Raw genomic sequence first — 274542 nt, 5'->3', positions numbered from 1 at the left:
CTGTCTGCTGTTAACTGACCCTGAGGTGCTGCCAGGGAGGGCTCCAGCACCCCAGGAATGCAGCTGGGAGCCCTATAAGGAGCTTCCCAGCAGTTGGGGGGGAGGTAAAGGGGGGTTCTGCTTGTGTTGTTGTCTGGTGTGAGGGAACTGGGAGGTGCTGGAAGGGTCCTTGATATGTTTGTGAGTAAAGCTTTAGGAAAAAAAGCAGGTAGATACAGATATTGGGCTGGATGCTGGGTGTCAATGTTTTTAGAAGCGGTAGAAATTCCTAAAATATCTTTTAGGGTTGTGGACTTCATAAATGAGCCTGCATTTTGCTTAAGTGGTCACCTAGGGCGGGTAGGGTATGCATCTTTTTTTTTTTTTCTAGCTCTGAGTTAAGAATTACAGCGCTGAGGGAGGGCGGGTGAGGCTGGGGGACCCTACAAGTGCTGTCGTGCCCGCGGGAGCTGCGCCTGAGCAGGGGAGCGAGGCTGCTCCCAGGAGAGGTACCAGGGGATGGTGCTTCAGCCTGGGTGATGTGGTGCCTGCTGCTGCACAACAGAGGGCTTGGTGCCTGGAGAAGCGTGGGTGCTTCAGAAAGACTATAGAGGGTTGCTGTTTAGGACTGACTTTAGGATGTCTCTGTAGAGTCTTATCTTCACTTTCCAGCTCCGGAGATCTTTGGGGGATTGTTGTAGGGAGGCTGGTCCACCCTATAATTTAACATAGCAACAGACTGTGATGATGAATCTTCCCTGTGCTTGGTAAGACTCGGGGGGAGGTAGCTGCTCTGAGTTTGTGTGGTGTGCTGGTGGCCTGCTTTCTGGACCAGATTTATCAGGCGATATAAATGGTTTTAGGGATGCAGAGTCTAATCTGAGGTTGGGGGGAGGCGCTCTGCAGCACCAAGATGCCCCTTGGGTGGTTAAGCCTGTGTTAGTAGTTGGCTTTGGCCTTTATTTAGGCTAATTGCCAATGTGCTTACTCTGGGATAAACACTTGTGGAACCTTCCCCAGTGGTTTGACCCTGGAGGCTTGAGTAGGTATGTGGGGGCTGAGCTGCTTCCCTTCCTGTGCCTCCCCTTCCCCAGCAGTGATGGGGCTGGAAGGGGCTCCCAGTGCCAAGCAGCGGGTGGGAGGCTGGTTCTAGTCTACCCCATCCCGGTTTTGACTGGGATAATGTTAATTTTTCTTCTTAGTAGCTAGCATAGTGGTGTGGTTTGGTTTCAGTATGGGATTTGGTATGAGAAGAATGTTCAAAGTACACTGATACTTTCAGTTGTTGCTAAGAAATCAAGGATTCCCAACTTTCCATGTCCCGACAGTGTGCAAGAAGCTGGGAGGGAGCACTGCCAGAGCAACAGACCCAGACTGGTCAGGGAAATATTCCATATCATAAAATGTCATGCTCATGTATAGAGGAGGGTCGGCTGGGAAGTGGAGGCTCTTGCTTCCAGGTTTTGAGATCTTCTCTTCCCTGGGATTGCTAGCTGGGGACAGGCTGGGCATCAGCTGGCAGAGGGTGAGCAATCACACTGTGCATTACCTGTTCATATTTTCTGTTATTATTACGTTTGGTTTCAATTACTATATTTTATTTCAATTATTAAACTGTGTTTATCTCAACCTACAAAGCCCCTTACCTTTCCCCCTCTAATTCTCTCCCCCACTGCCTGGGCAGGGAAGGGTGAGGGCATGGCTCTGTGGTATTTGGCTGCTGGCTGGGTTTAAACTATGACAGCCTTGGGACGTGGGCTGGGAGCTTTCCAGGCAGCCTGCCCGGCCAAAGGCCTTTCCAACCGCTGCAGGCACGGGTATCTCTTTTTGGGCCCACTGGACACAAAATAATGCCATGAGAAACCTAGAAAAACATCTGGAGAGAGAGAGCTGCTCTGCCAGACCCGGCATTGTGTGTCACCACTGGCATCTGTGTCCTGCCTGCCATAAAGCTGTCCCCTGCCTTGAGACTTCCCTTTCCACAAAATTTCTAGTACCTTTTTAGAGTACAGCCGTAGCAGACTGCTCTTTTGCATTGATTGGTTCTGGATCCACATGTTGCTGCATCACCCGGCAATGAAAGTATTGCCCAGACCAGTGCACGGAGAGATTTTAGTCTCATTTGCTGGCACATGCAGAGCTGTTTGTGCTGGCTGTGTCAGCTGCAGGAGCACAGATGATAGCCTATCCGGCACAAACCTGCGAGGACAAAGCTTCCTCCTTCAAAAAAAAAAAAAAAAAAACAAACCCAAAACCAAACAGAATACAAGAACACACCTGGATCAGCAGAGTGAACTTACACTGATTCAGCATTTCATGTTGGCACAGTATCTCCAATCTGGTAGCCGGCACCCAAGGCTTTGATCTGAGCTTCCAGTTCCACTAAACATCAGCTCTTTAACTCCTGAGTGCCAAGACCCTCTAGAGAAGATAACTCATGAGTCTGCCATGGGGGTCCTGCTTTGCCTTGCTCAGGGGTTCTTCATGAGTATTGGAACCAGAAGCCTCAAGTCCCCTGGAGTTGGGATAATAGGATGGCTCAGCACCTCACCTGTGAGGCCTATATATAATCCTGGCCTATATTAATCCTGGCTTGCCCTTTGCCTGCTGCTGTCAGCCTGGTCTTCAAAGCCTCTGTGCAATCCGTTTTCCCACCTGCTGTGCTGAGAGAAATGATGGAGTGGTGGGACTCTGATGCTGCCCTGGTATTCAAAGTGCGCTGGCTCACTGCTCCAAGTTTTCCTTTCTGCAGCTGCCTCAGCAAGCTGAAGGGTACGGCCTGACTAAGTTCTATAGGCAGAGAACCCTTGGCCCTGGTGCCTCTGCTGACTCAGGGCTGCTGGTTTGTCTCTGGCAGTTTTCCCCACGCCTAAAATCACTGCGGTGGTTGCCCAGTCAGCTGGGATCCCTGGGGGATACCCACAGGGTTCCAATCGGACCCAGGACTTTGTTTAAAAGAAAAATGCACATTTTTCCTGCTGACCACAAGAACTTCTTTGCAGGTAGAAAGATCAGAGAGATCTATCCATAAAAGTAATGCTTAAAAATTCATGGAGAACCAGCCTTATTTCCTTCACTTTTATAGCTCTTTCTGACCAGTGCAAAGTAGTACACTCCCTTCACAATTATTACTGACAGGGGAATGATGCTGCCAAAGCATTTGTTCCGGGAAAACTGGAGCACAAATGTGGAAAACATTAGAATGGATGTGTTTATGTGAAAATCATCTTAAGTGGGGGCATATGGTTGAAAACTTTGGGAAATCACATCAGGACACATAATGCTTATTTTGAGGTTTTTAAAAAAAAATAAATAAAGGAAATGAGAGGGCATCTGGTGTTAAGCTGGGCTTTGGAGTAGTCCATGGGCTGGCTGGAGTGAAAAAGAGGGATGGCACCAGGGTCTGGCTGGGAAGGGCAGGAGGGAAGGAGATGAGGTGCCTGGGCCAGGATGCTGGGGGGGAGAGATCACACAGGCGTGAGGGCAGAGCAGGGAGGGATGATGTGCCATGGTGCAGGGGGACAGAGCAGGCAGGGTGTGGTGTGAGCCTGGGCAGGAGAGCCAGGGGTGCCCTGTGTGCTGCTGAGGGGGCTGCGAGCGTCCCAGGGTGGGGGGCCCCTGCATGCCAGGGGTCACAAAGGGGGTGTCAGGTGTCCCACAGGTCTCCGACCAGGGCTGCAACAGATAACAGTAGGGAAGGGTGTAACTCCATGCGATGGAGGAATTTTTTCTCTGTGGGAAGTGGTTTTAGGCTGTTTGCCATCCTCTAGATCAGAGATTTGGTGGTGGTGGCTTTGTGCCTCAGTATGTTTGTTTTATTGCACAGGGGAGATAGCATCTGGGCCCCAGCATCCGAAATAACACTGTCCTTTCTGACCAGGAAGAGCATCTGTGACTTCCCTTTTTTCCATTACTCGGTGTTCTGGGTCCTCAATCAAATGCTTTTTTCAAACTCTGCGTTACACCCCTAGCAATTTTCACACCCAGTTTTTTTGTTGCTCGTGCTCATGAGAGTTTTTTTACCTTTGCGGCCGCAGTTGCAGTTTGGCCAAAACCAGGACAAGCGTTTGTTGCGTGTGGAGTCTTGGGTATCACGAGGTGATGCCCAGATAAGTGACGTTGCAATACCGCAGTGGACATCACCCGGGGCAGAGCTCCGGGGCAGCTGGTGGGTGTCTGGAGGTGCTGCAGTCCCTGCCCAACCCAGCCCCGCTTCCCAGCCACTGGGCACCCTGTCTAGCCTGGAACTGGGACTCCCTGGGCAGAGTTTGTGTACCCACTGGAGCAGAGGATTTGCTTGAACAAGACCAAATTCCTTTCCAATCAAAACAAACAGGGGAGCATGGCTCTACTGCTGCCCGTGGGGTTATTTATGCATGTGTTTTATTCTGCACTCGCTTGTAAACAGCTCGCAAAGCCTATCATCACAAAAATAACTCGAGCAGAGAGGTGAGCAGTGAAAGGAGGGGGGGTTTGTGAGGCTGTATGGTGGTACGGGCAGAGTTTTGGGGGTCTGGAGCGGCTGCTTGCAAGAACTTGGCCGAACACACTAGAAGGCAGGTGAGGTTCTGCAACTCTGTGCCACCGCCGGGTGGTTTGTTTACAGAAAAAGATAAAGCTCTGCGCTTAACACACAGGATATTGTTAAGCTATTAGAAGCAATACACAGATGGATAAACCATGGAAATTATCTTAAAAGAATAGGAGAGTAAGTTAATTGTAATCAAGTGCTGGCTGGCAGGATCCCAGACTCCATTAGGAATAAATGTTTAGCCAGGTTGTGTGCAGCTTCTGACTGGGAACACGCTCAAGCTATCTGAAGCCCCACGGAGAGATTTCTTCCAGTAACCAGAGGTGGGGGGGTGTTTACTTTGTGCAGTAAAGACTTTTTTAAAAAGTTGCAGAGGTTTATGGTACATGGCTATACGGTTTTTGAGCTGTCAGTCCCAGGGGAAAGGGCGTCTAAACAGAGCAGCTAAGCTTGTCCCCGCATCTGGTGTCCCTGCCTCGCCTTGGAAAATATGAGGGGTTTGGAACAAACCCACTGTTTCATGCGAGTGACAGCTTTGATGTGAAACTCCTAAGGGGGGGGCAGAGGTTTTGGTGTCAGTTAAAGGAGTCAACTGGCAGCTGTTGGAATACTGGAGTGGGATCTCACCAGGAGCAGTTAGTGCAGGACGGACGGCAGGGCTGTGGCACCTGTCGAACTTTCCTCCGTGGGGGCCTCACCAGTCACATCCTCCTTCCAAGCTGTTGTGGTTTGATGCTTCTGGTTACAGAGCCGACCGTACTTCCCAGCTCTGCTGTTGCCCCTCAGCGAAGCCCTCAAAGTGAGAAGGGTGCTGTTCTGTTTCTTGCCGTGCTACCAGGCCAAACTTAAAATGCGCTAGATATGGAAGTGCCTCAGCTTGTTCAGTTACTGATGCTTTAGATAAATCAGTACTAACTCAGAAAGATGACAAGATAGTGATGGGGAGCTAATCTTCTTTCCAACACACAAACCAAACCAGCATTTAAGGTTTATCTTCCTACGGAAATGACGGTGATAGGGGGAAACTGTTAAGAAAAATTTTGCCGCAAACTCATGCTTGCAGATGACAAAGCGCACTCAGTACAAAAGGCAGTCCTCAGGTTTGACTAGGGAGGAAATATGTTTTATGGACGTTTTTCAGAAGAATTCAAAGTCCACCTTGGAGTTGGTTTCCTAAGTTTAAGATTACTAACAGCTTTGTATGAATTAGGCTTATGCTAAATCTCCAACTAAACCTTCCCCAAAACTTCCTGATATTGATAATTCAGCTTCAGAGACTTGAGTTCTTTCAGTACAGAAAATGTCCTCAAAAGGATACTTTTTGAGGAGGACTGAGGCCCATTGAACACCGTTCATCACAACACAGGAATTCCAGCCCTTCCCATAACGTTGCCTCTGTCTGAGATACAGACTCATTTATCCTGCTTTATCACCTTAGAGGCAAAGCAAGTCTGTAAGCTGGGCAAAATCCCATCCTGTCTTGCCTCCACTTCTCTCTCTTTGGTTAAGTGCTTAACTATGGTTAACTATAGTAGTTAACTATGAAGGCTGTGCTGCTCCTGGTCCACGTGGCCAGAGCTCTGCCTGAGTGTTGCTCTTCCCTTTTGAGCAAACTTGGGCTCCCCAGCAGCGCCCATCTTTGGGTGCTCCAAAGGGGAAGGGTTTCCATGAGAGCTGTTGCACTGTGAGGCGAGAGGCTCATGCGGGGCTAAGGCTGGGCCCTCTTGCCTGCTTTGAGTGACAGTAGGGTGGAAAAAGCCCAAGACAACAGCATCTACAGACATTTGATATTGTACCCCTGTTGGAAACAATCTTCTGTGCTATAGCATAAATGAAGTGATTGTGGCGGTGCTGGAGGGCCTCCCACTGCTGCCATGCTGCTTGGATATTGAAGAGCACTCACACCAGCATAGATCTTTAGTGAATGCCTGGGTAAACTCCCCCACTGCTACAATCAAGATTTTTTTTTTTTCCCCCTTTCATTTCTTAACTTTTACCCACGGTTTTAAGTTTGGTTTTACAAAAGCTCGTTGAGTCTTTTTGACTTTGCTGTCTTTTTTTCACAATCCGTCTCCTAGAGACTAGTATTTCAAATCAGGGGGTTGGCCTGAACAAAAAAAAAAAAAGGAAGCAATTTCTTCAGGACATGTTTTTAGAAGAGGTGGTGATGGGGCACTCCGCTCTGCCGCAAGAGCCCAGAAACACGAGGATCTCCAGCCTCCTAAGCAAACAGAAGCAGACAACAATGGGTAAAAAGCTGCCTAGGAAGTGTTTGAAAATCTCCCTCTGCTCCAAACAATTTGTCATTATGGACTGGGAGGAATCGCTGGGTGACTAAGTACAGCACAAGTCTGGTTGCAGGCTCAGATGTGGCTGGAGGGATGCTGGTGTTCCCGGCTGGGTGCCGAGAAGGAAGGTGACGCAGAGAGCGGGGCTGGCGGAGTGTCCCCAAGGAGAGCCAGCACCAGGCTCTGGGCAGACACTTGGGTGTCCTTGGGGCTACGGAGGCACACGGGCAGGGAGCAGGGGGAAGCCCTTCCTGGCCCAGCCGGGTACACGCTCCCATTGTCCTTGCTAACAATGGGGGAGATGAGCGGGCTCTGGAGCTGATGACACAAACCCAAGTGTGGGCAGCAGCTGGCTGCCTGCTAAAGGGAAGCACTGTGTGTGCTGCAGCAACAGCCCCTGCCCTTCCAGTGCTGCCGGGGGCAGAGCCGAGGCCTCCTGCCAGTCTGCAGCCTGCAGAACCGAGCTCTGCTCTGTGCCTGGAAGGGACAAACCTGCCTGCCTGCCTTTAACCTGCCTCCCTCCAGAGCGAGGAGCTTGGAGCACGGGGGGATGCTGCAGGCAGCTGCTTCCAGTAGCTCGTCTCTGGAACAATCTGCAGGAACCTGTGTGGTGAAAGTCAACCACCCTGACCCAGTGGTTTCCTCATAAATAAGGAACGTTAATAAACAGTTTCCTTTCCTTAAGCCCCAGAAGGTAGGAGTAGAAAATTCAGGGAAGCTATTTCCATTTTCTATAGCTTGCATTATTCATGTCTCCTGAGACAGAGAGGAGAAAGCTAGGCTGGGGATGGGAAGCAGAAGCAGCACAGTGTTCTACACCTCTTTCTCTGTCCAGCATCTTCCTAGGAGGCCCCTGAGAGCTCCTCCTTTCCTGCACAAGTACGTTTCCCCAAAACAAAGGGGTTTAAAGTTGCTCTGGGAATCAGCTGGGCTGTCTGGGACTTCTAACGCTTCACAACCTGGCATCAGCCCCCACAGGTACACCCCTTGACTGCCACCTTAAGGGGGGGCAGGCAGTTGCGGCGTGTCACAGGGCAAGGTGTTCAGCAGGTGGAGGTGTTTCACCCCCTGAAGTGGCATCTTTTCCCAGTTCCAACTCTGTCTGTGCTAACTCTCCTACAGAGAGCCCATGGGATGCAGCACCCTTGCAAAGAGGTTGGATACAGGCCCTCTGGCCACTCACCCTGCAGGTAAGAGACGTAGATCTGCAAACTCTGAGCTAGGAGCTATCTGCCAAACCTGCCTGATTCCATTGGCAGAGATGTTTCTCCTTCCCCCCCTGAGACAAGTCTCCCTCTAAGCTCAACAGAGATCAGGTTTTGCAAGGGCATGGTGCAGAAAGCAGGTCTCCCATCCCAGCAGCTGTGTGGGAAAAAAAAAACTAACCCCTGCCAAGCGCCAGCAGGATGCATTGCTGGCTGCAACGGGAGGCAGTGAGGAGGAGGCTGGAGCAGGCAGCCAAGCACTGCTCCCACTCAGTCTGGGGAGCAGATGGAACAAGCTGAGAGCTCCGTGCCTCAGTCAACCCCCTCTTCCAGGCTGAATCGGCTCCTAGTGTCCTGGCTGGCTCCCATAAGGATTTCCAAGTATCTTGCAGGAAGATTTTAGTGGCCCTGGGCAGGAAGGGCTAGAGGCAGATGGAGATGGTCACCCGTTCCTCCAGCTGGACACCAGACCGCAAGGAGAATTGCTCTGCTCTAGTTGGGGAGGAGAGCTGCGGTGCTGGGATCCTGCCTGGCGCCTCCCAGATCCCAGTAGGGTGGAAAGGCAGCAGTGCCAGATGAGGCAGGGATTTACTATTGGGGGATCCTACACCACAGGGAATACTCGCTGCTGGCAGCCTCCCTTAAAGCCAAGCCACCGCAACGGGCAGGAGGGGACAACATCCCCATTTTGGGACATTCTCATGTGGCTGGGTGTGAGCGCAGAGCCAAGATTTTCTGCTAGCCAGAGTGTGCAAGAAAACAGGAACAGAGAGAAGTGAGGGATATCAGTGCAGGGACTGGAACTGATTCCTCATGGGTACTTCCTAGCCCTGGATCACTCTCTGTTAGTCTGAGGTCTTCAGTCTCTGGGGCTTCTCTGTACCCAGGACGCAGCCATGAAGAGGGCAGAGACTCCCAAGAAGGAGCTCTGCACGCTGCAGGCAAAGCAGCCTGGCAAAGCCGGGGCTTTGTGCCAGGCAGCCCTCTCCTTGCTGGGCTAACATGGCAGCTCGAAGCGCAGCGGAGCCCAGGTCAGTGGTGCAGCAGCAGCCCTGCCTGCCCCTGTTTTCCGTGGCTGTGTGCTGCATGCGGGGACGAGGGGAGCGCAGTCTCCTCCAGCCCTGCTCTGTGCAGCAGCACCACAAAGCCCAGGGGTGTCATATCTGGGCCATGCTACATATAGCATCCGCGGGGCCGCACTGGGCTCCCACGGGCCCTTCTGTCTCTCCAGTCAAGGGCAAAGCTGTCCTGCAGCCTCCCTTTGCTGTCCCTCGAAGAAGGGGTGGGAAGGGCCTGGGTTTGGCTTGGCGCAGGGAGAAGCACGATCCCTTCGCAGCCCTCCTGTCAGCCGGAGCTCTGGGGCCAGGCAGAGTGGGGCCGTGCAAGGGCAGGCGCTGCACTGCGGGGCAGGTGAGCGTTTCCATCAGTCAAGCCTAGAGCTGCCATCTCTGCCAGATCAATAGCTCTGATTCCCGGATGCCCTCCCCTTGCCCCTCCATCCCGTAACTCCCCAGCTCTAATGGTCCCGGAGAGGATGCCTGGTGTCTCTCCCCAGGAGTCCTGCCCCTGGTCCTGGTGGCTTGGACCTCACCCTTCCCCTCCCCAGCAATTAGCAGTGGGGCAGCAATGGGTTTGCTGGTAGGGACGGGCTGCACGGGCATCCTGCTGGCGGGTTTTGAGCAGGACCCGGAGTGTAGTGCTGTGCAGTGATTCCTGAGCAGGAGGGAGAGACGCTCGCCCTCCTTCCCGTGTTTGGGGGTAGGCTGAGGGCAGGGGAGAGCTGTTCCTCTTGGGAAGGATGTGCACCCACTTTTTGCCTAGAAGAAGGGCGTCCCCTGCAGCGGGATGTCCTTGGGGCAAGGCCAGGTTTTAACAGCTGCAGCAGCACCAGACACCCGACTCGTGGTCCCCCCCAGTGCCTCTGCCCCCAGCCCGCCTCCTGCTGCTACTGAGGATGGTCCTCGAGCTACCGGGAGCAGTGATGCCTCCGACACACTCCAGCGGAGCAGAAGGACTCCCCACATGCCCCTGCTTTCTCTCCAGACAGGAGATAGGGGCAGTTTGGCTGGTCTGAGCTCCTAGGAAAGCTGTCCGTGCCTTGCCTCTGCCTGCTTGTCCATCTGTCCTGCTCCATCGACCCACGCCTGCTGGCACCTACGCTGCCGTGCTGCGCTGTGTCTGTCTGGCTCCTGCCTTGCCCCCGTTTATGCCTGGCTGGCTGTCCCTGACTGACACCTGCCACTGCAAACGCTGCCTGCCCCCCTCTCCATTTGTCTGTCTGTCTGTCATCACTAGATTTTCTCCCCCCCCCCCCCCCCCCCGCCCTTTCTCTTTTCCTTTGGCCACTATCTGGAGGCCTCTGCATTGAGTGTGACTTGGGGACTGATTTTCTCTGGTTTATGGATAGCAGCCAGACTGCAATCTGCAGTGAAGGGACTATCCAGCTGGAGAACCTCTGCAAGGAGCCTCCTGCAAACACCTAGGCAGGATGCCGGCTGCCAGCACTGCCCAGAAACTGCACAATCACGCCTGCCTCCACAGCACCGCCAGCCAGAGATGTAAAGGAAGCTAAAATCTCTTGCAGTGGGACTTGGGCAACTTGCAAACCTCCAGAAGCCTTTGAGCTTGAATTCCCTGGCTGCCTGTGCTCGCATAGCTGGGGGTGGGGGTGTGGAGAAGACACAGCTTGTGGAGATGTGGGGCTTAGATGTGAAAGGGACCGGTGCGTGTGCGCACGTGTGTGTGCATGGTTACGTGTGCTGCTCCACGTCACAGCTGTGTTTGTGCTTGCATTTTTCGCACCCTGATAATGTGGCAACACGCCTCTTCTGTTTGCAGGGTGCTGATCTGCTTCCAGTCGTGTGTGTTAGCAGTGGCTTTCTGTGTCAGTTTGCCATGACTTTAAGCCCACCCGTAGCCAGCACTGTCCGTCTGCACCATCCTGGGTCACCAGCGTAGCTGTGGTGCTGTGCACGTCCAGCCGTGTATGACCCCTCGGCCGGGGTGTGTTTGACACCCGGCTGCCACAGCAGGTAGGGTCAGGCCTTTGCCCTCCTGGCAGCAGCGCGCTGGGAACGCTGCTGTACCCTCCCTGGGCATCACGGGCCCCCTGGCCAGCCGGGGTGTCTTGGCCCCATTTGGGGCAGCACGCTTGGAGCCCATGTAGTGAACGAGCAGCCGGAGCCAAAATTTTGTAGAATTAGCAAAACCCCACCGCACAGCCAGCTTGCAAAACCTCAGCGCTCGAATGTCACCTGGGATCAGGTTCTGCCGGAGCAGAATATGACTTTTCAGATCAACTTTCACAGTGCCAGCCCTTTTTGCAGAGCCCAGCCGGGGGTGAGGACAAGGCAGGCCATCCTGCATGCCTTTGGCTCCTTCCTGGGGTACCCTGGGACCCAAACTCCTGGGAGAGCAGCTCCCTGATGCTGCCCTCCTGTCCTCTCCACTTTGCCCAAGAGCAGGGATGAGGTTTTTTTGCCAGGCTGCTTTCTGGGTCCAAAGACATTTAGGCTGTGCAGCCGCAGCCCTGCTGAGCCCCTTCCAGTGAGAGGAGCCTGGGGGGAGCACGCCCCCATTGGCATCTTCACTGCTACCAGCCCTGGGCCTGAAACTGAAGGCCCGTGGCCAGTGGCATCACAGACAGAGCCTCGGCTGTGTCCCCCGCTGTCCCCACCACCGATTCCCACGTGGAGGAGACCTGTGTCACCCGGGTGACTTGGTGCAGCCTGGCCTCCTCGGGCACCTGAGCTCTACCCATCTGGGGAGGGGGCCACACGTCTCCCCGCCTCAGCAAAGCTCTTCTTGCCACCCCCGAAGCACCCCCTCCTTTTTTTTTTTTTTTTTTTTTTTTTTTTTTTCGCAGCGAAACATCTCCCACGTTGCTGGGGAGGATGAGGGCTGGCGGCTCTTCCGCGAAATGTGACGTTCCCATGGCGATGGGGATCTGCCGCCCTTCCTTGTCTGCGGAAAGAGGGGGACGCGGCGGGGGGGGGGGGGAAGGGAGAGAGAGGTTGGGGTGGGGAGGGGGGGGGCAACGGGACCTCCCGCATCACTGCGCGCCCCGCCCGGGCTGAGGGTCTCCCCCCCTCTCCCCGAGCATCCTTCCTCCCCGAGCACCCCGGGGCTGGGAGGGGGGGGGGAACAGACCCGCAGAGGCAGGGCCCCCCCTCCCCGCACCGCAGGGCCGGGGGCCGAGCCTGTGTGACGCCGCCCGCCCCTGATTTGCTGGGGCCGCCCGCCCGGGCCCTTCCCAAACTGCGGGAGCGCGACGCCGCCCACAGCCCCGCCGGGCAGCACCGCCGGCACCAGCGGCGGCAGCGCCGGGCAGCACCGGACAGCGCCGGCAGGTAGGCACGGGCCCCCCCGGACACCCCCCAACCCCCGGACACTCTCCCCGCCAGCCCTCGGCCGCCCGGAGTGCGGGGCAGCCCCGCGGGGGGATGCTCTGCCCGCCCCAGGATGCCGGGGAGGATGCAGCGGGCGGCGGGCACCGAGGGAGACGCTCTCAGGGGTTTGGTTTTTTTCGCAGTGGTACCGGTGCTTCCCACCCCACACACACACACACACCCTCCCCTCCCCGCTCCCGGGATCGGGACTGCGGCATTCCGCTCTGGGCATGTCTGTCACCACACGGGGGGGGCCCCCCGCTGGCGCCCCGACCCCTCCTGCCCCTCGCGTCTCCCCCTCGCCCTTCGCTGTGCACCCACACACCCGCCCTGCACAGCCGGGACCCCCCCGGAGCACAGCCAGCTCCCCAGACCTTCTCTCAGCCCACCAGCCCGGCACCCCCACCCGCCCCACCCCTACCCCCACAGCCCGTTTGTCACCCTCAGCTTGTGGCCATGGGGGGCACAGAGGTACCACCGTGGCGTGGTCCCGAGCAGGTGGTAGAGATCTCTCCGGAAAGCTTTGCCCTGCAAGCCCTGGGGTCGCTACTGCTGCTGGGGTCACTCGGGGGTCCCATCCCTCCACAAAGCCCCCCGGGATCACGCAGGAGACAGTCTTCTGCCCAGCGCAGCCCCCGGCACCGCTGTCAGGGGGAGAGAAGGGCTACGAGGGATCCAAGGGCTCAGGAACCCAGAGCCTGGAAGATCTGAGTGCTCGTGCACAGAGATGGGAGGAAACCCCCCTCTCTGGGAGCTTCTTTGCACTGATTTTCCGGAGGAAAGCCTGGCTGTGACCTAGATAGTGTCCCAGGACATTCAAAGAGGAGCAGGTCGAGGCTGAGAAATGACAAAGCAAGGGATGGGGCAGTTTCTAGGAACCCAGAGGAAACTCGGGTAGTCTCCCCCATCATGCCTTTGCCCCCATCTGCAACCTCTTAGTTGTCAAGACCAAATAGAAGGGAATTTTTCTTCCTGGCCAGGGTTTGGGGTTGCGGACATAGGGATCTTTCACAGCTTCAGAGTGAGCAAATGGTTTTGGTATTTCCTCTTAGAATGTTATATGAAAGACCAAAAAAATGCTAAAAACAAAAATCCGGCTGGCTGCAGTGCAGGCAGTTCCTAGCTCTTCCCTGGATGCTGAGCCAGACTCCGAGGGAGCAGACTGGGGGTCTGCCATCTCCTCTGCCAGCCTGGAGTGCCGACGGGCTGTTAATTCACCTCCCCCTCTTGGACCTGGCCCCACATCCCCAGCCCCGAGGACCGACTGCAGGGCGCTCAGTGCGTCCTTCAGCCCCGGCGTCTGCTTTGCTGCTCCCCCACCCTCTCCCTCCATTCCGCATGTCTGCGGCTGGATTCCCCATGCGGCTGTTTGGCTGGGCTGCAAACCCTGAGTTCATTCCTCTCAGCTGGATCGGACTGCCTGCAGCCCTGGGGTTTTGATGGCACATCTGGGGGCCTCTTACCCACGCAGACCAGGAGGCAGCCTGAAGAAAGACAGGCACCGAGCCAGGGACCTGGAGGGTGGGCTCTGTCACCCCAAAACCCTTCCACACTGGCCAGGCAGGCTCGGCTCAACCCCCAGAGACTTGGTGCCATCCTTCAGCAGTCTTGGCTCCCTGTCCAGCTGCCGTGTCCCTCCTTCCCACTGCTCTTGGCCCCCTTCCCTCACTGCATCGCCATGAGTCATCTTTGCTGAGCTCACACGCTGGAGCCGCAGCGGGGCTGGCCGGCCCGGAGCCCGCCGGTGCCGAGGGGGGGTCGCTCACCTGGCAGCACGCTCGCCCGGACCTGCAGCCCCCTGCTGCCCACGATGTGATTTCTCCTGCCTGTCCCTTGTCTGGGCACCCAGCCTGGGCACGGAGCAGAAGGAGGGGAAGGCAGCACACGGAGGCCTCGCTGCAGGCAGCTGCGGGTCTGTGCCACGCTCATTTAATGTCTGGGGAGGGGATTGGGGGGGGGGGGATACAGACAGGGAAAAGCGAGTGTAGCCAGGGGATGTGGAAAGGTGATGCTGGCCAGACACATGGTGCCCGATTCCCTAGCTCATCACGGGGCCAGACCGTCCCTGTGCAGTGCCTCAGGCGTCATGATGAGGAGCAGGCTACAGAGCATCGTTTGGGCGAGAAGAGGCAGCCTGCCCACCCGTGCCACGTGTGCCAAGTCTGCACCACCGAGGGCCCACATCTGTGTGCCGGGGCAATGGCCTGGCTAACTGCCTCTCTCTCTCCCTGCCCAGGATCCCCTCCCAGTGACAGCCACCGCCAGGCACCTCAGCGGCGAGATGAACCCCACCGTCGGCATCGCTGTCATCCTGACAGGTAGAGCCGGCAGACGCGCATCCCCCTCCCTGCTCTCCAGCAAGCTCGGCCCAGAGCAGCCAGGCAAGGGCCAGGAAGCTGCATGGCCATCCCCAGTGCTCTCTCTTCCCTGTCCAACCCCTTGCTTGCCTCTCCCAGTCCTCCAGGCCGCCCACTGCCAGATGGTCAAGGACCTGAGTGCCTGCCTGCTGGGCCAGAGCCTCCGGGTGGACTGCCGTTATGAGAACAAAACCAGCAACCCCCTGACCTACGAGTTCAGCATCACCAAGGACAACAGGAAGCACGTCATCCACAGCACCATGAGCGTCTCCGAGAACATCTACCGGAGCCGAGCCAACGTCACCATGCACAAGAACCTGGTGTGCCTCTACCTGCAGAGCTTCACCACCAGCGATGAGGGTGTCTACATGTGCGAGCTGAAGGCCGCCAGCGACTACACCAGCAACCAGAAAAAGAACATCACTGTCATCAAAGGTGAGATGGGCAGTGGCGCCTGGCCTCAGTCCCCCCTTCCCACCTGCTCCTTGGCTTAGTAGGGCCAGCAGAGAAAACCACAACCCCCTGTGGTACCCCCAAACCCTCCCTGAGCCACGTAAACGCTTCCCAAGCTTTACGTGCCCTTCCTACCGCGCGCGGAAAGCCGCAGAGAGATGTCCTCCGTCTGCCCCACCTCAGACTGCTTCCCCCTGCCTTCCTCGGGCCCCACCTCAGTGTTGTCCCATGGACGATGCTTCGTAGTCAGTCCCAGCAGACGGGATGAGCCTGCTGGTGAAGGCTGAAGAGGTCTGTGGTCCAGAGCAGGAGTGCAGTGGGGATTTGCCACACGTACATCCCACGGGAGCATTCCTCCAGCTGCAGAGCCCTTCGTCTTACCTGGTGCCCATCCCCTTGCCACCTCAGTCAGGCCCCTGCAGGGTTATGCTTCCCGGGGTCTCTTGCCCTCAAAAGCTTTGCCGCTACGTGGGCACAGGGTGGGAGGGGAAACAGGCAAGCGGCCAGGATGAGACTTGCTGCCTTTCTGTGGCCGAGAGAAGGCAAGAAGCTGAGTCCCAGTACCCTTACAAAACCCATCCTGATCCCTGTTCCCGGGGGATTTCAGTGCAGCTCTTCACTCCCTCCCCGTTCCCTCTCCTCGCAGACAAACTGGAGAAATGCGCCGGCTTCAGCCTCTTGATCCAGAACACTTCGTGGCTCCTGCTGCTTCTCCTTTCCCTGCCTCTCCTGCAAGCTGTGGACTTCGTGTCCCTGTGAAAGGAAAAGCACACACACGCACGCACACACGCACGCACGCACACACCGAGTACCCCAGCAAACCCGCCTCCCCCGCCAGAACGCAGCCCTTGGAAAGAGAAGCTGAATCATTCGGAACAAGTGAAACCTCTCTGTGTTATCTCTATATAGCCGTATATCTAACGCTAACCACCGTCCTGTGCCAAGACCCACCATCACACGCACACACGCCCTGCTCCGAAGCATGGTGGCTCTGCTAGGCAGCATTGCTTCTCCCATCGCACCTCCCCGCTCAGTTTTGCTGGCTGGTTTGCTCTTGCTGGGAGCACTGGAGCCTCAGCCCCGCACAGCCCACTCCCCCATCCCTTTAGCTTTTGGGGTTTGCCTGTTGTCCACTGGGGGAAGACAGCTGGATGGGCAGGTAAGAGCGACAGAGGATGCGAGAGCGTGCGGAGGGGTCCCCGTGCTGGGTGCTGTGTCCGCAGCCCCTGGAGGAAACGGGGGCCCCCCCTCGGTGTCCCCAGCCCACCCTGCCCGCTAGCCAAGTGACTCACCGATTTCTCAGCCTGCTCCTGTCACCCTCAGTCACCCTGAGCTGTCGCAATTGCAAGGGGGCACGAGGCGAGTCCTGTCTCGGAGCAGGCTGGGAAGAGCCAGGGAACAGGGGAGGCGTGGGGTGATGCTGGGCCTGGCTAGGCTGGGCCGAGAGAGGGGAGCGGGTCTAGGAGACACCCATCAAATGCCCCTGCCTCCTTAGGGCTCTCTGGGGCCCTGCGAGGGGGCTCACTGCAAACGGGCTTCGGCAACAAGTGTTTCCTAATCTGTTTCTAACAGCCGAGCTGGAGGAGAGGCCTCCCCCAGACATCACCTGGTACCTTTGGGCTGCCCGAGCCCAAGGCACCACTTTGCTCTCCCCAGGGACCAGCCCTTAGCTGTGACGAGAGAATTTCTGCCAGCACCCGCTCGCAGCGGAGGCAAGCAGAGCCTCTCTGAGCTAGCCACAGCCCTGCCTTCGCCCCTGCTCCCCTCCCCGAGGCCCCCAGAGCTGGATCCAGTCAGGCTGGTGGGGAGGGGACTCCCCTCCGGGAGCATGACCCCCAAGACTCCTCTGCACCATCACCCTGTCTTCCCTGAGAGAACGTCTGGGGACCCTGTTTCCTTCCTCATGGCACACATCCCGGTGCCTGGCCCTGGGCAGGCTCAGCAGCCTTCCTCCAGCACAGTCTTCCTCCAGTCCCACCGTGCTGCTGGGAGGAGCCCAAGTGCTCCCTCCCTTCTCCCTGTTCCCTTTCAGCATTTCCCTGTCTCCATTTCAGAGCAGCAAAAAGGGCCTAAGGGCATCCCAGCTCTTGGCCGCTGCCTCAGTAATGCCAGGACCTTCCCAGGGGTCAGCAGGAGCGGGAGAGGGATGCTGAGCGCAGCCCGCATCCCCCAGCCCAGGCCTGCCCCCATGCCCCACAGGACCCCGAGGAGCCAGTGGGCTCCCCAAAACCCCTGCCCTGGCCTCCCCAAAACCTGGCAGCTCCCAGGCAAGGAGCAGCCCAGCTCCTGGGGAGAGAGAGACCGGAGGGCTGCCCCACTGCCCCCACACCCAGGGGCGGGCAGGGGGGCAGAACAAGATGCAGGCAGGAGCATGGGGGTCCGTGGGGGGCACCTCAGCCTCGCTAAGCTCCCCGTGCAGCCACGGCTGTGCCACCAGGGCTGAAAACAATTCACAGCAGCTGCTCCCCACTCCTTGCTCTTCTCCAGACACTGCGAGCTGCCTCCTACCCCCGTGCCCGTTCCCTGCCCATCCCTGCCTGCTTGCTTGCCGTCTAGTGCTGCTGAGGCCGTGCCTAGCTGAGGTCTGGCTGCGCCCAGCTCCCCGGGCTTGCTGGTGAGCGCCCGAGCAGGCGCAGAGCCCAGCCGGCAGAGCGCGGATGCGTCTCGAGTCTCATTTTTTTGTGAACATTTGTAGTTGTTTCCACAGCTTATCGTAAAAGAAATTCTGTTAAGGGGGAAAAGAAAAAGAACCCTACGAAAAGCACCACCACCAACAGAACCCCTATCCTCCAGGAGCGTTCCTCTGTCTGCACAATAAAAACCCTGGGTTGTGTGTTGGAGCCACGGCCACCTGTGTGTGCGGCGGCGGGGCTGGGCTCCGGCCCGCAGCGAGGGCAGGGACAGCCTGTGCCCTCAGTCTCCTGGGGGGACACCCTTCCCGGGCAGCCCCCACCATGCCTCCCCCCCGCCTCCAGCAGCCCGAGCCCTGCAGCAGAGAAGCAGGCAGTTGCCTTCCTTGCCCGGAGGGCAACCTCCTCCTGCCCCCCTGGAGCCCGTGCCTCTGTGCCCAGCCCTTTGCCCCTGTCCCTGTCCCTATCCCCCCCGCTCCATCCCAGAGCCACCCCCCTCGCCCCAGTGTGAGCTCAGGGCCAGGGCTGCCCACCGCGCTGGCAGGGAGGCGAAGCGGGGTAGGTACCAGGGGGCACGCCGGGGTGGTCCTGGCCCAGCCATCCTCCGGGGAGGGAATTGCCGCGGCTGGGAGTGCGTGTGGGAGCGGGGCCGGGTGTTCACGGGTGTTCACGTGTGTCCCGAAGTTGCTGGCCCTGGGGTGGTGTGCCTGTCATGCCAGGGTCACGCCTGCGTGATGCCTGGGGGGGCCCCGCATCCTCTTGAGCCGTTCGCTGCTCCCTGCCCGGGTCAAGATGCTGCCCTGGGAGCCAGGGGCTGTGGGGCAGCCTCACCCTTGGGTTTGGGAGCCGGGCCCTGCCACCACCCCTAACACCACGGGTGACCCCACAGCAGCCTCCCAGAGTGACACGCAGACGCGTCCCTCGCGTGGCCCTCCCTCTTTAAGGCCTGGAGCCAGGCAGGAGGGAGGAAAATGCCACCATAATTGCATCCCTCCTAATTATCCTCAGCAGGTGCTCACTGAGTCACGGCCGCCCAGGTGCCGGCGCACCGTGAGGCCTCCCTGGGTGGGTCAGGCGTCCGGGAGTGGTGCTGGGTGGGTGCCCCGGTGTCCCTGTGGAGTCACGAGGGGTGGGTGCTCGTGCACCCACACCGCCACGCCGTCTGCCGCATGCCCACCTCTTCTGCAGGCTGAGGGGTCTCTTCTCCCTGCAGCTTGCCCCCAAGGTGGGGCAAAACCCGGACCACCTCCCCCCCTCCCCTTGATGCTCTGCCCCAGACCTTACCAGCAGCCACAGCCACCCCCTTTTTCTGCCTCCCTGACCCCCACACCAAATTGTGTCCCACCCTGCTCGCTCTCTTAACCCTCCATCCATCCTTTCTCTCCTGGACCTCCACCTCCCGCCCCAAATCTCTCCCCTCCCCACAGTTCCCCTCAGTCACCCGTCTCCATTCCCACAGCCCCACCTGCCTCCGCAGACTCCCCTCCCAGCGCCCCTTGTGCCACGGGCCGCCAGCCCCCTCAGGGTCACGTCCCCTTTAAGTCTTCTTGAAGCTGGAATGCGAGAGGAGCATTTCAGTGCCCTGTGAGGTCAGATAAAGACACTATATTTATCTAGCCGGTAACCTGAGCCGTGAATTTCTGCGGTGGCGTTTTTACGCGGCCCCACAGCCCTCCAGTTCGGCCCCCTCCGGCCATTGCGTCCGCTCCCTGCGGGGTGGAGGAGCTGAGCTGTGGGGTGGCCCCTTCCCTGCAAAGGGCTCAGGTGCTGCCAGCCCCTCGGCATCGCTCGCTCTCCTCCGGCCCCGCGGGAAGCGCCCCGAGGAGGCAGGATCAGGTCCCCGTGCTCAGCCCCGCGGGCATCGCCCCATGAGCAGCCGCTCGGCCCCCGCCGTGCCAGCCCCGCGCCCCTGAGCAGCCACCGGCCGCCCGCCCCACCGACCCGACACAGGTGAGTGAAGGGGGTGCTGTGGGGACACCGGCTCCGGGGAGGGGACTGCGGTGTCACAGACCGAGAGGCACCAGCAAAACTGCCCCCCTCTTTCTTCAGCTGGGGAGAGGTTTGGAGTCTCTGCTCCTCCAGAGAGCAGGTTCAGAGTTCACCCACAAAAACCTGGCAGCTCTCCGGCAGCGAGCTGCGCTCCCCGGCACCTTCCTCGTCCCCCAGGCACATCCCTGGGGTCCCTTCTTTTTTTCCACCTGCAGACCTCAAAGCAATAACATGCCCCGGGTATTACGTCAAGGTTCCCCGTGGGTTTGGGGTTTTACTTCCTGGGGGGTGGCCCGGGAGCGATGAGTAGCAGGTTCTGCAGCCGGGTGGGTATGTGTCAGCAGCACAGAGCCAGGCCAGGGCGATGACTCCCAGCCAGCACATGTGGTGTGAGTTTGAGGGTTCTCAGGCTCAGTGGCCCAGAGGGACAGGGCCCTGTCCGGGCTGGCCCCAGCTGCACGTGTGACCTTGGGCAGGTAACGTCACTCTGGGGTGTGCGAGTGCACGGGGCAGGGGGGGCCGGTGCTGGAACCAAGGTGGCTTCTCCGCGAGTGCTGGAGCAGGGCTGCGAGAAGGGCTGCCAGCAGCACCCCCGGGCATTGGGGTCTCTATCTTCTGACCGGGGACACCCCTGCGAGACTCTGGTCCCTTGCAGGGAGCAAAGACTGCAGCATATTGACCCAGGGCTGCTCAGGGCCACCCTTCCTAGAGGGAAACGCAGACACCCAGAGGGCCTTGTCCCCCTCGGGGAATGGGCAGGAGGCTGTGCCACCCCTCTGGCACTGCCAGGTGGACACAGAGCACCCCCCCCAAACCATTTGAAGGCTGGAGCAGGCAGGGTGCTTCGCACAGGGTCCCCCTTGTGCTTCTGCTGAGGCTGGGAGCTCCCACGTAACCTCCAGGCTGGGACATTGTGTCTCAGGGGACAGGGGACACAGCTCCAAGCCTGCGTAAGCGAGAAGCAGCTGTGCCGTAACACCTTGGATGGAGCCAGTGCTGCGTAAGCTGAGCCCGCTCTGGGGCTCCACGGCCGCCGAGGGGAACAGCCGCCACCGGCCCCAAGCAGGAGGGTCCCGGCAGAGGACAGCGCCGGGAGAAGGAGCAGGGTCTCTGCTCCTCTTCCTCCAGGCTGAAGGGTTTGCCCCCCAGCTTTGCGCCGAGCCTCCCAGCGGGAAGGCTGTCGGGAGGCCGGGGCAGGACTCCCCTGCAGCCTGAGCAGCCCCGCGGTGCCCCGCGTCCCAGGTCCCTGGCACTGGCTGCCTGGCCATGTGATGGCTGACCGGACATTCCTGTGCCTCAGCTTCCCCCGACACCTCAGGAGGATGATGAGGGTGCAGGAGGCCTGACTCAGCCATGCCAGCCCCAGGGCTTTGCCAGGCAGCAGGAAAGCTCAGCGCTATTACGGGCAGGGAGGGGCCAGGCAGGCCAGGAAGCGATGGGAGGAACCGGGGTTTTCTCACACCCCCTCAGCTCCTCTGGCTCCTGGCATGCTCTGCGCTCCCGCAGCCCCGAGGTCCCCCCTGATGTGACACGGGGACTCCGCAGCGCGGGCAGTCCTACCAGATGCGGCAGTCCTCCGCGGTAAGACCTCTCTTTCCCCAGCGCCGATGGGTTAGGCGCTGTGTCTGGGGCAGATTTTCCCTCCGGGGCCCCACATCCCTCCATCAGCTCCCCTGCATCCCCAGGGCACGTGCTACCCTGGGGAGACCTGTCCTGCTGCCAGAAAGCACCTGCAGCTCCCCCGCTCCCACGCCGGCGGCTCTCCGGGGGACAGAGGCCCTTGGGGAGCTGCTGCTGGTGCCAGCGGTGGCACAGCACAGTGGGAGGGCGCGGGCACTGCTGGCAGTGGGCGATGATGGCACAGGATGCCATCGGGGAGCACAAGTGCTGCTGGCGATGGGTGATGGGATGGGGCTGTCCCGGCACTGAGGCACCTGTCCCAGGCCCAGATCATCCCTGCTGGCTCAGGGGACAGGGACCAGGGCAGCCCAGAGAGGGTCCCTGTGCCAGGCTGCTCCACGTCCCAGCAAGGCAGGCGGCCAGGCGTGTGCTCCCTGGGAGACAAGGGGCTCTGTCCCTCTCACTCCAGTGCCTGTGAGGGGTGCCAGTCCCTTGGCCAGGGTCCCACGTCCTTCCGAGCAAAATACCCCTCTATGCATGTCAAATCCCGGCTGGCAGAGCCACTCCTGGGCCCTCCCAGTGCTGGCATGGGCAGCCACAGCCTGGCCGGGAAGAGCCGGGTGTTTTGTGGAGTCCTTGCCTGGGAGCAGATTATTCACCTCTCAGCCTCCATTCCCAAACAGGTCTGTGCGCTCCACCTTGCTCTTGCTTGTAAATAGTTTTCGCTCCGCTGTGGGGTGGTTTGTTCCCTGGGCAATAACGACAGCGTGCGGCCAGGATGCAGCCAGCTGGCCAGAAAGCCAGGCTGCCCGCCAGGAGGCCGCGGTGCCTGGATGGGGCTTCTCACCACCGTCTCCTAAAAGCAGTCCCGGGGCATTCCCATGCCGGGGTTAGACGGGCAGGGGCGGCTGGGAGAGCTGACGCTGCGGCCACCTCACCCCCCACCCCAGGGTCTGTGGAGCCAGAAGGGCTCGTCCCTGCGACTCACGGCTCCCTTCAGCCACTCTGGTTTCATGGGGATCGCTTTCAGCCGCCTGCTGTGGAAAATGCAGGGCACTGTGGCCGCGGCACAGAGGCTCGGAGTGGCTCCTGTCCCCGGGGTGACGCTTGCAGAGGGCTCCCCCGGGCAGGGGGTCCCACGGGGGCAGGTATACCTGGGGCCTCCTGGGCTCTGAGCAGGAGCCTGGGTTCCCCCAGGGTCAGGCACGGAGGGATGCTGCAGTGGCTCCCCGTGCCGGGGACCCGGTGCCCGTCCCCAAGCCTGGATGCACCATGTGTGCTGCCAGGGCTGCGCGAGGGCCGGGCCAGGCGCCGTCTCCGTCACCTTCTGGCTTGGAGCTGGGCCAGAGCCCGCCCCGGCTGGGCTGGGAAAAGCCTTTGAATCAGGGTCATCTCCCGGGTGACTGGAGACTCTCGGAGCCACATGAGCCACTGTCCTGCCGGGGAAGGGACACCAGGCACCTGGGGAGCCAAGTGCCAGCAACGCCAGGACAGAGGAGCTCGGCTGGGGTCCTGCCCGCTCCAGTGCCAGCCACAGCCCCAGGACAGGTAGGGGACGAGCCACCAGCCTGCCAGTGTGGGTGCCGAGAGCAAACTTCCCTCCGGCCCAGACAGCCCGTGTCTGCAGGCGCGGGAGGCTGCTGGCTGCCACGCTGCCCTGTCCCGGCTCCGGGCTGGCTCCGCGTGTGCTCTGGGCGCCTCCGTCCTTGTGCACCGTGTGCTCCACTCCTGCCTGTGCGGGTGCCATGGGGCAGGAGCCACCAGCTCCCTGTGGGGACCGAGTGCTGGGCTGTCACCCACCCATACAGGCTGGCTCTGCCCGGCTGGTGGGGGCACAGCAGCCGCCTCGCCGGGAGGACGCGTGTCAGCTTGAATAACTGATGGGAGGCTAGCAGGGCGCAGCAGGGAGACGGGCAGGCTGCTTGGGTGGCCAGGTCCCTGCAGCGAGGGGAGCCCTGTCTGCTCCCACAGTCCCCCCGAGGCCCCTGGGGGGTGGTTGTGGCTGCACCAAGGTCTGCAGCGGCCTGGTGCCAGGCACCAAGCGGGGAGCAGGGATGGATGGCAAGGACTCCTGCGCTGACTTCCTGGCCTTGCCTCAGTTTCCCTCTCAGCAAAACAGGGTGTGTGCTAGCAGCCAGCTGGGAATGCCAGCCCCCTGCCGAGCCCCAGCACTCACTCTGAGTAACCAGGGGAAGGTGCTGGGCTGGCTGGACCACTCCGTCCTGCCTGGCTATCTCAGCCAGGCCTAAGCATCATGACTGTGACCAGGCAGCTGCCTCCCATCTGGAGGAGCACTGGGGGCACCTCTCCAGCCCCGAGAGTAGGACAGCCACAGGATGATGTGGTAAGGATGGCAGGGCTGGGGTAGAGGTGACCGCTGCGGCCCCTCGGCTTCAGAGACTGTGGGTGCCAGGACACGGGGTGCCTCTGGCTGTGCCCTGGGGCTCCCTTCTGTGGTATGAGGTGCCTGAAGGCATATGGGTGGCAGTGCCAGCTGGGCCCTGCTGCCCCAGGCTCTCCAGGAGCTATGCCCACTGGCAGGAGCTATGCCCACACTGCACCCCCACAGCCCCCCCTGCATCCTTCACCCCCTGGGTCTGCAGACAAGGCAGGACCCAGCGAGCTACTGGTGGTGGGTGCCCCATTGTGCTGACCGTGGCCTGTGGAAGCTGACCCCTGGGCTTTTCTCTTGCAGTCGATGCCTCCAAGAGAGCCCACTGAGTCCCAGCCTCCAGCATGTCCCAGCTTTCCTCCACCCTAAAGCGGTACGTCGACTCATCCCGCTACGCCGAGACCACTTACAGCAAGGTGCCCAGCGGTTACAGCTCCTACACCTCCTATGGATCCACCTTGGCCACATCCTATGCAGACAGCGACAAAATCGGCTTCAAAACCAGCTACCTGGCCTCCCCCCGGTACCATCACACGGGGCTGTCCCCAAGCAGTGGCTATGACAGCAGCCGGCTGCCCCTGTACCCCGAGTCCAGCATCCGCCTGAGCCCCACGTACATCCGCGCCCAGCCCCGGCCGCCTGGCAGTGGGCTGAGCGGGGGCGCGTGCTACACCTTCGCAGGGGCCCCCAGCAGCCCTCCCGGCTACCTGCCTGCCACAGCGCCTCTCAGTCGTCACAAATCCATCAGCCACTCGGACCTGGCACGGGAGTTTTCGGGGCTGCACGCCTCGGACAGCGCCTACGCCCCCACCGCCGGCCCCCTCAGCACCCGGGGCCACCAGGAGCTCGGCACCCTGCAGGGTCTCTACCAGGCTGCTGCACGCTCCGACTACGTCCGTGGCTACCTGGAGAGCTACGGGAGAAAAAGCGGCCACGGCAGCCTCCCCACAGGCCCCCTCAGCCCCTCACAGGCCACCCTCGGCTCTGCCCTGCCGCCCTCGGGCACCCGCTGTGCCAGCCAGCCCTGCGAGAGGAATGATGCCTACTGCGACACACCCGCCCGGGACCCCACGGTACGTGGCACCTGCTGGGGGTGGGGGCAAAGCTGCGCTGCGGGGGGGGTCTGCGGTCTGTGCCCGCTTGTGCTGAGCCGGGGACCTCGAGGCACCTTGCGCGCTCTCCTGGGAATCTCGGTGCGCTGCTCCGTGCCTCAGTTTCTGCGGGGCTGCTGCTGACCCTTGGAGCCACCCTTGCTGGCACAGCAGTCCTGGGCCAGAGCTGCTGAGACAGCCGAGTGCGGGCAGGGGGTGTCCTCTGAGGGGCTGTGCTCCTCACTGGTGCCGGAGCACAGCTGGCGGGGGTCCCCATGGGATCCTTGCGGCTAAGGGTGCCCCCGTCCTGGCCGGAGCGTGTGTGCGGCACCTTTCTGCTTGTGAGCGTGACAGCAGGTGATGGCACGCGCAGGCGAACTCACAGCCCCGTGCGTACAAAGCTGCGTGCACCATGTCCCCACACAGCCGACTGTGCCCACACCCCCTGCCCACTGCTCCCTCCCCGTGCGGGGCCAAGGAGGGCTTCCTGCTGCCTCATTCCAGCGGGAGAAGGTGACGTGACTGGGCTGGGCACTCATCCTGCTGGAGACACCCAGCTGGGAAGGCTGGTTTGGCTGGTGCTGGCTCTGGCACAGCGAGTGGGTGCCCAGCTGCCAGTCAGGTTTTTCTCTGGGGCTCTGTGATGTCTGATCCCTGGTACGGTCTGTTCCTGCCATCTCGGCGCCCCGTGCCCCAGCCCCAGCGTGGGCCGTGGCAGCCAGGGAGGGAAGCAGCAGCTTCTCCAAGGCAGTGGCTGCTCTGTACAGCATCGCACGTGGTGCCAGGCACTCGGTGCCCCAGGTACCAATCGGTGCTGCACCATCCCCAGAGCCTCAGCCCGGGCTGGGAGCAGGCATCACACACGCAGCCCGGCTCGGGCGCGCAGGGGAGCAGCCTGGTAATTTTCCACTCAGGTTTCCTTCCAAGAGCTGGTCAGGCTCTGCCCGCATTGTCTCCCACTCTCTTTCCAGCCAGCCTTCATTCACCCGTGGTGGAGGCCCGTCTGCCCCGGCACAGGGTCTGACCTGCCCTTTGCTTCCCTGCCGCTCTGTCCCACCATCGTCCACCAAACCGGGAGGATAAAAGCTGGGGAATTCTTTTCTGCTTCCCTGCGAGCAGGCGAGGAAGCTCTTTCCCCTTCCAACCAGTGCCCCCACGTCCCTCCCCATGCCCAGGGGCCTGAGAAAAGGGCTGTGGGAGCAGCCTGGAGGTCTGGCCCATGTGCTTGGCCCGGGGAGGCACAGCTGGAGGCGTGGGGTAGGGAGAGAGGCGGCCGCTTGTCCACCACGTGCCCGCAGCTGGGGCTCAGCGGCAAAGGTCTCCCCCTTTTCCTCCTGTAGACGTCCATCCCATTCCTGGCAGGGCTGGGTCCCCTCTCCCTCTCCCTGGCACTCACCGGGGTTTTAAACACCCACCTGAGCCCCCAGGCACAGGAGCAGGGGCAGCGGAGAGGGTGCAGCATCAAAGCCTGCTGCCAGCGGCTCGCCTGCCCCTTCCCAGCACCCTCCAAGCTGCACCCCATGCAGCTCCGGCAGTGCCCCCCCTGCAGTGGGACCCCAGTGCTCCACCTGCCCGGTCCCTGGCCCCCAGCCCTGGAGTGAGGGACCAGGTTGGGAGGGCAGGGGGAGGTGGAGGAGCTGTGGAAGGGAATTCCTGCCTCCCCCTCCCACACCAGGCCCTGGTGGGGGGGACCGAGGGGGGGACCCAGCAGCCTCCACCAGCCACGGGCGCTCACTAAAGCCCTCGCCACCACTGCTAGGGCAGGGGTCCCCACCCCGTGTACCCACACACTGCTCCAATGTGGGTGCCAGCCTGCTGCCGTGGGATGGCCATGGGGCAGCAGGGGCTGAGCTGCTCCAAACTGCGGCCTCGTGCTCTGCATGTGAAGGCAGCCAGGGGCTTTCCAGCCAGGGCTGACGGGGAGCGAAGGTGAGCAGGGCTTGGCAGCTGCCACAGGGTGCTGGGGCGGGCACCCGTGCCGGGGCAGCGGGGCGGCTGGATCGGTGACACTGGCTTAGGTTTCCTTGGTGCTTTTGATGGGCACACCTGCTATTTTCCACTCCTGTGGTTTTTTTTCTTCACTTTCCCAAGCTGGGAAGCAAATGTACCGATCGTAAAACAGACTCGGGCGCCTGCGGTCGTGCCAAGTGCCGGAAACAAGCGCATGTTGCAGCCCCGGCGCTGCCATCGGTTCTGCCCCATTACCCAGCCCCGAGGGCCGTGCCAGCAGCACCCGGTCCCACCGGAGCCGGGGCACGGCGGGGCTGACTCAGTGCCTCCTCCCACCCCTTCTTCCCCAGCCGCCTCCTGCCTCAGCACCACACAAACCACCCTCCAGAGGAGTTTGCAGCCAGGAGGTGAGAGTGCCACAGTTGCTCCTACCCACACCATTGCTCTGTGCCTCAGTTTACCATCCCGCAGGGCAAAGGGAGGCACGTGCAGCTGCAGCGAGCGGCTGTGCCTGCCGAGCCGCTGGCTCCCCTGGCGAGGGGCAGGACTGGAGCTGTGCCGCCCCATTAACCACCCTGGGTGAACATAGGGTCAGAAGGCCAGAGCCACCCACAAAACCGCCAGCAGCTCTCCGCAGTCCCATCCTGAGCAGCTGACGTCTCTGGCCTGCAGCCAGTCCTGGCCCTGCCTGCCTTCGCGGTGCCAGGCGGGCCTGTGGCAACCTCTGCCCGTGGCAGAAGGTCACCGCTGCAAAGGGGACAGCTGATGGCAGGGAGCGGGCTCTCAGTGATGCCATCCTGCCAGGTCTCCCCTTCCGTCTCCTGCTCCAGCCTTGCCCTGAGAGCCCGTGTGCCACTCTGCCTGGAGGGGAATTTGGTCCTTGGCCCAGGGTGCTCGATGTCACCAGGGCACGAGATGTGGCTGAACACCCCTCTTGCCATGAAACCGGCTCTGCCCGCACGGTGCATCCCCAGGGAGAGTGCTGCACCAGCACCCTGCGCCGTGCTTGGGGCAGGCTCTGCACCGGGGCAAATCCTGTCCCCAGGGCCACCCACCGGCCCACAGGGCAGGGTGGTGGGAGCCCCAGCTGGCACGTGCGGCACTGGTACAGCGGGACCCGCACTGGGGACCCATGCCACAGCCCCAAGGCCAGGGCCCAGTGACCTGCAGGGGCTGCGGGAGGGCGTTGCAGGGCACCCAGACCGTCTGCGTGAGGCCGGTGGGGCGCGCGCGCCCGTGGGCACACGGTGTCCCTGCGTGTGTACGGTGTACACACCGCGGGCTGTGTGTATATATACACATGCGCGCACATGCAGGCGGGGATTACGACAAGCATCTTGCTGTGATGCAAAAAGCCCTGGCCCTGCAGATGAATAACGCTGCAAGATGCCTCCTCAGATATTTTTGCTGGTGCCAAAAATAGCCTCCCTTCCTCCCCCCCCCCCCCAACCAGTCAGCCCCTCCACTGGCTGTGCCGAGCTTGCGCCGCGGACAGGGGAGGCTGCATCTGCAGCAATGAGGATTCAAACAGCAGCCACGGGCTCTGGCTGGGGGTGTACTGGTGGGGGCTGGCGTGGGGGGAAAGCAGGCTCTGCTCAGTGCCTGCAGCCCCCTTGGCGAGGCTGGCGGCTCTGGCTGTCCTCGGAGCAGCCTGACTGCGCTCCCTGCCTCAGTCACCCATGGAAATTTCCCTGAGGCGGGCGGGTAAGACACCTGGGCACGCACAGCCTCCGTCTCTCGCCCTGCAGCGGTCAGAGGGGTGAAGCAGCGGGAGACGCAGGACAGCCGGGCTCCCTGCCAGCCTCCGCATCTGCCCTTGCTGCAGGAGCAGAGCTGGAGCCCTGCCTGCGCCGTGCCTCAGTTTACCCAGCGATCAGAGGGGACGCACCAGATGGGGGTCTTTGCTCCATGCAGGATTTAGGGGGGACTTTTTCCCCAGCGGAGGAGGCGAGACACTGAAATACCCTCTGAGCTCCCTGGCAGTGCATCCCCCGAAGAAGGGGGCACGCACTGTCCGCTGTTGCTCGGTTCCCCAAAATGGCACTGCCGGGAGCCCAGCACTGGCCCTGCAAGGAAGGCGCATGCCAGGGAGCCCCCCAACCCCCTCAGACATCCCTCAGCCCCCCTCTGGGCACAGGCACCCCCCACACCCACATGCTGTGGGAGTGTCCCAGTTTTACCGAGCCACTTCTGGCAAGTGACCCCGGCTGGGGCAAAGCCGCTCTCGGGCAAGCGCCGCTCAGCTCTCTGGCCACCACGTGCCCGGGGCCGGGGAGCCGGGGGGGAGCACTGGGGGAGCAGACGCGCACTCCGTGCCCCATTGCCCCCGTGATGCCAGCATGGCGTCGGGGGACGGGGACCCCGCTGCCGAGCGCTGCCGGGCTGCGGGTGGAAGGGGGAGAGGGCTGCAGCGGGGTGGCTGCCCGTGGCCTTCCCGGAGGCCCCGCGGTGCCGGGGCCCTGCCGCCGCCGTGGCTCGCCATGCGGGAGCGTGGCCCACGGGCACAGCCGCCCCTCGCGGGCCCCCTTGGCTCGCAGCTCGGCTGTACCACGCGGTGCGGCGGGGGCTGGCCGTCACGGAGCCCGGCTGCCGCCTCTCCACCCATTTGATGTCAGAGCCGCTCAGGTGCCGTCAGCCCCAGAGCCGGCACCGGCTCCGGCACCGCACGCCCGAGCACGGCGGGGCTCCGGCGAGGCCGGGCACCTGACCCCGTGCCTCAGGCCTCAGCTGGCCCCAGGCGAGGGGTGCCCACCCGGCACCCCCTGCCAGCCCCCCACCCGCCGCTGGCCCTCGCCGTCTCGCTGTGCCCGCGAGGGCCACCATGAGGGACTCCTACACAGTGACGCTGCCCGAGGAGCCCCCCGCGCTCCCCGACCTTCACAAGGACCTGCGTCCACGCGCCTCCATGCCAGGGTCCCTGCTGGTCTCCACCTTCGTCGGGCTCGTCCTCAACAAGACCAAGGTACGAGCCCCGTGGCTGCCCGCAGCCCCTGCCCGCCAGCGTGAGGGCAGAGAAGGGGGCACGGGGAGGGGACGGCCCCTGCCCTTGGCGGGGAGCATGGGGTACCCCTTGCTGAAGGATGGGGTGCCTGGGGGAGGGTGCCCATCCCGGCTGGCTGCGGGGCCGGGGTGCCGCGGTGTCCTGCCAGAGGGGCAGGGAGCAGGTGAAAGCACGTGTCGGGTCACCCAGGTCCCTCTCCCAGCCCTGGCCCTGCGGTGACCTTGGCCAAGTCCCCATGCCCCAGCCTACCCACCGCAAGGAGGGGGCTCCTGGCCACGCTAGCCCCTTGGCAGCGTCACTGGACTGAGCTTGGCTGTCCCCGGAGCCACAGTGCTGGGGCAGATCTCGCCCCGCGGTGACAGCAGAGGCAAGGGGCAGGGAGGGCAGGGTCTGGGTGCTTATGTAAGTCTGGCTGCTCCCACTCTCCTGATGGCCCGACAGGCGTGTGGCATCCAGACCCGGATGGGGCAGGACAGTCCGGGTCTTGTCCCTTGTCACCATCCCCTGTCCCCGGTCCCCCTCCTGCAGTGCGGTCTCAGGGGCTCCCCAGCCGCCGCCGCGTGAGCCAGCTCTTCTTCACCACCTCTGAGCAGCGCCGTGTCCTAGATAAAGCCCCGGACGGGCGAGGGGGATTAACTGGAGTTGAGTCACCCAGGGGAGGGAAAACCGATTGGGGGGGGGAGCGGAATAAGACCTCAGTGCACACAGGCTGGTGTTACGGTATGGGAGCACCTGGGCACCCCCCCACCCCCAGCCCTCCCCTGGAGTGGCTCCAGCTCTGGGAGTGCAGCCTAGGGCCGGGCCTGGCCAGGCAGTGGGTGAATGCCAGGTCCGCGGGGAGGTTTGCACCCACACTGGCAGGACACTCCGGTCCCTCCTGGCACACGGCAGGAGCTGCCCAACCAGGGCAACTGGACAATCAGCGTCCTGATGGGGATGGCTGGGGTGCACTGGGGCAGCTCCCAGGAGTGGCTGCTATCCCCCCTGGCACCGTGACCGTCCCTGCAATAGGCGTGGGGACATGAGCAGCAGGACCTGGGGGGGGTCGGCCCCTTCGAGAGATGTAGGCTGTGGGGACACAGACCCACCTCCCCTGCTGACTGCTTGGCCCAGTCTGCTCAGGGAGCAGAGCCAGGCCGGCTCCTCCAGCCGTGCTGTGGCACCGACCCACCACAGCCTGCTGGCACCCCTTGCCTGGCTGAGCCACCCCCCCGGCCTGGGGGTCCCTGCCCGGGGATGAGTGGGGGGGTTGCCGGGCACTTTTTGCGCAGCCACCCCCCAGCACCGAGCGCCGTGGCTGGGAACACTCGTGAGGGCACTCGCGTGGCACACGGGGTACCCGGTCAGTCCGGCAGAGCCACGTGCACCCACACAGGGCGGCCAAGTCCCTGCTGGTGCTGGTCCCCCCTGCGGTGGGTGATGCCTGCACCGTCGCTAAGGAGCACGTGTAACTGGATCTGGGTTATTTTGGGCTGCTGTCAGGGCTGGGTGCTCAGCACCTCCCACACACACACCAGCTGCTGCTATTTCAGAGCTGCTGGGCCCCCTCCTATCCTCCTCCCCCTCCTCAGGCCTGGGGTGGGCAGCTGGGGCGTTTTCCTGAGGATCCTTAAAACCTGGTCACCTGGGGGTGCAGAGGGGGGGCACAACCAGCAATCTGACCCCCCCCAGCCCTGCTCTGGGCACAGCGCCGGGGAGGTTTGCTGCACCACTGCCCCCTGTGCCGGGCTCGCGTGCAGGGCTGGGAGCAGGGCCCTTGGGCTCCCACCAGCACCTGGGCTGGCTGCTGCAGGGCTGGGCTTGTGCTTTCCCAGGTGGACTTTATCCTGTAAAACAACCGTGCCAAGCTCTGGGCTGCAGTCCTGGAGGGAACAACCGGCATGGAGGAGGCAGGCAGCAGCGGGGGCACCGTGCATCTCTGGCAGGCTTGGGGCACTGCCACCCCCCGCAGGGCACAGGGCTGGCAAGGGGAGGCAGCCGGGGCGGCTGGGCTGGCCCGCAGCCCGGGGCATGGGGCAGCGGTGTCACCAGGCAGGGAGGACTTTGAGCCCTGCGTGTTGGCCTGGGCCAGGCCCGCGGGATGGGGCAGGCCGGCTGTGGCGCCGCGGTCCTGCGTACAGGCGGTGCTGGCTCGGCCCGAGATGCCCACAGGTGGATGAGGCCTCTGCTTGCACTTTGAGGGTCTGCGCCACGTGGATGCCCGCGGCACCGCGGCCTCACTGGGTTGCCCACAGGCACTGTCTCAGCCCTGTTCCCTCTCTCTGCAGAGCTCCAAGGCAGTGCAGGGGCTGACCGGCCTGCGAAACCTCGGCAATACGGTGAGTGCTTTCCCAGGCACCTGCCTGGGTGGCCCCCGCTCACGCCGTGCTCTTGGGCACATCTCTGGGGCAGTGGGGAGCCCCGTCCCTTTGCCTTGCCTCCAGCACCCACGCTCTCACCCCAGCAGCTCCCTGCACCCCCTCCCCGAGGGTGCTGGCTGAGAAAGAGGTTCCTGTGCTCTGCACTGCTTCATCCCTCTCCTCTACCCACCCACCCCGGGTGTCCCCCTGCCACCGCCTGCCTCCCTCTGCCTCCCGTTGCCATGGTTTTCTCTTCTGCCTCCCCCAGTGCTTCATGAACTCCATCCTGCAGTGCCTGAGCAACACCAAGGAGCTACGGGATTACTGCCTGCAGAACCACTACCTGCGGGACCTCAACAACAACAGCCGCATGCGCACCGCGCTCATGTCAGGTAACTGTCAGCACCGCCCCCCCGGCTCCACGCCCTGCGGGGTGTCCTCGCAGCGTGTCCTTGCTCCCCTGAGCCACCCAGGTCCTGGGGGACCCCCGCCCAGAGGTCAGTGCTTCTCCCCCTCAGCCTTGCTGGGGCAGGCACTGTGCTGTGTGTACCCAGGCAGTGGGAGGATCGGGTCCCCTCTCCAGAGGGGATGAGGACGGCCGTGGGGATCTCGGAGCAGGGTGCTGAGCGGTCCCCTGGAGGGCACTGCGGTGCCATGCCGCCAGGGCTGGCTGCGCTGCTGACCTGCCTCTACCCACAGAGTTTGCAAAGCTGATTCAGCTCCTCTGGACCTCATCCCCCAACGACAGCGTGAGCCCCTCCGAGTTCAAAACGCAGATCCAGAGATATGCCCCCCGCTTTGTCGGCTACAAGTAAGGGGCGTTGGTGCGGGGATGGCAGGGGGGAGCTGAGCCCCTGACGCCACTCACTGGCCCTGCCCTGTGTCTTGCAGCCAGCAGGATGCACAGGAGTTCCTGCGGTTCCTCCTCGACGGGCTGCACAGTGAGGTGAACCGTGTGCTGGTGCGGCCACGGGCCAGCACGGACACCCTGGACCACCTCCCGTAAGTGCTGCCTGGGCCGAGGCAGCGGACGAGCCCCATGGGCGAGCTCGCTGCCTGCAGGCTCGGCCCAGGGACGGTGACCACGGGGGTCCCTCTGGGCGGGGTTGCAGGGACTGACATCCCCAAGGCCACGCTTAGTGCCTCTCTGCCTCCCCGTCTTTTGCAGCGATGACGAGAAGAGCCGCCAGATGTGGAGGAGGTACCAGGAGAGGGAGGACAGCCGCATCGGCGGTGAGCGGGGCCACGGGGAGAGGAGGACAGGGCTGGGCTGGGAGCGGGGCTGGGAACTGAGGGTCTCACCCTGCTTTGTCCCATCCCCATCAGACCTCTTTGTTGGGCAGCTGAAGAGTTCACTGACCTGCAGCGAGTGTGGCTACTGCTCCACAGCCTTCGACCCCTTCTGGGACCTGTCCCTGCCCATCCCCAAGGTAAGGGGTCCCCGCCCACCCCTGTCCCCCTGCCCCACACACCCTGTCCCTGACGCACGCTGTGCTCCCACAGAAAGGCTACGGGGAGGTGACTCTCATGGACTGCCTACGGCTCTTCACCAAAGAGGACGTGCTGGACGGGGATGAGAAACCGGTATGGGCCATGGGGCACGGGGGCAGGTGGGCTTGCCTTGGTGCAGGCTGGGCCCCTTTCCCTCCATGCCTGTGTTGCCAGGACTGTGGGCTCAGTGCCTGGTGGGGCCGGCCTCTGATCTCACCCTCCTGCTTGTGCTATTTGTCCCCCCACAGACATGTTGTCGCTGCAAAGCCAGGACGAGGTGCACAAAGAAATTTAGCATCCAGAAGTTCCCCAAGATTCTGGTGCTTCGTATCCTTCAGGTGGAGGGACAGGGCGTGCTGGCGGTAGGGGGGAGGCAGTTCCTCACAGGTTCCCCTTTGTCCCTTGGCACCTTGACATGACCCACCCAGACCTGAAGCGCTTCTCAGAAGCCAGGATACGAACGAGCAAGCTCACCACCTTTGTCAACTTTCAGCTGAAGGACCTGGACCTCCGGGAGTTCGCCTCACAGAGCTGCAGTGAGTGCCAGGCCCTGCACAGCACTAGCCCAGCCCTGGGCTCCTGGCGGCTCCCAGCTGGGTCCCTCACGTCCCGCAGGGTGCCCCAGCCTGTGGTGGGGGGCAGAGGCACGGGGGGGGGTGGGAGCTGCAGACATCCAGGGTGCCGAGATCCCCCCCCTGGCCCCAGGTGTGTGCTGGCATGCTGGGGGGCAGCGGCTGAGCGCCGCCCTTGCTGCCCACAGACCACGCCGTTTACAACCTCTACGCCGTCTCCAACCACTCGGGCACCACCATGGGGGGACACTACACGGCTTACTGCAAGAGCCCCGTCTCCAGCGAGTGGCACAGTTTCAACGACTCCCGGTGAGGCTGCGCGTGGGATAGGGGTGGCTGCGGGGTCGGGGTGAGCGGGGGCCCTCCTGCCCAGGGCATCCCGGTTCCTCTTGCTCACAGCACATCTCCCCATCTCCGCAGTGTTACCCCGATGTCATCCAGCCACGTCCGCAGCAGTGATGCCTACCTGCTCTTCTACGAGCTGGCCAGCCCGTCCTCTCGCATGTAGCCAGCCCTGCCTCCCCGGGGACCCCCTGTGCCACCCCTCAGAGCCAGCCCCTCTGCGTTTCAGCCATTTGCCCCCCAGGTGCAAGAGGGAGGTGAAGAGGAGAGACCTCGAGGTGACTGCGGTGGGAGGCTGGGGGCAGCCAGGAGCAGACCCCGGGCAAAGACACCCCAACTCTGAACTGAGGAGGACAGCCCGCAGCAGGGCAGGGCCCAGGCAGCTCAGGCACCTCCTGGTCACTGGCATTTGGTTTTTACCTTGGGGTATGTTTTAATTTCTTTTTTTTTTTTTCTTTTTTTTTTTGTTGGTGTGTAATAAAAATACTGAGAAAGGGACTCTGCAAGCATGGGGCTGCCTGCCCCATTGGCTCAGCTGGGACCTCTGCTCCCCTGGGGGAGCACCCAGAGCTGGGAACCCAGGAGAGCCTCCCGCATCCCTCCTGACCTCTTGGCACTCCCGTTATGCTTGGCCATCCCAGAGGATTCGTGAACTGCTCCTGGCCTCCTCCTGGCACTTCTGAACCTCCTCGCAAAGGACCCCAGCCCTTCGGATGCCTCTGTCCCATCTCAGGCAGCGTGTCCCCACCAGCTGCCCTATACACACTCCTCAAAGCAGCCTGAGTTCAGGCCCAGCCTCACGGACAGGAGGGAGAAAAATATTTTGTGGAATTTATATGTATTTATAGTGGACTTCAATCAACCTGGAGCACCCCGCCGCTTCCTAGCTCTCCAGGGACTTGTGCCGGGGGATGCTTTGGGTAGGTTTTTACCTGCCTCCTCATACAACGGTGCCTTAAACCATTTAGGGGAGCAGGAGGCCATTGGGGTTGCACAGGACCGTCCATCCTGCAGAGGAGAGGAAGGGGAGGACAGTGGCTTTCCGGGACCATCTGCAATTGGGGCTTTCTCCTCCCTGCGATCAGGAGCCCCCCTCGGTGCCCAGGGATGTGCGTCCCCACCCGCCCTGCTGCTCTGTCCTCCAGCTAGCAAACGCCAGTGGCCTTTTTAGCCTTTTCTCTAATTTATTCTCCTCCCCACCCTGCCTTCCCTGAGGTGCAGCAGGAGGAGAGATGGGCCTGACCCAGCACAATCCCAGCCCCAGCCTGCAAGGCAGCTCCATCCATCCCAGCAGCGTGTCCCGCTTCGCCCTCGCCGGCCCTGCGGGCACCGCCTGAGCACTCTCGCGCCGTGAGCATCCCGCCCAGCGCGGGGCAGCCCAGCAGGGCTTGGGGGAGGGCAGGCCAGGATGGAGGGGCTGCCCACGGCAGGTACCGGACTGGGGCAGCGTTGCTGCTTGGCAGGTGGCTTGTTTACTGTGTAAGCAAGATGGGCGGGAAGCGTCTCGTACAAGGGAGACTCGTGCAGGAATAAATTTGAGCTTGAACAGAGTGCTGCGTACACGTGCTTGTCTCTGGGGGGGGCAGGTGAAGGACTGTGGCTCCAGCAGCAGGAAGGAAACCATCACCAGTGCCAGAGCAGCCCTGCCTGGGCCGTGCTCCAGAGGTCCAGGAGCACCCGGGCCCTGGGGCTTGCCTGGAGCAAGGGAGACATGGGTGCCCGCGGCTGTCCCTCTCCTCCCGCCACCCGCGATGCCCAGAGGCAGGGGGAGCCTTTCCTCCTGCTCCAGCCCTGCGGGGCTCCCCAGTGCCCATGCTCTTCCCCCAAAGCCGCTGAACAATGGCCCCTTTCTCCCCTGCTTAGGGTTGGAGACGGGCCCTGAGGCATTAAGGGGCAGCAGGAGTGCAGGTGGTGGGGCGCGGGAGCCCGGTGCCAGGGAGGCGTGAGGGCAGGAGGGACACGGTCAGCCTGGGCTCCCCAGCGCAGCCCCTTGCGTGCGGCTCTGCCCTGGCAGGGAGCACGGCAGCAGCCGGCAAACCCAGCGGTGCCTCCGTGCACCCAAAGGCAGGGTCCCCGGCAGGACGGACTCCCAGAGGGGTGGGTGCGAGCACACCTTCCCCTTTAAGACGCTGGTTCTCCGTGCCAGAGCCTGACCTCGGCATCCTCAGCTGAGCTGGATTAACGGGACGAGGGGGAAGGGGCCTGCAGAGGGGACTGGGGCTGCAGCCTCCCGGGGCTCCCCGCATTGCAGTGCGGCGGGCATGGCCCTCAGGGGTCTGTGGGGTCTGGTGCTGGGGTGGCACGTGTAGGCACAGCTGGCGCTGCCACCGCCTCTGCCCCGGTGTGCGGAGCGGGGGTCCCCACGCTGCTCCAGGACCAATGGGGGCAGCTGGGGAGGAGTGGGCAGGGGGGCAGGCAGCTGTGCTGGGGGGCAGAGCGCACTGGGGAGGCTTTTAGCCAGGCTGCGCTGGGAATCGCCGGTCGCCATGAAAGACTTCACCGAAATCACGCTTTGTCCTGAGGCTCTGGACCACAGCAAGGTAGGGCTGGGGGTGTGGGTGCCACCTAGGGTCCCCACCTAGCCACCCGCGGGTCCCCACAGCGTGCTCCCTGTGGTGCCACCTGCACTCTCGCTCTCCTGCAGACTGAGTTCTGCAACCCTGTCTTCGAGGGTGAGGAGCCCCGGGCAGCACCAAGCTCCGAGCACCCACCGGATGAGGACAGCACCAGCCCCGTATCACCCCGGGATGGCCTCGGTACCAGCCTGGGGGTTTGTACAACACCCCTGTCCATGGGGCCACCAGGAGCAGCCGTGGGTCTGGGAGCAGGGTGGTGGGGCAAGTTCCCTGCTCCAGGACTGCTTAGGGGCCTCACTGGCACCCTGGGGACAGGAGGTCAGGATGTGCCCAGCCGGGCTCAGCCGGCGGTGCAGGCAGGTGGCAGTGTGGGGGTATGGCTAGCAGCACCCCGGCTCTGCCCGCTTTCCTCGCCTTCCCGCAGGCCGGCAGCTCTGGGGCCAGGCAGACTGGCGGTACCGTGCTGACTGCAAGTTCACGTGGCTCTGCGTGGCTCTGATGAGCGCTGTCCTCCTCTTCCTCATCGCCCTCCTGATGGGCATCGTCATCCATCGTGAGTGCCAGAGCAGGGGGGGGGCTGGGGGACGGGTTGTGGGGTGGGGGACACAGATCTGGCTCAGAGTGGGAGAGGGGCACAGAGAGGGCATCCATCCTGCACAGGACCTGCCAGGGTCTGCCTGCTGTGGGGAGAGAGCAAAGGGGATCTTCCTGGGAGGTGGCAAGGTCACCGGGCCCTGTGAGAGCTGTGGGGGTCCCCTGGGACCTGCACCCCCATGGGGCTGGGTGGGAGCACAGGACACGGGGCTGGGTGGGCTTCCTAAGGCCCTCGCCTGCACTGCAGCCACTTCTCCCTGCTGGGGCTGAGCTGTCCCTGCTCTTCCCTGGGCACAGAGCTGACGTCCCTGCAGCCACCCGGCACCCCAGGCACAGCCCTGCATGCCCGTGGCACTGCCGTCACCACTGCAGCACCCACCCGAGGGGAGCCCCCCGCCTCCAAAACAGCTGCCACCCCAACCCAGAGCTGGCTGCCCGCAGCCAGCACGGCAGCACCGGGTAAGTCCCGTGCAGGGCGGTGTGCCGGGACAGCGGTGCCCTGCAGCACCAGCTCATGCCCATGCTGTTGCCCCGTCCAGCCTGTGGTGGGACCCTGCGCGGCCCCGAGGGCTCCTTCAGCTCTCCCAACTACCCCGGTCCCTACCCACCCGACGCACTCTGCATCTGGCGCATCGAGGTGGGCCCTGGCCTCGCCATCCAGCTGAAGATGGAGACGTTCAGCGTGGAGGGCACTGCCTCCTGCCTCTTCGACCGCGTGGAGCTCTACGAAGAGCAGGGGGCCAGCGGCATGGATCCTGCCCCGGCTCGGGGGGGCCCCACCAGGTAGGGCCCCTCGTACCCGGGGAGCATGGCAGTGCAGAGGGGAGGGGGCAGCATCACCAGGGCGAGCTGCATGGCCCCTTGTCGTGCCTCCAGGTTTTGTGGCAACGTGCCCCCCCCGACCTTCAACACCAACTCCAACCACCTGCGTGTCACCTTCGTCTCCGACAGCAGCGTGGGCGCCCCAGGCTTCAGTGCCCACTACCGTGCCGTGGCCCCCAGTGAGAGTGAGTACCCCCACCCCCGGGCACTGCCAGGATTCCTCGCTGCAGGCAGGCAGCGGGGAGTGCCGGGGGGGTCTCCCATAACACCCGGGACACTGGGGCACGGGAGGGTGCCCAGTGAGATGCCACCGCCAGCCCGGCCATCTCTGCCCGCGCTGCAGAGAGCTGTGGCTGGGACGAGCACGTGTGTGACCAGGGGCTCTGCCTCCACCTGGGCTTCGTCTGCGATGGCTTCCACGACTGCGCGGACAAGAGCGACGAGGCCAACTGCAGCCTGAAACACAAAGGTGGGTCAGGCCCCCACCTGCAGCCCCCAGCCCCCGTGGCACCCAGCCAGAGGGCACGGTGACGGGCAGTGGGAGATGGAGGGTGGCAGGGGAGAGGGGAGACGGAGCGAGGGGAGAGGGGCGGGGAGTGAAGTTGCATGTGGTGTGTTCCTCCAGAGTGCGGGGGGCCGCTGACTGCCTTAGAGGGGCACTTCTCCACCCCGAGCCATCCCCAGCCCTACCCACACCAGCAGGTGAGAGAAGGGATGCTGGCGGGATGGAGGCGGGAGCAGGGTGAGGGTGTGAGGGCAAGCAGGGAGGAAGGCAACCTCCCTCCCACCGGGGAGAGCTGGGGGTGCCCCCGTCCGGCTTCACAGGTGTCGGTCGCTGCCCCCTGCCCTGCAGCTGTGCCTCTGGCAGATCTCAGTGCCCGTGGGCCACGTCATCGACCTGCAGTTCCACAACTTCAGCCTGGAGACACACGAGGACTGCAGCTTCGACTTCGTGGAGGTGCACGACAGCGCAGGCACGGGGGTCGCCAGCCTCATGGGCAGGTACAGCCACCCCCTGATATCTCCAGTCCCGCTGCGCCAGCACTGGGCTCTCGTGGCTCAGCTGAGGAAACTGAGGCACAGGGCAGGCTGGTGAGGAGACACTGGAGAACAGAGTTTGGGGAGGTGCTGGTTGGCCCCGCTGCCCACCCTGACCCCATCCCTCACTCCACAACCCCGGCAGGTTCTGTGGCCACCAGCTGCCACCCACCCTGACCTCCTCACGCCATGTCATGACCATTCTCTTCGTGGCAGACGAGGGAGTAGCAGACGACGGGTTCTTCGCCACCTACCAAGCCCGCAATGCCACAGAGAGTAGGTAGCCAAGTGGGTAGCCCCCTAGAGGGCTTGTGGCTCTTCAAGGCAGGCTGGCTAAATCCCTGGAAAGAACTGCTCTCACCCCACAGCTGACCCTGCTTGGAGCAGGAGGTTTGGCTACAGGTCCCTGGGGCCCCTTCTTACCTGAATTACCCTGTACCCGAGTGATCCTCGCCATGGAAACGTGGCCTGGAGGGGCTCACCTGCACACAGGCCCCATCCATCACCTGAGGGCTGCCCCCAAATGACCCAGGCAGGGAATTTGGGACCCCGCTAAGCTGGGCCAGCGATGGTTACCTGTGGGCCGTGGCTGCAGGCGGCAGTGCTCTGCGACCACTCACCTGGATGTCCCCTGGCCAGTGACCAAGAAGAGTGGAGACAGGGGTGGTCGGTGTGGGAACAGGCTGACTCCTAGCCACAGTCAGCCTGTTTTCTGCCCATGCCCATGCCTGAGCCTATGCCCTTCTGCACTGGCCCCTCTCATCATACAGAGACCTGCAGCCCCTCAGAGTTCTCCTGTGGAAACGGTGAGTGCCAGGCACTGGAGTCCGTGTGTGACGGCTGGCATGACTGCCCCGATGGTACCGACGAGCTGAACTGCACCGGGGTCTCCTACCCAGCCTTCGGTGAGTGCCACCCCTGGGCGCTCACTCAGCCCCCCCTGAGCCCACCTGGCCCAGGCGACACACTGGCAGCTGCCACATGGCTACCATCAGCCCGAGGCACGCCTTGGGGGCATCAGTGCTGCTATGAGAAGTGAAGCACCTCATCCTGGGGCAGGGTCTGTCTGTGAGCCCGTGGCGGTGGAGATGTGCCTGGGACTGGGCTACAATGCCACCTCCTTCCCCAACATCTGGCTGGCCATCCCGGACCAGGAGGGAGCCGCTGAGGTGCTGCAGGACTACCAGGTAAGCTGCCCCGGGGGCTGCACACGGGTCCGTCCGCCCCACATCACCCCGTGCCAGGCTCAAAGTCGCTTTCCCACAGACGCTGATGGAACTCGCCTGCTACCAGCACCTCCGCCTCCTCATCTGCAGCCTCTTTGTGCCCAAGTGCATCCCGGACGGTGGCGTCCTGCAGCCCTGCCGAGCCGTGTGCCTGGCTGCTGAGCTGCAGTGCCAGCAGTCCCTCGGCCTCCTCGGCATCCTCTGGCCCATCAACTGCAACATCCTGCCCGACTCCAGTGACCCCATAGAGTGTTTCCAGCCCTGACCCAGCAAGAGAAGAGCAGCAGGGGCTGAAGCAGCCTGCCCAGAGCTGCCCCTCCACCCCAGATGTCCCTCCCATCATCCTCCTGTTGCAAATACCCAGCTGCTGGGGTGGCCCCCATCAGCAGCACCCCATTGCCTGGCTCCTCACCTGCCCTGGGGTCAGCCCCCTCTGCTCAGCGCTCAGCTCAGTGCCTGGATGCCATGGGCTTGCCCACAGGACCAAGTCCCTAGAGAGCAGGTGCCCCTTCCCATCCTTGCTACAGGGAAAGGCTTGTGCTGGAGGGGCTGTGCCCACAGGTTGGAGCTGTGCTGGGGACACCACGCAAAGTCCCCCTGCCAAGCAGCAGGATGGTAGCAAGAGGGTTGGCACTGCCTCCCCAACCCCAGGTGTGTTGGCCAGAGTTGTGCATGGTTCCTAGCCCACTTCTGTCTTTCAGCCTCTCCAGGCTGTGCACAGCCTCTTTCCCACAGTCCTCAGGCAGCTGCTAGCGTAGCAGGGGAAGGGTTAACTCTCCCCAAATGGAGCAAGGCTTCGCCAAAGTGAGCCAGGCTGCAGGGCTGCCCAGGGCTGCCCATGTCCCACAGCCCCAAAGCCAGCAGAATAAACAGCGTGAGGAGCTGACAAATTCGATGGAGCAGGTGGCTCATTTGGGGAGGGTCTGTGTGTGGGACCTGCCAGATCCTAGGGAAAACTGAGGCATGGGCCAGGGGAGGGAAGACAGGACTGGGGGGGGACCTGAGCTGGAATAGAGGGGCACAGGGGAGACTGTCTGCAGCGGGGACTGGGCTGCTGGCTGTGTCCCCAGTGGTCTGGGGGGGCTTGCAGGGCCCCAGGGGGATGGATGGGTCTCAGAGGGAGTCAGGCTGGCAGCCCCATGGTGCAGGGACATAGCAGGGCTGTGGCCCTGCCGCCTGAGCTGGCCATGCTGGCTTCGGGCCATCCCAATGGTCACAGGCCTGGCAACACCCCGTGGCCACAAACCAGCTCCCAGCTGGCCAAAACCAACAGCCTCTTCACACCTTGGGAGAGAGGAGGCAGGCGGCTCCCTGCCAGCACCCAGCCGGGCATCCGGGACAGAAAGTCTCAGCCAGCAATGTCACCCACAGCACTGAGGGCACTGGCACAGGGAGGAGAAAGCCAACAGCGCCGGCATGCTGCCCACTGCCCTCACCCACCATGAGCCCATGGGAAAGTCCCCTGCCCGACTGGGGTTACTGGGAGCAAGGCCCACTCAGACCAGCACCACCCTGCCCTTGCCGCCAGTACGACACCGCTGTTCCCGCACAGCCCCCGCTCCCCCCGGGGCTGAGCCCACCAGGCTCCTTCTCTCCTCGCATGTGCCAGCTGCTGGGAGCTGGCTGCAGGGCACGGGGACTCCCCCCAGCCACGGCACCGCCCGCTGCTCCCCGCCCGACGGTGTCCCCTGGACGCCCTCGGTGCTGGAGCGAGTTAAAGGCAAGCTGGGAGCGCCCTCGAAAGCTCTGCTGCGTGCTCCGCGCTCCCCAGGGCTCGCCCTGCTTCTGGCACGGCCGCGGCGCTGCTCTGCCTGCGCTTCCACCTGCTTGGCCCCCCGGCTGGGTCCTGCACCTCCCCACGGGTGCTCCCGGGGCTGACGCTGCCAGCCTGTGTGTGCCCTGCCGTCCCTTGGCTCAGCCCCGCTGCCAGGGACAGCCCCGCGGCGGCCAGGCCGGGGACCCCCACACCCCGAGGGCTCCTTCTTCCTTCTGCTGCCCCGACCCTGCCTGTCTTGGCTGGCTTTCCCTCCCTTGGCCTTTCTCTTGTCCCGCTTGCACTCTGCTGCCTGTTTCCTCTTGTTTCCCTTCCCTCAGTCCTGCTGCCCGGGTGCCCAGATGTGTTCAGCCAAGAGAGTTTGCAGCCCACGTCCCCTTGCCAGGCTGTCTGTCTCGCTCTCCCTTCCCCCTGCTTAGAGCACTTCTGACACCATGGGATTATTTTTCTTTTTCCCCTTGTCTTTGTAGTTTTTGGCTCCCAAGGCCCTTGATTTCCTTTGGAGTTTGGGAGGAGAGACGTGAGGAGGAGGGAGGGGGGGGAGGCTGCCTTTCCTAGGGCCTTCGTCAGAGCGAAGCCGTCAGGAAGAGCCGCAGCCGCTCCACGCCGGAGAGCAGCGAGGCGCCGGGGCAGGAGCCGTGGGATCGCGGTGAGTGGGGCTACCCAGCTCTGTCCTCCCCGCGCCGGGGGCAGCTGGGACTCGCTGGGGTCCTGGCTCTGGTGCCTGGGCGGAGGAGAGACACTTTTCTCCTCCTTTTCCTCTTTGTTGCAGCCGTCGCGTCTAGGACGGGGAAGAGAGCGGATTTCCCAGGGCAAGGCCACGGGGAGGGGGCCAGCGTGGGCCGTGGGGCTCCGCTCTCGCTGCGCCGGTGTGGGAAGGGCTGGGGGCAGCCCGGGCACCAGGGTGGTCCCCGACACCGCGGTGGTGCCGGGATGCTGCGGCCCCCGGCAGCCGTGCCCCGGCCGGGCGTGGAGCAGGGATGCTGCCAAGGGCTGGGCCGTGATGCAGCCCCACGCTCCCCGAGCGGCTGCCCCGCCACGCACCGCCCGGACACAGCGAGCCCTCCCCACGCACGGCTCGCAGCTCACCCGCTGCCCTCCAGCTGACACCCCAGCCGGCACCCCCCCGCACCCCCGTAGCCGGGCACGCCGCCGATGTGGCAGCTCCCCCCCAGACACCCCCCAACCCAGAGCTCCTGTGTCCCACGCGTGCTGCAGCGCCCGCCCCAGCCCGCTGGTCCCGGCACCCCCATGAGTTGTCCCACGGCGGGGCGCAACGGGGGGCTGCGGGACCGTGTGGTGGCACAGCCGGCGCTGGGGATGCTGCGGCAGGTGCGGCCAGCCATCAGGCCCTGCTGTGAGGAGAAGCTAAAAAGCCAAACGGGAAAGAAGGGAGGAATGCTCCCCTGCAGACTTCCCACACTCGCTCCCTGCCAAGCCCCGCGCGCCCATTTCCCAGCCCTCTCCACTGAGCTCCCCAGAGCCGTTACCCTTCTCTGCCCCCTTCCAGCCACTTCACGGCAGACAAGATGAAGCAGCTCTTCCTCCTCTTCTTCCTCGGGCTCATCACCGGCTCCTTGCAGATCGAAGACAACAAGATCCCTGGGTTGTGCTCAGGGCAGCCGGGCATCCCGGGGACACCGGGCCTGCACGGGGGCCAGGGTCTGCCAGGCAGAGACGGACGAGACGGCCGGGATGGGGCGATGGGGATGCCGGGGGAGAAGGGCGAGATGGGCCCTCCTGGTAAGAAAGGAGACATCCTGGCTGGGGAGGGGGACCTGCTCCGCCCTGCCTCTGTGGAGTGCCCTCATGCCAGGGGGTGAGCCCTGGATGCTGGCACAGAGCCACATTGCCAAAGTGAGAACAAATCCTGCAAATGTGCCCCATTTATGCCACCACCACCCCGCTGGTCCTGCCTGTGGCGACCATGTGCTCCTGCAACAGGCAGCAGCTCCCCATCAGTGGCAGAGCTGTGTTTCTCCCCGCCCCCACTGCTATCCCTCTCTTCACCCCCCTGCTTTGGGCGGACCCACCAAGCTGTCCCCGAATATGGGGGCATCACCCCTGCCCTGGCTCCCGGGCTGGGGTTTCTCCCAGTCTGGGAGCGTTTCTCCAACTCTCTGTTGCCGCTGGGCCTCCTTATCCCATGCGCTTACCCCTCCCTGCTCGAGCTGCTTCCCCAGGCAGAGCGCTGGCCACGGCGGGTGTTTGCCATCCGCATCCTGGGGGAAGCTGGTAACACTGGGGGGACTGGGGCTGGGTAGGGGGGCTGGAGGAGCTCCAAAGGCAGGGGGCAATGCTGGTGGCGGTGGCTTAGAGGTAACCCTGTCCCCCTCCTGCCTGCCCCAGGAGCGCCCGGTCCCCGTGGGGAGGTGGGCAGCCCCGGCGTGGATGGCATGCACGGTGAGAAGGGGGCGCAGGGCGAGTGCGCGGTGGCCCCCCGCTCGGCCTTCAGCGCCAAGCGCTCCGAGTCACGCAGCCCACCGCTGGCGGACCAGCCCATCCGCTTCGACGTGGTGCTCATCAACGAGCAGGGCCACTACGACCCCACCACGGGCAAATTCACCTGTGAGGTGCCCGGCCTCTACTACTTCGCCGTCCATGCCACTGTCTACCGTGCCAGCCTCCAGTTCGACATCATGAAGAACGGCCAGTCCATCGCCTCCTTCTTCCAGTACTACGGGAACTGGCCCAAGCCCACCTCGCTCTCGGGGGGGGCCCTGGTCCGCCTGGAGCCCGAGGACGAGGTGTGGGTGCAGGTGGGTGTGGGGGACTACATCGGCTTCTACGCCAGCGTCAAGACGGACAGCACCTTCACCGGCTTCCTGGTCTACTCCTACTGGCAAAACTCCGCCGTCTTCGCCTGAGCCTGCCCTCGGCCGCGGCCGGGGCGCGCACCCCTTCCCAGCCACCGGCACCCCGGGGAGGGCAGTGCCGGCGTGCGGCCGCGCGGGAGCCAGGACACCAGGCCCCCCGCCCCGCTCCGCTGCTGCTGCCCAGCGCAGGGCAGGAACGCAGCCTCTGCCGCCCCAGGGGTGGTGGGGAGCATCCCTCCCGCAGCGCTGCCTAAGAGCTAAGTCTTATCTTCAGGCGCCCAGCTTCGGAGCAAGAGGCCTGCGCCAGGGAGCTGCAATAACCCGGTTGCCATATGTTACTCGCCATAGCCGCCTCGGCACGCAGCGTAGCCCCGCTGGCACGGGCATGGCCCCCCGGCCCGTGCTGCCAGCTTCTCCCCGCGCACCGAGCGAGCCCGGGGCTGCCTGGCCGCTGGCACGGCAAGGGGCCCGTCCCGCCGCGGCCCTGGCATGCCCCAGGGCTAGCAGCCACCCTTCCCATCACTCCTGCTCCCTGCCCTCCAGTGCCTCCCCCTCCTCTTTCACCCTCAGCAAAGGGGGCCTCGACCGTACCCTCAATAAAGGGCTCCCTCAGCCACGCGTGCGCCTCCGCCTGTGCGCCCCTGCCTGCCTGCCAGGTCCTCGCCACCCCGCGGGGACCCTGCTCCCGCCGGCAGGGCTGCCCGGGGGCCCGCGGGACCACCCCGGGGTGTCCAGGGGCCGGTGCTGGGCCACCGCCTGCGACAGCAGGGCCAGCGGTAGCCACTAGATGGAAGCATCGGCGTCCCTTAGCCAAGGCACCCGCCGCTGCGACAGTCCCCAGCGCTGCCTTCCCCACAGCCGGGGGAGGGAGGGGGCCGGCGGAGCGCACACGCACACACAAACCCCCCCTCGCCCCCAGGGGCCCTGGCTCACTGAAGCTCGACGGCGAGGACCGACGCCTTGCTGGGCGAGGGCCACCCCGCTGGAAGTGGGCTTGCCCCGAGGGGAGGCAGAGACCCTGGCCCAGAGGTGGGGAGCAAAGGGAGGGGGGGGGGTTGGGGGGTCTTGCGGGTCCCCCCCTTCCTGCCTGCCCCACGCCCCAGTGTGAACGCGGTGACCCGCCTCTGAGAAAGGGCCCTATTTTTAGCAGGAGAATGAAGAGCTTCCTCATTCCTGCCCAAAATAGGTCCCTGCGGGGACCAGCCAGGGAGGGGGCTTTTGGCCAGGGGCCCAACTCCTTCACGGGCTCTGCTGCGGGCGAGGGCTGGGGACGGCTGCTCTGCCCGGCCGTGGGGTGGCAGCTGGGCTGGGCTCTTCTCCTGGCCATGCCAGCAGGACCCTGCAGGCACTCACCAGCCCAGGACGCCCCTCACGCAGCTGGACAGCCACCTCCCCCCCCGGCCCAGCTGCCCCCCAAGCCCTGCTGCATGGAGCCCCCCTGACTATGGCCATGGCTCTCCAGCACGAACAAACCCTGCGGCCCTGCTCGCCTGCCCTGGCTGGGAGCTGGGCCAGGCTGGCAGCAGCCCTGGGGCCAGCCTGAATGCCCCTGGGGAGGGCCAGCACCACCCCCAAAGGGGGCTGCCCACAGCCCCCCACCCCGGGACTGGGCACCTGGGGCCAAGGGCATGTCACTCTGCAACCTGCCTGCCTGTGCGGGACCGGGGGCGATGCAATGCACAGTCCAGCAGTGCCAAGGGTCACCCCCAACCCATAAGGGCCTGTGGAGGTGCTGGGAGCGGGGGTGAAGCCTCGCTCGGCCCTGGGGTGCTGAGGGGGCTCTGCGAGCCGTCTGGCAGGCTCCTCTTCCCAGCCCCAGCTGCAGGATTGGGTTACGGCGGAAGCATCTGTTTGGGTTGACGAAGGCCTTTTCTGTAAGTAGAGCCACCCAGGGGCAAACAATGCCGCAGAGCAGATCGATGGCCGGCGGTCTGTTCGGGGAGGAGGAAAATGACTGTTCTTGAGAGGAGGCCAGGGGAAGCGTGTGGGGGCTGGGAGCATCCTCTGGTCCCTATCACGATGTGGGGGAGCATGGCTAACAGAGGCACAGCACTTGGCACAGCAGTTTTAGGGGCTCTCCTTTCTTCGAGATGCTCTTGGTCTCCTTGACGCTGTCTGGGATCATTGGGGGACTGCTGAGAAACATGGGGGTGCCTGCTGCTGCCTGGGGAGGATGAGGAGGAGGATGAGGAAAGGATAAGGGAAAGACAAAGGAAGGAGAGCCACAAGAAACCTTGATTTCTGGCAAGTTTCTAGTAAGCTCCAGCTGCTTCTGACGAGCTTTACCAGCTGCCCCTGAGAAAGGAGTGCTTGAAGCCCCTGTTCCAGCTGAGCCCAGGTTAGGGAGGGGCCAGCATCCCATAGCCAGTGCAAGGGCGAAGCCTGTATCAGAGCCAGGCTCAGCTCCCAGGTACTGTAGTGCAACTGAGGGAGGCAGCAGGTTGTGCAGAAAGGTGGGTTGTTTGGGGTTTTTTTTAATAAAAAAAAAGTGCTAGCACCTCTTCTCAGAGCAGCACGTGCGTCCTCAGCCCACCGAGGTCACAGCCCCCAGCAGCCATTGGAGCAACTCTTCCTGCAATGCTGGAGGACTCAGCCTGGCCAGCCCTGAGCTGCAGAGGGTGCCCGGGGCCTCTTGCTGGGGCTGGTGCACCTGGGTGCAGCCTGTGAGAGGTGTCTGGCTGTGCGCATCTTGGAGCTGTGCTGCCGAACGGGAGGAGGTGGCATCGGAGAGGGCGTGAACGACATCAGCTGGATCATCTCTGGGACCCTAGAGCTACGAGGGCCCAAATCCTCAACTGGTGGTAGAGCATGCACCTGCAAAGTTCGAAAGTGGAAATGTCCTTGATGGTGAAGGTTGTCCTAGTGGCTCCTGGCACCTCCTGCTCCACCCAACAGCTTGCAGTTCAGCACCTCATCACTGACCGGGTGTGGGGAGCACTCTCCAGTCTTCAGGTGACCTCTGCCAGCAGGCTGGCTGACCTGGTAAGGAGAACTTTAAACTGGGAACGGCAGGGGAGGGGACAATCCTTGCTCGGGTGGGGATGGGTAAACAAAGGGCTCGGGGGGTGTGACCAGCAGGGCCTCTGTTACCAACAAAACAGGACTGAAGTGGGGTCCCTTCAGCACAGGGGCACAGATAGGACAGTGCCTGCAGGACAGTGTTGTGGGCGAGTTCTCATGGCCCGCTGGGAAGCGGGACTGTGCGGGGGCCAGTGATGCAGGCAGGATGGGGTGCAGCCTGTGAGCGCTTGCAGAGCTTCTGCCTCTTTGGGATGATGGGTAACGATTAGCAGGCAGCCGTATGGGTGTCCGCTACAGGCCACCCGATCAGGACACAGCTTGCTGCCTTCAGGCATGGGGAAGAAGCCCCATGTTGGCAGGCTCTGGTCCTTACGGGGAGCTGGAATTCCCCTGGTATCTGCTGCAGGGACAGCCCAGTGGGGCATAAGCAGCGTGGGAGGCTTCTGGAGCACGTTGACAACACCTTGCTGGCATGGGGGATCAAGGAGAGGTGGCCTGCTGGGCCCCACAGACGGGAAGGACTGGCCAAGGGAAGCTCAGGATCCTGAGAGAAGAAAAGACAAAAGCAGGACCACAACCCTGGATTTCAGGAGAGCAGACACTGGCCTCTGCAGGGATCTGCTTGAGAGAATCCCATGTCCTCAAGAGATGTCCAGGAGGACCAAGGATCAGCTCCTCCAGACTCAAGTGGTCCATCCCAATGAGCAGGAATCGGAGGTGGCAGGTTATCTGTGCTCACCTAGGAGGAATGAGACTGAGCGTGCGGAGTTGGGGCTAGGGCTAGTTCAGCAAAAGGAAATGCCAAGTCCTGCACCCGGGGAGGAATGACCCTACACACCAGCACCTGCTGGTGGCTGGAAAGCAGACTTCCAGAGAAGGCCCTGGGGATCCTGGTGGACGAGTTTACTACAAGCCAGCAGTGTGCCCCTGTGGCAAGGAAGGCCACCAGCCTTCTGGGCTGCATTAGGAGACGCATTGCCAGCAGCTCAGGGGAGGTGATTCTTCCCCTCTACTCAGCTCTGGTCAGGCACAGCTGCAGTTCCAGGTCCAGCGCTGGGCCCCAGAGGGGGATGTACTGGAGAGTCCAGCAAAGGGCTGTCCATCTTCTACTGTGAGGGTGATCAAACTCTGGCACTCGGAGATAGCAGAGTCCCCATCCATGGAGATATGCAAAACCCGACTGGCCACATTCCTGTGCAACTTGCTCTAGCTGCCTTTGCCTAAGCAGGGGGCTGGACTGGATGACCTCAAGGTCCCTGCCAGCCTCAGCCACTCTGTGTCCCCGAGGCCTCAGCACGGCAGCTCTGAGGCGCCAGGATTGCTGCCGCGTTCAGGGAGCCAGTGTGGCTCCCTGTGCTGAGCCACTAATGAGGGAGCAAAGCTGGTGTCCAGGAACAGCCCAAAGAACCCCCACGGTTCAGCTGCTGATCATCACCTGCTCCCTCCCTGTCCGCCTGGTATCTTTAGCTGCTCATGCTGCTGCGCATCTGCAGCGAGTGGCTGTCATGCCAGCCCCCTGCTGTCAGGCGGACCATGGCTGTTGTCCCCAGGCTGGGACTAGAGGCTCATTAGGGCTGGGATGTTGCAGCTGGGCTGACAAAGGGATCCCAGGGATTTTCCCAGGACTTAGGGGGCCCCGATTTCAGCAAGCTGTCAGCCCCCACCACCCCAGTGCTCCTAAACTGAAGTAACTCGGCAGCATCGTGGTCTTCCATCCTTGGGGGAGGGAGAAGGGTCTCAGCATTTTGATGGACTGAGACCAGCCCACTTGGCTCATGTGTGAGTCTCCCTCCTCTGGAGCAGGGAGTAGTCCCAGGGACTCCAGATCTCATGCCCTGGACTGGTCTGTGAGCGTGGCTGCTGGACACCCTCCCCAGGCAGTGCAGCCCTGCACCAAAAGCTGCGGCGCTGGAGCAAAGCCCCTGCACACAGCCCATTAGCCAGGAGGTGGTTGCATTTCCCTCCCATAATTGCTTGCTGCTTGGCCAGTGAGTGAGCCAAGTGCATGCAGGGTGGCTCCCGGGGGAAGACTGTGTCCTTCACATCCTGTCCTCGCTTGGCCGCAGTGGCCTGAGGCAGCTGAACACCCTCTCCGTCCCCAGCTGGGGCTGGCTGAGGGGCTGGGAGCACCCTGCCCCTGAAGGGGATGACAGATGTTCCCCTGATGGCCCAGTCCTGCCCTGGGGCCGTTCTGCAGCCACCCCGAGCGCCCAGCCTGCCTCGGCTCACGTACCCTGGGAGCGAGAGAGGAAGACTGAGCAGTGCCTCAGTTTCCCCAGTTGTCACCCATCTGCAGCCAGACCCCCACAGGGCTCGGGCAGGCTGCTGGCGTGGCTCTCCTTTCCGTGCCTGCGCTGTGCCTGGCAGAGCTCTGCTCCTGCAGCAGATGTCCGTCTCTTTCTGGCCTCTCAGCAGTCCCCCTCTCCCTGCTGTGGTGTTCATCCTAGTTAAAATTAGCTAGTCTGCTGGTGTGGCCCTGCCAAGGCAGGTGAGTTCAGGGCAGGGTGAGCCAAAACTCCTGGGGTCTCTGCCCATCAGGGTCCCGAAACATTTTTCTAAACAATTTACAAGGATGCCGGAGAAGCAGAGGGTGCTTAAAAGCACATGGCGACCTGCCAGGAACTCGGGCTGTGGCCAGGGAGTAACTCAATTGTGCAGCAAATGCGTCTGCTCACCAGCAGCCCAGCGCAGCTGAGCCTGCCACGGCCTTTCTGCCAGGCAAGACCAAGCCGGGTGGCAACTCCTAGTGCTGCGGGAGCTGCCTCCATCCCTGAGACAGTCAGGCTTGGAGGACACGGAGGTGCGAAGGACAGATGGCAGCAGGGATTACATGTCCCTGTGCATGTTCCTGCCAGCCTGGGAAATCCCAGCCCCTCGGCTTTGGGCTGCTCAGGCCCTGGGGAGCTCCAGCTCTGGAGAACCTGTGACTCCAGGGAGGAACTGCTCCTGAAGAGAGACAAAACAGCGTGTACAAGCCCCTCCGCAAAGCAGCCGCTGCTTCTCTCCTTGCTAAACAGCTCCAAGTGGCCTGAATGAGGGGAGAAGATGCCCACCAGGCTGGGCCCCTGCCAGCGAGAGCCACCCTGGCTGCTCTGCCCGCTCCCGGGCCCAGAAGAGGCTGCGGCACCACGCGCCTCTCCAGGCAAGATGCAGACGTCGGCGCTGCTGCCTTGCAAGCTGTGGTGTGCTTCCCCCCTTGCACAGGCGTACCCACAACCACCTCCTCTCGCTGCGGGTTGGCAGAGCAGGGGCTGGGGGATGCCAGCCCGGAGAAAGCCCACCTGCCGTGTCTTCAGGTGCAGAGTCATCATCTTCGGGGTGCCACACTTCTCCTGTGCAGCAGCCTGGCCCCCGGGTACCCCACAGCACTGCCCTTCTGGGTGCAAACCCCCCCAGAGAAGTACCCCTGAGCTTGCTGGTGATGGGAGCACTGCAGCTCTGACCTGTGGTGGGGAGTGATGTGTTTCCTCTGGAGCCTGGGGGTGAGCGGAGAGAAGACCCCACCCTCCCCAAAGAAAACCATTCCCAAGAACGAGGCAGCAGGCAGCTTTTGGTAAAGGAGACTTTAATCTGCTCACTGTCTAGTCCATAGTGCAAAGAGTTAAACTTAAGGCAAAGCTTTCTCTTTTTTCTTTTTCAATAAACAGGCAGAAAACAAACAGGCCCTAAAACAATAAGCGTGACTTAGAAATAGGGTTTGAGGGGAGAGACTGCAGTCCTTGGGGAGGTGTCCTTCCTCCACGCGTGGAGGAAACACCACAGGCCAAGATCTGTGACTGGTCCCCACCAACCAGCACGGCTGCAGCCAGAAGTGCGGCCACACTCCCTCCCCGGGTGTCTCAGAGCCACAGTCCTGGAAAGCTGCAGCTCTCTCACCTCTGCAAGCACCTGGGACAAGCTGGACCCTGGGGAAAGCACCTCGCTGCCCGGCAAGGGCTTGGCTACTCAGCTGCAAGTGTCACTGGCAGGAGAGGTGGGTGGCGAAAGCAAACGTTAACACAGGTGATGTGTGTCTGGGGAGGCACAGGGACAAGAGGCTGAGCGATGGTGCTTGTGCCAGGAGCTCTGCACCTCTGCCAAGTGAGGTGGAAGCAGCTGGCAGCCCTGGGGCCGGGCCCTCCGCACCCACTGGTGCTCAGGAGCCCACCTTGGCCCAGCTGTCCCTCCCGCCCCAGCACACACAGGGGCAACTGGGTGCCTCCCAGAGCAAAGCTGCTCTCCAACAAGATAGCATCTTGCCGCAGCTCATGTTTACAGCACAGAGGCGTCTCCCAGTATGGCCTGGCCTCTCTGCTGCCTCCGTTTTGGCTTAAATCACTAATCAAGAAGAATAGAGACGGAAGACCATGCCAGCCGCCCTCAGGCTCTTGGCTTGCAGTCCAGGAGTCAAGACTCTTTCCACTCTGGCTCCAGCCAAAATTGGCTGTGGCGTGTGGCTGACCTCAGGCAAGCAGCTGGAAAAGGGAAAGCTTTTTAGTGCAGGGCCGTCTTGCAGCCCAGCAATTTCTTGGAATGGTGCTAGCTGACCAAGCTAGGATGAGCCATCTCAAGCCTCCCAGTCAGGATCAGATGCTCTCGTTAGACTTCAGGGGACACTTTTAAATAAAACTAGCTACATTTCTGACAGACAGTAAGATGCAACAGCAGTGTAACCCTGCCCTAATCAAAGATAACCATGGTCCTGGTACTGCTCCATGCACACAACTGCAGATCTGCAGCACGGATATGCAGAACTTGTGCCTGGAGCTGGAATGTCTCAGTGGGCCCCCAGGAGCTTTGGGGTGGCCCCTCTCAGCCCAGCCTGGGAAGCAGCAGGCAAGCACTGGTGTGAACCACCCAGTTCCATGGCACTCTTGAGCCTGAAGAAAATGTGTATTATCTAGAGAGGATTCCCCAGCATTGGCTCAGATGTGTGCTGCTGCTGTCAGGGCTGTGAGTACTGGCCAGCCAGCCCTGAGGTTCCCCAAGCAACACCAACATCCCTGCAGAAAGAGTAAACTCCCTCTGGCCTCCTCATGCAAATAACCTGATGTGTGCTTGCTAGTCTTGCATAGGTGATGCGTGGAAAGCAGCAGCAACACTGAGCTCTGCAGTCAGCAGGCCTGCAGGGAGCCCACGTTCATCATGGCTCCTCACCGACCTGGCAAGAGGAACAGGAAGCTCCAAAACCAAAGCCACGGTGGCTGGGATACTAAAGTACCCGAGAAACCCTGCTCTTCTCCAGCTGAGAGCCAGGCTCAGCCCTCTGGTAACAAAGCCCAAAACTCTCAAGTGTGCTCATTACTCTCCTAAGGCCTTGCAAAAGAGGCACACTTCTCCCTTCCCAGGGAGCTCCCCCATTTAGATGGTGGGAGGAGGAAACAGGCCTGAATGCGGTTTGCCAGGTAGTTTCCTGGTCACACCTAGGGAGAAACCCTCCCTTGCCTTGCACCAGCCCCTATGATTCCCAGGAGGGCACAGCCTTGAATGTTTCCATCAGCTTTGGCTAGGAGGGACCAGAGCATCTTTCTGCACTCTGCTTTGGATCTCAGACTGCTGCAGGCTTGAGGCAACAGGTCCTGAAACAGAAAAAGTTGTCAAAAAAAAAAAAAAAAAAGCAACTCAGCCTGCTGCAGAGGTCAATTATTGTGCTTGCTAGCAAGAGCTACAATCTTGTTACGTAGCAAATGTGTCTAGCAGACACCCCCAACGGCCTTTTGCCTTTTCAGCACCATTCTTAGTTCTTTGGAAGCTACGCAAGGGCAGCCCTGGGAAGTTCTGCTTCCCGGCAAGAGGCAGACAAGGGTGCCCTTGACCTCCTGGGACGCTGACCCAAGTCACCTGCCCTGTGGGCTCACAAGTACACATTGAGCGTCTGGAGGATCATCTGGCGGCACAGCGGGCAGTTGCGCTGGTAGATGGCCTGCTGCAGGAGGACTTCCGTGCACTCCTGACACAGGCACAGGTGCCTGCAGGGCAGGAGCAGGACTGTCTTGGTTTGGTCTTGACAGATGACACATTTCTTACGTTCCTCTTGCTCTTTCAGTAGCATCCAGGGGTCGTTATCCAGAGCACCCTCACCATCCCCAGCTGCCGCGTTCAGTTGCTGCCTCCTCAGAGCGTTCCCCCAGGAGGTGCTCGGTTCCTCCCTGGGTGGCTGGTGACGCTGTCCTGCCACAGCACTTCGACTCAGAGCAGGACGTGCTTGTGGCATCTGCTCTGCGTTCAGCCAGTCCTCGTGCTCGACTGGCTGCTGGCCAACCCCTGCCAGCATCAGCCTGCCAGGGGCTGCGGGTCTCAGGGCGGGCACAGCTGCCCCTCGCTGGTTGCTCTCCCGGTTCGTCGTTCTGCCTCCTCGGCTCCAGTTGGTCACCTGAAGGCTCCAGTTAGTCACCTGAAGGCTCCAGTCCACCAACCTGCGCCAGGCCTGGGAGGTCATGGCCATCCCCAGCGTCAGCACGGCCACCTGATAGAGCCGCCACACGTCCCGCTGCAGGCGGTGGTAGGAAGGCAGCGTGTTGAAGTAGCCCAGCACGTAGCCTGTCAGCGTCCACAGCAGCCCAGGGTTGGAGACAAAGATGCTGACAACAATAATGAGGAGGAGCAAGCCCAGGCCGTAAATATTCACAAAGAAGACATTGATGAAGAGCTCAAGGACAGAGGTCAGGAGTTGGAAGACCAGCTGGCAGGGCGACCACAGCAGGATGGAGACGGCGATGGCGCCGCTGGAGACGTGTGCCAGGAAAGCAGCCAGCAGGTCCGTGACTCTGAGGAAGGGGCTGGCGACGGAGTCCCACAGGGCCGCGAGCAGGGTGAAGAGGTTCTGCGTGCCGATGAGGCACACGTTGACGAGGCTGTTGACGAGGTAGGCCAGCAGGCTGGTGGCGATGGCCAGCCCCTCGCAGAGCTGCCTGGCCAGGGCCTGCCCGCAGCCCAGCAGGCCGCAGAGCCCGCGGTGCAGCAGCTCCCTGCCCCGCAGCGCCAGGTGCGAGAGGAGGTGCCCCGCCACCTTGAGCCCCTCCAGGCCGCAGCAGCAGCCCCGCAGCAGGCCGGCCAGCCCCTGCAGGGCGCCCAGCGCCAGGCCGCAGACCGCCCGGGCCAGCGAGGCCAGCGAGAGCAGCAGCCCGTCCCAGCAGGCCAGCGCCCCGGCGGCGGCGGCCGCGGGGAGGCTGCAGGCCGCGGCGAGCAGCCAGAGCAGCGCCGACACCAACGAGGAGACCAGGAAGAAGTTCACGTCCAGCACCAGGAGCAGCAGGTCCAGAGCCGCCCGCAGGGCGCGGAGCAGCGCGAACAGCAGGTCCATGGCGGCGGGCAGGCGGCCCGGCGGGCCCGTACGGCGGCCCTCAGCCGCTGGGCGCCGCCATCTTCGCCCGGGCTGCCGCGCGGCGCCGGGCCAATCGGCGGCGATCGCCCCGCCTCTCCCCGCAGCCCATTGGGCGGTTCGGAGGACGCGGCGGGGGCCCGGCCGCTGGAGGTGTGGCCTCTGCCGGAAGGGCTCCGCCCCCTGCGCGCAGTTAAAGGGCCAGCGGCTCCCGTTTAACCGGGGCCGCTCTCAGCGGGGCTGGGGGGACCCGCGACGCGGCGCGCACGGGAAGGCCCGGGCCATGAGAGCGGCCCCCTCACCCCGGTGCCAGGCGGCGTCCGGCTGCCCCACCCGAAACCCACAGAGTCCCTGGGGCCACACACGTGATGAGCTTGTGGCAGCCTCAGCCCTGGCACAGGGAAGGTTTGTGCTCACTCGCGGCGTCCCCGGGTGCGAGTGTCTGGAACAGGGTCAGCCCAGGGCAGCGCTGCGCTCACCCCACAGGGCAGTTTCCTGCGGGAGGTCCCAGAATAGACCCACGGCCACGGCCTGGCCCAAGGTTACAGCCCCGGCGCGGCTCCTGCCGGCGCTTGGGCAGGGCGCGGGGCTGACGGTGGCTCTGGCCTTCGCCCCGCCGTACCCCGGGAGATGGTCCAACCCTCCGGCCCTGACGGCGATGACAAGCTCAGGAAAATCCAGCCCTGGAGCCCAAGGCTTTTTAAGGAAGGGGAAGGCGAGCGGAGTGGATGACCCACGGGAAAGACATCCGCGGCCCCGGGAGGCCCAGGCCAGTGCAGGGCCAAGGAGGGAAGTCCTGCGCACTGGGGCAGCAAGGGAGGAGCCCCGAGGCAGCAGGGCGCTGGGGATCCTTTCCTGCAGCTGCCTGCCCCTGCCCCTGCACGTTCCCCCCGTAACGCCCTGAGCCGGGGCAGGAGCTGGGAGAGGGGCCGTGTCCTGGCCCGCTCTGCGTGGGCCAGTGCTGCTTGGTGCCGTCCAGCTCTCCTCCAGCCGCAGCGCCAGCTGGGCTGCCACAGGCGAGAAGCCGCTGCCCGAGCATTCACACACCAAACAGGGAGTCTCACACACGGCGCCCGAGTCTTCAGCTGCCAGGGACCCCTTTGCGGTGGCCGCTCCTTCCGACTCCTGGCACGCACAGACTCCCTCTCCCGCGCTTCCTCTTCCCGCAGGCTCGACCCTGGGTTTCCCGAAGCAGAGTTTCTAATCAAGGCCTTCAAAGTAAAAGCGTAATTTATTCTGTCCACGGTGCACAAATTTAGGCAGCTCGAGCTGGGTGCCTCTGGAGAGGGACCCCAAACATTAAAATCCCTGGGCAATTACACCCTTGCAACCCAAGTTTCTGCCCCTCACACGACAGTCCAGTCCAATAGTAATATTCAAGTCTGGGGTCTTCTTATTTTTCATTGGATCGTTTTTCTTGTCTCTAGGGGGGTTCATTCTTTTCCTGTTTCTGGGGCTGTAGTTTAGGCTAGTGGTTATTACATCTGCTTTCGGGCTCAAGTTCATTCTGGGCTTTTCCAAATTTTCTTACCCCTCCAATCAGGAAACCTGTCAACATGAAGCAAGAGCATTAAGCAAGCTGTAAGTTCTGCTTTATCGTGGTAAGTTCTGCTTTATCGTGAATGACTACTTTTAGGCAGTCAAACAAAGTCCTTAAAGCCTTTAAAACATATTAACAGCCTCTATAATTTTATGTACATTCCTGTGCCATTACAGCCTCACAGTCTTATCCCGTCACTGCCATGTGCTGTTCATGTCTCGTTGGGGTCTAGTCCACATGCTCATGTAGCTCAGCTTTGCCACCTTCCACGACAGCTGCCGGGATGGCAGATCCACGTATATCTGTCTGTCTGTCCATGCCTGGGGTCTGTCCTGCCCGCTGGCTCCCCCGCCAGCCCCGTCCCCTCCCCGCCTGCCCGGTTGTGGCTGTGGGGTCCCTCGCAGCAGCGGGTGCTTGGATCCCACTGGCAGCCTGTGTGCCCGTGCCCACGTGACAGAGGCAGGATGCTTTCAGCATTTATGGTAATGTTTGGATTTCTCATTGCTTTACCAAACAGGAGAAGGAAAAAAAAAAAAAAGAGCCGAGCCAAGGACTGGGTGTGCTCCACTCATTCCCAGCCTTCAGCCACTCACCTGCTTCTCCCAGCGCCTGCCCGTGCCCCTGCTGTGCCCGGGGCACTGTGCCCCAGCAGGCTCCCCACTGCAGGGCTTCAGGGGTGCAGGTTCTGCAGGGTTTCGAGGTCACGGCTTCGTTAGCAGGGCTTCTCCACCATTGCTCCGGGGGGCAGAGGGGACGCCCTGCCTGCTCTCCCCTGCTGTAGGGTATTTGGCTCCGCAGCATCCAGACCTGCTGGAGAGAGGTGCAGGGCTCAGGCACCCCGGCACGGGGCAAGGAGGGGTGCAGGGGGCCGGGAGCACCCAGGGGATCGGTTCAGGTTGGAACATTGATCTGGCTGGAGCAGAGTAGAGCGGGGCTCCCAGTGGAAGGATTGTAAGGCTGGTGTGTAGGGACAGAAAATGCCTTCCCGGGGCCCTGCAGGGGGAAAAGGAGGTCCCCGTCAGGGTGCACGGCACCTGGGTCACAGCCAGAACCCCTCCTTGCAAGGAGGGTCCCCCCAGCTGTCCCTGCACTTGCCGGAGGTCTGGGCACGATGCCACCACCCTCCCAGCTGTGCCCGTAGCAGCTGCCAGCAGCAGGGCAGGATGGGCCCCGCTTGTGAGCCCCCTCCCCTCATCAGCCTCTTGGTGCTCCTTTGGCACACGGTAGACAGAGCTCTGCTGTAAACCGAGCTGTGCTGGTGCTAACTGGGGCCACCAGAGCTCACCCTGAGGGTGCAGGAGCCCAGGATGTCTCCAGCCCTGCCTGGAAACCCACTGCTGGCCAGGGCCTGTGCAGGGCACCGGCTGCGCTGGCACCCAGCCCGGCTGCGGGGCTGATGCTGCATCATGCCTCTGAGGTGCCTTCCTGGTGCTGAGCTCACCGCAGCTGGGCAGCTGCCCCGCTTTTCGGGGAAACAGAGCAGCCAGGAGCAGCCAGTTATGGGGCTGCCTCAGCTCTCATCGCCGCTGTGTCCTTGCGGCTTTGAGCTGGAAGCAGAGGGAGGGAGGGAGCAACTGGGGGCTGGGTGTCACGGTGCTTCAGGAGCTCTCTGGAGCCCAGTGTGCTTGGGGGTGGACCAGGACCTTGTGCTCTGGGGGCCAGGCTGTGCAGGGTCTGGGGCCAGGCTAGCAGTGCTGGGGCTGCCTTGCATCGCACCCCGGGCAGGTCCCAGCAGACTGGCTGGGAACAGGCTGTGGGTGGCAAAGGAATGGGAAAAATGAGATAGGCAAAGGGCTGGCAGCACAGCCTGCAGCTGCAGAGTTGGGAGACAGTGCTGAGGACCACCTCGGCTCCCTCCAGGCCTGCCTTCGCAGGGGGACATGCAGCTTCCCCAGTCTCAGCATCTCCCCCTGCCTCCCTAGGCCCTCGCTGCATGGGCACGTCCTGCCCCGCTGCTGCCGCCCTGAGGCAAGAAGGATGGTTCCGGGGTGCGGGTCCTGCTGGCATCACACCAGCGCTCCCAGCACACTCAGGGCTGGCAGAGCAGCTGGGACCGTCCCCAGGGTGTCCTCGCCTGCGGACCTGCAGCCGTGCAGCAGCCCCAGCACCTGGGAGAAGCCAGCCAGCACAGTCCTCCTGGGTGCTGGGGGCAGCTTTACCTCAGGTCCCCTCAAGATGCCTTTGCGAAGGGCTGGGCAGAATGCCTTAGCGTGGCGGCAGGTGCCCGCAGCCCCTCGCTCGCAGGCCAGGCTGGAACAATAGCTCATTCTGGTGCATCCGCTCCGGGGAAGTCCCCTGTCCCCACTCAGGCTCAGCTCCAGGACTGTGTAGCTCACTCTTCCTCTGGCCTTCACCTAGCCTTGGAAGTGATGGTATCCCCCGCCACACATGTCTCTGCCCTCAGGGAGCGACAGCCGTCATCTGCCCTGTGCTCTGCATGGCTGAGGCTGCTGGGGAGAGCCTGGGGGAAGGCTTCGGAGCTGGAGGGTGCCCGTCTCCCCCCCCCCCCGTGTCCCCAGCAGCGGGCACCTTCCCTGCCTTTGTTCGCCCTGCAGACCGGTGGAAGAACGGGAGCACGAGGGCTGCCCGCTGCGTTTCTGCAGGGCTGTGTGGCTCCCCACAAAGGCAGTTGGGATATCTCTCTCCCCTTGGAGCCCGGCCAAACAGCCCTGGGAAAAGCAAGTCCTCTTCCATGGGAAAGTCCTGCAAGGAGAAATCCCTGCTCAGCCTGTCCAGCCCCACAGTTCCCCTGGGCCCTGGTGCGCCGGCATGGCCCCGGTGCTGAGCAGCATGCAGGGCCAGGGGCGTGGGGAGGTGGCATGGGGACTGTGCCCTGCTCGCTGCCTTCTCCCAGGCAGCCCTCGTCTGTCCTCATCCCTGACTCCATGTGTCCTCACAGCAGCAGGGAGCCTTCCCCAAAGCCTTCCAAAGGGATCCTCCATGGGCCAAGGGTGCAAGTAGGGCTCCCCCGAGCTAGGGCTGGCCTCGCCACCTGCCTGGGGCTCGTCTCTCATCACACTTTCTTGCAGTTGCTCCTAACGAGCTGTCCTGGGGGAACCCCGAGCCCTGCAGACAAATCCAGGATGAAGACTTCACGACCTGGGGCTGCAGGCAAGTATAAGCGGTGAGGCTGGGCCCTCGTGCTGGCTTCTCCTCCCTTCCACGGCAGTGCGGAGCGCGCGGCTCACCAACACCACAGCGAGCTGGGGAAGCTGGGTGACATGAAGCCCAGGGCAGGGGCATTCGCCCTTCACTGGCGTTGGCAGAGGTGACTAACGAGCGTGGCTGGGACCCCCGCCCGCCTCGCCCTCGGCCCCGCAGCCCATGCCGCGGGGTGGCCGCGTGGGCGCCGGCGGCAGCTGCTCCTCCTGGGCGTCCCGCTGCCGGACCCCCACCGGCCGGGCACATAATCCGCCCCATTGTGTGGGCGAGCGCCCGGCCCCAGCCCATCTGGCACCGAGACAATGGAGCCTTTTTCCAGCTCTTCCGAAGGAAAAGGCCGTTTATAAATAGCCGTCCCAGGGCGCCCAGGTTCCCCCTGCTGCCCCGTCAGCCCCCGTCCCGCCCAGCCCCGGCCCCAGGGCCTGCTCTTTGCACCAGGGCAGCAGTGCTCTGGGGCTGGGAGAGGAGCCTGGGGCACGTCCGTGACGGGCTCAGCCTGGCTGTGCCCGTGCGAGCGAGAGGGCAGTATGTGGCTGTTTGCACGCTGTCCCGCGGCTGCACCTGCTCCAGGCCCTGGGGAGCCTGGACCCCTGGGATGCCAAGGGACAGGCCAGCCCTGTGCAGAGGGCTCCTTTCCCCTGCGCCCTGGCAGTGGCTGTCAGCTGGCTAAGGTTTCCCCAGGATTTCTCCCTCCCCCAGCTGTCCTTGTCCTTCTGCTTCGCACACAGAGAGGGTCAGGCCCCCGGGGCAGGGCGCAGGGGGAGGGCTGCACGGCTCCCCAGCCTTCCTTGCCACCCCTGCGCTGCTCCCTGCGGAGCGTGGCCAAGCCCCTGTCGCTGGCATACCAGAAGCCAGCCTGGGGAAGGGGAGCTGGAACCCTGGGGCTCCTGGGTCCATCACCAGGGCAGTTACTGGGGGCTGTGCTTTGGATGGCGTGGGGCTGGGTGACCCTCGCCAGCTTGGCTCCTCTTTGGGGCTTTGCCACTGCTCTGCACCCACCAAGCCCCCGGCCATCTCCATGCAGCTGCCCTGGGAGATTTTGCTTCTCCAGGGCAGAAATCCAGATGCCACCTTCCTTCCCCTCTTCCCCTCACATCCTTCCTTCCTCCGCGCCCGCCCAGCTCCTCAGCGGCTTCCACTCCCGGCCCCTCCTAAACAAAGGCCCCGTAGCCATGGTTAATAATCCCCACATAAAGGCCCTGCAGAAGAGGAGAGGAAGGAGAGAGGAGACACAAAGAAGCCACTGGGAGCCCAGCCGAGGAAGCGGGGGGGGGGGGGGTGGGGGGGTGGAAGAAGGCGTTTTCCTGAGCTGTAGGACAGGAGTGTCGCTGAGGGCTCCCAAAGGTGGACAGAGACGGGGTGGGGGTACCCCAAGGCAGCTTTGCCCTCATGGCACATGTGATACCCCATCCCATGTGGCCTTTTGTGGTCTTCCACCCAGGGAACGGGGAGCCAGAGGTCAGACAGCCCTGGCAGGTCCCTGTACTTACCCCAGACCGCAGTGCATTGCGTGCGCCCTAAAGCACCCTAAAATGCAGCACCAGAGCTGGTGGGGAGGTGCCCCGGGGGTTTCTGCCCCGAGGAAGTGAGCCTCAGCACTGCCATGCCCCAGCAGCGGGGAAGTGGCAGGCCATTCCCGGGCGGTGTGGGAAAGCATGACGCTGGCCCGCATCCCGTCCCTTCCCAGGGGAGCGGGGCCCCGCTCGGCCCTGACGGTGTTGTGTGAAGAGGTGCAGGCCTGGGCGGACGCGGCAGCTGCCTTCCGCCCTGCACACGTCTGCCTTTCATCCACCCTGGAGCCGTGCAGGGAGCCAGCGCCAGCCAACAGCTCATCGCTCACCGCCACTGGCGGGGGGCTCAGTGGGTGGCAGCCAGCACCCTGAGCACCCCTGGCAGCCCGCAGACCCCTCCTGAGCCACACGGGCTGCTCTGGGCGCCGTCAGCCTGGTCAGGGGCTGCAGGGGCTGGGGAAGGCATGGAGCTCCCCCTGGGAGCATGCCAGCAGCGTGTCGGGGCAGGTACAGTGGGAGAGCAGGGTTCTGACTGCCTGCATGGGCCCCGCTGGGGCCAACTCCCTCCTGCAGCATCGGCCGGACCCAGCCGAGCCCCAGAGGTCTTGGTGGGAGGGCAGGGAAAGGTGGAAGGAGCTGAGTTTGTGTGCTGGGACGCAGCCTTTGCTCGGCCCCAGGCCCCACGCCTGGCCCCGCACACCGGCCATCGCTCCCTCCGGCTGCAGAGAGCCAGGCTCACCGGGAGCCGGAGGAGAAAGCCAAATGCGATTACATCCAAATCGCGCCTGCAACCTGTGATGCTCAGATAATGCCGGGGTAAGCGGCCCTGCCCTGGGCAGGCTGCACCCACGAGCTGTCCTGCGGCCCCCAGGTTTCCCAGCAGAGAGGAGCAGCTGTCCGGCAGCTCTGCCAGGGGCTGGCAAGCCCCACGGCTCCGGGGGCAAAGCCGCCTGCCTGGGCACAGCCTTTCACCCGGGACGCGGCAGCGGGGTGGGAGGAGAGCGCTGGGAGCCGTGGGGGTCCGGACACCCGTATTCCCTCGGCTGCCAGAGAGTGAGAGCTGCTCCATGCCTCAGCTGGGGCCGGACCCCTGCGCCCTGACCTTCCCACCCGGGCTGCGTGCGTGGGACCGCGACACGGGAGCCTAATCCGCACTGTTTGTTTGTGTAGCAGTGAATGGGGGCCGAAGCCAAGTGCATTAAGCAAGCAAATAAATAAGAACGCGTGAGATAAGGCATCAGTGAGAGAAGACAAAGGCAGCCAGCCTGCTGCGCTCCCCACGCAGAGACCCCCGAGCCCGCCATGTGCTGCACGCAGCGTGGCGGGGCGATTTCATGCCAGCTGTGAGGGCAGCAGAGCCTTGCTTTCAAATCCTGCCCGTCTTCCCCAGAACCATGAGTTTGGTAGGGGAAAAAAAAAATGTTTTCTTCAAAGTTAAATGGTCTGAAAAGCAGAAGCCTGACCAGCTGGAGGCACGGCTGTTGCCGTAACGTTGGAAAGCTGTTTCAGGGTGGCATGGTCCCTGGCACAGCAGTTGGCCAGCTTCTTTTCTCCAGGGAACAGCATTGCCCTTTCCAGCTGCTGGGAATCTTCTGCAGAGGTTTTATTAGAAACATTTTTGCTTTATTTTTAACACAGAATAAAAGTTAGCACCAGCAGCGTGGCATCTGGGTTGTCCCACCTGTTTGTTTGACTTGGGGAATGCTTTCCTGCAGGGAAAGTGGGACCCCTCGGGCTCTCTTTCCTCACAGGGCGGCATTTGAGGGGCTTAAATCACGATGTTTTGTGCAAAATGGAATGTGCCTTTCCCTCTTCCAAGGGGAGCAGAGCCTGAGGCTCCTCTGGTGCTCCATCCTGCCATTTTGGAGGGAGAAGAAAGTATGAGCATGTCGTTGGGAGGTCCCCAAGGCCTGGGCACCAGCTCGGGGGGACTGTTCCCACTGCAAACAGGGAGCTCCTGCCACCGTTAGCTGCCAGAGCATCCCCACGCTGCAGCCGTGGGGCCGGTGAGCAGCTCGCCAGCAGCCAGAGCGTGATGGCACAGCTCCCTTGCACTTGTTCCTCCCAGCAAACGCGCCGCCTGGGAGGAGGCCTCTCCTCCGCAGCAGCAGCGCAAGGGCTATGAGCCTTATCACTGCCCGGCATTGCCATTTTAAGCAACTAATCTCGTGGGGAAAAAATTTAATCATTTCCGATGAATCATCAGGTCTATTTGGCTGGGAAAGTGAGGGGGGGGGGCTGGTCAGGCATGCAGACAAGGCGGGAGGAGGGCATGGGAAGGGCCACTGCATGGCACCGGTGGGGGAGCGGGGCTGGGGGCCAGCACAGGGGTGCTGGAGGGGCTGGTGGTACGAGAGGTGCTTGGGCATTCCTGGGAGGAATTCTGTGTCCCAGGAGAACCTGCAGCCCGGCCCCAGAGTGGTTGGAGAGATGCAGCCCATGCTGCCCAGGGCCTGGGCACCCGCTGCAGGAAGAGCAAGTGGAGGAGAAGAGGATACGCAAAGGTTCAGAGCCCCTGGGTGGAGGAGGGCGCTCCCGCTGCTCCTGCCAGATGTTGGGGCAGCCCCGGGCCTGCGTCAGGTGGGGTGAATTGAGTCAGAAAACTTCAGGAGTCCGGAGTGGACGGGGAGCAACAGTGTGGGAGGCAGAAGAAGGGCTTTGAGGGAGAAGAAAACTCCGGTGCTTTGTCCTCCAGCGCAGCCCCTGATTGACCCGGGAGGGGGTAAACTGAGGCACAGAGTCAGGCTGCGGCTGGGCAGGGGTGCTGGACCCGGGTGTCCCCCATGGTCAGCTGTGGGCAAGTCGCAGCACCTGGGGAGGTCTGTTGTGCTCCCCCAGGCTGTGCGGGCGCCTGTCTCGGGGCCGCAGGAGGAGGCAGGCTCTTTGGGGCTGGGCACTCGCTTACCCTTGGATAACAGCCCCCTTGTGCAGCCCTGAGAGCCCCTCGGCCCCCGGGCTGGTCCCCGGCCAGACCCACTGCCCTGGCCACCGCAACTAACGGGTTTTCCACAGCCGCCCTCTGCTCGACAGCTGCGCGGGGGCTCGGGCCGTGGCTCGCTGGGCACGGCGGGGCAGGACTGTGCCAGGGGGGCCCGGCTGCGGGGACGGGGCTTTGCCGAGAGCGTGGCTGCGGGGCAGGGGACAGCGAGCGCGGGGGGACCGAGGCAGAGCAGGGCCTGGCCACAGACCCCGCGGGCCTCGGTGACCTGCGTGGGACGGCACAACCCTGGTGCCCCCAGGTCCCCGCTGTGCCCAGGTGTCTCTCCGAGCGCTGGCAGTGGCGATGCGCGGTTTGCAGCCCCCCCCGTTTTTGAGTCCACCTGCCTGGCTCCACCAACAACCCAGGCGCTGGGGCTGGACTTCGGGGCTGAGCGGGGCTGCGGGGCACGACGCCAGCCGGACCCCCCCGACGCGGGGACTCCCGGGGACTGTCCCCCTTGCCGGCATCCCCCAAGCCCTTGTGGAAACCGGCCCGACCCTGCCCCTCTAACCCCCCCCCGGGTCTCCCCCCTCCCGCGCCCCGCAGTCTGCCCCGATCGGCCCGAGCACGCCCGGGCGGGCAGGACGGGACGGGCCCCTCCAGCAGAGCTGGAAACGCCTGAAAACGGGGGTGGGGCGGGGGTGTGAGGCTGCTCGGGGGTTGCTGCCGCTGGGGGGTGGTAAGCGGCCGCGGGCGGTGGGCAGGCACCGCGCCTTCCTCCTCCTCCTCCTCCTCCTCCTCCTCCTCCGCCTGACGTCAGCCCGCGGCCCCGCTCAGTCGCGGGCGGCCGGTGGCGGTGGCGGGCATGGCTGGGGGGCGGCGGGCCGCCGGGCTGGCCCTGGGCTGGGGCTGCTGCTGCCTCCTGCTCTGCTGCGGTGAGTGGGGCCGGGGGGGGCGCGGGTACCCCGGTACCGCTGCCCGGGGGAGGGGAGGGGGGACACACCGGGCTGCAGCCCCCGCTCCGGCAGGGATGGGGGGGCGGGCGGTGCTGGGGGTCCGAGGGGGCTGCGGGCCCCGCGGGGGGGTCTGAGCTCGCCTGCACGTCCGCGGGCCCCGCGGTGGGTCTGGGCGTGGGGGGAGCCGGGAGTGCCCCGTTCCGGGCTCGGGACCCCTTGGCACCCCCCGCCCCGGACTAGGGCAGGGTGAGGGTGAGGGTGAGGGGTGGCCTCTGCGCCCCCGCGGCGGTGGCCGGGGCAGGTGGCCGGGGCCGTGCTCCGTGGGGCGGAGGCGAGGGCGAGCGGGGCAGGGTGCGAGGGTGCTCCACGTGTGTGCGGTGTGCGGCGGGTGAACTGGCTACTAAGCAGCATCCACCCCTTTCCTTCTAAGGAGTTTTTCCCGGAGCGCTGTGTTTCTCTTGGCTTTTTTCACACTTTCTTTTTTTATCCTTTTTTCCAGTCCATTTTCACCCTCGGGGGTGGGGGGGCGAGGGCTTGCATTTCCTGCCCTGCCCTGCTCCCCGCAGCACCCCTCCCCTCGCCGGGGGCCAGGGAGCGGTCCCGGTGCGCTGGCTGCTCCCCGCCGCCTCCTCGCCTTGTCGCCGCGGAGGTGGCCCCCGGCGCCGGGGAAGTGCCGGTGGCCAAGGCGTTGGCTCGACGGGCGAGCTGAGCGCCAAAGGCAGGCTGCTGCTCCCCCCCCCCCCGGGCTGGGATCCCCCTCCTCACGGCACATTGTGCCGAGCGGGGTGTTTATTGTTGGCGGCGTCGGTGTGTTCGCGAGCCCGGCCGCGGCGGAGGGCTCGATGCTGCCCCAAAGCCTGAGGGGCCGCGGCCAAGCCGCTCGCAGCGGGGCGGGGGGCTCGCCGAGCCCGGGCTGGGGCTGCCAGGGGCCACCCTGGCTCCTTCTGCGCTGCCACCTCCGGCTCTCACTGAGGTGTTGTCACCCCTGGCTGCAGGACGGGGCGTTTGGAGCCTTTGCTGTGCTGGTGCATGTGGCAGGGGGGTGGTTTGGGGGTGCGAGGGGCTGGGCGCTGCTGCAGCGGGGCTTTGGCTCCATCCCCAGCGCGGCGAGGGCTGGGCTGGGGCGGCGGCTCTGGGGCGCTGCCGGAGGTGCTGCTTGCGGCAGGGCTGGGGCTCTGCACCCTGTTTCTCCTCTCCGGGGTGAAGAAGGGGTGCAGGGGACCCTGCTCCCCCCTCCCCCCGGCTCAGGGATCTGTGCAGGAAGGGCAGCATGTGCTGGGAGCAGGCGGGCGCTGCCCGCAGCTGCTTTCCCCAAGGGGGGAGCAAAAACTCACAGAAACCTCGGGCATCTCGCGTGTGGCTCCAGACCCCTCGGGGTGCCCCTTCTCGCTGCTCTCTGCTGGTGCTGGGGGCTCTGCTTGGCAGCCGCGCTGCTCCCCCCCCCCCACACACACCTCGGCTCCGCAGGAGGCTGGCGGAGGGGCTGCGCTATTCCCCACCCCCTTCCCCGGCTCTAAAAGCAAATCTTTGTTCTTGCGGAGCCCTGGCTGCCGGCCGGCTGTCCGCCAGCCAGATGGAAAGGCACGGGGGCTCTCCTCCCTTCCCTGCTCGCTCGCTGCAGACGTCCTTTCCAGATCTCTAGGTCTCCCGCTGGAGCTGTGCCAGGCGCTTGGGGTGCACGGTGCAGGCTGGAGCTCAGCTCCGCGGCTGGGCTGCTCCGTGCCTGCCCGGCGGGTCTCCAGCCCTGCCCGGGTTCCCTCACCGACCCGGTGCCTGCAGCCGTGCCCCGTCCCGCGACGCCTGGGTGCCGGTGCCCAGCGCCCCCCCAGCCTGCCCGCGCAGGTACCCGCCCGGCTGTGGGGTCCTGGAGCTGCGGGGGGAAGCCTTGTGCCCCCCAGGGTTGTGGGGGGCCTCGTGTCCCCCAGCTAGCTGCTTGTGGGGCGTTGCTGGGTGCTCCTTCCAGCCCGAGGGGGGGGGCTAGGAGCCAGCCTGCCCCACAGGAGGTGGGGGGCAGCGAGCCCCTGTTCCAGGCAGGGTGGGGGCTGCGGTGTCCGTGTCCACCTCCTCAAGGGCAGTGATGGGTGGGAGGGACGTGTGCCTCCTGCCAGCCCCAGATGCCAGCCATTCTCCAGCTCTGAGCTCATGGTTTCTGGATGAGGGCTCTCATGCCGAGCGGGTCAGCGTGCGGGTCAGCGGGGCGGGCCAGCAGCCCTCCCCCCCCAGGGGCTGGTGCTGCCCAGGGCCCATGCCCAAGGTCTAAAAATCACGGGGGCTTTTAGAAACCCCCAGAAGTGTCAGGGCTTAGGAGAGCGTGCGGGGGGGGCAGCTGGGGTGCCCCTGGCTCGCTCAAGGCTGCGGGTGCCTGGCTGTGCCAGGCAGCCAGGTCGCAGCCGTGAAGGTGGGCAAGTGCCTCCAGTGCAAAGTTATCTTTCCCTGTGTGCGCTCCGTCCAGTTTCCTGACCGCGGTGCAATGCTCATATCGGGGGCTTTCACCTGTTTTTCTAGCAGCTCCTTTCCTGTGCAGTGCTTTGCTCACCCTTCCTTGCTTAGTGCCAGCTGTGCTGTGCTGACGGGATGGGTGAGGGCCAAAAGCTGGCTGGTGGGGTGTCCTGAGGTGGTTAGTCCTGTCAGCCAGGTCATTTGCAGTGGTACAAGGGCTCCTGCCTGCATTTTTGGGGCTCTGCTACCACATACCCACTCCAGACAAATCAGTATTTTGTGGGCACGGCATTGCCCTTTGGAGTTGCCTCACTTGTGAGGTTCCCTGGTTGTTTCCGAGCAGGGCTATCTGGGGAGCTGTTGACACAGCTGGCTTCCCCCAGCCTCTTATCTCCAGCTCCCATACCTGAGCTGGGGCGTGGGTGCCCGGCCGGCGGCCCTGTTGCTGCAGGGCTGTGTGCCAGCCCAGGGCATGCAGCCCCCCCCCCCGCAGGGCTGGTGGCGATGACATTCCCAGCTTTGCTGTGACACAGCCCTTGCCCGGCTGGGGCTGCTCTGCCCCCCAGCCCCTTGGGACGCTGCCCTGTTCCTTCTCCTGGATCGATAGCCATTACCTCCCGCTGATGCTCTGGAGTGTGGCCAGGAGCTCCATTACTGCTGCGGGCAAACGGGCGGCTGGGCTGGGAGGGAGCGTGGGGTGCCAGGGTGGGCAGGCTCTGCTCACTGGGCGCGTGGGTCCCTGGTGCCACCCGTGCTGTGGGTGGGCAGCGCTGGGTTTGCTTTATGGGCAGGGAGCAGAGGAGCAGCGAGGTGCTCGCCTTGGGTAGGCTGCAGGGGTGGCAGGGCCAGAACTTGGGCAGGGACCTGGGAGTCCCGGCTGTGCCACAGCTGGGGGGGGGCATGCTGCCTCCCTGACGGGCCCTGTTGCCTTGGAGGGGGAAAAGGAGCAGCAGGCAGCCTCAGCTGGCTGGGACACCCCTCCTGAGCTGCTGCTCTGCGTGCCCCGTCCCGCTGCAGAGGAACACAGCGCCTCATTCATGCCCCAGCTCCCCGGGCCGCTGCGGGGGCCGTACAGGCTGACGTCAGGGCTCCGGTCCCAGGCCACGGGAAGGTGCAGCCTTTGTGCTTCCAACTTCAGTCTCCAGCACCCAGCCCCTTCCCCTGCCTCTGCTAACCTCCTGACACCTCCTTGCCTGGTCCTTGGGACCAGTAAGGTGCGTGATGGGTGCTGCTCTGGGACGCTGGCTCGGACTGGGGGAGTAATGTGTGCTCCAGGGTGTGGGGGGTTCAGCGCTGCCCCAGGCTCAGATTCAGGCGATCTGCTCACTGCGGGCTGTGGAGACACAGCCCCTTCCATCCCCAGGCAGGGTGCGGCCTTGGTGCCGCGGGGGGTGGGTTGGTTGGGGGCTCAGAGGTCCTGTGCCCCATTTCAGCAAGGCTGGGGTGCCGCGGGGAGGGCGGATCTGCAACAGCAGTGGGGTGGGTGGTTGTTTCCGTGTGTCCTGGGGAGACCCTTGGCATGAGCTTGGCGTGCCTCGGCCCCTCTCTGTGAACAGGGTCGGTGGCCTGAGCCCGTGGGCTCTCGGTGGACGCAGGAGACAGCGTGGCAGCGGGGGGGGGGGGCCGCGCTCCTGCCTGGCGTTCCCGCTGGGCTGGCACACAGAGCCGGGGGGTTGCTGGCACAGGACAGGGCTCTGCCCCGCACCCTCTGGGGGATGGAGAGGGGGACAGGCCTGGGCTCAGCGCTCTCGCTGGCTCGGACACTTTGCCCTGCTTCCCGCCCCTGACGGGCTCTGTCCCACAGCTGCCGCCAGCCAGCTGGAGGTCTCCATGCCGGCAGTGGTCGAAGTGGAGAGAGGGAGCACGGCCAGGATCGAGTGCAACTTCTACATCCCTGGAAATGATTCCTATACCTACATCCAGTGGTTCTACGTGAGTGCTGGCCTGGGAGAGGAGCAGTGGGTGGTGGGCTGGAGTGGCAGGTAGCCCAGGGCTTCCCCCCGGGCTCCCAGTCAGCCCAGCCTCGGGCCCTCACCTTGCAGATCGAACGCAGCAACCGGGTGCAGCTGTGCCATGTCGTGGGCAGCGAGATCCTGGAGGAGAACACGGACTACAAGGGGCGTCTGAGGGTGGGGGAGGACAACGCCCTCTCCATCAGCAGGGTGACGATGCAGGACGCCAGGACCTTCATTTGCCAGGTTCAGGCCGGCAGCCACGGCACGGGCGAGAACCGCACTGAGCTCCGCGTCTACAGTGAGCGACGGGGCGGGAGGGCAGCACGGTCACACCTCTGCTCTGTGGGGCTGGTGGGGGATCCCATCCCATCCCTCCTAATACACGTGGGGTGGCTTCTCTTTCCAGAGGTCCCCGAGGCCCCCGAGATCACAGCCATCTCAGGAGGCGTCTCTGTGCAGAGCAGTGTGATCCCGCAGGTGAGGAGAGGCCCCACGTGGAGGAGGGGGAGGCTCCCAGCCACGCAGGCTCCCCTCTCCCCTTGGGGGCACCCCGTGCTCAAGGCGCTCTCTGCCGCTGCAGATCGCCCAGTGTGTGAGCAGGAACAGCTTCCCGCTCCCCAACGTCACATGGTACAAGAACGGGGAGCAGCTGCAGCCGGAGGAGAAGAGTAAGTGGGATGGGGATGGGGTTAGGGAACCACAGCTGCCTGCTCGGGAGAGGGGCCGGGGCATCTGTGCTATCCAGGGCCTCGTTGCCTGGGGACTGGCAGCCCGTGGCCACCCAGAGGAGCACTGTGCCCCCAAGGGAGCCCTGTGCACTCCCACGGGCTGGGAACAGTGGCTGTGTCCCCTGTAGAGGTGAAGATCCTGGCCACGGTGACCCGCGAGTCGAGTGGGCTGTACACGGTGGGCAGCACCCTCTTTGCCCGTGTCACCCGGGAGGACCGCAGCTCCCTCTACCACTGCACCGTGCACTACTGGCTGCGGGGACAGAGGCGTGCCGTGGAGTCGCGGCGAGTCAACGTCACCGTTTTTTGTGAGTCGGGGGCTTGGGACCGTGCCTGGTGCCGCGTGGCGGGGCTCTGCACCAACCCTCCGCACTCCCTCCGTCCCCAGACCCCGCGCAGCACGTGAAGCTGCAGGTCATGCCGTCCTCCGCCCTGGTGAAGGAAGGGGACAATGTGAAGCTGGTCTGCGAGGCCGACGGGAACCCAGCGCCCGTTTTCAGCTTTTATAAGAGAGAGGTGAGGCCAGAGGGGACCTGGGCACCTCTCCCTTGGCAGACATCTTGTGTCCTGGTGGCTCCTTGTGCCGTGCCCTGGGCTCTGCGGAGTGGGATGCAGCAGCTGGGGTCGAGGGTGCCTGTGTGGGGCTAAGGGCTCTGCTTTCTCCTCGCTGCTTGTAGATGAATGACAGCTGGCAGGACCTGTCCTCGCTGGCAGACTCCAACAGCGGGGTGCTGAACCTGCACGATGTCAGGAAGAGCAGCAGTGGCCTATACAGATGCCAGACCCTGGACTTGGATGATATGAGACAGCTAGAGAAGGATGTGGAGCTTGTTGTGAACTGTAAGGCAGGGGGACGGGATCCTGTGGACGTCGTGGTGGGTGCTTCATCCCTCCTGCTCACCCTGCCCTGGTCTCCATCCCTCTCTTAGACATCGAAGGGGTCCATGTGAAGATGGAGCCATCCTCACCCCTTCGGGAAGGGGATAGCGTGAGGCTGAGCTGTGACGCCCATAGTCCCGTGGCCCTGGACTACCAGTGGAGGGATGAGAAGGTGAGCAGGCATTCGGGTACTGTCGCACTCAGGCTTGCTGAGCCTGGGCTTTGCAGCAAACTGGACAGAGCCAGGAGCTTGCTGCGTCTCTCCTGAGAGGCCAGGGGTAGGATTCCCCCTTCCATGGGCCTGCACTGTCCATCTTTACCTCTTCACCCCCTGGCCAGCACTGCAGGGAGGTTCTGTGCTTGCAGGCTCCCTCGCTGTGTGTACGAGGGGGGCTGAGCCTCTTTGGGACAGCTGCAGAGCCTGGGGAGCTGGGCGCTGAAGGGCCTGGTGCTCGGGGCTCATTGCCCGGGGGCATCCCTTCCCAACAGGGCAAGAAGGTTGCGGAAGGGAACCAGCTCTTCCTGAGCAACCTCACCTTCGAAACCGCCAGCAACTTCAGCTGCAAGGTGATGGCACCAAGTGTGCCGGGGCTGGAGCAGAGCAAGGAGGTGGCCGTGGCCGTTCAGGGTAAGAACCGGTGTGTGTGCAGATGTACTGCTCTGCCAGAGCGAGCCCCGTTGCGCCCAGCATCGGCCCTGGTCCCCCCTGAGAGCCACGGGTGCTTGATGTGCCTCCCCACAGGGAAGCCGCGGATCGTCGCCATCAGCTCCCCGCTGTACGTGCGGCAGGATGAGGTGGTGAACCTGACCTGCAAGGCCATTGCTTTCCCCAGGCCCTCTCTGCACTGGAATGTCAACGGAACGGTGAGAGCTGGGGAGGGTGCTGAGGCCAGGCCGTGGTCTCTCAGAGGGTCCGCGCGCTGAATTCTTTGCTGCCTTCCCCCCCTCGCAGGCTCACGAGTATGTTGAAAATCAGCACATCGCCAGCAACCTGACAGTGCGCGTGAACCACGACCTGCTGCGGGCAGGAGCCATGTGCAGGGTCTCCAACGCGCTGGGTGCCAGCGAGAAGCACATCCAGCTGCTGGGTGAGTCCCGGGCGCTGCCTTCTGTCCCAGGAACCGAGAGAAGTATTTAGTCCGCCCGGCACAGGCCCCGTGTGCCGTGCTGCCGTGGCGGGGCTCAGCTGTGTCTCTTTCCCTCCCTTCCTGCTCTACCAGCGGAGTCCGTCAGGAAAGGTCAGTCCCAGCACCACGCTGGGTGCGTGTGCCCGTCAGCCCCGGCTCTGGCCGAGCATGCCACAGATGGGAGTCGCACTCACCGCTGGCCTGGGGAGGGAGCCCTGACTGCTGGCCCTTGCGCTGCATCTCTTGCCGCTCCGCTCCCTGCCAAGCTGCGGGGGGAGTGGAGGCTCTGTCCTCCACCCATTTCCCGCAGCGGTGTGGGAGCTGCCTGCTTGTCCTCTGCCTTGTAGCCCAGCGAGGCCATCGAGTGCAGCTTCCCGCAGCCCAGGGCTGCTGGGCGAGGAAGCGAAGGAATGGCCTGATGTCCTGTAAGCCATCCTCCTATGGCATGCAGGGGCATGGCAGCCGGGAGCAGAATGCAAAGTGTAATGGTGCAGAAACCACCGTAACGGGGTGGTTTTGTACTGACAGCTGCATCCTGCAGGGAGCTGGAGAAGAGTCCCCGTGGTGCCTTCTTGGGGAAAGGGGTCCCTTCCTGATCCCCAAGGGCGTGCGGTAACGCGGAAGCTGAAGAGCATCAGGGTGGGACAGTGATTTTAACTTCTTCCTCTCCTGTTGTGTTTAGATCAAAAGACCCCAGAGAGCAAAGGGGTGATCATTGTGGCCATCATCGTCTGCATCCTCGTGGTGGCTGTGCTGGGCTCTGTCATCTACTTCCTGCACAAGAAGGGCAAGATCCCCTGCGGCCGCGCTGGGAAACAGGACATGTAAGCGCTGTTGCCTGCCCTCCCGGGGAGCCCGCGGGGCCAGAGGTGCTTGCCATCACTCACGCTTCCCATCCCATTGCACCAGCCGCTCCCTGCCCGGTGCGGGGGGAGGTGGTAGCGCAGCCTCGGGGGCACCGCGCTGGGGTCTCAGCAGCGCTTCCAGCTTCCCACAGCCTGGGGTCTGCACTGCTCACCCCGTCTACGCAGGGCGGTGAGGAGGAGGACAGCAAGAGTGGTAGATCAGCCGAGCAACCCCCTCCCCGGGGAAGGGCTGGGTAGCCCAAAGCGTTCTGTGAGCCAGAGCCTCTTTCACCCTCGGCCTTTCTCTGCCCCAGCCCCGCTCCAGAGCATCCCTTGATGGGGCCTCACTCAACCTTCCATGTGCCCTCTTTGGTATGGCAAAAGTGTCTCAAAGTTGTCACCTCCCTCCCCTAGCACAAAGCCAGAGGCTCGTAAAGACAAGATTGTAGTTGAAGTTAAGTCAGATAAACTTTCCGAAGAGGCGGGGCTCCTGCAGGGTGCCAACGGCGAGAAGAGACCCGCCGCCGACCAGGTAGGACAGAGCGTCGGGCACTGCCCTTCCCCAGGGCTGCTCCCAGGGCTGGGAGCGGAGGCCAGGACTCTGTGGGGGTGCATCGAGGTAATGCTTTTCTCCTCTCTGCGAGCTCCTCACCCTGCATGGGCCTCCATCACCTGTCATCAGCGCTCGAGAGGGGCCGAGGGAGGGAGGGAAGGGAGGTGACAAAGCCTCGGCTCTCTGCACCAAGGACGTGGGAGTCCCCTGGGCACGTGCAGCTCTGCTCCGTGCCAGCCCCTGGCACCTCGTGGGAGCGTGGTGCCCGCTGCCTGGCTCTGCCTGGCTCTGCCTCCCTCCCTGCTCCCTGGAGCAGGAGCCAGGGCCCCGGCGGGGCTCTGGGGGAAGGAGGTACATAAACACGTCTGGCCGGGAGTCAGAGTGGAAGTTGGAGAACTGGGCCCTGCTCTGGCATCTCTGAGCCAAAGCTCTCAGCGCAGGGTGAGACGAGCTTCCCGGGCTGCGGGTTTCCCTCTCCTCCGGGGCTGAGAGCCACCGTGGGCTCGAGGGACTGTTCACGGTGCCAGTGCCGGACCATCACCGTGCTGAGGCAGGGCTTGCCACGCTTGCGCATCCTGTGGAGACACGGGATGCCGCACCTGGGCCTGCCGCAGATTTATTTGCCTTGGGCCGGGAGATCACCCCACCCTGGTCCTGTTGCCCTGCAGCTCCTGCTCACCCCCCGTCCCCTGGGGCAGATGTTCAGCCCCTGTGGGTGGCCCAGGCTGGTGGCTCTGCCCTGTGGCACTGCTGTCTGTCACGCGGACACATGCAGCAGAGCACCTGGTTTTGTGTTCACCCCTAACTGCTTTCCCCCCCCTCCCCTCTTTCTGTTTTGGCTGACTGAAGAGCGAGAAATACATCGATCTGAGAAAATAGAGGGAATCTACTAAGTGCTTTCGTCCTTCAAACCTTTCCTGCTCTTGGATTGCCTTGTCCCACCCCTGCTCCAGTACCTGGGGAGCACGGCCACAGACAATTACTGCGTCGCGGTGCTGCGCCCCAGTGCGTGGGGGGGCACCCCCCGACTCGCCTGTTACCTCAACCGTGGGCTTGCAGGTTGTCGACTTAGCAGCAAAGCTGGACTTGCTTACTACTACAGAGAAGCCAACAGCAATATTAGAAAGAAATATCCCATTAAGCTACCTGGTGGAAGGATTTAAGGCTTTTTCAGGAAATCTGTCCTGTGTATGTGTGTGGGAAGGTTCTGATGCATTTTAACCCAAGCTTGCTGAGAAAAGCTGGTGAAATTTTTGCTTTTACTTTTGGGATGTCCCAGGCACCTTAGACGTAGCGGTGTGCAGGTTAGACGAGCGAAGAATGGAAGTGGTGTGTTAGAGCGGTGTTTGCCAGCGGCCGGGGAGGTGTTAGTGCTTTGCTTTTCCTTTTGGAACCGTTCTCGGCTCCTTGGTTTAGCCCGGCGTGTCCCAGCAGCGCTGCGCGCGTCGGGAGCTCACGGCGGGTACCCGCGATCCTGCGGGAGAGCGAGGACGGGGGTGCCCATCTCCCCAGCACATGCCAGACCAAGGGCTGAGCTTCTCTGGGTTGTAGTGTAGGCATGAGGGGGAGGGCTCCCCACTCCCCAGGGAATTGGATTGCTTTTAGGGGGGCTGGCAACAGCAGGTCCCACCCCTCCCAATTTAACACTAAGGAATATTAGGTCAGGGCCAGTCAGTGATGTCTCAGGGTTTTGTGGGTTTGTTGTTGGGTTTTTTTTTTGTGCTGAACGATTACCAGCCCCAGGTTAAAATGGTTTATTTCTGTGCTTCGGTGGCACCCCTGGCCCCACAGCCAGGCTGGTGCTACAGCAGCCGCGTGGTGGAGCGGGGAGAAGGGCCAGCAGCCTGCCTCTGTCCTCCGCTCGCTCTCCTGCCTCGTCCTCCAGCGATCAGCTCCCCGCAGCCCCTCCCAGCCACCTACTCGCAGCGCTGCGCCGACCACAAGCCTGTCTCCCCCCGCCCCAGCCCTTCGGCAAGGGGCTGGGGCTAACCCTGGGGGGGCAGGAGAGGTGTCCCCTTGCCCACCCCCAGCATCCTCCGCCGGTCGCGGGGAGCCAGCACCCAGCACCCCAGCAAGCGGTGAGCTATACTCGTGAGCTACAAGTGGTGTTTGAAGCAACAGCTTTGGTTTATATATATTTTTGTCGGATTGTGTGTAAATTTCCAGAAGTTTTGTCTGATACTTGCAAGGGTTTTTTTTATATATGTGAAAATAAAGTACAAAGTTCCAAGCCAGGTTCTGAGTTTGTTCCTGCAGTGGCCCCCCCCCCCAGTCCCTGCTGGCTTCCAGGGCCCCCATCCCCGGGAGCAGCTCCCAAGGCACCACACACACTCCCCCCATCTTTGCGTTTGCTTCCACCGCAGCGGGACGTTCACCTCAGAAACGGCCTTAAAATCGGCGGATGAGTGTGGGCTCCCCCCCAGGGAAAAGCCCCCAGCGCTTGGGACAGGGCTGAAGGTCACGGCGGGCTGGTGGCCACTGCCCGGGGGTCTTGGCCCTGTTGCCCTGGCCCAGCTTTTGCCAGGCAGAGCCCTTGGGTGAAGGCAGAGCAGCGTCGGCTTCGCCCACCAGCTGCCAGCATGAATAAATCTACTTATGTATTCAAATACTCGTATTACATTGCAATATATTGTAATATATTTGTAATATATTAGTAGTGATGGTAGATACTACCAGATAACACTGTCAGATAATAGAATCCATTACATTAGGTGTATTAATAGCTAATACAGTTACTAGTAACTACTCGTAGATCAGTCTGTCACTAGATTCTGACAGATAATAGGACCTTATGGTAGGTAACTGTATTCATAGCTGCTACAGGTAGTAACAGCTATTAGTGGGTTTTTCCCTTATTCTGGTAGATTAGCACAGTTATATACGAGCTAATAGATAATTCTTACTGCTATATTCTAATGCATTTTAATTGATCACTATTAAGAGCTACTCTAGAGACTAATTACAAATAGGTAGTTTATTAGATGCTAATAGTAGCTTTTGATAATGGCAGTAATACTAATAGAGATATGAGTAGATAATTCTGTTAAAAAAAATCTTACGCTCTATGAGACGTGTGGCTGGCTACTAAGTATGCTAAGAGTAAATTTCATGAATTCTAACAATATAGAATTATCAGTAGTAGTTATTAATGCAGTTATCTAAGTAGATTCTGTTATAGATTCTATTAGGAGAGATTCTATTGTACTTCTAGCTAATATAGATACTAGTAACTACTTAATGACTAACAGTGAAAGCTACAGCGGTAGATGTCACCGGCTGTTGTGGGTACTAAGACATCTACACCTACGTTCTGATAGATTTTGATAGAAAATTTTAGGACCAGCTACTCTAACTACTGCTCAGAGGTAATTGTTGTTAGCGTCTAATACTGTACAGCTTGAAATAGCTGCTTGTACTGCTCCCTACTCTAGGTATTACTACATCGGGAACTCATCACTAACGGCAGTATTAGAACCTACCACGTTCTAACAGCGAATTGTTTTACTGATTATGACAAGTACTAACCCCCACTACTCCAGTTCTGCTGTTGCACTGTGCCCTGACCCCCTGCTGTAGCTGTGCTCACGCTGAGGGTAGGGGGTAGTAAACACGAAGGGACAACTCGGGTGTTACACGGGTGTGTAAGAATGCAGCAGGCTCTACTAAGGCCTGCAGGAGGTGGCAACAAACACGGGTCTGGGGTTAAGACCTTGTTCCAATTATAGGTGACACCCCAGGCCCCTGGGTGCCCCAGCTGCTGCCTCTGCCTCCATGTAACCAGAGGGACAGTGCTGATACCACACACCCCCCCATACATATTATTTAACCCTTTTATTGTCCTTCGACCCCCCCATGTCCTCGTTTGACCACAGTGATGTCTTTGAGGGGTTCGCTTGACCTCAGTTGACCCCTGTGTCCTCCTTTGACTCCACAAAGAAGTTTTGAGGCTCACATGACCTCGTGACCCCTGTGTCCTCATTTGACCCCACAGAGACGTTTTGAGGGGCTCACTTGACCTCAAATGACCCCTGTGTCCTCAAATGACCCCTGTGTCCTCGTTTGACCTCTGTGTCCTCATTTGACCCCACAGTGACTCTCTGGGGTGTTTCCTCATCCTCAGTTGACCCTGTGTCCTCATTTGACCCCAGTTAACCTCGTTTGACGCCCACAGTGAAGTTTTGAGGGGTTCACTCACCCTCAGTTGCCCCCGTGTCCTCATCTGACACCCCCCCCCCCCCCCAATCCTCCTTTGCCCCCAGTTAACCTCTGATCCCACAGTGCCATCTCTGAGGGCATTCACTCAACCTCAGTTGACCCGTGTGAGGTGTTTGGGGGTTCCCCTGACCCCACGTGACCTGTGTGTCCTTATGTAGCCCCCAGGTACCAGCAGTTGCCCCCCGCCTGGCCCGGGGCACAGCTGAGCCAGCCTCTCCCTGTTTGTGGCCCTTTCCCTTCCTGCTGCTCCATGCCCGGGCGCTGGCGGGGGGAACCGGGCCCCGGGCAGGCATGGGTGGCTGAGAGGGTCAGAGCCTCCCTGGGGCTTGTCCTGTCACCCCCCCACACGGGCCCCCCCCTCATTCTCACCAACTCCATCAGGGCTCCAGCAGCCTCTCACAGACTGCACAGCGTCCATCACACCCACCACAGCGGCGTCCATCACACCCACCACAGCGGCGTCCATCACACCCACCACAGCGGCGTCCATCACACCCACCACAGCGGCGTCCATCACACCCACCACAGCGGCGTCCATCACACCCACCACAGCGGCGTCCATCACACCCACCACAGCGGCGTCCATCACACCCACCACAGCGGCGTCCATCACACCCACCACAGCGGCGTCCATCACACCCACCACAGCGGCGTCCATCACACCCACCACAGCGGCGTCCATCACACCCACCACAGCGGCGTCCATCACACCCACCACAGCGGCGTCCATCACACCCACCACAGCGGCGTCCATCACACCCACCACAGCGGCGTCCATCACACCCACCACAGCGGCGTCCATCACACCCACCACAGCGGCGTCCATCACACCCACCACAGCGGCGTCCATCACACCCACCACAGCGGCGTCCATCACACCCACCACAGCGGCGTCCATCACACCCACCACAGCGGCGTCCATCACACCCACCACAGCGGCGTCCATCACACCCACCACAGCGGCGTCCATCACACCCACCACAGCGGCGTCCATCACACCCACCACAGCGGCGTCCATCACACCCACCACAGCGGCGTCCATCACACCCACCACAGCGGCGTCCATCACACCCACCACAGCGGCGTCCATCACACCCACCACAGCGGCGTCCATCACACCCACCACAGCGGCGTCCATCACACCCACCACAGCGGCGTCCATCACACCCACCACAGCGGCGTCCATCACACCCACCACAGCGGCGTCCATCACACCCACCACAGCGGCGTCCATCACACCCACCACAGCGGCGTCCATCACACACACCACAGCGGCGTCCATCACACACACCACAGCGGCGTCCATCACACACACCACAGCGGCGTCCATCACACCACAACAGCAGTAAAGTGTGTGATACTACCTACAGATATGTAATCTGGGCTTTATTACAAATCCTTTCTATTCCATGGAAAACTACATTCTATAGTAACATCTCTAATTCGAAGTTATGCAATAATTATAAAAGCCTCTTCTAGTGCATAGCAAGGTACTAAGAGAGGCTGTGAGAGCAGAGGGGGAGTGATGCTTCAGGGTGTACGAGACCCCCAGTAAGGCTGCAGAAACTCTGTGGAGCCCGCAGGAGATGCCCGTGACCTCCCCCAGGCTGCTCGTGTGTGGCAACAAACCCGTTAACCTCCTTCTCCGACTCTGACGGGGCCTGACGGGTTACAGCCTCTGTTCCTCAATTCTGTTAGGATACGTTAGCTCTATCAATAAACTTAGTATAAACTCTGTATAAATCCTTCCTGTTCGTTGGTATTTGCGATACGAATTTGAATTTAACGGATAACTGTGATAACAGTTAAAACAGCTACAAAGTCAGTCGCAGTCTGCAAGAGATCCAGGAGACAAACTGAACGTCTCAGACTCGGGCCCCCTGAACATTCTCTTTCCAGCACTCACAGAACCAACGCGACGCAGACGATCTGCTACAACAAAGGAAATTTTATTTAAAAATAAAACTTTGTTTTGTTTTCTTTTTTTTACTGACACAGGTGAATGAAATCCCAAACAAAGAAGCTCTTAGTGGGCAGCATACAAGAATGGAAACAATTAATAAATAACATTAGTATAACCTCTAAACATTAACAATGCATTTGCAAACAAAATGAGGACTTTAAACCAAGTGAACCTTAAAGCTCAGCTACTCTCTGTAAGAATATTTACCTTCTGTTTTTCCTTATTCTTTACAGATCTGAAAGGATTAAATACTGCTATTATATTTTTATATTAATGACACTATTATACTTTTTTAAAATATTTTGTGAAAATCTCAACATTTTTAACACTGATATTATACAAATTGGTATTTGTCATTCAAGAGAAAGAACTACTGTTCCTCCCCCACTGGGAATTTCAAAAAAGATTTCTATTAGGAACTTTAAAAATAAGTGTCCTTATTCCCCACTAATTTTTAAAGCGGCACCTTTAAGAAAGTGCCCTGGGAGTTGCATTTTTTCTTGCTCAACTGAACAAAAACATTTACAGTAATGACCCTGCCTCAGGATTAGCTACAGTAATGTGATGGGCCCAGTGCAGGAAGCCCATGCTGTACTGGGAGCCTGGCTGGCTCCCCCGGGGCGAGGGCTCAGCGCGGGACGCGGGAAAGCTGTGCAGAGCCAACCGAGTCGGCGGGTTCCCAGCACAGACACTCCACGCCTCAAGCTGCAGCACCTGGGACACACAGGCAAGGTTTTCCCACAGCCCTGGCAGGATATTGTCTCCTTTCAGAGTCCCACTCAGGCACGGTGGCACCGACCAGACGAAGTGAGCCGGACGCCCTCCTCTCCGCAGCTCCCCGCTGCGCACACGCTTCCCACCCACCTCTGGCCGTACAAAGTGTTCTCGGCTTGCTTTGTGTCCAGGGTTGACAGGTAGGGGGAAAACCAGCACTTTTTTATGAGCAGAACTCGTATTTTGTTGCAAGCAAAACCTGTCCTACGATTCTACTGTCTTCACACCAAGCTTAGTACAGCAGCAGGCCAGACAAGTCACTGTTAGTAACGGGTAAAGTAGGAAACCTCCACAGTTGAAATGCTACAGAACACGGTGTCATAGCTGACGTGACAATTGCCCATCCTTCTTGCCCCTTCTTTCTACCCCTTTCAAAGCAGTCTCACGCTCAAAGGCATCTTTACAGCTTGTCTAGTTCAGGCTCTTCCTTTTCACAGAGGGATGGATACTCGGATCCAGCCCAGTGATGCAGCATTCCCTTAAGAAAGGCACTAGACATTTGGGTTGGGTTTGTTTTTCTTTTTAAAGTAGCATCGTAAAGTTAACTTCTTAATAGAGATCAAGAGGTGAAGGGAAAAAAAAAAAATCACTCTTAGACTTACCTTTCTGAAAGAACAACAAGAAAAATACACTGTACAGTGCCTGGATTGACTTCACAGAGCACAGCCATAAGACATGGTCAGGGCTCTGCTGCACTTCGGCGGTACTAGCAAATGCTTACATGTCTAAGGAGGAAAAGCCAAGGCTTAAGTTTCTTAAATCAGTTTGAGACACAAACAGTGCACAGAAAGGACACATGCAGAAAAATTAGTGATACATGCCACAAAGATTGCTCTCTCTAATCTCTAACACCTGGAACAACACCCAGAGGAACGTCTCTCAGCAGATTAACCCCAAAGACAGGCCTGCAATAGCTCTGCTGGGCATGATTTAATCGAACATTGCAACAAGCCTGTAATAAAGGGCTTGCATGGGACAGGGCATCAGTACTCTGATCACACACACTGTGCAAGACAAGAGTTAAGGCTTTCTAGCTGGACTTGGCTCTTACGCAGCCTTGGCAGTGGCAAGAGTCACAACGCCACACCTGAGCTGAGTTTACACAGCAAGTCAAAGTGGCTCCAAACCCAACGCGGAGCTAGCGGCAGCACTGGAGAGAATATGAGAGAAATAAAATCGTAGCGCTCCCTTGCAGAAGGGTTTTTACCTGGTTCTCCAGGTAAGTCTCATACTCTAGGACTGGTTGCTCAGGTTCACAAGTGTAAGATGCAGATCTACTGAGAGAACAACCAGAGCTGCCCCTCGCTCCTGCCTCTGCAGCACCCAGCACTGGGCTTGCTTCTCCAGAAGCTCCCCCAGGCATAAACCGGCAGAGTGCTTCACACAGAGAGAGCAGGACTGCCTCACTACGCCGCTGACCGCTGCACATGTGGGCAGAGGAAGAAGAACAGCTCTTCTTCTCTGCAACTCAGCGCCCTGACCAAGGCCAGCTCCTGCTCTTGGCTGCGCCTGACCTCTCTCGGCACCACCGCAGAGCACCGTGCCCACAGACGTAAATCTACGGGGGTGCCACTGGCACGTTTCAGCCCTGGCCCCACAACAGCAACGGCGGTGATGGCCTGCAAGTATCTCAGGAGATCTCACGGTTCCAGAGAACATCTTCTTTACTACAGAAGGGAGGGGAGTAAAGAGAGATAGTCCATGCTTTTAAACTGCCTGGAACCCATCGCATCGATTTAGAAAGCTGTAGAGTTAGAGAGAAACCCATACTTCACAGAAAAAAATATTTTATGCTCAGTTCCCTTTGCTAATACTTGCTAAGTCCTCTCTGCCAACTGCGAGCTCTTTCTCTGAGATCTGAGCCCAGCTACGAGATTCTTGAAAAGGCCAAACTGCATCCAACTGCCACAACCACTCCAACAATATTTCAAGTTGCAGCCCCTTGCCTAGTGACTACTGCTGCCCTCGAGAGAGATGCAAATAATGCTGGACACGCTTCCAAAGGCTAACAGCCCCCCAGCGTACACAGAGCACTCGTCCGTCTGTCAGGCCGTGGTCTGTGTATCCCTACTTGATTTAAACCATCTCAAAAGGAACCACACGTCTCTCGCACATCAAGCCTATACGAACAGAGTTAAGTAACTGAGTATGCAAGTCAGGTTTTTTTTTTTTCAGCTGAGTACTGACTTTTAAAGCCACGCGATTGTTTTACAAATACAGTTTCCCAGATCTGTTTTAACACAAGCTCTGGCAACACCTTAAGAGTAATGGAAATGGAGAAAAAGAGACCCCATGTTGTTTTGATAGCCATGCAGAGAACTGCTGCATTTCTTTTACTGCAAAGCAGGTAAGATACCAGCGAATATATCAGCTGCACCCACCAATTCCACAAAACAGCCTGGCACAAAGACAGCTGGCTCCTGCAAAAGCTCTCTGAAGGAGATGATGGAATGTGTGTGAAGGCCACTAGTCTGCAACAGCCACCATGCAATTAAGATAAATAAAACATCATATTTACCAGGTGCAACATTCCTAGAGAAAGAGCACATGGGAGTGTCCAGTGACGGCTGCCCGAGCCCAGCAGGGCCACAATCAAGTCTGAGCATTGAAGCACAAAATGCTCAAGGCTATAAAAGGAGAAGCAGCAGCCAGTTCTTTGCTCTCACTCAAATTCTTCCCATCCTCTCCCACCCCTCAAAAACACGCAAAACTTTCAGGACATCTAGCTGCCTGGAAATCTGGTGCTGCCAGTGCTGCCGGCAAGAGGACATGGAGGAGGAATCCAGCTCCCAGCACTGTCAAGATCAAAATGTCTGACAGAAGCCAGTCACGCGCTCTCCAGGCAAAAAGGGAGGACTTGAATCGTAAGCAACAAATGCTATTATTACAGGCAAGAGGGAAACACCATGGCAAACAGGAAGCAATCGGAAGATTCTTCCAAGGTCTCCTATTTATTCCCAGCAGAAAGTGACCTCCCAGCTGCTCTAAAAAGCCTGAGCCAGACGCATAGCAGCGAACAGATCCAAACCTAGTACCATGAACCACAGGACACACCACACTGACCTCGAGACTTCGTTTCTCAGAGCATTCACTTAGAATTCACAGCACAAACACTCCCCCCAGCCTCCAGGGCATCAGCTCGGGGATCCCTTGGTGCGATACCTTTCTCTACCAACACCCTGGAAATAAATCTGTTCTCTCAAACAAGAGGTAGGGGTAAAGGACTCCAAGACATACACTGTATAAAATACCATTCTGCTTCATTTCATCCCACTGCTTTGAAATCTGGAACCACAAAAACCTGATAACTGATTCTCTTAAGAGGCAGGACTGACCTCAGCACGAAGTCTCTAAAGGAACCCCTTCCCCTTTGGTGCATAGCTGGGCTAGGGCTGCCCAGGCAGTTGGTCCACAGACGTTGTAGGTGTGGAGGTAATGTGCTATGTGGCCACATGCGCAGGGGAGGAAATGGAAACAAACTCCCGGAGAATATTCTTGGCCATTTCAATATTGTTATGTGCAATGACCAGTGCTTTCTGAATGTCCTGATATGAGTAGCCTTGGCTCATTAGATTCTCGATCTCACTGGAGAGTTGCAGTGACGCACTGGTCCCACTGCTGGCTCCGCCTGTTTGGCAGCTCCCTGCTTTCCGCTCAGAATTTATTCTCCGTGGTAGCGGCTTTGGCGGCCTTTCTGGAACTTGAGAGCCATCTGAAAAACCTGGAAGGAGAAACAGATGCATCACTTCAAAAAAAAAAAAAGGACATGTGATTCTCGTTTGGAACAAAGCAGGAATGCCGTCAGACTGATAAATGGCACTTCAAAAACACGCCACTGAAAGCTACTCCACTTGCCCCAACCAGCCTATCCTCTCACACAATAGGATGGATTAGTTCAGCTTCCCCTCTCCTCTGCAAAAACAGCTAGGGAGTTTTTTTCTTAGGGGGCCACATCAGGCTAATTTATTAAGATAAGACCATGTAAATAAAAAAAAGAAAAACCTGACCAGGGATGCATGTGTGTGTGTGTGTGAGCAGAGCTTACAGCCTTAGAATAAGAAGCAGAGACCTGATGGGAAAAAAATTACATAGAGAATATGGAATTTTACCAAACACCCCATTTCCATCTAGAATCTGACAGCAACCCCAAGTTTAAGTGTCCAGATGCTGACCTCTCCTCACAGACCTGCTGTCCGCATGGCAGCATGCAGGAAACCAGATCTATCAGGTACAACTCATCCACCTCAATTGCTCCAGCAACTGAATCCTGTTTTCTGAGGGGTCTGCTGCTCTTCCCCTGCCAGCAGGCCAGGGCCATCTACAAGAGCTCCTGCTGAAGCTCGGTACGCTCAGCCTGTCCTGCCTTTCCTCCCAGTCATTCAGATGTGTTACTTGTCAGCAGACACATCATGCACTACTCCAGGGAAGAAAAAAGAGCCAATAAACCAAACAAGACACCAAACACTCCAAGGACTTAGCTAATGCCTTGGAGAAAAACCACATTGTTTAATGTGTTAATCCAACATCTGAATTTTTGAGTACTAACCTCCTGGATCATCACAGAAAGCATTTTTTCCTACTTTGCAAATCACAGGAAACTTTTCTGCGTGAGTATCTGACATCACCTTACAGAAAGTTTTACTTGTCTTCCAGAGAAACCCCTCAAGGCACTCAAGATAGAGTTTTCCAGCAGCAGAACTGGTGCCATAAGACTAAACCATAAGACTAAGAATGTTCAACCAACCCCTTTTTAAGAGTGGGCACTGCAGCACTGGTCAGAAATGAAGCAGTCACTGTGGAGCCCTTCTGAAAAACTTGTACCAAAAGCACCGAGATAGAGAAGGCTCTTCAGGAAACAAATTCATTGAAGCTTTCTCACCAACCACAATGCAGTTCCAACTCCCTCATCTTCAAAGTACAAGCTTCTTACACACAAAAAGCTCTTTGTACATTTGAGAGAAAGGACTACCCACTTCTCTCTCCCAAACTGTCTTTTGAAACAACTGTTTCAGCTTGAACTGGACCAAATTTCAGAGACCATGGGTCAACTTGAGAGGACATCTACAGTATTTTTGGTGAATGATTAAGAAACTAAACTGTAGGGCACAGTGCATGAGAACATAAATCTGCCAAAATGCATCCCATACTAGTCAGGCTTGCTTAATGCCAGGCTGCAGCAGTAGACAATACCCAGTGTCTCAGAAAACTGCATATGCTTCCCAGAGCGGTAACAATCAGCATTTCCACAGCATTTTTCATTAGCAGATCTCCTAAAACTACAAAGCAGTACAATAGTGTTGTTATTTCAGGGCTGTAGAGAGAAAGAAACGTCAATGATTAAGCTCTGTCCTTCGTCTGGGAGGAGGACATGGGCTCCCTCTGTCCCTTCTTATCCCTTTCGGCCACGTTCGACAGACACAGTGACGGACTTAAAAAATGAGGTGGGGAGCAGGGAGGTGTGGCAAAAGCTAATAAACTTCTCTGCACCAGTAAACTCTTCTCTGCGCTGAAGAAGGGCAAGCTCAGGGAAGGGGAAGCGGTGAAGCTGGTGAACCAAGACTCACTGGGGCAAGTGGTCCTGGAGGCCTCCAAGAGGAAGAGTTTCAGAGCTTTCTTTAGAGCTGCTGGACAGTTGTAGGGAGTAAGTCAAGTATTATTCAGAAGGGCTCTTGGAGAGGCGAGGCTTTTAGTTTTTCCCTCGAAGAACGTGCCTTGCAGCCAGGACAATATGTCCTCTACTCCCCAGGGACAAAAAGCTGACCTTGCTGAGCCACTAGGTCCCTGCTCCAAGGAAGAGAGGGCATCCAACAGTACACTTGTGCCATCTGCTGGCAACGATGGCAGCCGAGACAGCCAGCCAGCAGCAGTGCAAGGCCAGCCATCTGTCACCTGTGCAGGGACCAGCAGTAACATTCTGAAGCTCTCGTTTATGCCCCGGTACAAAAGGTATGCCATGCCCTGTAGGAAACTGTGGCTTAAGAAATATCCTTTAAACTGAGGAAAGGTTTTCCCAACTGTGATTTAAATATGATTTGCTAGCTCAGTGATTAAATGACCAAGGCAGTGCACTCCAAGCTGCAAACCAAACTGAACCTAAGAACCTGTGTAATTCTGCCTCGAAACCTGATTTAACAGCTTACATACAAAACCTTCAGTGAGCGACAGAAGTTTCAAACATGCACAGCAAGCACTCGGTACCCCCTACAAGGTGAAGAATACGGGTGTTCTCTAACCTGTTACAGGGTCATTTTCCAAAGACATTCGGCTGAAGGCAGGTGTGGCATTGGAGATATCAGACAGTGTGCGACGAGCAATAGCAACTGGTAGCGGTGGTTTGGGGATGTCATAGCCATCTTCCTCATTTTCTGACTCTTCAGGGCCATTGCTGGCAGTGGCTGCTGCCAGATCCCCTTCATCTAGAAGAAGAGGCACATGCTGAGCTCTGGGAGTGAAGAGGGCCTCTCTCAAGGCAGACTCTGTTCCCCTCTAGTCCACAAACACTGACAGGACACACAGCTGAGGTTTTGCTGCCAAAACCCCGCATTCAATGGAAGCTCTCTCCAGAAGGTAGGATTAGATTAAAAATACTTATGACAGATGTGGGCTGACAACTGCTGCCTAGGAAAAAAGATAATCTTCAAAACAGCAATTCTTTTAACAACTGCTGGGCGTTTTTATAGCACATTCCAACTAGGCTTCTCAACAACATCCCCACATGCAGTCTGTGGTACACAGACCCAGATGTTTCCACATACATTCTAGCTACTTTAACAGCGAAAAGCAAATAACATTTAATTTACCCTAAGATGCTGTTTCAACGGCGACTGGGATCAATTCACCGTACCCCAGTTTCTCAGTTGCTTTTTTAGCACACCCACTCACCAGAAGTGCTGACAGTCTCGAAAGCAGAGGATGCTGCTTGGGAGTGAATGTTGTACATTGCTTCATACGTACAGCCATCCGTCTGCTGCTCGCAGTCTAAAACTCTGAGGGAGAGAACAAATATTTCCCTTCAGACAAGTGACAGTGGGTCAACCACCACCACCTAGTCTCTGCGACTGAGAATGTGCACAGATTCCCTGCTTCAAAGTGAAATCGCCACTGTTCTGTGAGTGTTTGTTCCAGAAAATCTCTAGAAATGTATACACTGCGTATCAGCTTAAAAGAGTTTAATCGATACCACCAGAACACAAACTTTTAATAGAATTTTTGAATTTTGGTTGCTGCTGCTCTCAAAAGATTACCAGCAGAAACGGGGGGGAGTGGTTATCTGACTCCTTTAATACTCTGTGAGGATTCTGCAAAGAGCAGTAGTCACATTTCATTTACAGTAAGCTGTGTTAGTCTAGATTCCGGTGAATATCATTGGGGGAATTCAGCAAACTGAGCAAGCAAAATCTCCATCCTAATAAACAAATATTTCCCAGCGCTGTGAGGAGGAAGCGGTGTATATAGGAACAGAATCTCACCGTAAACTCTGAGTCATTTCCAAAGGCATTTTGATCTCTGGTTTTTGTACAGCAGGACCTGGAGGCACCACAGGCAGAGAAGATGGTGACATGTATTCAGTGTCCTCATCGCTTTCAGACTGTTCCCCAGGAGGCAGTTTTGGTACAGGCAGTGGTCTGGAGGCAGAAGAAACAAGATATAAACATTAGAAAAACATTTACACCGAATCTAATTAATATCAAAGCGACCTATAATCCACAGCAGAAGTAACAAGTAGCCATCTTATAGTGATTCTGTCTAAAGAAATAAGCTGGCTTTCAGGATTCTCAGCAGTCCAGCTGCAAGGTCACACTGGCACAAAGTCATTACGCAAAAGGAGCTGACAATATCGTACACATTACACAAAACCTATTTCATGCAAAGATCAACTCAGAAATAAATTCATAAAAGAGCTAATAGCAACTGTGGCCTGTTTCCTACTGCCACAGCCAAGGGTAACGACCAGCACTATCCACAGATCTTTGGGATGCTGATTTCATCTGCTTTCTCCAGATTGTGGATTTTGCATCTGTCAGAGATTAAAACTAAGGCTGACAGACTTGTGTCACATTCTGTCCCCAACATCAGCACGGAGCACACCCTAAGATTACTACTCTGTAAGTTACAAAAGAGAACTTTTGCTAAAAAACAACAGACCTGGCAGCTAAGGAGTAGATCGCATTGGCAGAGGAAGAGGGTTTAATCTTGGGGTGTTCACACTCTGGGGTTGTTGTTGGACCGCTGTTCAAGCTCTGAAAGAAAAAAAAAATCCAAACTGGGAATCAGAAACACTACAAAAAGCAGTGCAGTTGCAAAGCTCTCAGCCAGTCATTCAACACACCCTCTGGGGAAATGAAGCACCTTCATTTGTTCCAAAGCATTTATCGACACCTTAGAAATCCAGTAGTTTTCCCTCAGTGAGGGCACAAGTAGGGTTTTTCTCCTGTAGTCAACTGACCGCTTAACAAAAACTGCAGGAATTTTGTATCTTTTGAGACTCCAATGGCTTTGGCAATTTCAGCTGAAAATAGGCCAAAAGGCAAAAATGTGGGACAAGAGGAAAAGGATAGAGACAAGCACACACATACAGAGACAGAACGACAAATGGGCAAGTGTCATTTTCTCAGACAATCTGGCTAGAAATGTACTTGCTTTAAATCTGAGGAAGCTGGAGGTTTGAAAAGGAAAAATTAGAGGAATGGAATCAAAGAAAGCAAAATTGCCTGGGATTTCTTTTAGAGAACAATATGTTGGACTCCTAAATTACACGTCATGACATTGGCAATAGTAACAGATCCAAATTTAACTCGGATTTTACTGTGTTAAACGAAGCATAGCTACTGTGTATGTTTTACAGGACCGAAAACCGAGATGAGTAAATTACACTTTTGCAGCACACCAGCTCCCCATACAAAACAGTCTTCTCAGTTTTTTCAAAACTGAAAGGTGAACAGTGATCACGAAATCGTGGCTCACGACTGCTCAAGCTGGGATTTCAGCCTTGCTCCCAAGAGACACAAAAGCCCTTCCCTAAGAAGTCCTCCCATTATTCTCCCTCGTTGAGCATCAGTTCCTTTCCAGCTCTCCCTTGGCACAAGATCGCCCTGGTCAGATATAAACCATCAGAAGAGGGCACCTCGGAAGATTTAATTCCTCACAGACTACCTCCACCTCCGATAGGCCTACTCACCACTGGGTTGTCCAGGCTGAGCGTGCTCCCAAGCCGATGGCTGTCAGCCCTGGACTCCATCTGAGAGGGCAAGGAAAAGGGCAGCGAGTGCCTGTTTGACAGTTCTCTCCCAGCCCAAGGGTCACCAGGGCTAAGAGCTACAGATGGGGCTTTTGGAATCGGCCTGGATGGCCACAGATCCGCCTGACGGTTGGAGGGCACAGGGGGTGGTTTGTCTCTCGAAGGACAGTCTCCTGGCGTGCAGGGCAGAGGACGTCTCTGAGGTCGACTTTCAGTCCCAATGGAATGTGGCCTGTCCGGAGGTGGTGGTGGTGGGAGATCTCTGAGCGTGGGTGGGATCGGCAAAGGTTTATCCTTGTGAAGAGTACCAGGTGCAGCCTGGAAAGCAGAAGAATGTAAAATATTGCTTAACAAAGGCAGTCTAGCCACAAAAAATAAAAAGGAGGGAGGCAGGTGGCAGAAGGGTGAGTTTTGGTTTTCGTTTTATCTATTTCTACAAGAAATTATCTCAATGGATGTGGAGATAACTCTCCACGTGTCCACAAGTTAACCTTCCAGAGGTACCTTCTCTACAGGCTTGAAGAAATAGCACAGTAACTACATGCAGCTACAGCTAGGGCTAAACACCTCAGATTTTTCTTGAAGAAAAAACCAAAAGCTCACAGCAGCATTAGATTGGATTCCAAACAAGGAATAGCCATCATATTAAAAAAAAAAAAAAAGATTCAATTGTGGGTTATTTCTACAAGTTAACATTCATCTGTCAGCACTGAATATTCATAGAAATGGATATTTTCTTCTGCCTCAATTTTCAAGCATAATTTCATGACTTCATCCAAACCAGCTGAATGAAGAACCACTGCCATGTCTCAAAAGTCAATGACCAAATGCCATCCAGATCACACTATTGCCTTCTGCTAGTCAAGCACAAAACCAGTTAATCTCTCCCAGTCACACATATGTCATTCCTTCCTTAGTTTTCTATCTGAAAAAAATCGCTTGATGGAAGAATTTGTGAAGAGAAGTTGGGACAGAAATATGACACCTTCCCACATCCAGCCTGCTAGCTAGAACAAAACACAAGCCCCTAAAGGCAGCTCAAAGGGCACGGGCAGCAGTGGCTGAGGCTGAGCCAGTGAAGATAGCTAATAACAACAGCAGTAACTTGGTACTTCAACAGGAGAACCACCAGTCAGCCTAAGTGAAGAAAAGACAGGCCCTTTAAACAGCAAGAAGGGACTGTCCTACCATGGATTCCAGAAGGAAGCATTTGCTTTCAGGACAGACTGAGCTTTTGTGGGGAGTGGAAGGGAAGTGGCCTGACAGGACTACAGAAAAGGAAGAAGAAAGTGTGGTGTGAAAGTACTCAGGGATATATCACAGGGAACACGCAGTGTTCACCAGAATGCTTTTCTTCTTGCCTGCCCCACCAAAAGCACAGCTGAAAGGGCAAACAGGGTGTTTGACCTTTGAAGAGGTCCCAGGACTGGAAGCCCCCGGCGGGTTGGACACTCGCTGCTGCAAGAGATCCAGTCGCGGCGGCACAGGAGGGAGCGTGGCCTGTGGAGCTACTGAGAATGGAGAAGGAGGACGCTCAACCTGAGAAAGCAAAGAATGGGAAAATCAACCAGTGACAAAATCCAGAAGAGCTCCTTTTCTCTAGAGAGGCTTTCACGCTCTCTGACTTGCACTGGCTTCAGTATCACTACCCTGTTACATCACCACATCACTGTATTAGGAACAACCACACGCCAGTAAATGAAGGCAAATGAAGGCACAACAGTACTTGACTGCAAGCCTTGAAGATCACCAGTGGTCTTAGCTGTGGCACACAACTAAAAATGCACACTTAGCAATGGCACAATTAAAGACAAATTGGTTTGCAGCAGTAACAAACCTGCCTTACTGGGCCTTCAGCAAAAGCAACCTTTTTTTTCTTTTTTTTTTTGGACACTAGAGGGCATAATGTGCTGCAAAACCTACTTACTGCAGGCACCACTGTGCAAACTACCCGGAGTACAGTGTCATGGCTGTTCCAGCAGTCACTACTGTGCACTAAAACCTCCATTTTTGTCCCTGGAAAGCTGTTTTGCCACTTAACAAACCAGAACGGTGCCTGTTCTTCTCTTTTTCATAAAGTTTATTTCACAAACAAGGCTAGTGCTTTCCAACTTTGAAAAGCTTTATGCAGGTTTGAACTGTCTAACGCCAACAGAGTACTAGCCTACTGCAAACCATGACAGGAGGTCACACCGAGGAAACTGCTTTGCTTCCCCAAGCTATGTATGCAAAAACTACCTCCAGGAATAAGGTTTACTGTTTAGTACACTATTTTACAGGGTTGCAGCTAAAGAGAAATATGACCTTAAGTAAATCAGTGTAGAGGTTCTTTCTGACCAGGAAATGCAGCTTATTTTAGTGAATTCAATCATTAAAAATCAGTCCAAACACACTTCCCTAAGCAGTGAAACAACAGATGCGCAAGAGCAACAACAAGCTTTTAAAAAAAAACCCATGCAGGGATCCATAAAGAATGTCTGTCTTGTACACACCTCCTGGAACTAAGTAGCACTAATAGCAAAGAGTTATCACACCTTTATTATACAAATTTATCAGACACCATATAAAAAGATGACAGTCAAATTGTCTTCCTCAGCAAAACAGCCTGCCCTCTACCCGGTTAGTCATCAGGACCTTGTGAAGACGGTGTCTGGCTGTCTGTATTCATCACTGGGGAGAATGGATGAATTTTTGCTGATAGGGGTGAACTATGGGCAATAAAAGCGGCATTGCTACGCACGCAGAGAAGTGTTCTAAACCTAGCTCTTACATTCCAATAGGTCAAGCCAGCCTTTTCACCTTCCTAAGGATCCTTTCAAGGCAACACACAAAAGATCAAAGATTTCAAAGTGTGATCTACACCGCTTATTAGAACTGACAGTTTGAACTGAACTGACAAAACTGAACCTAAATCCCTGCTTTCCATCCTGAGTAAAACCTTTTCTGTTATCAGGTCTGACAACCCTCCCACCCACAAATCACTAAGACCACAGAAAACTGATGGAGAACATTCAGTCTTTGTACGTATTGCCACTTCTACTACCACAAGCTCTGGTGAGCTTACTTTGGTACCAGCGAGTTCTTTCATCATGAAGAGGGAATCATCAGCTCTGTCGTCATCATCATCATCATAATTGGGTGAGGGAGTTCCTTCTGCCCCTTGCCGTGATAACCCTCCTCCTCCTCTGGGGTCGAATGGGTCTACTACAATTGGCTCCGTGCCTTTGATTTCACAGCGGCAAAATGGACAACCCTGGCCTTCTGATTCCTTCAGGGAAGAGAAGAGATCTGTTACCACAGCCACTCTGATGCAGAAATTAAAACGCACAGTTAAGATACAAAGAGCTTTAAAACCTCTTTCAACTGAGAGGAAGACAGGAAGGCAAACTGGGCTACAAATATGGAGTATTTTCTCTCTGAAGTAGAAACAGCTTCTTAGCAAGTCCTCACACTTCTTGCCTAATCCCAGCTTAAGAGATCAGGCATCGGGCAGAGGGAACTGGGGGGGTTCATTCTGGAGAAGAGGAGGCTGAGGGGAGACCTCCTGGCCCTCTGCAACTCCCTGCCAGGAGGGGGCAGAGAGGGGGGATGAGTCTCTGGAGCCAAGGCCCCAGCGCCAGGCCCCGAGGGAATGGCCTCAAGCTGCCCAGGGCAGGGTCAGGCTGGCTCTGAGGAAGGATTTCTGTGCAGAAGGGGCTGTTGGGCGTTGGAATGGGCTGCCCAGGGCAGGGGGGGAGTCCCCGGGATCCCTGGGGGAGTTGAAGAGTCGGGCTGAGCCAGCGCTGAGGGATCTGGGGGAGTTGGGAATGGTCAGGGTGAGGTTCATGGTTGGACTGGAGGAGCTTCAAGGTCCTTTCCAACCCAGATGATTCTGTGATCTAATCGCCTTCGCCCTGCGCTGGTGAAGCTGGCACTGGTGCACTGCTGTTACTGAACTATGAGCTTATGTCCCCAGTTGTGCTATCTTATCTCCATACCTGAAGGAAACGGAATAGTTTTGAGAAGAGAAGATACCCGTGAAAGACCAAAGAGCTTCACTCAGAGAGATTAACAAGAGACAACGCCTCACCTGCCACGCAGTGAGACAGGACGTGCACATCAGATGGCCACACGGTTCAATCTTCACATCCTTGTCATTTTCAGCACATATTTTACACAGCTGAAACGTGGAGCCCATCTCGCAGTACAATTCATATTGTTCCTTAGGGAAAGACAGACAGACATGGTTGATACTGTAAAACAACAAGCACCCTTAGTCACAGCTACGAGAAACTCAACACAAGATTTGCAGGGGGAAAAAAAATAAAATCCGAGCGCAGTGCAAAGAACAGAAGTTTGCAAAGATTTCACTATAATTTTATGTACTAGATACATCTGTCAGGCTCTGAAAAAAGTGGACTTCAAGTTACCCCAGACTGTCATTTAGGTGTCCCAAGGACAGCCTGGGAAAGCAGGGCTCAGGACACGTTGAATGGCACAAAAGCATGAATATTTGGCAGAACATTCTAAAAAAAAAAAATTAAAAAATCTTAAAATCTGTCAGCCCTGCATAAAACTTCATCTAACCTTTGCAGTCTCCTCTGCCCATCCCTATCATTCAAAGATTTCTGCAACTCCTGTAAAATACAATACCTCAGCCTTAAAAACAAGTCTTGGGGATACCAAATACGACAGAATTGTATAAACAACTAAGGAGGCTAGAAATTAGAAAGGAAGAAAGCAAGTTTGATGGCATAGAATACTCTGCTCACCTGTGTAACTTTAATGTGGTCCTGAGGTGTGGGCTCACACAAGCCAGTCAAGTCAGGATTCTGATTCCGGCCATCGGGAAATAAATAACTGTAAGCAGTTGGGGAAAAAAAAGATCTCTCTCTCTATATGTGCATAGACACAGATGCATACACACACAGGCACACACATAAAGGTTTCTTTTGGGGATGGTAGAGGAAAGAAAGAATGAGGGTGAGAAGTGAGGGGTGGGAATTCAAGGTATTCTGAACTCAAAAGATGTTTTGGAACAATTTTACCATTGGACAAAACCCAAACATGTCATTCTTAAAAGTAAAAAGAAGCTTGTCTTCCCTCCCGGCAGCAATTTTTATTTTAAACAGGATGTTATGGTCCCAGACTACTCTTCTTAAATTATCCTATAGTGAAACCGCAATATCCAGAGTAAGAAGACTGGCGCCATAATATCAGTTGCAGTGGCTCAAATTAAGGACTCGACTGGGAAAGAATCAATGACAAGGGAAACTCTGACGCACCCTTATCGTCGGCTACTGCAAAGGCCAGTCTAGCTCTCCAGTGCAAAAACCAGCCATCTGAGCACTCCCGAGTGTCAAAACAGTTCAGCAGATGAATTACTCCACTGACCTCAACGGGACTAGTCACATGATTGAACTGTTTTGTGTTGAATCAAGGTCTAAATAAAAGGGAAGAGCTCAGTGATATCGAAAAGGGCCTCAGCGATGTCAACAGCGATTGCTTGACCTCTGCAACGTGCTGCCTCTCCTGTGGAGTCGAGAATGTGTGATGAACCCAGAGGGTATGTTTTTCCCATTCAACTGACTTTAAGACCTCACCACAGGATTAACATTTATAAAACAAACAGTGGAAAAGGGCAAGAAACTTGTGATGAAGTTACTTACAAGCCTTCCCTGAAGCCATCAATCAGTGCTTGAAAAAGAGGTTTGTTGTGGGGGATTGTCTGAAGGATGTTCCCATCTGCAGTGACATAGCCAATGGCCCACTGACCGAGTCGTGTACAACTCAGTCGGAAAATGTAACTAAAAACACACAAAGGAAAGGAAACTTCAGTTTGGACAAAAACAGACAGAAAAGATTAAATGTCAAGTAGGCAGCCTTTGTCTGGCTCTATCAAGACAGCAAATAAAAACTGGTAGGAATAACCTGATGATTCCTCAATTTACCCCCAGGCAGATCAAAGGATAACCCTGTAATCTGATACGAAGTGAGAAAACCATCCAAGAACTGGTCTTCAGGTGAAATTAAACCCAGAATCCAGAGCAAGAAAAGTTAGCATCCTTAAAATCATTTGTTCCAAATCAACTTTAAAAAAAACCCCAACAAACAACAAAACCAACAACCAGGCTACACGAGGTTTCCATTTTTAAAACCAGCGCAGAGCTAATCACATAGTAACAACCTCCAGGAATGAACACTTGGCCCTTCCTGCATAAAGAGAAATCTGTTAGCCCTGTTGCACTGGGCCAAGTTCTACCCAGAACATTAGGTAGCCCAAAACTGCTCATGCCCACAGCCCCCCCAGAGGCAGGCGTTGCCTCCCACAGCCTCTGAAGCGTGCTCAGCCCGCAGCATCACCTTGCATACTCTGCCCAGCACGCTGCTTTCTGCCAGAGCAAATACTGGTCAGGTGCTTGGTCTGTCCGGAGTTGGCTTCACATGTACACAATAATTCTGGGGGCTGCAATCCATTCAGTTTTTGGTTTTACACATATACATCAGAGTGTTACGGGACGGATGGATACATTCCCTTACTCATGGTCCTAAGCAGCCCACCCTGTAGGCTCACTCCGGCAGTGTCTGCCTCTGCAGTCTGCCCATGCCTGAGGGAGCTGTTGTGACAACCGGCGGGGTGGGCAGGAGAAAAATCACCACACGGAGGATAATCTCCAAACACAGGGCAAGCTAGGGTTTTTCACAGTTTACGTTTCTGAGGAAGGAAGACAAAACCAAAATAAAACCAATCTCCTCCTCAGATAGAGCAGTCATCAGAGATGTTAGCAAGAACGCTCAAAAACGTCACTGCTGTCAAGCACTAACCTGCCAGGTTTGTGAATGAATTTCTGAAGCCGGGCTTTCACCTCATCATAGGTTAGGAATGCCATATAACCAGGATGAGTCACTGCTAGGCTATTCCAGTTCCTGAGCAAGGACGACCATGGCTAGAGAAACAACAAAGAAATACATTAACCGTGCACTTCTGAAACGTATCAACACACACAGTGTTCCTTAACCAAATGGATCAGTTAAAGAAGCAGGTTTCTTATCCATCATAAAGCCAGCAGAGGAACTAAAAGCCACATTCTCATAGAGCAGCCTTAGCATTTGAGTTTCCTTCATTAGTGATAAAAACATCACCTAAGCCAGACCTTAATCAAAGCTCCTTTAATAAATGCTAAGGGGGAAGTCACTGAGGTCACAAAAAGACAGCTCAGGAATAGCCGCCAATTTATGCTGCTTCTGCAGAAAAAATGACTCATTCCTGAGATAGGGATAAAGACAGGAGTTTAATAAGCTTATGCACAGAACCAGAAACCATGACTAGTCTGATCTCTAATACCAACTTCCTCCAGGGCCTCAGGAAAGTGACCTCCCCTCTCTGTCTCAGTATCACTGTGCTTGTGACTGTTCCTTAACCACCTCAACCTCACTTGGGTGTGGCAAAGATTACTAGCTAATTCAAGATTTGAACAACTAAACCAGCACATACGTGTTAATTATTCCTTAAATATCATACAAAAAAATCGTAACAATCGTTCGAAAGCTCTCAATCCTGAGTAGGGCTCGGCTGTCTAAATCTCACCCAATTTTTTTCCAAATTTCTCAATCTGTCTAAAAGAAGATATCAGCTCTCCCTAAAAATTTTGCACCTCTTGGAAACTGCAGCAACTCTTAACTTGCTCTTTATGTACTATAGTTGGAAAAAGTACTGAATGAGATCAGCTACATTGCAACACGGAACATGGGAATTTTTCATCTAGACATATCTTAATTACAACCCACCCTATCACATGGGAAAAGGCAAGTCAGAGCCAAAGAAGTAAGTGTTTGTTCTTGTACACAGCCAATTGCACCACCAGAAGCTGTGTTTTTGAGTTTAGCACTGACTGTGGGTTAGAATTTTACCTATTATTAGTAATCACTTCAGTAATACAGGTATTTCTCATGCACAGAACACAGACATGCCCACAACATGCTGGCTGTGTCAGATCAAAAGCCAGGAAGCCCAAATTTCCATGCTCATGCTCCATCCTGAACAACCACCACCACCCCCCCCGCTGGAAAATAAATCTGACAAGAAAGAAAAGGACAAGGAAAGACAGAGTGATAAACTAAGCTTCACATTTCCTGGCTTACAGAAGTTGTGTCAGAACTTCAGTCTAAAAGCGACCTTTGAAAGGGAAAAACTGATTCAGGAGAGGATACTGAATGTGCAGTATATATTTAGACAATTTTTACTTCTACAACCAGAAGTATCACACACATAATATAGGGTCCTAAGTATTACTAGAGGAGTTTAGGGGATGAAGGGCAAGACAACCAAATCCCTTACTGAATAAATAATATCATTTTAGTGTGTAAAAATAGTTTGTCCTGGGAAATGGGTCTAACGGGAAGCACTGAGACACATTTCAAGTGATACACATTCCTCAATTCTTACCTGAAAAAGTCGCGTGAAAATATCAAATTCAAATACTGAAATGTAGTCATTGCACGTCAAGTCAATCGTTGACTTCAAAGCCATGGCTTCCAGCCCTGAACTGATGGGATGCACTTCATGCAAGGCCTGACGGAAGCTTTTCCAAGGAACGATAGTCCTGGGGAAAACCAAACCACCTGTAAATGTGGGATGTCTGAAGACCACCACCATGTACATACCTTACACCTTTTTTTTTTGGTGAGTATTCACCTCACCATAACGGAAGAGAGGAAAATCAAAATTAGCCACAAGAGATTTATTCATGTTGTACAAGGAGAGGATTTCTTGGTATCGCAGGAAATTAGCAGTCAAACGAACTTCAGACAATTTTCTCTGCATATGCAAAATCTTGGAATCTGAAGTCCAGCTCTGCTTTCTCCTTTCCCTTTTTCTGCAGCTCTATCATGTCAAAGCTTGTATGTACCCTGGGCTGTCCACAACCATCGCTTGAAAAGAATTTCATAGTTTTGCAGCTGGTAGAGAAGGAGTTAACAATAAGTCTTTTAGCAGAGGTCTAGATAGTTAAAAAAAAGCTGCAAACAATTCTCTAAAGAAGGATTAACTGGAGAAGTAAGATAATCAGAAGCCAAAATAGAGGCTCCTGTTTAAAGGAGTATTTTCCTTCTTTTAAAATATCAAGTGGAATAGAAACACGGAAGCTGGCTAGCTTCAGACAACTTGTTATCCATGAGTAAATATATTATTGCTTTTTGCTCTGACAGCTACTAATTCAACTTTTTATGTGAAGTACCTTAGTTAGAAAGCAGTACCCAATTCCATTAACTTTATAATCCTCAAACCTCTACAGTTCATTTAGTCGGTGTTTTATTAGACACAAAAATTAAAACGGATGTTTCAACAGTTTGCACGCAAATATACATTGCACTTCACTTTCTCCTTCATTCGATCTTAAGAAAGCCATCAGGCAAATTGACAAAAGTTCAGAGAAGCCAGAAGAAAGGTGACTTAAGTGATTGGAAAGACTAATTGGAGGGAACATTTAAAGAATTTACTAACATTGGGGGCATGCTAACCTCTGGAAGAGGAAAGCAGATTATTTTGCACAGTTTGTGGAGTTCACATACAAATTAAGGAATCAAGTAGAGGAAAATTTAAGATGAATAATCAAGGGAAACTCTGACAAGAGTCTCCAAGGGAAAGTGGGGAAAGACCCATCACTTGACACATTTAAAACAAGACAGGACAAAGAACTGGGAATTACGGTGTAGGAACAATCCTGTATCTCATCCCAGAGAGTGGACCAAATGACTAGTAGGTTTCTCCCATCATTCATTTTTAACCTGACAAAGATCTTTCTGAACTACAAACCAAATTTAAAAAAAAAAAAAAAAAAAAAGAGCGCTATGTGCAATTTGTTCCCACATCTCTGGTTTTAAGCATAGTTAGAAACTTACTTTTCACCAAAAGCCTTTCTCCAAAATTCTGCAGCATCTGCCTTGGTGATCCGGAACGTGTCTCCTTGGAAAAGGCCGTTTGGGAAAATACCTTTGAGTTCTGCCAGCATGTGGCTGAATATCAGGGATAACTTTGTCAGGTTACGCCTACAAAGGACCACAAAACCAAAAGTTTCTTTTAGAAAAGACAGACGTGGTTTGGCACTCTGAACGAAATAAAAACAGTACCTACTTATTGCAATTCAAGCAGTATCCCAGCCTAGAAAGCTCCTGTTTGGGACCACCTTTCAAGCATTTACCCACATTCAGAACACAACCATCACATGGTATTTATCAGCAAGGTCTGTGTTTCTCAAGACATCTTCCACATGACTAACTCTGCACAATCTCTTTGAGGTGGGAAGATTCTTTCCAAGGCAAACCCACCCCCCCAAGGAAATACGTTCCCAGAAAATGCCCCAAACCAATATTCCAACCTTACCTACTAAGTAACAGCATAACCAGAGCCAAAACCTCATCAGACTCCTTTGCTCTTGGGTCCGAAAAGTCCTTAAGAGAGCACGTAAAACTACTACAGCCCTAGACCATGTCAGCTGAATGTCTTTCCAAGTCTCCAGAGGGTCCCAACACAACAGATTCACTCAGAGATCTTCTAGCCAATAACAACAGGCCCAGCTCCCAAGGGAAGGTCAAAACACCTGCAGGTTTTTTCTGAAATGGTCATAACTTATGTGCAAAAGCTTGATGGTCAAGGTACTCACCATACTGTGTTGAGTAATTATCCAACTTGTATTACTAATTAGTAGCCCAAGTACCTTCTCTGCCTGATAACACTCGTGTATCAGAATCGCTTTCTAAACTGAAGAGGGAAAGTTGGAGAAGAAGAGAAAATATATTCTCTGCTTTGGATTTAGTCAATGTGCAAAAGATTTCCAGAAACAGAAGACAGGAGAACCACAGCCCAATCGAGAGGACACAGCAGCACAAGGAGCATTTTGGGGTACGTGCTTCACAAGAAAGCAGCACTGGATTGGCATCAAATTCCAGCAGTACAAACCGCAGCCCAGGACTGCTTTTCCCCTCCTTGTAGTCTTAGTGACTGTATTAAGGAGCTAAGTTCCACGTTGTATCTGTGCTGTGCAGAAACGGAGCTAGCTTGGGTACCTTAAAGCATCGGTGCCTGTAGCAGTACAGGAATATCAACAGTATTCCTACTTAGGAGTCAAACAGCATTATTACACACTAGAGAGGTCGCGTTCTACTCAAAGATGGAAAAAAAAAAAAAAATCTATTCACTAGTGGCACCTCTTTCTCTCATTCCTTTATCCAAATAAAGGATGACTATCTTCTCTACTCCATTACATTCTCCATCTGCTAGGAAAATGGAGTTCCTGAAAAGAGACAAGGGTATTTCTAGGCCAGAGGCTTTTTTTTTTTCACTCCCATATCACATGCTTGTAGGTAAGAGAAGGAACCAGCATCATGTGGGAAAGGACAACTTCTAAGTTATGTCCAACTGACCAGAGCTGGTCAGAAGGCTACATCAACCACCAAGGCACTGCACAGACCCAGTTATGACACTGAGCAACAAGTTATTTTGCAGACTTCAAAACACCGAACTACTCAGAGAGGGGCTAGAAGCATCCCCAGGCACACGGTATTTCCTTAATGCCTTGTTTTCCAAGCTCCCTAAGCGTGCCATCTCCCTGAAGACAGCTCTGTTTGGCAGCAAACTACACTCGCCCTGGGTTTCAGCCTTTCACCAATTTCTAGCATTCTGGTTGGATTGTTTCCAATGACTTAAATCTTGGACATTTTTCAGATACCACTTGCTCCAGACACGCTATTCCTAGCTGAAGTACTTATCCTGTTAATCTGCCTGACCGCAGAACTGACCTACCAGATAGGTAACGGCCTTTAGGGCCTTCTGCAAAAATTCTCTGCACATTTGGGCTTGGGTATTCTAGCTCCGTATCATACTTTTTAAGAGTCTAAACTCAACTGCAGGTGACCTACTTCATTTGACATATATTCTACTATTTACTCCGCTCCACACGAGCCCTTTAGCTGTGCCATAATACAGTCTGGGTGGACTAGAAGGTAGACAAGGACTCAAAACTATAAATCTTCTTTGACAGTAGTTCTCCTCCCTTACCCTGATTTATTCAACTACGTTTCAATCTGTGCCTCAGCAATGAAAGTTGCTCAAAGTGTTTAGAGAAGGTGCCAGCTATACAGCAAGGGATTCTGGCTTTTGTCATTTCCTACGCCTCCAACAACAACAGGTGCTCAAGACTAACATAAGTAAAACCCCCCCAGATGCACTTCTATATAGGCTGCTCTATCCAGCAGCTCTCTACTGGATGCATTACACATTTAAACTGTGTATTTTAAAACAGTTATACGATTTGGGTGTTTGCTTCTATAAACAGACTGAAAAGCTTTATCGTTCATCATCTTTGTCTCATAACTGTCCTCTACAGAAAGAGGCTGTTAAAGTCCCCTTGCCCTGCTGGGGTATCACATTTTCCAGTCAGCCTGCTTTTGCAGTTTTGTTACACCTTTGGAGTGCTACTGTAATGCCTCAACTTCTGCTCTTAGGAAGCTTTATAGAGCATGTCTTAAAAAAAAACCTATAGAGGATAGATAACTGCATGTAGGAAAAACTAAGCTGTAGCAGAACAAAGTAATGGCTTCCCATGGGGTCACAGACATATTTATGAAGCTCAGTGGCTCAGGACCTAGATGTGTGGATACACAGAGAAGCTGCAGCAGCACAAAGCAAGGCTGTTACCTTATCAGTAGCATCAGTTTATGTATCTCCGCCCCTCCTTGCCCTGTGTAATGTTAAGTAATTCAAAGTTGCATGTTCCTCTTTCCAGCAGCAGATAAACGACTTCCCATTTACCAGGGAAAGGTTCAGATTCTGAGGCACAGCCACTGGCTAACCCTACAGAAAAGATGATTTAACTGTACACTCACACCCCAGGTCCATCCCTCCCGAGGGCAGGTCCTCACACCACATCCTTGCAATACCTCTGGTTGACAAACACTAGGAAAAACTGCCAACCAGCAGTTCTAGCTGTGGAGCTTGTTCCCCAAGTCATGTTCTGAAAGTCCTCATTTCCATAAAATGACAGAAAAAAGGCCAGTTTATAGCAGCGCAAGGAAAAAAACACACCGTGCTATTATCAATCATTTAATCCATCTAAAACTCAAGCAAAAAAGAAGATAGTAGTTGTTTTTATTAAGTTCATAAAATAATTTTTGCTCAAGCCTCCATTTTTATTACACTAACATGGAAGTAACTGGTAGGAATTAAATTCTGAATAATTTCCCCGAAGGGTTAGCATGCAATATTTGTGTGCAGTCCCACACAGGTAAAGTGGCATCTCACAGCAATGCATTAACGCCCGGTGACTAAAAAACCAGCAATCCAAAAGCTGTTAAGGTATATGGCACAAGCCAGCACTCTCACCACCTGAAAAGTCACGTCCTATTTGTGAAAAAAAAAAATAAAAATCTAAGCAGGCTTGAAACTCGTGTATGCAATATTTGGTAGACAGAAGAAAAGTCATTTCAGGCATATACTCTGCTCTTGCTGCCCATGACAGTGTGAAAATTTGGGTATGATCATGCAAGCACACTTACCCATTTCTGACCTTCCGATAAGAAGCTAAGTGAACAAGTGCAGGGTTTAAACAAAGCAACAGTTAACTGGGTCCAGTTGCTCAACACTTCTGCTCCCTCAGCTGAGTTTCAGGAAGTGCTCGCACCCAGCTGAGCACATCATTTCAGCAAGAGAATTTCTACAGGCTTAAAGAGGGATAAACAAATGATTTTACAGACACCCGTCGAAGGCCTGCTGCCAAAATAGTTTATAATATCTGAAAATTTTCAATTCTTAAGGTTATCATCATTTTTTAGAAATATTCAGCTGTATCTCTGGTGACAGAAAACCACAGGAAATTAATATAAACTGCAGAATATTTTATGTTAGTAACTAGCTTTTATACAGCAAGTAGTTACCAATCCTGTGCTAAAAGGACAAACTTTTTTTTTCAAGAGTGCACTCCTTTATTTTAACAAGTTATGCAGTTTTAAATTAATAGACCAAACGCCTGCAATTACAGTGAACATTTTTATGAGCAGATCAAAGTTTAGTGATTACGACTGTATTTTATTTTTAGTTACATCAGCAACTGTCCTCATCTCCATTGCTTCAACTGAACAGAAGTGTTCTCCCTGAGAAAGGGTGATATTTTCAAAGGACACATAAGTGACGGAGAGCAGAGGTTCACAAACATTTTTGGCTACAGACCTCCAGCAGTCTTCCGCGTTTCTTATAAACTATGATGCCCCTTTTTCCAACTTTTAGCTAAACACAGGAACGAACACAAAAACTGTTACCAAGAGTTGCACAAGAGGTATGCCAGCCACAGTTTGGGAATCACTGACTTAGGCACTTAAACCCCGCTAACAGTCAGTGGAATTTAAACGCTTGTTATATCAGCACTTCTGAAAACATCACCCAGGGACCACAGGCCACATCAGTTGGCTCTCCTCACTGCAGCTGAGCCGAGAGCAACACCTGTACCGGCTTCAAAGAACCACGGGACGTTTCTCTCCGGTGGTTACGTCCAGGGGCAGAGCAACAGCTACAGTTCAGGCAGGATTTCGTGTTCCTGCGAGCGCTTTCACATCTATGCGCCAAGTATTCAGCTTCGTATTGTTAGACGGTGAATCAACAACAGTAAAAGTGAAAGCTTAGAAAGCCAAATATTTTTTCACTCTATACAGTAACCAAATATTTTACTAAGACACACCTGCAGCTCCAGCACGCAGGCATTATTCCTTCCACACGATATTAAAGAAATAGCTCTCTGTTAACAACACAGAAAAAACCATCACCAGAGCCTGTTTAGCTGCAATTACACTCGACTGGAAAACTGCGCTAGCTTGACACTGACAGGGCTCTAAAGATGCAGGTCTCAAGCAACCATTTTGGGGAACAAAGAAAAAAAAAAAATCAGCATGAAGCAAGATTATTTCTTCAGTTACCCAAGTGCTCATTAATCTGCGGGTTCCCCAAGGCCAGGCCAGCCCTGCCGGCAGCTCTGCGAGCCGAACAGGCATGTTCCTTCATCCTCCCTCCTCCGTGCCCCCTCTGCTGTGGTTGTGCTACTTCCTTCCTGCTTCATGCCTGGTTTTGCTCCACACATCTTAGCGGAAGCCAAAAGGTCGAGCAGGCACTTCCATTTGCAGCACAGTTCTTCATTGCAGCCCCTCCACCGGCCGGCCCCCAGCTGGGTTTTCTGGTGCTGTTGCCTCCCCCAGACCTATCACAGATTTTTTTTTTTTTTTTTTTTTCTTTTCCAGTTTCCTGTTTGCTGGACAAAAGCGTTTTTCCACCACGTAGGCTCAGCCTTGCAAAGAGCAGGCGAGGGTTTTAATGACAGCGTTGCCTCTTTCAGCTGCCTCGACACCATTAGTTAAATTAATTCACGTTACAAAGTCATACAGCACCTAATGTGCTTCATAACTAGAATGCCTTCTTACCTCAAGGCAGTGTTAACGTAGCACTACCCTTTCTGCCACTGCCAGCTAGAATTTTTTCATTTTATTACAGTATTTCTCAACTACTTCACAGCTAACCAACTGACAGAGCGTAATTTTGGTTCCTCACATGCAGCAAAGACCTCTCCACTGGCTGATTTAGTCACAATGTTGTGCTCACATGCCACAATTCGACATTGACTGTCACGTCTGGAAAGCTCGTTCTGTTGAAAGCATGCTACGAACACGGCTGTGCGGAGGAATCGAGAGCTGTAACACAAGAAAACCAACAAAGGCTTCACTTCTGAAGTTATTGTGTGTATTTCTTACATACCACCAAATTTTCAACAGGATTTTTGTATCTGCGTTCTCACTGACTTCAGTCACGCTTGTGAACACTGGGTTTTCACAAGGAACATTTGGCCTCTCCAAGAACAGGCTGCATTTAACAAAGACTCTTCATGGGAAGCTAAGGCAAACACAGCCACACCTCCGCCTTGGCCCCAAAACAAAATTAAGCTGAACGTGACTCAACTGACTTCATTTCAACACGTTTTCAAGAAAATGATTTCATAAAATCAGCGCCAAACCAGCTAAAAAAAAAATTTTAAAAAATCACACATCAATAATGACGATTCAGGAGGGTAAAAGGAATTCAAAACAGGGGACCTAAGTTACTGCAAAACCGTATTATTCAAAACTCAGGAGAAGGCACTCTCTACATGTCAAGTTGGCTGTTAAAAGGGGCATGACCCAAAAGGGCATCTCAACAAGAAATGCAATCTCAGTACGCTGGAAGAATTATTTCAAAGCATTTTTTTTTAAAGTATACCTATTTATTCTAATGGAAGATTAAAGGAAAAAGCCTTACAGAGGACTTGGGAGCATCTGACACTTTAGCACTAAACTCACTGACTGAAAGCTCCTAGAACAGACGACGTGGTTTCTAATTGCTTCTGTCCTCACAGAATTGCACAACTAACGCGTTCACCCAGGACAACTCAGATGCACCACTTCTCTTCTTCGGAAACTGTGCGTTTATTTAGTGACAGAATTACAAATTGATGGCTTGGAAAGGAGACCATTACCCAGCTAAACTGAGGGAAAACACACTCTAAATCACTGCACTATTATTCAGTACTACTGCTGAAAACTTGTATTTTATTTTTTTTTTAAGCAACTCACAGTCCAAAACGGTTTCTGTGGTATCGCAATTTCACATCTCCAGTGACTCTCCATCTAAGTTTGACATGCAGAGCTGCAAGCACAGTATAAATATTTCACTAGCTGAGCAATTAACGCTTGCTTTTCTGTAAATCACACCTCAGCAACCCTACTGATGGATGAGACTTAAATCCAGACTTTGGTACTCTTCTGGATATGAGATCATATTAAATTTCCTAAAAAAAAAAAAAAAAGGTTTTTTACCTCGTTTTACAGGTGAGACACCTGAAGGCAGAAAGAGCAAGTGCTGGAAATTAGAATTACAACTAAAGAATTTCTAAGTCCTTATCACATGCTCATTATTGCATTAGTACTTACTAAGTACTACTGCAAGAAACTATAACTAAGGAAACACAAATTTCCTGCCCTCTCACTTCTGGGGTTACTTTGGAATTACACACTTACCACCAGATTATGTTTAGGTGACAGGGTTAGCATCCACTACAGGTAAATGCAAGCTCCTGTACTTAAGGAAAAAAAAAAAAACAACACACCCCAAAACCACAGTTCTTAGGCCCTGCAAACAGCCAAACTTTTTTTTTTTCCCCTGTCTACTTCTTATTTGATATATAGATTTAACATCTAAAAAAAAAAACCCAACCACCACCTCTTTTAAGGAGTCTCCAACATCTAACACGTACCTTTCAGAAACCACAGTGGTGTGAGGTTATCACACGACACATTTTTCAGAGGTTACAAACTATGCACCAGACAGGAGCAGTTCGACCCCAGTTCAGCACAGGCGGCTGCTCCTGGTTCCAGAAAGAACAACTGTATCCTACCACCACACCAGCAAGAAGTTTTCTGCGTGCTCTTCATGTTAACATAAAACTCCAGCCTATGCATAGAGGCAGTAAGTGGAAATGCTTGAGGTGATCCCAAGATGTCTTTTATAACCCTGAGACAGCTTCAGAGTCCTCTACACACAGTAATCACTTTTAAAAATAGAAACAGCGGAACTACTTTCAACAAAACTTGCAACACAGGAAGTGAATGAAATTCCATTTAACTATTCCTGGCTCAACAGAAGTCACCTTACCAAGTTATGCTGGGCCACTGCTCTAACATTTAAAGTATTTCCACAGGACAACTAATCTAGCAGACTAACAGCAAGCCAGGCATTTTAGAACCAGCAATTAGTTGTTTGTACTGTAGAATTTTACAGCGTAAGCTAATGTTATACTGGGTTTGTAGACAAGCTCACCCTGGTACCCTTTGGAAAAAAGGGAATAAATATGTTTATCACCTCTTGTTAAGACAAGGTTTGGCTCCAAACACACTTTTCCATTTGCAGAACTACAGGTTTCACTGTTTCATTCTTTGCAGAGCTAGAAAACCACCTGGTTAGCTCTGCAACTTCAAAACTTACTAAAAGAGTAAAACAGGAATGGGAACACATAAAGCACAGGACCTGGGTATTTGTGTCCATTCTAGGTCTAATCCCAGTTCCATCACATACTCTCAAGAGCAGGTTTGAATGAACCAAACTCAGGTTAGCACTATTCACTGCTTCTCTGCAGAGGAGCTGGTCTGCATCAGTGGATGCCCGGGGTGGCAGCGTGCCTGGCGAAGGATGCCAGCTCCTGCCCAGAACACACACCCACCTGCAGCTGTTACGCACTGGACCTGAGCTGGCCCCCCCAAAGCCAAACCAGGAATGACCGCAACCACCCCATGAGGCTCTTACCCTGTTTAATATCTGCAGCAAATCTGTGTACAACAACTGCTGTGAAGCTTCCTCTCTACTCCCTCCCCCTTCTTCACTAATTAATTATGTCTACAGCCAAAAATGCAATAGTTAACTGGTGAAAGGCATTCTCTGCATGCAGTATTTCTTTCCATTCTAATATTTTTAAATGTTACCAGTTGTAGCTTTAAAGAAGCAAGACATTCTAGAGGCTAATATCAGTACTTTCATATTACAGGACAGAAATATTACACAAAACATACATGGTTGCCCTCTGAATCCTGGCACTTTCCAACTTCGATATGCTTAAATACCTTGAGTTTGGGGAGTAGAGCGTGCCAGTTATAAAGTGTCACACAAAATATACTGCGGACCACAAATGACCAGAAAACTCTGGCATACTCGTATTGTTAGGCAAATGGAGGCGACTGACCTGAAGCAGAAAGGCCACCAGTCCACCGTGCTGACCAGAAGCACCAACCTACTGACCTTTAAAGGATCTGCACTTCTTATCCTAGGCACAAATGCTAGTGGTGTATTTTTAACAAGCTAGATTCCTTTCAATGTTAAGAAGCTAAAAATCCATTTATTTGTCTGGATTTAAATATTATAGATAGCACTTCAAAGAGAAAATTCATTGGATAGGATTAATGGTTTTTAAAGAGCTCAACGTCTACTCAGAGGATTGACAAGATAAAGGATAACCTCTCACCTAGGTAACAGATTAATTATTTCACCAGATTCAAGGAACTACACAGCAAAACTTGCTGCTCAAAGCAACACTACACGTTATACTTGTGTTTGGGCTCTCCGCACTGGAGTCAAAATTTACATTTCAGGGGCTACTTGCTACAGTTAAAGGGTAAAACAAAGCACAAAAGCCCTGTTTCCAAATCGAGGAAGACTTTGTATCTCACACTTGATCTTCAGCCACCCTCCAAACTGTCCTGAGTATCATGAGGCCACTGAGGGATTCCTTGGCAGAAGGGTCTGTAAGCTCCATTGCTTCATTCCCAACTCGCATCCTGTCAAAATACTAAACCCAAGGTACAAGATACTTTGCAACATACATACTCCAGTACAACCTACAACCCTGACATACATTTTGGTTTGGGGTTTGTTTTTTTTCCCCCCCCCAAGCTTCAGACTAGATTGCAGCAAAGGGCAGTACTTGCCCATAGCTGACCTGCTGAGTAGTCTGACAGCAGATCTCCATTTCTCCCTCACACCATTCTCACTTACCACGACCAATTTACCCTCTCTAGTAATGTTACAGCCCTTTCTACAAGTGGGTGGCAGTCAGGGAGTCACATTACCTGAGCTGGCTGGGGGTGGCACATAACCGAGCGCCATCCGATCCACCTTCCGGAGATGGAAACAGGGCAAAGCCAGCAAGTTCACAAAGAACACCACCAAAGGCACTGCTTCAAATTGCTGGGCAGCAGCTGGCCTAATTTTGTACCTTCTAAACAAGCTACGTGGGTTTTTGACACTGTCTTATAGTTCAGAAGAGCTCTCACACACCAAAACACGACCTATTTTCCAGCTGAAAGGGCCACGACTGCAGACTTCTTCAAATCAACAGAAACCCAAAACGTGGTATCTCAGCCCTGAATACACAAGTCAAGCACCCAAGAAACACAACAGGGTTGACAAGCAGCACAAACACATTTTTTTGCCAGCACTGAGAAATTTATCCACATTTCAAACGATGATTATCACAAACTAAATAACACGCCTGCCTTTCATCCACAACATCAAGAGTTAGTCTTCCATAAAACTCCACAATTTTACAGCCTCCAAGAGCAAAGATTAATAAAAATTTTACATCCTTATTATGCAATAATCTGAAATCTTACATTTGTCCATAAACTGATTTTCAAGACAGTGGTCCAATTTTTGCCAGAAAGAAAACTAAACTAAATATATGCTTATAACAATTTTGCTAAGTGTTACTTAAGTTCCACAACTATCACCTAAACTAGCAAGTTAAAGCCAAATTAAAAAGAAATAATTCACATTCCTCTCTCCAACAACATTTAAATGATAATGAATTTCTTCTTGGGTAATAAGCAGTTAGTTAGTGTTCATATGCTGGAGCCTGGCAAGGAAACCTTTCTTGTGGGCAGCTTTGGAGCCTGTTCTTTTCTTTAAGATGCTCTAATTTAAATGCAGATGTAGACTTCACACTAGTGGGTTTTGTTAAAAAAAAAAAAAGTCTTAGCTGTATTAGAAGGAAGTGACAGAAAGAGGACTCACACACACCATGCACCATTTAAGTTCCACATTTTATACTATCTTTTTCAGTGGACAGGACTGTGTACAACCATTCTAAAATATGAGATTAGAGCATTAACACACACACACCCCACATTCCCCCCCTATCCCCAGAGAGAGCTTTTCTGGTTCATGGCTTCAAATAAGTGTTTTCCAACTTATTTCTCTATAAAATCCAACTCCCCCCCCCCCCAAGTCATTCTTCATGAGTTTCCTTCCCCTTTAGAGATATGCATGGTCATTTCCAGTAGACATTAAATATTTGCAGCTTTTTCCTGTGTAAATTAGTAAGTCTTTACTTTAGAGCTGGAGAAAAATATTAAACCCTGCTGAGCCAGCATCCCTTCAAGCTACTGTCAGAAACACAACAGTTAAATACAGACTAGCACCCCAAACATTTTTTTTTTCAGTGTGGAGAGGGTTTATGATATTCTCTGCCTAATCCCATTTTCTCCTCTGCTGATACGTTAATTTTGTTAATCCGGTTTGTTAACATTTTCTTTTCCAAAGTATTCAAGTTGAACTAGTAAATTAACTTGTGCTGTTTATTAAACATCCAGTCCACATCCTGAGTAATGACTTCTCCTCAGCCTTTCACCTAACCCCCACCCTCCAGCTTACATAACTGCAATCTAATGTGGAAACATTTGCAGTGGTCTGGTTTTATTTGGCAAATAAATTTTCTGAGTTTTCCCTCAAAACAGACTGTTTTAACAAAATCTGTAAATTTGATTCACTGCTGAAAAATAAGACTTCTCAGCCTAATTCAGACTTTCCCAACTAACAGACAACTCCTATGACTGTCTACTGATCAGCCAGCTATTCTTCTGTCCTGCCATGTGATGTATAATCTATTTAGACAACTGCGAAAAAGCTGCTGCGATGAGTAATTTATGTAGTGGGGAAAGCTGATGAATGACAGCTCCTCCATGCAAGTAAGAGGTCTGCAGAAGTAAAAACCTTCTGCAGTAGAAACAAAAGATATTCCTACCTAACCACTGAGCCTCTAAAATTCAACTGAAATCAAGAGTTTAGGCAAGTTCAGCGTGTTCAGAGCAGTTACGGCATCGGCATTAATGGCACTATCAAATCATCACAGCGCAGGAAAAGATACGTATGTTTAACCAGCTTTTGTTATCACTGGTTAAAAAGTAAACTCAAGAAATTCACAATATTTACAGGATCAGAGAAGTCACATATTTACCACAGCAAGCTACTGGGTGCTGAACAGGTGTGCCCCTCTCCTGTGCATATAGACCTGCTAAATACCCTCCACAGAACTTCTTTTATTGCACTGTTTCAGCTATATAAGCTACCAAGTTCACCTCAGAGTGGTTTTTTTTGTTTTGTTTTGTTTCTAAAACTTCAAGCGACAAGTCTTAAAATACCTTTTGCATTAGAAAGCACAAGTGGATTTATAAAGAACAGGGACCAGCAGCTTTGGAAATGTGTGTAGCCTCAAGAACACCTGCTAATTACTGCAGCACAGCCGACCAATTATTGAATGCCTTACCTTTACCTTGCTGCCAGCATATGACAAAATATCCAGTGATTAACTCTTGAAATAATATTCGATTCCAATATCAAAGCCTGCAGATGTTACCATTCTGTTCTACCAGGTGACAAAATACATGTTTTAGAGACAAACCCACCTATTAGCAAGGACAACCTAAATAAGCTCTTGAACTGCCAAAACTCAGAGGAGTCATGACAGTATCTCCACAAAAAAAACAACCCCACACCCTCCTCAGAGGTCACGCAGTTGAATTTCATCTACTTGCTGAAACTCAAGTCTTTAAACAGTAACTAGAAGTTGTTGCATGTACTTATTAGTCAGGAAGCGCACACTTCAGAAGCACCCTCAACAGCATTAATTTTTAAACAGATATAGAAGTGACCTAAAGCAGAATTTAAACAGCATCTTTAAAGCTCTCCTAATAATATGAGTTCTCCTCACAGAAAAATCGCAGCATGATTTTATGCAAGAGTAACAATTTCATCTGACTGACGATCAAAACCACAGTGTTTCAGAGACAAAACAGCCGTTACAGTCCTAAGAAAAGAAAGGAAGCCATTGAGTGTGCACAGCGTTGGACGTCGCACTAACTGTGGTGTGAGCCACAACAGGAGGATGCTTTCAGCAGGCTGACGGTTAAGGTATGACACAGGAGAGCTGCGTTCGCTTTTAACAGCTCTGTCACTGCAACTAGTTTAAAAACTGAAGGAACACACACTCACCCACATCTGTAAGCACTGCGAGTGTTTCCGCACCCTTTACTAACGCTGTTCACAGCACCTCTGCTCCTCTACTAGCTTGAAAGGCAGAGAATACATCAAGGCGTGTGCTCTCTTCACGAACACGCCTTTAAATGGTCACTAAGAAACTGCAATCTTATTTTGTACTACTGGATTTTAAACTGCCTGCCTTACAGCCAACACCAAACAGCATCCATATTAAACTCCCACACAGTCTACTCTAAACATCCACGCGACCCTGTAGCGGAGCACTCGGTGACACACACATCTTGTGGCTATTGGGAACTCTCAACGCAGCACAAGCAGCTACAAGACATGGTGCTCTCCGCAGCTGTGCTCCGATTCTGCCTCAGTCCACCTTGGATGAACACACTGGAGAATCTCTAAAAAAAAGTTTGAGAAGAAATACACAAAGAGAAATTTAGAAAGAATAAAAACAGAAGGTTGATGCTCAAGTGATCAAGACCACTCTGATCCTACAAACTAAGGGTGACTTCAGTCATTTCTAACTCCTGGTTTGTTTGCTGGTAGCAAACACCTGCACAGCTTTCACGCTAGTTATGCAAATGTCAAAGTAGGGCATTTGCTCTCCATCAAGAGACATTTGGGGGAGGAAAACAAGAGCATACAGAACAGGAAACAAAATGAATGCTAAATCTGGAAGACAGGAAGAAGGAAGCTTCAAGAACAACAGGGGAAAAAAAAAAAAAAGGCAGAAAAAGTCAAGACAAAAGGATTATTCAGTACACCAGATTAGATTTTTAAAGGCATGCTTCCAAAACACTGCAGACTAACATTAGCCACAAACTTGCATGAGATCAAGAGCAAACCAGATTTTTTTATATATATACACACACATACATATACACACACTGCCATGAGCATATTTCCAGCGAGTACCAGATTCAGGTTATATTTGTTTGCTTCACACGCTGCTGACAATCTCCCAGAAAGCTTCTCCCACACTTCAAATATTTGAATTTATCAATTCTTACAAAAGAAAACAATTCATCTTTTTTCTTCAACTCCTAAAAAGGTGGGAAAATTTCTTAGGGTTATTCACCTTGAATTACTATATACCTTTTAAATCAAAAGGTATATTTATAGCAAAAACCCATTTAACTAAATTCCAGATGAAACAAACAGTACTTCAAGTGATCAGGTTCCAACAGCTCGCACAGGCACAACGTCTGCTGCTGGAAGCGCAGCATTTAACAGCGTCAGTTCAGTGTTGGCTGCACTCAAAGTGCCGTTTCTTTGTGCGGATCTCTCTTGAACTGATACACAAATCATACACTCCGAGTACTCTAACCTCTTGCTTTTCCAATGCCAAATCAGAGACCTGAGAGTCACCGTGCTCATCACCAGCACCAGGAAAGGAGCGTCTGATATTTCCCCTTTATGATACAACAGAATCTGCTGCTTCAAGCAATGGCAGCTGTAACGAGACCAGCCGGGATGTGACTCTGCTTTTACGCTTATATTTACAAGTCTCACCACAGCTGCTGCCCTGGTAAGCTGTTTATTCATAAATGGTACAATTAGCAATTCCCCAAAGACTCCCAGCACCGCTGGGAGAAAGCAAGCCTCTACTGGAATCCCATCTAACAACAAGGATTTCCCCCACCCCCTTTTGTCAATTAGTTTGACTACAAACTGACTAGGATGATTAACTTTGTGGAATTATTTCTCTTTGCTTCTCTCTGAAAAAACCATGGGACTGGAGGTCCCTTGTTGGGACTTTTGATTGACATAGCCATCATTCACTCGTCAGATGTTCCATATTTATCACGGACAGATGACAATACACGCACAGTTAACTGGAAGGATAGCACAGAAATTCTAAAAGGTTTCATATACCCCTTTTAAGCCTGCTTCTGGTGGCAATAGTATGTGTTCTAGAAAATAACATCAACTCTGTTATATGGGAGCAACACACAAAATTATTTTCAAGATAAAATATTTTAAGAGCAAGCCGCTGCAGCGTAAAAATCACTCAGTCTTGAATGATTATCCATGTTGTTAATATCTCCAAGGGTGAGACAAGAAAATGTCCAGTTCCAGCAGAAAACTCAGAGATTAATTTTAATCAGTTTAATCAATTTATTCACAGCAAAAAGTGTTTTTCATACTACTGGTCATTTTGATCTGACTGAAAGCTAAAGAAGTGCAATTTTCTATTAAGTGTCACGTCATCCTCAAAACTTCTCAGGCTAATGAACTCTTTTCTCCCCTTACTTGTCACATCCATTATTGCCTCGAACAGTTTTGGAAAATTCCAGCTAGCAGCATCTCCCAAACCCCACTTCTCACCTTGCAATGAGTCAATTCTGCCTATAACAACCCCATTCCCCTATTTTAAGGCAGATAAAATATTACATCTATTTTTTGAGTTCACACATTCCATCAAGCCCAGTTCCTGAAGGCCTCATACAACAGACAACCAAACATTTCAAAGCAGCAAGTGTACCCCATGACGATGCCATATTTACACTCCCCAAATCCTGTCTCAGACTCCAAGGGCAAGTTTTATCTCACAAAGAAACAACGCTAAACAACAATGCAGGAAGAAACTTCCATTTCTTAATTCATTCTTCAACACTGCTGGTGAAAAATAAAAACAGCCTTAAAAACACCTTCTGGAGCTACTATCACAGTCTTCTGTTGATGTTGAATATTACAGAATATGCCTCATAGAGTTCAATATAATACCAGAAACATGTGCCAACACTTCTCCACACACCCACATCCCTCCCCCTGTCCACCCCCCCCCCCAAGTAATTCAAGCAAGTAGTTGCCGGGGTGTTAACCACATATTCTCCCCAGAGCAATTATGTTCAGCCACTGAGTGGTTATTACTTTTTTCCACTGGTTTCTTCTTTTTTTTTTTCTTTTTTTTTTCTGGGGTGTTGGTTTTTTTTTTTTTGGTTGGTTGCTTTTTTTAATTCGGCACCTACTCCAAAATCCTGAAATGAGTTTAGAGTTACAAATGTATGCTGTATGTCTGTTAGAGCTGCTGCTATGAGGCATTAGGAATTGCTGTTCACCTTGAAGATGTCCCTTGCTCTCAGCTATGCCTTGTGAACAGAACAAAAGAAGAGTTCACAAGTGTGGTCCCCGGATCTACCTTAAATATGAAGTTTACAATGTATGAAAGTTACGGGGTTTTAGTAAGATGTTTCATTTCCACAAAATGAGGATGTTTCTCCCCCACCACCAGAAATACTGAGCAGTTTGTTTCCAGAAAAAGGAAGAGTTCTGTAAAGCCTCAGGACCAATTGCAACAAGTTTTAGTCTGTTTTGCTATGTAACAAAATACTCTATTGTTTCCCGAAATTGCGAGAAAAGTCATTCTGAACCTTACCATCCTCTCTCACAAGGCATTTTCTATGTGAGAATGCAAAGGACTGCAAAATCTTTTCATAGCAGACTTTACTGTTTATGTTAACCTAGCATACCTGAACTACATAACTAAGGCTCTACAGGCTCTGAACACTTACCCTGTTCACAGATTTCAGTGTATCCCAGTATAGTTTACTTGAAACTCTACACCTATGACTTTTAAATCTCCTCAAATCTGTTTCCATGCACAGACAACACACCAACCAGCAGACATTTGTTCAAGCTCTTGTTCACTAGAGCAAAGCTATAAATATTTGAAAACGTTTCTCCCCGTTACCTAGGCTGAGAGTTCTCCTCATACATCCGCTCTTTCCCTTCCTTGAAAAGGCTGATGGTCTGCTTCGTTTTCTTCATCAAGTTCTCCATGAACACACGGAAATACTCGTTTTCTCCTAGGGTCTCCATCTTCCCCTCATAGCGTGACAGGATGGTTCGTAGATGCTGGTAGGTATCAGGGAGCAGATCGAGGATATAGGGTGGGCTGTTCTTCAATGCCAGCTTTGGGTTCTGACACAAACGCACCACCTATGGTTAATGAAGAAAATACCACCTTGAAAACTTAAAACTAGCAACTTGTGATCAATGACTTAAACACCATTCAGTGTTAGTTACAAACACAATCCAATGAAGCGTTCGCTCTCCACAAGCCCCATTCGTTACTCAAGTGCAGATAGGGAGCCCAGCCACTGTAGAAGAACTGAGTTTATGGACCAAACTGCACGTGGACTGACAAAACTCCCAACATACACACAATTATATTTCATGAGGCTGCGTTTCACCTCAAGTGCATTTTCAAAAACAAAGTTCAAGAAAATTCAATATGGAGTTTGTAAGTGGCAAGGATGTAACTTAACCACATATGTGTCTAGTACTTCCTGACGCGTTTCAGACCCTGAACATGCCCACAGGCAGACCTTCACCCATCTAGCTGCCCTGATTTTGGCTGCAAATGTGACTTTTCACACTGACCCATATATCTGGGACGACAAATAAGCCCACAGAGGAAGTGCCACTGTTACAGATACGACTGATGCTAGTGAGCGTTCCCAGGCTGAAAGTTTTCTGAAGGCAACGGTGGTGGAAGAATCTCCTTTTCTTCCTCCTTCAACACATACAGCAAGTAAGAGGAACAACAGCTTTTATGGATAATGACAACTATCAAGAAAAAAAAAAAGAATGCAAAGGAATTTTTCTCTACAAGAACGAGAAATAAGCTGTAGCATAATAGATACGGTAGGAGAAGTCTGGATAAAAGTTTAGTTCGCAAGAACTTGTGTCCCCAGTTATGCATCAACTTTGCTTCTCTAACTTCTCTTAGATGAATCTCATAACAAAACTAGATTATTCACAATAATTTCTGTGTGTTTGGGGTGTTTTTTTTTTTCTTTAATAACGCCACATCCATAGTAACACTAGTAATTACATTAAAAGGTTATCAGATGACCTCAACCTGTCTTCTGCTTGGCACACAACTAAACATCTCATTGTTTCTCCTCCCAAGCCACATGCGATCTTATTTGCATTTTTAGCAGCAAGGTCACATATTCTCAAAGTTGAGAGCTTGACCCTATCAACCCAAATTTTTGCCATCTATAGTAAGTTTATTGGATCATCGATAAAATAATTTTAGGCACTTTTGCATCATGTAGTTAAGGCACAAGCGGCAAGTAGAATATGCCCGCTCAGAATTCACAAGCAATACAACTGTTACACCTGTACACAAACAAACCAGAATTCAAGCTCAACTTAATATAGGTCTTTAACATACAGGAGCATAAGAGCTTACATGCCAAAAGCTCATGATAATGTTTATGTGATAGGAGAGGATATAGGAAGCCACTTCACCATCCACCGTAGCTAAAATTTTCCATTACCTACTGAGAGAATGATAGGGAGAGTTAATGGAAAAGTGGCAATTTGAAAAATTAGCAGTGCACAGTCAGTTATAAAAAGAGCTGAAACTCTAGAGTGATGCCAGTTTCAGATGAAGTTTAAAAGCTAAGGACCAGCAGCTGGTATAGTCTTACTGCTGTCTTGCTGGCTAACAGCTTTCATCTTCTTCAATTTACATCAAACTTGAGAGGAAGGCCAATACAGATATCGTTTCCTAAAGTTCTTCACTACTGTGAATGTTTATCTGACTGCTTAATACCCTGAGTACAAGGGTATTACAGGTACCACAATGTAGTGCTGCAGAAGGGAAAGCTTAAGGGAAGTGGAGAGTTAAAGATAAAGGAAAATTTAACATCCTTTTGCAGTACACTTCCATAAAATCTTGTGAAACCTTCAAGAGGAATCGACACAATACATGCTTCGCTTAAACACTTAAAAGTTGATGGTAAATGAAGTAATTTATTCTGAAACAGTGCTTTAGTATTTAACTTTGCCATTCAGGGTATATGCAAAAAGCAGCCTTGTCAAGTGAAGTGACACCTCCAATTATATCTGACTTAGAGTAGTGCCTCTAGTAAGAGCTGACTAAGACTCCATTTCAGTGAAGAGAAAGGCATCCAGCGTATCACTACTCAAACAGGAGAATCTGACAGCCATTAAAAGAATCACATGCCTAAAAAAAAGCCTCTGTAGGAATACATGGAAAAAAAACTACCAAAATTTTCCCTCCACTTTGCAGACGCTGCCAAGGATTAGGAGGTCTAGATGACGAGATGGATGGTCAGACAATTGATTTATCCAACTGATTCTGATGCCTCAACTGCTGCTTCCTTGGAGCCTGCGAACATTGTACAATGAATCGTATCAACAAATTGAGTCAACACATTTGCCCCCTGATTAAAACTAGTTTCGCTATGGGGCATGAAGAGGTTCTAAATATGCTTCTCAGACACAGCTGAATTGTGCTATGGGTAGCAATATCTTTTCTTCAACAGGAATTGTCTGTTACACAGTGGGTTTAAAATCCTAATAAAACCAGTTAGCTCTTATGAGGAAGCCCCACTGAGCAAACATACAAGTCAGGGGATGCACGTGTCTCAGTCATTTGTAATAGAAAACAGGTTGGCTGTTACCCCCTGAAAATACCCAGCTATAGAAGAGGCAGACCTGCTGTGTTTCAGTACTGTAACAAACTCCAATATCAGTTAAAAAGATTTCCCCAACCAGAAGCAAGTTCTGCAAACCACCCATTCTCACAGCCTCTATAAAACATTTCCCAAGAAGAGACTTGCAAAGATACCTCAAATAGTTAACAGAAGGGCCAAAACCGCCGTGATTTTATTATCAAATGAGCTTCTTTATTTACCAAGTGGACCAAAATTAGCTAAGATAAGCATTTAAACAAATGCTGCATAACTAGGAACCATTGCCTCTTGAGCAAACTTGGTAGTTTTATAACACAGCAGCAACAAAAACAGTTGCATTTTGCTTGTTTCTCTACGTGTGCACTTGCAGCATCATGACAACATCAAAAGGAATGTTCCCAGCCCTGGGAACAGCCGCCCCTCAGCCAGCTACCCTGCCTTCCACTGGGACCAGCAACGTGGAAGGAAATGGAGCAAAAAGCAGCAAATAATTTCAATTAGGTGTGATAGCAACAGACACAAGCAATCCATATTTTTAAACTGCCATTCAAACTCATACAAGTTTGTCTGGCTTATGCTTTGTTCTCTCGGAAGGAGCCTTTTACAGAGACATTTGTGCAGCTTCGGAAACACCCGTAAAGCATTTCAAGCTTAGCATGAAGATTCTAAGAGATTGGTCTGTGAAGAACCTAAAAATTGACTTCTGTCAATTTACATTTTTCAAACTCAAGAGGAGAGAAAAAAAATAATTAAGAAACAGTCTCCCTCCTCAGTTTTTAAAAAAGACATCTATCCAAAGAAAAAAAACCAACTCATATAGAGTTTCTAGGCCTGGAACTGAGTCTTTTCCTTCACGATTCTGCAGCTTGCCTTGACCTCTGGATTTACAATATTTCTCTTCAGCATTTCATTAGACTTGCACAAATAAAGGAACCGGGTAATTAACGTAGGAAAGCAGTAGCACGATACAGAGCACTGTCACAGGCACAATGTATAGATAACCTGAGAAATACAGCAAGAACCATGAGGTTTTTTTAAATACCATCAGGTTGCATAGCTAAATTAAGTACACACGTTGGTAGAAGCAAGGAAGAAGCATTCAGGAAAAATGAGATACCTACGCAAAGGCGCTCACTTAACAAGACACAACATTTGTTAGGAAGGGCAGAGGGCTGTGTAACAGAGGACACAAACCTATAGGAACTGTGGCCGCTCAAGACAGACTCAGCAGCTGCTACACTAGCAGGCAGCGTCCTCCAACGCACCCTTAATCCCCCTCTCTGCTCCTGTCTGCCTGTCCCAGCCTCCCGATTCGTTACTTTCCCGCTTTGCCCATCTCCAGCTCTACCCACAAAAACTCTTGGCACCAGCCTGTTTGCTGCAGCCATGGATACAGCACCCCATTTCTTGTTCTGGCAGAACGTCCCCAGCACAGACACCACTCACCTGCTAGCCTCAGTCAGCAACAGCGTCACAGAGTTCCAGATCACAGTTTTTCCCTTCCAGCTCAGACCCCTCCAAAGCTCTTTCCTCCCTGTCAGAGGTAAGTAGCTGACTTCTGTATTGAAATCACATCTCGTGTCACCTTAAGCTAACAGCAAAGGAAAACCTACTCAAACTTCTCTTATCTCTTGCTGAATTTGCATTTGGCCTCTCTTCTACTTACAATAAAGGTGACCTACGGTGGCATTTCTCTGTATCAGTTTTAGAAACTGAATGGCATCAGTACGCTGTTTGGAGAAGCTTCATCTCAAAGCTCATCTTCCTCCTCCACGTCTTACTAAATGTACTCTACCATTCCCCTGCTACATCTCTTATACCTCACTCCGAGCAGTTCATGACTACACCACCTATTCTTCCAATACCACTTGAGTTCATGGCTGTGGGTGGTCTGCATTATCTGCTGCCCTGATTTGCAAGAGCTGATTCGTTATCTCATCCTTTTGTGAAAAAAAAAAAAAAAATACAAATTGTTTTCACCAGCCAATAATCCAACATACGCTTTCTTATACTAAGCATTGCTTTATTTGCTGAAGACCGCTAGTGATAAGATGAGCAAGCATAATAAAAAAAAAAATAAATTAACAGTAGTTCCTCCCACTTGAACCAATCTAAAACACTTTACTAGGTTCAAGACACTGCAGGGAAATTGCTATGTCGCTTTCTATGCTATTTGTCACTGCAGGCTCACAAGAAGTCTAACAGCACATTCAGCTTCCAAAGACAAAACGTAACCTCTATTCTGTAGATCAACGCGTAAACGCCACCTAATTCAGGTGAAGGTGAACATCCTGCTGCACAGCGATGAAAAGGGCTATTTTATGTCCATGCTATATGTGACCACACGCAACTGCCGGAGGAACAGTTAGTGCTGACAAAAAATGAGAACTTCAAGTGGAAGGATCGGAAAGACAGGAATACGTCAGGCAGCTTATGGAGAACATTATGGGGAAAATATTTGGACAAGAATCAACTAGCATAGGAAATTAATCAGTCACATCCGAAAACAGGGATGCACGAACGCTTTGACAACACCAGCTAATTATGCAGACTAATGTGAATGTACTGTACGCACACAGATACAGCACACATTTCTGAAAGGCAAACACATCATCTATTAAACATGCACACAACTATTTATTTTTTTTTAAATCTGCACCTGTAATTTCATTTACTTGGCCCAGAAAACCAACCCATGTTCCACATCTTCCATTCATACAGCCCTTCTCACCACTAGTTTCACAAGCACCGTGTTTGCCTGGCAATTTGCTACGCTACTAAAAAGACTTTTAATCCAGATGTGTTCTCATGAGCGTACAAAAGTACAACTAAAGCCTAACTGAAATCTGAAAGGCTTTTCACAGTCAAATCTTTCCTCCTGTACAAATCAGACTGAAGAACTAACCCTAAGACTTTAAAAATTAAGCCGACAACTAAGAGCTTTCGGATGCTGCCTACAAGCAAAACTGTGAAGTCAATGCACATTTATAAGAGGTTACTGTAAGAGTAGCTTTGGCTTTTCTGCCCGTGATATCACAGCGGAGAGGGTAGATGGCCGAAGACTGGCTATGCTGATCTGAAGGTGTGAAAGTATCCCCCCTCCACCGCAAAACACCCATCCCGCTGCAATTCTGAATGTCAAAGTAACCAAAGACTTCTTTTTAGGCCAACCTCTTCCTTTGAACAGGCCAGGTTATGAGGTCAAACACAGGTTGACACTCACTTCTAGATCCTGTGCACGAGAATGAAGACGTGCATTCTTACAAGCTGTATCTGCAAGTTAAACTTATTTCTAAGGGGATCATGTTTCCGTGCTCAAACTACCTTTCCCACACTAGCACTTACACTTGCCCTCAATGTTTGCAAGAAAGCCACTGGCACTTTTCAAAAGACTTTTTTCTTTATCCCAACCTCTCTCTGTAGAAGGTGATCAAAGCTCATCACAAGCCCAGCAAGGCACAGCTATAAACTACGTCTTTTGTTGAGCCAGCCAACGCAAAGTGATTTCTTGGCATGAACATAATTTAGTATGCCTTTAAAAAAGTCATCTACTCTGCCTGCTTTAGCATTTACTGCAGGAGTTTCAGACACTGCATGCATAAACAATGCAGGGAAAAAAGAGAAAGAAAAGTTGAAATGCATAAGCCTGCAGGGCAATTGGATGAGGTATGCCCATCAGCCCTGCCTGCCCTGCTCCCAGAGGGGAGGAAGGTGGCAAGGTGACGCTCCCCAAGGACTGCGGGCAACTTCAGCCATGCCCTTACTCTGCACTACTTTTAGGGCCCTGAACCCAGCATTACAAAATGCACTTCCCATTTTAGACTCCAGCATGTCCAGCCTAGCCTCGATTCTCAGGGCTGAACAGTAATAACAACACAGGATCAATCAAAATCCCAAGAAAAATGTCAGAAGGTTTATTTTATGCTCAGGTGTGGATGTCTATGCTCACTGACTGGGACATTCTATAAAAAACACTAGCATTCACTAACAACTCACCAGGATTTCTTAAAGCAATGGATTTGCCAACACACCTAGCCAGGCTAGTAAACCAGCTGCCATACCCCATCACACCATCAGGCCAAAAGGTCTGGTGTCCTGACCCCAGCAACGGCCATTTCCTGGCATTTTAAAGGGTGGAAGAGGGGAAGAGTCTTAATGCCCCCACAGCACAGTGTCTCACATAAAGGCGTGGAACTGTAAGACAGCCTTTCCAGCTCCCGCATCACAGGTTTCTGGTGTTTAACATTAGATTTCGTACTCCTTAATTTTGTGGAACTACATACATTTGTTGCAGAGGGTTTTATTCAGACTTTTAGGCTTTTTACCAGGCTCCCAGTTTTGAAGAAAAGGCTTTGTGCTGAGCTCGGTTAACGTGCCCCTATTCCTTAAAAAAAAAAAAAAAAAAAAATAAATATTCTGGACTGCCATAAAGCAGCAGTTCAGCCTCACCATCCAGTACCTACACACCAGGCCCTATCACAGGGCAAGGCTTACCTTCTGGACAAGAGGGAATGGCCTCAAATTGCACCATGGAAGGTTTAGACTAGATATTAGGAAGCATTTCTTTACAGAACGGGTCGTTAGATGTTGGAACGGGCTGCCCAGGGAGGTGGTGGAGTCCCCATCCCTTGGGGGGCTGAAGAGTCGGGTCGACCTAGCACTGAGGGATCTGCTGCAGTTGGGAACTGTCAGTGTGAGGGCAGTGGTTGGACTGGAGGAGCTTCAAGGTCTTTTCCAACCTAGACGATTCTGCGATTCTGACCAGCAAACCCTCGATTCCTCCCTCGTGCAGTTATACACAGGCGGGACTTACTGATGACCCCACTGGGATGCACCTGCAGCTCCCCACCAAGCCCTACCCTTACCCACCCTCTCCAGCACCAGCAATGCCCCCCACCCACCCAACATCGACAAAAATCCGACGGCACAAATCCCAGATCCTCTTCAGCAGGTCTGCATCCTCCGCCCCAAATCTTCTCTCCACACGCAGCCCTGCACGCAGCTCATCCCCGGCAGAGCCGCTGCTCTCCCTCCGCACCTTCCAATCTTCCCACCCCACTCCCATCCTGCCTCCGGCCTCTCCTGCGCCCCACATCTCCCCCCCAAAGCGCTGCACCCTATCCTGCATCCAAACAGGCCTCAATCCCCCTGAACGCTTCACCCCAGCCCCACCCCGAGCCATCGAGCGCTCAAACCCTGCAGCCCCTGGCTTACCCTCCCCCCAGAGCCCCCTCTGCCCCCAGCGCCCCCCCAGCGTCCCCGACCCTTCAGCCCAGCCCTATACGCCCTACCCCAACGCGCCCCCCGCCCTCCCAAGTGCCTGAGCTCAGCCCCAGCCCTTCGCCCCAGCCGGATCCCGACACCCAGCGCCCGCTTCCGCCCCAGCCCGACCCTCCGGTGCCGCCTCACAGCCCTCTCCGCCCGCCCAGGGCGGCCCGACGCCCCCGCCGGGCCCACCTTGTCCATGAGCTTCCAGCACTTCTCCACCATCTTCTTGTCCACGGCGCCGGGCTGGTGCGGGCCGAGGTGGTGGTGGTGCGGCTGAAAGGCGTCCTTCATGAGCCCGATCAGCCCCCCGGGGCCCTTCTTCAGCGGCGCCGACATGAGGGCGGCGCGGGGGCGGGGGGGCGGCCGCGAGCGAGCCCACACCCGCGCCCGGCCCGTCGCCCCCCGTCCGGCACCGGGCCGCGGCCCTGCAGGGCAGCCGAGCGTGGGGGGCGCTCCCGCGGGCCGGGCCGGGCAGGGCCGGGCCGGGCAGGCGGCGGCAGCGGGAGCCGCGGGCGGTGGCGGCGGCGGCGGGGGCGCCCGGCTCTAGCGCCGCTCCGCCCTCCGCCCCGGCCACGCCGCGCGCTGATTGGCGGGCCGCCCCCCCCCGCGCGTCCGGGACCGCCCCCTCCGCCCGAGAGGAGCCGGCGCCGATTGGCCGGGAGGGGAAAGGGGGGCGGGGCGGAGAGGGGCGAGCGGCGGCCCATCCGCCGGGCCCCGCCCCGCTGCCGTGGCGCAGGCGCAGGACGGCGGGCGAGGGCGGCGCGGCGGCCATGTTTGGTGCGGGCGGGAGGGCCGGGGCGGGGCGGGGTCGCCATGGGAACGGCGAGGGCCGCGCCCGGGCCGCGCTGTCCCGGTCCCGCCGGCCCCGGGGCGTGGAGCGCGGCGGGACGGACCCGCGGCCGGCGGCGGCTCCCGGGCCCGCAGCGCTGGTTTCGGCCGTTGCAAAACAGGATCGTTTCCCCTTTCCAGCAGACGGGTTCCCTTTTCTTCGAAGGGCCGATGTCCAGCCCCGAAACGGGGAAGCGGCCCCGGGGACCGCGCGGCGCCCCTGCGCGGCGGCCTCTGCCCCCACCCGTTCCCCGCCGGGTCGGCGAAACGTCCTCGCCCGGAGGGAACGTGGCTCGGCCCGGCCGTGGGAAACCAGCAGCCGGCCCTCGGCCTGCTCGGCGGGGCCGCGGGCTGAGCCCGGGCCGGGCACCTCGAACGTGAGGCCTCGGCAGCGGGGCTGGCAGCCAGCGCCGCGGAGAAACCGGCCCCGACGGAGGGGGCAGGACGGGGGGTGCCGCAGCGCCCTGGCACTGGACCTGCTGCAGGGGCACGGGGCTCTCTCCCTGCACTGCGGGGGCTGCCAACCCCGGTACCTGTAGCCCGGCTCCAACCGATCCCCGGGGGAAGGAGCACAGACACCCGGGGGGGTAAGAGCAGACAGAACTGGGAGAGAAAAGGAGACCAGAGAGCAGATCAATCTTTTGGCAGAACTGACAACACCAAACCTTCAGAAATTACGACATGGGCTCGAAAGTAAGTTTAGTTCTGTTTCTTCGCTGCCTTCAGATCCTCTTTTCAGCCTCCTTTCCCAGGCAGAAAAACACTCCCTTTGCAAAAAAACCAGCTGAGGCTGGTACAGCACAGCATCAGTCTCACAACACAGGCTTCAAGGAGGAAAGTACGCAAAACAAAACCGCAAATGCTGCAGTTTGACCAGGCTCACTCCGGGGAGTGTGAGTGCTCAGACTGGGCTCAGGCCTAGAGGTTGGACAGCACGGCCTCAGCCTCTGGGGAGCCGGGGTCCACGCAGGAGAGGAACCCCGCGACAGGGCTCACCTCTTTGTTTCCTCTGCGACATGCACACACCCACTCTTGTGTGGAAGCCAGGACCTCTGAGGTGCCAGACGTGCAAAGCCACAGAGAAGCCACTGCCCGGGTACACCACCTGCCACGGGAGGGACATGCCGTGCTCTGCTGCTGCTGCTGCGGCCTCTGCCAGCCCAGGGCACCGCTGCAGGGCTCTGCGCCCAGGCTGCGGTGCTGCTAACAGGGAGGCTGTGCATGCCGTCCCTCCCTTCCCTGCCCTGGCTGCGCACGCACATCCTACATCAGCCTGCTTGTGTCACGGCAAAGCACTGTGCTGCCCCACGCCACCCCGGCTCCAGCACTGCCTGCTTCCACAGCTCACTGCCCAGGACCAGGCCTGGCTGTTGGCTGACGGCTCGTGATGAGTTCCCGCATGGCACATGGCTTGATGCGGCGTCAGAGGAGCAGGACAGGAGGAAGCAGCGTGCAGCACTAGCTACAGCAAGGGAGCTCGGCATAGGTTGGTTGTAAAACTCTCTGTCTTGATTTTACTGCCTTTGGTAAAGCTTGGTAAATATTTCTGGGACAGGCAGCTCCTTGTCTGGTTTTAATTACCTGGGCAAATTTTCCTAAGGATTATATTGACCTCAAATATGTCAACATTTATTGAGGCTGTGTTCCTGAGGCTTTTCCCATTAGATGCTAATGGATTCTGGCTAATAGTCAAGCCGGATTGACCACCGGAGGGTGCCCTGGCCAGCTCCAGGATACCACAAGTACCTGGGGAGAGGGCTGGGGAGGGTTATACCAACTTTGTGAAGCCAAATACAAAAATCGCCATGGCCCCAATCCAAAGAGATCAGGGAACATGCTTGAGCAATTGCATTCCTAACTATCTGCTTCTCTGGGCATGATTCACTCCAAGTCGCGGCTGTATTTACGCGTGAGACTTCAAGCAAAGGTTGCTTTCTCTTGGGACTGTTCCCTCCCTGCAGGAAAGAGGAGTCCAGCATCCATGCTCAGCACAGTGGCCACTTGCCACCACTGTGCCGGAAAGCCACGTCACGCTGGTTGTTTTGAAACAGCTTCCCCCAGCCCGGCGGCGGGCAGGCAGGGGTGCCTCCGGGTGCCTCTGCCCACCCGTGTGCGTCTTGTGTGGTTGTGGTTGAGAGCAGTGTCTAGGGCCTTTGCTGGTTGTGCCACCCAAGGTGGGATGGAGGCGTGCGCTCCCCTTCCTTTCGGTGTGCCCCCCCCACCGCCTGCCAGCCCCAGGCCTGCGCACGCAGGGACGCCCCTCGGATGGCTCAGCTCCGCGTGGCTGGGCGGTGGTTTCGGTTGTGCGTGCATGGGTGTGCACCAGGCGCCCTCCAGCCTCTCTGCCCGCACACCCGCGTGGGGGAATGGCCCCCACTGTTGTCCCTGGCTCTCCACACCCAGTCTGCCGCCCTGCCAGCTCCTCCGGCAGGACGGCGTGTCCCTGCCACACGTCCCCGGGTTGCCCTGGCAGCGGATGGCCCCGCAGCCTCCCCACATGCCAGCTCCCTGCTCCCGCTGCCCGCCTGGCTCCTGCTGCCCTGGCCACGCAGCAAGGTCTGCACCCTGCTGAAGAACGGCAGCACACCCAGGAAACACCTGCTCGCTCACAGGTATTTGGGGTTAATTCCATCCTGAGCAGAATCAGCAGTTTAAAATCCTCTCCCTTCCTTCCTCTCCTATTTTATAAAGAAGATCCAAAGGCAGCTGCAGTCCCCAGGGCAAAACGCGCAGTGCTGAGCAGGAGGGTGTGCCAGAGAGGAGAGCCAGGGCAGGGAGGGAGGAAGACGCCAGGCTTGTTTCAAGCTGTGACCTGGGACAGTTTCCCTCCACACCAGGTCCCCATTTCCCCACAGCCCAGCTGGATCCATACTGGGACTGCCATTCCGGGACATGAGTGGGACAGGGTTCAGCCTACCTCATCGAGCCGTGTCCTACAGTCCTGCAGCCAAACAGGACCAGTTCAGTGCTGGGGAGCGGGGCCAGCCCTGGACTAATCCAGCACCGCACTGGGCACAGGGCGCATTCGATCCACGCCTCTGTCACGGGAATGAGATGCTCACCTGCTGCAAGGTGGAGGTGGGTTTTGGGCCACAACCTGCCTTCATTGCAGACAGTTGCTACGATAGCAAGGGATTATCTTGAAGGCATCTTGAGCAACTGAGGTCTATGCTAGCAGCCAGGACAGGTGCTGGCAGGACAGCAATCCTGGCAGAGACATGGCAGCTCCACAACACCGGGTCTTGCTTCCTAGGGAAGGAGAAGCCTTTTCCTCCATGTGCTAGGAAGGCCCGGGCCTCCTCTTTCTCCTCCAAACGATCACCGGTTGCTGAGAGGGAGCGCTGCTATCACGTTGCAGGAGGATGCCTCTGAAGAACAAAGGGAAAGGGAAGAAAGGAGTGAAGCAGCAGAAGAAAAATACATCGGGTAAGTCTGGGATCTTGTCTCCCTACAGCCAGCAGGAATGTGCCTCTCCTGTTGTGCCCCTGCTGCTTCCCAGCCCCAGCAAGGGCAGGCATCGGGGGCGCTGCTGGAACCGGGAGCCCAGGATTGCTCTGGGGCCCTACGGGATAGTCTGGCTGCTGCTTCCACATCTCCCCCAGCCCTGCTCACCCTACACCAGGGCAGCAGCCCAGTTATGCCTGATGGATACGGGAGACAGGGGGTCCAGGGCCTTGCCAAAAGCACCCTGCACCCCACTGCACCCTCCAACCCAGCAGGATCCAGGGGGGGATCAAAGAGCGTGGCTCTGCCAGGCCCCAGACTCTCCTACATGCCTCTGAAAGTGCAATGCATGCACTAGACTGGGGCAGGGTTTTGGAAGGAGTCCCCAAGGCTCTATGCACCGTGTCTACCGCCCCGTCTTCAGAGCAGAATCCCAGCCCTCAGTCCCCAATGAGCACACATCTCTCCAGGGCAGCTGCTTCAAGTAAAACCTGCTACACCCTGACTGTGTCTGGCAGGTGCCTGCACAAATACTGCCCTGGTGCTGGCGTTTGAGCCGGAGGTTGGGCTCAGCCAAGATTTCCTGGGGCAAACATCCCAAGGCAGGTTTCCCCTGGGCCAAGCCCCTTTAAAGACCCGCTCTTGACTGTCCCTTCCTTCTCCCCCTCTGGCTGCAGAAAGCCAAGCTGAGCACAAGTACCGGAAAGCAGCACTGGATGTTGGTATGCCGAAAGAGCACCTGGGTAAGGCTGGGAGAAGCCAGGGGCTGGGGTGAGGGAGGGATGACTGCTGCCCTGCATGCACTTCCTAGGGATTAGCCCTTCCCAGTGGCAAGGCATGCCGGAGGAGGGCATACAGCCTCCCTTGCATGTGGGCTCCAGCCCCAGGGACTGCCTGTGCTGTGCCGAGTCCCTGGCATGCAGCACATCAGCTGCTTGCAGAGGCCAGAGAAAGAGAGGAACAATGCTGAAAGCAGATGGGAGGTGGTAGGGATGCTGTGGTAGGGCACCCCCGTGGAACTGCTTCCTGAGCACAACCCTGGGCTGTAGTGAAGGGGAAGTTCATTGCTATGAGATTCACTCTGGTTTAGGCAGGGCTTGGGGCCAGGCAGGGGCTGAGAAGGTGTTCACATCCCCTTGGCTCTGCGAGCAGAGAAGGGCTAGGAATAAGTCACTGCTGGACCAAGGGGGTCCCGGGCATGGAATGACCATCCAGTGTGGTTTAGGGTGGTGCCCTTTGCCTGTGCTTCGGCCAGGGTTGTGGTGCGGGTCACCTGTCAGGAAGCGTGTTGTCCCCATGGCAGTCCTGTGCATCTCTGACTCGCAGGTCCCTGGAGGGACACGATCTGGCAGGCAAAAGCTGACAATGAAGGGCTCAAACGGAGGCTGTGGGATTTGGAAAAGGCGCTGGAGCAGGCCCAGGAAGACAAGCGAGACATTGGTGAAGGTGAGCACAGAGGTGGGGGGGGCAGCGGGACAGATGCAAGGTAAGACCCAAGCTTTACCTCATCACCTCTCCCTTTAGCCTCGAGTGCTCAGCGCCAAACCACCCTGCTGTTGGCTAACCCTGCTCCCTCCCATGCTGTCAGCACACAAAGACTCTGGACATGGACTCGCTGCACCCCAGATGCCTGTACTCAGCACAGGCAAGAGAGACCACAGAGGCAGAGAGTTCCCTGTCTACAAAACTCACTGCTTCGCCGTTTCCGTTAGTGCTCAAGAAGGGGCTGATTTTAGCAGAGGTAAAACCTCCGCCAGAGGTTTGCGGTCTTTGCCACATGCAAAACTCCCTGCTCAGTTTTGCTCTCCCACGCTCGACAGAGATAAAACTTTCCCTCCAGGGTTCCCTCCTGCCCCCGCCAGTGTTGTCACAGCTCTGCCAGGCAGGGAGAGGGTGCATGCACGGCTGCTTCTGGCCTGTCACCCTGCAAGGGGAGCCCTCAGGTCAGGCCTTGCTGGAGCCCCTGCCTGGTCACAGGTGCTGGGATCTGAGCACAGGGACCTCCTGCTTGTCCCTCCTACAGTCACCACGTTTGTCCTCTTCTCCCCTCCTGGTTCCCAGAGATGGCCCGGCAGTACCAGGAGCTGCAGAAGCAGACAGCAGCCCACAGCCAGCGCTTGGAGGCGAAGGTGAAGAGCCTGCAGGAGCAGCTCGGTACGGCCCCTCGGCAAGCCTGCCCCTGCTGGTGGGTGGAGATGGGGTTCGCTCCGGGGCAGCTCTTGGGAGGAACGAGGGGAGATGGGAGTCCTTCACCCTGTGCTGTCAGCAGCTGAAGACAAAGCCTGACCCCATTCCTAGTGCATCCCTGACCTTGAGAGATACCAACTGCAAAGGGGATGTTGTGATTCCACCCCTGTCCCAGAGCCCTCTGCCACCCCAGGGGTGAGGGGATGGGGCAGGGGCTGTGCCACACACTGCCCACACCCTCCCCTGCGCTGGTTGCACAGTGCCAGGCTCCTGTGCCCACGTGCTCAGTGTTCCCTTCCTCTGTCCCTGCACCCCACAGCCGCCAGGCTCCGGGAGAACCAGCAGACCCAGGAGATGGCCACTCGGGCACTAGCTGAGAGGGACAGGACCATCACCCAGCTACAGGGCAGGCTCGATGCCACGGAGAGGGAGTATGAGAAGATCCTCCATGTGAGTGGGCACGTGGCTGTGGGTGGCTCATCCTGGCAGGGCAGTTCTTCCTCCTCACTGTCCTCTTTCCCACCAGCGTAGCCTGGACCTTGTACTGGCCAAGATGGCAGAGGCAAGCCAGCACCGGGAAGAGCTAGGAACAACCATCGCCATGGAGCACAAGGAGCGCCTACAGGAGTTCGGCCTCAACCCCCTGGAGATACAGCACCCTGAGGCCCCCAGGGCAGGACAGGCTCTCAGCCCCTACCTCCCTGTCAGCACACTTGGAGAGCTCCCCCCATCCTCTGCCCAGCACCCCCGCTGCCCCAGACTAGGTAAGAGAAGATGGGACCTGTCGGGCCCTGGGATGCACTGCTGAGTCACGGTCCTCCCTGTAACGTCACCCACACGAACAGCAGCGTGCATGTGTCTTTTATTCACACCCTGAATGGGTGACACAGGAACAGTGCTGTGATGGGTGGTGGACGCTCGCTGCCCACAAGTTCACAGGGAGGATGAGAGGAGGAGTGCAAGAGAAATGTCCATGCAGGGGCAGACCCGAGCCCACAGCCTGAGAGGTAGGGGGTTCCTCCAGCACCCCATCAGCATCCGCTGCTCCCTTTCCCCTTCACACAGCAGTCTGAAGGCCAGCCCCGGGCTGAGCCAAGCCTCAGGCTCCCCAGTCCCCTGGGTCATGGTGTAGAGGGCAGTGCCTTGGCTCTCCTGGGAGATCCCAGAGCCTGGAGCTGGACAAGGGCTTCAGTGCAATGTCCCTTAAATACCCCCGGACGCAGCTGGGCAGGCAAAGACACAGGTCTGTCTTCAGGTTACATGAAGCCACCACTTTGGTTAATAAAAGCTTGGACTCAGTCTCAGTGAAGACGAGTCTCTGGAAGGTGCGATGCTGAGAGCCCCGTTGTGGGCATGCAGTGGCCATGCTGGGCAGCGCTGTGCGCTCCGGGGAGCCAGGCAGGGAGCGCCGCTGAGCGGGAGGGGGTCAGGGTCAAGGTGCTGTGTGGAGGAGCCTGGCTAGAGGCAGGGTGCTCCTGGGCCTCTAGAACGCCTGGCGCAGCCTCCTCTGCTCCTCCTGGCGTGGGCTCTGCAGGGACACAGCGGGGGCATTGTGGGCAGCACGCATCTACCCTCCCCACCACATTCCACCCTTGCCCCATAGCAGGTTGAGGGGTCTTTCTGCCTGGCCCCTGTGGCCAGGGGACCATGCAGCCCCCTCCTGCCAGCATCACAGGTGCCAGGGAAATACTGGGACAGGCAGGGTAGGAGGGTGCCAGGACTCAGAGCAGTGCCAGGCTGTGAACAGCACTGCTGAGAGGGCCTGGCAAGAAGAGGGCTTACCTGTGTGATCCCAATACTGTTGGCAGCAGCTACCAGCCAGAAGCCAGGTCTCTTTGGTGTCGCCTCAATGTGACAGAGTCCAGGGGAGCCACTAAGAGAGGGCAGGGAGGGTGTGTGGGAGCCTAAGGCAGGGTCACTGTCCTCAAAGAATAGCAGAGGGGACAGCCCGATCTGGAAGAGCAGAAGAGGGATAGCTGTACAGCTCCTGGCGCTCCATGGCAAGCCAGGTCCCCTGGGGACACCCTCACTGTGCAGGCCTGGTGGCAAGACACCCATCCCATCATCCAGCCTCGCAGCACCCCAGAGCTCCCCAGCCAGGGCGAGACCACGCTGAGTCCCCAAAACCTACCGACTGGTAGAACTCATCGCCAGCGGGGTCAATGACCAGCAGCGTGACCTGGTCATCATGGGCACGGATCCTGAGCACTGTCTGCTGGTGGTCCAGCCCCTCGATGCTCTCGCCATTCACAGCCAGGAGACGGTCCCCTTCCCTCATCCCTGCCTGCTCAGCCGGCAGCCCCGCATCCACGTCCCACAGGAACTGGCCTGCCCCAGCAGGACAGAGGGAGGGTGGGGAGATGCTCCCAGAGGCATTCAGCCGGAGGGGAACTGGCACTGCTGAGCCCCGTGCGCAGGTGGGGATATTCCTGACCCTCAGACACATCTCGCTCAGGTACAGACTGCCCCCCTCAGCCCCCTCACCTGTGGCCCCTGAGCTGCAGTCATCCTCCTTGAGCAGAAACCCGTACCCAGCCGGACCCTTCACCATGTGCAGCTCCCGGACCTTGAAGGGGAGCCAGGAGGTGTCTGCCAAGGCAGCCATGACCCGCAGGCCCCGCAGGCGGTAGAACTCCTCCACGGCACTGGTTGCCACCAGCAGCGTCACCTTGCTGCCGCTCTGCTTTAGCTGGATGGGAAACGCAGGGCTCTGGGTGACGTTGCTGGCCCTGGTCCCCCACCCACCCGCGCCGGGAGCACACACCTTTCTGGTGAGCTGCGCGTGCGAGTAGCTCCTCACACTGGCCCCGTTCAGCTCCAGGAGCCAGGAGCCTGGTGGCACCCCTGCTCTCTCCGCTGGCCCATCCTGCTGCACCGACAGCTGGAAGGTGCCCTTCGTGCCTGCAGAGAGGGGAAGAGGCACTCTGACATGAGGTGGGGCTGTGTCAGGGACCCTCGAGGCACTGGCATCCCGCTGCCTGCTTTACCTTCTGGACCTGACACGCCAAAGCCAAAACCGCTTTTGTCCCGCATGACGTGGCAGAGACGCGGGCGGATGTCAGCTGGCAGCATCTGGGACAGGTCCCTGCCCAGGGCTTTGGCTGCTTCGTAGGAGTCGCCGTCCAGCACCGCCAGTAGGACCTGGTTCCCGCTGGCCTTGATCTTCTGCACCACCTGGAAGGACCGAGGCTGTGAACCCAAGGCAGGGCACCCCTCTAACCCGTGGGATCAGGGCCCCAGGGAGCAGCAGGGCCCTGTACCCTCTGTGCCCCTGGCCCAGGAGGACTCGAGGGTTCCCACAGCCCCAGGGTGCTCCCAGCTTACCCTGCGGTGGTCCAGGTGGTCCACGAAGTGGCCATTGACCTGGAGGAGCCGGTCCCCGTCCTGCAGCCCCCGGCGCTGGGCCAGACCCCCCAGCTCAACCTGCCGGATGACGTGGCCCTGGCAGCCCAGTTCCTCATGGAGGCAGAAGCCGAAGGTCTCCGTGTTGCTCTTGCTCAGGAGATAGAAGCGGGGCTCCCCCACACCCTCGCCATCTGCATGGGGACCCAGCCCGTGAGCAGGGCCCTGCAGGGATCCTAACACGAGCTCTCTACCCCATCCTGGGCTCTCCCCATCCCCTCTGCCTCATGCGTTCACCTCCTCGCAGCTCCCCGGCATGAGAGCCCAGGACCCCAGTGATGCCCAGCTGCCAGGACCCCGTGCTGACACAGGGATGCCCTGGAGAGATAAGGGTATTTACCCGTGTCCTCAGTCAGCGACAAGGCAGGGTTGTCGATTCCATCTTTGGGGTTAAATTCAAATTTTCTGAAATTACAAAGGGCAGGAGAGGCCGTGTTAGTGCACCAGCACAGCCTTCCCCCTGCCCTCGCCAGGTGAGCCCCATTCCTCCCAGAAAGGGTCACAGCTCCAGTGCCTCCTCTTCCTTGGAGAAGGCCCAGGAGGGGATCTCCCTCTTGGACTGTCCCCCACATCTCTCCTGAGCTAACATCTGCTGGGGCAGGCAGCTGGGACTGGCAGCCGTAACTCCCACCACCTCAGCTGAGGATGTGCCCTAGCGCACAGCTCGGCTGTGGGACCACAAGCCCCGGGAAGTCCCTGGCCAGGGGGAGCTCAGCACTTACACGATGGACTTCTTGTCACCCTCGAGCCCTGCAGAAGGAGAGGAGAGGTCAGTGCAGGAGGCGGTGGGCTGGGAGCAGACCCCACGCTCTCCAGCACTCAGGGCTCGCTCATCTGCAGGCTGAGCTTGCCACGCCGGGTGAGGGGGGTTTGCCGAGTCCATGCAGCCCCGCAGCCCCAGCCTGTGCCCGGGCACAGCTCAGCCCTTGGCCCCGCCACCAGTGTCCTCTTGCGTTTCAAAGCAGCGGGACAGCTGCTCCTTGGGTCCAACGGGCACCCGCTGCTGCTGAGGCCAGCAGGGTCCTCAACACCAGGGGCAAAGTAGGGCCAGGCGGCAGCATGCAGAGGAAGGAGTCCTGGGGGCTTACAGGGCTTTTGCGAGACTGACGAGAGGGCTCACCGGGGCCCCAGAAAGCTGGCCTGAGCCTGGAGATGGAGATGGAGGCCTTTCCCTGAGCACCTCTCCATAAAGCCCCTCCCCACCTCTTCCAGCACAAGGACCCCCAAACCCAAGTGCCTCCACAACGTCCATCCACATTTTCCTGGATGCCTCCAGCTCCTTTCCGTGGCCTGCCTGGGCTCTGACATTGCCTTACTCCACGCAGAAGCAGGGCCTGGAGGCCTGTGTGTGGTGAAGGGTCCCCGGAGGACGAAGCCCCACTGCCCCGGCACGTACCTTTTGTTTGCTTCATGGCTGCAGGGAATGCGAGAGGGAGCAAGGTACAGGGTGAAGTGGCAGGGAAGCCGCTGTCCCCGCCTCTTCCAAGACGCCCCAGGTTTAATAGTTAAACAGCCCCGACGTCTCCCCTGCCCTGCCAGGGCCCTGCCAGCCCTCACCCGGCTGGGAGCAGGGCCTGGGACACCCGGCTTGGGAAGATCCTGGTGTCCCAGCTTCCAGTCGCCCCCAAAGGCAGCCCACGGTGGGGAAGACCTACTGGTTTGTCAAGGGTTGGAGCAGAAGGGGGCTGCCCCATCCTGTCCCCGTGAGATGGGAAGGGCCAGAGCCCTCCACTCCAGCTGCTGGAGGGACGGCTGCACCAGCACCTCCCGCATTCCTCCCCAGGAAGGGCCCAGAAAGGAGATCAAGCCTTGGCACTAGCATGCTTCAGTGGAAACAAAACGGTGCACTTTAATGCTACCAAAGTTTTCACGAGCAAAACCCCCTGAGTCCCACCCCTCTGCCACTGCTGTGGCTTGTGGCCAGGCCAGCAGTGGCTCCAGCGCAGGGGCTGGGTCTCTACAAGCCCAGAAGAACAAGTCCCATTTGCTCCTGGCCTGGTTTCTGTACAGTTCTCCCATACTTCAGCCTCGCCCGCAGATGAGGGCTGAGCCTCACATACCCAGCACCCTTGACAGCCTTGGAAGCACCCAGCCACTGGGCATCGCCACACAGACGAGGGCACAGGGGATGTGCTGCTGGGACACGCTCCAGTGCTTCCTCCCCAGCAGCACTGCTCCTTCCCTGGCCGGGTGGGCCGATGGCAGGTTAGAGGGTCTCGTGCTGTAGTTCCCCCAGCATTTTCTTGACCTCGTTCTCGACTCGTAGGAACTTGGCTTTCCTCCAGGGGTTGGCAGTCTGTCTCCGGCTGCTCTCCAGGTCCTGCAGGATGAGGGTGAGGTGCTGTCGAACCCGCTCGCGGTCCCAGAAAGGCAGGTTCCTCTGCACCACGTTCAGGATATTGGACCAGTAGTCGGAGACATCGGTGCCTGCTGTAAGGAAGACCAGTGCCCTGACGCCATCCCGGTCCATGCGCAGGCTGTGAAGCGCCCGCTTGCCCTCCTCACTGATGTCGTTGAAGTACAGGCTGCAGGTTGAGAGAAAAGGAGCAGAAGACACTGTGAGGGCTGGGGGGAAGGATGCAGAGGCAGATGGGGCTCCCCGCTCACTGCCACAGGGAGGGACACGGGGTCGGAGGCATCGCCTGCAGGAGGGAGGAGATGGGACAGAGTGAACTCACTGCACTTTGTCCAGCGTCGCGTGCTTTTTGGCCACTTCCACCACCTGCAAGGCGGCTGCGTCCGTCAGGGAGTTGTAGCCCAGGTTCAGCTCCTGGAGGTGCTTGTTCTCAGCCAGGTGCTGAGCAATGACCTCGGCACCCCGGTCCCCCAGCGCAGTGTGCAGCAGGGACAAATGGGTCAGCGAGCGGTTGCCTGCTAGTGCCTCAGCCAGGTATTGTGCCCCCTGCTCGCCCACGGGGTTATTTGCCAGCCTGTGGACAGAGAAGCTTGACAATGCTAATGCTGGGCGGGGGACCCAGGGCCAAGGCACACGCTGGGCAGCAGAGACAGTTTCATGCACGGCCAGAGGCAGTACTCACCGCAGGTTGCTCACCACACACTTGTCATGCAGGAGCAGGTCACGGATTTCCTTGCAGGCGTCAGAGCCCAGGCTGTTGAGCTGCAGACTGATGCAGAGAGAGACATGGGGGTGGCAGGGCCACAGTGGCTGTTACCTGTGGGGCTGGCAGCCCTGCTCTCTCCATCTTCCCTGGCCCTCCCCATCACCATGCTACCTGGGCTCCCCAGGCAAGGCCACACAAGGCTTCCTCTCCAAAAGGGAGCACACTGAAAGCGCACCAGAGCTTGGGTAGCATCAGCCAGCAGAGCCAGCACCAGCAAGAGCAAGGCTGGGGGGTGCAGGGTCCGCAGAGGGTGGGCGAAGAGCTGAGGAGGGATCAGGAACCCCCCCAAGCCCTCCTGAGCATCTGGGGGAAGGCAGCGCTGCACAGCCCCGCTGCACAGCCGGGTCCATCTCTGCCGAGCACGGCTCGCCACCCCCTGGGCGACAGGAAGACTGCAGTGCCACAAATGGACTGGAACGGAGCCCAGCCCTGTGCGCAGCCCAGACTCCCCCCCTTGGGCTGCGAGCCTCCTGCCCGGAGTTAGCAGCGGCAGAGCTCCCGGGGGGCCCGAGCAATGGGAGGGACCTGGGTGTGCCAGGGGGCCTGGCGGCCCAGCCCAGGGCACCAGCTGCAGAGAGCGGCCCAAAGAGACCTCGGGGAGGACGTGTCGGGACTGCAAATCCCAGCACGCAGCGCCCAGCGAGGCCGCTCGAGGAGTGGTGCATGTTGGAAGCTGTAGTCCCCTAAACCCGCACCGAGAATCACCAAGGGCATGCAGGCCCTTGGCTGCCTTTGCCACGCTCCAGCTCCTAGCGCATCCCTGGGATGGGCAGAGGTGAGGGACAGCCCAATGTCTGAGCACTGCCCAAGGGCAGAAGAAGGTGGCACTTACTGGAGAGCTTTGCATCGCAGCAGGACAGGGAAGAGGATCCTCAGGCTGCTTGTGTCAAGGTTGCAGGAGGTCAGGTTCAGCTCCTCTACCTCGTGGCACGTGGTGCCCATGACAGACGCCAGGACACAGCACTTGAGAGGGGTCATCTTGACGGATGAGAGGTTCACAGTCCGGAGGGAGCGGATGGCCTCGGCTGTAAAGCGCTCGTTCTGGAACTCATGCAGGAAGAAGAGGTAGTCCATCAGCTCAGAGGGGGGTAGCCCCTTTCGGCTGTTCCTGATGACTGTCTTTTTCATGGCCTTGGCAATCTCAAAGGCTGCCAGGTTCTTGATGGAGCAGCCCAGCTGCTCAAGGATGGCACGGTTACGGCGGGACAGTATCCCACCCATGAAAATGGGGAAGAGCTCGAAGACCTCATCATCAGGGGCCTCATCAGGGTGGCGCATGGGGCCCTCCACGCCCAGGATGCTGGAATTGATCTGGTCCAAGACATCATCGTTGTAGTAGTCCTCCTCTTTGAACAGCTCCACTGCCATGGTGTGGGCAATAGCATCCCGTTCCTTACCACTCAGCCGGGAAAAGTAGCGAGGGAAGATTTTGAGCAGGTTGAAGAGCACTGGCAGGAAGCGCAAGGGCAGCACCTTGGAGATGATGTTCAGAACGACGGCAACATCTTCGCTCACCTTCCCAATGACCTCTGACAGCTCTTTCCCCACTCTCTGTGCCAGGGTCTTCTTCTCACCCAGCACCACATGCAGGGCTGCCAGGTACTCCTGCATAGCAGGGATGGTGAAGACAAAGGTGTGCTCTTTGCCCGGCTGCACACATGGAGTGAGGAAGAAGCGGAATACGTCTCTGCGGAAGACCTCCAGGAGGTTGAGCTCGCTTTCAGTCTTCATCTCCACCTCAAAACACTGCTGCAGGTCATCCTCTGAGAAGCAGGTCTTGCGGGACATCACTCCTTCGTAGGCCAGCTTGCCCACCGTCTTGGCCACGTACTTCATCATGGAGATTTTGGTGGGGTCGGTGCTGTCCAGCACCTCCCCACTGAAGTTGAGCCGCAGGAAGCTGGTGTAGATGCCAGTCAGAGTCTGGCTGGGAGGCGCCGTCCTGGTGAAGTAGAGGAAGTGCAGAGTGGTGCACACCAGCCAGCAGTAAGAGGGCAAGAAGCAAGCAGCAGCTATTTGGTCATGGCGCTCCAAGTTCCTTGACAACATCTCCACCAAGTTTTCCTTCTCGCCTGAACTGCTACCTGCACTGCCCTCCCCGCTGCAGCCAGGCTGGCTGAGACGCATCTGGAAGTACAGCTTCTGCAGGTTGGTGTCAGAGAAGCCGCAGATCTCGGCATAGCGGCCCACATACTTGCCAGGGATCCGGCGCACCGCTGATGGGCGCGTGGTGACAATGATGCTGGCCTGGAAGCAGAGGGCTGGGTGAGTTCGGAGGTGTTCCCTCTGTGACTTTGATCTAAGCTCAGCAGAGTCCCAAGTGGATAACCCACACAAGGATCACATCACCCAAGGGCTGAGGTTCAAGAAGCTGCTGCCCAAAGGGTGCTGGTTCACATCTGGCCCAGGCAGAGGGGACAGAAGAGCTTTCCCCATCCCTTGCCAGACATACATTGAGTCTGGAAGACCACAGCCCAGCAGACTGCCGCCTTTGCCTTACCAGGCCTCCCCAAAGATCCCAGAGAGACAAACCAGTGACATGAGACCACCTTGGTGAGTCCCTGCAGGAACGGAGGCTGCCTGGTCGCTCACAGCCAAGCTGGACTACAAGCAATTAGCATGATGGCCATGCCTGCAATGCCCCAGGGCTCACGCCCAGCCCTTCTCCAGCACGAAGGAGCTGGAGAGAGACACTGACCTCTGGCAGGAGGTATTTTCGCAGCAGGTTGACCACGATGGCAGAGGGAGGCACAGGCTCAGTGGGGTCACAGCACAGCTCCGTTCCAGCCAGACGGAAGTCCAAGTTGAGGCGCTCCAGGCCATTGAGGATGAAAAGCACCTTGAGGTTGGAAGCGCCCAGCATAGGCACCACGTCCCGGAGGTGCTGGTACTTCTTGGTTATGAGGCGCCGCAGGGAGATGGGGGCATGGCTATGGGACAGGTCCTCGCAGGAGAAGGGGATGACCAGCTCAAAGCGGGGTAGGCGACCATGGCACCAGTCCACCACCATCTTCTTGATGAGGGTGCTCTTCCCCGTGCCCACGGTGCCGTACAGCACCACATTCTTCACCTGCCGCCCACAGGCATCCACATCAAAAAGGTTCTGGAGGCTGATAACCTGGCTGCAGGGCTGCTGGAGCTGGTTCTGGATGGTTAGGTCAGGCGAGGGCTTCAGGACCTCCTCCAGGGAGCTCTCTCGGATCACTGGGTCCACGTGGACTGCGTCCAGTGAGAAGGAAGGGCCGAACTGCCTCTCTTCATTGGGCTGGTGGCTGAACCATGCAGACAGGCTCTTCTGGTGTTTCTTGATGGCATCTGGAAAGAGGAAGGTGCTTGACAAGACAAAGGCTTCTCACTGGCAGGGGAATGGGGAAGTTGCTTGCCCCAAGCCACTGCAGTGAGGTGGCTGCAGAGAGGAGGACAGACCGCAGTTGTTGGTAACCCTCACGCTGCCCAGGACAGCAGCTGCCCCCAACCTGCTGTGTAGGACCCTCTATCCTCTTCAGCAGAGGGCTGCAAGCTTACCAGAAGTGGCCACATTCCTCAGATGGGACAGGCCATGGCGAGAGGAGCTGGGCTGGGCAGAGCGCGCCTGGGACCCTCCCTGGTAGCGAGCACAGCCCCTGCAAGAGAAGGGAGAGTGTCATGAGGAGGGCAGGAGCCAGCAGCTCCAAGCCCTTCCTGGGGCAGGGGGGTCAGACCACAAGCGAATGCTGTGGGAAGTGCTGGGTAGGGCCAGCTGACCCCTTCCTTCCCCTGCACCAAGAGAGAGCTCAGGGCCGGGGCCAGGGCAGGGCTGGGAGCTGGAGGCAGGTCAGCAAGCCACGCGCTGTGCATCCCCAGCAAACCTGCGGCAAAGCAGAGAATTCAGAGCAGTCAGGGAGCTGCGTCTGGGTCATTTTCTAGGTGGAGGCAAAGCAGTGTCTCTGCCCGCAGAGCCCCGATGGTCCCAAGGCAGCCAGCTCAACCACCCAGGTCCCGTGGCAAACGGCCACAGGGCAGAATGGGCCAGGCCCCAGATGCGTGACACTGTACCTGGGGAGGGAGATGCCACTTGCACAAAGGATCTTCCTGAGGAAGTAGCTGCCTGCAGTGCCTTGAGGGGAAGAACACACACGGTCAGGGGTGTCCTTCTCCAGCCCAACAGTAATAACACCGCTGAGCTCACTGGCCTCACGCCTCGTTGGTGTGACCCACAGAGTGCACAGGCTGCAGCTTGGGAGGGATGTCCACCGGGGACAGGGCTTCCCTGGGGTCAGATCCACAGGCACAGAGCCCAGCTCACCTGGCACCGGAGCAGCACACAGATACACACTTTGGGTCCCCCTGCTCCCTGGCAGATGTGTCCAAGTGCCCCAGGACAGGCAGCTCTGGCATTGCACGGCCCGCAACATCCCTTACCTGAAAGAGAGGGGACAACCCATGAGGCAGGCTGGGTGTCTGGACCTGCCAGTTTCTGGCCCCAGTCCAGTTTGCAGCTGAGGCTGTACCTACCCCCACCCCAGCCCAGGGATCCCTGAATCAGGGATGACCCAACACCTGACCCTGCAAACCCCCCGACCACGGGGAGCCGCGGGGGCCGGCTGGGAGGGTGGCTGGAGCAGAGCTGAGCTGGCAGAAGCACGTCCCACCTCAGACACCGTTCACAGGCATCGCAGCCAAGAGGGCAGCAAAGCAGGGCCCCAAGGAGGGACCACACTGCCAAGCAAGCCTGCCTGCCCCCCAAACCCACCACCAACCCCCAGGGCCCCAGCTGGTACCAGCCACCTAATTCACTGGGGGCACAAGGAACAGGGGACAACCTCCCTGTTGGCAGCTAAAAGTCACTGGTCTAGACTAAATCACCATAAGCCAGAGAACAAAAGTGCTGGGGAGGGAGCAGGCTTCCTCCTCTCAGGCTTAAGGGCTTGACATTTCAGGGCTTGACATTAGAACAAACCAAGTGCCCTCCCCAAAACTGCCACGAAATCCTGTAAAACAAGGTGGTGGGGCTGGGAGAGAGGAGGCAGCAGGGAAGGGCTTAGGAAAGGCAGAAAATAAAGGTGATCCCATATCCACGCGCGTGGTGCTTTCCCCCCGTCCAGCACCGGCGTGCCCTGGGGCTGCCCCGTGGCGGCCGGCCCTGCCAAGCTGCGCTGGCCCGCAGTGGGCAGCCCTTGCCGTGTCCTTGGCAGCTGCCGAGCCCTCTGGCTGGGCCTGCCAGGCCCGGGGGGCTGCAGCACGCAGGGACGCCAGGCACAGCCCAGGGAAAGCAGCCGGGGGGCACAGGCTGGCAGGGGGCTGCGGGGGCTCAGCTGGTCCCTCGACACTGCATCACATCCAGCCTGGCACAGAGTGATTTTTTTTTTTTCCCAGGCGAAGCTCCCGTCTCCAGAGGTGGGCGAGGGGCTCGGCAGCTGCGGGGCGCAGGGCAGAGCAGGAGGGGGTGCTCAGCTCTGCTCCCCAGGGCCGCGGCGCAGCTCTGCCCTGCCCAGCCTCACCTGCCCCGACACGGTCCAGTCTGGCAGAACCGGCTGTGCTGGTGCTGGTTCAGGCTCCCGCCCCAGCTCAGCAGGATGATCCTTCAGGAGCAGAGCCTGCACTTACAGCCCCCAAATCCTGAGAAACTGAGGCACTGGCTGGGTGTAAGTAAACCCCAGCAAGCAGGAAGGGACAGGGTACAAATCTCTCTGTATTTGGCCTCCCCCAGGAGACGGCCAGCAGGGCGGCAGCTCGCTTACACCCCCCACAGCTCGAGCCTTTTGCAGCCTGTCATCATGTCATCCAGCTAGAGAAACTGAGGCACGAGGGTGGGGGCAGTGGAGCTGACCTTGAACCCGGGTGTCTTGGCCTCGAGGGACTTTGCAGAAAGAGAACACCGATGCGTCCCATTCCTGGCTCCCGGCTCCTTTCCGTAACCCTCTACCAGCCCAGGGCAGAGTCCCCGCGCCGCCCACCCGCTGCGCCCCCCCCGGGGAGCCCTCGGTTACCGCGGCCTCCCGCCTCCCTGCTTCCGTGTCCGGTGGCCGAGGCCCCGGCGGTTCAGGGCCCTGGAGCCCAGGGCAAGGGTGAGCCTGGCGCCGAGCGAGGCGGGAGCGACGGCCGTGCCGAAAGCGGCGGCTTCACCTCCAGCAGGACTCGCGGCCAGGGAGGCCGAGCCCACGGCTCCCCCCGCTCGTGCTGTCTGGTGTTGAACCCGTGGGGACGGCGGAGGAGAGTCCGGTGCTGCTCAGCTGCCTCCTTCCATCCTCGTCCCAGGAAGGGGTTTCTCTCTGAGGCGGCTGTTTTGCAGCTGCAACTTCCTGCGACGCCGGCCTGTCTCGTCCCGCCCTGCGCGCGGTGGCTGCCAGCTCCGCCGAGAGCGTGGGGAGAGCGGCCACGGCCCCGCTTCTCGGCCAGGGCAGGCACTAGGCGAGGAAAAACACCCGTCCCCCCCAAACATGGGGACACACCAGTGCGACGAGGTGGGCCTGGGGTCTTACCAGCAAGTGCTGCACGTGGGGGTTTCCTCCGGACACGTCTGGTGGCTCTGCGTCCCCAGCTGGGGTCCAGATGTGCGAGAGGAGCCCGCAAGGACAAGACTCACTCCGGAGTGAAACCCACCCCCCTCCCTGTGCTCAGCTGCCCCCACCTCACACAGAGCACGGGGCAGGGAGCAGGACAACAGTCCCACAGAGAAAAGAGCCCAGAGGACGTGCCTGTCCCCAGCAACGCGTGCAGCCCCCTGCCCCCGTGTCCCCCCCAGCGCCCACCCCCACGCCCCGACACGGGATGGCTGTGGCTGTGCCTGCATGCGCGCATCTCCCCTCGCACGCGTGCCCTCCGGCTGCTCAGGGAGGGGACGCATCCAGGCAGTACACTATAAATATAAGTTTTATTGATGTGTGAAACCCGACAAGTACAGCTGGCATCTCAGAAAGACTGAAATAAGCCGCAACATCTCCGCCTGCCCAACAGCTCCTGGGGCCCTCTGGACACTGGCGAGCACCGGCAGGAGCTGGGACTCGGACACCCTGTTCCTGCGGGGCACTTACCTGTGCGTGGAGAGCCAGCGGGGCCCTGCCAGCAGCCCCATGCTCCCCCCAGAGCCCGGGAGAGCTCTACCTCCGCCCTGCCTGGTTCCTGCCAGGCTGCAGCTGTGGGCAGCGATGCCCTGGCCCTGCTTCGCAGCCTCCTCCCGGCAAGGCAGAAGAACCCGGGCGAATGCCACCCACACGTGGCTACCACAGCAGAGCTATGGCTGCGCGAGCAGACTCCCTTGGCCTCTGAGCCCTTATCCGCGACGTATTTTGGCAAACAGTCCCAGGAAGAAAGCAGCTCCCCTCTGGTCACGTGGAAGCATGGGTGTCAACAGCTGCACCTCTACACGGTGCACCCCTGCCCCGTATCACACATGCACCCCCCCCCATACAACCTCCTCTGCACATACAGAGATGGCAAAGGCTGGAAAACCCCAAGGTCCAGCGCAGCAGGGACACACACAGAGATCCCAGGCAGCCACGGGCTGCCTGTGGCACCAGGAGTTTCTGTGGCAGAGAGGGGCAGGACAAATGGTGTCCACACACAGCGAGAAGGAAACACTGATTTATTGCCTGATTTTGAGAGGGGTGAAACCCTGGGAGAAGCCCCATCCCTGCCCTGTCCCATCTCCCCTCCAGCAAACCCCAGCACCAGCTGAGGGATGATGCATTTGCTCTTCTTGTGCGTGTGACAAAGGTGGCCTGGACGTGCTGGAGGTGAGAGGCCGTACGCCTGCTTGCCTGCCTGCATCCACGGCATGCCCGAGGGACAGGCAGTACCTGATACAACTGTGCCTGTGGGCTTAAGGAGCCAGGCTAAGGGGCTGAAGCAGTTTTAGATGGGTTGAGACTCAACTGGTGCTCCCAGGGAGCTGGAGCCACGGCCTGAACCACATCCTCATCCATTCAAAGTGCATTGCAAGGGAAGGCAGGGGGCAGGAGGGGAGAGGAGGTGTGGGGGAAGAAGCCTGCTCTCCTCCATCACACTCCTCCTGATTATCCAGACGCGTTCCCTGGGGGGATTCCTGCAGCCAGAAGCACCCACAGCCCCACTCCCCTGCTCTGATAAAGTGCATCCTTGCTGCCGTGTGCCAGCCTGGCACGTGGGTGCTCCTCAAAGCAAGACCCAGCCTGGGCATCCCCGGCCCCACACTACAAAACAACCAGTGTTATTGCCAAGGGGTCCCGCAGCCCGGCGCGGTGCCCACCTTGCCCTCAGGAGACTGTCCTGGAGAGGTGCCCGCTAGTCAGGGGGCTGGAGCAGCCGAGCCTTGCTCCACCAAGGGCTCCCCAGAGCAGGGCTGCTGCACTTCATCCTTCTGCCATGCCAGGGCAGAGACAACCCCTCTTGCCCTGCTACTGCAGGGCAGGGGACCACCTGAGAGGGAAGGGGCAATAAATCCTGAGTGCTTGGCCCAGCCATGCCAGCCTGCGGGGCTCAGTGCAAACGTGCTCAGTCCTTTGCATTTTTCTGTGCCTTCCACCCTCCCCCGGGTGTTGTCCTTGCCAAGAGGAAAGGGGCAGCGGGTAGCTCCCTTTGGGCACCTCAGTTGGCTCCTCTGGCACTGTTTGCCTGCGGCAGGGTCTGCCAGAGCCAGGCCCTCTGTGCCACAGGGTGCCCAGATCCCTCCTCATCACAGCCCCTTTGCACCAACACATTCACTTGCCTGACCCCACTGGGAGTGCCGGTGCCCTCCTCTGGGGCACCCCCGGCCCCCCGCCGCCCTGACCCTGAGGACAAGGGGCACCTGCCCCCTAACCCCCACTCCCCAGTGCCCTTGCCCAGCTCAGGGACGCAGCCATCCTCCATCTCCAGGGCTCGCCCTGGCCCTCTGCCCCGCAGGGGCTGCGTACCTGGTCACACACCTGAGAGCCCACACGCTCACTGGCACAGGAGGCCCCGGCTCTGCTGAACCGTCCTGGAGATCCCGGGGTGCTGCCAACTGCCCCCTCCCGGACAGGCTGGTCTGAGCAGCCACCTGGCCTGTGGAGCCACCTGCCCCAGCAGTCTCCCTCCGGCCACGCCAAGCTCAGGCAGCCTCTCCCATGGGGTTTCTCCGCAAGCAGCAGAGGCTGGCCAGCCAAGGCTTCTGTTGCAGCATCCCTGGGGCAGGGGGATGGACACCGGCAGTGGCAGTCACGGGTGCCTGCTGGTAACCCCCTCTGCTCCACATGTGGGCCATCGCTACTCCGTCTCGTCCCGGTCCTTCTGGGAGTGGCGGTGGTGCTGGCTGCGACGGCACGGGGCTGTCCCGGGAGGCACCGTGGGCCGGGCGCAGGCACAGCAGGACCCAGCGCTGGGGACGGCAGTGCCTCCCGTCTGCAGGAGGCAGGACGAGAGCCCCCGCTGCCAGGAGCTGCACAAAGCTACACCACGGGCACCTCCTGCCATCTTGGTATCCATCCAGGGAAAAACCCTCAGCCCAGCAATGCACGCTCTGCGCTGGGCGAGGCTTAACTAGCCACAGCCCAAGAGCAGGACGGAAGCGGGGCGTTGGTCCCATCAGCCCCACAGACAGCGAGGTGGAGAAGGGTGACAGCCCACAGCTCCAGCGTCCCCCCGGCTCTCTGCCCATCCATCCGCCCCGTGACAGAGCAGACACTGGGACCATTCCCCACTCAGCCATGCCCCCGTGGCTGCAGTTGCCAGCGTCGTGCCCAGGAGGCTGCAGCCCCCCAAAGTGGCACGGCTCCCTTGCCGACCGTGGCACGGGGCTGGCAGTGAAGACGGATCCAGGAGCCAAGGGGAATTTTTTAGGGACGGCGGTAAGTCAGGCAAGAGTCCCTGGGAAAAACCCCAGTGCTCTTCATGAAAAGGGCATGAGGGCACGTCCTGCTTCCAGACCCTCTGTGCAGGAGAGCCCCATGGCTACGAGCTCCTCGCAGCAATGCTGTCCAGGCAGGGGAAACCCGACCCTGCTGAGCGCCCCGTGCTGCCACACGTCTGCCGCCCACCTGCACGCCAGGCAGACCCTGCTGCGCAGAGCAGTCCCAACGCGAGCCAGTAAAGCAAAGAACAGTCTCAAGGATTTCACTGAAATCTGGCATTTGCCCTGCGATCCCCTGCTGCTGAGATAGAGTGCCAGCAGCAGCAGCTCACTTGAACCAGGGCCCAGCATGCCAGGATGGGGCAGAGCTGCCCTCCCCATGTCCGTGCTCACTAAAAAGCAGGGCGTTCCCATGTGTGAGGGTGACCAGTGCAGCCCCGGGACACCGGTGCCATCACACCCCCAGAGACAGGCCTGTGCTACGTAGCTAAGCAGCATGCTGTGTTCCCAGCACAGCAGCATGTGCAGTTCTGCCCCACCAGCTCTGGTTTCAGCTCTGTTCCTTGGGAGAGCCAGCGAGGTGCCGAAACGCCTCCCCTCTGCAAGGGCTATGGAGAGGCGGGTGACTTCGGAGGAGCCACCAGAGACACTTGCCAAAAGGGACATTTCCCCGATACCAGTCACAAAGTGCAAAGCCCTTCCCAGTGTCAGGGTCACCCAACGCAAACAAACCGCTCCGAGATCTCACCTGCTTTCCAGTTCTGGCCCTGGTGGGACCCCTCCTGCACAGTGTCACCCTGGGAGGTTTGCACTGTGACAAGGCCAGGCATCCCTGGGGCTGGCATCCCCTCCTGGCAGAGCCGGCGCTGAGCAAGGATCATCCTCCCTGTTCTGCTGAGACAGCCACAGTTGTGCGGGGGGAGAGGGATGAGGAACACGATGGTGCAAGGGAAGGGCTCGGGGCCAGCTCGTCTGCAGTAGAGGTTCCAGCAATAGCATGTCTGAGCCCAGCCTTGCCTTTCAGCCACCTGGCACTGACAGGGTGTGGAAACATAAATCCTCCCAGCTCCATGCAGCACTTGAAGGGACCAGTCACTTCTCTCCACGTTGGTTGATTTTATCCTCTTGGCTCAGACCCCAAAGACAACAGGGACTAAACACAAGACTCCCTACAGTCTGAGAATACTCTCTCATTCCCACAGACTCTGCCACATCCCAGGTTTGAAGATCCCATCTCTGAGGATGGCATCCGCGCAGAGGTCTGAGACAGAGCCCCAAGTCCTTCTCTGCCTGGTGGCTCCCTTTCCCCTCCATGCAGACTGGGAAGCAGTGGGGTTTAAAAAAAACAAACAAAACCCACCAAACAGAAAGAAAAAAAAAAAAAAAAAGAGGGAGGATTTGTGCAGAAACAAAAAGGGGATGCAACAATTTCTGTGGCTATGGCGATAGGAAATACTAAAACCTTGTGCAACTTGGCCTACTGCATCTTTGGGCTCTTCCTACCTCTGACACACACGCTGCTGGCCAGCGTGAGTACGGGGCTACGTGCTGCACTAAGGACCCACGTCTGCAGGGTTCTCCTCCCGGCTTCAGCCCCAGGGCACTGCTCCCCTCCTGCCCAGAGCAGCCGGCTCCTCTCGGCTGTGCTCAGCAGCCAGCCACCTCCGTGGGACTGTCCCCGGTGTCCCGGTGCGTTTAGCAGACAAGGGCAGTGCCGAGCAGGGGCGACAAGAGGGGACCCAAGCTTCATGGGGTTTGTCAGTCCTGGGGGAGAGAGTGGCACATGCCAGGGCTGTACAAAACTTTTGCAATGAAGAGTGTGTGGAAAGGTTAAAACAGTTCCGAGATGTCTCAAAAACCCTTCTCGACTGAGCCAGGCCTCATTGGCACCTACCAATGCCTCCACCGTGGTCCGTGACCTGCTAGGAGCACCATGTCCTTCTGCAGAACGTCCCTCACAGCAGGCCAGGCCCGGGAACGGCACCGGGACCCCACAGCCCCTTTATCTCTCGGATTTGACTTTGTACCTGAGGACCAGGTAAGCCAGGAGCCGCAGGATGATGAAGAAGATGCCCAGGATGAGGAAGTCCAGGTAGAGCTTGGCCTCCTCCACGTCCAGCTCTTGCAGGATCTTGATAGGTTTTTGGAAAGGGCAGAAGTCCTCGAGGCACTCCAGGTCCTCACGCTCCATGGCATAGATGGTGAGAATGACGCCCTCGAAGCCATACCTAGGACAGGGCACACCGTGAGAGCCACCGCCCGCCCCAGGCAGCCCCACGGGAGCCCAGGGCAGGGGCTGGAGCGCGCAGTCCCACCTGACGTAGGAGACGTAGGAGCTCCATTGCAGGTACGTGGGGATGGTCTTGAAGCTGACAAAGAAGCCCGAGAAGAGCAGGACAGGGATGGCAGTGACGGGTCCCACAAAGGTGGCCACCTGGGGAGCAGAGGCCACCGGGTGTCACGTCCCCTGTCCCACACTCACATGCCTGCCTATGGCAACGCTCCCCTCCACCCCTCCTTGTTTTCGGGACTCCCTGCAAATAACAGGCAAAGCCAGGGCCCCATCCGACCTGGAGGGAAGTGGAAGCAGCTCCGATGAGAAGCCCGAGGGACTGGGCCACCAGGGCTGTGGCGGTGGCCAGGGCAGAGAAGAGGAGGAAGCGCGTGGCCTCGGGTGGCTGACCCGTCATCCAGTACACAATGCTGCAGTACGCGATGGGGCAGATCACCTGGGGAGGGGGGCAAGCAAAGAGACCCCTCTGCTGGACCCACGGCCATCCTCACCCCTCAGACCCTCCCTGGGGGAGGGAGGGCTGCGGGGACCCCTCAAAGGCCAGCCCAGGGGGTTGGGGTAGCCGGGCACTTGGCTGTGCCAAGGAAGGACAGTCAGCGTCGGGGCCACGCTTTAGTCCAGCCGAAAGCTCACCTGGAAGGGCACATCCGCCATGGTCTTCGCCAGGTAATAGGCCTTCAGGCTGTACCAGTAGTTCAGGTGCTCTCGCAGGAATACAGACATCTCCTGGGGGACTGCGTGGAAACAAAGAGTCAGCGGGCAGCAGTGCCCCGGCCTGGGCTGCTCCAGCCCCGCTCCCACCTGCCCTGGCACAGGCAGATGCTGATGCTGCAGCCTCCTGCCTGTGCCACGAGTGGGGACCCAAATCTTCACCAGGGAAAAGAGTCGGGGACCGATGTGGGAAATTTCTGCATGGAAAAGTCAGCTCGGCTGGGGCTTTTTAGGCAAACTTTTCAAGGAAGTGAAAGAGAGATGAAGCAGCTGAAAATGCAGTTTTACAGACATTTCCTCAGAATAAAAAAAAATAATGCCAACTTTCTGCTTTGAGCCGGCAAGGACGTTATATCCAAACATCAAATAAAGGGAAAAACTGCAATACATCCAAGCAGAAAATTTTCTCCTCTTTTCCCCCCATCTTTCTTATTTCCCTCCTTTTGTGCAATTCATCTGGCTCCACCATACACCGCCCAGCAGACACACTCCCACAGAGCTGGAGCACCCTCCTCTGCCCCAAGGGTTAGGAGCAGCGGGTGGGTGCTGGGGGAAGGAGCTCCTTACAGGTGAGGATGGTGGGCATCAGCGCGGCAAACATGAGGAAGAGCATGGAGAAGAAGAGAAAGCCAGTGTTGTTGAAGACTTTGCCCGCATCGTTGCCAATGTGCAGGTAGAGCAGCCCGATCAGCACCCCGATGCAGATGTGGGACATGAACCGCAGGTGGGTCAGCACCTGCGGGCAGAGGGTACGGGGGCTCAGCGAGGCTGGGCTGCATCCCACGAGCAGCCCAGGGGGGCAGAGGACAGCCCGCCTGCTCCTCAAGGGTGAGCCCCACTCCAGCCCCAATCAACTCCTGCCTCCGCCTGCCCCCAGGGACCAACAGGCCCCGTCCCCTCAGCCCTGGCCCAGCCTCCCCTGCCCTCACCGTGTCCCTTAGGATGCAGATAAAGGTTCTCTTGAAGAGGATGCAGAACTGAGTTGAAGTGCTGGTGGCAAACGTGTGGCTCTCGATGTGGTCCACATCCTGCAAAACCACAGGCAAGTCAGGGACGCAGGTCAAGTTCACAGCATGGGCTCCCTACTAGGATGGCACCCAAACGCTCCCAGGGTGCCCCTCGTGAGCAACCCTGGTGCTGCCAGCTGCAAGCACAGAGCTGCTGCTCTGGACAAGCAGAGGCTGGCTGAACACCTCCGTGCTCCCCACCGTGGCCAAGGGGCTCTAGGCATCACACAGCACTCTGGGATACCCGAGCACTGTGGGTCAGAGGTGACTGAGGCGTCTCTGGGCGGGCACCCTGTTACCTGCTGCTCCCCACCACCGCAGGAGGCTCGTCTCCTCCCCGCTTACCGTCACACAGTGTGCCGGGCACGATGGATCTGTCTTGTCGGGGCTGCTCTTCTTCTCAGCCATGGTGCACATGCCATTCTGGACGGCGCGGAACAGGACGGGGTTGAGGTCCCCGTACTCTCCAGAGGCCACCTCAATAACTGTGGAGAAGGACAGGACCCCCAAGAGGTGCTGAGCCAGCCCTTGCCGTCTCTTTGCCCAAACCACGACCCCACGGTGGGGCAGGGGGGGGTGAGAGCCCAGCGCAACCACCACATGGCAGCACTGCCCAGCCAGCAGCACTTAACGGGAAGAGAATGGGCAGCCTTGCTCCCTGGGGCAACCCAGGGGAACACCAGGCAGCCCCTAGGGCTTGGGGACTGCGCTTGGACCTTGGCACCCTCTGCTCCCCACCACAGCCCCAGCTAGGGCAGAAGCACTCACTGAAGTCAGCAGGGTTGTGGTATGTGGGGCAGTGGAGGCCCAGACCCTTCAGGTAGGGGATGAGGTTGGTCACGATGCCTTTGAAGATGCACTGGCCCTGGCTCAGGATGTACAGCTGCAAGAAAAAGCCAGGATGGAGCAGATGCAGAGCAGCCAGGGGCACTGTCGCCTGCTTCTACCCACCTCCCTGTCCCTAGGGTGACACAGGGCACCCTTGCCAGACCCTGGCCATCAGGGCTGTGTGCCACACAAGCCCCAGGTCAAATGCCTGTAGCCCATCCCTCCCACGGCCTCTCTCCTGGGTCGTGGGGCAGCGCGACCCTGCACCCCTGACGAATCCTGTGTCCTAGCCCAGCCCAAACCTTGTCGAACATCTCAAAGAGCTTGGCACTGGGCTGGTGGATGGTGCAAATGATGGTGCGTCCACCCTGAGCCAGGGACCGCATCAGGGAAACCACCTGGAAGCAGGAAGCACTGTCCAGACCGCTGTGGAGGAGAAAGAGACAGCAGAGAGAGAAGGGGAGAGTTGAGAGGGGGGAGAAGTACATCCTAAAGGTGCCCCCGCTTGCCTCCCCTTGTGCACACCCTCCTCTCAGACCGATGGAGAGGAGCATCTTTGCGGTCCCAGCCCTGCCATGCCCCAGCCCCCTCGGAGCCCGGGTGGGCACAGCCACATCCCACCCTCAGGCCTCGCAGCCCTGCTGTGCTCCAGAGGGTGCCGGCCACCCTGCACGCCCCTGGCAGGGGAAGCCCAGCTGGGCAGGTGGTGCTGGGGAGCCCCAGCCCCTGCGGCCTCACCTCGTGGGCTCATCAAAGAACATGACCGGAGGGTTGTTCACCAGCTCCAGGGCGATGGCCAGGCGCTTGCGCTGGCCCCCCGACAGCGAGATGGTGCGGGTGTAGGAGCACTCCAAGAGCCCCAGGGCCGTCAGGATCTCATTCACCTGTGAAACAGCCTCAGTCACCACAAGCTCCCAGGGACCCTCACCCCATCCCTGCCACCTCCCTTCAACCCTCCATCACTGGAAGCCCCTCAGCATCCCTGGTCCCCTCAGGGCTCTCCCTTCCCTACTGTCCCTGTCTCGGGAGAAGATCAGGGGCCTGGGCCCACCTCCCCCTGAGCTTACCAGCTCCTTCTTCACCTCCTGCTTCTCACTCAGCTTCAGGTTAGCAGAGACCTGCAGGGAGAGGATGGGCAGGGAGACACGACTGTTAGATGCAGGGAACAGAATCAGCTGCACCATGGCCCCGTCCCTGCCCCGCCGAGGACTGAGAGCAGGGGCTCAGGATGAAGAGAGCAAGAACAGCAGGATTTTGTTCCTGTGTCCCAGAGCCCTTGGAAATGACTGATGTCAGTGTGGGCTCGGTGCCCAAGGACACAGTCCACATGATACCCCACAGAGCTCAGCAGGCTGCCTGGCTCCCACGCCGCTCACCATCATAGCCTCCAGCACAGTGAGGTGTGGCAGGAGCATGTCGTCCTGCATGATGTAGCAGGACATCTTGCGGAAGGTGCGCAGGTCCCGTGGGCGGCCATTCACCAGGATCTGTCCCTTCATGCCAGTCTCCCTGCAGGAAAGAGGTGTGGGGAAAAAGTAGCACAGGGCCATCGACCCCAGACCCGCTGGCTTCCCCGCAGCCTCACCTGTAGCCAGCCAGGATGTTCATGAGTGTGGACTTCCCAGCACCCGAGGGTCCCATGATCCCAATGAGCTCCCGCTGGCAGAACTTCCCTGACAGGCATTTGAGGAGAGTCTTGTACCCTGGAGGGGGAGAGCAGAATGAGTTCAGCTTTCCAAAGCAGCAGCGCCACAGGCACTGCGGTGCCACCCCAGCACCCGAGGAACCTCAGGACCTTCACGCCTTGTGCCAGGGGCTGCATGAGCCTGGAAACTGTCCCACCAGCATCCCCAGGGCTACAGGCACAGCAGATGTCATTTCAAGCGTGATCTCTGACCCTGGTCCTTGGCTGACCCCATTGATTTCCAGCACCAAAGAGGCACACGCCCTGGATGATGGCAAAGACCAGGGAAATCCCTGGGTCAGAGCACGTAAACTGCTGAGGAAGACTACCAGCCTGGTTCTGGGCATGTTGTCAGATCCCAGTCCCTAGGGACAATGGTGAGGGGCAGCAAGAAGCAGGGTAGCACGGGGCAGGCAGGGTGCCCCACCTCACTGGATGCCTGGCTGTTGCCTTCATTGGCATTCATGCTGTGACACCCGGCAGCAGATAGTGCTAATCAGACCTGGAATTATCTCTGCTTTAAACGCAGCTGATTAGCATTTTCTGGCAGAAGGAACACGATGTGTCGGGAGTAGGGAACAGGCACAGCCTCAGGCTCTCAGGAGCTGCCCCCAAAACGCAGCCCTGGCAGGAAAAAAAATGGTATACAGGGTGTTAGGACCATGCTAAACCCCGGACCAAGTCTAAGCATCTGCTGGAAATATGCCCCCCCCTGCACCCCAGGGTGGCAGCTGGTGTTGGGCAAGGGCACCACATCCATCCCCTGCCCACAGGCTGGGGCAAGGCTCAGTGCCAGACCACTCGTGGTCCCTGCACCACACGAGGCGGGGTGGGGACACACCAGCCCCTCTGGCTTCTCCATCACCACAAGCTCTGGGTTCCTCCTCTGCACCCCGCAGGGTCAGGTGCCCTGCACCCAGGAGCGGTCCCCGCGGGCAGAGGGGCAGCGAGGGCCGGGAGGGGAGGGCAGGGGGATGTGCATGATGGCAGCAGAGCGAGCATGCCCAGCAGCCCCCCCCCGGTGCATCTCAGCGCCACGCACACAGCTCCGGCACCGCGCATGCTGCTCACGTCGGCGCCACTGCAGCTTGCGCAGCGGTTACTCGCGTTCATTGACTGCCAGTAACCTCCTGCTTCAGCAGAGTGAGGCAGCCTGGCCCGATCCCGGGGGCTGCAGCCGAAGGCACCGGGAGCTCCCCCCCCTGCCCCCCAGCTCCCTCACCTGTGCCCAGTCTGGGAAGAGGAGGGTCCCTCCCACTGTCGCCCCAGGATCCCAGCACCTCTCGGCGTGCTCCTGTCGGGTCCAGCTGCCCGAGCCTTTCCCACTCCCGCCCCGCAGGGCACTGGCCCACTGGCAAGCAGCTGCTCCCTAGGGCTTCTGGGTGCTGCTACACACTCTGCCCTGGGAAACGCATGCTTGCACCATGGCTCCTCCCGGGGCGCTTCCTCAGCATCCCCAACAAACAGGGAGACCTCATCCTGGAAGATGTCAGGATGTCTGGACGTCCTGTCTTTCAGTGCCTCAGTTTCCCCAGCTGCAGAGCCCTGGGGACAGGGTCAGAGGCCTCACTTGCACTCCTGGCTAGCAGGACATCCTGCTGAGCAGCCCTGTGCCCTGGTCTGCTCACCCCAGGCCCCTGCACATCCCTGCCTGCCTTCAGCTTCTGCAGATCAGCTCCCCCTCCATCTCATGGGGCTGCCTGATTGGCATCCCATTAACTGAGAGAGCTAATTAAAGCAGACTACCACCCACCAGTCGCCATCTGCCTCCCCTCTCCCCTCCCTGAGCTCTCGGCCAGAGTCACGCACAGGGAAGGGGACCGTGGCCTCAGCTGCGCAGGGAGCTGCTGGGGAGGAAATCCCCTGCAAACCACACACTCTCCTTGCCAGGCTCTGAGCTGGGGCACCCCTCGGGGTCTCCTGCTGTCAGCACGTCACACACAGCCATCACACCCCGCACAACCGTGCTGGGGAACCTCATCCACTCTGGCTCCCCCCAACCAGGAAACCCACCCCATCTCCCGCACACCAGCGGCAGGCCTGGGCCGCAATCTGCTTTCCTCCGGCATTGCCCAGCAGAGGTACGCAGCGATTGCTGCGGGACACCAGCCTGTCCGCCACCCAGGGGCACCCGGCACGGACAGCGGCGACCAGCGCTGGCACCCAGCCAGCCCCTGCTGCCGGAGGGGACAGCAGGGCGAGCGGCTCCAGCATCTCCTGGTGGGGCTCCCCGGGCGCAGCCCCGCTGTCACACCCCCGCCGGCAGGCAGAGAGCTGAGGGACTCGGGGCGTGCAGAGCCTGGGGCTGCCTGGAGCAGGGATTGGCAGAGAAGCCATAAATCCAGCAGAGGCAGATGCTGGGGACACGGGTGAGATCAAGGCATCCAGACCAGGAGAGGGGTGCGGAAGCCCTGCGGGCCCCCTCCCCAGGCAGCAGCTCCTACCTCTCTTCCTCCACCAGGAGCCTTCCCGCACAGAGTAGGACAGGTCGATGAACTCGATGTTGACGGCCGAACGCTTCGGGAGGTGGGAAAACCTCTGGGCCTCGGTGATGTGGTTCTCCACCTTCTTCAAATGGGTGGTGAGGAGTGGGGCATCAGGGGGGCTGGCGTGGCACACCGTGTCCTCCAGGGCAATGGAGACACACGCAGGATCAATACCTTTCTCCGCCATCCTGCTGCTCTGTGGGAAACACACAGGGATCAACTCACCGTGGGCCCCCCTCTCAGGGCCGGACTCCGTAGGGGCCTCTGACCAGCCCGCAGCAAGTCCCCTCACATCCTTTCCTGCTGGCTCCAGACCTCGCTGCCCCCTGCGATACACTGCCCAGCTGTGGTCTGGCACCCACAGCTGGATGGGAAGATGGACCAGGCCAGGGCAGCCGAGCCTGCTCCGGGGGGCTCACGGCGAGGAGCAGCCGATCAGCTCCACAGTCAGGAATTCACGCACCTCCCGCAGCTGGGTCCAGCTCTGGCAGCAGAGCTGACAGGTTGTTCACCACCCCTGGCCCCACTGCTGCTGGGCTCCCTGCCCTGTTCCTTTTGGCCACAGTGGGCACAGGATGGGAAGCTGGAGATCAGATGTTCTGTCCTGGATGGGGAACACCCAGCTGGGTCTGGGTGTCCCCAAGGGCTTACCAGGAACCACCTCTGCAGCCTGGCCAGGGCTTGTGGGGTACAGACACGGGCTCCCAAGCGACAGCTTCTTGGACAAAGCACGTCTCACCCAGCTCCTGGGGCAGAGCTGGTGCCAGTGGTCCCCGCAGGCTTGCTGAGACAGACTTAATAGAACAGGGAGGGGGCCCTGCTAGTGGCAATCCTTCTCTGCCTCCCTTGGCTCATTCACCTTCCCAGCTCTTACCAGCACAGCCTCAGAGACCAGCCCAGTACTTAACTGGGGCCACTACACGATGCTAACACACGCCCCTGCCCAAACGCTTTCCTGCTGGGCAGTGTCTCCTGCCTGCAGTCCTCCCCACAGCTGATGCACCTCAGCCAAGCTCCTCAGGTCTCTGCGTGGCGTACGGACTCTGCGGGGCCGGCGGGGTGTGAAGCCCAGCAGGGTGGGGAGCAGGCTCACCCCAGGTCCCACTGCGGCACCGAAGCCTGGGAGCGGGGAGATCGGGGATCCCCACAGCTCCGGCGAAAGGAGCCTGAGCCGTGCCCGGGCAGGCTGGGCCCAGCACCCATCTTGCCTCCAAGGCTGGGGTCCTAGGGCTTCGCTAACCTACATTTTGCTGCGGCGCAGGCTGCGGGAGCTCCCCGCTCCAGCTGCAATGCACACGCCGTCCCCGCAGGGACCCGCGCCGGCATCTCCCCAGCCCCCTGCCCGCTGCGGCCGGATCCTCCCGGGGCTGGAGCAAAGGCAGCCCCAGCCCTGGGGACGGAGGCGGCTGCGGGATCGCCGCACTCGGATCCCGCTCTCGGCAGCTCCGGGACACGCTTGGCACAAGGAACCCCCCGTGGCAAGCAGCCCCAGGGTGCGGGCTAGCGGGAACGGGGGGCTCGGGGCGGGGTTGGGGGGGGGGCACCAGGCACAAAGCGCCCTCGGGCTCACCTTGACTCCTCGGCTGGGCGTTACGGGGAGCGCTAAATCCCGCAAGCAGCTCTCCGCGGCTTAGCCCATCCCCGAGGCGAGGGGTGGGGACGGCAGCAGCGCCGGGGATGTTCTTCCTTCATCCCGGCTCCCCGCCGGAGCCCCCCCACTGCATCCCCAGTCGCCCCCCAGCACCCCCCCGGGCCGGACAGCGGCTCCTGCAGGCTCCCCCCCCATCCCGGTCCCCAGGCTCACCTGCGGGCTGCGGCCGCTCCTCTCCCCGCCGGCAGCGGCCGTGCCCCCCCCGCCGCCGCCCTGCGCCCAGCGCCCGGCCGTGCCGCCGCCGCAGCGCCCTCGGCCGCTCCCTCCTCCTCCTCCTCCTCCTCTTCCTCCGCAGACAAAGGGGCGATGCCCGCGGCGGGGGCAGGGAGAAGGCTCGGCGGCAGCCGGCCGGTGCTCAGCGCCGGGACCCAGGCTGGGCGCTGCCCCTGCGGGTCCCCAGCCGGGGTCTCCTCCCCATCCCTCCGCAGGGCTGGGCTGGGCTGGGCGGGCAGGGCAGGCGCGGGGGGGGCTCTCCGACCCCAGCCCAGCAGTGGCTAGCAGCCCCCCGGGCCCGGCTGCTCGGCGATGCCCCTCTCCGCCAGCTTTGTCCCTGCTGCTGCTGCCTGTCGGGGCGTCAGGACGGGCAGCCCAGGCAGGCAGGCAGGCAGCCCTGCCAGGCAGCGAAAAATCCTCTTAAAGGGACCGGCCTCATTTCCTCTCCCCGCAAGGCACAAGGCCTTGAGCATCCTCAGCGCACAAGCCTGGGGTTTGCCGGCCCTGTCCCTGCAGCCCCCTCCAGCCCCCCGCCCCGCTGCCTGCTCCTGGTCACACACAGGGCAGAGCCCCCCGCAGCTCCCTCCATTGCCACCTCAGCCCAAACCCCCTGAGCAGGCACGGCTCACCCCCCCGAGTCCCCCAACACCCCCTAAATCCGCTCCTGCCCCTGCTCAGCCCTGCACTGACCTGGGACAGGGGCCGCCCCACCGTGCAGCCGCCCCAGTGACAGCACAACCTGGGTGAAACTGGGGCAGAGCAGTGCCTGGGAAACCCACCCCAGGCATCAAGAGCCAGGGCAGGTGGGGTTGCAGCTGGCCACAAAGGGCCTTGACAGGAGGGTGCCTCCCGCCCAGGCCTTCACCCCCAGCACACGCTGCCCGCTTCATCCCCCCTGCACCTCCACCCTCCGCAGCTCCACGCCTGGCTCCATCCTCGCTGTTACTCACACCTCTCACCCACCACAGCACTTAAACATGAAAGACATATGGAAATGAGTGGCACTAACAAAAGTATTAATTAAAAAACCATCTGTTGAACCAAGGAGAGCTTTCCCCTCCCACAGCTAAGCTTGGGCTGGGCAGTGATTTGGCTCCTTGGCAAAGCAGGATCCAGCCAGAGGAGAGACTGCGGGACAGGACAGCCCACAGGCTGGGCAGGGGGAGGGCACAAGGAGGTAGCCGTGGAGCCAGGCTCCACAAGGGAGTCTTAAGTCATCTCCTCATGGAGCAAAAGACATGCTGGACCCATCCAGTTTGCGTTCAGCACGCTGACTCCCATCCTCAGGGCACTCACCGTTAGCAGGTCTCAGCCCAGGCCCGCTCTGTGCAGGGCAAGCCAGCCCTGCTGCCCTGCGGGTGGGCACAAGCAGGGCCTGGGAGCGAACCCCTTTGATGCTAAAGCCTTCACAACTGCCCAAGGCTGGGCCGGCAGTCCCTGAGACCAAGCTGGTGGCCATACAGCATCCAGCAGCTGCTGCAGCATCCTGCTGTGGAGTCATTTCAAGGTGGAAGGCCAGCAGGGATGGGAGTCCAGTGCCCAGAAAGGCTTGGTGGTCAGTGCCGTGGGCACGTTCAGCATCCGTCTGGTCCCTGGCAAGAGCCTTCCTACAGTGGAAGAGTCATGGGATGGGGCCAGGCAGGAAGGCAGCCCTGCAAGAGAGCGAGTCCAAAACATCTCCTCTCCTCTCGGATGACAGCCTTGGGATGGATGCAGCTCATGGAAGGAGGGCAGCGATGGAGAGACGTGGCAAAGGGAAGCAGACATCCAGGTTGGAAGCCTCCCTCGGCATGAGGCCAGTGGCCGCAGCCCCGGACAGCCCAGCTCTACCCAGCGGAAGCTGTCAGGAGAGCAAGAGCAGCAGATGTTGAGCTGTCTGGCAGCCCCCAGCTCTCAGTGTCAACCCTTCCCACAAAAGAGCGAGACAGACCCTTACCAAAGGCGGGCGGCCGCGACCAGGACTCACCGCACGGGACGTGGCAGTCACACTCGCAGATGTTGCAGCGCTGGAACCAGCGCACCCAGCCTGAGCGCTTGGTGACACAGGCTGAGATCTTGATGCAGCCGTGGTTGAGGAAAGCTCCCAGGTGGGCCTGGGTGCTGCAAGATGAAGAGCACCTCCCGGTAATGTCCTGCTCGCTGATCTCGATACGACCTCGCAGGCAGATCCCTGCAAGAGCAGGGCCAGAGCACATGACGGGGTGCCCACCAGCCCTCCCGCAGCAAGCTGGGGGAAAAGAGGGGTCGGAAACATGCCTGCAGCCCTGCTGCCTGCTCCCCATGCAGGCAGGATGCCCCCTCAGGCTCAGCACGACCCCCGGCCGTACTCACGGAGGCAGGTGGGCTTGGGGGTCCAGCGACCATCAGACTGGCAGGAGCTGGCCGGGTCCCCCAGGAGCAGGAATCCAGGCCGGCAGCTGTACCGCACCACCGAGCCGACCCACCAGTCGTTGCCGTACACCACCGAGTCCAAGTCCGTTTCGGGTCGCCCACAGTTCACTGGGGACAGGGAGGTTCCTGAGGGCAGCCCGGGGCTAGCGCCCTGTGCAGCCTGCTCGGCGGAACGTCAGCCCAAGGGGACGCACCCAGGCAAGGCTGCGGGCCCTGGGTGAAGACGAGGATGCTGGCCAGGATCTGCGGGTGCCCCAGGCTGCGTCCTCTTGTGGCCCGAGGACCAGGCTGCTGGGGAGACTCCACCACGCACGTGTGTGTGGCACAAAACCTGCCCTCCCCAGGCTGGCTGTGCCAAGCCCCGCAGCCAGCCCCAGGGCCCCCCCGTCTCCCCGCTCTTGCTGTACCTCTGCAGAAGGACTTGTAGCCCAGCCAGCAGCAGCTGCCATTCCCACACTGGCTCCTCTTCAGCTCCTTGTGCTTCCCCTTGCAGACCCCGAAGCAGATGGGCGCTGTGCCAGACCAGTAAGTATCCGGGTCTCCTGGTGTTGCAGGGAGCAGGACAGGGCTAGGGCTGGGGACGACCCTTCCCGCCAGCTCCCCAGCCCTCAGAGACCCACAGGGAAGTGGTACAAAGTCCCAGCCCACCCCCCAACCCCTGCTGTGGTCAGCAGTGCATCCACTAGCACCCCCATTTCTGCAAGTCAGCTCCCGCTTCCCCTGTGCCACACCTCGGCACGGGGACGTGACAAAATTCTTGCTCCCAGCTGGGGAAGACCAGTCCAGCCAGTTACCAGCAGCTCTGGGGCACCCTGAAAGCCTCTTCCCCCAACACCCTGTTACCTTCTGGGTCCTCACAGGAGACCAGCATGGCCAGCACAGCGAGGAAGAGGGGGCCCAGTCCCATAGCGCACACACTGCCCTCCTCCCCTTGCCCCTCAGACCAAAGGCCCCTCTCTGCTTGCCCAAGAGAAAGTGAACTTGGTTTCCATACCCACAGGACAGGGGCTGCTGTAGGACACGGGGGAAGGGAGGAGACATTCCCTTTAATGCCAATCCTCTAGCCAGCAGATAATCTCTGGCAGATTACCCTCCCTGGACCCAGTGTTTAAAGGGACAACTCCAGCCACCGCAGCCTTGCCTCCGCTCCCAACACCAAGCACTCGCATCCTGCAGCAGCCCCGTAGTCCAAGATAACGCAGGCGCAGCCACGGCCTTGGCAGCAGAGCCCCCAGCCCTGCATATTGGCACGAGGGCCAAGCTGCAAGTGCTGCGAATGCAAACCTGGCCGGAGGCCCTTCTCTCGAAGGTATCCTCAGCCCAGCTCTGCCAAGCACCAGGGAGCGAGGGCCAGGCAGGGGCCGGGAAGGCTGGGCAAGGCCCAGCCACACGCCAGCAGCCCAGGAGCGCTGTCCCCAGAGCGGCGTCCTCCCGCAGCGCGTGCTCAGGGCTGCTGGGAGAGCAGCTGCCTCCTACCCTGCCTCCCCCCAGCACTGGGTGCCCAGCACACCACCCCACCTGCGTTCCACCAGCCCCTGGGAGGCACTCCGCATGAGAGCGGCACCGGGGTGCACGCTGCCCATCACCCCGATCCAGCAGCAGACCTCCCCACGGGGCCTCAGCAGGCAGCTCTGCCCGCTTCACCCCCTCTCCTCACCCGGCAACCGCAGAGCACGCTGCCCCGCACCCAGGGCACGGGCCTAAGGGGCTGCTCCCATCGCCCCATCCCAAGGGCACAGCCACGAATCACACCCCCTGGGTTTGGAATTAGAAAGTGAGCAGGTGGCCAAGGGTTTAGTATAAAGTGATTTCCTCCGTTAACCTGGAATTCCAACAGCTTTTGCTGAACTGCCTGAGAAAGGAAGCGAGGAGTAAAAAGTCAGCGTCCAGCCCAGATCAGCAGGGCACCTCCCTGCCTCCATCTGGGCACAGCTCTTCCACACACAGGGCAGTGTGGGCCCAAGCGTCACTCCAGGGACACCAGCTCCACGCTGTCCCCATCCAACTCACGACAAAGGGTAAGCTGGCTCTGCTCACAAGCCCAGGCTACTCTCTGTAGTCAAAAAATGACATTGCAGGCAGATGTCATTCACGCCCTGAAGGAGGCAGCAAAAATCAAACTCAGGACAGCAGGGAACAAGTGCCAGAGCTAAACCCGGCCTTCCAGTGCCACCTCTGGGGACGTGGAACAACACGCTCTCGGAGGCACTTGCCAGCTGCACCAAGGGGCAGCACAGAGGACATGTTAAGAGGCCCTGGCAGCTCTTCAGTGCCCACCTCCCACGGCGCAGGCTCTAGGCAACTCAGCCTCATCCTCTCGCCACAACGTGCCACAGCTGGCAGGGATGGGGCTGAAACAGACACCAGACACTGCTTGGCCTGGCAGTCTGACTTTTATTTGTATCGCCAAAGTACACTGTGCCCAACCAGGAGCCCAAGCCCCAATATGGGGAGGAAACCCACGGAAGGACAAAAGCATTAAGGAGCTCCCAGTCCCCCAGTGCTGCAGGGTAGGACAGCACCTCCAGCCCTCTCCTCCCAGAGACCAGCGGTGCAGCCACCACCAGCAGCACCAGCTGAATGACCCAGGAAAGATGATGCACGGGGAAGTGCCGATGAAGGCAGAAGTAGAGCGTGCCATCCCTTAGAGAACAAGGTATAGATGCAGCCCCGGCTGAGGGCCACACATCTCCCCAGGGAAGAGGCTTCAGCTGCAGTGTCTGCTCAGCACGCCACCCTGCCTGGGGACATCATCCTCCTAGCTGGGGACCAGGCTCTGCCAGCGCTGACAACCGAGCTGTGCAGCAGCAGCAGGAACCACGTCACCAGCGAGTGACCAGGAGGGGAAGGCCTGTGTCAGGCTAAGGCCAAACCTCCTGGAAGGGTGGGAGAGGCTTGCTAGTCCCTAATCCCCAAGAAGAGGAGACAGACAGCTCTTTCCAGCTCAGATCACTTGATCCACAACTGAGAGACCTGTCCCTCCCCTCTCCCCATGCTAACCAGAGGCTGGGGCAGCAGAGTGGGAAGCCAGCCAGCTGCAGGTAGGTGAAGACAAGCTCAGCCCTCTCCCCCAAGCACTTGTCAACCTCCCCCACCAGCACATCCCATGGAGGCCCAAGTTTTCCTCATGCAGCGAGGCAGGCGAGCACCTCACACGATCTGGATGCCCAACTCCTCGGCCGTCTTCTGCAGACGGTCCATGACGTTCTCCTCCAGCTCCATAGCCAGCCCGCTGGGTGCTGCCACCTGCTCCTCGGAGGATGTGCTGGCCATGACATAATACACAGTCTCACTCTCCCCATGCTCGTTGGTCCGGTTCACCACACGGATGATGGGGTTGGCGGGGGTGCCAGGTTCTTGCTCCGATGACAGCGCTGCTCCTGGGAAGGTGCTCGGCCGTGCTGGCTCAGGGTTGTCAGCAGAGCAAGGGGCTGGGCGCAGCGGGGCCACCTGCAGTTGAGTGATACTGTTCTCCACCAGTGGAGCCTCTGGTGGGGCCTCCAGAATGATGCCCTGCAGGTTGCCCTCACCCTCAGACAGCACCACACACTCAGCCGAGCCACCCAGTGCCTCCCCCTGCTTCTCTCCATCCTTCAGTAGCTGCTCCGTCAGCTCCACGCTCTCGTAACGCACCAGCTGCAGCCTCATGTAGCCATCCTCGTGTTCCTTGTACCTGAGCAGAGACAGGCAGAGGTGACGGAGCCATCACACTGCGGCCCCCTCCCTAGAGACAGGAGCGGCCTGAAGCAGCAGCCAAGAGGCACTACATCCTAGTTTCCAAGGCCCAGTGCTACAGAGATGACACCAGGCAAGATAAAAACCCTTAAACCCTACCCCGAAAAGCACATCCATGTGGCAGCTTCTGAACTTTCCAATAGGCCTCTTATCTCCCAAGCCCATCTCCTTCCACCACTCTGTTTCACTGGGAGCATTTGAAGTCCATCCTCTTCCCCTACCAGCTTTTAGGCTCTGGAAACTCTTTGGAGCTTCCTAGAGAGGATGCAGCAGAGGCATCTCTCAAGACACTAACTCTTCCCAGAGCGGGACGCCTGGACCTGGCCCCTGCCAAGCTCAGAAGCGTCCCACCAGATGCAGCTGTGACAGCATCGCTTCTGCCCTTGCCCCTAAACCTCTGACCCACTGCCAGAGCTGCCACCCTGCATTGCTGTCACTGTGCCAGATCCCACAGAATGCTTGCTGCCCAGCGCCTCCCAGCCACTGGGAATTGGGTCTTGAGCACATTACAGGCAAACATCAGAGCCCAACACTGCCAAGTCTCTGCTCCAGCAAGACACAGGGTCTTGCTGTTCCAAGCTCCAGCTGTCTCTTGCACTAGGGAGGAGGAAATGAGGAGCTAAGGATGGGCAGTACCTGAAGCGAGGATGGCCCGAGGGCCATTTGAACTGGTGTTTCTTCCTGAGGTGGACAGTGAGGTTGTTTCCACGTGTGAAGCACTTGTCACAGACATGGCACTTGTACCGGGGCTCTGAGTCACCCTGAAGGGCAGAGAGAGGGATGTGAATACTCCATGAGCCTGATCAGAGGGCCTGGTACCCACGCGTGTGCATGGAAGGAAGAATCAGGTTCTCTGAGAAGACTGACATGACGTATCATTGCAGCAGTACGAGAGGAACGCAACTCAACTTCACATTCCTACAGCCCTGGTCAGCCTGAGGCACATCACATGACTTTAGCTTTTTTTTCCTCATGCTTCTGTACAGCATGTTGCACTTAGCAGTTCTCAGCCTCACTGGGAGACAGTACACAGCAGAACAGCCCTCTGCTCCCTTCCCACCTCATGGACTTTCCGGTAGTGCAGTTTGATGGAGCAGAGGGAACGTGCAGTGAAGCTGCAAGCCTCAAACTCGCAGCGATAGGCTGGCTCTTTGCTGTGCGTGTCCAGATGTTTCCTCAAGTCAACGAGATTCTTGCAGCTAAAAGGAAATTATAAGGGGACAAAGCTGAAGACCGTGTAGCACGCACACGGACGCGCCTCTGGGTGCTTTTCTGTCACCGGTTTGGAAAGACAGAAAGCTCTGGTCCTCACCTGTAGTCACAGTAGTCACACTTGAACGGCCGCTCCTCGCTGTGCCGAAAACGAATGTGATTGCGCAGGGAGGAGGGCAGGGGGCAGGTCATGTCGCACAGAGGGCACTTGTAATGGTTCACTGTGCGAAAAGGACGGGTGGGAAACGTTACCACAAAGTACGGGAGAGCACACGCTCTTCAGAGCCTCAGCTGGGAGAAGCCTTTACTCACCATGGTTCCTCATATGGTCACGGAGCAGCCTCTCTGTGGCAAACCTCTTGGAGCAGTGAGAACACTGAAACCTCTGCTCTGCAGCATCGGGGCCAGGGAGAAAGGGGAAGGGGTGATGAGAAAAGAGATTAAAGCAAAGAGAGCAGCACAAAGGGCAGCAAGGGAGAAAAAGAGGCAGTTACAGTGGAACCGGGAACCCTTCTCTCCAGGCAGAGATCGCAGACACGAAGGCAAACAAAAACCAAACCCCCTGCAAAGCCCAGTCTGCCTCCCCTGCGCAGAGCCTCCTCGTGCTGCCAGCGCAGGAACTGGGGAGCCACCACACACCCTGGCAGCACAGCGCAAGGGAACTCAACAAGCAAATCCCAGTCCTGCTGCAAGTGCCCAGCTGCTGCCTTTGACTTCAGTCCTGGGTCCCCACAGGAGGAACAGCTCTGGCTGCAGTAGCGAGAGCCTGGGCAGCCTCCAACCCCCCTGCCTCTGCCAGACACCTCTCAGAGATCCAGCAGTGTCGGAGCTCCCACTGTCCGGGGAAGCCAGGCTGTTTCCAAGCACACCCCTGCCCTTTGCTCACAGAGAACAGGCAGCTCCAGCAAACCAAAAGGCTCAGGCAGAGGACTGCTCACAGTCCCGCTCCTCCCCGGCCCGCAGGAGCTTACGGTCCAACGCAGTCTGACGGCGGATGTGGTCAAAGAACTTGGTGTTGTTGGCGAACATCCCCCCGCAGGTAGGACAGGCCACCACTTTCTCCTGCGTGTGGCTGCGCAGGTGCTCCCGCAGTTTGCAGCGCCCCTTGAAGGTGCAGTCGCAGTCTAAACAGAAACAACAGAACGTCATTAAGATCCTTCACGCAGAGGCCACAATCCGCAGCGTGACTGAATGGCAGGCTTCTTGCTTCTGTTTTGACTAGCGAGGATGAACTCTCTGCTCCAAAAAGCCCACAGAGCGGGGCCACAGCAGGATGAGCTCACCAGTGTACAACCGGCCTGGGCACCCCCCACCACTGCAAGCAGCTAAGGCAATTGCAAAAAACACAAGAGAGAAAAAATATTGAAAACGATAGACTGGAGCCTTTTCTTTTAGGTACTAATATGAACAAAAAGTTCAATGTTAAGCACTCAACTGGACTCCCCTCCCCCCCGAAGGAAATTCTACAGGAACATTTCACTGTTAGGACCACACACGCACATTTTTGAAGTTCAAGAGGCTCCCTGGCACCCTGCCAAGGAGCGCAGAGTTCTCCCTACAACAAATGCAACCCAGCCCTTCGCCAAGCTCTCTGGAGAGGCCTCGCGTGCAGGCACTAACCTTTCCAGCCACAGACAACCACATGGTTTTCCTTCCCCGCTGCCTTGTACTCTGAACAGAAACTGTGATCCTCCACGTGCCGATAGAACCACTCAGGATTATCAAATGATCGCTGTTGGGGAGAAAGGAGAGACAGAACAGGGTGAAGAGCTCAGCCAGAGCACAACAGACGCTTTCACAGAGGTACAAACACAGCCCAGAGGCGGGCAGGTGAGCTGCAGGACAAAAGCAGCTCTCCTTCCCCCGGCTGCCACATCACAGAGAACACACAGGAAAGCGAAACCGGATCCCCTGTCCTCACCTCACAGTACTCCCACAGGCACAGAAAGTTCTCCTGGATCTCAGGGATGATATTGCGGCTCTGGAAGTCCAGCTGGCAGTGGCTCACATCCGACTGGCTCTGCAGGGCCCGCAGCCCCCACTGCTTCAGCTTGGTGTGGTAGCAGTGGAAATAAACGTGGCGAATGAGGTCAGCAGAGCTCTCCGGGGAACAGAAACCGCATTCCTGCCACAAACACGTGTATTCCTCTGCAACACAAACAGGAGATACACAGGCTATAATGGCCTGATGGAAACTCTCCAAGTAAAGCTCAGGCTCTCAAAGACAGTGAGCCACCGGGGCTTTTTTTTTTTTTTTATTCAAGAGATTCCAGTCCTGCAACAGGCAGCGCTGCTTCCTCAGAGAGAGGATTCTGTCACAACGAAACACCTCGGGGAAGGGAGAGAGCTGGCGAGCCACAGCAGCGGAGGCTGCTGGCTCCTTACCGAGAGGGTCCATCTCGTCGCGGTGTTCCCCGGGAAGGTGCTGCCGCAGGTGCTGGGCCACATGCTCGCAAAACTCCTCCATCTTCGAGGCCACGTAGGTGCAGGACTCCCATTCGCACTGCAGCACCAAGGCGCCCTTACCGCCGGCCTTGGCGGGCGGCATGGCCGGGGCCGCGGGCCCTGCGGGGCAGCGCAGGGACACCGAGAGCTCCCCTCCGCGCCGGGGTCACCCCGCAGCGCGACACCGGCCCGGGCGCCGTCCGGCTGACCTCGGCGGGGGGGACAGGGACGGCCCCGCACTCCCGGAACCGGCGGCGGGGAGGCGCCGGGAGCGCGGGAGAGCGCCCGCCCCTGCCCCGCCGGGGGGCGCCGGAACCCAACGGACCGCGCCCGCCCGCCCGCCCAATCGCAGCCGCCCCCGCCGAGCCGCCGGCCAATCCCCGCGCAGGAGCCGCCGGCCCGCGCGCAGCGCCAGGCCGGACCCGCCGGGAAGCGGCGCCCGCGCACGAAGGTTCCGGGGCGGTTCGGGGCCGAGCCGCCAGCCAGAGCCCTTGTGGGACACCCGCGGGAATAACGCGCGTGTGGCTCCGCGAGCCGCCGCATCCCGGGAGCGCTTTTGTCATTATCAGATTTGGCGCGGGACGTGGCTTTGCGGGAGGGGAGCGTGAAGAGCAGCACGGGCCTCGCTGCTGCCGCACGCGTTCAGTTCCGGGGCCTCCGAGCCCCCCGCAGAGCCGGGCACCCCCGGCATCCCCGGCACCCCGGGCACCCCCGGCACCCCGGGCACCCCGGACACCCCCGGCACCCCGGCACCCCGGCACCAACCCATCAGTCCCCGCTGAGAGACAAGGCAGCATATTCTCCGTACTGAGTAACGAGAAGGCGGATTGAAATGACAGTTGGAATTAAACACACACACGTTGACTGTTTCATCTGCCGCTCCCGCCTTTTGTAACACAAAATAGACGCAATTCTCAGAAATTTGGCTTTTGGCGCAGGTAAATGCAGCGCTAAAACCAAATGGGATTGTATAAAATGTGCCACAAAGCGTGCCTTGCCAACGCACAGTCGCTTCTGTCACTCCTGTCACACACACCGGCTCTACCCTCTGATGTGGAAAGTACGTGCCCAAATTCACTAAATTACATAGAAAATCTGGGTCTGATGATGCTTTTTCAAATGAAAATGTAAGGTAAGAGATGGATCTTACCTAGAAGCAGGCTGGCTGAGTTTTTATCTTTGTTTATTTGTTTTCTGCAGGATCTGTTGGGTTTCAGTGTGGTTATTTTGTAATCAGTACGGAAAACACCCGGCCTGGCCAGACCGTGCAAAAGCTATTAGCTTGATTCGGGCTGGGATTTCACTTGTATACCCTAACCAAAGTATATAAAGATCCAACACAGGAGACAAAACTATCAGGGAAAGCTGCCAGGAGGCAGGTGGCAAACGAAGCCTATTGCTGACAAAGCAAAGACAGTTGTGACTTTACATCTGCCCCACACTTCCCCGACCCACCTGGTGCGTCCGGCCCATCCTGTTACCTGTCAGCCAAATCCAGGACACCTGGGGGTACCAGGAAGGGGCGGCCAGGAATGGACAGGCCAAAATAAGACTTGGTTTATATAAGAGGGCGTATGTGCACGGTGAAAGACTCTGTATACAGGAGCTCAAGTCTTCCATGAGCTTGGTTGTGTGATGCCCTCTTGGTCCTGAGCTCTGTGTCTGAGCTGGCAGAATACCCGAGTCATTCTGCGAGTTAAGAATGTTGGGAATTATTCAGGATGTTATTTCAGCTCTGCCTTCTCCACTTGCCTCAACGGCCTGAGCAGATGCAGCCTTTGCCAGCTGCTGCTCTTTGTATTTTTTTCTTCTGAAGGAAAAGAATAATTACACTTAAAAAACCCAATAACCTTCCCCAGGAAGGCAGTTCACATAACAGGACAAATTCATCTCTGGGCCAATGCTGAGGGAAGCGCATGGAATTACAAAGAGGGACAGATCTTACCTAATAGATGCCCAAGCTGGCAGCAGACTCCACAAGAGAAGAAATATTTAATTATGAGGAGCATATTGGCGCCGGCCTTGTCCTGCTCATGTAAGACGAGCGCAGCAGTGCCGCACACCAGCCCGCTCTGCTTGTACACAAAACACTCCCGAGATCATCTGCCTCCCTACAGCCTGTCCTCACTGTGCTGACAGGTTGCGCTAGCCCCGTTGCAGGGAAAACGGCGCTTGCAGCAAATGCAGGTATGTCTCAGAACTAGGATATAAGCTACGGTGCTTAAAGAAGAATTTAAAGGTTTAGCTCTGCTTCTTGGTTCAGATGTTGCAGAAACAGACTTGCTACCGTTTGGTAGCTGGGAATAGAGGAATGGCTAGAGCAAGCCTGGCCAGAGGTCCCTTTAATCTGTGTCCAGCAGCAGTGTAAGAACAGGCCCTTTCCTGGGTGTTGCTTCCCCTCCTGGCACCTCCCTGGAGACTAACCTCAGACCTTCAGAAAGGGGACCCCTTGCTTGATAACGGTCAAAGCCGTCCTCCCCTCCAGGAGTATGCAGGTTTGCTAAAGGATGTTCCTGCAGGTCCTATGAGCATGCTGTCCCTGGCTGAGTTACCCCCCTCTCCCTGAAGGTGCTAGTGATTGCCATGCGAAGCCTCCTGGGTTTACAATGTCCAAAGATCCAGTTTTAATTGTGTAATGCAGAGGTCAGCCTGCGGGGTCCCAGAGAGACAGTACTACTCCCCGAGGAAGGTCTGCTGTGTGCATCTCCAACAGCACGCAGGTACCTCACACTTACACAAAAGAAGAGGCTCTTGTCCCAAGCCTTGTTTTTCCAGCCAGGTTCCTCACCTGTAAGGAGATGGCTCATCACTCACCAGCCTTTCACTTTAACCCAAGGTTTTTCCATTGGTAAACAGCTCAGTTTTCATCCATGAAATGTCAGCTCAGACAGGAAAGAGACTCTTCGGGAATGATCCACACTGACCATGCAAATTGGAGTGAAACACACATCCAGAGATTTGCATTTAAGCAAATCCCAACAAGGTATCGTGGAGACATCACTAAATTGTAGGAAACATATTTCCGTCAGGCTCAGCTGAAACTTTACCAGTGGAGTATGAGCACTGACTTCACTCTGCACTGGGAAGCTCCTGACGGACGGCTCTTCTCCCAAGTCCTGCAGACTCTGAGAGCTGGGAGCTGTCAGCAGTGACAATGGAAACAGGTGAGCTTCAGCACCTTGACTTTTCACCAGCATAATGATGCATCTTCGTGGAAATATCAGGGAAAGAACATACCATGCCATCCCTGGGCTCCTATTAAAAAAAAAAAAAAAAAGAGAGAGAGAGAAAGAAGAATTGTCTAAAAATCCATGAGTGGCATCTTTAATGTCCCAAGAATTTAATAGTATCTATTAGCATGTTCTGCCTTCTCTAGGCTGAATTTATATTCCTTCACAATGCAGTACTTTTCCAAAAGGCAGTTAGATCCAAGTGATGTGAAATACGATTCCGTTTGCTTGAAAATTATATAAACTCAGGCCTAAATTAGCATTCCCTTCCCCAGTGCTGCCAATAGCAAATTTATCTGGAGTTTTAATAGCTTAGCATCAGATCCTGCTGAATAACTCGCTGAAAGCAAGAGGGTTTAGTTATGTGAGACTGGGCTGCCAAGTTAAAAACAGGGTTAAAGGACAGAGCCATTACACCGCTTGTGTAAAAAAATGTGTGCAGAGAAATAACTGTGAGTATATGAGTGAAGCAACTTCAATAGTGCAATAATGTATAAGTAGGGAGGTGTGGAAGTGTTTTTTTAGTGTCTTCAGACCATAGTCAAGAAGTTAGGAGAAGAGGACTGCTGGAGTGCAGAGCATCAGAAACTTGCTAGAAACGGTCGCAAAGAAGCGAGGTCACACAAAGAGGTTGTAGGATCTGGCAATGTCAGACTGCAGAATAAAAGAATAAAAGCTGCTCACAGCTTTTCCAGCGAGGCTATCTTAGAAATATCCCCGTTCTGAAAACTAAATATGATTGCCTCCTCAGTTTTGGTCCTCCTCAAAAAGTTCTGTCCTGAATTAAGGCCTGAATCTTCAACTGCATGAGTTATCACACGGGTCACATCATGACGGGGCTCGGTAAGCTGTGCTGTACATTTGAGGCTTTTCTATCAAATTGCAATGCCGTATCTTTAAAGGAATTCTCACGCAAAGATGCAAAGTTTCCGATACAGAAAGTGTAGCTGTTTCTGCCAGTTATACCTGCTCTGCCACAGCTTTTGAGTTCCAGCTACCTGTGCACACCAACTGCTTCCAGCAGTAAAAACAGCCCTGAAAAGCGACCACAGGAGGGAGATTTCTTCCGTGGGCCATGGAAAAGAGCCAGCCCCAGTATACAGACTCCTCTCAGCTGCGAGGGTTGATACCCAGTTCTGGCTCTGTCCTGGCTTGCCCACGGATCCTCGCTGGTCGATTTGCAAGACTCAGCACTCACCTCTATTTTGACTATTTTGATCATAAGCTTTTTGGAGCACTGTCTCTTGCAATGTGTTTGCTTTGTGCCCGGCGTTGGCTGAACTGGTTAGCACTCAAACACAAAAACCAAGTCGCGTTTGCCCAAAACTGCAATTGCTATGGCCCAACAGAATACATCTGGAGTAACTCCAAGCCAGCACTGAGATTCTGTGTTGTTTAAACTCTCCGCTCTTCCCTTTTTAAGCTCTCCGTGTGTGTGTGCACCTGGGGACACAATGCCACACAAATGAAAGTGATAAATGGAGCCGAAAGACACATCCTGAAAAACAGAAGGGCAAAATGATAAATCACAGTTTTAGAGATCAAACACATCAGCTGTGGAATGGCTGTTTGTGTTCCCTCAGGAGAACACGAGTGCATGTTTTCCAAGGGATTAGCTTCAAAGTTAAGTTCTTCTCTGGAAAATTTCAATAAAAGCCCATATGGAGACTCCTCCCTGGCTCCGCAGGTGCGAGCTCTCTGTTCAGGCACAGCCTGCGAGCCAGGATAAAAGGGCTGTGCCTGGTATTGACCCTCAGACCTCTCTGCCCTCGCTTGTGCCAAAGCGCCTGTACACAAGGCAGAGCTCACAAAGCTTTAAGCAGGCAGAGGAAGAGCACAGATGTCTCACCAAAAGTCACGCAGACCCCACGGACAGGTTGTGCTGTATTCCAGGCAGGTCAAGAAAACAGAGCCGGGCCCTACCATCAGCCTCTTGGCTGAGACACTGCACCCCTCTGTGTCCTCCTTGATAAAACAACAGAGTCCCCGAGTACTGTCTGTATTTGCTGGAGATACAAAGCAGACCGAGCAGTCGGCTCCTTTGCCTTTCCTGAGATCTGCACTGTGATTCACATCATCGTCCAGAGGAGCCACTCCAAGCACCTGGGGTATTTCCAGCTTTGCTGCGCTGAGATCAGATCTCACAGAGCCAGGGTGTGCTGAAAGCCAGCGACCCCAGAAAAGCAAGGAGGGGCTAAACCACAGCATCTCTGCAATAGCGGCTTTCAAATCAAATTTTGCTGGTCCAAAGGGGACATACAGGATCCCCCAGAGCTCCCTTTGGAAAAAAAAACAGAAGCCAAAAGCCATCAGCCAGCCATATCTGGCACAGAGGGAGCTGTGCGGAAACCACACGGCACCCAGTGCTGAAACTGAGGGTAGGGCACCTCAGTCTTTGCTCTCTGCAAATGAGCAGCCCTTGCTGTTGGGCTCCTAAGGGATGATTCTGTATTAATAACAGCAGCCTTACAGAATTCCTGCCTAACTTGGTGTACAAAGGCGACAAATCTGTTTCTCCTGTAACAACGTCTCCCAGCAGCTCTGTGCTTTCACTGAACTCCTCTAACGCTCGTTTCATTCCCTCAGTCCCTACAGATTTTGGCAAACGGGTCTACCAAGGAGTGCGAGTGAAACATACAGTCAAAGATCTTCTCGCTGAAAAAAGATCCAGGCAGAGCAGTGGCTCCCGCTTCAGCGTAAGTCGCTTCCCACCTTCCCCTCCTTTTTTTTTTTTTTTTTAAACCAGAGAAGTCATATCGTGTAAGAGCATTTGTGTTGAATTCAGGGCACTGCTAGTATTGACAGGGAATGGCAAAAACATTTGCAACACCAGTGTTTTCCCCAAAAGATCACTGATGGCTCCTACATTTTTACATCAGCGAACCTTTGAGAGATTAAAGTCCTTTTTTTCAAGCAAATCAGTAATGCTAAATTCCTCATTCTTTTCACATCCTGCATATGACACCTTTCCAAGATAACTTCCTTTTTCACTAGCTACGCTTCAACAACTCAGTGCCACAAAAATAGATGTTCTTCCCTGAGTGTTGTGCTCCTTCCAGCTCCTCTCTGGCATACCAGAGTGCCGGGGAGATGCAGCGATGTTATGGTCTGGAAAGAGGCCAAGCATCAGTTTGTAAAAGATGATTTCTTCTTAAAGTGGTTCTATGGCAACAGGAGGAAACCTAAATCAAATTATAGTACGCTACATTGTCTTTTTTTTTTCTCAATTACTAGCCAGAAAAGCAATGCTGTCCCCAGAAGAGGCCACAGTAGTGCAGGTGCTAGCACATGGCGTTGCTCAGTGGCACAGTCAGCCATTCCCTGTGTGCTCTCAAGACTCACCTTCACCAAGCAGCACCACTTCAATTCCAGGTTGATTGGGAGCAATGGGGCCACTGACAGACGAGAAGATGCAGTCAAGTTGTTGAAACCGTGTCCTGGAAGGAAAGGGTGGGAGCAGAGACCCGAATTACTGACAGCAGAAGACACAGATTAGGAGTTTTGATGCTCTTTTCCATTTGCTCTTTTCCATTTGAGCCATTTGCCTCAGGCTTTTTGCCTTTAGCAAAACAAAGAGACCTCAGAGGGACTTACAAGCCTTTTTCTTGCTGTTGCTTTCATGCAACTCTGTGTAACAAAACAGGCAGAAAACCAGCACGGGCATTGCCAGACAAAGCAAGATCTAGCCATAGATACCTTCACAGCCTTCAGCTAATGCAGAAAGGCAGAGACTCCCTGAGCCATGGACAGTCACTGGGAAACACATGCTCCCACCAGGCAGGCATTTAGGAAGACAGCTTTGGGGAGCAGCAGGAAGCTTTGGGGAGCAGCAGGAAGCTTTGGGGAGCAGCAGGCAGCAACTGCTGTGTTTGCACTCATGGAGAAAACAGATCCTGATTGATGACTATCGTGCTTTACCTGCTCCCTTTCTAGAGGCGGCAGCTTCAACGGCTGCTATCAAAAGCCCCAGGAACCGTAAAACACTTGCTGCTTGCTTTATTGCCCTTTGCTTTGTATTCCAAAGCTTAGCAGTTGTGTGTCTATCTAATGCAAAATCAGCCCTGTTGCTAATTCCCTAGGAGAGACAAAAAATTATTGTCCAGGGCAAACATCCGTATTTGCTTGAACATAATCATGAAAAGAACAGCTGTAAGTGCAGCTCTGTTTATCTGACATAATATAATCCCGAATCAAAGCAAACGGCAGATAACTGAACGCCCCTTTGTATATTTATGATGCAGTGCAATTTAGCTGCATCTTTTGTTTGAACGTGATCTTTGCTCCAAAATCAGTAAAGCCTTTGTCCTGCAAGGAGAGGTCTACGGAGGAGATCTGTGTTGCTAAGGAAAGGTCATGGCTCATCAGAGGTGAGTTGCTGGGCTGTTTATCGAGGCAGTAGAACAGCAATAATTTCATGACAGCCAGGCCCTGCACACATCAAATGATAGGAAACCAGTGTGTACTGGCGATGAAAACCACACGATTTGGGCTTCTGAGTTCCCACCAACTACAGGAAAGAAGGGCTTGGTCCTGGGCTTTAGGGAGGGTCTGACTTTTTTCCTTTGGCTCATCCACCATCTAGGCAGGCATGAACCAGCAGTTCCCCTCTGCATGACAAAAGGATTATCCTCTTTTCTCAGGTGAGGAAACTGCTAAGCATACAGATGCAGCGTTATGCCCAGCAGCACTCGGAGGCCAGCGACAGATCCTTCAGCAAACTTGCTGTCAGCAAACCAGTGAGGTGCCCTGCCCAGACTAAGCCTTGCTTTTGTTATTAATTTTTATTACTTCAGCTGCTGTACCACAGATTGGGCCCAGAGAGGAGATACACCGAAGCCAAAGTATGATCAAAGGGCACCATACGTCCCCACTGCAGGACCAGGTCAGCATCTTGACCTGGATCCTTACATTTAGTCCCCCCCAAGGCAGCCTCGTAGCTGAACAACGGGGTTACCGAGGCAGTGAAGCAACACTGGAGCACGCCCAGGCAGTAACTTTGTCCAGTCCCGTGTGAGGCAGGCTGAGACCGAGCTTATCAACAGCTGATGGGCTCAAGTGATGCTAAACAGACACGCTGATGTGTTGCAGAAGATCCAGCTACCCCAGTCCCACAGCACCGAGAGGAAGTAATGCAGGGAGGAAATGAACTAATGGGCTTCAATTAAGCTGAGCCATTCATCGCCTGATAAGGAGCCAGAAGGCAAGTGAAATGTAGGTCTCTGCAAGTATGCGGGTGCCTGCTATGATGAAGGCCAAAGATGCAAGAGGCTCTTGCAATTGAATCAAGGCGGGTAAAGCCCTTACAGCTAATAGCTCTGTGGCTATCCATCACGGGCGTGTGCAGGAAGACCTGCCGCCTGTGGACAGTCAGATAGTTTCAGTGGCTGTTGAACAGGCAGGATTAAAGATGAGCTTAGATGCACTGGTAATTTGAAATGTTCCACACTTAGAGCCTGGCAGCTGTGCCCAGGGACCTTCCTGTCCCTCCAGCTCTCAGCACTGCAGCCCTACAGACCTATAGGCAGTGTCTGTGCTACCTGCACCTCCTAACTCCAATTTTTCCTCAAACACAGTGTTAGGGGTGCCAGATGACAGTGCTGGACTACTTCCTGGTGGGGTGTTAAGACTGAGGTCTAATGCAGAGGCCTGCACCATTATTTCCAATGCGATTCCTCCTCGGTGAATGCAGACACAAGCTGGCTGCAGGATACGATGGCCATGGGCAAGGCAGAGGAGGTGGTGGGGAAAAAAACCTGAAGCAGGAAAAGGTATTACTGAAGTGACATGGATGCTGGGAGAGGAGTGTCTGCTGAGACCGGATTTGCATGCGGAAGCTTTAGCTCTGCAGGACAGTGTGCGTTACCAGCTACGAACCTCACTGAGGTCTGCGGCCAAAAAATGGCCCAGCTGGAGGCAGGTGCAAGCCCTGGCCCTGACCCTGCAACATGAACACTCTCATCTGCCCGCAAGCCAAAGGGCTCCTTCCTGACACCTCCTATCAGCCCTGCAGCCCGCGTGACTTGCGTGGGCTCAGAGCTCATTTTCATGATGGAGCAGGGAGCAGCTGCAAACCTCCTTCAGCAGTAAAAGGAAGTCCTGCCACTGGCAAATTTAATTCAAATCTAAACCTCTAAATTTGGTTGCTTGCTATGGCAGGAACCTCCTGTTTGCACTATGCAAACTGAAAATAGCATGCCACCGTCACTGGCCAGGGCAACAGCACAGCTGAAGTAAATGCAGCCACGGGCACTGTGTTTCTGCTCCATGGGTTTAGAGGTCCGGAGACAGAACTCAACGAAACTCCAATGGATGAGCTCTGCTCCCGAGGAGCAGATGCCTTCCCCACAGCGCTTTGTAAGGAATTAGCCACCATGAGCACCAGGGGCACTCGGGGCTGATTCTCCCCTGCCTAGGGACCAAGAGGAGATTATTACTATCAGTACTGCTGCAGCACCCAAATAGGAGCCAGAAACAACTGCCTGAAACACGCAGCCTGCTCTTTCTGCTGGGAGGTGCCAGCTAAAGCAGCTCTGTGGCAGGTAGATGCAGCGCAGAACTGGGCTAGAACATGGACGGTGCAGAATCTGCCCGTTTTGACCAGCCAAGGGCTTAGATACCAGCTTATTGAGACTTGTTTTGTGCCAACACCAAAACGACAGCTCAGCATCACGCCTGCGTTAAGGGACCCTGCAGTACGTGAGAAAGAAGCCAGTTATCTTGATATTTCTACTATTACCAGCTCTACACAAGACCTTCAAAATCTCTTCTTAGCCTACATCTGCTAATGCCTCAGAGCCCTCAGGCTTGAAACCTTGTAGTTAATCTCTTCAAACTGATAGCACCAAGACTCAAATAATGCATCTGAATTATGCCAGCGCCTTCCCAAATCACGTGCTTAGAGAGCTGCCTTGCTTTGGAAAGGCATTTTTTAACATATCTTTATCTTTTGCAGGGCAGCACCACCGCATCGCAGGCACCATTTGTCCAAATGCCAGGTGAGGTTTTCCTCCCCCGATGAATACCTTCCATGCAGGTTGAACAGTTGACACCGCTCCTGTCTCTTCTCCTCCAAAGGACATGAAGTGAGCAAAGGAGCACCGGAGCGGGGCCACACCCCAGAGAAAGCCCCGGAGGAAAGTAATTGAAAGAGTCAAAACCAGAGGAATGGTGATAATAAAAGCAAGGCCCTTGTAATCTTGTATGAAATTGCCAAAGAGGGGAGAGGTAATTAAAGCAGTTCCCACCTCGTTTGATAGAGGTGCCACCCAGAACCCCTTCTTCTCCCTCTGCATCTTCCATTTTTCCCTGGAGGTGAAGAGAGAAAGTATGAAACCAGGAGCTGACCTGTTTTGTCCCTTGAACTCTTGGGGAGTGAGGCTGGAACAAGGGCAGGTGGTTTTGCAGCTGTAACCCCATCCTCCTCCCCAAGGTCCGTAGGAGAGCAAGAAAAAAGCAAAGGCTGGCACAGCTAACCTCAGTCCCCCTGGCCTCATACTTGAAGCTTCCCAAAACACGTTTGGTTTGCTGCAGATGAAGGTCATCAGCTGGATGAGGGCAGTCCGAGGTGCTAAAAGCACTTGGGCTGACACGCCTGTTTCCAGACAGGATTGACTCCTGCCCTGGGTGATGCTAGAGAGAAAAGGGCTCTGCCTTAATAGCTCCGTGGCTCCTCAGGTACTGCTGTTATGGTTTACCTTTAGCCAACCTTTTTTCTGACCACCACAGGCTCGCCTACCACGGCTGGTTACTACAGCGTCAGGAGATCCTTCGCAACTGAGTTGGATTTCCACAGCACAAAGCAGTTTGTCAGTGATGTCTACTCATCCCCTCTAGGGTCCAAGTCCTTCTCGTGTGATTCCTCTACCACTCAGGGCTACCCGGCACTTCTGGACCCGTATCTCACCGACCAACATGGAGATTACCGTGCTACTCCCCTCACAGCTGGTACCAGCTCCTTCTTCAGCCCTTCTTCCGTGCCCCCTCTTCTGCCATCCTTCCCTAATGACACAGCGCACTTCCTACTAGTGAGTCTATGCTTCTCAGTCACCCGATGAAAGATTACCCAATTTAAAGCTGGAGTTAAGTCAGCGGGACCCGTGTGGGAAGCTACAGGGGGCAGCTGTAACAGAGCACACAGCACATGGGGCAGGGCTGATGGGGAATGTTTTTTTTCTCTTTGTTGCCATTCTCTAACTGTCCCCTCTTCCCGCTGGAGACCAGCTCCTCAATTAACAACCTTCCGTCTCCCCAAAACAACTACTCCATTAAGCTCCCTAAGTTTCTAAAAACATCCTTTGTTGACTCCAAGCTGTTGCCTGCTGCTTCCCCGGAGCCAGCTCTGTTCACAGCCCCAAGCCAGAGCTCCTGGGCCCTGCAGGATCAGGGCTGCTCAGTCCCACCAGGAGCCTATTCCGGGCTTTGCCCACTATTGACAGCACGGGTGTGTCCTTTCAACAGTTTTAACACCAAATACTGCTCCCGAGCAACATAAACCCTTCTGAGTGTCCCCAGTTAGGCTCTGGGGATAGAGCTGCCATTACCTCCAGGACAAGCTTTTATTCTTAAGGGTCTTTCTTGCCTTCTCTCCCCACTTGCAGAGAGAGCCCTGGGAGCAGACCTCACCTGACAGTCTCAGTCAGTCGGACGGTGGGTGCTCAGACCCTCTGCAAGCACTGCCTGCCAGTGCCAGCTGCCTCTCTTCACATGAGTCCGGAGGTGTTTCCCCATACCGAAGCTCAGGTTGGACCCCAGCCATCCCCGGAGCCCAGCCCTACACTCTGCATCCTCTTGAAGATGTCCACTACTCCCCCAGCTATGCTGCCACCTCACCCTACTCCTTTTCACCGTTCATGACTGTGGCAAATGAGCTTACCTCCAGGATGAGCCACCTCTCACCAGAGCAGTCCTTGGAGACACCGGCCCTTCACGATAACTCTGCCTGGGCAAAAGAGGATGGAAGTCCTGTCTGGGGGTCTTATGAAGGCCGGAGAACTTATTGATGACAGATAAGAGCTTGAGGAAAAGAAAAACAGACCGTTATTGTGGCAAATGAATTACTTGTACGCTTTTTCGTAAAGCTGGTCCTTCAGACAGAGGATACTAACAACATGCAATGCTTGTGCTGTGTTTAGAAATACAATCCCTCGGAGATACCACATTTAGCTTACAGTGGTACCTTCCAAGGCTGTATGAAGGTCACTGCTCACAGTCCCACTGTGCTACAAGTAAAATACACAGCCTGAAAAAAAATATCTTGAACTCTGTGGGCCTTTCCTACAAACAAAGACCTCAGGTACTTATTTTCAACCTGAGAAAACAGGTTGCTCTGAACCTTAAACTATATATATACAGAGCAGTGTTACCAGAAGAGGTTTTGGGAAGGCCGGGGAGCCAAGACAGGGGCACGGGGTCTGTGTGATGCTGGCTGATCACCTAGCAGCACAAATGCACATCCCTGGTGCTAGCGCGCTGTGAACGCGGCGTGGTCCTGGGCAGCAGCTGCAGAGCAGCAAAGGCAGAGCCCGTGTGAGCCTCAGCACAGAGGGCTCCGACCACACAGCTCAGCATGCCGCGCCGGGGCTGGCACACAGCTTGGGGGCTGCGTCCTGCCTGCTGACCCGCACACGGGGGGCCCTAACCATCCCTCCCGCCTGCAACTCACAAAACGCATCCTCCCCAATTTCTCTCTTGCCCCGAGGGGCTGTTCCCCCTCTCGCCGCGGCCAGGTCAGCCCCAGCGGCGTGACCCCAAGCCTTGGGTCAGTGGGCGCAGGGGCTGGCTGCTCCCAGCACCTCGCCGAGATCTGGGGCTGTAGTTGGGAGCTGATGTGAAGTCCCAGCGCCAGGCCGGGGCCCACGGCCACTAGAGGTAGCTCTGCACCCACAGACACGCTCGGGAGTCCCGCAGAGATGCGCCCAGGCCCGCCCGCTGCGCCCAGGCCCGCGGAGGCAACGCGCTCCGCCGCATCTCCCCCAGAAGCAGCACTAAAAGCCTTGTGAGGAGGAACAGGAGCTTTCCAGGGCCTGAGAGCGATGAGGTGCTTCTTCTCCTCAAACCCTGGGGCTGATGGAGCATTTAGAACCTTCTCAGCACCCTCCAGGGACCATAAATGGCACCGGGCTCACGGGATCGGTCCCCGAGCATCACTTGGTGCCACGCTGCCTGCAGGCACCTCTCTGCAGGGAAACGTGGAGCGGGGACACGGCGCTGCACCTAGAAACAGGCAGCGATATCACACCCCTGTAAGCAACACTGCAAAGAGCTGCCGGAGGGCCAGGCCAGCCCTCTACACCGAGCCCTTTCTTTCACGGGCATACCACGTAGCACCGTCCCTGGCACCCCTCGCCCTGTAGCCCAGGAATGTCCCTGCGCCTCGGCGTGCCCACAGCACCGGCACGAGTCCCTCGTTCCTGGCAGACAACGCCCGGCTGTGTTGCTGCGCAGGTCCCTGGCTGTTCAGGCACCCACAAACCATCCCGGGTACGTTCTGGCATCAAAGGAAGGAACAAGCACCCCCAGGGAGCTCGGCAGCTGCCCCGCAAGGGAAGGCTCTGAGGCAGACCTCTCAGCCTGGCCCCTCGCAGCGCAGCTGAGAAGCAGCTGCAAGAGCCAGAGCACCAGCAGCCCTGGCGCAATGTGCCCGGCAGAGCCCCTTTATGTCCTCGGGGGCTCAGCGCAGCCCCTGCTCCTACCCCATGGGGCCCACAGCCCGCTGCAGCAGCGGGCAGCAGGGGATGGGGTCCCTGCCTGTGGGTCTTGCTGCACTGCCAGGGCTGTGGCCCTGAGCCCAGAGAGTCAGGGAAAGAGCCTGCAGCCCAGGCTCCCCCTCAGAGCGCTGAGCAGAGGGGAGGTGAGCCCGGCTGCCTCCCCGTTTGGTCTGTGGGCATCACAGGCTTCGGCAAGCAGCAGGTGAGGAGCATCCCGGGGCGGCACCCACTCTGCCAGAGCTGCTCCCCTGACCACGAGCCAGGGCAAGGCAAGGAGCCCCAGAGCATCCCGGGGTGTGTGCAGGTCTCCTTCCCCTGCACCCAGCCCCTGGGGCCCCCAAACCTGAGGCCTGCACAAGCCCACGGCCTTGCTCCACGCCACAACAGGCAGAACCACTGTCTGTACCGCTGGTTGATGAAGGAGCAAAGCAGCCATCATCACCTCTCTCAGCTGTACCTCCTGCAAGCGCCCTGCATGGCCAGGGACACCAGGGTCAGTCTGGCTCTATTCCTGTCAGGCTCTGAGAGGGAAGCAGGCACAGAAAGTTTTTGAGCTGCCTTGGAAGTGTTTGACCCACTCTGGTATTCAGCTCTTAAACAAGCGGGGTCTCGGTGAGCCTGGAGATGCCCCAAAACACAGGACATGCAGGAACACCCCGAACACGGGTGCTGCATGTTTCCTTAAGGCATACAGCTCAGTCACAGCCTGCGTGCTCTGCTCTGAGGTCTCTGGTTACAGAGGTAAACATGACCCTGGCTCCCGGGAGTGCCAGCTCCCCCGCGCAGCGCCCGCAGCCTCACGGGCTGTACCCACCCACCGCCGATGCTTCAGCAGGAACCAGCCGCAGCAATGCCAGGGCCTCAGGTCTCAAACCACTTACCCTGGGCAGGCTGGGCGCTCCCCTGAGAGCTCTCCTCTGCAGCTCCCCCCCGCACAGCACGCTCCTTTCTGCTGCATCGCGGAGGGGCACAAGGGCTCCTCTCCCGAAGGGCCTGTGGGGAGCATCCCTGCAGAGATGGCCCGAGCAAGGCTTGGCCTACCAGGAGCTGCACAGGAACATCTCAGCGCAAGGAACAGCATCGCCACTGCAACCACTCGCCACAGAGATCAAGTGTGTTTGTCCAACCTAAAGGAAAAGATTCAGCTGCAACAATTACCATATTGAACTGCTAGTAGATTTTTAACAGCCTGGCCTGCTTTCTGCCTCAGTCAGACATTCCCAGGGCACGGCAGAGACTGCAGCGCCCAGGGGAAGTTTTAACGCAACCTAAAAAACCCCCAGCTACATCAGTGTCTTGGAGTGATGAAGGGTTATCCAAAAACTGTGTCATCCTACCACATACTGAAACCCTCCCACTTGCAGCACACAGGGCAGGCCGGCGCTGAAGCATGTAAAAAGCAAGGGGCCAATTTGTGCAGCAAGAGCCAATAGCCTGAATTAAGGGAAAAATGCAGATAAACTCCACTATAAGCCCAGCATCTGGGCAGAGGGAAGGGAGTGCTGTGGAAGGAAGCGGGGTTCAGGTAGCTTCGGCTACCTGGGCACCCAGGACAGCCTCTTTTTTATGCCACACCCACCCACTGCCATTTTGGCCCCAAAACCTTAGTATTTAGCCTCAAAACGTGAAAAAATGTGCAAAAAGCACCTCGGTCCCTTGCAGAGTCCTCTCTGCAGGTAGCAGTTGAAATCTGAGAGGGCTGGAGCCCAGCCTGTGTGTCTGAGGGGAAAATACTGAGCTAGTTTTGAGGCATCTGCTTCGTTTGGGGGAAGATGGACAAAACCCCGTCTATGTCCCAAAAGCAAAGGGTGGGGAGGGTGGCCCCACCAAATTTTATTCCCCCAGACCCTCTGCTAGATGGGGATGTGCTCAGTTTCACAGAAAGATAGCCCATTTTGTGGAGCCTTTGAATATTCAAATTGAAAGTATCGCGCAATCATTGATTGTCAAATCATTGGTTTCTAGAGGTTTTAAATACTTGGCATTAGGAGAGAAAAACTCAAACTTATACCCGTAGGGATAAAACAATAATATTGTCGGGATCCACCTGGCATTGCCACCGGGCAAGCAGGTCCCTTCGCCCCCAAATTTTAAGCCTGTCTCCTCTTGCCCCCTTCACCTGCTCTGGGGCCGGGGCCGGGGTCAGCGCTGCCGCCGCACCGGCCGCCCGGCGAGCTGCTGCTCAGGATGTCCGGTGAGTCCCGCCGCGCCCCCCGCACCCCCCCCCACCCCATTTGGGGGCTGTTTCGGGGTTCGCCGGGGTCATTTCCCGAGCGAGGCGCTCTCGCCTCCCAGGCGAGGAGGACCCGGGGAGGGCGGGGAGGAGGGATGGAGGAGGCCCGGGCCGGCTCCTGCCCGCCGAGGGCCGGGCGCGGGGCCGGCGGCGGGCGCGGGGCGCAGCGGGGCGCAGCGGGGCGCAGCGGGCAGGGCCGGCCCCGCGGCACCGGCCGGCGGGGGGAGCCGGGGCTCCGCAGAGCCGGCCCGGCCCGGCCCGGCGCCGCTCGCCCTCCGGTGGCCACCCCCGTGGCTCCCAGCGGCGCAGCGCCGCCGGCCCGAGCGCCCGCGCCGGGGGGGGAGTCGCGACCCCCGCCCCAGTCCCCGCGCTGTGGCCTCCGCACGCGGTTTGCCCTCGCCACGCTGCTCTTCACCCTGCGCCCGCCCTGAACACCCCGGCTCCCCGAGCCCACCCTGGTCCCCAGCCTGCCCTTGGCACCCTGCTCCTCGAGCCCCTGCCCTGCGCCATCACCCCCTGCCCTCCCTCCATCACCCCCTGCCCTCCCTCCATCACCCCCTGTCCCTGCTCCATCACCCCCTCGCTCCATCACCCCCTCCCCTCGCTCCATCACCCCCCGTCCCTGCTCCATCACCCTTCCCCTCCCAGCCTGGCCCATTCAGGAGAGCTGCCCAGCCCCGTCCTGCTCTCAGTTCTCCAGGTGCAGGCAGACCACGCTGGGGCCTCAGGGTGCTAGAAAAGCAGGATCCTGGTGGCACAGCGCTCCTCCAGGGGTTGGGGCTGCCTGAGAGCCAGCCCCTGGGTTAGAGAAGTGTCCGTACCTCACCTGCTGCTTTGCGTTTGAGTTGGGCATAGCACAGCCCCTAGCCCTGTCCCCCTGCCTGAGCAGACCAGAGCTAAGAGGCTGGATGCAGCGTGAACCCAAACTTACAGAGGGAGCTGCTAGCTCAGGGCCCTCCCAGGCTAGAGGGAGGCTTAGTAAGAGGGTGTTCTCATTAAATTCAACCCTGCCCTCCCCTCAATCTTCAATTTGTTGAATAGAAACAAAACATAAAAATATGAGATGAATAATCCCCAGCTGCTGAGAGCAGAGCTCAGCAAACTCCCCTGGAGGCAGACCTGGCTCAGCCTGCTGCCCTCCTGGAGGGACCTGGATGCCTGTTAGAGCACGTCCTCAACCGGAGCACCGAGGGGGCAGTGGGAGAGCTGGAGGGGAGCAGATAGGGTGAAGATGCTGTACAGCCATGGGCAAGGGGCAGAGGCTACAGCAGAAGAGGACAGTGCCTACAGTGTGGGATTTCTTGGGTGTGCGGGTGGAACCCACAAATCCAGCGCTGCCTTCTTGCTCCCCAGTGGGGAGTAGCTGGCTGCAGGAGGAGACCACACTGGTGATTGTAGGATCTGCTACGGGATGAAAATAAGAGCAGAAAGTCAGGGCAGAAACAGACCTGCCAGAGGCTTTAAGTATTTTACCACGAGTACAGCAAGGGAAAGTGATTTTTCAGACTAGGTAAATACCTTACCGTTTCCTGTACTAAAAATCCTTCATCAGGCAGTGACTGATGATTGCTGATTGGGTTTGAGCTGGATTAAACATCCTCAATGCTTGTTTGAAATAGATGGGAGTTGTGCAGAATGAGCAAAATAAAGAGATAATCTAGGCTTTGCAAGAAGTGATTCTTGAAAGCAGTCCTTTTATTTGTGTTTTGTTTAGCCCCCTGAGTAACTGCCCACATATTTCCATTGTTTTATTCCTGGTCTTCATCTGCCAGATGAAGTGCTTCCCGCGTTTATTTTCAGGTTCTAAGAGTGGCAAATATGATAGGAATTTCAATAAATTCAACAGCAGCACCAGATGGAGCTTGGCATTAGGACACCTGGAGCGTGGGAGGAAGAAGGAGATAGAAAAGAATAAAACATGTATGACTACTAAATCTAATCAACACCACCTTTTTCATAAATGTCTGCTTGTCACAAGCTTGAATACTAGGTGCCAAAGGGGGCTATAAACTGTGATTACAAGTGACTTAACGGTGACTAGTTAATCATGTTAACTCTAAATAGACTCCATCTAGAACATGCTTGAAAACATGCTGGATTCCCTGTATGCTCTGAAAGTCTTCTGTCTTGTAAGGTGTTTTTCCACATTTTTTTTTTTCAGGAAAGCCCAAGGTGTATCAAGGTGTTAGAGTAAAGATTACAGTGAAGGAGTTACTGCAGCAGAGAAGAGCACGACAAGCAGCAACCGGTGCAGCAGTAAGTAAAAATCCTTTGGTATCTTCTTTGTCTCTTGTCTCCCAACTTTTTTTTTTTAAAAATTATTTTTTTTGCCAAGACTGTAATCTCTGGATCAAGGAGACTGCCAAAGTCTGAGTCAGGATGGGGGGAGGAGGACATTCACCCAGGGTAACTGCAACCGTGATCTGAACAGGTGATGGTCTGAGCCATTAGTGCAGGGAGAAAGCAGAGCTGGTGCTCCAGAAACGTAACTCACTCAGGGATGGAAGGCCAACATGGACAAATTTCAGTCCAACTTAATGATCATTATGCTGGATGATCAAAGTAGCCCACGGTCACTGCCCCCCCGATTAAAACGTGGCCTGGCTGGGCCGAAGCATGCACTAGACTGTTTTGCAGCATCGGGTGAAGCGTGTGCCCATGGCACGGCATTGACCTGACCTGCACAGCTTTGAGGAGCAACCAGAGCTCTGTCATGCTAAGGTTCCCCTAACCTCCCCCTTTTCCGCAAGTCTCAGCCCCCCAGAAAGCCGCTTTCAACCACCCCCTTACCCCTGGAGACTTGTGCAGTTAGACCGGGCAGGAAATGAGGGGACCAGAGGTGTGATGCTTCCAGCAGCTCCCAGCCCCATCCCTTCTAAAGGAGGGGATGGAGATCTCTGTGCATTCACACACACACACACACAAATACTCTCTCTCACTCTCTCTTCCAGTCTTTGTAGGAGTCCTCTAGCTCCAGCCACTCTAGGGATTTGCATAAAGAGGCTGGTAAATCATTATTTCTTCCTGGTTCGTGACATTAGAGCTTTGGATGGATTTCAGATTTCATCTCCCACCTCCTCTACCTCGTTGCAGCTGATTGCACAAAAAGCTGATCAGGCACAGGCAGAGAGGCCCGAGTGAACAGTGCACAAAGCTGCTGGGCTCTGGAAATGCTGGGTCACTCCTTCCCTCCAGCCCTGGCAGCAGCACATCCCAGGGCTGCGTGGAATTTGTTTTCGCTTCCCACAGTGAGTTCACACGGCGCTTCTTGTGCCCACACAGGGAAAAGTGAAAAGTGGCAGCGTGCAGGAGGTTACCTGTGTGATCTGCACAAGGTACACGTTGTCCTGGAGAGGCCAGAGGTTGAGGGCTGGTGGGATGAGCCGCCTCTGGGCACTGAAAACAGCTGAACCTGTAACTTTCTGATGCCCGCGGTATGGCTCTGCCTTGTTACACGTCTGCAGCCAAAGAGAAGAAGGTAGTCCTGCAGGCACTTGCAGCCCGGAATAGCCACTATTTAATACATTAAATGCACAGGGATGTGCTAGGAAGTTGTTGCTAGGGAAATGAGCCACTAACTCAAGAGCATTTTAAATAAAGGAAATGAAGTGGAAGTCTGTGAATTAAAACTGAGGGGAAAAAAAAAAACAAACAAACAAACCAGTATTTGTATTTGCAGAGTAAAATCCTGGTCCCAAACAGCAAGCATCAAAACTCCTTTTGGGTGGATTTCTCCCCTCTGGCAGGTTAGGTTCCTAAACCAGATTGATCTGTCCACTTCAGCTTCCAGCATCCCTTAGAAAATGAGGCTGTTGGTTTTCACAGAGGCACGTAGCTGTGTTCCAGGGTCAGAGCTGGTTCTCAAATGACTTCAGCACCAAGCACGACGACCCAGCCGTGGGGATACCTGCAACTGTCTTTGCCACGTTTCAAGAGTTATCGCTACAATCTGTTCACTACACATTCCCAATCATATTCATTGCTACAAATTCTTTGGGATCCCTCCACTGTGGAATTCACGGTCCTAGAAATTAATATGTGTTTGCTTCAGAGGCGGCGACATCCCTGCTGGATTAGCAGCAGTAATGCAGTAGGAAGAGCAGGCTAGCAAGGTGCTGTACCAAGGGCTTTACACCAGGTTGGTGTTGTGCTCCTCCAGTGCCGTTATAAGCTCGGGGAAAAATCACGTTACGCATGTTAGTCTTGTTCTGTCCATGCTAGGGAAGCTTTCCGTGTCACAGCCATGAGGTAAATAAGCTTTACGTAAATAGGTTGAAGCGAAATCCTGACTTACCTCAGCATGCAGAAAAAAAAAGCTCCCCTGTGTTACAGTGCCTACAATTCCTCCCCTTCTATTTGGTCAGGTTTCTTGGGGCGGCAGCAGCATCCAGTTTTCAGAGTCTGCGTCTCCTCCTCACCCAGGTTGGTACAAAACCCATCCAACATGTCCCTTCCCACCCCCTTCCCAATTTTTCCCCACAGCCCAGAGTCTTTCCAGCCCTGGGTTGAGGCAGGCACTACCAGATAACCGGCCATGCAGCCAATCAGCACCTGAAAGGAGCCCGTGAAATGCAGATGAGTACGCCGTGAGGCCAGCAGGGTACATGCTACCCCAGTCAGGAGCACGATCGCATGCTCTCAGCTGTGCAGGTTCTTTTTTTTTTTTTTTTTTTTTTCCGCAGCAAGGAGCGGGATCCCCTTCAGGAAGGAATGTTCATCCCCTAGGGAATCCCACCGCTGGCATCACCTCTCCCCCGGGCTGGAGTCTGTGCGTCCGACTGGAGTTAGAGGGTCGGAGCGCCCTGGAGCTCTTTGCTGAGCTCCAGCAGATTTGGCTCCTCTCACTCTCCTGGCAACAGCCGTAGGAGGGAGAGGAGTGTCAGGTTCTCAGCAACACAAAGAGTTTCTTCCTCCTGCACGTGAATATCCAAGGAAAGGGGAGAGGGGTGGGGGGAACAGCACTCTGGGCTCCCACATCCTTCAATTATTCTTCAGCCAAAAGCAGAGAGACCTAAAAGGTTGGACAGGTGTGAATATATACTTTGTATGGACAAGGAAATTATGAAATCATCAGTATTTAGGAATCAGTTTGCTTATGTTAATCCAGAAACATGAGACATACCGAAGCTGTTTCAGGCTGGAAAGTCTCCATCTGTTTATGTATTTTGGGTGCTTCTCCCTTCCTCCCCGCATCTAGCCGAACACTGCCATCCTGAACATGCAAAGAATTACACCAGAGTGACTCTACCCAGCGCAGTTCCCTTGCCGTCAGACCCGTGTCCCTCCATGTGGACAGGGCTTTGCTTTCAACCATGTTGGAACACAGCATGAGAAGATAATTATTCTGTAAAGTTGTGCCGTGAGCTTCCATACCCCCAACATGCATGTTGGGGTACAGCGAGTCTGACCCTACAGCTTTCTAGAAAATGACACTTTTACCAGCAACACTACGGGGGGGGGGGGGGGGGGGACACGACACAGTGCCACGTTATCACTGACTTGCTTCATTTTGTCTGCTCCGAAGTTTGGCTCCTGTCTGACTGTTTGGAGGATAAAACAGCAAATTATTCTTCAGTTATCCCCTTCTTCCCACAGAGGTAGCTACCTTGCATCTGGAGACTTGGGTGAGGCAAAGGCACAAGCCAGCTGCCAAGCTGTGAGGCATAAATCACTGCACAGCAAGCTTCTAGGGCTGCAAACAGCTGCCACGTGAAGGAAGGCCAGAGGGTCAAGAGTCTGAGGGTGCTGCCAGCTGGATCTCTGTCCAAAACGGCTGGAGCCACAAGAGTTTCCAGAAGTATTTAAAGAGCTTTGGAGCTTTCCAAGGGGACTAAAATTCCCCAAGTTATTTGCATGGTTTCAGCATCTTCTTCCTGGTGTCTGGTTCCCTAGAAAATTCACCCTGAGCTTGACGGACCTTTTTCCTTGTCTAAATCCACTGAACATATAAAAATACTGAAACCTGACCTGGGGCAACACCTGCCCTTTGTGAAGGCAGATTTTGAATAACCTGCTGCTGTCTGGTTTGCTTTCTCTCCTAGCACCTTTTGATGCAGAAACCGCCTCTTCTGTTCCCAACTATTGCCCATCGTGGCAGTTTTCGAATTGTCTCTCCTGTGAAGAAAGCCCGAGCTATTTGGAGCAGCTGGTAGATTCCTGTCTTCAGACAGACGTGCCCTTAGACCCAGCCTTCAGTGCTCTCCAGACATCCTCACATTACACCTCAGACGCCCTCCAGCCAGTCCCGCTCTGCTTCAACCAGGGCTTGGTAAGCTTTGTGGCCGAGGGGAGCCACGGGTGCAGCCCGAGGGGAGATGGGGAAGGGATTCGCCCCCTGGCAAGCTGATTTGGCAGTGTGCTGCTTTTAGGGGCGTGGGGTGCAGCCACAGCAATGCAGGCTGCTGCTGTGGGCTTCTGCGTGGTTTCCCATCGGGAGCAGAGGACAGGAAGGCTCAAGCCAAACCTAGAGAGAGGCTGCAGAACGGGGAACATCCCTTTGACAGAGCCTGTGGATTTTCTGCAGAGAATAGCCCAGTTCCTCCGAGCCGTTGTCTCACTCACAGAGAAGCTCCCTGTTAACACTAACGGCACAGCAACTGCCTCTTGGGTTTAGGACTCCAAGAGCCAAACCATCTCCCTGGGTAGCCAGACCCTCCTGGGAAAGGTCACAGCGTGGATGTTCTGGCTGCTGTCCACATTTTCCCAAATGACACCCTGAAACATCCTGGTTTGATGGTTTGTTGTTTTTTTTCTTCTCTCTCCAACTCTAGGCTGCCGGACCCCCCAGTCCAGCCGATCTGCCCAGCCCATTAAACTATAGCTGCTCTCCTCCTCAGCTGTCTCCTTTCACCCCACTGACCCCCAGCCCACCCTCTGCTCTGGAGACCAAGACCTATGGCTGCCCTGCGGAGGAGTGGTCCTGCCATACCCCCTGCCCGTACCCCACCTCTGCCTGCTGCTGCCCAGCCTGTGGCTCCCAGCACGGGGACAACAGGGTCCCGCAGTACTTCCCCTGCCCCAGCACAGACTGCCTGGACTGCCTCCCGCCCGTGGCCATGGCTGACGACTTCTTCAGAAGGGATAGGAGCTGCGACATCTGCTACAGCTAATGGGGACTGTGGTTTTACACATCCACTGTATCCAAATCAGATTAATTGCCCATGAACTATGCAAAGTTGCACTGCCTAACAGTCCAGTTTATTCTTCACTACTCACACGTTTTCTACATGATACTGTCACTACATTAGTCCTCCTGTCTTGCATGGTCAGGGGTGTTTTGTTGGCTGTCGTCGTGGTTTCTTTTGGGTTTTGGTTTGTTTTTGTTTTTTTTTCTCCTGGTTTTGTTGTTGTTTTTTAAAGAAATCTTAAACTGCCTTATCAAACACATGTCATTAAGCCAGCTCTTTTTGATACAAATAAATAATTTGGTACACATGCTGAAGCCTGTTCATTCCTCATGCGCTCTTCTCTTCTGCTAATGATCCAGGATCCTGGCCCTGTTCCCACAAAGGTGTGGGAGAGAGACTCTCAGCAACCTACACAGGGGCAATTACTCAGCAGCATGAAAGGTCACACTTACCCCTTCCAGCACAGAAAAAGTCTGTATGTCTCTCAGCACGCTAGCCCCAGAGAAAGCCACACAGCACCCCGCTCTGAGATAGATCTCCTTAGCCACTGCTGCTGCTCGGGCTGCCCGGAGGATATTCTCTTCTCTAACCACTCTTGCAGAAAAGGGAAAGTGCTGGTTTTCCATGTAAGCTCAGCGTTTAGCCCATGGGTCATGCGCCAGAAAGGCCCCTCAGGCCTGCACAGGGGCTGAATCCGGTGCCGAATTTCTTTGGCCGCTGCTCAACATCAGCTTCCCTGTGGAGGCAGAGTTTCAGTGAGAGGCTGATGCAGTTCGCCAGCCCTTTGTGTGATTGGGTCTGTTGATATCAGGTTTTCTGCACCTTTCAGCATAACCAGCTGAACAGGAGCTAATTTTTTTTTTTTTTTTTTTTTTAAGTAGATAATAGGAAACTTAGCATACGTGAGGATTCCCTGTTTCTTGCCTAAACCCAGGCTTTGCTAAGACTGTGTCTCACCTCCTTTTAATTGCACTTGGGGCAGACTGCCAAGCCACCAGTTTCTCAGCTGAGCACCCAGACTGGAAAGAAAGCAGCATGTCTCCGTACTGAATCCAACACAAATGAAAAAAATAACTACACCTGTGAAGACAAATACATAATTTAGGCTAGCTGTATGCTCACCTTCTCCTCCAGACACTTCTACAGTTCAGTGAAAAGCTTTCCTCTTCCTGAAGTTGAAATTACTCCTATGGCAGAGGATGTAACAGAGACACGTATCTGGCAAAAAGGAGGTTTCCTTCATTCTACCAAAAAACCCAGTATTTCCTCACCCTGTAAAATCTATGAAGAACTAAGAGTTGTTGTTGGGTTTTTTTTTAAAAAAAAGACTTAAAAAATATTTATAAATGCCAATTATTTCAACCTTCTATCCCTGCCTTCAGCAGAAAACACAGCTGTTACCTCCCATGCAGCCTCGAGGGTTGTCTTCACTTTTAAGTTCTACATGAGCTAAAAATGGCATTTTTTCCACGTCCAATCCCAGTCCCTGGACAGGATGTTTTATTTTTGCCATGCTAGACAAGGAGATTACACAGAGTACCTTTCCAACATTCAGTTCCTTTACCCTATGTAAGGGAGCAGCTTTTTTTCCCCAAACTTGTTGTAAAATACCTTGACAACTTTAAATAATCTCTTCCCCTCTCCCCTGTTGTTACCTGATAAATCTCAGAGCTGGTCCAAGTGATAAACTCATTCGGTCACAGAAAGTTTATAAAGAGGAGTTAAGGGTTGGAGCTCTGTTGCAGTTACAAGTGTGATTACCCCTGTGCAGAGACACTCTGTTCGGTGTCATTGTAGTAGTGCTGGCAGGTGCTTCAGCCCCGAGCGTTATCTCAGAGCACCAGAGGTTTAATGCTTCTCCTGCCCCAGCCTGATTCACAGCTTGCTCAGTGCTGGCTACTCCTGCTTGCTGCTCGAGGAGTGAGCACACCTTTAATGTCCGAGCTGCTTATCACCAACATGAAAGAGCCACAAGAAGATAAGGTTGAGGCAAGATATTTGAGGCTTCCAGTGGAAATGGGGTCACCACATCCTCCCCATCGGTTGGCAAAGCTGGCTTGGGCTTAACAGAGCCTACACGAGGTGTTCTCATACAGCAAAGAGTATGTCAAAACGGTAAGTAAGTGTTCAACAAGGAGAGAACTCCTACTAGCACAACCTCCAGGAAGGTTAACAGAATCCCAGTCTACAGAACGGTGCCAGCAGGGAGGTGTTACGGTCTAATACCGCGTCTCCCACCTCCACGTCAGGCGGCTCTCTAATCTAATAGATCATCGGCAGGTTGCACATTTATCGGTGCGTTGTGGCACGGATCTGTACAGCTGTCAGGGGTCACACTGCATCTCCGAGGAGGACTGCTCTGTGCAGAGACAGTGGCGAGGTGGTGCCTGTCACTGAACCTGTGGCTGCTGCTTGGGCGTGAGCCCTTCGGGACGGCAGCGTGACCACAAGCGCTACACACACCCCATTGTTACTCCTGCTCCTTGCACGGTGCCTGACCCAGGCTACAAATGTCTCCTGAAGGGCTGGGCTGGTCTCACCACACAACTTCCACACTTCCAGGGCTTGCAGGTGGCCAAGGTCTCGAGATGGGAGCACGCGGTGTCTTCTTAACAACAGCAGAGATTTGAATTAACAGCTACTGGCCTCATCCTGCATGGGAGCAGCTGCTTTGAATTACCAGCTGCTCTGCTGGGACAAAGATCCTTCCAGCAAAACCTTTCTATGCACTGGGCCATTTACTTAATGGCTCTGTCCATCCCTTGCAGCCTCTTCCTATTTCTCTGCTGCTCTTGCTCCAGTTGTTTAGTGATTCCCTATGCCAGGGACTAGAAATACGGTTTAGACCCCGTTCCCCAGCGTCCTTTGACTAGCTCCTGGTGACATATGCAATGCAAGTAAAAGCTTGCTGACTGTTTTCACAATGATGTCTTGTTGACACAAGGGAAAAAAACAAAACAAACACACAACAGAGGATGACTATTCAAAGGTTGATTGTGCATTTTCTGGCTATGAGGAACATATTTTTCCCCCCTTCAAAAAAAAAAAAAAAAAAAAAAAAGGGTTTAAAGGAAAGCAGCCTGGGTCATACCTCCAACAGAGCTGGCACAGCACTGCTGAGACACCGGCATTTCATCAGTCCCTGCCAGGTGAAGTTCTGCCAGGCTATATAAACATATGTTTACACAAAAGTGAGGATCACACACCCCACACCCCCTGCCATTCTTACAAAAGCCATGAATAACTCCAGAAGTAACCTGCAGTTATAAAGGAAATAAAAGGTTCTTATTTTCAGGCTCTTTACCAGTTGCACAGAGTATTTGATCAAAAAAAAGTTTTCCTTGCCAACCAACTGGCAACTTTTCTATGGCACCACTTCAGAACATTTGTTTGGTGATAACAAGCCTTCGTTATTAGCAATTTATCCGAAGCCACAGGTAGGAAGAGATAAACTGTGCAAATAAAGGGGTATCACACGCTGCCAGAACTGCTAAGGTAATAAAAGGTACATTTCCCCTGAAACAGTCATAAAAATTTGAGGGGTTAACTGTGAACTAAGATATTGCTCAAATCAATCAGATTCACCCCAGCACAGAAGATTTAACACTCAGGCCAAGTTTGAGCCTAAAAGGGATTTTTTTGATACCCAGGCCAGGAACTGCCTGGCTTGACAGGGAAAGGAGCTTTACATGCACGGGGGAGCAGCAGCCTCCAGCTGCCTTGTGGATCCAAAGACAAGACGAAGGGTTTGCTGGCTGTAGGTGGCTTCAGAGCAGGTCTCTAATGTCCGAGTTTTGGGAAGCTGAGCACAGACGTGCCTGTAGAGAGAACAAACCCTTCCCTGGGTCGCTCATGGGTTCCTCCCTCTCCAAATCTCGTCCATCAACTCTGAGGAGCACAAGATGCTTCAGATGAAGCCACATGCATCCCTCCCCAGATGGAATTTGCCCTGATATTCTGGAGATGGCGATGTTTACAGACTACAAGTCACTGATGACATGGCTCTGTATCAAACACCCAACAGCAGGCAGATGAAACAAGAAAGAGATAAGTCAGTCTAGAAAATTTAAAAAATGTATTTTTTTTTCTCACTGCTGCAAGAGGAATTCTGTCAACTCATAGACATTTCTAGATGGCAAAAAGCTTTTTACATTTTCCCAGTGCATCACGTGCAACACTCTGGTCACAGTTTTACAGTTTTGTTGCTAGCAAGTTCAAGAAACAGATCTTTCCTTGACCATTTTGTCTTGACACACAGTACAAACTCACCAACCCAGTTATCACTCAGTTCAGGGCTTGTTATAACACCCCTTCAAAGTAAGAAAGTACATGCTTTTGCTGGCCTCTGCCCAGATACATGCAAATTTATGCAAACACATGCAAATATGTGTCTGCTTTTTTTTTTTTTTTGTCAGCAGATGTTGGCAGGTTTGTAGCTATGATGTAGTGAGAAGCAACAGCAAAACAGCAGAGAGGAGGGCTGATAAAGTTGAGGAGATCTCTACATTTCTGAAGTGCTTTTGTTCAAGTCTGCTGGACAGTTGTTTAAACAGCTCAGGCCTGCAAGACCGACAAGTGCTGTAGAAAAACCTCATTGAGTTAGTCAGTGGGTGATCAAGGAAGTTGCTGCAGTGATTTAAGACATCTACCCTTCATCTTATTGTCCTGTTAGAAAAAAAAATAATAACTTGAGCAACATTGAGAAATCGGCGAACTCTAACAGAATGTGTACTGAGGACGAGACACCCTCTGGGGAAGGGTTGTCAAAACACGGCTTTCACTGCTACAGGCACCCGCCTTCAATTCTACTGACCCGGCAGAGACACCGTTGCCAGCTGATTGCACAGCAATTCACAAATCATTTCACAGAAAGAATAAGAATAATCTATTAAAACGCCCCCTTAGAGAAGGACGGGAACGGGAGAGCACTTACCACACCGCACTCTAACCCTGCTGTGCACAAGCCCACACAGCTCACAGGTTTGCTACCCCATCTGTGCCTAAAAGCTGTTGAAGACCCAAAGGAAGCCTCTGTCCCCTACATTAGCTCAGGTGAGGGTACAGCTCCCCACTCTGAGGTGCTTCCAGAGCTATTTTTTTTGCCATCGGAGCTGGAGACTCGGACTGGATCAAATGTCTCAGAGGAATCCCTCCACCGGAAAGCCACACGAACCTGCTCTGCTGAGCACCTGCCCCGTGTACTTGCTCTTGCCCAAGACTGGCAATGGAGAGCTGCTTCAGCTTCCTTCCACAAGGTGCTAAGAAATGTGGCGGCGGCAGCTTGCAGGAACCCTGACTTGGAGCTCTTGAGTTTGGACGTCCAGTCACTCGGGTGAAATCCAGCCCTGGACGACTCCTCAGGCTGACTTGACCTCTTCCATCCAGTCTTTTCCCTCCCCTCAGTTTCCTGCATTCCCAGGCTAGCAGGAACAATGATGATAATTGCACATCACAAAGGCTTCAGCATTTCAACCCGTACCTCTGTACAGGACCTAACAAGAGGCATTTTGAGCAAGTCTTAGAGCAATATTTCTTTACCTTTTGCAACCAAAATACCATGTTGCGTTCTGTCACCACCATGGGTTTCAGTTGCCACCAAATCAAAGGCTGGCTGTTCTTTGAACATTTGCTTATTTATGTAACAGCCATGTGCTTTGCTTGCCTCCTTGCCTGCAAGCAATGCTTGAGGTTTATTACTATTCTTTGTTAACAAAATAAAGCTTTCAACCATTTGAAAGCTCATCTCCTGGTACCTTACATGCAACTCAGGGTCCACAGGTTGAGAAACACTGTCATCCCACCGCGGTTTAAAAACTCTAAGAGCAGACATGTGCTGGTTAACCATCCTCACAGTTTTTCTAAGAGGCCTTGTGCAATCAGCAAGCTGAGGTCGAAGCCATTCCACAAATTGCAGACAACCTAGGATCTGGCATTTCGGCAGCAAGAAACGAATGCAGATGCGACTTTCCCTTTCTTCAGCAAATGTCTAACCTGCCAAAAAACGCAGAAGTTCATAACCTACCATCTGAATCTGTGCATGCAGACACCCCAATACATACATACACACACTTACATACGTGTATATGTGTAACTAAATACATATAAACATGTCAGAGACTACAACGAGGTCCAGGAGCCTTTTCATACCTGTAGGCATGAAACCCGATCATCCCTTCAGATTCGCTGTTGTTAGAAAGAACTACATGCTGATACCTCCCCCAGGTGTATTTGGAGGACCAGCTAATACCTTCTTTGTGCTCCTTAATTACAAATTTACCGAAGTGGGGAACCCCCAGGTCTACCCCACTGCAACATCAGGCCCATGTCATACAACGTGTCCTCGCCGTTCCCCTGGTAAGGACAGTCAGCTGCGGTGTGCACAGATGTGTTAGGAAGCAGTAGCAATGTGAGTCGTGTACCTGATCCCCAGCTTTTCCAGAAGGAGCCATATGGATTGGCTGATCGTTGTCTAAGTTTCGGATGCTTGGGTCTGCCCCGTGGTCAAGGAGCAACTGGATGATTTCCTTCTGGTTCTTGTCACGAGGCAATGCAGCTGCCATATGCAAAGCTGTGTTGCCATGTGCCTAATGTAGTGGAAGGAAAAGAAGAAAAAAAAAAGAAAAAAAAGAGAAACCTCCTGATAAGCTGTGCCACCTACTCAGAATTGTTTCACAAATCTCCATTTCTAGGTCAAGAGCTGAAGAAGGCTCACATGATTACCTACCAGAAAGTGAGGGAGTCGCCCTTCTCTGTTTCTCCTATGTATGGCTGCTCATGCAGGAGATTTGTGGATTTAGATTTTTCTCTCAGATAGAGCACTACAAACTGGGGGGCTTTGGTGCTTTGGGCACAGCTAACAAGTAGTCCTGCATCAGCAATCATCAACTCTGCAACCATCTGCTAAATCTTACCCTTGTGTAAGCAGAGACCTGATGAGTTATTTGAAAACCAGAAGGACAGAGGTCATGTAACATGCGTAGTTATCCAGGAGAAACAATAGGAACTATTTCACTGGGAAACAAAGTCGGTCTAAGGGACACAAGAGACATTATGCTGTGTTACCCATCACACACGGGCTACACAAGGATTGACCGCAGCAGACCCGTTTTTACTGCACAGGCCTCCACTACTCCGTTTTACAATCACTTTGACGTGCTAGAAAGTTGCAGAGACCTTGACACAAGTGAACACCAGACCCAACAGTACATAGGCTATGTGTGAGGCTCAAACTGATCTCTTGGATACCAGACACCTTTGGCTGCACGAGTCCTCCCAGGTCACCAAACCCCTGGTGTTAAAAAAGAGGTGCTCTGAAAGGTGCCAAGACATCTCGGTGTCCAGCTGTCCGTGTCCCTCAGTGACTTTGTGTACTGTGGACCAGACAGGACCATGGGTGGCTTGGCTCTGCAGCAGATGCAATAGATGATGCCAGGCTCCAAACCTTCTCCTGGTTCCTTCCCAGAGTGCTGAAGGTAGTGCTTGGCTTTATTTTCATGGCGCTGTCATTGAGCAGAGTCCTGAGGCCAAGGGTTTACTTAAGCATATATTGACTCCAGCCTTGCCAGTACCAGGATCTGCACAGAAACGATGGACAGAATTGGGTGCGAAGCCACGGGACAGAGCACGCTGCGATGTGGTGCAGAAAGGCTCTGCTGTCACCAGACCGTGTAGAAATCTGTGCCCCTGCCTAGTCAGGTATGACTGGTAACGGTTTTAAATGAGAAAAACCTAACAAGCAAATGCACAAGGCAAGGTATTTTTAGCCCGCAAGTCTCATTTAGGCAGCTGTAATTTTTTTTTTTTTCTCTCGGAAACGGCCCTACAGTTGTCACGGAGTTGGAAGGTTGGACACAAATTGCAACATGCATTACTACTCCAGTGGTTCAAAGGAATAAACATGATTTTCAGGTCTTATTTACCACTGAGATGTAAGGGACATCGCAGCACAAAACAAAACAGCAAAAATCTTAAAAGCTATTCTCAGACAAGGCATTTTTTAAAAGCCCTGAACAAGCAGATCCTTGTCGATTTTATCATCCTGTAGAGCCAAGGGATAGTTACAAGCTCTTTGTAGGATTTCTTGTTAACATGGAAACATCTGCGTGTGTTTGCTGTGTCTTTGTGGCAGGAGCACTTTATAGCTTCCAAATCCAGGCACGGGGCTAAGAAAACAAGGCACCCTGGCAATGCTTGATCTTGAAGCCTCCCGTTGACTTTAATAGGGCTTATGTGAGACAGAGGTCCAGAGCACCAATGTGTGAGCTCTAGGAATCCTTCTGATGGAAAAATACCTCCAAGGCCTCAATGCTTTTCTCATTGTGAAATCCGTGAGGAAATGCATTTGGAATGGGACAGCCTCAGCAAGCAGTGGGTGAGCCAGGGAAGCCAAAACAGACTCCAGCATCCCTGCTTTCTTGTCTTATTCATACTTGGAAGAGATAAAAAGTCAGGATGGGTATCAGACAACCTTGCCATCGTATTTCTCACTGTCCCAGACAGTTCACCAACAAGACTGAAGACTCAAAGTGATCCTATCACAGCAGGAAGCTCTCAGAGGATTGTGATCAAGAGACAACAGCAGGCTCCCATAGCAAGCTAGCACCTGCCTAATGGGTCTTAAGAGATACAGAAAAAATGCAGTGAAAAGGCAACAGAAGGCCCTTCACGGTGCAGGAAGGCAGCAGCTCAGCGTTATTACCCACATTCACAAAGAAAAACATGTTTTCTCTAGTCCAAAAGAAAACTGTAGGGAAAAAAAAACAAAACAAAAACAAAAACATGAGGCTGCCCAGTATATGCTTCCCAAGTGAGCAATTCGGTTGATAGAAAACATTCAATTCCTTTCTGATGGACACAAGCGTGTGGATGGTTTAAGGAGTAGAAATAAGACTAAGGGACTGAAGCTCTTGAAATGAAAAGCTAATGTACTGACCCTCTCAAAACAGGGAGCCCTAGTCTTGTCCTCCCTTCCCTCTGTCCTTCCCTGCTCAAGGACACCCTTCTGCAGAAGCACCCAGAATCACCCACTTCGTCCTGCTGAGGGGGCAACTTGTCAAGAGCCAAAGATCTGGCTGACGCTGCAGAGCCACGTCTTAGCTAAGGCACAGGAATGTCAGGATTTTTGCTTAGGAGGATGGGTGAAGCTGATACATCTGCAAGATAGTGTCACTGCTTGGTCTCTGCTCAGAGGTGAAGTACGGGGCAGCAAGGGGATGGGCGACACAGCAGCACTGGGGAGGTTTCTGGCTTGCCTTACACAACCTAGGAATGGCTGTGCTTCCAGAAACCCCGCACGGAGCAACCGGCGTTAGCAAAATTTCATCTCGGTGAGCAGGGTTGTGTAGAGTGCCTAAAGGGGGGTCTTGAGCCCCCAGAGTTGCTGCCAAGAGCAAACCACTGCATCATTGCAGGTCTGTTTTCTCAGTCTTCAGTCTAATGTAATAAAGTTCATGGTCCTCCTCAAGTAACCACTTCCCATGTCCTTTCTCTTCCCTGGTTATCTTGCTCTCCCATTCTGTCAGCTTCTACCTGCTGAGAGAGGGGTCTGCCTTTCATGACACAACTCAAGAGTTCAAGCCAGGCACTTCTTCTCAGATGAAGTGTCTATTTACTGGAAAATGCAGTTTCAGGTTGAAAAAAAAAATAAAAATTCAGATTCACAAACTCTTGCTCTCTCCCTCCAGAAAAAATATGTGTGGGAAGAGAATCACTGTTTTCTGCAGGACCCCACAGATCTCCTCACGCCTCTGCATGCAGCCTCCCAGCACAGCACAGCTCTCACACTGCTCTCAGCATCCCTCTGCCTGTGGATGTGCACACAAATCCCGTCCACGCATGGCCTGACTCACCTTGTTGTTGACAAAGTCCTTGGACTTAAAAGCATTCAGCTCCAAGAAGTATCTGAGCAGGGAGATGTTCCCATCCTGGACTGTATAATGAAGGACTGTCTTGTTGCTTTTCACATCCTATTTAAAAACAGAAAAGAAAAAAAAAACCTAAGCAAAATTATAAGTGTCCTGTGGAACAACCTGAAGATTTTATAGAAACTCATCGGAGAAAAGTCCAGGCCAGCTCTGCAACTACTATTGAGAATCCCCTTCCCTTCAGTGATGCTCTTACTGTCCGGCGTCTGCTCCAGGCTGCAAGAAAATAACTCCAAAAGGCAGCAACTCACTCTGCTACCAGTCACTTGAAAGGCGAATGGGCTTGGTCCTTCTGTCAGCAGTTCATTCCTTCTCCCATTCTATAGTCTGAGCATAGCACAAGCATCAGGCAGGACAAGAAGCACACAGGTAACGGAGCTGGTTCCTCACCCGGCTGTAGATGGAGGCTCCCGTCTGCACCAGGAGGTGGATACAGGACTCCAGCTCTTCACTCTGGTGCTGAAGATCTTTCTGCTGCTCCTCCGTCAGCATCTGGCAACCCTGCTCCCGGAGCAGGACGTTGTGGGCCAGAACAGCACAGTGGAGTGGGGTATGACCTGGAAAACCAAGCACAGGAGGAAGATCACAGCAGTTCCGATGAGGATGGTGAAGTACAGAGAGGAAGCGAGGGCTGGCAGGGAGAGCATCTGCGTTTCTGCTGTCAAGGCACCGTCCTTCTCTGGTTTCAAAGGTACCATACTGCCTGTACAGACAATTTCTGGGGTACCCAGCATGTGCCCAGTTCCAGTTGTGCACTGACCGACTCACCAGCACCGCTGAATTCTGCAGCATTTCAGCGCCCAGCAACGACCCTCCCTCAGGCACTCTGAGGCCCCTCTGGCCTCCTAGACCCCACCAAACAGCAGTGAGCAGCAGGCAATGAAAACAGCCAAGAGAGTTTTTAATTTATTTTTTTTTAATACCACTATAAAATATTTGTACAAAGGGATTTACCTTCAAAATCCTTCAGTTCTAAATCAAGAGGGAAACCCAGTGACAGTATAACCTAGAAACAACAGAGAAACGGAAAAGTTTAGTTCAGCCAAAATTTAATTCAGCCAAATTCAGTCAAAAAGAACAAAATTTTAAAAACCCAAACCAACCATCAGATAATCATTTAACTACAAACTAAGACATTTGACACTAGATTTCAGTGTTGTGTATCTATTTCCTAACAGGGACATTCAGGGTTACACAGGATGATCACGTTTCCTAGTTTCCTAAACCCCGCCTAAGTATAATATCCTGTTAAGAACAGTAAAACCAAGTCACTGCCTCCAGCTCAAGAGCGTTAGCCTCCTCGCTTTCACCCTGCATTAAGCAAAGGCACTAATAACACCAATTCGTATTTATTCGGAGTTATTCTCGGCAAGGATAAATGAGAATCTCTCCTTGACACGTACAGCCAAACTTTATTACCTAAAAGTTTGCTGACACTGGAAATTCTCGGACTGGGTTTATTTACTTTTTCTTTTTAACGTGCAGCAGATGTGCAGCAGCGTGAGAGGTTAAAATCACAGCTTGTTGCAGGGACTGCAGCAGGGAGGATGCAGAGCATGAAACAGCGGTCTGGAAATGAGCATTGCTTGGACTGAGCAGAGAGTAAAAATTTTAAAACTCTCTGACATCCGAAAGCGATAGATTTGATGTGATGTAGCCAAGTAGCTCCTTGTCTGTATTATTACAGATAATACTTTTTTTTTTTTTTCTCTTGATTGAATAAAGCAACTTGTTCACATCACAGCATCTTGGCTGAGAATTTTTGCAGTTCAGTGACTCATCCAGAACCTTATCAAGTTAGACAAGGCACAGGACAGAATCCTTCTGCTGAAAGATTATCCAGAATGGTTCAGGCCTGTGCTCTCATCTCATAACAATAATATAATATGTAAAGATCAAATATTGACAAGTAGCTCTGAGCTGCCTGATGATTAGAGATTAGATGTTTAATTCATTAGGAAAAACGATTCCAACAAACCAACTGTAAAGCATTTCATGGCTTTGCCTATATCAAGAAGCAAACCTGTGTGCGTTTTCCTTTTTTTTTTTTTTTTTTATTACCAGGAAAAAAAAAAAACACAAAATAAAACCAAAACACAAACCATCACGAGGCACTCTGGGAAGCTTTGTTAAAACACTTTTTCTCGCTGAACGGAACACCTCTTTTCCAGAGAACTGACCACGTTACACATTAACTGCCTGCTCACAGCTTAACCCAGGGCATGTGCAAGGCAGAGATAACGAACGCTGGAGCCAGGCTGCCAGCACGGCAGGTACTCCCTGGCACCTCCACTGGCACACCCCTCCTGCTCAGAGGACCCTGTGCCCTGCCCTCAGGGAAACTCAGCAGTAACCACGCTGCTGCCATCAGTCACAGAATTGTCTAGGTTGGAAAAGACCCTGAAGATCATCCAGTCCAACCAACTGGTTGACAACGAAACTCTGCCTTGAAGCTGCCTGTGCTCAGTCCTGACATGAAGGCACGTTTTATGGCCAATAGCTAAGCATTTAAGAGACACATTCCAGTAGGCTTATCTCCGCCATGTAATCCCTTCCAGAAAATTCCCGTAGTGCCGTCTCTAATGTGGTAATTTGCTCCTCAGAGTCTGGCTGGCGCTAGTCCCTGCCTACAGAAAGATGTGTGTAAAGCAATAGGGAAGGAAGGGTCTGGTCATGTAAGTCATGACAGCCCTAGTAGATTCTGGCCGCAGAGGACTGTCTAGTTTCTCTCACACCCTGGAAAAAATCTTCTTGATGGATCTTGGTTTTGCATAAAATCTGCAAAACGTGTCTCATTTGGAAGGCTGTGCCTGCCCTGGCTCTGTCTGCAGCATCATATCTGCTCTCTCTTCTGTTGGCTTGATTCTAGACACAGTTCATTGCTCCCGTCTGGATGATGCTGACATCAGGGAGGGGGTTTCACACTCCCTCTCCTTACACCCCACAGCAGCCTGCAGCCTCTGGGGAACCCCCTCCAACACAGGCATCAGGACAACACTGAGGGCTCAAGACAGAGCAAGCCCACCTGGCCTGTCATCAGCAGATTTAGAGCTATAAACTACAGAAAGAATTTACTTCCCCCCCTAGTTACATTAAAGCCATTTCCTCTCTAACAGAAGGCTGATGTTGGCTGCAAGTATAGTCCTAAAACAGGAACAACCTGGGAAGTCGATTCCTAACGCAATGGAAAAGGAGCCTTTGGTCAGTCTTCATTGCTTACTGACATCTTGCCTTCCGAGACAGTTATTTAAAGACGCCACTACTGAGACTTTATTGTAGGCTGATATTGCTAGCGATTAAAAACCTAAAAAGCTTTTCCTACCTGAAGAACTTGGGCGTACCCGTACGTCGCAGCGAGGTGTAAAGCTGACTGCCCTTTGTTGTCTACAGCATTGACATCTGCTCCTGTCTGGATCAAATCATAGACAATAGCTGGCTGCCTGGCAGTGACAGCCACCAGCAGAGGAGTCTGAAAATAGCAGCACAGCAGATAAAACGTGAGAGTCTAGAAGCAGATGCTGTCATAAAACAAGGAACGAGGAAAGGCATTCTGGGCTGGCTGATATCTAGAATCCCAAGGATGATGGTGCATAAACCAAAGACAATTCTCAGGCAGATTTTTGAATGCCACGTGTTAGGACCATTGGTGACACAAAACAGGGGGCATTTCCCACCTTCTGCTGACCCTCTAAGTGTTCTTCAGCCCTGATTTGGATGACAACCCAAATCCTGCATTTTTGAAACCCTGTTTATGTCAGGTGCAGCACCCCTAGCATAAATCTGCCCTTCATAAAACTTTCGGCCTCAGAGGCTGTTGTCAACATGCACATATTTTCCAGGACCAGTCTTAGATCACTCTACGAACCATGGGCTAAAAAGAGAAAAAGCTCATTCTCCTCCCACCTAATTTTAGGATCCTGCCAGAGGCACCTAAACAAGGCAAATCAACGTCCGAGGCTTCCTTTGCAGTAACAGAGAGACAGCTGGATTTTCCAGGGCATCAGTTGCTCTCAGTCATGCGAAGCCCATGCCCGTCCCAAACACCCCTGTTCGCAGGATAAAGTGCTCTGTATTACCTTTCCTCTGTGTTCCTTGGCATCAAGTCTTCGCAGCAATTTCATGCGCTCTGCAGCTGCCAATGTATACGCCCTCATACCTTTAGCTGCATAAATATGTAGAATTCTAAGACAGTAAATAAAGACACCGATCACTGCTCGGCCATGAATCACCCTGGGAGCAAACAGTTTTACAGGGTAACATAGACATTTTGGGGGGTTTATACCTAGTGTTCCACAAAACCACCCCACTAAGCCCCAAAGGGCTTGACCTTGAAAGGACCCACTCCCATGGAAAGGGCTTCCTACCTCAGAATTACCGCAGCGTTCAGGAGCCCTCAGCGCTCCTGAGCTTTGACATGCTGTCTCCTTTCCACTCCAGCACTTTTTCAGGTGAGATTTGCCCTTGAGCCGGGAGGTATCTGAGTCCTCCACCAGGCCTACCCTGGGGTATGTTATCACTTGTGGGGCACGCACTGATGGTATCTCCCCATCCAGGGTAACTAACAGCCTCTTCTAGATGGTGTATTTGTAAACACCCCGTTAAGCTCTACTTTATCGAAACTACGAGTGAGAGGGACCAAGTCCTTATCTTGTGCCTAAGACAAAGAGTTGTCACAACCCATAGCAGTTACAGGCTGGTGACATGGCCCTTAGTGACAGGGAAAACACTTCACTGCTTCACTTTGGTCCCCTGGTTTTGTGGCTGGAGTTGAAGGAATTGCAAAGAGCCACTCGCCACCTCTGGTGCCCCGGGTCCTATTTGAAAGGTGCCAAGGCACGGTGCTTTGCCCAGGAGCAGACCATCCTAAGGCAGTCCTACCAGCCCTGTTCCACTCCAGACAGCAACATTCGATACTCTTTAGTCAGAAGGTGGGGGGCAGTGGTTTCTTTCCTCAGGTAACTTTGTACCCCAGAGCCACACTTCGCAATTTCAAAAAGTAAAAATACAACTTTGTGGCTAAGTCTGATTTTCAGTCGAGCTCAGGATTAGCTGTGGCTGCGCACTCACGCATCCCCAGGGATGCCAGGAAAGGATAATAGTGATGGAACACCCTGATCTGAACTGCAGGAGTGCTTCTGTGAGCAAGGACTGCTTGAGTGAACAGTGCCTCCAGGCCGCGTTTGGATCATGGAGTTCCTCCTTAGTCTGCCTTGAGGTGCAAAATTATCAGAAAGTCTAACAGCTACTCTGTAGTTCTACCCTGTACATATGTTAATGAACTAATTGATTGCCAAAACAATGAAGGGTTACCCTTTTGGATAGGAAATAAAACACTCTAGGCATGTGAAAGTTACTGCAGATCTTTATTGAAAAAGATTTTGTCTTTTTCTAACCAGAACAACCCAGAAAGAAATTCTGAAACAGGTCTTTTTTTTTTTTTTTTTTAATATTTACACACAGAATTTACATACATTGAAGTGAAAGAAATTTAAAAGCAGTCTTAGCAACCACAGGCTCGATTCATAACTGCATTATCCCAGTTTTACTCTCTTTGCCTGTGTAAAACTGGAGTAAGCAGTGGTGAACTAAGCTCCTTCTAATTAATTTCTTTGCTGGGTTTTTCTGCAAATGTAAGCCACTAATTTCAATGCACCTGAACTACTGCTATTTTCAAACAACTTTATGATCACTTACATGATCTATTGCTTACGTCTTCCAGATTGGTCAATATTAAATAACAAAATACTCTTTGAAAGTCCTCAAGACTTTCGACCTGAGCTTGCAAACCTCACTCAGGCATGAACTGCACGGTCACTTGAAGTATTGCCTGGGTGGCAACTGAAATGCTGGACACCAGGTAATAAACAGTGCAATAAATTATTTTGCAGTTAGTCTTGCAAATAATAAAATCACCTAAGGATCCTGGGCTTTAGAAAGCAGAAAAACCCAGAGAAATTGTGTTCACCAGCCAAGCATCCCTTGTTTATTAAGAAAACAATGAACAGAGTTAGAAGGGGATATATCTCCTGCAAATAACATTTACCCGTGGCATGGCACTCCTGAACATCCACAATAATATTTACAGTTGCATCCATCAGAGGAAAAAAAGTAAAGCTACTCATTCTCCAGGAAAGAAAAATCAGAAAGCTATAAAGAAAAATGTGTGCGCCTTTGGGCCTGGGAAACTGCAGCACAGAGAAACTTTCCATAGCAGAAAGGCACAAGAGAGGTCGCTAAGGTTCCCTGGCTCAGCACGGCATCACTGACTTCACACTCGAATGCTACAGAGCAGACAAAAGTATTGCTGGCTAATGGTAATGCCATGAATTCCTTGTTAGACTGAAGCGCAGATTTTTGGAAGACCCTGTCTTCTCAATCATCTCCTGATATAGGGCCATGTCTTGCAATCCTGACTCAGGCAAAACTCCCGGTGACTTCAGTGGGACCAGGATCTGTCCATTGGTAGAACATGCAGCATTACCAGCCAGCCACAAAATCAACCCCCCATCTTAAAGGTGGATATTTGCAAGTCCAAAACCATTCTGCATCTGAAAGAGCACGACCCCAAAGCACTCCGCCACACCTACACGGCTGTTTGCTAACGGCAGGGCAAGGTGAGAACTTCAAATTAAAGTTTTGTGTGAACTCCAGTGTTTCATCTAAGCTACTTTATGTTGCTCTGTAAACAGACATATCTGACTGCACTGGTGTTTAGTTCAGCTGTAATGATTTTTTTGTCTTCAGACTAACGCACCCACCTGCAGGAGTAGAACAAAACTACACTTTACATTTTCACATTTTCCAAAGGAGCCATTCGATTTAGGAAAGAAAAATGTCGATTTACGCTCCGAAAAATGTTTTGTTGCAGATCAGGTAGAGGTTCCTCCACGGGCAGGGCAAAAGACACACACGAGGCGTTTACACTGAGCTTTGGAAATCGGCCCTATTAAACTAGGTCTTGTCGATATTTTAAAAGGCAAGTGTACCCCCACCAGATGCTAGAGCTGCCCACAGCCACACTGTAGTGTCTCAATTTGAGACCATGCCCCGTGTCTGAGGATGAAAGTCACCTCGTGCTGATGCTGAGCACAAGAACTATGCAGTATCAAAAACCTGCCTGGGCAAGGTAAGAGGAGCTGTAACAGCAGAGAAATCTCGTGCTGAGCCCCAGAACAAAGCAAGTTTCCCACAACACACGGGTCATGTTGTGCTAGAGGTGGACTCCAAGAGTCACAAGTAAAGTTCAACCCCCCCATGCCCACCCCCCAAGCCTGCTTTTCCTCTGTACTCAAAACTCACTGTGGTGCCAAGGTGAAGTATTGAGTAGGTGAGGATCAGGCCCCAGATGTGCACCTTAAAGCCCTTCAACAGAAAGAGCATGGTTTAAAACATACGTATCATTGTCTTCATCTTCTAGAAGCAGCTTCTCAATGGGCAGCGTGCCGATGACTCGTCTGGCATCCTCCAGCTCCTGGGGGGCTGGTTCAGGGATGGAGATGGGCAAGGGTACAAACTGTGGCCCGGGAAGCGTGGAAGAAGCTGGCTGGTACTGCAAAGTGGAGGCTGGCAGTGCGGAGAGGGGCTGCGCCCATGGGAAGTACGTGAGAGGTGGCTGCTGGTCTGTCACCTCGAGCTGAGGCACGACAGCAGGGGTGGTGCTTCGGGGCTGTTAAAACAGAAGAGAAATGAAAAAACAAAAAAAACAAAAAAACCAAACAAAATAAAACAACTGGCCAGGTGGGGTAGGGAGAGGACACAGAACAAGACGAAGGATGCTCAGTCTCACTTTTAACATCCCTTTTCCTGTCGCGCTGGGTAGAGCGTTATAGCGAGCGTGACAGTTTTCCCACGCTGGCTCCCATGAGAACGGTGGCTGTGGGTGTGCCAGGTGCTTGCTGCCAGTAGCTCACACTCGTGTCAAGCTCTCTCTAGCTTTCTGTTCCCACTCCCACCCTCACTGTAAGCCCATGAGACAGTTACACCCTGTGGTGAAAAGTGCCGCCTTGGCCAGTCTCTCTTGTGAGCTGAACGCACGGGCACAACTTCGCAGCCACAAGGCTGGAGGCAGCTTTTCTGGCCTCCGGGACAGTCCACCCTGACTAGTCCCCGTCAGCCAAGCAGGCGGGTTTGGAATGACAGCCCTTCCTTACCAGCGGAGGCCACAGGATGCAGGCATGGGCCTTTGCTGGCCTGATGGGTCTGTTTGAGCATCTGAACTGAAGCGTTAAAAGGAAAATAAACTGCTTTGAGTTCAACTGAAACAGAATTCTCTGCCCTGATCCTCTGCGGATCCGCCAAACAGATTGTGTCCAGCCTGACACCAAATACTCTGCTCTGTTAACGTGCTATCTTGGCCTTGTTCTTTCATCTTTAAATAGCAATTTTTGAGAAATTTATTCCCAACTCATTCTTCCCCCTTCACCTGGTAGATGTGTTTCCTGGAATCCCATTTACGTGGGGTTTTTTTGTTTGTTTTTAAGTTTGGAATTAAATAGTGAGGAATCCTCTGGATACTGATGAGCTCTCTAGTGGGACTGTGTCCTAAGTACTTGTTCAGACAACAGCATTTTTTGGCTATAACACGCATCCACTCAGTGAACAACTTTAATTCTGCTTCCTCAGGTATTCCAAATCCTAGCTGAAGAACAGCTCTTCAAGCTGGACGTGATGACAACAGTAAAGATAACATTCCCCATTATTATTCTCGAGCTGCAAACAGTATCCTCCTCCTGTGAATAACTGTTCACAGACTTGAACAAACTCAGGGCAATGTCAGCTCTGCTGCTGACTCAATGGGAGATGACTCATTTCCCAGGACAACAGAGAACAGCGTTATGTGTTAATAACGTGGAAAGTCTGGAGGAGTGGAGGGGGATGCAGAAACAGCAGTGATGTTCACCTGATTTCAGTGCAAACACAACTTCTTGTCCTGCTCAAACTCTACTGATGTCCAGCACAGGGCTAGAACAAGTGCCATGGATGCAAAGTCACACAACATTCTAGTAATTAAATAAATTATAGTAATTCCATCTGGCACTCCCCATGGCTCTTGCTAGAAGGTGAGGAATTTGCTGGCATTTATACCTGGGCATTTTTGACTTACTGCAAAATTGGTGATCAGCGGTTGAGAAGTGTAAGTCAGAACAGATGAAGGTCCCACCAGCGTGTAACTGGGACACATCGGCTGAACATACATATCTGCTGTGTAGGGACAGTTGGCTGCTTCGTGGGACACGTAATCGGGGTAAGTGGTCCACTGAGTTAAAGGCTGTAAGGATGTGGGAGAGGGCTGGGAGATCCAGCCAGAACAGAGCGCTCCTTCATCTGCGACAGGCAACGCAGAGGCAGCAACATCCATATCAATGCAAGGCTGGCCTAAAAAACAGGAGAGGATTAAAGCCCAGTGCAGCGTAACCTTCCCTGCCGTCTGACAAACACTTAGAAAGCCAGGGAAACGTTACCCATTGGTGAATAGGAAGGAAGTGGCTGATGGGGCAAAACAACCTAGGAGAGAAGAGAAAAATATCCAGGGATTAAGACCATAAACACTAAATTCAGTCCCCTCTGAGCAGCACTGAGGGACAGATCACACTAGCTGTTATCAGCTGATTATCTGCCACTGCTTCAGTGCTTGAATGCTCCCACCTGCCTCCACAGAAGGGCCAGAGAGGAGAGCTGAGCCTGGCAGGCAGCACACACCACCCCAGCCCTGCCCGTGGGCTTAACCAACCTCCACATGTCCCTCCAGCTCAAGGGGGCCTTAAACAGCATTTAAACCTTGTGCTGCAGAGGGAATTCCTGTCTGCCTCCTCCTGGGAGAACAGATAGAGGTAAAGAAGCAGACAGCCAAGGATGGCCCTGGCTGATCTCTCTGTGCTCTTGAACAAGTTGCTTAACTTCCAAGCCACTTTCTCTTCCCAGGAGTTAGATCCTGGCAAGCGCAAAGCGCTTTCACCCTTCCATTAAGTCGATGGTGACCGAAGATGCTCAGCACCCTAAAGGCTCTGTACCTAAACTAAAAACATATTTAACAGTATCTCCAGGTAACATCAGTTGCATTGCCTTGAAAATGCTTTAGAGATGCAAGGGTTTCTTTCATTGCCAAAGTGTTAACAGCTGGTGCCAGAGCTGGTCAATCATTTAGCTACCGAGGAAGAATTTTCTGCCCGTGTTTGTTTTTTCTCCTACCGTTGTAGCTGCCGTTGCACTGGCATTATGAACATTTCCCCGTTTCCTTTTCAATAGCTCCTTCACTGGCTCTTTGACACGGACACCTTGATAGGGGCGAGGCTGCGGCTGCTGTTCGGGAGCAGAAGCTGAGGGGAAAAAAAAAATATGCAGGTGACATTTATTTTCCTTTCCTGCCCTTTGCACAGAGCCAAAACCCCCATGGCAGGCTGTACTAGTCAAAGTGGCTGGAGTCTGGACTCATAAACATTTTCTTCCTTAGCTAATGATCCTTTTGGCCAATATGTGACATCGGGTGGCACAGCCCTTCCCTCTCCCTTTGTTGTTGGATGCTGTGAGCACACGGATGGATGGAGAAAACAACCTAACCCGAAATAAGGATGCCGGCACTTCCCTCCAGCTGTTAAATAACTGCAGCCATACCAAGAAATTCAGCCCCCTTTTTTTTTTTTTTTTTTTTTTGCAGCAGAGCATTCATACATAATTCACAGCAGGAGAGCTGGCGCAGGCCTTGCAGCAGGGATGGTTTGGAAGGCAGAGCTGGTGTTTCCCTGCCGAGCTGGCAGGTTTTATGGTCTGCAGAAGCCTCGTCCTGTCAGGCACAGGGTGTAAGGAACATGCTCTGTGGAATAAACTAGGCATATTGCTTTAGACCTTTATGAAAGGCAGGGAGGGTGTAGTACAAGGAAAAGGGGTTCCTGCTGTTACACAGAGGATAGTATTCCTAAAAGCAACAGCTACCAACAGACCTCCACCTCCCTGTGAGGGTGTATTTTATACACAAGTGTAATAAGAGTAGGGGTGGTGAGCCACACACTCTGCAAGGAGGTGACAAAGGGCATCCCTCTTCAAAATTTACCCCGTAGGGAAACAAAATTAAAAAAAAAAACAAACAAAAAAACAAAGAGCAACACACAAATTCTGGTTTTCCTCAAACTGTCTCTAGGCTAAACATTTTGTTCTGCTGCCTTCAAGGAGGTTTCCGTGCATTAATGGTGATTTTTTTTTTTTTTTTTTCAGGCTTCTGACAAAAATAGCATGTTTATTTTATTCCTTCTGACTTCACTTGTGTCTGTTTTACGTTGCTTCGGTGCCACGGCTCTGCGGTGCAGCAATCTACACACATCTGAAGGACAAACCAGATTGAGTATATCCAACATATCGTACAGATTGGTTAGCAGATATCTAGCCTAAGACACAACATAATTGCTGGCCATGTACATACATTAAAAAGTAGAGATTAGACGTTCAAGAGAAATACATTATATTCTGCGCTTAGATGCAAGCTATAAACACAACCCAAATTAGAGAAGCATCCTGGTTTGGAAAGCTATTCAACTCATCACCAGTTTGACACGCATCCCTTTGGGAACAGGTAAGAGTAATTAAGTGCCATCCTGGACAAGCCTCATGTTTCTGTTCAAAGCAGAGCTTTGCTCATAGCCCGGCCAGGAGGTTTGGAATGTGGTGAGCCGGGACACGATACAGCTTTGCAGACAGTTACGTTGGCAACACGTCTCAGAGCTTATAACCATAGAGGCTGAACCATTTCGAAAAGTAAAGTTTACATCCAAAAAAGCATATCACAAAGCCTTGCCACACGTGGAAGCAGAGGAAGGCCAGTTCTTCGTAAGCCGATATTATCAACCCATATTTTATATAAAGTATTTGGAGGCAATTGATAGCAGAAGGAAGCCATAGGATATCAAAGGTCGGGGAGGCCCGGTATTTGTAAAGCCACTGATAGCAGTGGTGGCTACCTGCCCCTTTTCACTGCACTTTGATTTGTAAATAGGCTAATTGATAAGTTTCCATTCCTAAAGATCACAACTGGCCTTTGGTTTTATGAAGTACGGGTGGATATCCAGCTCAAATCTTAAAATGCTATTCCACCCAAGAAGTATTTATTCAGATTTACGTTCTGTGCTTCACATCACAGAACAAGATGAATCGTTCGACTTCTGATCATCTCTCCCAGCTACATGCAATTACACACACTGAGATGTTTCTGTTACAGCTTGAGGGGGGGGGAGTAAAACTTGAGTCTGAAGACAGAAATTGTAAGTGAACCCCCAAAAATATTTAACAGAATAAGCATTCCTGCTTTAATTTCTTTTACAAAAATGAAATATTTCTTTCCCTTCAACTTTGCTCTACCATTAACTTTGATTCTCTACATACCATTTAATCATGAATCTTGGTTGGCCATTATAAATACTTTTAGTATCAGACCACTACATTTATGTGTTGAACTGCTGTCTTTGTGCATTTTGGGAAAATACTTTGCTTTAGAATAGAAGCTGAAGAAAATAATAGCTTTCAGCCTTTGCCTGATCTATCTTTGCTTTCTTTGGACATTTTTTATAGGACTTGAAATTGCATTCTCACGAATCCTGTGGCTTTGGAAACGCAGTTAATAAAGAGATTTAAGGTCACTTTAATTTGGCATACAAGCATCCACGAGGGCTTTTAATACAGTTTGTATTTTGCTTTTTAAATTTAATTAGTATTAATTTATCTGAGTGCAAACAATAGACAGCGCTAAAAAGTGCTGTGGTATGGGCTGGACTGAGAACTCTGAAGAGAAGCTGAACACTTGATGGGATGTGTGAAATAAAGACCATCACGAAGGTGCTTTCTTGGTCTTAGAAGAGATTTATTTACATTTGGGAATTACACAGAATCATCTAGGTTGGAAAAAGACCTTGACTATGATCCAGTCCAACCACTGAATTAAAATTGAACTGAATTGAAAATTGTTTATTTGTACTTTACCGAAAAGCTCTTCAGAGTCTGACATTGCTGTTGTTCTTTGTGCTGCATGACAACAGCTCCACCAAAGCACACAGGAGCTCTGCTATAGATTGTGCGAGAGGGAGAACTGTACCTCTTGAGTAGTATCTTATCCCTCAGTCATCACACCGATTTCCCTCCGTGCAGAATTAGGGTGGGGAAGGATGGCGGTTTCTGGCTCCAGGTTTGGGGGGGGGGGGGGGGGATGGGAAAGAAGAAATTTACTGTAAAAGCTGACAAATATACCTATTCAGAGTTTCCGGTGTAAGCAGAGTAACCAAAAAAAAACACAACCAAAAAACAACCAAAAAAAACCCAAAGTCTGCAGAACATATTTCGGTTCCCCCAAGCTGACCTCCAGAAATAAAAATAATGCTAGCACAGCTGCTTTTCCACTGTTCAAGTGTGTACCAGGTCTCAGCATCACAGACAAGCCACAGCAAAATGACTTTTGGCTGCAGCGTACAACTCCTCATAAAGCAAAAGAAATGCGATCATTTTAAAATAAAAGCATTTTGAGAAATCATGACAATTAAAATACCCTTGCAAAGGAAATACCTGGATTTAGTAGTCTCCAACTCCTTATACCAGGGTTGTCTTAATAAACTACGAAGCCTGCCTTGGACCAAGTTTCAATTATACTTTTATTTTAAGTCATGAGCTGCAAATGCACCAAGGTCCACACGCCCAAATGGTGTTCAGAGAAATCAAAGGGACAGTGCTCAAGTGCCCACTGTGTTCTAGCTGGTCTCATACAATTCAAGGACCACAGGACAGGCATAAGCTGTTCCTTAATAGGCGCTGGATCTTGGTTTGCAACTGCTCTCTGAAGTTGGAGCACTATGAAGCCTCAGAAGTCAAGAAGGAAGGAATCTAATCCAACTAGTAGGAAGCTTTGCAATAGTTTCCACGTGTAAATATATTTTAGCTAATTGCAATGCTTTTGTCAGGCTGCTTTACAAATCCCTGGCTCAGGCTCCTTTCATCAGTGTTATCACTTACTGTATTTGTTGAATGTCGACAAAAGCCTAGCATAAACCTTAAAGCCTTTTAAGTATGCGTTCAAAGTGGCTGGATAACAACGGTTAAAGAAAAAGGTACCAAACGAAGCAGTTCCAGTAGCTCCAAGTATCAAAGTGACAACAGAAGAAAGCCCGTAGAGATGTGGGACTCCAGACTGAATGGAGAAGGTTGGAGGTTGCCAGTTTCAGTGGCTTCTGAATGACAATTTGGTAACTCCGTTAGTGGTGTTGTTAGGGTCAACACACTCATCTCTCTATATTTGTTATCCCTCTGCCAATTGGATTGCTCCTTGGAAAAAAAAAAATATAATTTTTCCTGCTGAGTATGAGTCCAAATTGTGCTGAACATTACAGGCACAGCCAATGGGGACCTTGGTGGCTGCTTTTGGGGAGCAGCTCCAACCCCAACTCATGGGCTGACAAGAGCTTCAGGAACATCCTTCACAAGATCCCTTTGCCCAAAGTGAGCAAAACTCTGAGCAGATGTTGGGTAGTAACCCCATAAACTCTGGCCTTCAGTGTTTTGTGCTTCGGAGAACCTAAAGAGAGAGATGTCCACCGCATCTAGTGCAAGAGCCAACAGTATCCTGGGTCTGCGTATTTGGCATCCCCAGATTTTTGCCAGCACAGTGTCTACCTGCACACACAATCTTTTTAAAAATACCTGCTTCTTAATAACATCCATCAAATGCTGGTCTGAGTAAAAGATCAGACAGGGAAAGCATGCCAAGACATTGCCAAACAATTCAACCAAGCAACTTCAAAACAATTTAATTTTTAATTCAACATTGCTGAAAGTGGAGGGAAGATAATGGCAAAACAGCTGTTGGAAGACCGCAAGTATTTAAGTGTGACAAGTTTCAGATCACTAAACTTCACATTAGCACCGCCAGCTTCACACACACACACACAAACTGCGGATCAGCTTAAACCTTCATCCTCTCAAACAAGTCAGAACTATTTCCCATCAGGCCAGTTTTCAGTTTGAAATACACTGCTAATCTTTAAGAGTTTGCATGACTCCCTGCCTGCAAGAGCAAATGACAGACTTGTCACCGTTTCAGCAGATTTACTGTTTCTTTGCTCACACGCTGACATGTGATAAGTTTATCAATTGATCAGCGTTAGCAGTGTAAATATTTTCCTCTTCTCGATATTTTTATTTTACTGGAGGTGAAAGGAGAAAAGAAACACAATAGAAAAAATGTTTTCTTATTTGCGGTAACACCAAAAAGCAAACGCAACTCTTGAATAAGAAGAAAAATTTAGATTTCAATTAGCGAACTAGTGAGTTTCTGGCTTGGATTTTGAAGACCAAATTACATTAGGCAGCTGCTGACATTTTTATCGTATACAGTGAACTTTTGCTAATTAAAAGGAAAAAAGCAGCTTAGGTTTGTAAACACTACTTGGATGCTTAGACTCGAATCAAAACCTTTTCACAATAAGGTATCAATGCCCATTTAGCACAGGACTAAATATTTCACCACGGTTGTCTGCATTTTTACATTGACTTCAGATACAGAACCCTTCAAAAACATATTTTTTTTTAAATAAGTATTAAAGCTAATAATATCATTTTGGGTCTGTTGATGCTTTGGAAATGAATCAGGTGATCAGAGCTGACACCAGAACCGAAACGGCTGCTTTTGTGAGAGCGATCGTGTTCCACAGCACATCATGGGTCACTCTGATAAAACGTAGCTCTTCACAGCTCGGCAGGCAGCCCCTCATATGAGAATTATTTAATCAGCTCCCCCTGTACTTACATCCAGCCTTCCTAGCCATTCATAGCAGTGGATCAGCAAGGAAAGACAAGGAAATCTGAGTCCAGTTCTTAGCTCTGTCAGGATCCCTGGATGAAATTAAGGGAAGGGTCACCCAACTGGCGGATCTCCAAAGTTGCTCAGCTGCCCGAGGTTAGGTGCTTTAACAGAATTGTCAAAAGCACTTTTCAGTGCTTTTAGAAATCCCTGCAAAGGAGGATCTGTAGTCCTTAAGCAGTTAGACTCCCCTTGAAAACTCAGAACCTCACGTATCTATACAACTATGAGAAAAAAAACAGTCCTTAATCCTTTTGGCCTTGTGTTTGTACCGCTCTTAGGACAACCCCCTGCCAGTCCTCACAGGGGTATTGAGGTGGTGCTGGGAAGGTAATCCAGCCACAACCATCCTCACGGGAACAGCCAGAGTCTGGATGCTTGGGGTCTAATCACACCACCACTACCCATTTATGCAAGGCAGTAAATAGTGTAATATTTGTTCAGGTCTCTGGCTCCCTCAAGCATTGCCATCCAGCTGGGAGGCTTCAAGCACACTGCAGAGGGAGGGTTCCCTGCTCATGACTAGAGATGATGAGCCCTGTCCTTATTTGCTGGCTAATTACAGTTTCCCCTCAATCTGTTACTAAGAGTAAAAAACCCATGATCTTTCTTTGTCTCTGCTTTGTGGTAAGTCCAGGGCAGGAAAACAAAGCACTGGAATTCATTCACCTGTCTGAGATCCCAGATCGTAACATGACATGGAGTCACTCAGGAGAAAGGTTCTTCTTTTCAACTTCATCCCTAGCCCTCAGCATCCTCCAAGGTTTGTCCTCTTTTTTTAACTGCTCCGACCAACCAGTCAAAAGGGAAACACTCAAGTGACCCACCTGCAACTCCTGTCCTTGGAAATGACAATTATTTGTACCAAGATCCATCTTAGCAAGTTGTGTTGGCAGCAACAGACTTGGCTGGCTGGTAAGTACCAGGGCACTGGTACCTGGACTAAATATATGTAAAATACAGACCCAACTGAAAACATTCCCTCTCTGCACCCTGAGAATGAATAACCTCCCACACTGTGCTCAGACACAAAATGATGTCTACAGCATTGCCAAATAAACAGAGAAACAACTCAGAAAATGTTTCTCTGTATTCCATTTGGCCATTGCTCACTTCGTTACCTTATCAACAGCCTTTCCATCTGAAATCATGTCTCAAGACCCCAAGTTTTCATGTCAAAGCCCATTTGAAGGATCGAACATGCAGCTCTTTTTGTGCCTCTGACGTTCCAAATCTCCTTTACCATTATTTTTGGTAGACAACCCTGACAAGGAAAACTGGAGCGGATTATTGTCTGTGCTGTTTGTCATACTATGGGTGGGTATTTCAATAAAGATTTAGCTAAATGCAAAGCACTAAGCAAACATCTGGGCAGAGAATCTGCTCTATAATAAACAGAAGAACTCGGAGCATGAGCAAAAGAGCTGAGTGATGGTTCATTGCTCAGCATAAGGAAATTAATTCAGGAGGGTTCTGAGCATAATTAAATCAATAGGCTCAATATTTCACTTGGTTACTAACAACTCAGCACAGCATTTGACTCGGTATCTTTCTGCTCTCTTACATAGCACCGTTAACTACCAAAGTCAGTGAAACATATTAGTTTGACAGGAATATATTTCAGAATTATGACCAGTATCTTTATTTTCAGGTGTTTATCTGCCAAAAATCAAATCAGTCTTGGTCTCTAGAAGATCTGTGTGCCCTTGTACCCTGACTGCACTGTTCCTGGGGGCATGGTATGCTTTTGGTTACCGTCCTTTGAAAAAAGGTCTCCTTTGCACCTCTGGAAGCTCTAAGTGAGTGGAACTCCTGAGAGCACTGCACAGAACCTACGTTCCAACACAAGGAAGTGTTGCAGATCGGCTAACAAAAATATTAACTTTGTACGTTTCCACCTGGATAGAAACTAAATCAAGGGGACATCTGAAGACACTTGGGAAACAACATGAAAGGCCAGCTAGTGATCGCTGTTGCTTTGATTATTCTAACAACAAAAGCTTCCAAGTGCTAAATACGAGTTGGATGCATTGGCCGTGTTGCGGTGAGAGCTACTAAAAATTATGTTTCAGAACAAGAGAACCCCTGTTGCAAAGGGGAAGCTGAGATAGACAGAAAGTGTCTTAACCATGAGTCTCACCCGCACATCCCAATTCCTCCCAGCCCATAATACTCTTTCCATTTTAGTAATGCAAGCTTTCCATTTAATTGCTTATGTGGTCATTCATAGAGCCTGACACCTGCTTTGTAAAGCATGGATGGGCTCAGCTTTCATACTCTCCATCTTTCCCAGTGGGGTTTTACCAAAATTAAAACTCACAAGGTGCAGCATGTTGCAGTTTCACCTCTCAGTCTCATTAGCTGATACTTTCAGAAAGGCTGTATAGAGCCCCACATCTGTTGTGGGCAGAAAAGTCTCTATGCACCAAAAAAAAAAACCAACAAAAAAAATCAACCAACCTTTAGGAAGAGGTTTTCAAAAGGTGCAAATTCACATATCTCAGTTACACGGGAATCCAAGCAGTCGGTGGAACGCGACATGGCTGAAGGTTTGCCTTATGGGCAAAAGTCCCGTTGGGTTGCACCACGAGTTGAGTGTCCAAAGCATCACCTAGGTTGTCAGAACTTCAACCTGCTTGCACACCCTCTCAGAACAGAAACCATTTGCACAAAAAGACTGTTTCATTTTGTGTTCAAAATACAATGAGGTAACGATCTGCATAAAGACATGTAAGAGGAAAGTAGCTGGTGCTGCCCATTAGAAATTTCCCAGCCCTGAGGGGTTGCCGGGGTGCAGAGCGAGCCTGCTTCCATTCAGCAAAATCCTGCCAAAAGCTGGGAAGCCCCAACCAGTCACTTCGCTTCTGCCGTGGGAGGGGATGCTTTCGGGCTGAGACTCTCTCTGGGGTTTTGCTGAGCGGAAGCTCTGGGCCCCACTCCTGCAGAGAAGTGCACCGTGCCGTGACCCTGAGGGAAGGATTTCCAGCGCGCAGGGCCAGCCATGCGAGACTCCCAGGAGAACAAGAGCTTCTGACCGTAGCAGCTGAGGGCAAGGTCTGTTAGTTTTCCTTCTGTTCCTGCAGGGCTTTCTACAGAAGGGTCCCCTGAAGAAGTGGGAAACTGCCCTTCGGAAGGTGCCCAGGAGCGATGCCCTCTGGTGAGGTCACACCTACCTCAATGAGTTACTGTATCACTACTGAGCTTTCAGTTTGGGAGAGTTTTTTGTTCTTTGGTGTTTTTTTTTTTTTTTAATTGTTGTGTTTTATTTTTATAGCTGGAGAAAACATGGAAACGATACCATTCCTTTGGAAACCTCCTATTTCTCTAAAAAACAGTTTTAATCCAAGTCAAGGCAGCCTGATGGAAGAGGTTGCCAGGACCCTTACGTAGTCTCCTTTCACACAGGTACTCTGCCTCCGCTTTCGAGCTGGCACTGTGCTTGACTGGAACTGCAAATGCAGCTCTGGCCGGGGTACCAACTCTGTTACCAGTAAGACTGGAACACTTTGGCATCCAGCATGCCCTTTGCTTCCTCCAGCAACATAATACTACACAACCTACTCATATTCCTGTATTGCCTAGTCATCCTGCTGTTTAAATATGTAAAGTTAGACTCAATAATTGTCTTGGGTTTTAATCCAGTCTCTTCCAGAAGCCAAGTCCATACTACGACACTTGCAAAGAAGCCTGAGGAAATTAAATGCACTGGCACTTCAGTTTGTGCCTTTGTCTTTCTTCTCGCTCAGTTATTGCAGCATCCCTGCTGACTCCGACAGATCCCAAACACGAAAAGGTCTCTCTTATGTGTGCCTTGGTACATGATCGCACGCCTCTCTAGTCTGGTTACTCCATAACACAGCAGCTCAGACCAAAGGGAAGAAGTTTACCTTCAGGGTGAGAGATGGCACATCCTGACATCCTTTCCTGGGGGACCCATGTACCTGGCTGGCAGCACAGTACCACAGGTGTGCAAAATTTAACAGTTGCTCTTGCCAGGATTAGAGCCACCTGGCTCTACACTGGGGATGCTTTGTTCCGTAACTGGGGGAACACTTCACCCCCACTGACTTATTGCCCATCTATCCTGGGTGCGCTTTTGCCAGAATACCCAAGTAACTCATTTTGGGTTTAATTGTACTGAAACTTTCTGCACAGCAGAGAAAAGCTCCTCTTGCTTCCTAGGTAGGGAGCAGAGCAGAGTTTTTATTCTCTGTCATTAGCCTAGGGCTCATGCAAGCACACACCAAGTTCCCTGAGCACCCATAGTGCCTCAGCATCAATCTATACTTTAGAGCAAGGCAATGGTTCACATGTGGGCACTGGAACATCCGTGTGGTCACAGGTGGTTTGAACCAGCTGGTACAGGAAACTTGAGGCCACAGCTGGTCACACTAACACAAAATATAGGTGTGCCAGGGACACCAAAGGGAGACTCACAGAGATACTGTGAAGTGTAACTTCCTCTGAAGCCTTTGGGACCCGGCACCCGAGGAGCTGAACTGACCCGAGCAACCCACCTTGACCCACACAGGGGGGGCTTCAGTAGAGCAGGCAATCGCACCCAAGCTGCCTGCACCCCGGTCATCAGAATTCTCAACTATCTTCAAAGCCAAAGCACAAATTCATTACTGCGGTGGTACAGAAAAGAAGCAGGGTTAAAAAGATAACAGTTCCATGTTGGAGAAAGGAACTTTAACCATGCAGTGACACAGCAGAGAAAGGCAGCAAACGCCAACAGTGAGCATGGACACAGCCAGGCAGGTACCTACAGAAAATTCCCCTCAGCCTCTCCTGTGTCTTAGTGAACATCACGCCGGGTTGCTCCAGCAACCAGCGCAGGAGTCAGAGAGCAGCCTGGGCACTCCACTGGCTGCTTCGTCTGACCGAGTGACCAGGACTCCCTCAGCAACAGGCGTCAAATCAAGGCAGTTATCATGTCTCACACAGACTTTCAAAACTGCCAGAAAGCATTTGCTGCAACAGGAGAGTCAAGCCCCGAGAAGCTCAGGAGGCACGGAGGGACCGGCAGGTAATGGTCAGAAGTTGTCTTATCTAAAAGCTATCAACAGAGAATGGCTGACATCACGATAAAGGTTCTGAGCTCTTCTCGTGCAGGCTCGTAGTTCCTGCTTACCTCTGATAGCGCTGCATGTGTCAAAGAAAAAATGTAAAATACCAATTCAGTTACCAGTTTTGTCTTACCTAAAACAGCAGGTTGTTAGTATTGCTTTATTATTGCAGGAAAAAAAACCAACCAAACAAACAAACTACCATTAATGGACTTCTGAGATGGAAGATTAGATTCAAATCTTGAATCTAATCGTCTTGCAGTATGCTCCGCATCGTATACCTGCTCATTCTGAAAACAGCACAATATAAAAGGGAGAAAACAAGGTGTGTTGCCATAGTGCTCCCACTTGCTGCTTAATACTTGTCAGACAAATTGAAACACAATTGAATAAGCAGAGCTTCTTGCTCCAGCATGTTACAGTCTACAACATAATTTCATAAATACATATCTGAGCTTTCAAAGTGTTCAACTTAAAAAAGAAAAGCAGGAGAAATGTGTAACAGAGAAAGCAGAATTAACTTCTAATAAGAGCAGAAAGTAGTAAACCAACCTCTGAATAACCTACAAGCTATTAGTTCTGTATCGGATAAGTCATTGGTAAATGTTTAAGAAATTAGTTTCTTCCGTTGAGGTACATTCCATTATTCCAGGTTAACGGACCAGCATGGGGAAATGCCAAGGATGGCAGGACAGCTGCAAAAGCAAACATCATCTACAGACCCATACAGTGAGAATGACAAACTCGCAAGAAGCAAACACCTACCTGTATTATGATCTGTAAACTCTTTGAGCAAAAAGGTGGGCCAAGAGGAATAAAATTATCTTGAAAACAAGAAAACTGATTTCCTGTAAAGTCATAACCGTATTGCCCTCAACTGCTTTGTTCCTTATCATTTTTTATTAGTTGAAAAAAAGTACATATCAAAAAAAGGCACAGAAATAAGATTTCTCACAGGTTTCACTTTTAAAAAGGAAAATTTTCTGGTATGTAACCACTGTAACCTTTGATATAATACCTGCATCCTGTTATTGTTTTTATGAATCATAGTCTTCCACTTGATTCATAGTGATGAAAGCCAACAAAGCAGCAATGCTGCCCTGTGTTAATATCCCTGCTGGAAAATTAGCATCATGCTTTATCATTTGCCTCTCGAGCCATGCATCTCTTCACAAATATTGTCTCCCATACTATGCGAATGCTTACTTAAGCATTACAACCTTCAGCTTTTATCACAGTTACGAAAAACAAATCAGAGCTCACTTACATTTTTGCCAGTGCATATTCTGGGGCAGGATGGAGTCTTTTTTTTCCTCTTGGATGAAGATAACTTGGCTTTTTAATAGCTAATGTGTGTTTGACTCCTTTTCGGGGATGTGATGACTGACTGTCAGGATGTTTCTTTCAGCTTTTTAAAAGCCCCATGTTCCCGCTGAACCCTGTGATGTCATCACATCCTCCAACCACAACCACTTCTACATTTTCCCTTGCTCTGTGTTGTTCTTCATGATGCTAAACAGTTCCTCCAAAAGCAGTGAGCTCTGGAAGATATTATGCACAAAAAGGCCCTTGATATCCCCAAAAGGTATTTGAAGAAACAAACCTGCAACCCGCCACTCGTGGGGCTTTCACCATCGATTTGCAAAATTAGGTCAAAATCTTGTATAGCAGGAAAAAAAAAAAGCCACAAGTGTCTTTTAGTTAGATTCTGACCTTCTGTGGCACTAAGGATGGTCTTATTTCATGTAAGACTGAAGCAGCAGACTGCTGATGGCATAACTATGGGCTCCATACACTTCAGCTGGACTGGACCAGCCCATACGCCGTGTCCGCCTGGCCCTTTAAATGCGCTACACAAACTCAGAACTTGAGTGTTTGCTCCTGCCCTTGTGAGAAACTCAACTCCCCGGGGTCACTAAAATTGAACTTATGAGGAAACACCTGTAAACACTTCAAGCCTCATTAAACGAGGACGTCCTTCATTTAAAAAAGAAACCCCTTTTTCTGTTTTGCTTTTTTTTATCAAAATACAACACTTCCTACCGAAGAAGAGACAGCCCTTCCAAAATAGCTTGCAAAGCCAAATGAAGGCCAAGAGAGACTTGCCATAGGAGTCGAAATACGTTCTTAGCATTAATAACAGCACCATTACATCCTACCTATTCACATCATTACATGAACATAATCTCTTACCCCACTTAACATTCTTCCCCCTAAATCTCAGACCATGATGGTGAATATTCACACGTATCATTGACTCAGGACGTTCATAGCCAGAGAAATATTTGTTGGAGGCTGCACAGTGAGTTTAGGATTCTGGCATTCCTATCTTCCTGTTCAGTTTTTAAAAATCACTCAGTTGCCACGGCCCCAAAGTTTGCTCTCACAAATTTCTCTTCCCATAAAAAGAACAAGGCAGGATCTGGACCGATCTTTGGCCAGGAGACTATAAAAGAATTTCATCCTTTCAGGGATGCCAAACGCCTCTCAGGAGTAGAGAGGTGAACCATTCTGCAACATACCATTTAATGGAAAAAAAAAAAAAACAAAACACCCCACATTAATCAAATTGTATTCCCCCTACTTCAAAGATTTGTCCAAAAAAAAAAAAAAAAAAAAAAAAGAACCACAAAGAAGCAAACCCCAAAGCAAGTAGAGTGGAAAGAAATAAGGAATGTGTACCTCCACACTGCTGCCCTCCAAAACAGCACCCACCTCCTCAGTTCTCCGGCACGAGAACATTGTTCAGCCACGTTTTGCATATCTGCATTAATGCTTACTACCAGCCACACGGTATAATAGCCTCTCTGGTGCTGAAGTGCTTAGTAATAGCAGGCAGCCTGTCAGCTGATGCTTCACAGATGGACAGGTAAGCTGGAGTCTAACTCCTAGCCCAAGACAGCTGAAAGAAGTGAGGAAGAATATTGCAACTGGCTTTAGTGGCGCTTCACTTAGACCGAAGCAGAAAGAATTTGTGGGCTCTCGTATCTCCGATACAAAATCAGTGTTGTATTTCTCTCCAAACTAATGGAAATTCATTTTAGAAACGTCTTAAATTTGTAGAATTAAGATCAATGCTTGTAATGCAACAGGAAATCTCTCCCTGACCAAGTTCTTTGAAAGCCAGGGCCCAATCGTATATTGGGATTTACTTAAAGCTTACAGCACAAGGCAATCTCAGGAAATACTGTGAGAAATTCCAGGAATCTGGCTTGACACAATGCTTAAGACAACATCAGAGTGTTTGGAACTGCACCCTGTTGCAGTTTTCTTCTGGAAATACCTGAATTCGGACATCACAGAGCTATTGGAAGACAACATGGTATATCAAGTTTTTAGGCAGGTTTCTGCCAGGAGTAAGACCTTATTTTTCAAGTATGAGGACACTGTGTACATTTGTGCTCTGTGGAGTAGTAGAAGCACAGTCTGAGATTTGTGCACACCAAGTCATGTATAACACACAAAAATAAATATAAACAGACTCGTATTAAGAGAATCTATATACGCATATCTTCTCACCTTCAACTGTACTTGAATTCTGCTTAGAAAAGGTGACAACAACATTAACTCAGGATTAAACTGGTTTTAAGGTCTTTACATCAATACTTCAAAAATATGAAACCAGCAGATAAAGTCTTGTTGTAATAAACATCTAAAATGAGGAAGTTGCAAAAAAAAAAAAATACATGTTTTCCACAGATAAAACAGCCAGCACTGTTTTGGTCGCTGATAATCATCCATTTCCATATTTTACAGAGAGTTAACAACTAAACTTTTGACATTTTAACAAAGAATCACTCTCTAAAAAGTAACTTCACAGTTATACATTAAGACATAAAGGGGCACACGTGTGTAGCTTGGTGACCCCAGACCACACCAAGCAAAACAAAAGCTCTGTTAAACACGAGCCTCATCTCACTTGATGCATTTTACAGAAGAACACAGTTTGGTTCACCAGGATTCAAGACTATAGTCTATAAAGATGGTGAAAACCCAGACTATTGTTAGATGATCGAACACCACCAAGGGCAGGAAGGTCGCTGGTGGACAGCTGCACCTTTAAGAGACAGTCAGAAAATTATCTGCAGCCTTTGCCACTAGACAATTAGATGCAAATCCAGCTGCCTCCGGTCATGCTTTGACCAGTTCACCATAAGACCAAAGCAACAAGCTCTACGTCAGGCTACATGTTAGAGTCAATCAAACCTCGGTTTGGCGAGGAACATCTCTGCCCCGGGTCAGGGTACAATTTTTCACATTTCTGGGGGCCACGCTTTGAGCCACGTCCAGAGGCCAAAAGATTCACAGGCAGTGTTACAATCTGGCCTGACCACTACGCACAGCTGTTGAAAGGATAACCTGAAGTTAGCTGCAACGCACATTAGAAAACCCTTCTCTAGAGCTACAGTAAGATGCATTTCAACCCTAAGCAGAGTTGGTGGCTCTGTACACACAAGAGCAGATCAAAGGTTGCAGCAGAGCCCAGTGGATCCCCGCAGCTGATCTCAGCAAGGATGGTAAGAGCGGAGTGTAAGGATGACTCAATCTGCATGTGCCTTCTCTTCCAGCCAAGATGACCCAAGCGTGGAAGAGAGATGCCCAGCATCAGTCTTCCCTTCATTAAGGTATGTGGGACATGCACCTCAGACAGTGCTGGCTGGAAAACCAGTACATCAGCCACAGTACTCAGAAACCTGCAGCTGCCCTGCTAGTAAACTGCCCGCAGCCAACCAACAGCAAGACTTTCATCCGGACACTCCAACAAGCTGCAGACAAATCCATCCTTTCTCTTTCACACAACAAAGAGTGCTTCCATCTCCCATCTCAGTGTGGGCAGCAGCGGATTCACCAAAACCCACTGCAAATGGCAAGGAGCCATACAGCCTCGAAAAACGTCTTGCCACTGGTTCCCCTCGCTACAGAAATGCAGATGAGCAGGATAAAGCGATTGAGAGAAAGCAGTTGTTCAGTAATCTTCCAGCTAAGCTCACTGCAAACACCAATGGACGTGTATATACTATAAACCCGACACTCCTGTTCAGGGGGAACTAAACCCAAGGACTGTGCCTACTCAGTGGTGGCAGCAACATGGCCCTGCGAGAAATTTGAGAATACAAATGCTATAAAATCATATGCATATATTATATTTGACAATCTGAAGCTGAGCTTTCTCTCACTCCCTCATCTCTTTGATGTTGTCCTATTCCCAGGACAGAAGTTGAGCTCATATGTCATTTTCTTCCAAAAGTGGATTAATGCTGTTGACAGATATCCCGGGTGTTGGGTTGTGTTGTTGTTGGGGGGGGGGGGGTGTGTGGGGGCTTGTGTTTTGGTTTTGGTTGTTTTTTTTTTTTTGTAACATGTCAATATTAGCACTTTAACACTGCCATGAAACGTAAGGAGTATGAATATATAAGTAGTAGTCTGATATTTCAGAAAGCTTTGTGGTCTGCAAACACAAACATTTACCTTTGAGAATACAATAACTAAATTAATAAATAGATCTCTACCTTGTAGGTTCAAATGAGTTTTTAAAAAAGACAACCATGCTTAAAAAAAGTTCTCATACTTCTTTCCTAAATGATCAAGAGAGAGAATAGAGGAAATGAAAAGTTGAGCCTCATTTGAAGCAACAAGATCTGACATCTGGCTGAAAAAGATTTGCCATTTCACATTAGCAATTCTATAACCCATGTCTTTATTTTGTAGCTTGACATTATATGTGAAAATATAGCTAGAAACAATCCAGAACCAAAGCCCACAGAGTACAAGGCCAGGATTTATTCCAGCGAGCTTAAGTAAATCCTATCACCTAATTTAGGAGCATCACACTACATCCTTCTGAACAGCCTTGGCAGAACCAAAAGAACAACAGGCATCCCCAAAGCTACGAGTCACCCGAGTCTGAATTACCTTCTGGAGGTGCTTAACTCTCAGTAGACCAAAGAGCACGACTAGTACAATGAGGCTCCTAGTTCTGGTGGTCTCATTAGGCATCAAAGGAGCAGGATGAAAGAAGGCCTTAAAAAAAAACCACCAAACCTCAAAGCCAAAGTCCCTGCTGGATGTGCCATGAGTGGCCACAGTGAGGAGAGAGCTGATCTCATCGAGAAGCATGAGGGGCACGACAATGAACAAGGGCAGAGGACAACGGCAGCGAGCTGCGTAGTGTGTAACAACGTGGAGTGAGTTTCATGCTCTGTCTACAGCCCATTCACCAGAGAACAAGTCCTCAAGCACTTCGTGTTTGAAGCAGAAGTGTTTCTTTAGTCAACAAGGTGGCAGTGCTTCCTGGGGAGTGTAATACTGTAAGTAACATTATTGTACCATGCTTGCTTCAAACTCAGTGGGGTTTTTTTTCTTTCTTTTTTTTTTTTTTTTCTTAACTTTTATGTGAGCCTCACACCTCCCACTTTGCCCTCTGAAACAAGTTCTGATTCATACCTCAGCTTTGATAAGGAACAAATGATGCAGCCTTCGTACATGCTCAGTGCTAGAGATCAAGTCCTTGGGCAGTGTAAATCACCATAACCTTCATGACCTCTCAGACAGCGAGGACTGGAACCTGGAACATTCCACATTCACTCCAGGGTTACTGCACATATTTTTTTTCACACAAAGAAAAGTCCCATACTGATCAGGCCTAACATCAGGCACAACAGGAGAGCATGAAATGCTTCAAAACTTCTGGACACAGATGCCTAAGTGAAGCTATTTCCCAGCATCCTCAAGAACACTCTGGGTTCTAGAGTAAAAAGAAAGTAAAAAACCCAAACCAACCGTATTTTTCACAATGAGACCATGCCAGCATTTAGAGAGATGAGAGTTTCCCATGAACTATCACTTGTATTTTCTAACACACATTAAGTTCTAGAACAGACCTTTCCAGGACTTCTTTGTACTTTATACTCTTTAGGTGACCATCTAGTCTGTTCCTGAGTTCCAGGATATTTGATTTACCCTCAAAAAAAAAAAAAAAAAACAAAAACAAAAACAAACAAACCACCCAAAAAGCCCAAACCCCGAATCACCCCAGCAGTTCTTGAAGCTCAATACACAAGCTGTTAGCAGTGGTCATACACACAGAGTCTCACATCTCCCCTGTCCTTGCTTCTCCCTTCCTGCTGCTCACACACGGTCTGCTTGCAGCCTGCCCCGTCCCTTCCAGCACTCAGGTGTCTGTCTGTGAATGAGTAGCAGTCACGTTTAGTTCAAGTTTCCGGTACTGAGTCAGGCAACAGGAACAATAGCACGTAACACGGTCTGTGTCTACTGCAGCTGGGAGACGTGAACCAGCCTCGACCGAGGCAGCAAGAGGACCAAAAGCAGAGATGATTCCACAAGTTTAGGCTTCTGTGCTCGCTTGTAAACCCAGCCCAGACCACAGGCACGCTACCACGTAGCTGACACACGCTGAAGTCCTCGTCACTGCAACTTATCGTGTGTTCAAATAATTTGTGTATGTCTGTGCACCTCGCAAGCTCACTTCTGCCTGCAGTGCTGACCTTGGGCGAGGTAGCGCTGGGACCAGTTGCAGAGGCTTTTCCCTTTCACATGTCACAGAGTGGCTGCTGGAGCAGATGGTGTTGAGGGCCGAAGGGAGCGGGGCATCTTCGTAACTTCCCCGCCTACAGCAACACCAGTCTGGTGACTTGCTGGCTTCCAGAGTTTGTGCACACCAACACAGAGAAAACCACCTGTCCAAGCTATCTGTTGGGAAATTACATACAGAACCACCCCCAAAATAAACCTGAAATTGGCAGAAATCAAAAGCAGATCTCAAATGATTCACGAAGAGAAAATAGGATTAAGAATATCATTGAATGTTATGCACATGAATCGCATGACTAGAAGTCGGCAATGTGAGACAGCAAAAGAGCTTAGGGTTATGAAAGCGATGCGGCATAAAGGTTTGTTCCATGTTCCCCCTGGAGTCTCAGATGGGCTTCCTTCTGCAGTGGTCCTGTGTGAAAGTCAGTAACGTGCTGCACTAAGGACTTCAGTCCCTCTCTGTTGAGTCTGATGAAGCAAAGCATTTCTTCCAGGCGTTCTTACCATCACATTTTTAACAGCCTCTCTTTCTCCTCACAGAGGCAAAAATTGAAGAACAAGGAAGTCTTTGTGTGACACCAGTGATACTTCTCACCATTTGTAGAAATGGGTTTCATTCAAAATTCATGTTACTGTTGACCTGAATTTCAGACGAAATTCACTTTCTGAGAATATCTCTAACTGCACGCTAAGGCAAGTCCTAGAGAGGCATTATGGTTAGAGCTCACATTGGCTGGTGTGCTCAATTCGTACAGTGGAAGTAACCCATCTCAGACAGAAGTATTGATGGTTGAAAGTGCCACATTCAGCCAAGCTATGTGCCCAACTCGGAGCAAGCCAGGGACTTCAACGCATCCTTTCACATTCAGATATTGGCCCAGGCTTGCCAAAACCTAAGCAACCTGCATTTCTTCAAGCTAAAGGATTTAAGCAGGTGCTAGATATTCTATCAGATTAGACCTTCTGCCAGAAACCACACCGTCAGGCTGCTTCTAGCTGGTTCATTTAGGACATGAACCTTGCCACTGTTACCAAGGCAAAAAAAGCTTGAGCCCTGTGTTACAAGGAAAGTCAAATCACCAGCGCCTGGTCCCTTCTCAAAAACATTTGTGTTGAGAGCGCTCTCTGAGCACATTTGCCCCCGGAGTTTCATAAAGAAGCAGGATTCAGCAGCTTTTTGGCAGCATCCTCATGCCTGCCTTACCCTGAAACCCATGATGTACAGCTGCAGAGGAGTGGGCAGAGCGCTACAGAGAACAATAGCACTCTACTGAGCTGTGAATCTACACAAAAGTTCCCATTGCTTCATTCAGCGTTTACTTTTCCGTGGTCTCCTTCAAACATTTGGGGAAAACACCCCCCCCCCCCCCCGAGGGTGCAAGCTGGTTCTGAAAACTCAGGACGTTTGCTTTTCCCAAGACATAAGCAGCATGGAAGGTTGGACAGTTCTCTCTGCTGCCTGCAGGACCACCTGCAGATCTCAGCTCATCTCTTTACCCAGATTAATTCTCTGCTTAGTCTAGAGGAAAGGACTCCATCAGCAATTTGGGGAGGGGGGCGATAGGAAAAGTTTGGGGGAATTTCCTGTCAAGGACATCCCTTTTCATCATCAACAGCAAGGTTAGAGGTTTGTGGACCGTACATACAGAGCTCCTAATCAAACCTTATGACAGTGGAAGTGTCAGTTCACCCTCCTAAAGGCATTGACCCAATCTAGAGAACAGGACCGGTTACATCTTCATTTGGCCCTCAGTGCTTAAGGGGGCACACAAGATTTTAAACTGATTTCACATCCAAATGAAGAAAAAGGGACTGAAAACCTTCATGCTACCCTACCAGCCCTGGTTCCTGGCCAGGCTACACTCAGAAAACCTAACTTTCAGTTTGCAAAGTTGCACCAGGGGGCTGACAGGGAGAATTTTTACCAAGGGCCCTGCCTATTTGACAACTGATTAGAAAGAATAGGGGGAAAAAAAAAAAAAAATCTAGACTAAAATGCAGAATTAGAAGCTTGCTAAAGTGGAAGTATTACTGCCCACCCTAGAGAAGTGTGCACAGCCAAAAGCTCTGCACTAGAAGGGAAATTATGAGCGTTGGCTGTGGTTAGCAGGAGCAGAAGACAAAATGCCCATTTCTGGTCACTGCCATGGGAACAGCCACCACTTGGGTCTGTTGTAAAGTCAAATAAAACTCTAGGAGCGATTGCTGGAATTCTTCTTGCATCCTCAGGCTGAATTGTCTGCAGGAACTGACCATGGGCTCTCTGCAAGCAATAGCTCAAGCCTCTGCTACAGGCAGGCTGCCTCTTCAGGGTTTCTTCAGCTTCTCCTGTGTTCCCAGTCACTCCGAGAAAGGGACCCTGGAGGAAGTTTGTCTCGAGTCTACTCTTGTTTCACTAATATTTTCTTCCCCCCACTAGCAGCGAGATTAAATTAATTAGATTAAATGCATCACACGTAAAAGTGGAGAAATTCTGAAGATGAAAATATTCATAGGGGTAAGAAGGCACGTTTATCTGGCAGCCGTTATTAATTACTTTCTCCAGGAATTTGGATCTCAGTGTCCAGGATGTTATTTTGTGCATCACTATCCAGGCAAATCACAGTGGAAGCCTCAAAGAGGAATGTGATGATGACGGTGATGATGATGATGTCCCAAAGACTCACTCATTCTCACTCACATATTCTCCTTGCAAGTCACTATTCTCCGTGCACATACTCTTTCATTTTTGGTGTTACCGCAACAGTACAAACAAAAAAGCAAACTGTTGGCATTCACAAAAAGCCAGTTTGAGTGAGCGATTTCTCTGCCTTTGTATAGTTAGCAAGGCAAAGGTTTCATGTCACGAAGCAGAACCGCATTTTTGTGTTTTAAAAAGTTACTACTTTGAGAAGAATGTCGCAGACATTCAGGGTTTAGTAAGACGTGATCTGCAGTTTCTGCAAGTCAGTGGAAAGATTTCAGCAGCCACATTCAGAAAGATACTCAGACACAAGCCAGCCTTTGGATAACAGGGGTGTATATCAACATTTGAATGATCTGACTCACTTGTCTAAGATAAACAGTCAAAGCAATTCTTTCCCGAATGCAAAACCCAGCACTGATTGAGAGCTCAGTACTGCACCAACGACTCCAGCAAGAGCCGTGTCAATGGCTTACTGGTAGTTGTCATTGTCCTGGAACTCTGTCAGCAATAACATCCAAAGCACAAGCTATAATTTAGGTTTAAACAAAAAGAAATCCACTTTTGCAATTAGTATTTCCATACAAATTTGTTTCCTTCTGAACAGTTGGGTGAAACTGCCACCTGCTGGTCACCTCCCTGCCAAACTAAACGGGGTTTAGGGCTCAGCAGCTTTGTTACCAGGCTGACAAAGAAAAGAGAAGGAGATTTGCAAATGCACTGACACCAAATTTTGCAGCTCAGCCTTGGACAAGCTGGTCTCTAATACTCACTGCAGCTTGGAATTATGTAACAACCCAAAAGAAAGAGACCACATTACTCAACAGCCTGCTCCAACTCAAGATCCTGTGGTCTTCTGATACCCGACTGGTAACAGAAAGAACGTTCCAGCGATAATCAGAAATGTTCGTCCAGAAACAGAGCAGAGAAACCGAATTTAGGAGCAATGACACATGGCTCCAGGACGTGCGCTGCTGTTCAGGAAAGGATGATGAAAGCAACACATCTATCACAACTGTGAACGCTACACCTCATGCTGGTCTTGAAAACAAAGGTTTGGATTAAGGAAACATCAAAAAAAGGAATCATGCTCGAAACAGTTCTCAAAGAAACAGAACGCTTTCAGCTCTATGTGCATACAGGCATTGCTTCCCTGAGCCAAAAGCCTTCACCGGAGTGTTCTTCGTGGCACAGAAACCCTCAGGCCATCGAGAGGACTCCTAGGGCTCCAAGTCTCCTTTACGTGCTCAGTTGCCTTCGTTAATACTTGTATTGCAAACGCTGAGTCCATGCAATAGGCCAGTCCTTGGCCATGTCTCTCAGCCCATCAAGTGACCATCCCTAGTTACTTATTGAAAAGAAAAGCTCCCTGGAAGGCAAATGGCTGGCACTCACAGGCACTAACTCAACACCAAGGTCCTGAGATCATGCTGCTTCTCTTAAATGAACTTTCAAGTCTGTTCAGTCACACAGGCTCTACGCAACCCAAGTGATGAGCTCTCCTCCAGATCCCAGTCACGTCACAGATACGTCATTTAACAGACATAGAGCAGAACAGAATTACTGAAGGAACAAACTTCTTTTTCGGTTCCTTGTGACCAGAGCATCCAAGAAAACATCTAAATGCAGAGCTGGAAGAAAAAGCTTTCTGGTATATACAATACGTGCCACTTCATGTGGGAAAGTTAGTAGTGGGAGACATGCCTGGGGAGGACAGAGCCAAATGGGGGTTATGGGGTGAATAAGGGATAGTTTTCTCTTCCCCAGGGTTGATGTGCTCTGAACTTTTTTCCATTTGCCCTAACCCATGGCTTCAGTGAGGAGTTGTCTTTAACCACCAGCTGTGACAGGAATAAGAACAGCGCTTCTTGCTCTACTGCACAGGGAAGGGTTTCAGCTCTGGAGAAACCACTCCAGGTGTACGACCTGGCAAGCCACACACCTCAGAAGGGACTAGAAGCTCACAACACCCTCAGTGATCCAATAGCCAAAGAAACTACCAGGAAGAGCCAACAGTTGGAAGAACAACTGCTAGTCTGTACAGGGTGTGGAAAGGCATGAGCTTCTCACAAGTAAGGGAGCTGGGAATGCAGTGGAGATAGAGCATGCTCAGCAAGGAAGCAAATCTTTCCTCTGCAAATGAGAATTTTGGAATCACTTCAGAATCCCTCAGACATAGATTTTTCCATTAGTCTTATGGTCACTGCCAAAACTTCTGTAAGGCCTGTTGCTGTGACTTAAGTCATAAAAATCAGAGAACAAGCTCAAAAAAAAAAAAAAAAATTCCGAGAAAACATCTTGTTTCCCTCGATCCTGTACTTGATCCATCAAAAATCCGAAATCATCGTTTTGAAGAGGAAGCTACTCAGAAACAGACTTAGCCAAATGTGGCTGTAAAAGCAGCATCACTCTTGAGCAAACATGTTTGATGTTCTGCTCTGATTTTTTTCTAAAGACAGTCAGCTGCGGTATCTCTAGGCAGATTTATGGCACAGTGCTATAAAACAGAAACACTGTTTGCAGACGTGAATTTTCTGGTATCCATCTCTGTCTGTAAAGCTCTTTTTTTTAACCCCAATAAAAAAAAAAAAAAAAAAAAAAGCCACCCAGATCTAAAAATCCAGCAGATGTTCAGAAGTTTCAACATAACTCATCAAAGAACGCGTACGAGAAGAATGCTCAGACCAGAGACTGCCATTTAAAATACAGCACTGAGCACTGAGCCACATATTTTTGAGTTATCCCCTTCCCATCTACTGCGGTGCAGACAGATAAGGGTGTTTTCTTTCATTCCAGATGCATTTGGTTAACATTGATAGTTCCCTGGACATTTAGGGGCTTTCCTTTTGTAGGACTCAGTTGTGAAAACTCCCTGCTCTTTTCTTTTAATGACTGGAGCTCTCACTGGGTGAGCTTTTATCGTATCAAATGCAGGGACAGAAACCAGTTATTGTACTTCGTGATTCTGGTCCAAGTACCAATGAAAACACTTGATATTCCAATTAACGCTCTCCGTTTCTCTTTTGTTTACCTGTCAACAGTTTCGCACACTGTACAGTTTAATTTATTTTCTACAGTTTCAGCTCTTAAGGCACTTTGAGCCAGGGAAAGGCTGATGTTTACCAAGAATCCTCACCTGTGATGTGAGGCCCAGCTATCAGAATTCATTCAACTGATGCTCTCTGCTGGAGTTCAGGTTTATCACACAAAAGCGTGCCAAGGAGAATAAATTCATGGCTTTAGGAAGCGGTTTTCCATGCTGACCTGAGAAATATGGGAAACATTAGGCTATAGATCTGCTTTCTGTGCTTGTCTTCCTCTCCCTTCTTGATGGAAATCACGACCTTGGCACTGCTGCTCACCTGCAGAGCCAAGGGGACGGACTACAGGAGCCTTTCCACTCCCATCCTGCACACACACCCCCCCCCCAGCTGCCTTTTGCTAAGGAACAGGGAGGAAAGGGAACCCTTGGCTCTCTGGCCAACACCTTTTGTGTAAAAAACTACAGAAAATTATCAAACGTTGTCAATCCTGTGCCACGGAAAAGAGAAAAATTCACTTAATTTTTATTAAAATTCACTTAACAGAGAAAGGAACTCTGCATATTTTTTACCAAGAATTCATTTCTCTGCAGTCAGCAGCAAAACCCCAACCTTTCGAAGGCACGAGGTCAGGGTGCAGGGCACAAATACCTGTGTTACACTAGCGGTGCTTAAGGCTCTCCAGAATTTGCATAAAGTTTTCTGTTGTATCTGATAACACCACAGAAAAAAAAAAAAAAACAAAAAACAAAACAAAACAAAACAAAAAACACAAAACAAATCAGATCAGACTGTTCCAACTGTAATTTGCTACAGTGAGGTAAACTCAGACTTTCCCAGCTAAACGTCTCACCACGTGAAAAAATTATGACTCAGTTATTCTGATTTGTTACTTCTGTGTAACATGAACACAACATTTGAGACAAATGAACTGAACTGAGATGTTAAATATTTTCATATAAGGAAAAGCATTGTTTTCAGTTTCCTTTCCAAGCTTCGTTAATGCTCAGTTTAGTGAAAACTAAATGTATTTTCTTAACAGTCATAACAAATGGAATATTTTGGCCCTTTAACTGAGGCATAAAGCCTCAAAGCACAATAATAAATCCTGCCTTGTCATTAAATCACTGAATACTCAGAAACCGAATGAGCTCTTTGATCGGCTATATCAAAAAATATGTTTTTTTTAAATCCCAAACACCAAAAAAAAAAAAAAACCAAACCAAAAACCGCCCCACAACACATCCAAGCAAAACCCAAATTCACAGATCAAGTATCAAGTTCAAGATTCAGGTGGGAAGGGCCCCCAGGAGGGCTGCGTTGTTCCCACCCTTAGTGAAAGATGCTTTTTGAAAATTGGTATAGGTGTATTTTTTTCAAATTTCTGTCGTCTAGTTTAACATCTCTCAGAAAGGTCCCAGTACTTACGGGGCAAGCATTCTGCTTTTTGCGAAAATCAGTTCTTTTTAAGATATTAGAAAACAAGCACCCCTGAAATTATTTACTCATATAATATACGATAAAATACTTAAGCTTTTTAAAACTAACTTACTAGCCTAAATTGCTCTTGTGACATATGACCCCTTCCCACAGAGGTGCCAGTCATCCCAGTAATGTTTTGTTGCAATACCGGGCTTTTTAACCCTGCTAACAACAAATTACATCTCCTAATTCTTCACGAGCTTGAGAAGTCACTACAGCTGCTTTCCTCCTTAAATGATTTTAGGAACTGAAAGATTAAAAGATGAAGGTACTAAATACTTTATTGCGTTACCATTAAGTCTGTGCTTCATTTCAAACACACAATATGTAGCCGGGATGAAAGCCTACGCTGGTCGGTCCGTAGTGTTACGTGTACGCTTCCGTGATGACTGGTTGTGGTTTAAGTCATTTGACTGCAGTCACGCAGGGATTTTAGCCATATGCCATCACCACCATTTCAGAAACATAGCTGCAGAAAGCTCCTCCTCATCAGACAATCCCCTCAGCAGATCAGAACGTATCTCCAATAACTTAAGTCCTGCTCTCCATCATCTTATACAGCTCTCCATCCTCTGTAACCAACAGATCTTTCTGGTTTATTTATTTTATACTGTGGGAGAAGGCTTAAAAGAACTTTTCAGGGAAATAAGCTTTGGGTAGAAAAAGGTTACCCAGCATGGCTGGACCCCTGGGAATCTGTCTGTTCAGGAGAAAGTTTACTAAGGTTGGTTTACTTCTCCCTGACTTGGACAAGAGCTCTGCTTGTACCATCTGTTGCCGCTTTCCTGCTGCCTGGAATTTCTCTCAAGCATCAGCTACCAAATAAAGGGAGACTTGCTGTTTCGTCTACGTTCCACAGCAGAATAGTGATTTAAATCTCCAATGATATCAACACTGGTCCCAGGTCCACGCAAAATAATCTATTTTAGAGCTTTTGCAGTAACACTCAGCAGATGAGAAGGCAGCTGGTGATTAACGCAGGCTAACGAGGCTTGCTGTGTGCTCTGGGGTTTCCAGGACCTGTCTCTACTCTGGCTCAAAGATCTCCACTGGGGGATTTCTAACTTCTGGAATCACTAAAGCACAAACCACTGCAGCAAAGCATGGGAAGTATTCTGGGTATCTCCAGGCTTTAAAAGCCAAAGCCAGCTGCTGAGAACAGAGTAAGCGAGGTGGGGCAGAGGCTGCACAGCCAGAGGAAGGGCCAGCTCACCATAACAGCACAGCGGATGCTCACCTGGCCGTATCTGAAGTTACACCCCACCTACATCCCTCAGCCGGGATGTCTTCAAGGCTTGGCAAAGATAAACCCAGTCCCACTCTACTGCTGGTTTCACATTCACATCACCTGGGTCCATCTGCAGGAGTTTGAAACCCACCACGCAGATTTTTTGATTGCTCCTTCGTCGTTCCACCTAGCAAGGTGGCAGGCAGCAAGCAGAAAGTTTGCGCTAGAAGCACAGCAAGGCAGGACACAACGTGTTTGATGGGGAACCACTGTATTTTGCTGACTGTGACATGTTTTACGGGGACCATTACATTTTTCTGCTTGGATTTGGCTCAAGGCATCAGAGGCCTCACGAAGTGCATCTCACTGTTGTTGGACCGCTTGTCCTGCAGGAAGAGTCAGATCCCCTCAATCTCTCAGGAGCAAATTGGCAACTCTGAGAGAAGTGGGTGAAAGAGTATGAGCAAGTTAAAAATATCTTGTGGTGCTTCATTGCCAGGTCTGAGGTGCCAAGACTTTTCACTTTTTTTTTTTTTTTCCCTTCCAACTGTTCTGGTTTTTTTTCAAATTTGCAACTTTTGACATTTATCTTAGAGAGCCAGCACCTGGAATCGAGTGGTTAATAGTATCTCTCCATTTAATTAAGAAAAGCCAATCTGAGGGATTTAAACTGCAGAGAAGTATTTGCAAACATGAGCATGTTTAAGATTTAAGAATATATAACAGTTAAGAAAACAGTGAATTCCTGCTAATCTCAAGCCAGTCTTACAGATTTGAGGATCAGATTCAGGATTTTTGAATATTTAAAGCTGCTGACATGCACAAGAGCTGGACACACTCCTTTGAAGGTTGTAAAATCACCTGGAATCTTGTCATTAGCATCCGCAGGCTCTGCCCCTTGCTGGCTATTGCAGCTGGAATAGCAGCATCTCGCTCACGGCACAACAGCAGGAGGAGGAAAAGGATCCAACAGCAATGCAAAGAAAATCCCTGGGGACAAGTAAGAAAGCAGCAAGCCTCAGAGAGGAAAAAGCACAACTCCTTAGCTACTCCCAAGCTAGGATAAGTCTGACAGCACATGGAAGAGGAGAGGAGCTAATCCTGCTGTCATTGATTTATGGAGACCGCTGGGCAAAGTGTGGGTACGCTAAGACTCTTCTGTCATCCATGTCATTTTTATATATTCTTTGTTTGTTTCTGGCTTATAATTCCCCTGAAATACATGGCGGTGAACTATTCACTGTGCAAGCGTGTATGTGTTGTGGGAGCAGCAGGCTTGTAATCACAAATAAGCTTTTTCTTCCACACCTTATCCTCTTCCTCTCATTCCAGGAGCTCGTCTTCCATATCCAGAAATGCACAGCCCAAGCCTAGACATTCTGTTGGGCCTGGGGCAGAGCACATGAACATGGACAGGGCCTCAAAGAGCATCATTAAGTAACTCCAAACTCAATCTACTCCAGAAACATTCTTGACTTCCAGCCTCTCCCTTTGAGGTCAGAACCAGGTACATGCACAGCACCTGAGAGGCAGAAGAGCTCAATAACAAAAAAGCCCCAACAAACAGAACCAAAAAAAAAAACCCAAACACCAGAAAACCCAAAAGAAAGCAAAACAAACAAACAAAAAAAACCCAAACCAAGTTGTATATTCAGAAGAGAGTCTTAAAGGGCTGGCTGCCACCCGGGTCAGGGACCGTTCCTCACGCGAGTGATGCTCAGTGTAACTGAAGATTAGAACCACAGCTGTGTTGAAGGTGGGAACTCCCAGCAATCCGAGGGATGCTTGAAGATTTGAGCCCCACTGTTCAACCCCCATTTCTCTAGGGACACCAATACCTCCTTCCCTGCATTCAGGAAGGATGCCACCTCTGCACGTAGCGTGCTGTGTACCTACTCCCTCACAATCACTTAGGTCAAAAATAGCTCTGGATTAAGAAGAGGAAAAAAATATTTTTTTTCCTAAAATAATGTTATTTCACCACTAATCCTTCCTTTCTAACTGTCAAGATCCACAAGACCACCTCCAGCTATAGCTGGATATTGAAAAAGCAACAGAAACATGAGATGAGGAACAGATTGTGAGAGAGTAGAACAACACATTGAGTAAGCGAGAGGACACAAAAGGTTACTGGTGCCTACCTTGGGGCTTACAGAGGAACATGAGCCAAACCTGTCACATGAGCTAGGCACAAGTACACAAACATTTAGCACAGCCTGTGGAACAGAGCCGTGCCAGCTCCTTCCCTTTTAGCGAGGGTGACTAAGCAAGCTCTCAAGGAAATGGATCGTTTCAACAGTCGTTTCTGTTTCACCAATAACACCTTCATCAAGTTTCTGACCCCTCTTCCCTCATGGAAACCTATCCTATACCTGGTTCCACAACAATTCACAGGTGCACAACACATTGCTTGAGATTTATTTTTTTCATATTAAGACCAGTCATTGCATATTTTGGCTCAGAAAATGGCACACAGCATCCAGACAGCTGAGGTGAGAGTCCCATGAGAAACCGTTCTAGTGAATGCAGACAAACTCCAAGCCGTATTTTAGGAGCTTATGCTTCTAAATAGCAAAGAGGCTCAGATCAAGTGGAAGGCACAGGCCAGCAGAACACGTTAACAGCATGCTATTGTTTCTCTTGCAGCAGAGGCCAGGTGCCTCAAGCCCTGGGTATAGAACACAGAAGCAACATGACTGTCTTCAGTCGCTCACAAACAGAAAAAAACCTTGAGATAACAAGTATTAGCACACCCATCACACTGACAGTGAAGAGAAACACAGGTAAGTGCTTACATATCCCATCTCCAGTCCACAGAAACACAACTTCCAACGGGTAATTAATCCATCTGAGTTAAGGCAAATCCCCCTGGATGCCTGTTTCTTCCTTGACTGTAAAATGAAACTTAAATGACCAGCTGAGATTTCCCTGTCTAGCTTATAGATACTGACTTGAAGGCAGATGAAAGTCAACCATGGGGACCAAAGACCTTTCTTCAGATCCCCATAGTGCTGATATCAGAGCTACGGATCCAAACCCAAACCCACTCCCCCACATCACAGCTAGGTGGGTCTTTGCAAGTGGACAGAAACGAGCTTCCTGGGTCCTGTGCCAGCCAGACCTGACCCAACCGACCTTGCACCAAGCTCTCTTAGCAGGGTGGATTAGTTTTAAATCCTGCACACACACAGCCCTTCCCGAGCACAGACAGAAGGAGCTCTCAGCAGCATTCACAACATCCCATAGACATCAGTCTTCCTCTGGTGGGCTTCTTCCACAGGAGAGAGTGACCAGGGGAACAGCACCCTCATCTCCCTAAGGCACCCTTGTGCCTAACAGCAGCCCCAGGAAGGCAAAGATTCAAAAAAACTTAATGTCTGAAGGTTAGAGATGTGACATTTTAAGGAGCAGCAGGTTTTGGAATGAAGCAGTTTGATGGTATCATCGGTTTTCTGTCTGTAAAATGTGCGCAGAAGTTATCCTATTGAGCAATCCATCCAGCATCATCTCTTTCTTTGTTAAACGCTTCTCTCCCTGGGAAGAGCAAACACAGCAGCCAATGCAAGTTACAGCCCTGCAGAATTATCGCTCCGAGTCTTACTGATTATATCAGCTGCCATTCAGCTCGCTGGAACAAAAACAATTTGTCCCGAGGGAAAGCAGCGTGTACAGAAAGCCGGAGTGCAATGCGGGGTTGGATGAAGCTCGCTGTTACTGAGGTGTAGTGTTACTCTAGTGCCTCGCTGGCGCTAACACTCTTAGCTTAAGTTTGAGCAGAAAAACATCTGCCTCGAAGCCTTGCCATGCACTCTAGCATTCAGCTGCCCCCCAACAAAGAGGGCATGAGCCACACAAACCGAAATCCTCTTTACCTCCAAGTAGTCATTCCCCATGCAGTTAGGACGCAGGTGTTTTGGGTTTTGTTTGGTTTTTTGGGTTTTTTTTCCAAGGGAGAAAGACATTTTTCCATCCACCAGCTCCATACAGAACAGGGAACAAGCGCACCGTTTCCACCTCGCTTTTTAAAATTCAGTCCCACGGTGAATTAGATGGTCCCCACTGACCATACCTTGGGTGGTTCCTACATCTGAACGGCTTTACCCGGGGTTGGTTGGGGCAGAACACTTCACACAGCACACAGCCAAGCCAAATCCAAAGATTTGCTAATCTGCCCTTGTCAAACAGTCTAATGCTACTGATTTGTATCCCAGCAATACCTAAACCCCACAGAAGACACCAGTCTTGTTTTACTTGGTGTTCTATATACACATTGAGCAACTGAATTTCTGTGCCAAAGAATTCAAAACCTATACCAAAAAAAAAAAAAAGGATGGAGAAAAGACAGGAGTATTATTCCCATTTTATAGTCACAGTTTTGAGCTAAGCCTTGACTGGCATTTTGCATCCTCGTCTCTGTAGCCTCCCTGCTTGCCACTAGTACCCCATAAAACACCAGAGTGCTTCCTTTCAGTGTTAAATATTTGCACGCAAAAGAAAAGCTGTTGTTAGCTCATCTGCAACTGCCCCAAATAATCTCAGCTGTCACAAGCATCATGAAGGCAACCAGCAAGAAAAGTCTCAGCAGTCTTCTCCCATTTACTCCGCACTTCAGCGGTGAAAGCCAGCCTGCCAAAAGTGAGGCTAATTAATAAAAACCATGTTTGACACCCGATTACCAGTGAAACTTCACCAAAGGAGGAGTCACTAATTTGCATACACAATATTAAGGAACAACAAAGCTGTTGTGAATGCCAAAGGATTTCTCATCAGGTTCTAGTCAAATCTTCTGAGCACAAAAGTTTTCCCTTTCATGTTGGTGCATCGAATATCTAGCTGATGAGGCTAAATTAATAGTTCTCTGACTGAAAAGCTCCCAGGTCCATCTGATGTGCATATTTCATATTCCCTGTATGTTTTACCCAACATGGGTTGTGGTTTACTGGGCTCCTAGTGCACCTGCAGTTTGTTTGTGTAATACTGCCTGTGCTTCTGATCGATTTCTATTTAAAAAAAAAAAACAAAACAAAACAAAAAAAAAAAAAAAAAAAAAACAACAACACAAAAAAACCAAAGAAGCTAAGCATGCTTCAGAGGGCCAGCAAAATAAAGGAAGAATTCCTTTTTCCTGCTTTAAAAAGATTATTTAAATACTTGTTTTAATAAGAGAGGGACTGAGTCTGAGCCTAAAGAACTTCTACTGCGTAGGCTAACTTTCAAGCTTTCCAGTAACAGCAACAAAACCAAGTATTTTCTGAACATTTAGAACGGTCATACACTGGGAGCTACTCAGATCCCAAGCCCCTGGGCCTTGCAAAAGTCTGAAACAGCTTGGTGAGTCCTGGTCCGTGGACTATATTGGCACCCTTGAAAAGGCACCTCCCATCCCTGCACAGCGCACTGCAGAGCCCCTGGACACAGGGCTCTTCAATCTGAAAAATCGGTGTAGGTTTGGACACTTGCAAATGGAACAGCGATTCACTCCCTGAGTTCAACCTAATAATTTCCCTTTATTAAGTGAAAATGTAAAATAAAGGTGTATCCATACAGCGCTTTCTCTATAAGGACTATTTACACGAACACATTTAACTTGCACGGGCATTAAATGCTGTCACGGAAGGGGGTGACACAGCTCAGCTGACGGCACAAAGTCACCAGGATCCGATTGTGACTGTTGGTGCAAACCGTCACATGGGAAGGGGTGTGAGGTGGAGACCTTCTGGTGTTGCTGCGTGCCCCATCACGAGCAGGGGACGTGGAGGTAATCACAGCAGAATGACCCAGGACTGGGGCCATGTCTCGCCTCTTTTTGCTTAATACCGGTTTCCGTCCCTTCCAGGGGGTAGAGAACAGGACCTGGGAGTTACCCAGAGACTGAAGCGATGGCCACAGACCTGAAAAGGGCTGAAACTACAGGATAACTTTCTGAAAGTTTCATTTGGCAAAAAAAATTTAGAACATCCACTCCTCACTGAAGCTCGAGCGCGTTCAATACTAGAAAAAAAAAAAAAATTGAACTTTCGTGGTGCTTAGGCGTATATCCCACACAAAGATGGGCCTGTAGTTCCTGGATCAGGCCAAAGCTAACAACTAAAGCATTAGAAATGTTTGTTCACACAACACTCACACCAGTGACCACATCAGCAAGGGCCTGAATTTATCCAGGTCCCTCAAAATCAATTTAGTTGGCTTTATTTCAATGCCGAAATTCCCTTAACAGATTAGATAGCTCGTTTCTAATGAATTCCTTTAGTATACACAAGTGGCAAGAGAGTAAAAAAAAAAAAATTCACCTGAGGTGGAAAAGGATGCAGAAGGGCTGAGGAACAACCACAGTGTTTCTAGGGGGTCACTGTTCTCCCAAGAACTGCAGGTGGCAAGTCTCGTCTTGCTTTGCACAGGTGTAAGGCTTCTATCAGATATTTGCTCCTCCTTCAGCTCTGACTTTTTGTTCTGGAATTATTGGAATGATAACAAAGAACCTGCATATTTAATCTGTCAATTGGCATTTCTTTTACTAGGTAAATATTTAATTCCTTTTTCCTTTTTTTTTTTTTTTAAAAAAAAAAAAAAAAAAAGCAAGATCTCTTTGTGTGAGTTGTGCTTCTGTTAGCCACTTAACCCTGGCTAGAGAGGAGCAAATTCCAAGGAACACCTGTATTTTTGCATTTTCTCATTTCCCTACACAAACTTACCCTCACTCAGTTACACATCCTAGAAAGTTGCATCATCTTTCACCTCTGTTCCTTGATAAGTGTATTTTTTTGGAACGTGATGCAGTTTACTGTAGGAATACAGCACTCACGCTGTGTGCTTTGGCTCAGTTAGCAAAGCCTTGCTGGAATCAGTGGAATTCCTTAATTTAAAGCAGATGTGTTCTGAAGTGAGAGACATTAACCTCCTTGATGAGAATAACACTTTCTCTTGTGGGCATTTCCAGCAGCTGGTTACTGTTCTCCAAGGGATCACCAGTATGGCCCAAAAAACCCCCTAGGTATCACACTGGGGAATTGTTTAGTGTTTCCATTTCTTCTGTGTAATCCTTAATGAAAGAAGGACTTGCTGACAGATAAGAGCTCTGAGAATAAAGAATTTAATCTTTTAAGAGCAGAAATTGTCGGGGCAGTAGCATAAGGAAGTGGCACTGGAATTTACCCAGCAATACAAATGACAAAGAAGGATTAGATGTGGGTTTGTACTCATGGAGAAATTAGGTCAGACTCCACAAGACATTAAATGATTTATGCTGATGAAATATTAACCCACAACAAGGGGGAATATGTTGGTACTTTCATGGGAACTTACTGCTCAAGAAAAAAAAAAAAAAACAAAAAACAAAAAACACAACATGTGGAAAGAAACCAACCCAAACAATCACCAGATTAGACTGGTTTGGTCAGAGAGTCTGATCCTCAAAAGCCGACACTGCAATCATTTATTTATTCATGGCTCAAGCAAACGATATGAACTATAGCAAGAACAATGCTAAGTAAATCTCTCCTATCACCAATAAATATATTTCCTTAAAATTTAACAACTCAAGAGTAGCAACTTTCTCATTTGTCCTCCTAGATAGATTCCCAGGAGACATCGGTTGCACAGAAGATTGGTTCATGGGCTGTTATCAGAAGGCCATGGGGAACATCTTAATCCCCTCACCTGCAGCGTGGGTCATGCTCTAGAAATAAGAAATTGCAGATGGCAAAAGCTGGTACGAAACGAAGAATCTCCCTAGAAGCTCCTATCTGCAGAGAGGTTTTAATATTCTGGGAAGAAAGGGTGAATGGAGGGTTGCTGTGCTGAGCGGTTCTGCATTATAACACAAAGGCTCTGGACAACCACTTTCACGTCTCTGCCTGTTAACAACTGCAGCCGGATGTTGTCGAGCTGTTGCTGTGCAGCTGTTCGATACCCGCTGTGACAATTCGATGCTTCAGCACTACACAACGGCTTGAGCAACACATCCACCGCTGCAACGGGGCTTCTAGTTGTAGATACACGCGAAGGTGCTGCGCGTGCTCAGCACACCCCGTTTTTCTTAGACTGTGGCTGTTGCCACCATTCCTGGCGGCCTTTCAGCTCGCCTTGGCTCCAATGAAAAGGGAATGCAGTTCTAAAATATAAGGGGGAAGCAATAATTGGATGGTGAGCACGTTTTCTCCCCTCTGCCAAGCACTATAGCTAATTAATACACTTCACATACACCCAGAACGGCTTAAGTCTCAGTTCAGTAAATTGTTAAAGCACGTGCTCAGCTCTAACGGGAATAGGCCCCATAAAGAGTTAAGAGTTTAAGAGTTCTCTTAAAGTTCTGAACCGAGACTAATGTTCACTTTACCATCCTGTATAACTCACCAGCCCTTAGCCCCGGACAGATCCCTCGTACATCCCCATCTTATCGTGATAATTCTCCTTAAACTTTGTGACTAAGCTCAATAGGACATAAAGCCTTGGTTATTAAAGCTGTGTCACAGAGCTGTGCATACATAAAACTCTCCGATTATTCTACTAGAGGAACTAAATGCTGCTGAATAAATTTTCTAGCCTTGCCGATTAACAAGGTGTACTTCCTTATTTTTAGATAAATACCAGATGTCACAATTATTAAAGAAAACCAAAAAGCAATACTATACACAGCACTGAACAAGAAGTAGTTCAGTAATCTCAGAAATGTTAGAGTTGATTTTCAGGGTTCTGCTCTTATTGTGTTATTATCCAGAGATTAGCATAGCAACATCTGGATCAAATTCCATAATTAAGTGTTAACTTCGGACATCATGAACTCCATTACCCACCATAAGAGGTGTTTTGTTTGCTCCATCCTCTCAGGCAGCCAGAATCTTCCATTTCTACATGAAATGTTTATTGCTGGGGTTTTTTGGTGGGTTTAAATCAAAATTATTTCCCCATTTGCAAACTGACTGCTTGAGGATAAGGGATAACAGTATTTTTACACTTGTTTCAGCAAAGGTGTGATAATGCTACAAAAATAATGACAGTAGCTCCAACATCTCTGATCTCCCCCACTGTTGGCTGTAAAGAGTCAATATTATGTGTGCTCAGGGTAAGACATTTAACATAAATCAGAAAAACAGAATACGTTTTCAGACGTAACCGGTATAAATGAGAGAAAATCTGAAGGAGCCTGACAGATCTAAACATCAGTAAAGATCCCGCACCACATTTAAAATAATTTAAAATAATTTTTAAAAATTTCCCAAGGGCAAAGTGTCATCCTGACCCTCCCCATCTCTGCAGGGGCAAGTTAGGAGACACTCGCCTGTTCTTCCCCACACCCGAGGCAGCTCCAGCACAAATCTCTGTGCTCAGCGGCTCTTCCATTGTCACACAGTCCAGGCAGAGCCGTGCCCGCCCGTACACAGAGCAAGCAGCATTTTTAGGTCCGTATGAAATCATTTTTCTTATGTAGCCACGGCAGAACTGTATGAACTGACCTCAGTGGGAGTCGTTTCCCTGACACTGAAAGAATTTGGACGAAGGCCATTTGGAGTGAAATATAATCTCAGCGTATGGGAAAAAGGCTCTGAAACTTGACCCCAGATTACAAACCATTGTTGTTTGTGACTTTCAAAGTATTTGTTCTGAAGGGAAAAATGGATTTAGGGCCTTTATTTTCTTATCCCCACTTATGTATTACTTTAATTATTAACCCTAAATAAGCAAATTTTTATGTCGCTAGCCTGCAGTTAATTGGAGAGTATTTGCAGTTTGGGCCATCTTAATTCTTGTTTCATTCAGCTGCTCTGGCTTGCTGAATGGCTGATAGGCTGCCTGCCTCTCTCCGGACTCCCTGAGATGCAGATAGTAAGGAACATTGTTTATGTGGATTTTTTTTTTTTTTTTAAGAGAGGCCAGGTTCTCTGAGGATTTGGTTGTGGAAGCACAAATTTTCTGGCGCTATCTTCAGCGAATGTCAGAAGTTGTTGGAATCCCTTTCAAAGGCCGTGGAAACTCAATATAAAGGGACTAAAATATACGGGGAAAAAAAGAGTTGTCTGCTAGTAGAAGTGGTGTTTGCCTCACAGCCTACTGTGAGAAGCTCTACTCAACACAGGCACTTTGAAAATTATTTCCTACAGGGAATATAAGCGGGACTTGAAACAGCTCTTGCTCTTTATAGAGAGATGTGTTTGAAAACAAGTCTGAGATACCAGAGACCCCGATTTGGAGTCTGAAAACATACTGGGCAGAGTCTAGGAGATCAGGAATCACCTATGGGATTAGGTGTCCCCATGTCACCGTCTCACACACAGAATTCACGGAGCTACTGAAGGAGTTTCGACTGGTGCGGTGCATCACATTCATTAAAATCTCAAAGCTACATGTAGAAAGTGCGTTTAATGTCCTCTCCCCTCAGTGACTGCTGCCCTGTAAGTGATCCAGTGGAGAATCACCAAACTTTGTGCTCGCCAGAACTGAACCCATGTCAAACCCAGACAGATGTACTCAGTTATTCAGGCATAACATGTCTCTGAAGAGCAAACTCGATACCTTTGTAGACATACCTACCTTGATGCCAAAACTGGTGCACCAAGGAAATTCATGGAATATAGAACTACCATAAACAACAACAAAAAAAAAAATACGCAAGGGCCCCAATTCAAATAGCACATGTTCATGGTTAATGTCAGGCCAGCACTTAACTTCCTGACTTAAGTGCTTTACTGAATCCCTGCCAGAAAAGGCAGACCAAAGACGACCACAAGATAAAACAAAGCAGAGAGCAACCTGTATCCTAAGTGACGTTCTCCACTAGATCACCATCAAGCCTGAGATTAAGCAGAAAAAGGAAGAAAACAGATTATTAAGCATTTGATAGCCATCTCAGTCAAGGTAAGACAAGAATGAAGAGAAAGGATCTGCAAATAAAATAACTGCATGAAAATAATCTGAAAATGTAGGGGTTTGGGGCTCAGCCTCCCCACCTTTGTTCACGTGGAATAACTCACTTCTCAATGTGAACAAGCAAAACTGCCCAAGTAGCAACAGCCTCCCAACAGAAGAACATCAGCTGCCATGTGCTTGTGTGTGTCAGGGACAGGACTTTCAAGGTGATAGAGACAGTATTGTGAAAGAGTTGGAGAAACCAAGTATTTTGACTGGCTGCCAGCCATGTCATTGTATTTCAATAACCGAGCAGATAAATGATCCTTAAAGACAAAAAAAAAAAAAAAAAAAAAAAAAAAGACTGTAAATAGAGAACACTGCTCAAGTACCCAGTCTCAAAATGAGGACGTGTTTGTAGCTCATGGACACAAAATGTTAACCCTAACTGTGCATGCTTGAGTCCACCCTCTGCAGAGCCAGCAAAAGGCTTTTATTTTACGGAAGCACCGTATGCCTTCATCCATCGTATGGATGTGCAGGTTTAAATTAAATCCACACCCAGTAACCATCCCTGTAAGCTGCAGGAAGGCAAAACGGGAAAAATTTTCGGAGGCCTGAATGCCAGGAAGCAGAATGGTTCAACCTTGAGATTTAGAAGCGTAGGGATGGTAGAAAAAAGGAGGAGGGGCTACGATATTTATAGCAGGATGTTCTAAAGATGTTCAGAGTGAGAGACAGCTGTCTTATTATGTGGATGTTCTGCGTACCCAAGACATCTTTGGGGAGCCGGCAGGCGTGACACAGCCCTCACAGAGGATTTGCAGCGTCCAAGGGGCCGTGGGACATCCAGCTTAGCTAAAATAATAAAATGTCTGGGCACGTGAATCAAGCCATAACCCGCCTGGCAGAACCTGTACGCAGCCCCTTGCGTTCTCCGATGCTCACATTTAGAAGCTATGAAATTATGAATCCTTTGAGATGAATTATTTTCATCTGAGCTTCCACCTGGACTGCTCTGATTTAGAACTTAAGACCAGCTGCAGTTTTGAAAGTGCACTGTCCCTTTCCCCCCGAATGTTGGTCCCAGCTCACAGTGAAACTCGCAACCAGTTCAGACACCAACACAAATAGCTGACAAATTTACGTCACCAATTTTTACAGGGAAGGAAAAGTAATAAAAATGATATTTCTGCCCTATTCCTCACTGATGTACATTTTAAAACAACATTGGGGATCACAGGGAAATCCTCGCACATCAGATTTGTTTCAACACGAGATTTCGACACCCTTTTTTATATATCTATATTCCCCTTTATGCTGCTCCTTGCTGATCTCCTTTTTTAGCTGATGGGTTTGTGAGTTTTCTACGGTCTAATTCACAGCACCATCTAGCGATAGAACTCAGGATACCAGGAACAAAATTTTATATTGCTCACTCGATTTTCTTGGCTCTGTTTTTTAATTGTTGCAAATTAAAAGGATGATGAAAAATTAAATGCGAATAGATTCTCAGTGAGTGCAAGTGGAACATTATACATTGAGGCCAACTGATGGGTTTGGTTCTCTGGTTGTACCAAGAATGGTGAAGTCACTGATGAGAGCTCACTGGGTCAAGTCAAAATGCACAAAATGCATTACTGAACGTAGGGATTTTTATTTTTTTAATGTGTTCTTAAAATTCAATTTCACTTTTACAAAAAAAAAAAAAAACCTTTAAAATGTTTCTTAAAAAGTCAGACCGAGGTACTTGCATTTTCCCCTGTGCTTTCTGCTCAAATCTCCTTCAACCAAAATAACTACAGAAATTCACAAAACCGTTTAGGCAAGCCTAAATCTGCATTTAACAAGGAACAGAAAGTGCTGAGCCCTACTTCGAAATTGCTTCACACTGGTACCCTGTAGCTGCAGTTAGATGCTGGTACTCCACAATCCAAAGGCTGTTTGAAAGATGAACCATCTGTGGATTTCAGAGCAGAGTCAGTTTGCAAATCCATTATTAAAATTTAGAGATATTCACCCAGAAATGGATGTGGATGGCTTCCCCCTGCCCTGTGCCAATTCCTCTGCATAAGCAAAAAATATCCGGTTTTTGTTTTAGAAGCAAAGCCCCTCAGAAGCCCTGTAGGTTTGATTTACACTGTTTCTGTCTTTCCACATTTAGTCCAGCCTAGCTGAGGCACAATAACCCGTCATCCCTCAATCATCACTTAGGTCTGAACCCAAGAGCTAAATGTACATTGTTTCTAAAGGCTTCAGTGCTCACGATGAAGGTATAAAAAAATAATGCCAAGAACAAATTTTTAAGAGCCTTATTCTCAGTAGGTGTCATTCTGTACAGCCCTATCAAAGTGTAATAAGAACGCGGTGCAAGAGCTGAGTAAACTGAAATATCTTAAACACTTTATTCTCTTCCCTAGTTTCTAAAAAGCATTTTGCTTGGATCGCTAAATATTCAGATTTCCAAGTGACAGTGAGGTAATAAGGCACGTGTGAAAATTTCCAACCCTGTGATTTCCAACAGTAACAGCATACTGCCGTGGAAGGTGTTTGATTTTATCACCGGAGACATCCCTACCTCTGCAAGTATGAGGAAATGCTCTCCCCCACCTACAGTCATGATGACTCAGATGTTTGGAAAGAATGCAGAGAGCTCAAGAAAATAAAGGAGAAATCGAAGAGTACTATGAACTGATTCCCGGTCCCACAGTCTGCCAGGATGGTCCCAACACATTAAAAATACAGTAAATCCAAGCGGTCTATAGGACGTGAGTCTACAAACCTGCTGGTGCCCGCAAACGCAGAGCAATTTTTGCTAACTTCCGTCAGCCCACTCAACACAGGCTGAATCATTTCTCTGCAGAGCTCGGCAACAGGCTTACCGTCAATCACGAGCATGTTTTACTTCATCAGCTACATGTAACAGCAGACTATGATGCTCTTTACTCTCTTAACCCCCATTTTAGATCCTCTGGGAAAACAACTATATTCTACAATCCAGCATCTGCCAGTGCTCGTCAGCTGAGAAACCAGACTTCAGAGTACAGATCCATTCTGTATAGCTCTTACAGGTTTGCTTTGGCAAAGAAAACAGAAGAGGGGGAAAAAAAAAATAGAGGAAGCATCTGGAAATTTTTTTCTTGCGACATCTTTCCAAGGTCTGTCTGAATGCAAAACTTTCTTACTGAAAAACTGGTTAAAGTGAGGAGCCCCGTCACAATTCTCCACATAACGAGATTTTTCCCTTTTGTCTTTGTATGTATATTTGCCCCTAAGCTTACACTTTGGCCTTCAGCTTTGCTGGGTATTTGTGATGGGTATAGGCTGATGAAAATCTATGCCAGAAAACCCAGGAATAAACCACCTTAACACCATCCCTCGTTAGTTATTTGGAAAGTTGAGAAATCTTGCCTAGAGTTCGGGATTAGGTGATCAACTCCACAATGGATTTGCCAAGCCAATGAAATAGAGACACACACCGCAGACAAGTCATCATCTGTGCCCATGGGAGGTCACTGTTGCTTCATAGAACGGATCAGATGTGTCAGTTTTAGGTTAACAGCACAGTTCTGATCAGGAACCACTTTATAGCAGCTCAGAGTTTCTCTCCTTAATTATCTTTTCTAGAAACAAAAGAAAAAGTGAGCACACAACTACATACTTTTGCACGGAGACTGATACTTCTCAGAGCTGTACTAAGAAGAAACCAAATCCCATCTCCAGATGCCCTAAGGGATGGAAAATGGGCAGATCAGAATATTTTTTTCACCCGTGATAGCCCGCCATTCTTCAAGACCTGACCTCACAGTTTAGAAGAGAACTAAATGTTGTCAACAATTAACTGCATCTGACCGCTACGTGCAACGGCATACAGGAGGCTAAATGTCACCCAGGAGAACCAAGCGTTACTTCTCATGGTCTGAAGAGGTGCAAACAGTCTGAAAAATTTCTTGGTTCATTATCTGTGGGGCCCGAGTCAAACCAGCGGTCTGACACGAGAGAAATTTCACCACAGTTGAATAAAAGATATTTCGGGTAGGTAAAAATAGTCTGAACATGCCATTTCTGTCATCACTAGGGTGCTCTGAATCCAAGGAAAACATTTAGAAGTAACCATGGAGCGCCCTTAAAGATGAGTCAGTAGCAGACAACTCTTGGAAATTGAAAATAAAAATTTAATGTCTGTACAAAGCAGGTAGCGTGACTTCTTCAGGGCAGAGCTAAGCTCTGTTAGATCCGAGCACACAAGCGAACAAGCTCAGATCTAACCCTCATACCCTCCCTGCTCAGGAAAGATGGTCATGACGAGGGAAAGCAAAGATGAGATGACATCACACAGCATCCCTAGGGAAACACGGAATGCATTCGGGAGGCACAACATACGAAAGCTGACCTTGCCCATGTCCTATTTCTGTCATCTAAAGGGAAAGCAGAGCATGGATGGTTACTGACAGAAAATAATCACCGCTATGCAAAAACACATCACCTTTCACCCAACATCTCGAAGGCTCTCAAAGCCATAGGAAAGCAGGACATCGCCTACCGGAACAGGCATTCTTAGCAGACCTGAATGACTTGCAACACAGTTTTGTACTGCAGCAAGGGGTAAGCAGAGTTCATATTTCATGGTCCTTGAAATGACTAAGAGCTGCTCAGGTTTGCTTGCTCAGCACCGGCATCTGTCATTACAGTTTGTTTCTTTGTGAGCATCGTGTACAGGCCACTGTCAGCAGACATCCCAGGGGCAGTTACCCAATGGCACAGCTAATTAGATATTCCTGTTTACTACGAACATGAGACCAACTCGATAGCAATGTCACAACCCCATTTCGCTGCCAGCATGGATGCAAGCTGTTCGAAATACAGCATCATTCCAGCTTTCCACTGAGGACAGGCAAAGGGAACCTCTGCAACAGAGCACTTGCTTCCCAGGAGATGGGAAATTTCACATGTGTTCTGCACTAGTTCTGAATTCTATACAGCTTCATTACTCAGCGAGCGCCCTTTCGATCAGTAGCCATCCATTTCGTTCAAGACCTATTTACGTAGTACAATGTTTAAGAGTTATATGCATAACAGTTGATATTTTATTTGTATTCTAAGCAGACACCGAAAGCACGTGCAGGGGAAAGCCTTACGCTGACTTTCTACCTTAGTGCAAATTAAGCCTGCCATCTCCTCATCCCTACGTATGTGAAAAAGAATATTAACAAAGGAAAGCTTAGCAACAAAGGATTTCATAGCCAGGTGAGTTAACAGTTGGCAAAACAACAGCATCTACGGGGAAAGACAGACAAACACCTAACCCAGCAAATGCCGTTAAAGTGGGTGTGTGCGCTAAAGAAACATGTAGCAACAAGGGATGAAGGAAGCTAGAGAGCATTCATCCTTCATCCAAAGATGTAAAAGGAGCTCTACCCACTGGCTGCATAACCTGAAAGTTTACATGGAGAGAGATTTGCAGAGCTGCCCGTCACAAACTAGTTGGGGAAGGGATTGCTTTCATTTACAGTTATCCACTAAGAACTTCCAGATAGCAATGGCCATTCTTGCTGCAAATATTACAGCAGTAATCAGAGCACCTAAATCAGTATATGAGTAATTACATCAGTACACCTAAAAAGGGAAAAAAAAATATCCCCCAAAGATCTAGCATGCCATTTTTCCTACCGGGGAGTATGAGAAGACATGAAGTACAAACCAGTCTTTCCTAAAGGCTCAGACAGCTCTGTTTGCCACTAAACCTCTGGTTTGACTTTTGACTTCATCCCCTTCCCCAGAAAACTGTCACTGAAGACCTTGACCCCAACGTTCACACTTGTATCCTCACTTCTTACACCTTCAGTACTTGAAGTGTCCTCCCTTTCTTAGACCGGGTAGTACAGGGTAGGTTAAAAGGCAGAAACCACCAAAATGGTGGAAGATAATGAAAATATTCTACGCCCCTGGGTAGAAAACACTTTTCCCAGCACAGGTTTCGCTGGATAATAAGCTAAATAGTTCTGTCCATAGCTGTAAGAATCACGAGACACCAACTGAAGCAGTATCTACAGATCCTAGGGGCCACGTTTGCAATCTCTCTGCTGCTTGCACATGCTGAAATCTGCCTTGCCACGACGTACACAGGAGCACATGATGGAGCATTATTAGAGGGTCCAAATCTAAAAGAGCTATTGGAAAGACAGAGATGAAGCTGTAAACGGACAGCTCGTTTCCAGTGGTACTCATTTATAGAACAAGGCTCCTAAGAGCTATTTAAATTTAGAGTAACGAAGTATTCACTTCAAGTGTCAGGTAGCTATTGAAGTTGGAATCAGGAGAACCACAAGATTCCCCGTTAAGCAAATCTAAAGCCTTGGAGACCGTTTCGTGTAGTGGCCACATTCCAAGTTTTTTTGCTTCTAGTTTGGAAACTTGCTTCCCTCCTCATCGCTACAGGGATGCATTTCGGTCCTTTCCAGCGTAGTTCCTGCTTTCACTGTGAATGTAATCGCCTGTTATAAACAAGCAGTGAAAAGCATTCAACTTATGGGCTGGAGTATGGAAGAGAACAGAAAGATGAGAAATCTCCAGTGTGATTTACTGCCCAATAAATGCAATGATTCACCACAGCGATTTCCTGTCTGCAGTAGGCCAAATTCTCCCACCTATACAAGTGTTGAGTAGTTCCTTAAACGATACCTCATCCTACTGATTTGAACAGTACCATTTACAGAGTAACACACTGTTCCGTGTCACTGAGGAACTGAACCCTGGCTCCAGCTTGCCCTAGACTCATACAATCAACAAGGCAAAGTGGGTGAAATAAGAGGAAAATATTTACCAAAGCAGAGCAGAATGTGTCCTTAGTTCAAAACAAACACTCTGTGTGGCTATCTCCATGTCAGAAAGGTAAATAAGCTTTTAACTTCTGAAATATCCTTTAACAAATCGCTTCCCTTCAGCAAACTGGTTACAACCCACTAAGGAGGACACGGGAATATTGGCTCATCACTTGTCCTTCAGCCCAGACCATCACCTACAGAGCCCTAGGGATTTCGCAGGAGTAAGAGAGGGCTGCCTTGTCCTCGTTAGCTGAAATCATGGGCAGCCATGCAGACACGTGGCTGCATCAGCCATGCCTCCCCCCCGTGCAGTCGTGTTTTTCAGATCCAAATGCAGTAACATCACTAGACAGTAAAATCTGTGGGGTGGGGAGCCAGGTAACAGCCTTCCCAGTGCTGCCTCCGTACAGAGCGGCTCCTCACTCTACGCTTGTTCCACAAGCATCAAATCTCCCAGCTTTGATCGATGCCTCAATAATTCTTTCAACATCCCTGAGACCGGAGTTACTACGCTCAGTGCAGAGGAAGCAGGAGACAGAGCACTGTGCAGGTCCATAGAGAGGAGTCACTCCCCAGTTTAAACCCAAACACAGATGGAACATCGCTCTTAACTTGCTTCCGAAAGTCTGACTGCTTCCTGCTCAGTCTGATGTACAAGATAATACAGCTTGGGAGTAAAGCTGGAATGCTTCCCAAGGCACAGCTAAGGAAGCTGCCGCATTTGATGAGCATGGTCATCTTTTTTTCAGACTAGATATTTGGGACAAATATTTAATTATTAAGTTGAAATAACGTAGCCCACAAGGAGAACTGTATTTCCCAGAGATGCGAGGAGCAAGTTTGCAGCTGGTACTGAAGTCTCATTTTGACAAGGAAACAGACTTCCTACAAGGAGTACCCATCCAAACAGATTCTTAATCCGATTGAGTTTTAATATGATAGTTGCACCTGTCACAACATTTAAGATTCCTTCCTTGCTAAAAAAAAAAAAAAACAAAACAACAAACCCCCACACAAACAGAAACAATATTATCCTTAATGGAGCACTTCTCTCTTCACAGACTCAAAGCTGTGCAGATTGTGGATGTCTTTCCTTAGCTGAAATTTTGTGTTTAAGGAAAGACTATTTTTGCTTCATGGAGGTTGTGATCCATAGCTCCTTTTACACAGCCTTGGAAAAAATTACTTTTTTTTTTTGGAGAAAAGAATTCACAAAAGATTTACTTCAGAATTAGTTACTTGTTCACATAATCCTGTTAACCAGTCTAACTCAGAGGCTGCTCCTCCCTACTCTGGCCCTTTGCAGGAACCAAAGTTTAATTTTTCTATTCCATACTTAAGGAAAAATATTTTTTTAAGTTGTACTCAATCTCTTCTCAGGAAAAGTAATTTCTTCATCATCTGCTGCAGATTGTTGGGAAAGAGGGTGGAGCCTTCCCAGGCTGACGTCCTTCAAGCCATACCTGAGTATAAAGAGCAAGGGAGAACTGCAGCCAAGAAACTCTCAAAAGCTGTTTCCAGGGACTGCTGGGATTCCCAGGCTGCCTGTACTCTGTAACTTGCTGCTAAAAAAGAAGAGGGAAGCTGGACCCAGCTCATAGTGGCTAACGACACTGGAGAGTTAAATACAATTACCATGTTCTCAATGTGAAACTGGATTGATTTTTTTTTTTTTTTTTTTAAAACACCACCGAAGCTTTTTTCCTCCCTCCTTCTTTTTCATCTTTTTCTACACACACACACACATTGGTGATGTTGCAAACAGCCTGCGTGAGTCCTGAACTACTGGTCAATCAAAACAGTGAAAATGAAACCTGTGGCTATAGTCCAGGCCAGGGATCTCCACTGCCTGGAGAAACTGCCAGCCCCAAAAGCTGTTTTCAACAGAGCCCATCGTTGCCAGACTCTGGATTAACTGAATTTAACGTTGCGAGTCCCAAGATCCACCCTCCTTCACGTAAACCTCGAGATATGTCCGCTCCCACTGGTAAGATCAAAACTTTATTCATATTTTCTACTTTATGCAACGCTCTTTTGCTGCTTTTACAAAGCGGTAAAGTACACCGACCTGCAACTCCTTTTGTGCTCAGAGAGAGCTGTGCCAACAGCAGCACTTATTGAGCTTCTGTGGCAATAACGTTGAAGATGGACGGGACACTTCTACTCGTGTTTTGGTTTTATTTTGCTGGGGTCTGCTGCTGAAGCCAGAAATTGCTCCGTTTTGTAAGGGATGCTCAACGTTCTATCATTTCTGTCTCTCTTTAGCATTTTGCTGCTCATTTTACACTCTGAATTGCAAGTTCTGAATATAACAGCAAATAGATTTGACCTTCTGAGTTATTAACATTACAAGGTCACATCAAAGTGTGTTTGGGGAATCGTTGCCTTTGCCAAGTTCTTCCATTTCAAGGATAGATCTGGGCATGTAATCTGATCCATAGTATAGCATTTTTATTGTAAAATAGCTTGAAAGATAATAATATATGAGCAACATTGTGTTTTTAAAAAGCTTTTCAGAGAGGCCTTTAAAATGCTCTACGAAGAGTAAATAATTCATTGTCAAAACACCAGTCTAAAAAAAGGAATCTGCCCCGTTTCTAGAGCAGTCTGAGAAATAAACGACGTTTTTCGAGGTCCCAGTGTTTTAGTTATTCAGCAAGAGGTTAAACATTCAGCATTGCCAGAAATCTTAGCACAAAATGGCAATTCAGTATATATTCAAAATACACTATTTGCCACTCAGGATTCAACATCCTCCTGCTGAAGGGGTGTCAGTCCCTCACCGCCTGAAGCAGGGAAGAGAAACAACATCAGGCAACTAGAAACCACATCTTGTGTGGCTGGTTTCCATGCCAATATTGCCTACTTCGAGACATCCCCAGCCTGGGGGGGCGCAGCGTTCCCGCACGTTGAGCTCCTCCATTTCTCCTCCCGCCCAGCAGCTCCCAGGGATCACACACAGGCTTTGCTCAGAGAGGACTATTGGTACCGACACCTCGTGTTTTACCTAACGCTGGCGGCTCCTGTAATGGGAACTGCTTGCCCAAGCTGAAGACGCCTTTTTCATCACAGGCTGCTGTGTTGTTTGATCATAAGGGTGTTTTAATCACAAATGCTGTTTTCATTCCTCATGCCACCAGCTGTGCTAGGAAGAGAAGCTTCTCCCTGCTCCAGCAAGTATTGCTGCTGGATGACTCCTTATTCTCAGTAGCCCACGTTCTGACCCAACACTCGGGCTTCTTTGGAACAGTGGCCCTCCGTACGGTGTATTTTGTGTGCTAGCCAAATGGGAAGACGCTGAAGTAATGCAAAAGAGCTGTTGTTTTGTAATGCCTATAGCTGTTGCTGAACGCATCCTATGCGAAGATGATAATTCTCAAGGCTGGGGGCGGGGGGGGGGCCACAGTGTTACATAAAAGGTATTTCCAAAGCAATGCATTTAAACTCCTAATCCGGGCCAGCCTTTCAAGTTTGGGGATTCAAGTACAAGATGCAAGGAGACCTAACACAAACAATTACAGAGCAGCTTGTTTTGACGAAGACAAGCTTGTTTGGACAACTATATACGTATTCTCAAATAACTATTTCACTTCACTACAGAAAAATCATTGCTTCCCTTTGAATCGCACCACATTGACTTCCAAACACACCAAGAGCCATTGGAGAAAGACATGAGGCATGGAAAGACATCGGACACAGCATCACTATCTCGTTTCTGAAACAATTCTGTTCCTTATTTTTTCCACCGATACCAACATGACAAACCACAGGACAGGAAACTGCAAAGACAGATTTACTGCAAGAGATGAAATCTAGAACATGACTAAGAGGGGCAGTAATCTAAAACAGTGATGACATACTCCCCCAAAATGATCATGTGCTCTAAGTCAGTATGGCACCCTGAGCTGAAGGGCACCAAGAAAAACTGTCAGAGGCCAAGTCTCAAGAGAATATGTTTATTTCTTCTCCACTGAAAGCTCTAAATCAGAAACATCCAACCTATTTTCCTCCTTTTTTCCCAACCACCCATCCAAATTTCCTTCTGCATTGCTACCCTGCCCCTATTGCCTTCTTTCCAGCTTCCTTCACTCACAACTCAAACCATCCCTGCACCCTAAAATTTGACAACAGCCTTCATGTGGTAATTTGCAGGTTAACTCAGCTCTCTGCTTATGCCCTCAGACTGAAGATCCCAAAGCTAGCTTTAGGTTTTGCTTCTGTTTCATTTCTTTTTAAGAAAATAATTCCCTTTGTGAGGCCCCACAGTCTGTTGTAGCCTGAGAAGCGATGCGTTAAATTAATTGTTAAGCTGGAAGTAGGGAGAGCTAAGAAACATCTACAGCGATGTGGAAATTTCCCACAACTGATGATGAACATCAGAATCGCAGGCCATCTCTCAGGGTGACCTCATACTCCCACTATTCGATAACAGCTCAGAGAATTATGTTTCTTTAAGCATCATGTTATGATTTTTCCAGACTCTGGACTTAGCTCTGATCCCCCTCAGAAGCGCTACATGGGTGTGAGAGTAAAGATGCCAGTACGGGAACTACTGAGAAAAATTCGGCTTTCCAAAGGCCTGGACCCAGCTCACAGCAAGGTGAGGACTCTTCTTCAGTTTAGACAGGTTGTTCCCAGAGGTGAACAACCAGGTGTAGCATCCTGGTGCACACACATCACACTCCCACTCTGCCAGCGCTCTGGAGAGGTTACAGCTGCTGCCTCTTCCACCCACCAAATTAATGCCTTCGATGAAGGTGGAGAGTACATCAAATTTTAAACAGGCTGTGCTAGGAATTATTTCTAAGACAGTGACAGCAAGAACCCATTTGTGCTCTGGACACTGTGCATCATGCAGTCAAGCCAAAGATGGCCCAAGAACAAATAACAATATTGCTCTAACAACCCAGATTTTTGAACAGCTGGCAAAAACAGCCCAAGAAACTGGTAGACTGGAAATTTATTCACCCTGCAGTCTCTGCTGTGCAAAGTACACAGCACAGGACACAGTTTGCTTTGTTCATGTTACAATATTTACCGCTGTTTCATCTTCTCTAACGTGCAAGCATCTCAAATTGAGTTGGGTGTTTTTGTCTCCTCAGGAAGCCTCATTAACGAAGACGGTAACCAAAGGATCCTCAGGAAAAACAGGTTAGGAAACTCCTCTCTTGGTACCAGAGCCTCCTTTTCTAGTAGGTTCCCAAAGATCTGGACCACTTCTCACCCGCAGTGACCCACGCTGGTTCCTAGCTCCCCTTAGATCACAGGAGCAGGACAGCTGTGCACCACCACCATCTATGTGTTATCTACCTGTTATCTGGGACAAAATTTCTGACGAGAATATCTTCTGCATGTGTTTTACCACCACTTACCCCCTCTACTCAAAATAGCTTGTTTCTACCTTTCTTTCCAACAGAAAAGAGAAGAGTTCACCCTTATACAGAGAAACAACTTAGACAGGTATGCATAACACCTTCAGCCCCGCGCTGCCAGCCTCCCCAGGCGTATTTCGTGTTATATCACCAAGTGAGAACAGGACACTTCATGTCTGATTTCCCTCCCCCTCCCATCTTCCGCCCTCCCCATTTTTTGTTGCCGTTTCAGAGCAAGCAGAACGTTGGGCAAACGCTAAAAGGCTTAGAGGACCTCGATATCCTGGTGGAGGTACTGCAGGAAGATTTGAACAAAAGCCAGTCGAAGAAGGAGTCTCTGCATTCTGCGCCAGACGGCTCCTGGCAGGGCTTCTCCACAGATCCGCAAACTTCTTGGTGGGGAACCGGAGGAAGCAAGCAGGCACCTGGTGGCCCGCAGGAAAGACGCCACAGCTTAACCAAGTTGCGTTCATACTGCTGTTTTAAAGATCTCAACTCGGTCTTGTGGGGAGAGGTAGAGACTTCTTTTCATCACGATCAGAAAAACGTGCAGGAGTCCAGCTCAGCAGGAATATTCTCAAGGACAAGCGAGAAGGAGAGCAGCTGGTGGATGCAGGACGCGTGTACAAGTCCCCAGAGAGATTTCCCGAGGCATTCTCCACACTTCAACCCATCGGGAGGCTGTTCAGGGGCGATTCTGGGAGCTAATACAAATTTTCCAGACACTGAGGGACATTTGGAGTCGACCCCAATTTCTTTCACACAGCAGGATCTCTCTGCCATCTCTTTCTTCCAGTTCCAGCTACACAGGGAAGAAAGTTTGCTGAGAAACATCCCAGCAGACAAACTGCTGGCACCTGATGAAAATGGCAACAGGTCACCAATTTTTCTGTTGAGATATATTGATTTCCTCCTTCCCGGGGCATCACTTGTGCTGAGGCTTTGCTCTAACTTCAACTGCTAGTTTGGGGCGCACCTGTAGCAAAGGCTTCTTGCTCAGTGGGAAGCTCAAACATAACCTCAGTATGCAGAGTTTTAAGTAAAAAAAAAAATAGAAAGCTTCCATATTTGCAGTAGTATTGCCAAACTACAGCTGACATCAGGACAAATTCAGCGTTAAAAATACTAAAAACTGAATGGGTATATGTGGGTATTCACCAAAAAAAAATTAAAATCAAGCAAATCAAGTAATTGCTACTAAAAAAAAAAAAAAAAGGATATGCAAAAAGGATCTTTTCCATGCTGCAGACACTCTCAGGATAATTATTTGTATTATTAGCTGGTAATAAAAATGGGTGAGAGGATTACACCAAAACATACATATGCTGCTATGGGAGTGGCTGTTTTATTAGCAATCAAATGAAAGCAAAGGTTTTACTGAGCCCATTTTCCCTAGAATGGCACTTATAGAGAAAATAACTGCTTATTAACAAAAAATTAAAATATTTCATTAGATTCTATACAGTTCAGCTAGTTTAGGGAAACTGGTATCAAATCAGATTGACAGAAAGCGTGACATAACTTATAAAGTGTCCCAGTCTTGATGGGAAAGAGATTAATTCCTGTTCATAGGGATAATCCTGTTCCAAACTTAAGGGATTTATAACCCGTGCAGGGAAAGCTAAGCCCAGCGCTGTCCTCTTCCTTTCTTTATGGAAGAGGACAGGAATAATATTCTGTTCCATTCAGAATAACGATTTTCAGTGCAATAATAAAATTAGATTTCACTTTTTAGAAACAACGGAACTGTAACTGAGTTACAATAAGCCACCCACTGCCATATTTCCTGCATGTTTTTTAAGCAATACGGAAAAAAAAATTCTCACATAGGAAAAAAATCAGTCGCAATTAAGAAACTAAGATGTTTTTGCTACCTGTTTGTGTAAAATTCACAAGCTAAAATTTCTTACCTCTATGAACATCTATTTGAACATCAGATTACACCCTCAAAAGAACACATGAAGGCAGCACTACGTCTCAAATGGGCTGACTCCGAGTTCTAATGAGTGGTGAACAATATTAGTTACTATGTCAGGAAACCACACTAAAAAAAAACCAAAGCAGACCCCCCAAAAAAATCACAATAAGTGTCAGAGTTATTCTGATATCATGTTATAAGACAAGGGGGAAATAAATAAGTAAAATCAACACCAGCATTAACTCTTCCTCCAGGAGGAAAGGAAGACATGCACAAATTTACAAGAAAAAAAAATCTTTAAGGATGAAGTTTAGGAGCAATACTGGTACTATTTTGAGGAGTTCAGCAGGACTGAATACACAGAAGAAATTGAGCTCTCCTCTTCCTTCACGGGACTGAACCCCAGTTTGGAAATACTTAAGTGCAAGAGGAGACTTTCTATTCTTTCAATTTTTAGGTATCTTACACTCTTTTAAGGACACTTTAAAAAAAAAAAAAAAAGAGGAGGGAATAGAGATTGTTAGCAAAAAGGAATCATGGAGTAATTCCTGGAGAGGAGAGGAATGGCATAATAGCAAGGGAGGGCCAAGAAATCCTGACAAAAAATCATCAACTCTGTTATTAATACAGAGACTAAATGCTTAAATATCACAAGATTCCAGTATTTGTGAACCTTAACACTTCATGCTTTAAAATACATTCTCACTGCTACTTTCGAGTATTTTAACTACTACTTTTGAGTATTTTAACTACTGCTTTATCTTCTAATTGTTTAAAACTCCGTTCTATTCCAGACTGCTGCACAAGGCTGTTGCTCAGGGAAGACGAGCTCTGACTTACGCGCTCGCACAGAGATTTGCATCCCTAAATAAGATCAATGAGAAGGATGCAGAGGAACGGGTAGGATGCTAATTTGCCAAGAATAGGGTAATTGTCTATCCCATGCAAACATCTTTCAAACCTCAGTCAAGCACTGTTGGACAATGTGTGGCTGCTGTCCTTGCAAAGAGGGGAAAACAGGAATGAAGTGCAGCAAGTATTAGCACAACCGGGCACAGAACGCGGAGTCCCAACTCCCCACCTCCTTCTCTAACAAGCATTGGGTTTTTTTAAAACTGTTTTTGCGTTTCACAACGAGCTTCTCCCATTCTTCTCCTCTTAGACTGCACTACATCTTGCTGCAGAGAAGAACCAACACCTGATGGTGAGCGACCTGATATCCCTAGGAGCTAATGTCAATGAACAGGATAGTTTGGGGAAAACTCCACTCCATCTGTGTGCAGAGAATGGCTATTTGAGAGTTTTAGAGGCAAGTTGGTCCTTTACGTTGTACAAAGACACATTAGAGCAAAAATAACAAGTGCATGTTCTTTTGTTTAAAGTATACAAGGGTTTTTCTATACCGGAAAATTAGCTTTGGTCTGATGTGGTTAAAGTAAGATGGAGTTGAGGGAGGAGGGGGTATTTTGGCAGTGTTAAAAAAAAATAAATATCGGGGCTTATCTCAATCATCTTCGTTTCAGGTTTTGAAAAACTGCAAAACCAACGGCGTGTACGTGGAAGTGAATCTGACTGACCATTATGGTAAGAGGAAAAGCCTAACCACATGGATGCTGAGCCTACAGTCCAGAATTTTCAGACTACAGATTTTTATCTAGGCCAAAGAACGTTCAATATCATGTTTAAAATTAAAAGATCTGGGAGAAGAGCCAATCTGGGCCCCCCCTTCACATTAGCCAAGCGTGGGATGGTTTACTCCAGCGAGGTGCTCAAGCACTGGGTTTATTTGACTTTCCTCTGGTCTGTTCAGGTTTAACGCCGCTACACTGTGCTGCTCTGGCCCACACTGTCTTAGTTACAGAATCTCAAAAGGCTGACATCAATACTGACACCGGAAGGTTTCTCAGACTCCGCAAAGATCAAATCCTCGAGGGAATCAACTGCTTATTACAAATGGGAGGAAAGCCCGAGGTGCAGGTGAGGACTGGCAGCAGGCTGTTTACCGCGGCCTTAGGTTTTCCTTATTTTTGCGATCACAGGTTTCACTGTCTTTCACAGGTACTAAATTCACATCAAGTCACCACGACCTGTTTAAAAATTGAGGAAAACACAGAACTTATGTGTTTGCTTCAGACTCATAAACCTAAAGGACAGAACATTCTTCAAGAGGTAACTATCTGTAGCTACTTTTCCACAGGCTCTAGCATTCGTACCCAAGAAACTAAACGCAGTGATCTAAGCTCTGTCATCTTGGAATCACAGTAGCTGATGCTCCCAGCCTTGCCCTATCTTGCAGAAAAATCCCCTTTTCAGGGAAAAAGCACTGGGCAAGCTCTTGGTCCCAGCCCAGCCCTAGGAACTGCTCTATTTGCCATCACTTAAATCAGTCCGGTCGTGTGCAGGTGCATGCTGCTCACACCCGTCCCCAATCCTAACTCCTCCTGGCAAGGACAGCTTCATTCCCAACATTTTACAGCACACCAAGCCAGGTAGAGGCAACTCCAAAGCAACATCAGGGCAATTTTTCCTCTGCTGATAAAGGAATGCTGCAGGCACAAGTATTGCCACTATGTTCCGTTGCCCTCAGCAGCTTCGTAAAAGAGAAAGAGCTTGTTTTCTCTGGTTTTGCACACACATTCAACAGCAAAACTACCCAAAAACCTGCATTACTCAGCCAAAAGATAACCAGTGGGTATCAGCATCTCTGGCTAAATTTCTGGTGCAGGTAATGAGCCACAAACATGAAAAAGCAGAAGCTCGAGTGATTAACGGTGAACTAAGTTGAAGATGAAATTCTGCTCTATTGAAATAATGCACCACCTGCTGCATGATTCCAGTATTTCTGTCCAAGATTAAGCAAATCTTCAGTTCTTAAAAGTTACAGCCCTTTCACCTTTTTTAGGATCTTTTTTGACTGTCAGGTAAGAGTTCCCACCAGTGTACATGTACAGAAACCCATAGTATAATAAGAATTTGATTAGAAATACAGATTTAAAGCTACATTTCAAGTCATTTAGAAACCTATCTTAACAGTTATGTTCTGTAGGAGATAAAAAACAATAAAAGAAAATTATTTCAATCCATCTTATTACAGACTGAACTATTAAACATGCTGCCCTCTCCAGTCTTATGGGGAAGAATCGAGGCTTGGCATGCCCAAACCAGTACAAGTTCTTGACACAAAGCCTGCATCACTGTTAGTGCTGGAGATTTACTGTTCTGGTTTCTTCATCTGTATAGAGTTACAGTTTGCTGGATGCTCCGAGAAGAATGCCCAGTCCCTCATCACCAGATAACTTCGCTGAACTTTTTCCTGTGTCATCTTCAGACCTCTTGGATGTAATTCTTAAAGGTATTTTGTGGTAGGAAACTGATTTTGCCTAGGCGGGGTCTTTGTAACTCAGCTGTAACGTAGCAGCTAGCTCCAGTACCTTCCCTGCGTTACTAGAGAACAATTCATCATCAGTTCACATGGAACTGATGGAAGAGATGCCCAGCAGCTTATAACAGACTCCGGATTAACTCCAGAGTTCTGCACAGAATCCCTTTTGCTTGCAAAGCTCCTCACTCATCCAAAACCAAGTAGAAAATAGGGCAATATATGGCATTAGAAAGAACACTTGGCATGTAGATTGAGCTGAATATTTGTTGGTTTGTTGCCTTCCAGGGAAATGCTGATAAGGCTTATTATTATCTGCATCTGATGGTCCATGTGCTGCAACTGTTGCTGAAGAATAGAGAACAGACAGTAAAAGTCTTCAGATGTATTACAGCTTGAACTGACTGTTGAAAAGACCTCCTCAGTACACAGAATTAAACTAATAAACGGGAAAAACTCTCAAACCAGGTTTCAACAGTGTTAGGCATTCAGTGTTAGACACTCCAGTAAATGAATAAGTCTCAATTTTCTCACAAAGCTGAGCACTTGCACTTCTCTTCTGAAGTCCATTTGAGTTGCAGGTGTTTCACATTCTGAAGCTCTTGACAATTTTTTAAAGCAGGTGCCTAGCTTAAAAAAAAAAAACAACACACCCTTCAGCCATTCAGAGTCTAGTCTTGAGGGTACTAGTGCAAGAGTAGCCTCTACAGTCCAAACAAAATGTTCAGATGTGCTGAAAATCTCAGGCAATAAATACTTTTAAACACGAGCTATGGGAATTCACAATCTGATGGGCCATGTTTAATACCTTCTGCAGCCTGGCTCTGAATTTGTCCAAGGCTGGAGTTGTTACACTTTGAGGCAGTCTTACTAGAAAAAAAAAAAAAAAAAATATCCCTCCAAAATAAAAAAACATACCCACACACGGTTACTGAGCATGTTTTTTCAACAAAAATTGAGCTCTTTATTTATGCAATCAGAATTTGCCACAATAACGGATTGTAGGTGAAGTCTGGGACAGAATGTATTTTGAATCATTTCCTTTCACTCTGGGTGATCTAACAGAAGAATAAACCTTTATAAAACTGAAATATATAACACTTTATGAGGATAGTTTTTATACTAAGCAATTTTGCAAGAACAACAAGGAGTTTAAATCTTTCTGTGCCACCAAACATCTAAGTATTCAGTAGAATTCCTGCAAATTAGATAATTACTGTCCAAAAAAAAAACCAAAACACAACAACCAAACAACCAACTTCTCTTCCCAGACTTAGTATCATTTTATTTTAAACTTCTGATTGTGAGTTAGCTGGTTTCTATGAAACTTCCCTGTTTGCTACATATGGAGCAACCTACATTTATACAACCCGCAACGTGACTGATCCAGCAATCAACTCGCACGCGTATCTCCTGTTGAAGTAAACGGGAGATTTTTCACGTGTAACCATTGCAGGATCCAGTATTAAGTACTCAGCGTGTTTGGGGAATATTTTTTTGTTAATGAACCCTTTGCATTTTCTTCTTGTAAAAAAAAGGTTATTTTCCTCTTATTGGATATGCTTAAGTGTTAAGCTCCAAGAGCTATGTTGCACAACGTGAATTAGGTTTTACTGAAAAATTACAGTGTTTAAGTTAATTCCACTGGGATTTGGGTCATACCCTGTGTTTGTTATGCCCTGAAAAGCTGGATAGTACCCTTCTGTGCTTTCTCTAGTCTGAACGAGACATGATACTTCAAAAATAAGTATTTTTAAAAAAAATTATAATTACTTTTTTTATTCACATGACGAGTTTGATAACACTACGGAATATTCATCCACCTCCTTCTATAGGTGTCCCTTGTGTTTTAATCATGTGAAGTCTTTTCTTTCTCCATTTTTGTCCTAGGTTTTACTTGGAAATACAAAGTTTCCTCTGATTTTTCTCTATTCCCCCCCCATCACCACTCATTCTTCCTTCATGTTTTCATTTTAACTCACATCTGTGCTCACAAAACTTTTTATTCATTTGAAGAGAACTAACGAGGATCTTCTAGGTTACTCAGCTTCCACTGATGTGATTTAAGGATCAGATCCAACTGAAATTAAAGACTCCTTATTTTCACTGAAAACTAACCAAGAAATTCCGCATCGCATACAAAACCAAGAATGAAGCGGGGTGGTGAATGAGTGGAGAGGTGTATCAATAAGCACTCTGAGCGAAGAAAAACGAATTTGCTTACAGGATATCTTAAAAAAAAAAAGTGGGGAAAACTGTTGTGTAAGAATACAATATTAATCAAGTTTTTAGTCACATGGAAACCATTCAGGTGAAAGGACAGGAACCTTAAGCTATTGGTATATATCATTTACTCAACACACTCAAAGCTGAACTAGCTTGTACAGTATATTCTACCACAGTTCTACATTAACCGCATTGACGTTAGTAGGTACCTTTTCCATTGTTTCATTGTTCCTTCCTGTCAATAAATATATTGTTTCATGCAGTATGTAACTTACTGATTTTTGTGTACTACTATAGCCATACTATACTCACAACAGAAGCGACTGTCATGAAAAGAGCAAATTAAGCAGACTTCAGAGTAGACAAAGTACTGAAGGGTTTAACCCACTACCTTTAGCTAGGAGCTAAACAACTGTTCTTTCAATGAACTATAAAACTGATTCTCAGCTTTTTTTTTTGAACACTAAAATTTTTGCCTGCAACTAACTTACCTCAAAGTAGAAAAAAAAAATAATCCGTGGACCTAAGGAGATGAAGTAACATGAGGGTTTGCTGAAAAAGGTGGAGCTTTGCAGCCACTCACTGCGGCTGACTGCAACAAGTTCTTCTAAAACAAAAGAGGCTAAAAGAGGGCTTTGAATATGAACTACCATCCATAAAAGTAACTTGCATTCCTACAGCAAGACTTTTTTCTATTTTTTTTGCTTTTGTGAGTAAAGAGAGGTATTAGCATTTAGACAGAGGCCTTGCATATCCCCTGCTCCTAGTGTGATTGCTACCCAAGAGATACAACAGCTTTCTGCAGGCAATTATTCTCAACAGCTGGGCTGAATAAAAAATGTAAAAAAAAAAATAAAAATCAAGTGAGTTCTGGGGAGAGGTTTTGTAGCCCAGTAGAAGCTAACAGTTTGGGCAGGGCAGCACTGAAATGAACTCTGCCCTGTATGTACAGTACGAGATAGGCCCAGTGATCTTGATGTCTCAGATTAAAGGCTTTTACTTTGCTTCTCAACATGAAAGGAAAACCTCCCCTGGCAAGGCAGCTCCTTAGCCTAGGCCCGTTACTGATCCAGGACTGCCTCAGAGGAAAGGATGGCACTGAGCTGTGAGCTTTGCTTCTTGCACCCCCCCCCACACACACTCTACAAGTCTGCCCACAGATCTCTTCAGACAGTCCCAGCCCAAACCTGCTCAGTTAGCAGTGGCAACAGGATCTCAGCAGAAGATTTTACAATACTCAGAATTAATTCAGTATCTTCGCCCACGAAGGTCAAACTGAATCCGTACACGGGAGCACCAGCCTACTGTTTGGGAAATGCTCCTGCGTTCCCATGAAATCCTCTTTCGCATTTGTTACAGAAATTGGCTTCCACGTGCGGTCCCGGTGCCAACAAGATTTCAGGCCGCCGAAGTCCAGGGAGCAACCTCCTGACCTCGAGACATGTCCTGTGCTATATTTGCACAGGTTACCACCACACCCCTAGCAGAGGGAGAGGAGATTCCATTCTGGTCTTGCAGCGGGGTATGGCAGAAGCATCCCCAGGACAAAACCCGTCCAGCACCGAGCAGGGCTCAGATCTATTCTAAGCCGCACTGACATCATCAACCCGGGTCAGAACTCCCCAGCTCTGGGCCCTTCTCAAAAGTAGCAGCAGCATAAGGTTCAAGGTGACGGCAAGACTGTGGCACGTCTGGGACCAAGCACTGGGCTTCTGTCCCCTAGGTACCAGTTACCAGGTTAGGATTTGTGGTATGAGTCCTCCAGCTAATTCATTCTAAACCAGACCACGTGTGCTCTCACAAGCTCTAGTCTAGCCCTGTGGCACAGACCATACTCGGAGGAGCTGCTGTCCTTCCTCACCCCACTTCTCATCCCATATACCAGAGCGAGCGCCGGTCACTGGCTCGCAGGGTTACTCCCTGCTCCTTTGGGGATACACAAGCATTGGCATGCACAATTAAGAGCAGCATAAAAATCTTTGCCACTGAATTAGCAGCAATTCAGCAAAGATAAAAATAAATAAATAGATCAGACCCAGCGCTTGCAGCAGTTCTCAGGGATGCTCCTGATCAGGAAAGAGGAAACTCATGAGACACCTGTCGTGGATTTGTAAGGGCTCAGAGAAGGCCCTGGCCAGGATGGAAGGTTTTCTCTCTCTCTGATCGACACTGCACATATTTATGACCAGTGATAACCACAAGGCCACAGAGCAGATAAAGTGAACGACACAGCACCTCTGGTCTTCGGTGGATGGACAGAATCCTGCAGTATCCACACCAGCTTTCTAGGCTCTCCTCACTAAGTCTTTCCATTCAGAGGCGAAAAGGAGTATTTGAGCCAGAGCACTAAAAGTAGAAGTTAACCAGAAGTTACAAGTTACAGCAAGGGGATGAACAAATACATCTGTTAAAACAGCCCGAGGCAAGGGAACAGAAACTCTTTCCTAGCTGTTACCTCACTAGGACTTGGGCTAAATATTAGATCTTTCTCCCACAAAAACAACATGTTAAGGTTCCAGAGGGAAACAGGACATTGTCACAGATGCTTGGATGCTGCTACTACAGTCACAAATGCAGCAAGTACTGAGAGCAAAAGCCCTCAGTGCTAAATCACCGAGCTCTACTGAACAGCTTTTCTGGTACACACGGATGTATTTCCACTAGCTTCCAGAAATTATCAGTAACACAACTACTTAGTCCACTGAATGCTGTGAAAAACAAAGCACAGACATTGCCACCCTGCAGCTCATCTCCGTGTCGCAGACACAAAATAAACTGCAGGGGTGACACGGTGTTGCAGAAAAAAAATAAAATATTAGGGAAGATATTTTTATGGATTGACAAGAAACTGCATGGCAGACACGTGGAAGCTCTTCTAGGTGTTACATAAGTTGAAAAAGTAGAAACAACACGAGAATGAGAGCAGAGAGATTCCGGCCCAGATTTTCAGCAGCATAAAATTCTGCAGGCGACAAGAGAGCCTGTTAGAGACCGTTAACTCTGGAAGGTGTCTTAAGCAAACAGCTCCTCTGGGAGCTACTTCCAGTAGCTAGTGATGGCAGAATGCTCCAGCATTCTTCTTTCCTCCTACTTATGCCAAATGGAACAGGACCCAAATTCTTTTTGGCAAAAGGGTATCTCAAACCTGGAGGGATCCAACTGACCCCATCACACCAGCCTGGTACCAAGGCTGACCGCAGCAGAAAATCCACCTCCTGTTTCGTTTTTATCCTCCAAAATGTGTTCTTGAAATTGTGCTTTGCTGCATATCCACAATTACTGCATCAAAGACTCCCTAAGGCTGCTGGATTTTGTTTAAACAAGCCATCAGCTCCCAGGTCCCAAATAACTTAGCTGAGAAGCATATGAAGTGTTACCCGCTAAAACAGGTCATGTTAAACAGAAAACAGTGCCACGATCGTAAGTAAAAACACATACAAGAAAATAAATTTTTTTAATGTCATTTAACACACAAACCAAAAGAATTCGATGTTTCAGATGAGGAACCAAGGAAAGAGTTGGGGAGAGGTTGGACACCTGAGAAAACCCTCCACAGCCCTTTTAAGAATATGGATCAGCAGCTGCCATTGAAGAAGAATCATTGACATTTCCTCTACACCACCCTGCATCCCATAACTCCACATCTCCCCACGTGATGACAACCAGGCTGAATTGCAAGCAGAGCTGGAGGAGCCAAGTTTCTGAGCCAAGCAAGAGGGAGAGGCTGAGCTCTTGGCTGATTCAGATTCCTTTAGAACAGTCTCACCCATCAAGTTTTATTTTTCCTGCTTTCTTTGTGGCTAGAGAAACTTGGAAACATAATGATTCAATTTAAAACAAGACATGTTTCTGCAGCTGCGCTCAACAAGACAGATGAAATAAATTTAGAGAAGGGAGTCCCACTAACTGAAAAACGGAGTATCTCAAGCACTTTGACAACGGATCATGGTGGGGACAGGCAAAGAAAAAAAAAAAAAAAAGAAAAAGGACAGGTCACTGGCTCCCACTCAACCTGGACAGCAGAGTTCTCTCAAGCTGTAGCACTCACTACGGCCCAGACTGCCCCAGCCACGTACAGACATAAGCCCTGAGCTGCAGTTCAGTGTTGCTGCACACTTCATCCGTCTGTTCACCCAGAAGTTTCACTCGTCCTGAGGACAAGGCTGCTATGCAGCTGAGCACCTGGAGCACGCAGGATCAGCCCTGAAGAATTCCCTTCTGTCTTGAGGAAGTTTAAGTGGGCTGGAGTTTCAGGCATCCCTACTCGCCCTAGTTACATCCATGAGGAGCCGCTCACGTGGCAGCTGTGTCCCAGAGGACCACACCATCATCTGCCTGTCTTCTTCCCCACCCCTCATTCCAGGTGGTTTCAAGGAGAAGCAAGGAGTGTAAACTGAGGTTATCAGGATTTTATTTTTTTTTTTCCCCCTGAAGAAAGATGCTGAGGGGAAGGAGATTCTTGTTGAGCTTCCTGCAATGCCCAGGAAACAATACTTATTCTTGCTTCCCTGGGTTTCCAGGATACAATTCTCTCTTTATCATCAGCATTGAAGCCACTTCACCTTTACTTCAGTGACAGAGTTTTGGGGTGCCCTTGGTTTAGCAGCAAGAGTTTAGGCTCCAGTGGATAAATCATCACTCCTCAGGTAGAAAAACCAAGACGATGTTAACCAGTTGATATCAGGAAGGCCCCAGGCACTGTTCTGCTCCATGCTTGGCCATACTTCACTGCTACACCCATGAAAAGCCTGTCTGGGTAGGTCCCAGCTCTTAATTATCTCTATCTGTTATTACTATCTATCATCACTAGCTAAATAAGTTTACAGAAGTCTCATTTTTTTTCTAACATAACAAGATCTCCCAAGACAAATACTGAAATGTGTGTGGTGTGATAAATACCTGCAGAAATCATAAAACCAGGGGGTTCCTGTGTAACCTAGAGTAAATACTCACTTCAGACCTAAAAGAAAGCACGCAGCATGAATTAATACCAAAAAAATAATCTAGTGGCAGATTTTAAATATTAAGACTGGCTTGGTTTTGCTTTGTTTTAAATAAAATCCTCTGGATCCCTTCACTACTGATGAGTAACCAGTTTTTGAATCCTTCACAATTACATCTAGAAAGGTATTCACAGCTAATTGGTTGCTAGCGGCACAGAAACACACAATAACCTGCCTTCAAAGGTCTCCACAAAGGCAAAAAAAAAAAAAAAAAAAAAAAGATTTCCATCCTCACAAACCCTGAAACTTAATAAAGCATTTGAGAGTCCACAAGGTACAGCCCCCTTTCTGCTCCTT

General features: G+C 52.9%; 18 protein-coding genes and 1 long non-coding RNA gene across 34 annotated transcripts; 9 read left to right on the top strand and 10 right to left on the bottom strand.

Annotated features, from left to right (window-relative positions):
• The first annotated feature begins 12220 nt into the window (after positions 1-12220).
• On the top strand, positions 12221-18041 carry THY1 (Thy-1 cell surface antigen). The gene is made up of 4 exons (XM_074927543.1): positions 12221-12352; positions 14628-14709; positions 14848-15183; positions 15848-18041. Exons 2-4 carry the CDS (start codon positions 14673-14675, stop codon positions 15958-15960), a joined length of 486 nt encoding a protein of 161 aa, XP_074783644.1. The 5' UTR covers positions 12221-12352; positions 14628-14672; the 3' UTR covers positions 15961-18041.
• A 1469-nt stretch (positions 18042-19510) lies between these two features.
• On the top strand, positions 19511-36168 carry USP2 (ubiquitin specific peptidase 2). Of its 2 annotated transcripts, XM_074927475.1 has the most exons (13): positions 19511-19781; positions 24136-24905; positions 32142-32192; positions 32482-32605; positions 32913-33024; positions 33105-33215; positions 33382-33446; positions 33540-33643; positions 33717-33797; positions 33953-34031; positions 34133-34240; positions 34465-34585; positions 34697-36168. In XM_074927475.1, exons 2-13 carry the CDS (start codon positions 24177-24179, stop codon positions 34782-34784), a joined length of 1773 nt encoding a protein of 590 aa, XP_074783576.1. In that variant the 5' UTR covers positions 19511-19781; positions 24136-24176; the 3' UTR covers positions 34785-36168. The 2 variants fall into 2 exon arrangements, with proteins under 2 accessions (XP_074783576.1, XP_074783577.1); XM_074927476.1 differs by lacking the exons at positions 19511-19781; positions 24136-24905 and adding an exon at positions 29469-29835.
• Positions 36169-37033: 865 nt separating this feature from the next.
• On the top strand, positions 37034-41853 carry MFRP (membrane frizzled-related protein). Of its 2 annotated transcripts, XM_074927503.1 has the most exons (13): positions 37034-37158; positions 37263-37374; positions 37619-37747; positions 38086-38247; positions 38328-38571; positions 38665-38795; positions 38954-39079; positions 39236-39312; positions 39464-39612; positions 39794-39924; positions 40419-40553; positions 40708-40835; positions 40915-41853. In XM_074927503.1, exons 1-13 carry the CDS (start codon positions 37105-37107, stop codon positions 41137-41139), a joined length of 1803 nt encoding a protein of 600 aa, XP_074783604.1. In that variant the 5' UTR covers positions 37034-37104; the 3' UTR covers positions 41140-41853. The 2 variants fall into 2 exon arrangements, with proteins under 2 accessions (XP_074783604.1, XP_074783605.1); XM_074927504.1 differs by lacking the exons at positions 40708-40835; positions 40915-41853 and adding an exon at positions 40644-40707.
• A 984-nt stretch (positions 41854-42837) lies between these two features.
• On the top strand, positions 42838-46073 carry C1QTNF5 (C1q and TNF related 5). Its single transcript, XM_074927463.1, has 3 exons — positions 42838-43297; positions 44159-44391; positions 44998-46073. The coding sequence occupies exons 2-3, from the start codon at positions 44178-44180 to the stop codon at positions 45513-45515; spliced, it is 732 nt and encodes a 243-aa protein (XP_074783564.1). The 5' UTR covers positions 42838-43297; positions 44159-44177; the 3' UTR covers positions 45516-46073.
• Positions 46074-52039: 5966 nt separating this feature from the next.
• RNF26 (ring finger protein 26) lies at positions 52040-56143 on the bottom strand. Its single transcript, XM_074927577.1, has one exon. The coding sequence runs from the start codon at positions 55765-55767 to the stop codon at positions 54319-54321; it is 1449 nt and encodes a 482-aa protein (XP_074783678.1). The 5' UTR covers positions 55768-56143; the 3' UTR covers positions 52040-54318.
• A 165-nt stretch (positions 56144-56308) lies between these two features.
• On the bottom strand, positions 56309-62748 carry LOC141970713 (uncharacterized). The gene is made up of 3 exons (XR_012635218.1): positions 61978-62748; positions 57919-58132; positions 56309-57333 (listed from the first exon to the last, which is right to left on the bottom strand). It is a non-coding gene; the product is annotated as an uncharacterized LOC141970713 (long non-coding RNA).
• Positions 62749-65748: 3000 nt separating this feature from the next.
• Positions 65749-76634, top strand: MCAM (melanoma cell adhesion molecule). 2 transcript variants are annotated; one of them, XM_074927507.1, is made up of 15 exons: positions 65749-65853; positions 70118-70245; positions 70356-70566; positions 70675-70745; positions 70849-70936; positions 71125-71304; positions 71385-71512; positions 71674-71836; positions 71926-72047; positions 72365-72503; positions 72618-72739; positions 72828-72963; positions 73685-73826; positions 74262-74379; positions 75250-76634. In XM_074927507.1, the coding sequence occupies exons 1-15, from the start codon at positions 65784-65786 to the stop codon at positions 75277-75279; spliced, it is 1848 nt and encodes a 615-aa protein (XP_074783608.1). In that variant the 5' UTR covers positions 65749-65783; the 3' UTR covers positions 75280-76634. The 2 variants fall into 2 exon arrangements, with proteins under 2 accessions (XP_074783608.1, XP_074783609.1); XM_074927508.1 differs by lacking the exon at positions 74262-74379.
• A 3919-nt stretch (positions 76635-80553) lies between these two features.
• On the bottom strand, positions 80554-125579 carry CBL (Cbl proto-oncogene). Of its 2 annotated transcripts, XM_074927432.1 has the most exons (17): positions 125367-125579; positions 117149-117396; positions 100470-100616; positions 99016-99172; positions 97395-97516; positions 96239-96376; positions 95342-95429; positions 94660-94791; positions 93655-93858; positions 91998-92129; positions 90531-90908; positions 89498-89592; positions 88893-88977; positions 88822-88856; positions 88235-88338; positions 87586-87768; positions 80554-85073 (listed from the first exon to the last, which is right to left on the bottom strand). In XM_074927432.1, the coding sequence occupies exons 1-17, from the start codon at positions 125511-125513 to the stop codon at positions 84793-84795; spliced, it is 2676 nt and encodes an 891-aa protein (XP_074783533.1). In that variant the 5' UTR covers positions 125514-125579; the 3' UTR covers positions 80554-84792. The 2 variants fall into 2 exon arrangements, with proteins under 2 accessions (XP_074783533.1, XP_074783532.1); XM_074927431.1 differs by having other exon boundaries at positions 88822-88977.
• Positions 125580-127411: 1832 nt separating this feature from the next.
• Positions 127412-132444, top strand: DRC12 (dynein regulatory complex subunit 12 homolog). Its single transcript, XM_074927192.1, has 7 exons — positions 127412-127491; positions 129259-129429; positions 130119-130192; positions 130776-130895; positions 131511-131603; positions 131956-132086; positions 132163-132444. The coding sequence occupies exons 2-7, from the start codon at positions 129368-129370 to the stop codon at positions 132442-132444; spliced, it is 762 nt and encodes a 253-aa protein (XP_074783293.1). The 5' UTR covers positions 127412-127491; positions 129259-129367.
• Positions 132445-132460: 16 nt separating this feature from the next.
• NHERF4 (NHERF family PDZ scaffold protein 4) lies at positions 132461-136228 on the bottom strand. The gene is made up of 9 exons (XM_074927658.1): positions 135761-136228; positions 135379-135443; positions 134961-135172; positions 134624-134810; positions 134401-134537; positions 134121-134325; positions 133768-133964; positions 133419-133589; positions 132461-133164 (listed from the first exon to the last, which is right to left on the bottom strand). Exons 1-9 carry the CDS (start codon positions 135919-135921, stop codon positions 133120-133122), a joined length of 1380 nt encoding a protein of 459 aa, XP_074783759.1. The 5' UTR covers positions 135922-136228; the 3' UTR covers positions 132461-133119.
• A 640-nt stretch (positions 136229-136868) lies between these two features.
• NLRX1 (NLR family member X1) lies at positions 136869-144396 on the bottom strand. Of its 4 annotated transcripts, none has more exons than XM_074927649.1 (9): positions 144266-144396; positions 142446-142561; positions 142196-142256; positions 141686-141783; positions 140859-141475; positions 138993-140407; positions 138077-138163; positions 137717-137968; positions 136869-137563 (listed from the first exon to the last, which is right to left on the bottom strand). In XM_074927649.1, exons 2-9 carry the CDS (start codon positions 142552-142554, stop codon positions 137245-137247), a joined length of 2958 nt encoding a protein of 985 aa, XP_074783750.1. In that variant the 5' UTR covers positions 142555-142561; positions 144266-144396; the 3' UTR covers positions 136869-137244. The 4 variants fall into 4 exon arrangements, with proteins under 4 accessions (XP_074783750.1, XP_074783751.1, XP_074783752.1 ...); XM_074927650.1 differs by lacking the exon at positions 144266-144396 and adding an exon at positions 143970-144054; XM_074927651.1 differs by lacking the exon at positions 142196-142256 and having other exon boundaries at positions 144266-144390.
• A 1582-nt stretch (positions 144397-145978) lies between these two features.
• ABCG4 (ATP binding cassette subfamily G member 4) lies at positions 145979-159189 on the bottom strand. Of its 4 annotated transcripts, none has more exons than XM_074927653.1 (15): positions 158740-159189; positions 156894-157131; positions 154351-154468; positions 154142-154274; positions 153833-153883; positions 153504-153649; positions 153068-153191; positions 152706-152820; positions 152283-152422; positions 151860-151958; positions 151498-151666; positions 150853-150953; positions 150497-150655; positions 150242-150360; positions 145979-150154 (listed from the first exon to the last, which is right to left on the bottom strand). In XM_074927653.1, the coding sequence occupies exons 2-15, from the start codon at positions 157120-157122 to the stop codon at positions 149929-149931; spliced, it is 1929 nt and encodes a 642-aa protein (XP_074783754.1). In that variant the 5' UTR covers positions 157123-157131; positions 158740-159189; the 3' UTR covers positions 145979-149928. The 4 variants fall into 4 exon arrangements, with proteins under 4 accessions (XP_074783754.1, XP_074783758.1, XP_074783756.1 ...); XM_074927657.1 differs by having other exon boundaries at positions 156894-157126; XM_074927655.1 differs by lacking the exon at positions 158740-159189 and adding an exon at positions 158506-158594.
• A 642-nt stretch (positions 159190-159831) lies between these two features.
• Positions 159832-162174, bottom strand: LOC141970733 (complement receptor type 2-like). Of its 4 annotated transcripts, none has more exons than XM_074927547.1 (5): positions 162034-162174; positions 161598-161732; positions 161131-161298; positions 160736-161026; positions 159832-160639 (listed from the first exon to the last, which is right to left on the bottom strand). In XM_074927547.1, exons 1-5 carry the CDS (start codon positions 162095-162097, stop codon positions 160626-160628), a joined length of 672 nt encoding a protein of 223 aa, XP_074783648.1. In that variant the 5' UTR covers positions 162098-162174; the 3' UTR covers positions 159832-160625. The 4 variants fall into 4 exon arrangements, with proteins under 4 accessions (XP_074783648.1, XP_074783649.1, XP_074783652.1 ...); XM_074927548.1 differs by having other exon boundaries at positions 160766-161026; XM_074927551.1 differs by having other exon boundaries at positions 160736-160969.
• Positions 162175-163571: 1397 nt separating this feature from the next.
• HINFP (histone H4 transcription factor) lies at positions 163572-168884 on the bottom strand. 3 transcript variants are annotated; one of them, XM_074927567.1, is made up of 10 exons: positions 168523-168884; positions 168059-168285; positions 167758-167869; positions 167109-167261; positions 166450-166527; positions 166238-166358; positions 165986-166124; positions 165562-165686; positions 164721-164863; positions 163572-164621 (listed from the first exon to the last, which is right to left on the bottom strand). In XM_074927567.1, the coding sequence occupies exons 1-10, from the start codon at positions 168683-168685 to the stop codon at positions 164341-164343; spliced, it is 1542 nt and encodes a 513-aa protein (XP_074783668.1). In that variant the 5' UTR covers positions 168686-168884; the 3' UTR covers positions 163572-164340. The 3 variants fall into 3 exon arrangements, with proteins under 3 accessions (XP_074783668.1, XP_074783667.1, XP_074783669.1); XM_074927568.1 differs by having other exon boundaries at positions 164469-164640; XM_074927566.1 differs by having other exon boundaries at positions 163572-164863.
• Positions 168885-170534: 1650 nt separating this feature from the next.
• On the top strand, positions 170535-180815 carry POU2AF2 (POU class 2 homeobox associating factor 2). The gene is made up of 5 exons (XM_074927191.1): positions 170535-170617; positions 174274-174508; positions 178765-178807; positions 179538-179836; positions 180410-180815. The coding sequence occupies exons 1-5, from the start codon at positions 170535-170537 to the stop codon at positions 180809-180811; spliced, it is 1062 nt and encodes a 353-aa protein (XP_074783292.1). The 3' UTR covers positions 180812-180815.
• Positions 180816-184705: 3890 nt separating this feature from the next.
• On the top strand, positions 184706-191860 carry POU2AF3 (POU class 2 homeobox associating factor 3). The gene is made up of 5 exons (XM_074927190.1): positions 184706-184712; positions 186913-187007; positions 189116-189173; positions 190793-191019; positions 191522-191860. Exons 1-5 carry the CDS (start codon positions 184706-184708, stop codon positions 191858-191860), a joined length of 726 nt encoding a protein of 241 aa, XP_074783291.1.
• A 5937-nt stretch (positions 191861-197797) lies between these two features.
• Positions 197798-205955, bottom strand: LOC141970732 (NF-kappa-B inhibitor delta-like). Its single transcript, XM_074927546.1, has 7 exons — positions 205878-205955; positions 205124-205270; positions 202756-202807; positions 202192-202358; positions 201727-201843; positions 198298-198462; positions 197798-197869 (listed from the first exon to the last, which is right to left on the bottom strand). Exons 1-7 carry the CDS (start codon positions 205953-205955, stop codon positions 197798-197800), a joined length of 798 nt encoding a protein of 265 aa, XP_074783647.1.
• A 3199-nt stretch (positions 205956-209154) lies between these two features.
• POU2AF1 (POU class 2 homeobox associating factor 1) lies at positions 209155-272871 on the bottom strand. The gene is made up of 5 exons (XM_074927545.1): positions 272778-272871; positions 211990-212117; positions 211263-211305; positions 210905-211176; positions 209155-209467 (listed from the first exon to the last, which is right to left on the bottom strand). The coding sequence occupies exons 1-5, from the start codon at positions 272869-272871 to the stop codon at positions 209156-209158; spliced, it is 849 nt and encodes a 282-aa protein (XP_074783646.1). The 3' UTR covers position 209155.
• Positions 257917-267391, top strand: LOC141970753 (uncharacterized). The gene is made up of 12 exons (XM_074927578.1): positions 257917-258334; positions 260826-260947; positions 261450-261498; positions 261764-261807; positions 261952-262595; positions 264432-264537; positions 264800-264946; positions 265161-265221; positions 265448-265614; positions 265696-265806; positions 266878-266989; positions 267305-267391. Exons 1-12 carry the CDS (start codon positions 258100-258102, stop codon positions 267313-267315), a joined length of 1809 nt encoding a protein of 602 aa, XP_074783679.1. The 5' UTR covers positions 257917-258099; the 3' UTR covers positions 267316-267391.
• Positions 272872-274542: the final 1671 nt, after the last annotated feature.

This window comes from Athene noctua, chromosome 26 (genome assembly GCF_965140245.1).
Source record: "Athene noctua chromosome 26, bAthNoc1.hap1.1, whole genome shotgun sequence".
Classification (NCBI taxonomy): domain Eukaryota; kingdom Metazoa; phylum Chordata; class Aves; order Strigiformes; family Strigidae; genus Athene; species Athene noctua.
The sequence above is the reverse complement of the archived record's forward strand: the minus strand, read 5'-3'. Positions and strand labels throughout refer to the sequence as shown.

Excerpts from the sequence above, each read along its gene's own strand:
- THY1 (XM_074927543.1), top strand. The coding sequence starts at position 14,673 with ATGAACCCCACCGTCGGCATCGCTGTCATCCTGACAG. Across the intron at positions 14,710-14,847 it reads CATCGCTGTCATCCTGACAG|TCCTCCAGGCCGCCCACTGC; the intron begins GTAGAGCCGGCA and ends TGCCTCTCCCAG. Across the intron at positions 15,184-15,847 it reads GAACATCACTGTCATCAAAG|ACAAACTGGAGAAATGCGCC; the intron begins GTGAGATGGGCA and ends CTCTCCTCGCAG.
- USP2 (XM_074927475.1), top strand. The coding sequence starts at position 24,177 with ATGTCCCAGCTTTCCTCCACCCTAAAGCGGTACGTCGACTCATCCCGC. Across the intron at positions 33,447-33,539 it reads GGAGGACAGCCGCATCGGCG|ACCTCTTTGTTGGGCAGCTG; the intron begins GTGAGCGGGGCC and ends CATCCCCATCAG. Across the intron at positions 33,644-33,716 it reads TGTCCCTGCCCATCCCCAAG|AAAGGCTACGGGGAGGTGAC; the intron begins GTAAGGGGTCCC and ends GTGCTCCCACAG.
- MFRP (XM_074927503.1), top strand. The coding sequence starts at position 37,105 with ATGAAAGACTTCACCGAAATCACGCTTTGTCCTGAGGCTCTGGACCAC. Across the intron at positions 38,572-38,664 it reads GCTCGGGGGGGCCCCACCAG|GTTTTGTGGCAACGTGCCCC; the intron begins GTAGGGCCCCTC and ends TCGTGCCTCCAG. Across the intron at positions 40,554-40,707 it reads GGTCTCCTACCCAGCCTTCG|GGTCTGTCTGTGAGCCCGTG; the intron begins GTGAGTGCCACC and ends ATCCTGGGGCAG.
- C1QTNF5 (XM_074927463.1), top strand. The coding sequence starts at position 44,178 with ATGAAGCAGCTCTTCCTCCTCTTCTTCCTCGGGCTCATCACCGGCTCC. Across the intron at positions 44,392-44,997 it reads GGGCGAGATGGGCCCTCCTG|GAGCGCCCGGTCCCCGTGGG; the intron begins GTAAGAAAGGAG and ends TGCCTGCCCCAG.
- RNF26 (XM_074927577.1), bottom strand. The coding sequence starts at position 55,767 with ATGGACCTGCTGTTCGCGCTGCTCCGCGCCCTGCGGGCGGCTCTGGAC.
- MCAM (XM_074927507.1), top strand. The coding sequence starts at position 65,784 with ATGGCTGGGGGGCGGCGGGCCGCCGGGCTGGCCCTGGGCTGGGGCTGC. Across the intron at positions 70,246-70,355 it reads CCTACATCCAGTGGTTCTAC|ATCGAACGCAGCAACCGGGT; the intron begins GTGAGTGCTGGC and ends CTCACCTTGCAG. Across the intron at positions 72,048-72,364 it reads ACCAGTGGAGGGATGAGAAG|GGCAAGAAGGTTGCGGAAGG; the intron begins GTGAGCAGGCAT and ends CCTTCCCAACAG.
- CBL (XM_074927431.1), bottom strand. The coding sequence starts at position 125,513 with ATGTCGGCGCCGCTGAAGAAGGGCCCCGGGGGGCTGATCGGGCTCATG. Across the intron at positions 93,859-94,659 it reads CCTGTCTCACTGCGTGGCAG|GAATCAGAAGGCCAGGGTTG; the intron begins GTGAGGCGTTGT and ends TCTTCCCTGAAG. Across the intron at positions 88,978-89,497 it reads ATCTACTCCTTAGCTGCCAG|ACCACTGCCTGTACCAAAAC; the intron begins GTCTGTTGTTTT and ends TTCTGCCTCCAG.
- DRC12 (XM_074927192.1), top strand. The coding sequence starts at position 129,368 with ATGCCTCTGAAGAACAAAGGGAAAGGGAAGAAAGGAGTGAAGCAGCAG. Across the intron at positions 130,193-130,775 it reads TATGCCGAAAGAGCACCTGG|GTCCCTGGAGGGACACGATC; the intron begins GTAAGGCTGGGA and ends TCTGACTCGCAG. Across the intron at positions 131,604-131,955 it reads GAGCCTGCAGGAGCAGCTCG|CCGCCAGGCTCCGGGAGAAC; the intron begins GTACGGCCCCTC and ends TGCACCCCACAG.
- NHERF4 (XM_074927658.1), bottom strand. The coding sequence starts at position 135,921 with ATGGACTCGGCAAACCCCCCTCACCCGGCGTGGCAAGCTCAGCCTGCA. Across the intron at positions 134,538-134,623 it reads TGGCGTGTCAGGTCCAGAAG|GCACGAAGGGCACCTTCCAG; the intron begins GTAAAGCAGGCA and ends CCCTCTCTGCAG. Across the intron at positions 133,965-134,120 it reads CTGCAGCTCAGGGGCCACAG|GCCAGTTCCTGTGGGACGTG; the intron begins GTGAGGGGGCTG and ends CTGCTGGGGCAG.
- NLRX1 (XM_074927649.1), bottom strand. The coding sequence starts at position 142,554 with ATGTTGCGGGCCGTGCAATGCCAGAGCTGCCTGTCCTGGGGCACTTGG. Across the intron at positions 141,784-142,195 it reads AGTGGCATCTCCCTCCCCAG|GGGCTGTGCTCGCTACCAGG; the intron begins GTACAGTGTCAC and ends CTTCTCTTGCAG. Across the intron at positions 140,408-140,858 it reads GAAAATACCTCCTGCCAGAG|GCCAGCATCATTGTCACCAC; the intron begins GTCAGTGTCTCT and ends CTCTGCTTCCAG.
- ABCG4 (XM_074927653.1), bottom strand. The coding sequence starts at position 157,122 with ATGGCGGAGAAAGGTATTGATCCTGCGTGTGTCTCCATTGCCCTGGAG. Across the intron at positions 154,275-154,350 it reads AACATCCTGGCTGGCTACAG|GGAGACTGGCATGAAGGGAC; the intron begins GTGAGGCTGCGG and ends TCTTTCCTGCAG. Across the intron at positions 153,192-153,503 it reads TTCTTTGATGAGCCCACGAG|CGGTCTGGACAGTGCTTCCT; the intron begins GTGAGGCCGCAG and ends TCTCCTCCACAG.
- LOC141970733 (XM_074927547.1), bottom strand. The coding sequence starts at position 162,097 with ATGGGACTGGGCCCCCTCTTCCTCGCTGTGCTGGCCATGCTGGTCTCC. Across the intron at positions 161,299-161,597 it reads CTACAAGTCCTTCTGCAGAG|TGAACTGTGGGCGACCCGAA; the intron begins GTACAGCAAGAG and ends CCCTGTCCCCAG. Across the intron at positions 161,027-161,130 it reads CCCCAAGCCCACCTGCCTCC|CTTGCTGCGGGAGGGCTGGT; the intron begins GTGAGTACGGCC and ends CTTTTCCCCCAG.
- HINFP (XM_074927566.1), bottom strand. The coding sequence starts at position 168,685 with ATGCCGCCCGCCAAGGCCGGCGGTAAGGGCGCCTTGGTGCTGCAGTGC. Across the intron at positions 167,870-168,058 it reads GCCTGTGGGAGTACTGTGAG|CGATCATTTGATAATCCTGA; the intron begins GTGAGGACAGGG and ends TCTCCCCAACAG. Across the intron at positions 164,864-165,561 it reads TCGGGCCATCCTCGCTTCAG|GTACAAGGAACACGAGGATG; the intron begins GTACTGCCCATC and ends GTCTCTGCTCAG.
- POU2AF2 (XM_074927191.1), top strand. The coding sequence starts at position 170,535 with ATGCCCAAGCTGGCAGCAGACTCCACAAGAGAAGAAATATTTAATTAT. Across the intron at positions 170,618-174,273 it reads GCCGGCCTTGTCCTGCTCAT|CAGCCTTACAGAATTCCTGC; the intron begins GTAAGACGAGCG and ends TATTAATAACAG. Across the intron at positions 179,837-180,409 it reads ACACAGCGCACTTCCTACTA|AGAGAGCCCTGGGAGCAGAC; the intron begins GTGAGTCTATGC and ends CCCCACTTGCAG.
- POU2AF3 (XM_074927190.1), top strand. Across the intron at positions 187,008-189,115 it reads AAGCAGCAACCGGTGCAGCA|GTTTCTTGGGGCGGCAGCAG; the intron begins GTAAGTAAAAAT and ends CTATTTGGTCAG. Across the intron at positions 189,174-190,792 it reads TGCGTCTCCTCCTCACCCAG|CACCTTTTGATGCAGAAACC; the intron begins GTTGGTACAAAA and ends TTTCTCTCCTAG.
- LOC141970732 (XM_074927546.1), bottom strand. The coding sequence starts at position 205,955 with ATGAGGGCGTATACATTGGCAGCTGCAGAGCGCATGAAATTGCTGCGA. Across the intron at positions 205,271-205,877 it reads CCAAGGAACACAGAGGAAAG|ACTCCTCTGCTGGTGGCTGT; the intron begins GTAATACAGAGC and ends TGCTATTTTCAG. Across the intron at positions 201,844-202,191 it reads GAGCCTCCATCTACAGCCGG|GATGTGAAAAGCAACAAGAC; the intron begins GTGAGGAACCAG and ends GTTTTTAAATAG.
- LOC141970753 (XM_074927578.1), top strand. The coding sequence starts at position 258,100 with ATGTTGCAAACAGCCTGCGTGAGTCCTGAACTACTGGTCAATCAAAAC. Across the intron at positions 265,615-265,695 it reads GAGGAAAGCCCGAGGTGCAG|GTACTAAATTCACATCAAGT; the intron begins GTGAGGACTGGC and ends TGTCTTTCACAG. Across the intron at positions 265,807-266,877 it reads GACAGAACATTCTTCAAGAG|AGTTACAGTTTGCTGGATGC; the intron begins GTAACTATCTGT and ends TCATCTGTATAG.
- POU2AF1 (XM_074927545.1), bottom strand. The coding sequence starts at position 272,871 with ATGCAGGGTGGTGTAGAGGAAATGTCAATGATTCTTCTTCAATGGCAG. Across the intron at positions 212,118-272,777 it reads TGTGGAGGGTTTTCTCAGGT|CTTCTGCTCCCGAACAGCAG; the intron begins GTCCAACCTCTC and ends TTTTCCCCTCAG. Across the intron at positions 211,177-211,262 it reads TCCTTCCTATTCACCAATGG|GCCAGCCTTGCATTGATATG; the intron begins GTAACGTTTCCC and ends CCTGTTTTTTAG.